Source organism: Perissodus microlepis, chromosome 4 (genome assembly GCF_051167445.1).
Source record: "Perissodus microlepis isolate ML-2025 ecotype Zambia chromosome 4, ASM5116744v1, whole genome shotgun sequence".
Classification (NCBI taxonomy): domain Eukaryota; kingdom Metazoa; phylum Chordata; class Actinopteri; order Cichliformes; family Cichlidae; genus Perissodus; species Perissodus microlepis.
In genome coordinates, this window is record NC_140464.1 from 7,475,225 (window position 1) to 7,763,582 (window position 288,358).

The window sequence follows — 288,358 nt, forward strand, 5'->3', positions numbered from 1 at the left end:
GCCCCAGACTCCCCCATGCACTGTTTCAGTCAGTGGGGGAGATGTTGAGATCCAGCTTGAAGGACCAAGCTGTCAGAATAAAAATTAACAAAAATGAGCAACAGTCAAGAACTGTGGTGTTAATTCTTGGTAGGGAGCAAAAATGTATGTTGTACAGACCCAGCTCAGAGGCCAAATGTGACATGATGTTTGGATGCAAACTATAATGTGATAAATAGAATCACTATAGACTGGTATCATTTTCTAAATTCTGCCAATACAAACAAAGGCAATAGAATTTTAAGCAAAAGAAAAGACATTTATATGCAGTTGGTTCAGCTTGTCAGGATGGCTGATGGCATCTTGATGTGGGTTTATTTGCACTGACACGCACAGCTAAAAAAATGCAGTCCATAACCACTGTAACCAGAAATACCACATTGTTTGCACTTCCAAGCAAGCAAGATGTATTTTAATTTAGCAATAGAAACACGTGTGTTTTTGGCAGGACAGCAACATCTTTTCCAAGTGAGCAGATTATTTATTTTACTTCACTGTTTTATATACTTTTAACTCAAACCATTAATCATTACTTGTGTCCACAACCTTTGAAATGATCACACACACAGTGCTTTACTTCAAAAGGTAGAAATGGACCATAAATTAACTTTTTTCATTTAAAAAAAGAATGAAAAGACTTTTAAGAATGTATTGTTATTTAACCATTTTATTTAACATTTACTGTCGGGTAAAACAAGCATACATTAAATCAAGTGGTTAAATTATTATTTAAGTTATTGTTGTTTACAATTTTCCAAATTTTAAGTTGAAATTATTTTTACATACTTCATTATAAAAACGTACACCTGCTCAAAAATACAGCACTTTGACCATGGGATTGGCAGTGCTGTTTGAGCATACAGTTACTCTGTCAGCTTAAAGATGACCTGAATGTTATATATTGAGCCTTTGCTTCAGAAACTTAAAGTAAAAAAAACAAAAACATTTAAATAAAATCAAATATTAAACCCTTAATTTTTCACTCATATTTAAGTGAGTGCACAGTTATTTCCTTCATCTCCAAACCGCTTGCTACATCCTATTGTTCCTGAGTTACAGATCATGCCTTTTCCCATAGCACCCAAAACTGGACAGCAAATTTAGCAAATTCTCCACTGTATATATAATGTACAGTATTTCACTTTTAAATCTCTCATATACTGTAATGATCAGAGATGGGCCGTAATCCGATTACTTTTTTCAAGTAACGAGTAAAGTAAGGGATTACTATTGCAAAAACGGTAATTAGATTACCGTTACTTTCCCGTAGGAACGCTGAGTTACTGCGTTACTAAAACCCTGATTTTTTTGCAAGAATGTCTCATGACAGTGAGGTAAGCGAGTGCGACCTTCATGACAACAGCTGTGTGCAGATCAACAATGGATAATATATTGAGTGCCGGAGAGAGTATGAGCATGCAGCGTTTAAAGCGTGGAAGTACTAACCTTACTTTGAGTTTGATTCCATAAAAAGTGACAAAAACATTAGTGTCCGTTGTGCGTGGGAAGAAAACTTCTTTTTACAGCGAAAAAAAAACCCCTAAACTTCCAAGCAAGCACCGAGTGCGCTATGACGTAATGGGAAATTCACAGAGAAACTCGCGGATTCTTCCACTGACCGCTGCGGCACACCTGCACCAGGGTAAACCTACGCCTACGCCACTCCTGCTTTACAGGTGAAAATAGAGCAACAGGACGGCTAGTCTTTGACTTTATTTATTTTCTGCTGTGTTTTACTTGCATCTATTTGAAAGACTGAGTGTAAACACAAAAAAAAATTATATATTTTATGTGCTGGAATGTGCAGAAAATAGGTTTAAATATTAAACAAATTTCTTCCAGTCAGAGAATGTTGCAGATAATTTAATTTTTGCTTGATGCATAAAGTTAAAAGATTAAAACTGATAAAACAAGTTTAAAAAAGGGACTTTTCCATTTGATTACATTTTGTATGATGGATTATGTAGAAAAAGTAGAATTGGGCTGAAAGATCTATCGCTTTATCACCTATTCAGGTTGTAAATCGTGTTTTTAAAAAGTAACTAAGTAACTAAGTAATTAATTACTTTTGAAAATAAGTAATCAGTAAAGTAACGGGATTACTTTTTTGGAGAAGTAATCAGTAATTAGTTACTGATTACTTTTTTCAAGTAACTTGACCAACACTGGTAATGACCCACCTGCTTTGGTCACTTCTGACGTATGACTTTTGTCTATGTTATCTATAGATAGATAGATAGCTATATCCCCCAGGTAGGTAACAAAGGAAACATGAATAATTTCTCTTTTATAGGTTTCATCATGAGGTGCTGTGCAGCTTTCCAGATTTTAATTTTGATTAGTGATGTGTAATTAAAATCATATAGACAGTACAGCCCCTTTGTTCACTTCAGAAGTACCTTTCAACAAAGTGCTGGAAACATTCCTCAAATATCGTGTTCAATATTGATGTGATGGAGATTCATCAACTGCACATCCATGATGTAAATGTTTTATTCCACCATATCCAAAAGCTTATCTGATTGAGATCTGGTGACTGTGGAGGCCATTGCGTACAGTGAGCTCAAGTTGTGGCATGTTGAGATTATTTGAGCTTTTGGTACATGTTTTCTTATTCTGCTGGGAGAAGATGGGTACATTGTGTTCTTAATTTATTATTAGAATTAATATTTGATCATATTTTTGTCCAGTTGTGATATTGATGGCCTATATTTTACTGCACATTCTTCTTCCCTTCTTGTAAATGAAGCACACATTCAAACATGTGGTTGTGAATTCATAGACTTTGTAAAACAAATTCCAAAAGTAGGCTACTAGGGCAGCCCCATGCCCGCTTAGAAAAACTGTGTAAAATTTCTTTAAAATGACATACAAGTAGGGTCAGTGCATCTAGCCAATTAGGGGCACTAATGTTTGTTTCTTTATAGAGAAAATAGCCCGCTGCCACAAGTTCCTATCCCAGACATTGCTCGTGGGATTCCAGTCATAGTAGCAGTGACCTTGTTTGAACACCCAGCTGCAGCACTCCACTTGTTCCCCCAGGCTACTCTCTCCAGGGACCCTTTTTATATCAGCAAATAACAAAAATGCACTGTCTACTTTCCATTTTTTGTTGTGTATTCTCTAGACTCTGAACTTGATGAAAAAAGAGAGTGAGGATATATTCATTTTCATATAAAAGCTTTTTGAGTCAGGGGCTATTTGGAGGAAACACTAGGCCTCAAAGACTCACATGTTCTCTCCTCACAAACTCACCAAGTGAACGACAAACCAAAACGACAAACAAAATGTCATGGGTGACACAAACTGAAATGACATCTCTTCAATTTCGTCGGTTGTTCCTGCCGGTGATATCAACTTGTGTGACTGTAATTCTCCTGATAGGATGGTGGGGGCCTCCTGCTTTTCACCAATCAAAATCAAACACAAATCTTGTGTTGACAACAAGAAGAGGACAACACTCAGTGTGTCAGGACAGGGAAACCATTTTACTTGCTGTGAACCCAAAACAAAAGATGCAGAGACTTTATGTAATGTATCTTTTGATTTATTTTTTTTTTATAGTAAAATAGGCCCTTTCACATGCAAATCAAATGCATTCGCTGAAGAATATGAAAAAAGGGACACAACAATGGCACTCAAAGAAATATACATTTTACAAAAAGGCATAGAAAAACACTCAAATACCTATGAGAATCTGAGTTTTTCAGCACATTTTCTTTCATTTGTCACAACAATTAACTAGAGGAAACATCTAAGGGAACAACACAGCTGTTTTTGTGAACAATCATAAAACATTTAATCCGAAACAGCCATTTAAAAAAAATTATTTTTTTAAATGTGGGAACATTGCTCCTCCCCCAGATGCTGACAAGACCAGTTATAGTTTTCCAGAAAAGTTCCCACATACCTCTTTCTTCTTCTTTGATAATTCAACTGAGACCAAAATCTTCCAACTGTGACGATAGTCTTTCAGCCTTAAAGTTTCTTGAAAATCACAAGGTGTGTTTATGTTTCCTGGAATTTCTATTGTCTTTAACAGCAAAATCTTTCTCTCACTACATTATGTCATAAAATGTTTGAGTATGAATACCCGCACCTCATCGTTTTGCCAGTACTGCCAATCCAGCCACTGTCATTCAAGTTAATTTAGTTTACTGAAACTCTTTAACCCTCAAGTGACCAAGTGGGAATATTTATGATCCCAGATTTATACTGATATATATCGTTGATCATTTTAATTGTTAAAATGCTTCGTATTGCTGCTATTTTTCATTAACATGAATTGGCACAGTGGTGTGACAAGGATAATATAAAGTGGAGGTTGAAATATATATATATATATATATATATATATATATATAAAGTAGAAAGTAAAGTAGCAAGATTTACTGCAGCAGAATAATGACTAAAAGTGACCAAAGTCATGATAAAAGTCAGAGATTTTTATCATGACTATCAAGATTGATTTTTATCAATCTTCAGTGATATAAAAAATAATGGAAGACCATAATTATTTAATTTAACATATAATAGAATATCTATCACAGATATAGAAACAGTATGAGGAATATAATGTAGTTATTTAAGCGGCTTGGTAGCTCAGGGGTTAAAAAGTCAAATACAATTAAGCTTGTTGACCTCACTATGCTCATAAATAGTTGTGCAAAAATTGTGATAAGTAGCTTTTGAAGTACTTGCACAAACATCATCTTTTATGTAAGAAATCTACACAGACATGCAGCGAGAGCTGGAGGATTAAACACTTTTGTATTGAGATTTTTTCTATTGTCTTGTAAATCCACTGCCACAAAGCTAAAACACATATTCACACTATTGTGTATGAGACAGGGCATCTTAGTTTACCTTAATTTTTTTCTTGTTTTTTTCTAAGAAAAAAAAGCCCTTGTTATAAGATTTTGGAGATGTTTGGTTAATAGTGGATGTTACTGTAGATAACAAGGACAGAATACAGAGGGGCATAAAGTCCATTTGTGAACACTTTCGGTTTTAGTATTCTATTTTTTTCTCCAGTCACTCAGCACAGAATAGAAAACAGGTCATGCCAAACACACAAATGTGCCACAGGGTAGTTCTTTTGACCTGGATAGCTGGCCAAATTTCTCAGTTTCTCAACAATACAACTTGGAGATGTTTTGAATATATAAACACAAGCTGGCAGTCATCAAGATCTAAGCAGATGGGGTTGCTGAGTACCCTCGTGGCACTCTAACAGAATGGCCTTTACTCGCTCTCACTCACTCCTGAAGATCTCATTTATTTAACAGGATGTCGCCCTCTTGTGGTCCCTGCTGGATCTTATTGCCTTCTCTCAAAAAACCAGCAGCAGTGGAGAAACTTTGCTTACTGGAGAAGAATGTAATGAGGGTTGATATGCCTTGTAGGGAAAAGACTGACAGGGACCGGCAAATTCTCAGTAAATCACCTATGGCTTATTGGGATTAGGGTCGCTTCAGACAAGCCAATCACTGCTTTGGGTAAGGCTGGTTGGATTGCTTCGGGTGACTTATGTCTGTCTAATGATGGCTGGGCTTGATGAATAGACATGTGGAGCCCAGTGGTGAACAATCCAAAAAGGTTTTTCAAGCACTCTGCTGCACTGTATTCCATATTTAGAAAGCTATGTGTTCAGCCACTGCTTCACGAGTGATGCTTTGTTTAACTCATTTAAAGTTTACTGAGAGAATTGTAGACTTTTAACATGAAATGTATTAAATCAGCTTTATTTACTTTCTTTTTTAATCGTTTTTCCTCCTGCCTTCATACAGCTTGTTAGGGAAGCTACTGTGGAGCTCGAATTATTTGAATTACTTGGCACTTTAAAATATTTTGACAAGGGATTCAATGACCCACAACGGTGTTCAGCAGATCTCAGACCAGTGTTGAAAAAGGAGTGACACTGTTTATTAAAATACAGCCCAGAGGTTTTTTACATACATTAAATACTGATACGGCAACATACAAGGAAAAGTCTTTTTTTTTCTTTACTTCTTTAAGTCACTGTAGTTAACATATTATAAAAATATACTATGTCCTATTTAACATTTTTTTTTTTACAATTAGAAGGCAATTTAAATCACAATAAACATAAATATTCATACAGCTAATTCATTTTCAAAAGATCTTGTTTTTTGTTTATTTATTTTACAAAACAAAACAAAACTTTATTGAAAAACAGAGTGTTTTCATATAAAACACTGTCTGGAACATAAAATTTGACTCCATTTTGAAGTTTTATAATTTTAAATCCCATATGAAAAAATGCAAGACATACTGTTGTACAAAAAAAGAAGGAAAAAAGAAAAAGAAAAATGACTTTTACAAAAGGGTTGGTCTCACATAGGCATATTTCCACAAGTGGAGTAGCATGGCCACAGTATTCCAAAGCTACAAACAACCAGGCTTCGTGGCAGCTTAGCATAAAATCTTGGCACTGACAACTTGCATCACACAAACAGTGTTTGGTCTCACTGTGTTATAGTAATGGCTTTAAACCTTTTCCATTACAATGTTGTAATATTGCAGCCTTGTGCATCTAACACTGGACTTGTAGCACTGGGAAGACATAAGTGACACAAGTATTGTCAATAGAAAAGGAACATTACAGCTGGTTAAGGTGTTGCTGGATGCAGGTAGCATTGGCAACTGGTATCTTCTCCCCAGTATCAAGCCCCGTTGAAGACACCACCAGGGGGCAGCCAAACACAAGGCAGATAGAGGAACGATGGAACTGAGCCATGAAAAGCCATAAGGAGAAAATGAAATTTTTAAGAATAAACTATAAAATCTGGATTGCTTCTGCACCTTATTATTTATTTTTTCACAGATAATTTCAGATGTAGACTGGATAAAAATCCACCAGCTGTACTCATAGGTTTCTGTAGCAGCTGGTGTACTACTGTTATCAAAAAATACACAACAAACATTTACAAACACACGGTCAAATGCAAAGTCACAGCAATATAACACTATTAATGAAGCAGACATGGAACATGAGTGACAGGACACAACCTTCAGGAAGGTGATCTTCTCACTGCACTATAAAGCCAATCCTTTGGGCGGCACCATGGAATCATGCATCATTTTATTGCATTTACATTGTGATCATCAAAATTTGGAATCAGTCTAATTTTGCAAGAGAACACATTATGATCCTGGGATTCTCCTGAAAGGGTGAACGGGAAGAAAACAGAGGTCAATAATCTGCTTTGGGACTTGAGAAAAACGACACATGTAAACGACAGACTGTAGCCTAACATAGTTTGTGTTGGTGTGATGTTTCAAGTTAAACAGTGATTACCCAGACAAAACAATTTGTCAGCTGCAATATCACATGTTTTTTTTCCCTCTTTTTTTTCTTTACACACCATTATACGCAAACACGCATCTTCTCCAGCTTGCAGGATTCTGTAAGGCATAATGGTGTTTAAATATCCAAGAAACATTGCAACAGCTCATCATCCAGTCTCCAATATTTACATGTTTTCAATACGGGTCACTGTTTCTGGGGTTAAATCCATACAGAGGGCTTGCCCTCTCCTGATTTGCTGCTGCTACTGTTGCTGCTGCTTCCACCTCCACTGCTCCCGCCTTTCCCATGCTTAAATCTATGCTTGCGCTCTTTCTGAGGCTGGGGTTGTGGCTGAGGTTGGGCCTGGATAATGTTACTTTGGGGCTTGTCATCCTGGTTGTCCCCAAGCTGCTCCTCTGCCCGGTGCTGCTGACTGTAGGCCTGGATAGCTGCCTCCAGTTGCTCATGAGCCTGCTGGATCATGTCTTTGTTCAGGGCTACACGGGCCTCTCCTCCAGTGGGGAAATTGTCCTCATTGCTGCCAAACTGCTGCTGCTCCTCCTGGGCAATGTTAGCCCTGTTCTGTTTGCATGCCATCTTAGCGTTGCTAAGATCTGTGTAGGGCATCTGTTCTGGCTTCACAACAATGTTGTAACCAGGTGGAGCTGACGGGGTGTTCCACGAGAAGGGGTAGCCAACATAATCGGCAGCACCATCTCCTCCTACGCCTCCCTCAGAACCTGCCTCAGGACCTGCTGCCCCTACTGAGCCCTCCACACCCCCACTGGTACCCAACAGGCCCAGCTGGTACTCATCCTCCTGAGGTGGGCAGCGGCGACGGCGAAGAATGTCACAAATGGAACCAATGCCCAAATGGAGCATTTCCCAAACATTGAGTGTGAGGCAAAGGACAGTGACACCATACATGATGCGCAGGAAAATGGTCTTCTCTGTAGGCCTCGACACAAAGCAATCAACACTGTGTGGACAAGGTTTCCCTGAGCACACAAATATGGGCATCACACGGAAACCATACAGCAAATACTGGCCTGTAAGGAAACCAGCCTCCAACACCGTACGAGTCACCAGCTGCAAAACATAGACCCGCATTAGCCCTTCATCTCGGATTCGCTTACGCCCATCATGTCGGATTTTGGGTCTGGGTGTGGGCTGCAGTGGGTCCCGTGGCCTTTTTGGGGGCTCGATCTCCGGCACCTCATAGATCATTGGATCATCCTCCTGGTCTTCCTCGGTCTCCTCAATGCCTCGGTGCTGTCTTGCTCCAAAGCACATTTTCCTAGGTTTTCTGTGCGTGTAGCCCCCTCCTCCTGTCCTAACAGCAACAGATCCAGCTCCTCCTTTGGCTTCATCTAATCGTGCAATTCTGTTGACAGCATAGCCCATGTACATGAGAGAAGGCATTGCCACCAAGATAATCTGGAAGACCCAAAAGCGGACGTGAGACAGAGGAGCGAAGGCATCATAGCAGACATTCTCACAGCCTGGCTGGCCTGAGTTGCAAACAAACTTGCTCTGTTCGTCGTAGTAGATGGACTCTCCCCCAACGGCAGTAAGAACAATGCGGAAGACGATGAGCACGGTGAGCCACAGCTTCCCCACGAAGGTGGAGTGGTTGTGGATCTCCTCCAGCAGCCGCGTGAGGAAGCTCCAGCTCATGGTGTCGCTGGACAGTGGGGCAGACAGTGTCCCTCTCTCACCTGTTCACAGACTCTGGAGAAAGTAAAGAAAGAGAAAAAGTGTCAAGACAAGAGTGAAACAAGGAAGGTACAGTGAGCTGACAGTAAATGCCTCCACACGAGTATCACCAACATTTCAAAACACGATCAAAGCATTTAGTCACTTTTGTCCAAATATTAATAAGACTTTAATTCATGCAGAAATAGCATTAGCCCTGCAAGTTTAGCAGCAAGATGGTTAAGGGTGTGACATAATAATTGCCTTAATTAAAATGAATGTTCCCCTCTGATCTCACGGAGTCACTAAGTCCTTAATTTGATCTGTTGCTCTATACATTTCAAATGCAAGCCCACTGATTTTAGCTCAGTGCCACAGTGAGGTTGCTGTCAACTTTGGGCTTTTTAGAGAATTAGCAGACCAAACAGGGTGGAAAGAGGATCTCAGTATTAAAAAAAATACCATCAAACAGCACTGAGAAGGAGCTGAAATAATCCAAATAGGGAATTTGCTATCACCAAATACACACACACTTTATTTAACAGCCTATCTCTTTTAGAAGAAATAAATCCTCTTAGTGAGCCTTCTTCTGTATGAGGTGCAGTTTTCAGGATTGTATTAACTTCACTGGTTTGTTCTGGTTGGGAGGTAAATGGAATTGAACTCTACTCTGCTGCATGTGTGCATGTGCAGTTCAGGGATAGAGACATGTTGCCTATGTAGGTTAGGTCTGGGCTCCAGGCTGTCCATCCTCACCAGCAGAACCAGCAGGTGGCCAGGCACAAGCCACTGGAGCGGGATTTCAGACAGCAGACCCACATTATCTCAGGCAGTGGAGCTGAACCCAAACACTGCTGTCCCTGAGGGTGGCTTTGGGGGATGAGTGTGGCACCTCCACAGAACTTTCCCCCTTATGAAGCCACAGTAGCGCATGGCTTATTGTCAGCTTGACTGAGAGGAAAATCCAGGCATGAATACAAGCTTAGTTTGGGCTTTAAAGGGCTTCCAGGGACAATATCCTTACCAAGCAGGTTGAGAGCTTAGTTCAAATGAGCTACATTAAGAGAGAAAATGTAGCTATAGCAGAGACGCATGAGCTCCCAGCCCTCTGCTTTGTGTCTCCAGTAGGAGTCAAGAGGGCGGGAATGTTTTGAAGAAGCCTTGTGATAAAACATGTCGTAAGTATTGATCATTCTGACCATATAAGGGCATGCCTGAGACACAGGAGGTAGATGTCAGGAATCCTCTGTGTGAGTACGCTCCGGTGTGTGTATTACCAACACGTGAGTGCACAACAGCTCCTTCTGAGAGTCTTTTTGCAGTTAGAGTAAGCATTGAAGTCCTTGAAAGAGCGCCAACTCTAAGAGTCTGTGAGCAACAAATATGAGTAAGCAGCACATGGCCGGAGCTGAGCAAGAGGTTGCCATAAGCATAAAGAGTCATAACAGTGTCCTTTCATCGTGGAGCTCCGTCTGACTGTTCCTGCATTACATCACAGCATTTCTTTACATAATTCTTCTGCACAGTTGTCCTTTAGCTAATAATATCCAGTTCCACAGACATAAAAGCAACCACAGAGATGAAAGTTTGATTAAATAAGGCTATTCTATCTATCTTACTCTATCTTTTCTCTCTGTCTACTTTCTGTACTTTTCTACTTCTTATTTTATGGTACTGGTATTTTCACATTGGACCTTTTGCTATATTTTTTACCTTTTCTCCCGTGACCTAATCACCTAACAGGTACTGTTGATTTGGTGTGTTATTCACACAGTATTTTTTGATATGCGGTCACTTTACAGCTCCGTGGAGTAATATGCATTATGGTCCAGCACTACTTTGACTTGTTCAGTCATGGAGCTGATTTATTTTGAATTTTACAGATCCCAGACACTTGAACTGCAAGCTTGCTTTATTTATTATTTAATTTACTGGCTTGTATTTGCAAATCTTTTTTTTTTTCCTGATATCTGATATGAGCTCTATTTGGTCTATTCTAATCATGTGGTTAAAGAAATTTAGCCAATGAAGCCCAAAACTGCACTTCCTCAATTGGCTCTAAAACAGAGTTAACTCCTACTGACTCAGGTGGTGAAATACCCAAATTTCAGAGCAGAGGTGAGTACATCTGTATCAGAGCACAGACTGATATATAAAACAATTTTGGTTTCTGCAGCTGTTTTTCTACTTCGCTATTTTATTCATCTGTTAAAAATTGTGTTACTGGTTAAGCATTATAGCTGATAAAGCAATACTGCACCCTTTTATCCAAACATACTGATAATACAGTTAACCCACCATAGTTTTCAATTATAGATACAAAAAAAGATTAAAAAATGTTCTGTAGGTTTGTAAAACATGCATGACAACCCTTTTATGCATTTAGCTTAAGGCTTAGGTTAAAACAATCATTGAAAATCCACAAGTTATAGAGGAACTTCACTGTCCTTTGATGGGCCCTTGTTCACCCGTATTAAGTCCTTAGGTAATTTTTGCACCAGGAATTGAAAAGCTTCACCCTGACCAGGAGAGATGCTCTGATCCAGGCACACAGCTGCCTGTGTTTAATCCTCCTGCTACCTTAGTTGCATATAACCTGGCATTTTGCTTTCTCATCCAATTTACGTCTTCAGGAGCTAGTGGGGCAGTTAGGGGTAAGAAGCTGACTCTGTGCATTAAGTTACCGAGGTGAGTCAGCCTCCCAAATAGCACTGTGCAGACACAACAGGCAGACTTTCTGTCAAAAATTTTGATATGAAGAATGAACAGCAAATTGGTGGAAATCATGCACACAAGAAAATGTCAAAAAGCACAGCAGACTCTAGTTCAAAAGTTAAAAATGGTAAGAGTCACAAGGAAATCCCCTCCAGTGTAAACACAGCAATTTTCAACTAATGAGCTTTGAAAGAGAATCACAGTCAGGATCAATGGCTCCACAGCCATCTGTGAAAAGGTCATGACTGTGTAATCACAGGTCAACAAACACAGATATATCAGTCTCTCTTTGATATATCGGAGCCACGCTGAAGTACAAGGTCAGAAGTTAACACAATCACTTCTCGGGGGTTGAAAACTCCACATCACAGCCCTTACGTACTGAATCAAACAGACAGTTACAGTGAGCGTCACCGCAGGGATCCCCTCAGTCACTAACTCTTCTCCTGCAGGATCCACAGAGACTCATATCCACATATAGTATGTAGACCGACAGACAAGCAGACACACTTACAAGTTCAAAGGCCCCCTCGGTTTCCTGCCTGTGACTTGGCACACACTAACTTGTAGTATTTTTGGAGCAAGTTGTGCATTTAAATATTGAACGCTGTACTTAAATTACATATATATCATGTTTTGCATAGGTTTATTTTATACTTTATGTACTACCCTGAGAAGAAGGACTGAATGTCTAATGGTTTTTTGCTACGTTTCAGGGCAGTTTGAATAATAAATGTACTGTAAAACAGAGAAAAGAAAAACCTCTAATGAGCGCGTGTAAAGCTAATAAATTTATTAGCGTTTGGTTGAACTTTAATCAAGTAAAGCATACTAATGCGTATATTTATACATTTGTTTCTGTTTGTATAACTCTTACTGCATGACTCTATTACTGGTCACCATATTTAGAAATGCATACTGCGATTGCATTGATTTTTTTGGGAATATTTTCCATAATTAACATATTGCACTTTACTCCGACTGTACTCATTCACAGACCAGCAAACCTGTACAATTACAGTAGTGGTCATTGATCAGTCAGTCCGCAGCTATTAAAGTACAGACTGTTTTCCCACAGGGAATTAATTTTCTTAGTCTGCTAATCATCAATTAGATCTCTCTTAGTGTTTTTAAAGTGATTGTAAAGAAAAAAAAAATCACTGTCAGCGTTTTATTCAGTCGACGCTGATTTGGCTCCTGATCCTGCTGATCTGCTGTTGGACTGCTGCCTTTAAAACACTCCTCATTTGAACTTTTACTGCCTTCTGGGACCTATCTGTAGATGTTAGTGGCAGACAAAGTTTCTCTTTCTTTTCAGTATCTAACCAGAAACGTTATCACATTGATAATCACAGCATGTTAATGTAAAAGGTTAAATAATTTCAACCCGTATTATATTTTGTTTTTGCAGCAGTTTTAGGTGAGCAACGTGTTGTGAAAACAATGCTACCTAAACTTCATATGTCTGCTTCCCTTTTTGTCCTCTGTATTATATTACTTGTCTTCAACAAGGCCCCGTGTCAAGGTTTTGTTGCATTTAGTACTTACTAAACTTAAAACTATTGAAAACATTTATAAAAGAAGTTTAAAACTACTTGACAAAAAACCGACTTCCCACCACCACTGTCATGTGTTAAAAAAACATAAATTACTCAACTTCAATAACTTAGTGAAACTTAAAAGAATGTGTTTAATATATAAAGTCTTACACTCCCTTGCTCCACCACCACTAAAGCAGTTCATTAGGCAGAAAGAAAGCTCAGACAGGACCACTCGAGCTACAATCCGAGGAGATTTGTTTATACCCCACAGACGGACAGCATTTGGGAAGAACGTCCTTTCTGTCAAGGGTGGCCATCTGTGGAACAGTCTTCCTCAACCCGTTAGAGAATGCTCTACATTCAATTTGTTTAAGGCAAAGGTTAAAAACTGGTTATGGACAAATCAAGTGTGTGATCATGTATGAGTTGTATAGTTTTAATGTTTTATTTGGGAACAGAATGGTGTGTATGTGCAAGTTTGGTGATGGAGTTTTTATTATGAATGAATGATGATTTTTTATGAATTATTATGTCTATTTTTTATGCTTAAGGACAACAGATGGAAATTAGCCCTTGGCTATAATCTGGTATGTTTACATTCATGTAATTTTTTTTTACATTTATGTTCATTAACATGCACTGTCCTAAATAAATAAATAAAGCCAACAAGACAAGTACAATACTAGTACTTAGTACTCATAGAGTTGAGCTGATGGGTTATCTTCTTTCACCAAATAAAAATCACATCTACAAAGTCATATAGTGAAAATAAACATTCAGCAATTATTGCTAAAGCAGAATATCATGGCTGACAGGCAGGCAAACCAGCTAGAGAAAAAGAACTATTCCACTGGGAGAAGAGTTAATTGTGCTGCTTGCTTGTCATAAAGTCACATTTTCAATTTTTATATTAACAGGAATTTAATCAGTGGAGTTCCAGTGCTTGAGTTCCAAGCTGCCCGTGCTCTAAATGCTGTAGCGTGTTCAGAAATTTAATATGCTGTCCTTGGAAAGATTAATCACAAAAAAGACATATTTCTTTCCAAAGAATGAACACTGCAGCTAATAATTCATTTGCGTTGCAATGGAAATTCAGGCACAGTGAAGTCAGTTGTGTATGTGTTGTAGCCTGTCATTAGTCTTTTCTGCTATTGCATTTTATATCATACCAAGAGAGTGACATGTCTTATTCCACAATTCACCAGAAATGCTGATTGTTCTGTTAACACTAAAAAGGAAGCCTCAGAGTTATCAGAGGAAAGACTGAGACTTCTGAGCATCTTCTAGAGTCAGAACTCCTCTGCCTGTCCTTGTGTGGGGGTCAGCACCGTAGTGCCCTCTCCCTCTGTTCTGCCAGTGGCATCTTCAGGCTTCACTGTTGCCCTTCACAGTCCCAACTTGTCCTACGCAGACGGCACAGATCAAACTAATCTGCTCATGCAGTAGCTGGCCAGACATCTGTCCATGATAACCCCCTGGATCGTCATATTTGGGTTTAATCATGGCTGTTTTGTAGCAATAAGACCCGAACATAAAACCACCAAATTTAAGTCACAACAAGGTCATTAGCTTCTGCTTCTGCTTTGTGAATCTGCAGTTTGACTAAAAGATAACAACTATATCATGATACAATAATTACAATAAATCTTAATGTCTACAGCTTCAGTAGAGGACTGACAGCTGGCAAATGTGTGGATTAAGTAGAAAAGGGATTTTCTGTACTGTGTTTCAAATCATCCAAAAATCCAGCATAGCTAAAAAGGAAATTCTTACCAACATTTTCTGACTATCTTCTGTTCTTCCTGAGCAGTAACTCTGTTTAAAAAATTCTCTCAAGTGATTAAAATCATGCACGTCAAGAGTGACTTAGCATTAGGTTCAATGACAAATGGTTTTGAACACTATAATTAACATCTATTTTCAGACTCTATGGTTCATGTTTCTACACAGACACACACATACAAACAGACATCAAACTTACTTGCAGAGTGATCAATGTGGGCGGCCATGAAACACAAATAAACTATGAATTCCAAAGAGTTAAGTAGGCACTGCACCCCGATTTGGGCCTCTGGTTCATAAAACGTGCAGCAGAAAAGATAAAGGAATTCAAATCAATCTCAGTAGTGAGAGATAAAAACAGAAACTGCTGACAGTTTTTTTTTTTTTAAAAATGGTCATGGACCCCGGCCTGTAAGGAGATCTCAAAATGAGGAGCTCGTTGCTTAAATTAAGTCCTTTTCATTTTACATAAGAGAGGTGGGTTTTCAAGAAGCATGCCTCTCTGCGTTTGTGGCAAAAAAAGAAAAAATCCCTCATTAATAGTTTCCGAAGGGAAGGAACACAACGGAAAACTAGTTCCATATGTTACAGGAAGAATCTCTGAGGCAGGAGCAGCCTCTCCACGTGCATCTGTGCCTTACGCTGTTAGAAATAGTAATGTAAGTTCTCCAGAAGATTACAAACAAGTTCAGGAAGTCATTCATCTGCTGTCTCGTTTTGGAAATACTGGATCTTTGGTCAGGCAACCTGACATCATTTCAGATTAAAAAAAATACTTGGAAATTTTATAAAAAAAAACAACACAAGGAGCAAAGTAAAGTGATGAAGCAGCATACTCACTCTACTCCTTCTCTCCCGGATGCCAGGTACTGTGTCCTTTGTCTCTCAACATGAGGCCCGCTCATCTCTATCTCCTCGTCTCACTTATAGTCTCCTTTACAGGCTCTTAACCTCGCCTGACATCAAACAAACCTAACCTAAAATCAAAAGCGGCATTTCGACAACAAAAACCTCACAACAAAACACTCGGCTTTCTGGACGTTCTCTGAAGAGTCTCAGTGTGTGTGCTTAACCAAGTGTGAGTCCTTCCTGAAAGGGAGAGGAATGAGAGAGGCAGAGCATCTTGCCTCTCTCCCTGTGGTACTCACACAATGGTCCTCACTTACCCCCCTCATCCCCTCCAAACTGGGTCATGGTTGGGGGTGGGGGTGTGTTTGTATGTGTGGTGATGATGAGGAAGAGGTGGTAGTGGTGGTGGTGGTGGTGGTGGGGGGGTTAATACCCCTTGGAGGGGTAAAGGAGGGGGGGAGGTCTAGGACTGACAGACAGTCAAAACATAGGAGGGCTTTTGGAGGTAAATAATTCTCAACTCACTGATTTTGTGAGACCTCTAGCCACTGGAGAGAAGCAGGACATGAGGAGGATTTCAGCAAATCTAAAGGTAGGTTTGTAATTAGAGGTCTTTGTGCTTTTGCAGCATTGCTTAAGGGCCACAAGTTGTGCTGTCTGCTTTAACTGAACTGAGAAAAACAAAGCTGAATGTTGAAATGACTAGTGTGTTTGTATATCTACAGGATATTTAATCTCTATATTGAAGGTTACAGTATGTGAAACCTCACTGCTGTCAACTGAATTCTTTTTTCTTAACCCTCCCAATTCAAGTGCATAATCCAAGCTACAGCGGATGTCAATCCACCGTTTAATTCAGCTGTCAATATGGATCCATGTCTATTTAATCAGGAAGAGGCTGTAAAACTTTGTAAAAGGACACTAATACAAGTGGAAGAGTTAGTGAAGCTTACTTCTATGTGATGACAGCGATACTGAGATGAGCTGTTGAAGATATCCTGAACTTGTCAATGTCAATAAGCGCTACTGCTTTTGCCACTGATGTTAGCTGCTGGAGTTAGCTGCTGTTAGTTGTTGTTATTCAAACTTTCTTTGAAGTGTGTCTAACATTGTTGCACTTGGACACATGGTAAATAAACTCTCATACGTTGTGAGGATGTAATTCAACTCTTTATCAGGGGGAAATTATTATTTTGGTTAGTACAATAATGCGTAACAGCTTAACCAGCTGTTGTTGTTTAGCCAGTTCACTGTCAGCTGTTCATGACATGGGAGGTTTGGATGTCCAATCTCATATAATTAGTAACTGTGACAGTACTGACTATACCCTTAAGCCATAAGTACTACTTGCTGCTACAGCTACTAAAACAGGCTTTACATGTTTATTCTATGTGACCTTTCAGAACAAAGACAAAGGAGAGGCAAAAGAGGTAAGCATGTCTCACACTTACATTAATTCCCTTTTCTACAGACTTATAACATGCTTCATTTGCTCCATATTTAGAAGAAGAAGGAGAAGACGAAAAAGACGAAAACAGAAGTAACGCTCTGTTTATATAGCACCATAAAAACTGAATGTTAAATGCTGCAGATTTCACCAGGACAGAAGAAAAGAGAAGAAAACATAACACTTACTAAATTATGAATATAATCAATAATAAAAAAAAAATAAAAATAAAGGCAACAATCAAAACAATAATTTTACATGAACTTATTTTTTTGTTTCTTTGTGGGGTTTTTGTTTGTTCGATTTTTTCCCCCCAGCATAAACTAATCCATAGACATGGACAACTGATGTAGACACACACTAAACTATTCCTTATATTCACTATATGTTGCTAGCACCAGTTAGGACCCCCTTTTCTCTTCAAAACTGGCCTAATATTGAAATAAAACACGATGCAGATCCTTCCGATATGTCGGCTGCACATCCACGATGCAAATCTCTTATTCCATGATATTCCACAGTGCTGGATGGAGATCTTGTGACTGTGTGGGTCATTTGATCACAATAAACTCATTGTTATGTTCACAGGATGGACATGATCAGCAATAACATTCAGGTAGGCTGTGCTATTTAAACAATACTCAATTGAGTATGTATACTATACAATACTCAATACTTTGCTTGTCAGTAGTGTTTATTTGAGTTACTGTTGCCTTCCTAGTAAGACACTTAAATCACATCTCCTCCTAATTCTGATGCTTGGTTTGAACTTCAGCAGGTTTTGACTATGTCTACAACATATGATCAGCTGATTGGATATTTGCATTAACAAGAAGATAAAGAGTATCTAATGAAGTGGGTACACTAAATGAAGTTCCCAGTGTTCCCACATACAGGCTTTTCTCTTCACTTGTGTTCACTTTTCAGACCCAAAGGTTTAGTCAGTTATTGCCAGTGGATAACTACACACACACTCACACCATCCCTTCCCAACATCATATGGGCAACAATGAAAGAACACAGTGTGACCCACACCCATTTTCACACCTTGGCTCAGGCGATTAGAGGATCATCAGGGGATCCTTTTGTCCCTCTGTGGGGGGATACTCCCACTAGGTTTAAATCTGGGACTCCCCACCATTTAACCTTAGAACTGAAGAAGCTTCTCGGATGAGAGGTGAAACGTCTTCAAGCAACTTAAAGAAGTCCAGACGCTTTTCTTTGCAAGCTCCTTTGACAACACAGTGTACTCTCGATTGAAGGTTGGGAAACATAAAACATGAACATTTATTGCCAACGTTTATGGACTTTAGTTGGTGCTTTCAGAAGCATGAAGACTCAATCATAATCCTCCATCTCTTCCAGCGTCCACATGCCCTCCTCACTCCTTCCCTCTTCCCCCTCCCCTCGCTTCCTCATGAGTCATAATCATGCACGCTACGAACAATAAAAGATGTTCGTCTGATATTGTCCAAATCCACTCACCAGTGGTGGTTGCTCAAATTAGGACTGCACGCTATCGCGGCCTCTTTTCTTATCGCTCTCCTTTGAGTGGACCAATTCCTATCGCAGAATTTCACAGATCATACGCTGAGAAAGCACAGAGTATAATTCTTCTTTAAATTCATATCATGTCGCTCAAAATCCACAGCTTTGGTTAAAAATGTTTTTTTTGCCAAGTTTCCTTCCTATGTGTGAGTCTTTTTTAATGTTGGCAGTAACTCTGGCAACATTCTTTCTTTTGATGTCAATTCATTTGAGTTGTTTTTAATGATGGTGCTGATGCTGAAGTTCAGAGTAATGATGGGAATGAACACCCAAATCCTTAACTGGAGCTAAGTCAAATTTGTGATAGTTTTTTAAGCACGCTTATCGTGATTTACAGCTACTTCTAATCAGACTATGTGACAAACTTTAGCATTCAAGTAATACACAGTAAGTCATTCTGTGAAAGACCATCTGTGTTTGTGTGATTACACAGACATTGAGGGGGAGAGATGGTTTTATTCTTTTCTCTGCTGACATGAAATGGACATACTCCATGTTACTGTCAGTGCTAGTTTGCCACACAGAGGGGTTTAGCTGCGGGTTACAGCATATGACTGCAGCTCAACACGTCCCCAGTTCAACTCTGGTTGCCTCCTGTGAAGGCCACAAACTTTGACTGTCTTTAACTGCTTCCCTTGTCCACAGTTTTTAGTTTTAATTTCAGTATTTACTTAAATAGCACCACATTGACAACAACGTCTCTCAGCATGACACATTATACTGTAAGGTGAGTACACAAATCAAATCAAGAGATCCTTAATGCAATTCCATTTGCACCCTATGTGAAACACACTATACAATTACTCAAATAAGAGTAAACTAGAAACGAGAATTTGTTAACACCAATAGCATGTGCAAAAACCATCCATAATAACATGCCTTTTTTAAGTCCTTGCGATAATATCAGTCCTTTAACCCAGCGGTCCCCAACCCCCGGGGCCTCGGACCAGTATCGGTGCGTGAGTCGTTTGGTACCGGGCTGCGAGAGTTGAGGCTCAGGTGCGAAATGTATGGTTTTCAGGGTTTTTATCGGTTTTCAGCGTTATTTTGTTATCGTTTTTATCGTTTACTCGGTTTTCCTGGGTCTTTTCACGTGTGTTATGAATAAATCTTTTTTTCGGTACCGGTACTAGTTTTATTTTGTTGTATTTATCTGCGACACCTTAAAGGCCGGTCCGTGAAAATATTGTTGGGCATAAACCGGTCCGTGGGTTGGAGGTTGGAGACCGCTGCTTTAACCCCACAAATAAATATTAAGGTAATATGAACTGCAAACATCTGTGTCACACATGCATATGCTTGCATATATATGCATTGGTCATGCGTGCTGCTAGATAACATGAAGATCTTGTCATACTGCAAAGGAAAAGCCTTTCATTTTCCATACAGCACCAAAGCAAACAATCAACAGTTTTACTGCTTAACATTTGAGGCAAGTCATCAACACTGGGTTCTTCTACGTCTTCTGTGTGCATTTTATATTCTGAGCGCATATGAGCAGCCTTCAGAAAATGTGTATATATGAGCACGTCATAACACAGGCTGCTCATAGATGGATTGAGGAGATTGGGACCGCTTAGCACCCATAATCCCTCACTCGGCTTGCATAAACCAAACTAATTTGGCTCATTTTACTGTGTATCGTCCATGTAAACAGTGAAGCACTTAAAGAAGAGGCTTAAGTGACAAAGTTGTCATTTGGCTTCTTGTCGGTATTTTCGCAACATACTTCCACCCGGGCCATTAAAGAAATCTCTTTCAGAGCCGTTCAATGATGAGTAGCTATTAATATGCATGAAGCCCTAGACAGCCGAGTCATCTTAAAATATGGGTTTCATCAAAAAGTTTAGCTTTATGAAAAAATTGTACAAGATGTGTGGAGTGTTTTGGACCCATTTGCATGTGCAGTGTGGAATTTCCAAGTTTAAACAAGAAAGTTAAATTTGATCGATGACTTCCTGATGGTAAACTTTCTCAAGACTGTCGTAATTTTACCAAATTAAAGTACCACAATTTTTCAAATGCCAGCCATCAAGTTAAGCTCTTCAATGGTGGGTTGAACACCTCACAGAGTGGAGGCGAAGCTGTTGCTGTAAACATATGAATCAACAAACATAAATTTGATGATACACTGACACACAGATGTTTAAACAAGAGGGAAACGTTTAAGGAGATCATCCTCAAAGAAATTTTGAAAGTTTGACATTTCATTTAATTAACAAAGTTATTTTTTTCCACGTTAATGCCGTTTCCACATCAATTAGTAGTGGAAATGTCTTCATTTATGTAAACAAACCAACAAAAAATACCAAACAAGGAATAAATTGTAATTTTTTTTCTGATGTTCTAATAAAAAGAGGAGAGGCTGGTCTGACTGCTTGTGTGTGCTTCAGTGATCGAGTTTCTATGAGTTTCTAATTCATGTTTAGATTTTTAGAATAAAATGCAAACGGGGATCCTTAAAATTCCCTAAATTCTAATCTTATGCATTGTCAATAAATGTGACGGGATCTTATTTTCTCTGTTTTACTACATTAGTCTCACGTGTAGGTAAGGAAAATTGTGAAAAGATAGGGATACTTAAAGATATTTAATCTTTGATATCTTATATATATTTATTTTTACTTTTAAAGGCCATGTATCTAATGTAGAAAGAAATTCAGAAGCAAGTATCATTTTTAATGTTTGGGTTGGCTTAGCAGTTTGTATCACAAAGCATGTTTGCATGTCTTGCTCAGAAGGTGGTATAAAACAAAATATTTCCCTTTAGATTTAATGGTTTGCTGTTCAAATCTCAGCATCTCCAGTGACTCTACACTTCACTTCAGCTGCAATCTATTTCTACGATAAATACCAAACCAGCCCCTCTTCTTATTGGGTTACTTGCTGCGTTCTGTGTCCATTCTAGTGCTATTACAGAGTTTCTTCACCTGATTAACATTAATCAGGGAGCAAGAAACATTCTTGTGGTCTGAGTAGTTTATACTGCTCCAGTTTAACTTTAGCTACCACTTTCGTCTCCCTTCACAGGGATTAATAGGTTTTATATTCACAACCAAAGTTTAAGTGGATGCAACCATCCCACTGAACCAATCAGGAAGTACAGCAGGTCGGTGGGTTCATTACATGGATGTAAACAACTTTTATTTGTTTACAAATGAAGAACATGTAAAAGCGAGTCATTTGTTTGATCTACATTTGCCCTATACCCCCGGGGGGGTATAGCTCAGTGGTAGAGCAATTGACTGCAGATCAAGAGGTCCCCAGTTCAAATCTGGGTGCCCCCTTTTTTGCACTACAGTGGTATTATGAAAAAATGGTAACAATATCACACGATCCGAAAGCTGCAAAGTAAATGATGACGTAGCATATGTTATTGTAATTAAGTTTGGCAATGCATATACTGTATGGCACATCTGCAGTGCAAAGGGTTAGAGTTATGACTAGCAGAACAGATCATTTGTATTTTTAAAAAATCCTATATTAATTAAAATCATGGGTGCTTATAGAGGCTGCAGTGTTCCTTTAAGAATCCTTTATCACCAGTCAATCAATGCTGCCTTTGTAGTGAAAAATCATTTCATGCCTTTCTGAAATCACCCTTATCATAGGAAGTACTCTTTTTTTTTAGATTTGTAGGAAATGAGCTGGATACATAGGCAGCCACCACTATAGAAACATTAAATACATCAGAGAGAGCAAAAGGAAATTTTATTTTTTACATTATTCATGGATTAAACTATAAGTGAACCCTAAATTAGAAGAACAAGGGGGAACAGCACAAAGATAAAGCGTCAGACTATGGATCAAAATGCCCTTTTCTAACTATGACGTTATCACACATAATGTGACATTATCACGCATGAATGTTTAAACACAAGTTTAAAAAAAAGGGGGGGTCACTCAGCTGGGCTTCATCAGTTTTGTCTGAAAATGCTTGATCATTATAGTCATCTGTTTAATTTGATCATCTGCAAAATCTTTTTCCTCTGTGAAAAACCCTTCCAGTGAATAAATGAAATTAGAACAGAAAACCACAGATTTTAAGAAGTTGATAGGATCCAGTTTGGCACCTGTGGCTGAGTTGTTATACAATCTCCTGTCCTGTATAACAATGCCAGTAGTTCTCGCTCTGCGACAATAATTTCCCCTGCTTGTTTCATTCAGGGCATTCCAGCCTCTCTACAGGAGGTAATATTAAATGAACCTCAGTCTACCGTAAGCAGCGCTCATGGACTTATGGGCATATAAAGTAAACACAGGGGGCACTCAGATTTGTCTTTGTATGTAATTTTTTCCAGGCAACTACTGGAGCCTAAGAAAGCATGCCATAAATGAATGCACACTCTAAATAGCATTAAACACTAATGAACTGACCAGCCTGCTATATAATCCAGAGTACAGAACGCCCATGCCCAAAAAAATAAATTAATTAATTATTGTTCATACTGTATCTCTCAAGCTAAAAAAAAATAATAGTGTCAGGTATTCTTTTAAAGATCATTATATAAATTACATTCATATTCAGGTGACTTCTGATCCTTTTATTGGCTACTTAGAAAAATATTATAGAGCATGTTGTATATGAGTTCTCTGTAAGGTTCATGTATCTTCATCTCATGTGTGGAAATGTTTAAAAGCCTTTTTTCCTCCGATAAAAAGCAAAAATCCCGGGAAATAATAAACTGTTGTTGATTTTTATCTGTGCCATGGAGCAAATTAATTAATAGAGGGAGGATGGATGCTACAAGCGCAGGTTCATTATCATACACAAACATGCAGAGACTCACGAGTGAACAAACACATTTGGGCTGTTAAATATTTGCAGTTCAGAGAGAGGCTGCCTCCTTGACTCGGGCTTTGTGGATACAATTCATTATCAAACAGAACTGAATTCACAGATAAAGCACGTACAAATCATGAGGGAGTACAGCTCAGTGGTGGAACATTTATCTGTAGATCAACAGGTTCCCATTTTGCCTCTTCAATTGCTGTATGTAAACAGGAATCTTTGCACATGTGATAAAGCTCTGCTGCATGTCAGAGGCAACACGGTGGCAGACAATAGAAAAGCTTTCTGCTCTGTGAAAAGACTTTAGGGGAGACAGGCTAATACCACATATTCTCTGAATGTGCTCCTTAGATCTGCATTTTGTTGCTGCTCGTTTCTTTTCATATATCTTCTTTTAGCAGAATACAACCATAAAAACCCTGCATTTAAACGTCTTAAAATAAACGTATTTTATCTTATAATGCTATCATCACACAGTTATAGCTGTGTGGATAATAAGGCTTTAGATGGGCATGCATTTATCTACTCTAAATGCATTAGTTATAAAGCAAGCTAATGCCAGTGACAGTGAACAAGATTTTGCAAACCAGTGACAACATTTTGGATTTTAGAAGAGATAATCTATGCTGCAAATGGCGTAGAAAAGAGACAAAAAAGTGCAGAAATTCATATTTGCTGTTTGACTCTCATATAGCTGCAGCCATTAGTTGGAGTAAAACAGACAACTGCTTTTTTTTGAGATAGTAAATTCTTAAAAGGTTTAGGTTGTGTGTTCCTATCACATGTACATCACTGAGCCACACTTCATCTCATGCCTCGCCATAAAAAGCCTCATTTAACTCATCGGCCGCAGATTAGATTAACATCTGTAATTAGTGTTGAGGAGATGAGTTAACCTGAGGTGAATGGATACTTCAGCATGCGTATGTTATCATACATAATCATGCAGAGCAAGTCCCCAAAACACCCACGCACACGAAAACACACTGCTATCATCTCCTCAGCCTCACCTGCAAATATAGAGACCTGTCAGAGAAGGACTGAGGTGTGGATGTATTCAGTGTGCGTGCTTGCCTGTGTGTGCGCGCTTGCCTGTGTGTGCGCATGCGGAGCACCTTACCCACTGGTGACAGGTTCTAAGGGCAGAAAAAGTGTGTGTGCGTGTGTGTGTATTTTCCTGCAAAGTACTGTATGTCATTTATTCCTATTCACATTATTCACATTCTCCAGGGAAGTGGCTAGTCTTTCATTACAGTGCGCTCACTTGTTTGACGGTTCTGCTCCTGAGGTGATTGCTGCTGCTAAATATCACACACCTGGATGCACAGTGTGTGCTTTTCCCTCTCATCCCAAAAAACCTGCTATCATGCTTTTAGTGTCTAAAAAAATCATACAAGAGTTTCACCTTGATGAGCCTTCTTTAGAGGGGCCATACAGCACATGTAGGATTACAGATGACTTCTTTTACAGCAGCGTATCTTTAATACCGCAGGAGCTGAAAAGCTGGGCAGAGGGAAGATAGATAAAGGAAGAGAACATTTCTTTAAATATGATAAAACATAGAAGTGCATTATAAATACCACACCACTGGTTCCCAAACTATTGCTGCAAAATAGGAGTTTAATTAGCGGGATGGCAAAAACATGCTGCACATTAATGCAAATGGTAATATGTGTGCATGTATTTTTATGGCTTTATGTGACACAAAAGAGTCACAGCTTCCAAGTGGAGTAGGACTACCTCTAATAAATGCTAACAAGAGATTTGTACTTCTGCATTACATACGCAATATAGGTATACTGTGACCGTAAAGCCTTTTGAAAGCCAGAACCTACACAGTAATCTGACACTTCAGATACACTGAGGAAAGCCACGGGCAGTTTTTTTCTTTGTGCCATGGTATATTAAATACATTATATATACTTAATTGTTAGTGCTGAAATTCCAATTAACAGGCAATTTAATGGTTCAGCTCCCATTAGACTGGTGAATTGTCTGGAGTCAAGTATGCCGGGCTTTTTGCTTAATATATTACCCAACAGGCTACTTTAAAAAAGAAAAAGGTCCTGCCTGGAACATATCTTAGTAGTAAATATACAGATACAGTGGGGGAACTTTAAGATAAGATAAAAATAAACTTTTTTGTCCCATGGGGAAACTGGTCTTTGACAAGGAGTTCTAAACATAGTTGTGTTCACATAATAAGCATAATATATTACGGCAATATAAATAGACTAATATGCAAAATCTCAAAGATAACCATGCAGAATTTTTGTTGACTTTCCTTTCCGGTTTTAATAAGTTAAACTTTATTAATATGGTCCTTCTTTTTCAGGCCCACTGGTGAAAATTCTTAAAACTCCTGTGTTTAACTTCTTCATACTTTCCCCGTAGTATGCAGTACTGTAGAAAAGCCTTGAACCAGCCATCCTTTCCTTATTATATCTTTATTTTGCATCCAAGAAGACAGACCTTTTTTTTTTTTTTTAAGTGGTGTGAGCAATAGTTCTCCAATCTTTCTGAAGGTCTTTCAAAGTTGTTTTCTGGACATTGGCTGATTGATGTCTTGTTTACAGTCCACTCCTTGTACCTAGCCAATTTTGTACCTACCCCATACAGTATATACACAGAACGGCATGTAGTGTGGGTCTAAAAGATAGGAAGAAACTGTACAGTGGATGACAAAAGAAGTGGCAAGCCTAAAAAAAATAAACTGTCGAAAAACCATGTATGAGAGTGATGCCCTTAAGAAAGGAAAAAATTCAGCTATGACCAGACAAAAAAAAAAGAAAGAAAGAAAGAAAAAAGCCAGTTTAGCTCACTGGGTGAGCAGGCGACCATATTCCATAAGGCAAATGTTCAAGTCTGACCAGCGGCACTTCACTGCATGTCTCCCCTTCCTTCTTGTTTATTTATCACTGCTGCACTACCCAATAACAGAGAAAAATGTCCCCCAAAATGGTCTCGGTGGGAAAGTGGCTGTCAAATAGCTATTATTAATGAAGGGAAACAGGGAGAAAAGGCTGATGTTGACTGAAAATCAGTGCCAAGAGGACTTACGGAGTGATGAATCCAAATTTCAAATATCTGGTTTAAACCATCATCAATATCTACAGAGGTCAGGAGAGAGGTATAACAGTGAGTGTCTACAGCCACCTGTAAAACACAATGGCTCTGGAATGGTTTGCTGCTGGATGTTAGCCATTGGTGTTGGGAATCCTGTCAAAATTGATTCAATTATGAATACAAAAATGTTCCAACGTACCATCAGCTTTTGATTCATGATGCCAGATCCAGAAATCAATTGATTGGCAACGGCTTATTTTTTCAAAGTGACAGTTATCCCAAACATACTGCCAGTGTGGTAAAAGCACACCTGGACAGACCCAGACCTCAACAATATGGAAGCAGTGTGGGATCGTCTTAACAGAGAATGGAAAAAAAGACGAGCTTCGAATGTCATTCAAGAAGCCCTGAGAACTGTTCCTGAGGACTACGTAACGAAATGACAAGAATGACTTACTAAGAGAATTCAGGCTGAGCTGAAGAATAAAAGTGGTCGTACCAAATGCTGACTTTGTTAGAATTGTTAGAATCTCATTTTTTTAAACAAAAAGTAAAGAAGTGAAGGGTGAATCAAAACTTTTCCACAGTACTATAGTTTCTTTGTAAAGTCACCACCACTTTTTTTTTAACACTTTTTTAAGTGTACTGATTGCTAGATTTGGAATCTCATGGTAGATTTATCAAGGTGATAATAACCTGCTTATGATCCTGAACCCAACTGCTGCTGTCAGGGTAAGTGAAACCAGACGGTGGAAAGATATCCTGGGTGTGTTGGAGTTGCTCTGTATTACTGGCCCGGAGAGGCATATATGAAGCTAACAGCCAGAACAACAAATATGGCTGTCTTTTTACGGTGTTACCATGGTAACACATGCTGAACACATAACATGTAGACTGTTTATCACCAATCAGTAAGATTAATTTGAGAAGAATCTGACAACAAACTTAAGTGATTTCAAACTCCTGTTTATTAGTATATGACACAGTGAGAATTAATGTACTGCTGTCATGTCAGAATTAAATGAGAGCAAACTGAGCAATAAAATAAATATTGCATATTATCTTGAGTTAACATATACATTTTTTCTAACTGCTCTGCATGCTTCTTTTGATCTGCAGCATTACTCTCTTGTCCTATCTGCAATGGCAATCTTCCTTTTTACTGCTATATTTTTCTTTTCTTTTAGAGAGCTCTGTCACACATTCCTCCAATAATGCATCTGCCTTGGAGTTGGGGGGAGGGGATTCAACTGGTCAACATTGTGCAGAAGAAGAGTCAAATAATACATCAAACGTCCCTTCTATGTGAGCGCAAGAAGAGCCTGAAGAAGAAAGGCTGGGCTAGTGAAAACAAAGAAAACTGATTACCCGTGTGGAAATGTTCATTATCTCCGAGGTTTTAGGTTTAGTGAAGACAACTAAGAAACTAAGAAATTTGTCTATGTTAAACTGGCCTTATATCTTATCCCTTTTTTGAGCTTTGTTTCTTCATTTTTGTGTTATCTTGTGTTTTGGTTCATGTCTGTTACTGTCAGTAGCAGCAGTTGCCCGAGTGTTTCTGTTTCTGTCTGCCTTCCTTTCTTTTTGTTCCCGTGTTCGTCCCTTTGTGTTCCCTTATTAAGTGTTAATATTCAAGTCTATGGTACTCTCTTTTGTTTTGTCCGGGGTTTTTTCTCCAGATTTTAAATGCTTGAAGGTTCGTTTTCTTCTATGTCCTGAGTTAAAGTTGCTTTGTGACAGCCTGCCTTGATTCTCTGATTATTTTGTTTTCTGATTAACTGTTGTTATTTGCATTCCTCTGCATCTCATTCCCCTCCTGTGTCTAATCCCTAATCAGTGATCTCTGTATATATAGTCCAGTCCAACTTTTTGTCTCAGTGTGTTTCCCAAGGCTTTGTTCCAGAAAGCAAGTTTAGTGAAAACTCTGAGTTTGTTGACACATGAGAGGAATTTTTGGCTTTTTTGTTCTAGAAAGAGACTTTAAACTTAAACTGTGTCAGGTGCCAGGGTCAACAAAGTTTCTCTTTGACTCCTTTACTCCTGCTTTTTCATTTGTGTAACTGATGTCCAAGCACCTTCACAAGCACTGAAACCCTGGTTAGATATTGGTTGTGTTTAATAATTAGCATTTTTTTTTTAAATAAATAATTGGTCATCTATGCAAGGGCACAAATGGTGATCGCTGAATAAAATATAGCAAAATAAAATATGAAGTCTGTATCTCCATGACTCGGGTCAGTAAGGCAGTTGTCAGGTTGTCTGCTAGTTTCTCTACATTAAAACATTTAGCATGGATCAGTGTATTCACCAGTGTTTTAATAATAATAATAATAATAATAATAATAATAAGAAGAAGAAGAAGAAGAAGAAGAAGAAGAATCAGTCACAATGGTAAATAAATACCTGTCATTGTTTTATCAGTTGGAGATTTTGTGAATATTTTAGTTGAAAGTTGTAATGTGAGACTAAATGTAGTTTAAAGTGAGGTTTTTGAATACAGGCAGTCTGTGTCACTGGATTTTATGCTGAAATATTTTCATATATTCAAATATAGTCATCAAATTATGTTGTGCAAAGTCTGAACCATTGTTTTTATTGAAAATAAACTAAATGAATTTTAATGAATCTAAATAATATTGCATGTCAAAGTAATCTATTTTTTTATCTCATTATTTCATATTTGTCCTTCAGGACCTGCATTTTGTCCTTGTCAGGGTGAAGCTGGATAGTTTTAACTTAAAGATCAAAAGTAAAATTTGGTCGGGTTTCACCTTTACCTGTAAAGGTAAATTTGGATGACTGCATAGATGACAATTACATTTTTCTCCCCTCGTGTTTATGATGAATGTCATCCTTCACATAGCTTCATAAAAATGAAGCCGCTGTTCTTCATTTACTCATTGTCATGGTGAAATCCAGTGATGATGGCTTCATTTTTCCAGCTTTTCTGCAACTGAAAACTAAGAGTTTTCCACCAAGGATTAGATTCAGACTTTGTTGAACCTGTCTTCTGGAGCTGGGCCCAAGTTTGTATTCCATTTCTTCCTTGGCTCCTCATGTTTAGACTTTGACTTTTGGGGCTTTTTTCCCCTGTAGTCTGTATTTGGGTCCTCAAATCCAAAGTTGTGTGACAATGATAAGAACATTTTAAACTTTTAACAAAATCAGCAATGTTGCTCAAACATTTTAAGTGTCAGTGTTTTTTTCTTTTTTATTTAAGTGTTGATATCATTTTAATTAAAAGTAACTATTATAAATACTACTTGTCACCTTGAACAACTGTCAAAATGTGCACATAGGGGAAAAGGTCTTAGAAGACAGCGTTTTTTGTTTGTTTTTTATGTTCAGTTTTGTTTGTCTGGTTGAAAAACAAACAGCAAGAAAAAAAACCTGCTAATTTCACACACTAATGATTCTTTATTCAGGATGTGGTAGATGTGATGTATTTAAAATTATGTAATATAATTCTGGGGGCAAGAAAGGTATTTTTAAATATATATTTTAGTCATATGCAAAAAAAAAAAAGTATCTGCATAGCTGTTCTTTTTTTTTTTTTTTAACTAACATTAGGACTAATTAGGTTGAGCTGGCTGTATAGAGCCACTGCATGTACTGTCCCATGTCAGTGAAGGACTCTGGCAACCCACTAATGCAGCTGGATTTGCATTGAGTGAAATGAAGCGAAAGTTTTAAATGGCATCAGTCTTGCTATTAAAGCAAAGCAAAACATCAGACAAACAGGGAGGAGCAGCTCTCTCCTCCATCCGTGTGTGTGTGTGTGTGTGTGTAGTAACTGGGGGAGTGCTGTCCCTCGCCTCTGCTCAGTGTGTGCAGCAGCTGCAGCTTTCAGCCTCGGTCTATACTGTAGGGGCCATTCTGCTGTCTGAAAGACTGATAGGAACAAAGAGCAGAATGGTGATGGAGATGAACCAGAGAAGAGCTCTGATGGTGTGTTTCAAACACATTTGTTCCCTCTCTGCTGCTTGTAATTTGACATCAGTGTGAAAGGAAAAACAAAAAGCACTCTTCCGGATCAAGAGCTAAAGTAGGCTTTTTGGACAAGGGGATCACAAGGGTCAATTTCAAAACTCTTGACCAGAGGGCGGCAAAATCTTGACAGAAATTGAAACGAGTACACCAGCCCCTCCCGCCTTCCCTGATTCGTTGCTATCATCTGTCTGCCATCTTAAAAAATAATGGTTGCTAACATATGTCCAGTTTACAAATATGATAAATTGGAAAACACTTCTAGCAATGTAAATTCTCTTACTCTATAGAAACAACATACAAATGCATAAAGGCAGCTCAGCACATATGGCACCCACAGTCTAAGATACTTTAGGTTCCACCTGTGTTCACAAGGGGCCGCCACAGTGGGTAACTCTGCATGTTGGATTTGCCAGATTTGCGAGATGATGCAACTCAAAGGGATTTATGTCTCCTCCTAGATCCAAACTGAGACTCTTTCACTCGTTGTAAGCTACTACACTATGGAGCCACTATGGTAACCACAGGCTAATGAGACAAAATCAGAGCGCATGAATGGAGTCCCCTGTTTCAGCTCATGGCACTGAGAGCTGAGCAGAGACAACGCTCTCATGCAACATCCCAGTTGTGCCAATGCACAGACAGCGAAAAAATGAAGCTTACTCAAAGGCTGGCTCACAGTATAGAGGTATTATAATAAATGAAATGCAAGGACTTGGCTGACTAGTGTTTCCTTCCCCCACAATCCCCCCTATCTCACTGCCCACCCCCACAAATCCCAATACAGTCGCTCTTCCTGCTGTTTGCCATCTCTATCCCCCCCTCTTCCACTTCCTTCTCTTCATCATCCATCAAGAACCATAAGGACTGACTCTCACTTCCTACATATCAGATACACTGCTTGATTTGCATAATGGCTTATTCCATTAGTCTGAGGCCACGTGAAGCCAACAGCCCCTTATATAGACAATTTAATTATACTACAAGTTTAGAAAAAAGCTGCATTCACACTAGAGTCCAAATTTGACTTTACATGTGATGTGCCTCTTCAACTATGAATTATTTAAATTAATTCCTTTAAAAAAACACATTTTCCTTAAATCATATATTATTAGAAAAAAAACATGTCACAGTTTCCTAAAGCTGAAATAATATCCAGTTTGCTTGTTTCACTATGTCTGAAGAATGTTTGCAAAAGACATTTAGTGTAGTGTGTAATCCCATAAGATAAAAACAAATCAATCAATTTGGTGAATCAGCTTTAATATTAGAGCACAAGAATCCAGGTGCAATTCTAAATGATTTGGACTTCTTCAACATTTATTGGGTGTCTGTGCTCCACTTGCATTTGCTCTGCGCAACTTAACAACAGCAATCACAAATCTAAGTTCACCTCCTGTCACCTCCTGTTTTCCTTTAGGGGATTCCAACTCCAAAGTTGGGAATTTCAAGTCCACTCTATGCTATTAATAAGGTTTCTTTCTATTTTTTTATTGGTTTCACAAGCTGATTGGCTAAGAAGACAATTTACATCATGCTAGAGATTTTTATTAATCTGACAGCCAAAAGTGTTACAGATACAGAAAGTATTAAATCAGGTTATTACAACTTAAATTTTGGAACAACACCACATGTCATATTGATTCTCCTTCACTTACCTGCTTGGTAATTCTCAAAGCCCTTCCTCTAAACACTGTTTCTCCTTCTCTTTCAGCAAGCACAGAGGGACGGTGTGGCTGACGCTCACTGAGACACTTTCCCTCTGGACCCATTATGGATCCTCATTTATTCCAATATTCAGCCCACCTCCTAATCCTTATAAACCATTCACTCAATCAAATGTGATTGAAGTTTAGAAAAGAGTATAGAGATGTTGTTTTTTCCAGATGATAACCATGTAGGGGACTCCTTAAATGCCACCTGCTTCACAGGGGCAATATTTCCTTTTTCTCTGCTGCGTTGGTAAATTAAGATTTCAAATAAAAGGGGGGAGTGGTATGGAACAGTGTGTTCATTTGTTTCTATCTCTCTAATGTACACTCACTGGAAACTTTGCTAACTACATTTTGCTAGCAGTGGGCTGGACCCTCTTTTACCTTTAGAACTGCCTTGATTCTCAGTGGCATAGATTCAACAAGGTGCGAGAAATATGCTGACCACTTCTGGCGAGTGTTTGTGAATTGTAACCTCAGTTTGCTGTTCTTAGCTAACAGAAGTGGCACTAGGTGTGGTCTTCTGCTGCCATAGTGCATTTACTTCAAGGTCTGATGCAGAATGCATTCAGAAATGCTTTCTTATTCTTTCGTTGTAAGACGTGTTTATTTGAGTTACTACTGTTTTCCTATTAGCTCGAAGCAGACTGTCCATTCTCCTCTCATCTCTGGCATCAACAAGGTGTTTTCACCCACTCGGCCCATTCGCTGTAATTCTCTGGTTGTGTGGGAAAATTCTATTAGATCAGCAGTTTCTAAAATACTCTTACAAGCCCATCAGGCACCAAAACCCATGCCTTCTCCATTTTCTTCCAAAGTAAGTGACTCTGAAAGCGGCATTCTGAAGCTCAGTTGAACTTCAGCTGGTCTTCTTAGCCATGTCTACTTGGCTGATTAGATATTTGCATTAACGAGCCACTGAACAGCATACCTAATAAAGTGGCTGGTGAGTACACGTTTGTCATTGTATATTAGTGGGGAATGTAAAGTTGTCAAAATCAAATGTTGTTTTCATGAGGGGATTCTTCCATCGTTCTTTTCTGTGCTGTACCATCACAGAGGACCGTGATTCAAGGCAACATTTTAATAGTAATGGCTGGGCTATGGTATTTTTTTAAAGCAGACACTGCAGTAGGAAAATGGAGGCACACTAGCTTTTTCTTGTTTTGTAAAATGTTTCATTTTGATGTCAGCCACAAGTTGCATCGTTGAGGGATAACAAAGCCTTTAGCTATGCAGACAAAAAGCATAAAAGAAGCAGCAATTAACTTAACTTTTTTTTGCTGGAGACAAATTGCCTTGAGGTTTTTCAGGAACAAATGAGGCTGAAATGATGCTGTTTTAATGTCAATTAGCTATGGCTTTTTCTTTTTTTTCTTAACTTCTTTTTTTTGTGTCGATGGAACCCAGAGCAGACACACTATCGCGCTCTTATCCACACGGGGCTTTGTGTGCTTTCAGTGTGACATGGAACTGATGTGAAACAAACCACTAACAAGCCCAGGGAGACAGGAATAATCCACCACAGTGCAAAAAGATATGCCGACTGCAACACAAGGGTCAATTACCACACACAAACATGCACACACATGCACACGCACACACAAAGAAAGCACAAATTCTCCACTTATTGATGAAACTGATTTCTTGCACTCTGTCAGATGATTAAAGAGCTGACTTATGACTGACCATGAATAATGGGTCCCTGAGCTCAGCTACACTGACCTTAGAGGAAAGCTAGTGGGAATGCATGGGGAAAAGACATATGGGTTAAGCAAGGTAAAGCGGGAAAGAGGGAATGAGATGAAGGGAGTCTTAAGAGCATTAGGCTGCTCCTGTGCAGAAGCCCAGATTCACCATGAAGCTCATTGTCTCGAGCCAAAGCAGACCTGATACCTGCCAACAGCGCTCATGCGCCCCCCTGCTGTCAGAGCTAACTCTGTCAGCGCTCTCCATACAGATGACAGACTCGCTGTTAATGGAACATAAAGCACAAACAGGTCCCAGAGGATTATTACAATGCAACAACACTAATGAGTGACTGATTAGCAGCGGCCCTATGAAGCTACCCTTTTCTTAATACCCTAAATTTGACTTTACAAACATTAAGACCATAACTTCCACCCCTACAGCTGGCGTGAAATTGACACTCAAAGCATCACATGTGGTGGACCGTTAATGCTTCATCTATTTAGGGTGTGACAATGAGTCAATCAGTTTGAAACACGCATGACTTCCCGCAAAAATTAATTAGCATTGTTTAATGAAATGTGACTTTCAGCCTGCGGCGCCGCACTGTTTAAATCAGACACGTTAGAGGAGAAACCGTCGACTTCAGGATCCTCTGTTGCTCCAGTTGCAGCAGCTCCACTCACACATGCTGCCAGGAAGGAGAGCACACAGAGGCCAAATGCCACTGCCAGCCACGGTTGAATTTGTTTACTGCAGATAAGTAGAGACATCCTTGCCATCACAGTGACTGAACGCCGAGATGATGATTTTGGCTCAGTTTGTGTGGAGAAAGGAGGGATCCCGCTGCATTCAGGGTTCACGGTGGCATAAATGTGAGTGCATTCACAAACATGCATGGGAGCATGTGCACACACGATGCATAGAGGAGCTCCCAGTGCTCTCATTGAGATTTTATTTGGGTTAAGTTAATGACACGGACCCTTGATAATCTGCAACTGAATCTTCTGTTGGAATAAATTATTTAGTTAACACCGATAATCTTGCCCACCTGTGGTGTGCAGCCAGAAGACTGAATGACTACCAACATCTTCAGTGTTTTAAAATAGCTTTTGAACAGAAATCCTTAATTTATCTTAATTTTCTAATAATTAAATTTGATAATAAATCTTAGAATTACTTTCGTAAGCCCTGAATACTGATCTCTTGCTTTCCCCCTGCATCTTCTCTCTTCATGACTTGTTTGCTTCGAGGCAATACTTCACCCTGTGCTAGGAGCTGTTACAGGTCAAGTGTCTTGCTCAAGGATGCACCAGCCAGCCAAAACATTTGAACACAAAACTCTGACCCTGTTCCTGTTTCATCTGACAAATCCAGAAGACATCAGTCATAAATAGAACGGGCCAGCACTGGGAAACTGACTGGCAGAGGACACGGATTTTTCAAGTTATTATACTTTAATATCTAGATAACAAGTCTCTGTCAGTGTCACAGCATTCATCAGCCTTCATTCACTTTCATCTGACTGCACCAACCACGCTATCACTCCACTGTCACTGTATTTTCCTTGAGGAGTAAAGGAAGGGCCAAGGTTTATCAAACGATAACACTCGGAGACAGAGTTGAAATAGAGTTCAAACTAAAAAATCCTTCACAAACTGCCACCACACAGTGACACTCGGGTCACTGTAAATACCAAATTAATAGGTGAGACCCAAGAGGTAAATGTGTAACGGTGAGTGGCAATGACCTTAATTGTTCCCAAGATACTAGTGCAGATGTAGCTATGGCAATGTTGGCCTCTTGGTCGGTTTTTAATAAGCCACTATGATCTGAAGCATCTCAAACTCTACAGGATCGAGAACTCTAAATCTGTCAGACATTCCTTCACATTCAAGACTTAATGATGGCGTTACATTAAGTAACACTCCATTTTATTTATACAGTACCAGTTCACAATAGTCATTTCAAAGCACTTCATATTATAAGCCAAAGAACCTACAGAGAAAATGGTCAGGTGTGAGCGAGCACTTTATGACTGTGGGGAAGGAAAATCTCTTTTAAAACAAAGAGACTGTGAGCAGTTGAAACCTTGGGTTGAGGATAAAGGGGGAAAAGAAGCTGGAAAGAGGAGCGCAATCTATAGGAGGTAGCGGATAAAATTAATGACATGCAATAGCAGCATCCATATACAACCGATTACAATTTCACTCAGTACATTGAATTTTAACTACATAGCTCTAACCAAAGGTTTATAACAGGGCACTACTTTGTGATTAGTTTGTTTAGCATTTGCACATTTGGTAATCTAAGATAGTGGGCATATAGCACACAGAAGCCATTAAACAGGCACATATTAATATTGTGTAAGGATATTAGCATGCTGATGTGGCACTTAAGCATACCAAAGTATTTACTGAAGGGCTGTACTTCTGGTAATTGCTTTCTATACTTTCCTTGAGTTAACTTTAGTTACATTTGTGATTCTACTTTCCACTTCTACTCAACTGCATCTTATAATAGTTGTACTTGTAATGTTGTACTTGATTGTACAACTTTAGCTTTGTTATAAAAATGTAAACAAATGAGATCAAGAGTTTCAAAGGTGATGTTTTTGATAAATGAAGCTTCCCAGCGGTTTATAGTATTTTCAGGGAAGTAATATTACATGTGACATAGTAACAGAGTAGCACAAATTGTATCCTCTATCCTCTACAAATGATATAAATGTTAAGCATAAATATCTCTTTAAGACATAAAGTTAAGTATGGATTTGTTGTAAAAAAAAAAACAAACAAAAACTGTAGTTTTAATGTGTTATATGAATATCAATGAGTTCTTTGAATCACTCGCTGGAAAAATATTGACTGCACCACTTCAAAAGCAGACAGTTTCATACTTCATGTGTGCTCTGCTAGCATATACTCCCAGTAAAAAACTTTTATCTCTACAGTCCAACCACTTGTGGTTCAAGTGTTCTTTCTGTGAGCTGTCTTTTATTGAGAGTTACGGATCGGACAGTTGTTTTTGCTCACTACTAATAGGTCAAAGCATGCCAGACAGTGGGAAAAGATGAAATGGAGGAAAAATAAGGAGGCAAGTCAATGCAAAGCTGCCAATATTAAGAAATGATTCACAGTTGCAGCCAATTTCAGCAGATGGTGGGTGAATGTAAACGGAACTTGGCAATCAAATTTCCTACAAAACACTTTATGGATGCAGAAGGGGGGAGAAGAGAAAAGACTGAAAAGGCATAAGAGGATTGGAGAGCTGAGAAGGAAACATACTGAAAGGAAAGGGGAACAAAACGAGCCCTATTCCAGCAATATGTTCTTGCCTGCAGTTACACTTGTTCCAATACAAGTTTAATGATGCAATCGGGCTTGCCATGTTAACTGACAGGTCTGGTTGTGCAAAATAATTGATCGTGCTCTCACTGATATTGGATCTAAAACCCAGGAGTAAAAGAAGAAAAGCCTGCATTCACAGCTACAGTGTGGATACTATCGAACGACAATTACCCAACAAGAGGAAAAGGGGGGAAAGGACAGAGAAAATAATAGAGTAACATTTTTTTATACCCTCAGAAATTGGTCTTTTGAGGTTACATGTGTATGTAAACCTATAAAAAGAAGTGTCTTATTAAGGACTGGCTCAAGAAAAATATATTTTTAAGCCAAAAATATTAACTCCATAAATACATTATTGCAAATCCTTCAGGGTACCTCACAGCCTAGGCACCCTGCTTATACAACCACCAAAGGCCTAATGAAATCTCCTTCATCACTCTGAAGACCACACAGCCCAATGTTTGTGTCTACATCAAGAATAAAGTAAACAGAATCAAGTCTCTTCTTGTTAGTGCTATGAACGGCTCCTGGTATAATAAGCGATAAAGTAAAGATGAATGCAAAACGTAAGAAGGGTTACAGACGAAAGTTGTTTTGATTTCTACTCATACATAGACAATACTCTCTAGATAAGTTTTTATAACTGTTTATTATGGGTGGTAATAACACAGTGTATTTACTGATTGTACTCTTTATATGAGTGTGTGTGATTGTGTGCATTCAGATGTCCACCTGCTAATTATGATTGTTAATGCTAATGCAACATCTGGCTCATGCTGCTTCTCATTAAAGGAGCCATAGGAAAACACTATCATGCCAACTCGCCAATGTCACTTAGAGGTGACCTATTATTGCCTGTTTTTATATAAGCTGTTATAGTCATGGAAACTTACTTTAAACACCATCAAAGCTTTGTATAGCAATGTCAGCATTTGCACAAGTAGCTTAGGGTAATCTCTGTTTTGAATGGTGTTATATTATCACTAAAATCATATAGTCCTGATGCAATCGTCTCAATAACACAGTAGCATGCTGTGAACACAGAAGAGCCAGATACAAATAGTTTGTTTGCAAGAAGCATCCAATCAAATTAAGGCAGGCTTAAAGGAAGTGAGAGGAAACTAAAATGCATCATTTCTGATAGAGGAACTGAGGGGCTGTGCTAAGGCCTTGAATAATATAAAGATGGATTATTTTGATGTGTGCTTCTTGTAAGGCTACTCTAGTAGAGTCTAAGAATTAAAATAGGTTGCCAAGGCCAGACCGAATTAAAGGAAGATAAAACTACTCCATGAAAACTCTTAATCAGAGAGTGAAAAATGATCTGACAAAAATGACTCATTAAAACTCAAATCTTCCCCGACTTCTAAAAATTCTCATCTGTATTTCCATCAAAATTGATTCAACACAATTAAAGCATAACAAAGCTGTATCTACTTGAATCATATTAGTACTATTCAGCCTCTTCACTGAACGTGCCACACTCTGCACCCCTCTAGAAATGCCATTTGTAGAAGGTCACGATGTGTATCTTTAATAACAGATACAAACTGGCTTCAGTGCAGGGACCCTTCAGGGTGGAAATGGCTTGTTTTGTTTGCAGCAGTCCTAAACTATGCTGTCTGCTGCTATCGTGGTAATGCAAAATGTGTCAAATCTGAAACTGTGGGGATTACAAGTCTAAAGACAACACAAATGAGAATGTGTACATACATAAAGGATGATGTTTTTTCAAACCTTAAGGGGATCTACTTCTGGAGGTTTAAGCAGACAGCTGGTTCTAGACTGCTCATCTTTTCCCATACCAAACTGGAGACAGGAGCTGTGATAAAATCCAGAAAGTACTGCACTGTTCCAGTCGAGGAAACTGATGTTGTTGCTCTCCCCTGCCGTCTGCGCATGCATTTACTAAATCATTATCATTTCAAACAAACATGATCTTCATCTGAGTTACCCTTTATTTAAACAGGCTGTCCTAAGGCTTCATAAGAGTTAAAGACAGTCCTACGTCCAACAGAAAGACAAAAAAAAACAAAACAAAACAGAAGAAGAGGAAACAGAAATTGCAATGAGCTATTTAAAGTTAGGCCTTAAGCACTTCTGTCAAGTGAATCAGCTTTTTCCTTTTTTTTTCTTTCATTTTAGATGTGGAGTCTCACATTTTAGCCCATAAGGCTATTATCAAGGCAACACTAGTAGCACGAGAGCATCTGTGCTCGCCTTTGGGCTTTTTCCTATACCCATCGCACCATGGTGGTCTACGGCTCAAAAAATTCCTGGGGCCTCGTAGTCATAGAAACCCACTCATGTATGAATGTTACTTTGTTTAAACATGACTCCAGGAGAAGACACAGAGAGGAAAGGACGGGACAGGAATGTCCTGGAAGACACGTCACGTGTGGGTGATGTAACAAGAAAGTGGAGGAAAAAAAGACTCGGTGTTTTGGTGCCCAAAAACGATGCAGACAAGAAGAAGCTGAGAGGTTGTGTGTGGGGCTTTCCTCACACAACTGTAAAGTACCTGAATGTAAGTAGAAGTTCTGTGGTGCTATCACAGTCTAGCAATAAAACATACTGCAAAAATCTAGAAGAGTTTCTCGTGATTTAACTGGTTAACGAAACGGGACAGAAGACAGGACAGAAAGTTTCTATCATTACTTACCTGATCCACATGGTCTGTAAAAGATTAGCAGAAAACACCAGTCATTATGAATATATATTCACAGGTATTAGAGGAAGCCAGGAGTCAGGTTGCAGCATATTTTCAAAACCTACTTTCCTCTGTCTGAGTTTTAACCAATAATCCAGTTAGTCTTAGGTATGACATCTCCATTGGAGGCTGTATAAACACCAAACATGACCCCAGAGCATTTTTGTGTCAGGAGGAACATGTTGTATATGGAACAGCGGCTAAAAATAACCCAGTGTTAGCTTGTCTCTTTCTATCTTTTTATTAGTGTAACCCCCTGCAGTTGTTCAATTGAACAAAATTCCTTTAAAAGTAAATCAAAGGGACACTATTCTGGTTTATGTTTCAAACACGTTAAAGAAAAAGACTGAGCTGGAGGTTTTTATAATGTAAGAATGCATCAATAAAAGCATTTCATGAATGATGATTGGTGACACCTCAGTGAGTCTATCAGCAGCTAATGATTATGAGCTTTGTGACCCAGTAATGGAGGTGGTGACCTTCAGGGGTATTGTGAAAAGAAGGCGTGGGATGAAATTGAAGTAATATGTTCACAGGGTTATTGTGGATAAATCATTAAGACTACGCATGCAGGCAACAAAAAAATTAAAAAAAAAACGTCTTACATATCGCACTTCATGCAGTCTGCCCTGCATCTAGCTTTCATTTCATTTTAGCCTGTTTGTGTGTGTGTGTGTGTGTGTGTGTGTGTGCCTCTCAGAGTGTGGCAGAGTCTGCCAGGCAAGGCGGTGACAGGGTTTCGGCCGCGGTCTGCGAACCTGGCTGCTCTGTTTAGCTCCGCCTGTGACAGAGAGCGAGGGGGACATCACCCAGCCGTGGCTGCCCCAGCTGAGCCAATCAGGCGTGAGCGCTTACGGTCACATCAGCGCATGCCTTCTGCCATGTGCAGCTCTGTGGCACAGATCCCCTAATATGCTATCCACAGTTGTAGTGGCATTCTGCTGATGACTTGCATGTGTTTGCTCAGATAATAAAGGTAACTCTGTGTGTTTCATTAAAAATATGTGTGCCCTCCTTCACTGCACCTGCGCTGATAATGTTTAACAGCATTATGTGATCACATGGCTGAAAAACAGGCTTCTAGTGTAACCGTATGTGCGTTTGCTCTGAAAACTTGATTTTGATTATTATGGCCCTCCAAAATCTGATACCAGTCACTATACTTGGGTCAAAAATGAGTTTTTTTTTAGAATTTCCCAAATTATCCAAAATAACAAAGGGTGCCTCACCTATTTTTCAGCTGTAGTGAAACAATTTCAATGTAAATTCACTGTTAAATGTAAACTGGAGACAGAGAATGTTTGCCTTTAAAGGAAAAGCTGTCTCTTTTGAATTATGTTGCTTTCAGAGGTAAGACACAACTTTTATTTTGAAGGTCAACATTCTCGGTTTCTTTTTTGCATTGCACTTCTTTAAGTTTCACAAACACATGTCGAGCAGTTTGCGACTGTTTACACAGAAGTCAGAAGCTTCTACAAAACTATGGGAGTTTGCGGGAGTATGCTGGCAACCAAAGCAATCATAAGCACATTTTGGATGCAGCGAGATATATTTCTCTTTATATGAATTTCATACTGGTGACTGCCAGCAATAAACAGTACAGCAGCCACTTGCCGACTGTTCGTGGAATAAGCACTTTTTCCTTGTGACCAGGGAATCGCTTACCTGTGTGAACGGAGCTTTAGCAATCAATTTTTACAGTTACTGCAAGCAACCAATCGCAACTGTTTGAAATACACCGTTTTTGTCAACCGGTCTCTGGGCCTGTGTGACTGTCCAGGGCTTGTTTTTTTTTTCTTTTGACCTGAAACACATCCAGATTTAGTCAGATCCAGCTGTAAAATTGTGAGGCCACAATTCCATCACCAGGTCAGAGTGACATCTGAAAACTAGAATAAATTTGAACTTATTCAAATCTGTAGATTAGAGCTGATGTATTAGAGTTGATAACGATGACATCATTGAACCCATTCTGTGAAACCTCAAATGCAGCTCTGCCAAATTTAATAAAAAAAAAAACATGATTTTAATCATTGTGGTATTTTGTATTTTTTCATTGAATGGGAAACTGTCTATTGTACACAAAATAATTTTGTATTATTTATAATATAAAGGACATTAAATGCATTGGTGTGATTTTTAGATTTTAGTTTAACAAAGCACATGAAGAAGATGAGTTATACCCTGAAATAGTACATAGCTATTTTTAGATATAGCAAAAACTCATTCACTGAGGTAGTATTTAGGGTTCATCTGAGTGCAATGATAGTTTATCATATCAATGACTGTTTTTCATGTTGGTCTTGGAAAAAAATGAGATCACTTCATGCAGAAGAAACAGTATAAACGCCATGCAAAGAATTTTACTGAAGAAAAGTCACATCAACAGTCCTTAAATTTAGCCTTTACATTACCTGTTATTATCTACATTCATTTTAATCCTATCCTTATACATTTACATAAGAGATGCTTATTCTTGTAGAAAGCATGCCTTGAATGTTTCCCTGTAGTTGATTATTTTTTCCTCTGAACAAAATTTATGTTGTTCGGAATTTCACGAGATCTGCATATTTAAATGTCTCAAGCTGTAAAAATAGTCAATTTGTATAATCCCAACAACCCTCATAGTAAATAATCCAAACTGTACGTTTTTAAGAAGAAGAAGAAAAAGTAGATGTAATGTCCTTTTATTATTACAGTGCTTCTTTAATCTTCAAAATTGACATATTTAATGTGTGCTTTTCAACTAAGTCTCTCATCTGCCATTACCCACAGAAATTTGTTTTCATTTACTCTTTCAATATCGATCCCACTTACTTTAATTAATGGATTAAAGTGTATTTAATACATTTTTCAAAATAATATTATTTTAATTATATTTGAATTTAATGTTCATTTCTTCTTATCATGGATGACATCTGTCCTTAAAAATATTACACCCAAGACAATGATATTTCAAATGGGGAGTAAAAAGGTTAAAAAGAACAGACAGGAGAGTAATGTGAGAGATGTCAGAAGTCTCCCAGGCCACAATACTTCCTGTACTCTTTACTGACTACTCTTAGGGGGAACCATGGCGATTTTTTTAAACAAAATTTAAGATAAAACATTACAAGCTTTTCATTCTCATAAAGAAATGTTCCTTAAAATTAACCTGCATTCTATCAAACTAAAACATGTTTAAAACACACTCAATATAACATTTTTCTATGGTAATTGCAAAAAACTTATTTCAGTCTTTTTTCCAAAGAAGAAGAAGAATGTCAAGCTTTTCAATATTTTTTTCAAGTATATTTAAACATATGATGATTAATTTAAATTCTTTGTTTTGGGTACATTCCGTCAGCCTTTAAATTATTATAATGAGTATTTTCCAAAATTTTGAAAGAAAAATAAAATGAATCAACTAAGAATATACACAGGCACAGTAATTGTTAGATTTTGGTCAGAGAGTTTGTTCAGATATATTAAAGATGCCTTCACATATAAATAATTTGAGATACTAAAGAACTTCTGATGACTGGTGCATAATTGTCAGACTGACACTTTACATTAATACAAGTTTACCAACAAGAGGAGATTAAGATGAGCAACCACAGACCAAACCAAAACAACAGGTATGAGTCACATTAGCACACAGTGCAGAAGCTCAAACGTTACCTCATCACTGCTGAACCCGGGAATGTGAGTAAACCACAGGAAAGGTTGTGTCATTGGTGAGTGACAGTGAATGAAAGACATCTCTCTGCCCCCATCCCTGTCACGTTGTGACTCCGCCCCTCCGATGACCCGAGGGAAGTGGCATAAGACCTGTCACCCCAAATCACAGCCCGGGCTATGACAGCTATGCTCATATGTAAATGTGTCAGCATACACAGATTCATGAGCATGGCATATCAGTTTGAATATGCATGTGCAACACTGACTGAAGCGTAAACATCTCTGTACATGCAGGGCTCGGTACATCTGCATGTATGTTTCCAGGCTCATGGTATGTATGTCTGAGCTGATCCCAGTATGTCATAGTGACATTCCCAGTGGGAAGGTCCCTCACGACTGTTTTCATTTGCTGGACTGCCCGTATGTCTTCATGAGTGCTGGCTAGGTGAAAGTGACATCCAATTTCATCCACACTCACAGGGGTTCTCTCTGTCTGTCTATATCTTCTTCTCTTACAATAAATGTCCCCTGTTGTGCCTTCTGCAAGGAGGCATTTACTAGTTTTCTCTGTTTCACATCAGTATAAATGATTTTACCTGTGGTCTGTTTTGAATATGTCAGACCAGAATGGGTGCTAGTAATTAAGGATGTAACTGTGCCATTTATTTCAATTAAAGCTGAATAAATTTACTTCCCTCTTAGCATTTACATCACATTGAATGGCAGAAAAATTCACTTTCAAAAACTATAAAATCCAACAAGCTAAAACTGCTGACATACCTAGTTAGTGCTGTGAACTAATTATTAGTTATTCCATTAGTTATTCCACTCCAAAAATGGAAGTTATATTTTAACCCTCTCAGGCTCAAATTAAACTTTTTGTTGCTAATGCACAACCAAGTCCTGCAGTGGTACTTCTGAGTAAAAAAAACTCATAAAATATGTATGTGGGGTAATCAGGTTGTTAGTTTTTAACTGTTGCAAATCTGCAGCGCCTGCCTTGAGAGGGTTAATGGGAAAAAGTCAAAAGTCCTCACAATGGAGATCCCGGAACTGGCTTTTTGCTTCATAAAATTCTACTCATAATTTTAAAGCATTAATTTGAAAAGAATCATTAAATATTGAATGGCCTTGCTCCCGAATATATCATAGACCTACTAACCTCTTATCCACCTGGGCATTTATCTTAATCTTTAAAAGTATTCTGCTGGTTTTCAGTCTGCCAATTAAGAGCAGAATGGCAACTTTATTTCCCTGAAAGATTCTACTTTAAAAATTCTTTTATTAAGAGGGCTTTATAGATGTTTGATTTATGGCATATATATTTTAATATTATTTTTTGCTCTTGTTTGTTGTTTTTGTAAGTGTTTACTTTCTTTCTGTGAAGCACTTTGCAGCTTTATTGGGAAATTGCATTATAAATTAAGTTTGTTATTCTACAGTTAGAATTAATGCCCACTTATGAAAATTGTTGCTACTTAATTTCCTGTTTACTAATCAACATATTAATCAAACTCTACAGGGAAAGAGTGTGTCATAGAATTATATCTGTGAAACGCAACACTGCAGTTTTAAATCAAAGTACACAGCACTACTGCATTGCAGGGACTTTGCGATCTGGACACGTGTATTGCACGACTACGACATGCTGCAGCAATACAACTAGGATGACACAAAAATCCTGGTGTTCAGGATTCCCTTTGTTAGACAAAATCAGACACTCCCCATCGCCTGTTTTTAGCTAAAGATTCGGAGATCTGCTGTGGCATCACGGCGACACGTGCACCGACACAACTGCGAGGGGTCAGGGCCGACTCCAGGGCTCGTTTTCCAGAGGAGTCATCCTGAGTCACAGAGAGCATGCACAACCCTCCCCTACTCTTTGATGCCCAATATTTAAGGTCTCCCCTTAAATATCAGGCACGCAGGACACAGAGCATGCTCAACTGCACTCACATGCACACATCAAACTATAATAATCTCACCACTGAACTTACTTAATTTGGGAAGCACGTGAAGGTCAAAATCTGTTTAGTTTAGCTTAACGAAAAGTATTTGCAAAACATATTAAAGTCTTCAAAGTTATCTTAAGAGACCAGACGCAGTTAGTTACCAGTTATTTTTATATCAGTGTTGTGAAACAAATTTCAATATTTTCACTAAATCTTCTAAATGAAACTATTCTCCCAGAATCATTTGCTCATTGCAGAAACATTTCCACCACATCATGCAAATCCGTAAATTAGATCCCAACTGTACTACCAAAGACAGCCAAATTATGAACAACGTACAAATGTGCATTTATAGAGCAAACATGGAAGTAATGCAGCACAACGCACATTCTGCTCTATCTATCATTTGCATTTGGTGACTTCTTAAAATTCTAAACGCTCGGTAATTACAAAGAGAGCAAGCTACCTTCCTTCTGCTCTTACTTTAAAGTGATTTACAGGAACTGGCAACCAGAAATTGCAGAGCAGAGTACACAGTGTGAAGCAGAGGGAATCCAGACTAGTTGGCAGGCATAAAGACACTTTTCCCTCAGTGTGCTGCACTCTGAGGATTAAGCCTGCCTGTGTGCTCACGTCTGCTAAACACGATATAGACATAATACCTTGATGTTTCATGTTGGGCAAAGCCAGTTAGGAGACGCTGCAGTGGCGAAGAATCTCCCAACATCTCTACATTTTTCCCACTTTATCTACAACACTGCACTCCCTCGTCACTCAAACATTTTTCTTTGAGGTTCCAGTAACATTGCATGTTTTGACGACTGACGGTTTTGTGCTGCACAACACCTGCTTCTAATATGCAAGTAGGGATAGGTTTTTTTGAAGAAGTGGCTGAAAGCATAAAATTTAGCTCTTACTGTACTGGCTCCATATCACACATTCTGAAGGAAAGAACTGGGAAAAGCAGGAAGTGAATTACTTCATTTATTCAAGATAGCTGCCATAAAGCATGTAATTGACTTAAACACATCCCGCAGATATTTCAGCTGACAATTATGGTAATTGCAGAAGGTTGATTTAGTTGCAAGTGATTATCGTAAAATAACGTTCGAATAACAGCACAAAGGTAGATAATTTGATACACATAATATATTTTAGAGATTAAGGCAGTTTTCAATGGTGGAAACTAAAAGAGGAATTTCATGGTTTTAAAACTTTAAAAACTTTAAAACTACTAAAAAATGATTCTTTACTGCTATTATTTACATTTGAAGAGTTGCAGGGCTTCATTGTTGCTGTTATCTTGGGTGCCTAACAAAATACACTGTAATACTGTAGTATGTAATACTGTGGTGTCAAACCTAAAATGGGCAGGAGCATCAAACTAATGCAAAATAACTTAATACAAGAAAAAATGTTTTACTAATTTTTAACCTGTTTCATAGAATAAAAATACATTGTGAAAATTTACAAAACAGATAATGAATCATACAATTACAATTAATCGATGGCTCTGAACATAAGATCATTGTTTGTAGACTTTCGGAAGCAAACATATTTCACTTCTTTATGATTCAAGCAACCAATTGACAACTTTTCTTACATTTCCACTCTTGTGTAGTATTATTGCCATCAAAGATTATATTTTAAATCCGAAAAAAATTATTATTGACTTCTCCGCCATTGAGCTGTGCTTATACTTTGACCCTCAAACTATGCAAAATATTGTTGTCTTCAAAAGTCGTACAAAGGCTCAAGAAACTTGAATGCATCTTCATTTTAATTAAGGAGCATCATACTAAATTTTAAGTGTAAATTGAAAGAAGACAATGCTAATGCATTCTACATTATACTGCAGTACTGACCATTCATAGTAAGCCATAATGAAATCTATACATGAACATTTAATACAGTGTATCCTGTGGCTTGGTCCTGAGCCAAGCAACAGGAATAGACTCATTCAACTGAAACAACCCGACTAATAACATGTATTAACTTTTTCATTTTTTACACATGGAGCTTTTAAAATGTGCAGCTTTAAAGCATTTAGGAATATAGCCCCACGTCCACCAGCTACAAAGGTAAAATGCTGCTTACATATGTACATATTTGTACAGATACATTCAAATATATATATATTAATGCATATATAATCAAAGCTTAAGCTTAACACGTCCTCAATAACTAGTGCATTTCTTTCATTTCAGGCACGTGACATTCTGCAGTGTACACTCTAAATTTCAAGCTTTGATCTTGCGATTTGGAAATCATCACATGCTTTTTCAGCAGAGCGGATAGCCTGCTTGGTCTTTTTCTTTTCTTTTGTTTGTCTCTTCTGGACTTGACTTAAAGTTACATTTTTGGGGGGATTACTGTAAAGGCTCAGCACTTTTCTTCTTTCTTACTTCTTTTTTTTTTTTTTTTTTTGCTTTGATCGATTGGATAAATCAACTTACCAGACACCTAAGAGGCTATGTAACATATCTCCAACTTTTCTGGGACATCTTCTGGTCATTTAGTAAACATCCATGCACAATTTATCACTTATATCTGCCAGGTCATGAGTTTCTTTAGTGTCCCCAGGGGTGAAATAATGCAAAAAAGCATTGTATTCAATATAAAAAGAGGACAGTAACACATTCATCATGATACTAACTGATGGGGCATTTTCTTGCTGCCAAAGAGAATGTGCTCCTCATCTTTCTCGCAGTGCTGGAGTGCACAGGGGTGGACTTCCCTTCCCTTCCTCCCATACTGGCGTAGGTTCCACCCCCAATGCACAGTGAGAGTTAAATAATGGTCTCCAGTGGGGTACAAGGGTAAAAAGGTGGGAGGAGAATCCGACAGCACAGATGGACTGCCTCGCAGAGTAGTTTCACATGCAGAAAATGTTAATTAAATCTATAGTATGCAAGGCTGTGAAATGCCAAAACTGCATTTACTTGATGGAAATATAGAACAAAGAATGGAGGGCAAATGGAGGTTGATATGTTGCTCTTGGAATCCTACCAAGGAATAAATTCAAAATAAATACATAGCATCCATATGTTATGTGCAAAGTAAGCATCACTCACTAGCCCTAAGCTCTTTCACTGGCAATATCCCAAATCCATCACAATAGCTGCACATATAGCAAGGATTTTCTGAAGCACAGGGGGAGAAACTCATTATGGAGGCTCATATGTGAGACACTGCTCGTATGGCATTGACAAATGCTCGACAGAGAAACCAATGTGGTATAATTCAAAGACGTCCAGCACAATGAAAGGGTTTCTCATCATGGTGAATAATGCTGGGTGCTGGCTGCTTCTCAGCTTTAAGTGGTGGGAATGTTACTTTTGATATATTGACTTCTGGATTTATGAAATAATCCCTGAATCAGCGAATATATGTAGGTATGGAGCACCATGGATAAAGACACTCACAAAAACCTGGGGAGTGCTTTTAGTTATTTATTTATTTTTTAATTTGCTGTCTTTATATTCAGATTTGAATTGATTTTTTTATATTAAAAAAAATATTTTTAATACACAGTTATTTACATCTGGAATGGTATGAACAACCTTATTGTTATATTCTTTTAGTTTAAGCACATTTCATAAGAAATAAACCTGAATTATAATGAGCTTTACTGATGCAGATAACATTTTTGGTCTAATTTAAATAATTCAAATGTTGCCAAAATTCTATTCATAAATTTAAATCAGTGCAAACCTCCTAAAAGCTATACATATACGTCCAATACTTGTGAAATCAATTCATTAATTATACAAAACAAAGATTTTACCAATAAAGCCATTAAAGAATCTGCATGCGATTCAACTAATCTCAAAAGCTCCTGCGGGATTTAACGAAACCCTGAGGAGAATCCCTGCACCGCCCTCTACATCATCTACATGCTGATATGATTCGAGAATAAATGGATTTGGTTTTGTTTCTCAAAGCATACACAGCGTGGATTTTTAACCTATATTTGTTTTCTGTTGTGCGGATATGTGTCTCTGAATTGACAGTTTATATTAATTTGACGTGTCCTTTGCAGCTCCTTCCCCAAAGCACACTTGTACAAAGAAGTTGATTTCTTGTTGCTCACAGCTTGGCCTTGACCACTCTGTTACACATGCCAAACAACAGAGGAGATTCGGTCCAACAGAAATGAAACGCAAAGCTGAAACCGTCTTCTGTGCGTTATGGTGCCAAATGGTGCGTCTATGACCCCCCAAGCAACCATAGCAGGGTGCCCGCTGGGTTAAATTAGCCCCATTAGGAACAAAGGAGGGACACTGTAACACTATTACAGCAATTAACAGGCGTATTCTTACCGCTATGCGAGTCTGTGAGGATGCTTTAAGATATAAGAAGATCCGTTTTTTGGGAGGGAAAGGTCGTTTTGGACTTGGTGAGGTCCAAACTTGAATCCCGCCGTTGATTATCAGCTCCACTTCTCGGGAGGAACCAGCAGGATGTTTCACTATTGTGTTTCAATTTAGTCTCAGAGCATCACTACGAGATGTGTAAGCAGTCTTTGTCCATGCCAGCCACGCTATTCTGTCTTCGGTCGAGCTACGTCGATTCAACTATGTGGTCTGTTGCGTAAAACCGGTGCCAAAATTCCTGCGGGCCCATTCCATTACAGCGATGCTAAACAATAGTCTGGTCATCTTGACAAGAACCGAACCCACACCAGCTCTGATAACAGCTGTATCGGCTTTTTAAAACCAAATCTTCAGCGCTAGTTTGTCCATATCACTATGACCGGCTCGAGAATTTGCTAATAAATACGTCAGCGGCTCACATGTGCCATTTGGCTCCAGCGTTGTCTTTCGGGTCCCTCGTCTTGTCCTCACAGGGGGAGTGAACAGCGGAGTTGCTGATCTGTTGATCACTGGAGGTCCACCTCCATCCAGCGGTGTCCTTGTCTCGTATTTATCGGGAACGGAGCCTTCGCCGTTTTCCACATGCAGTCTGACATTAGCTGAACGCGGATATCGATGAGTGACAGCTGGAGTCTCTGACTGTAAGCTTGGAGACCCATCTTTGCAGGAGGGGAGCAGCGATGTTGCGCGTACGTGTCTTTGGTAGTGCGCGTACCCGACAGGTCACACATCTCGGGTCCATAAACATCTGCCTAAGGAAAGGGTAGTTTGTACTTGTAGTCTTTGTTTGTGGTGCAGCCGTTCAGATATCACAGTTAGAGGCTCGGCGTATTTCTGCTGTTTTATAATGGAATAATCAATAGGATAATTATCTGCTATGGTATCATTTGAATACAACATTTAATATATTTTTATAAAAAAAGCACTGGGAATGTTAGAGGTAATACTTATTTATTTATTCAAATTAGTATTGCTATGAGTTTATGTTCTTAATCTGCTTATCCACAATTAACGGAAGACGCGGGTGGTGTTTCAGATATATTGGGGGCGGGGGCGGGGGGGTGGGGGGTGGAATGTGCTATTGTACTGCAAGTGTATTTCCTTAGTATGGCAATGAGGCATTATAAATGAAATGTGTGTCACTCTGGAACACTTATATGGGCAATATTAGATAAACCCAGTTTCAAAGGCATCGTTTCATTTTTGTTGGCACATTGGGGTGGAAGATTTACAGATTCGGTTTTGGAAATATCTTTTTATTACCTATTAAATTTAATAGAAGGGTAAAAATATATATATGTGTGTGTATTTTGACCGTGATTTGGGAAAATATGGGATTTGGTGAAAATTCTATCCATTTTTCACAAACAACAAATAGTCCTCACAGTTAATTTTGCTCCATTAATGACTTAAAGTAATTATACTTCTTTTCGTTTTGCAAGCCTGTCATAGTGCAATAAAAATAACACGTTTTCTGCTCATCAATGCAAATCTAATCTATCAGCCAATCACATGGAAGCAATCAGGCATGGTCAACAAGGCCTGCTTAAGTTCTAACTGAGCATCGGAATGGGGATATGTTATGTTGAACATGGCATGGCTGTTGGTGTCAGTCTGGCTGGTCTGAGTATTTCAGAAACTGCTGATCTGCTGGGATTTTCCCAAACAACCATCTCGAGGATTTACAGAGAATGCAGAGCATCTCTGAATGTACAACACACTGAACCTTGAAGCCAGTGGGCTACAGCAGCCGAGCTCACAAGACCTGGACAACAGAAAACTTCAAAATGTGGCCTGGTCTAAGTTTGAGTTTCTGCTCCAACATTTAAATAGGATCAGAATTTATACTAAACAGCATGAAAACATGGATCCGCCATGACCACTCCTTTATGACCACCATGTAAATCATGGTGGTCATGTCACAAAGCTGAAATCATCTTAGTCTGGTTTCTTGAACATGAAAATTAGATCACTGTACTCAAATAGCCTCCACAGTCACCAGATATCAATCCAAATGAGCTACTTTAGGGATGTGACAGGAAGGAGGATTCCCATCATGGATGTGCAATCAACAAACCTAAAGCAGAACTGTGATGCTTATAAAATATTTAGGTATCAATGTCTCTCCTAAACTTTCAGAATTAACTAAATTAAACCACATCCCACTTTTAAAGACAGTAGAAGGCGACCTGGCTAGATGGAAATCTTTACCCATATCACTCATGGGAAGGGTCGCCGCTATAAAAATGATGATCTTGCCAAAAATAAACTATTTATTTTCAATGATCCCAAATAAGCCATCACAAGATTGGTTCAGATCTCTAGACTCGTACATTTCTAAATTCCTTTGGAAAGATAAACCCCCACGTATCAGTTTAAAAACACTACAAAGGACCAAGGATAAAGGAGGATTAGATCTGCCTAACTTTAATCACTATTTTTTAGCCAACAGGCTTCAGTTCATCTCTAGATGGTTTAAACACACCTTCTTAGATGAACCTTGGATAGATGTAGAACAGGCACTATGTAATAACCTAGAAATTTCAGACCTACCATTTATCAGCTCAAACATCAAACGACATGAATGCTTTAAAAGCATCAATATTAGCTCTTCTCTGACAGCATGGTGGGAGTTTCTAAAAATGACAGAGTCTTCATTAATCCCATGCAAACGTACACCTATCTGGAACAACCCGGACATATTACAAAACAATAATATGATAAACTTTTCAGATTGGAGTTGCAAAGGAATTAAATACTTGGAACATATATTGGAAGGAACAGACTTTATTTCGTTTGACAGACTAGTTATACAATATGGGATCAACAAGAAACGATTTTTGGAATATCAACAAATTAAATCCATAGTAAAAAAGAAATTTAATCCCAGTGAAGCTGAATTACAAACACCACCAAGTGTGGTACAATTTCTTAGTCTAAAACCCCCCAAATTATTGTCTAAAATATACAGAACACTTTCTAAAATAGATGAATCAATATCCCTTCCTATTGCAAAATGGGAAGCAGATTTATCAATCAACTTAGACCCAAACCTTTGGTCTCAGATATGCTTAAAAACCTTTCAATGGATCAGAAATCCCAGTTTGCAATTAATACAATACAAAATATTACACAGAGTGCACTATACTGGTCATAGGATGTTCAAGATGGGCTATACGCCTTCCAACAACTGCTCACACTGCACAGCAAATACACCGGACAATTACATCCACGCTCTTTGGTTCTGTCCACCAGTTCAGAAATTTTGGCGTGAGATATGTGAAGACTTATCAAAGTGTCTGAAATGTAACATTCCAGCCTCCCCTTTAGTATGCTTGCTGGGCAACTTGGATGAGGTCACTGCAGAAATAAACACAGCCCACGTAGTTTTTACGGCCCTATGCATTGCCAAGAAAATGGTCCTCATTAACTGGAAAAATAAAAATAATCTTAATTCTAACCAATATAAAAACCATCTAATAGATCACATTAGTCTTGATACAACCTCTGCCATCACATTTGATCAATCCCTTTGGGCTCCTTTGATCGGCTTCATCACCTAGTGGGGGTGGGGGGTCATGGTTTGGTCCTGCCTTCGCTATTGTGGTTGATGTGGGGGTAGGGACGGCCTTAGGGCGTCTGGGGAGTCCCTAGGGACGTTTCCCTGGAGGGCCTAACCTGGGGGATGTGGCCATGACCTGGTTAGAAGCTCTGGGGCTCTTGGATGGTGTTTTCCTTGTGGCTGCGTACAGCGGAGATGGGGGAGGGTCTGTGCTGGCGGACGTTGGTTACTGGCCTGGTAGCCTGGCTGCCCCTGGGAGGGTCCGGGACGGGCGTGGAGGCTTGGGGGTCTGGGGGTGCTCCGCCCCCCGGTCTGGGGTGCTGGCCGGGCCTTGGGGGCTTGGGTCCTGGCTGTTGTGTCGCCGGAGCAGTGGGCGGGTGGGTGCAGGGGGGCTCAGCCCCAGTGCAGGGGACCTCTGGTGCATCGGCCCAACTAGGGGGCTCTCTAACTGGTGGGGAGGTTGTTACATCTTTGCAGGTGGTCTCCTCACTACAGGAGCTCACTCTGCAGGTGGGGGGAGAGATATAGGAGAGGGGGAGAATGAACTCAACCTGGGTGTCTATTGTCTTGTGTAGTTTGGGAGATGATTGGATGATGGGGTGGGTGCAGTTTTCTCTGGGGTGGAGTCGGGTGGGCTGCCCCGGACTCTGTGGGGCTGGGCAGTGCTGCTGCTGCGGGCCCCGGTCCGGATGGGCCTGGGCCTCCTTGCCCTGGTGGGTTCCAGAGCGTGGGGGTGCCTACTGGGGTCAGCGGGGGAGCTGGCCCCAGGGAGGGGCCGCTTGCCCCTCCCTTTCTTCCCTCCCCATCCTCAGCTGCCTCCCTATTCCCGCTCTACCACAGGGGGAGGGGAGGCACTCCCCCTCTGTCCCCTTCTGGCCGCCTGTGCCTCAATTTTATTCTGCAACCTAGACATCCACATTACTCACACTCTCACATAACACATACATATAGGGCCTTGGGGGTGGGCACGTTTTACAGCATCCAGAGGATGGTCGTTGTACTCCAACCCACCTCTGGCGCTGGTGCCCTACCCTCAATTTTAAATGCATTTAGACACTGAGGGTTTTCGGGAGGAGCCGTGCTGCTCTCTGAGAGGAAGCTAGTACCATGCTCTCCTGAGTTTTAAATGCACTTTAGAACAGCACACAACAACATTACATATGAGCGGGCGTAGGGAGGTTTGAGGTCTTCACTCACCCCGGTTCTGTTAGCCGTTAGGGCTGGGGGGCTGGGAGGAGGTGCTGGCCGTCAGACTGGGGTCTGGGATGCGGGGCCTCCCTGCTACTGCAGATAAGGAGGTGGTCCGCTTGCCTCCACCCCAGAGAGAAGGGTTACATCTCCTGGGTCTAGGTGCGGCTTGCCCCTCTGGGGGCGGGGGTACCTGGACCTGGGATATAGAGTATGTTTGGGGAGTGCGACTGTCTGTGCAGTGTCTATTTGTGTCTGTCTACACGTTGGGTGAGTGCCGAGTATTTGGTTGTGCATATGGGGGTGGGAATGCACGTCTGTGTCTGCGTGTGCCTGTTTGTCTGTGTCTATATGTCAGGTTGGGTCTTAGACTCAACCTCTCTGGGTACATCTCAGGCCCTCTAAAGTACGGAGGCCTATCTCCCCTCACCACACTCCCTGCCGGTGGCTGATGCCCTTAGACGTTGGTGTGTTGGTGGTCCTTGTCATCTGGGGCTGGGCGCTCATGCATGTACCGGCTCACTCCTGGTGGCCGATTGGCGGGGCCGGGCGCCTGTGGCCCGGCTGGGCTCCTTCCGGGGGGTGGGATGCCCTCAGGCCTCTGGCCTCTGGGCCTGAAGCTCGGTCCTCTCTGGCACAGCTGGCTGCCGGCAGAGCCCGCGGGCACGCCACTGCGACCCCGTCTGGCCTCTGCTCCGTAGCTGCGGGGTGACCTCTCGTTTGGGGCTCTACTCAGCTCTTCCCAGGAGGGTGGCACGGTTCCCCCCCCCTTTGGTGGTCCTCCTCGGGTCCTTGTACTCTGGGGCCTCTGGATATCTGGGGCCTGGATCTCCTCCATACCTGCTTCATACCCTGGTGGACGGGGCTATGGCTCCCCACACTCCCTAGCAGATCGTTACATGGAGAAACCTTTGGAATACAAGCATGCTGATCCACACAGGTATGCACACAGGTGTACACACGGGTGTTCACAGACGCGGACTACACCTTTCTTGGCTGCTGCCTCAAAGCACATTGTGCGCTGTCTATCTTGCGTGCTGCACAATATCGTTTATTATTTAGTATCTACTGTTATCTACTGCTAGCTAGTTTATTGTGATGGTGCTGTTTTTATTATGTTGCTCTTTGTTGTTTGCTTTCTCTTCTGTTTTTTTTCTCCATACAGGTGATCCAGGCGTTTTGTTTGTTTGTTTGTTTTTTCCTTTCTTCCCCCCCTTCTCACCGTCTCTTCTCCCCTTTGGTTTTCTTTCTCTCCCTCTCTTTCTTTCATTCTTTCTCCCTGTCCTATCCCCCAGTCACGTCTGTCCCGTTTGTAGCAACCGAAAATAAAATAAATACATAATTATAATAAAGGTCAATCAAATGGACCAATATGGCAAGGCCATGATGATCCACTTGGTAAAATAAATCCGCTTGGCATCTTTCTTGGCCTTAAGACAACAATTCTGATGGCTAAAGATCCAAACGGGACACAAAAAAAAAAAAAAAGAACTGTGATGCTATGGTGTCAAAATGAACCAGAATCTCTAGATGTTTCCAGCACCTCGGTGAATCTATACCACAAAGAATAAGGGCGGTTCTGAAGGCAAAGGAGGGTCCAACAGAGCAAGTAGTAGCAAGGCGTTACTAATGAAGAGGCCGGTGAGTGTAGATGTGAATCTTAGACATTTTCTTTCAGCTAGTCTGAACAAAGACATTTTATGAAATAAACCTAAAAATAAAATCAATTTCAAAACATGCTCAGAATGTTTGTAATGTTTTGCTAAAAATATGTTTTGTTGTCAAGAGTCAAGAGGAAATTTAATTCAGAGCAAATGGGGGAGAATTCTCTTCCCATTAAAGCAAACTGGAGAAATACAAAAAACAAACAAACTAAAAGCTAAATAAAGAAAAGTTAAAACAGTCTTTATTTAGCAAGATTAGTCTTGGTCTAGTCTGGTGTAGTTTCGTTTGTGGTCCAAAATCCATAAAGCACAAATAAAGTGTCAATTTGACGTACTTGGCTTTTTATATGGGAAAAAAAATAGGTTAATTAATTAAACCATTGACAAAAAACAATGAATAATTATTGGGCTGCAAATGATATCCAAGGAAGTGACTGAAGGGATCAGAGTTCTTCGATTCCTTACAGTGAAAAGGGGCTTACAGATGAGTAATTCGTGAAATCATTTGGATCACTTCAAGGTGTTCTACCATTCATTACCATCTCAATCACACCACTGAGTGAGGGCCCACGTCTGGTCTCAATCTGCTTGTTTAGAAGGCCTCAAGCATGGGAACACATATGGTTCATTTGGCAAATTGAGACAGCTAGCAGCTTTGAGGTTGCAGCTTCATTGTTCTAAAGGCGGGGTGGCTCACGAGTCCATCCACCCTCTCTGATTCTGCAGGCACCCATGCATGTGCAGCCTCAATGAGTATGTGAGCTAAACTCTGGCATGAACTAACCTCTGGATCCCCTGATAGGAAATGAATCAGTACTGTTGGTTCTTTGGGTGCCCGCGGGTGCAGGAGTCACACAGTCATGTGTTTCTTTGTGTGCCAGATCAAATCCCCTACCTCAGATTTTCATGGATCTGCTTGGAAGGTAGATATGAAAGGAGGAGCAATAGGATATATTCTGGGAAGGTTTGGAAACATCGTTCAGATCGACGGCCTTTTTTGCTTATGAGAAAGCAGGCCCCTGGTGCAAACACGTATGAAAGGCCTCAACAAAGCAGCAAGACATCCAGTCTGAAAGTACTCGTTGTTTGTTTTGCTTCACTTTGTATAGTTTTTTTTTTCTTTTTTGGCTTCTTTGTAGTTGCTGTAGTCATGACATTGTTTGGAGGCTGACTCAACCTTCATCATCTTCCTTCAGCGAGTAGATAATTGTGGCTACATCTTCGCTATAAACAGATTCTTATTATGAAACTGTCTGCCTGGACTCTCAGTGCCTATAGCTGTCCACGTTGTGCCGGATAATCCAGAGGGAGAGATTCGCTCATGATGTTAGCAGGAAGAGACAAGTGTGATTGAGTCATAGACACATGGCAGAGCCTGAGAGGTGTGTAGTTGCAGTGAGAAAGGACAGCACGAATAAAAAAGTAAGAGCAGAGGACGGAGAAACTGTGGGAAAGGGTGACTGATGAGATGTTGAAATCAGATGAAGATGCAAAGGAAAAGGCCTGACTGAGGAGGAGGAGAGTGCCCCTAGTTGGCCCTATAACACGGCAGAACCTTGCTCCTGTCTATATTTAGCACAGGGACCACAGATTGTAATGACTGCTCCGGGGCCTTGTGTTCAGACCGGCAAGAACTGCTGCCATCCGTCTCTGCGCTCGGGGCCAGGCACGATCTCACGCCAGCACATAAGGGAGGAGTGATGGGACCGTGTCTGAGTGCACGCTTACTTAACAAATGCACAGAGTTGATCATATTCTTTTAGAACAGAGGTAACTGGATGTAAACCTCTGACAGAACCTGCATCTAAATACATCAATGAGAAAGGAAGCTTCGCTGCTCATATTAGTGAGTTCTTGTTCACAAATATCCAATTCCTTTCAATTCTCCTTCCCTGAAGCATTTGTAAAGGGCAGAGAAACCCCCACCCCTACCCTTACCCCTGCCATCTACCCACATTTGCCAAAAATAAATAAATACACAAAAATCACTTGTCACCCTGAACAGGATTGACATTCAGTCCAAATGTCAAAAGTAGCTTGCCATTTTCAACTCTTCCTATTCCAGGGCTAACCTTCCCAATCTCCATCACCTCCGGGACTGTTTGAGGGATTGTCAGTGGTGAGTGATGAAGGACCGAGCTGTTCAGACACTGCTGTGCTCCGAAGGTGTGACAAGATACGCAAACCAATGTGTCCTGAAGTGAAGTTAAAAGCTGCTCTTTAGAGTGATAATGTACTCAGTATATAGGTTTTATGTTCAAATGCTTACACCCTACAGGCTTGAAAGTTTCATCTTTCACCAAGAGCAGTTTGAAATCAAGTTTCACAGCAGATGGTGCCTCTCAAACTGCTCCTGCAGCATTATCCACTTCTCTGCTGCTGATTTGGCTGGAGGATCACTCATTGTGTAACTTTAAACTGCTCAAAAAGACGGTCTCCTAAATGCTGAGTTGCAGGCAGTTCTTCATGCTTTTATTGGATTTTTCAGAAGGAGTTATTTGGGATACTGCACCACCAAACTTTTGGACCTCTGAAAACAATTCCCATACAACCCCCCCCAAAAAAATATCAAACCTGCATTTAAGTAATGCTATACTCTGTAAGTTACATAAACTGACTTCTGGTGATCCCATCAGTTGAGAAGGCAGTTTGTATTGTTTGCCAAATTTTATCCTGCCTATAGATGAGCTCTTAATATACTTGGGCAATTGAAAACTCATAACCAAGGCCTTTAGAAACTATTATATATGGATTTATGATTTATGAAGCATCCTTAAAAACCCAATCACATCATTAAAGTGGATTTTATATAACAGCATTATATAAATTATTGACAGCTTTAAAAAAAAATCCTGGCATTGTTCATTTTACATTCTTAGTTACACAGCCGGCCAATTTTATTTTACTGAAAATGTTCTGCTGATTAGCCTGACACCAATTTGGATAACCCTACCCCTTCGTCTAATTACCTGAAATTACCTGAGCCACTCCACATTCTCTACACACCATTGAAACTACATCCATAGGAAGAGGTCATTTGTTGGGTTGTGTCACTTCCAGGCCTTTTAAGTTTACAGCACACACTCAAGATGAAGGAGGACCAAACATTTAATCCAATGACATCTGTCTCCTTTGATATGCTCCATCATTCCTTTGTTCCCCCTTTTATTTGGTCATGTGACCCTAACCTTTGCTTCCTGCCTGGCTGCCTCAAATCATCCCACAACCTATCAGTCACTGCCCACACTGTGCTCCAGACAGACACGCACCGCTCACTCAAGCCATCAGCAAAAAGTCCAACTAAGCAACATTTTCACCCACAGACAAACACTGAAGATTCCCATCCAGGTGTTTCAAATCCAATACACCCATACGTCGACTTTGAGATGTAAAATTATGTTAAAAGATTGCAGCACTAGAAAGAACCAGACATCTCAACCTCTGAATTACAAACTTTTATTCAGACATACGCCAGATCGAACACCAAATGTCTCTTTTTCCTCTACAAAAACAATGACAGTTTGTACATATAAAAAATAAAAATACAAGAGATTGATGAAGCAACAAACTTCTGCGATGTTTGACAACTACAGCTGCTCTGCAATGGGTAAGGTGTAGCAACATTATACCCCACAACTTCTAAAACAAGCAGGATTTGCTGTTCATTGAGCAGCAGAGGTCTTGGTGGTGTTGCTGGAGTTTGCAGTGAATGCTGCGATCTCACATGGGATAGTTGAGCACCACGTCTTGTTTGGCCAGCTCCAACAACATAGGGTCGTCGAAGAACTTGCTGATGCTCACATCCTCGCTCAGGCCCTTCGGAGAACCCAAAAAAAAATTTAGATATCATAAAGAAAATAAGACAATTTACAAGCACATTTACAAGTATCGATGAACAAGTGGTCAAAAGGCTCACTTTGCGTCTTCGGGTCTTGATCATGAACTCTCTGGCTAGATGGGGGGCAGGCTGAGGCTCGAGAGGCCTGATCACAATGCTCTTATCTAGAGGGTCACCGGGCACAATCTGAAAGACAAACACGATCGTCATGGTGAAAAATAAAGAGAGAAAGAGCAAAAGGCAGCTGTGACTGGTCAACATGGGAATTCTTCCCCTTTTTACTCAACCGTGCACAATCTGTGAAATAATCTGACAACACGAAGCACATCAAACTCAGAGCATTAACAAGCTGAGTGGGCATTTCATTAAATATCTGATTCAGTTGCAAGTCTGTCCCTTTGTTACTGAGTCAGGGGTGCGTCCATCAACATGATGGAAAGCGCAACGTGAAAGTGCTGTCACTCTTTTCGTCTGTGACCGACATGGCATCAGCGTCTTGTTAACAGGTTGAGTCAGAAGAAATTAGTTTGAAGGTTTTTAAACAATTTACTAAATCCACTAACTCACTGGATAACCTTTGAAAGTTTTTAGTGAGATGTGATACAGTTCCTAAATCCAGGAGGAAGAGGAAAGCTTGAATCTAAAGTAAGTAGTGTGAGGCAAGTAACTAAGACTTTCTCAGCCTCGAGGAGAGATTAAAAATAGAGGAAAAGGGGGAAAATATCATCAATAGCATGGCTGAAGCCTAATCAACAGATGGATGGGAGCCTCGAACAAGAATAAGTCAGCAGCACACTGATAGCATGCCAATACTGGCACTACATGATCAAACTAATGAGGGAGGCACAATGTAGCCTCTTGAGTTAAATGTGGCAAACAGCATAGCTCACTGTGCTATATTCTTATTATATGGGACAGCTGAATCTATATGTGCTGGCAGGACTAGTCAGCAGTGAACATTCATAGTGTTGATTGTATCGGTTACAGACAGAGAGGCTGCCTTTTGAAGAGTAATTTAAGGATAGGTGGTCATGGTGATTGGTACTTCATCTTGGAAGTCTGCTGGGGGGGAAAAATCCTTGTTTTTTGAGGGAGGGTTTCTCCAAACAATCTACAACTGAGCTAGGTGGAAATAATTCATCACACTGGTTCACATAATTGCAAAATATCAAAATATTTCTGCTGCAGTTTTAAAAATGAAAATAAAATCAGGAATCTTCCCAGGGGAAATCTGAGTTTGTAACTGCCCTAAAACATGAAGGGTAATTTATATTCTCAGGGAAAAAAACTACACACAATACTTTGGAACCTAACAAGTTGACTGAAATAAGTTACGAGGGAGGAAAAAAAACCCTGTGTGCATTTGTCATCAGTGGGTTTCATTTATTTTTCATGTCCCAAAGGATCAGTGTACCTATAATACATCTTTTTACAGTATTTCAACAAGCTTATGAATAAATAATTCATGCCTAGCTTCTTGTCACACTTTCATTTTCACCTCAAGAGGATAAAACAAAACTTAGGGAGTATAAAAAATACTTAATATTTCCATCCAGGATAATCCTTTTTTCTTTCAGATTAATTTCAGAGCAGCAAAGTATTAATCTACACTAAGTAGAGTTAATTTTCCCTGACACAGCTCTGCAGAGTGCAGACACAAACACATGTCAGACATGTGCAGAAAGATACCCGGACAGCCACGTTATACTTAAAACGTAATGACTCAACACTCCCCTCTACTCCACATCAAAAGCGTTTTAACCAGAGTGGCAGACATGTGCACGACGTGGGTCACTCTGCTGCACAAGCTGCCATAATTTTATGTGGTGTCAGAGTTTGTGCGCGCAAGTAAGTGCATGGGTTTCAGCAGACGAACCAAAAATCACGCTGTCATTTAGTGAATATTCACTATGAAATTCACAAATTAACCGTATGTTTGGGGTGGGTTTTTTTTTTTTGTCTGTTTTGATAAAATCTTATTCCGCTCCTCAGATGCAAGCAGGTGAGGGTTGGCCATTATTTCATTCTCAATGAATCTAAGCTTTTTCTTTACTTGTATTAAAGTACAGCGCATACCAAACTCCATGTGTAAGTCTGACACCTCTGGACGTCTCCAAAGCTCCTTGAATGTCTGCGTTTTCTTAGCATTTCCAACAAACATCAGCTGGAAAGCAAGTTAATGTCTTTAAATCTTACCTGCCAGTGGTGGAACACAGACAGAGCAAAGGCCTGACCCTGTGTGTGTGTGCGAAGGTCTGTCTCAAAGCCGAACGAGTCGATGGCTGGGATGAAAGCCTTAATTGTGTAGAGAGGAGAGCCTGGAATTGGTGCATCCTGGGTGACGTGACCCCTGATCAATGACAAACACGACACCAATAATTAAAAAGCAGAAGGAATTTGTATTTACTAATATTTGCACTGCTTTGCACTAAACCCTACATCGATATAAAGAAAACAGACAAACCTCCTTCGAGCCAGCACTGTGTAAACTGCAGACACACAATCAGCTGGAGCCTGAACCTCTACAAAGTAATATGGCTCCATCAACCTCGGAGTGGCCTGAGACATAAGGGACAGTATACATTAAAGCAAGGACAAAAGCCTGGAGAAAAAAAAAAAATATGGCAATGGCATGTACAGCTGACTGACAGATTTATGAAAACAGCAGCATACAAGCCAAAGAAGATGAGGAAAGAAGCCAACATCATGAAAGAGAAATGTTATCACACTGCAATTAAAAAGACCGCACATCAGCAAAGATCCATACTCTAATCAAGGTAATGGAACATTAAAGAAAGTGCGGGTGAAAGGAAAAACTGGAGAAGCTGATGGCAGATGAGAAGAATGGGGATCGGGGGAAGAATGAGCTCACCATGAGGAAAGCAGAGTACACCACTCTCCTTGCTGTTGGGATGACCTGACCTCCTCCTCTGTGGAGAGGCTCCTGAGCTATGACCGCGTCCAGGATCTTGAACTTGACATTTCTGATGGCTGAAGGCAGCAAAACACACGGTTATGGTTAAATAACACTGACGAGGAAAGGCACATTTTGACAGTGTAGTTTCTACAAGGTTAGGAGGAAATTCCAGCACCAGATGCAATCCAAACAAAACAAAGATTTTCTCCATAGAAGCAGCGTGTTTCAGTGGTGCGGGGATCAAAGAGAGAACTTACGTTCATCACACAGAGGTCCTTCCCTGGTGCCCCACTGGAAGCCCTGCACAATGCTGTCTTTGACTGAACCAAGCAGTGCTTTGTCCACCTGTAGGTGAAACACAAGTTGATGGAGGATTGGCTAAAACCTTGACAGTTCAATATCCTTGTATGATTTGACGGGTAGAAACTAAGCACAGCTAGCCAAGAGTGGATGTTCTAAACTTTTGTTTCTTTGAAATGTATTTTTTCGATCTTATATAATAAAAATTAAAATGAATCATCGATAACTAAACTACTGTCACAAATTTCATATAACGGCATAGTTTAAGGCAGGGATCTCAAACTCCAGTCCTCGAGGGCCGGTGTCCTGAAAGTTTTCTATGTGTCCCTGTTGCAACACACCTGAATAAAATTAGTAGGTCATTACCTACTAATTTATTCAGAGAGAACAAAACTTGACTGCATGCTGAAGTGGCAACCCCAAACCCTACTCAAGTAAATTTAAGTAAATGTAAGTGTTTGGAAAAATGTACTTCCAAAAGTTCTTTTATTGCACCGTGTTCATTCACTCATGAGCTGCTGTAACATGAATCAAATGGCTGAATTGCCACCTCAGCAGGCAGTCAAGTTCTATAGAGTCTTGCTAATAACCTGCTAATTGTATTCAGGTGAGTTGCAACAGGGACACATGGAAAAGTTTTCAGGACAGCGGCCCTCGAGAACTGGAGTTTGAGACCCCTGGTTTAAGAGCTCTGCCAACAAGTTCTGATTGGTTCAGTTTGTCGGTCTCTAAGCTACTCAAAAAACTGTGCTCATTTGCATGATTTTTTTTGTTTTTAAACCACATGTGGACCTTGGACCAGTTTAGAAGTGATTGAAATTCCCGATTGGAATCGAGCAAAAACGAGACCATATGTCTCATATACACAAATGTTAATTTGAAAAGTGAAAAAATAGTGTCATCACCTTGAAGTATCACAAACTAATTCAGATCCAGATGTTCATCTGAATCCACACGTGTGTGTGTGTGTGTGTGTGTGTGTGTGTAGGGCTGTTCGATATAACGATATATATCGGATGACGATATAAAAACGTCTATTGTTTCATTTTACGCTATCGTTTGTTTCGTGGTGTCGCAAAATAAACTGTTTACGGCAATATTTTGTCATTGTTCTGATGGTCACTGTAGTGGCTATATTAATTTCTTAAAGTTCTCTATTTCTCTTATATTTAATATAACCACACTACAGACAGACAAGCGCCTGTTTTTATGCGTTGTCGTTAGCAACAACGACGGTAAAACCATCGCGCGTCTGCTTGTTTATGTTCCACATAAACCTTTCACAATAAAGCTCAAGATCCTGTTGAGACTTTTCAAAATAAACTGAATCACGTGAAAGAGCAGATTATTTACGGATGAGAAGTAAAAAAGAGCCGCCAGGTGCTAAAAAATAGACCTTAGACTCAAACGTTAGAACAGGCTTTTCCCCGCAGCACGCCGTTACTCACAAAGAAAACGGCGGCCGTTACAACTTATGTCTAAAAATGTATAGTTTCATGCATCGGTTAAAACACTCGACTCCAGCTACACGACGCGCAGCTGGAAACACTTCACGCAAGTTGAGCTGCCCGAGATTCACAGAATTTACAGAAAATGTTACATTTTTGTGATTTATATCGTTATCGGGAAGATAGAATTCTTATATCGGGATATGATTTTGGTCATATCGCACAGCCCTAGGTGGGGGTATTTTGAAGTATGCTCCTCTGGGTTTCTTGTTAATGCATGAATTTCGGCAAGACTGAAAAAAGTCAAACTGCCAAATACTCACAGGGCTTCAGCTTTTCAAATGACAAATTCTTTTGCATAAAAACAATTTGAATTTTGTGCTTTTAAAAGCCCCATTTTCTGTTATGTTTTTGGATGCTTTTTTAAACTGTCAAAGAGTTTTATTTTGTTTTGAAGAGTCTGTGCTCAAGTAGGAAAAAGCGTCTAGCATTAAATCTTTGCATAGACAAACAGGTGCACACACTGTTGTGACTGAGCTGCATGGCTGAATTAAAACCTCACCTCAGAAGGCAGTGTGTCGTCTACAAGAATGTTTGGTCCTGTAGTGTCTGGTCCGAAGGCCCAAATAGATCTGGCAGCCAGCAAATCCCAGTCGTACTTGGTCTGGAAAAACTCTCCCAGCTTCTTCCTGTCATGAGAAAAGAACAGAGCCCAGTTGAAAAGAGGGCTGCACCACTGTGCCACTGTGTAACATTAAAGATATTGGCTTGCTGGGGGGTAAAGGGGTTAATGGAAGAGGAAGAGTATCCCATGCTGGCTCTGCTGGGTACCAATGAGCTCAGACATGTACTGACTGGAAGCCTCTCTCGAGCACCATACACACTCATGCATGTAATCATGTCAGAGAGAGGAGGAAATTCATCCATGCTTTTAGTGAATGATTCAATTACTGTAAGTGACTTGATCAATATAGCATAGAGGATTTTTTTTTTTTTAAATGAAGACATACATTCATAATGCACAGAAGTTTGTTCTTCATATTGCCTTAATATTAAAATACAGAAAGTTGTTTATATACACTTTAAATAGATATATTGGTGACAGTAGCTGCTTTTGTATTTCACATTTCCTACACCCAATAGTCCTGAATACCAGTAATACATTTTAAAGAAAAATAAACATAAGAGGCAATTAAGATGTGACTAAAATATAGACTTTCATTGACCGTTGAGATTTATTTATTTTTTTGTTAATACAGTGTCCCTTCATTTGTGCAAGCGCTAGAAAAATCGACAAACCAATAGAACCAACTGTAAAATGTTTGTCCAAATTTTAAATGCATGGATTATTTTTAATACCTTAATGTAAAATACCAGCATTGATTGTATAAAGTCTGGCACAAAAAAAGCAGAGTTCTCTCTCTTGAGATGCTTTTCCTGGCCTTGTGCTTTTAGTTTTGGCTTCAGTAATCTAAATAAATAGATAAATAAATGAAAAATCATACTCAGCCATATTAAGGTGACTGAGTTAGTCATCTAAGAACACGTGCATGTCTTTTGCCTTAAAAAGCTGCTCCAATGTGTTTTTCTGCATCCTTTCTTGTACTGTGAAATGCTGTTCAATCAGTTTTGCAGAATTTAACTGAATGTGAGCAGAAACTATAGTTCTATAACTTAAAAACACATCTTGCTACTTCTTGCTGCAGTCAAAAAATCTGTAGCTATCGGTGACCCAGTTCCTCTGGATGCCATGCATTCCGCTAACATAACACTGCCTTCACTGCGTTTGATAGATAATGTGGTATTGTTTGGATCATGAACCCTTTCTTTCCTTCCTTTTTCATTCTATGTGCCCACCATTCTGGCATGAGTTCATTTTACTTTCATTTATAAATAAACAAAAAACCAAACCATTAATCAACTGGGCATTTCTTTCCTTTTTAGGTCTTTTCTGGAAAATCTAAAATTGTTTCTGTTTCTTGAGTGTTGCCAGCAGTTTCCATGTTGTAAACTATTTAGATTTGTGAAGTGCCGCTTGACTGTAGACTTTTACAATAGGATAAATGAAAATAAAATATTGGTCAGGATGGCGCTGAAATATTGAGCATTTTATAACCCTGGTATCATATTAGAAGGAAAAGGAAGAAATCAACACGTCTAAAATAAAAAAGTAAATTACATCGTTTTAGTTCATTGAAAGTTCATTCTATCTTCTATACGTGTGAGGATAAGAGTAATGTCTTCACCTACCTGTTCCAAGATATCTGCACTACTTCATTCTCGATGTCCTCGGCCAGCCCCTTCTCCAAGGGCTCAGCAATCATGGTGATCTTATTCCTGTCAATCATATCATACATCTATCAATCACTAATTATGGGTTGGAGAGACACTCAGCTCAAGGGAAAGACTGACTGAAACACTCTGAACAGTGCACATATTTAACTTCTCAACATCAAACACTACAAACTGCAAAACAGCATGCATTAGATTTGAAACTTTAAAACTTAAAAAGAAAATTATTTTAGAGCCGGGTGCTCTGAATTATATTAATAATCTATCCCAGACTGCCCTCATGCTGTTGTTTGTTTGGATAAGATCTAAAAATATTACCCTCGACACGTACTTTTTATTAGGCGTCTCAGCAAAGCACTTCAGGGACGATGTCTCCACAACTGTTTCACAGAAAGTCACAACAGGGTCGGCAACCTGAGGGGGGACGAGGAGCGAAATTACAAATAGAAAGCAATGATTTTACTCGTGTGTACTGTCTTTAAGTAATATTTCATTTTTCTACCAAAAAAGTAAATAAAAACCACAAAAAAAAAAAAACTTCTTCAAAAACTTCAAAGCACATCTGGGTTGGCAGTGGAGAGGATAACACACCGTTTCCTCCCCTTTAACAGACTAACATTCCAGCTACAGCCTAATAACTTTCAGGGAAATTGCAGCAAAAACTAAACCTCATCATTTAAATTTTCTTACTAATTCTCGTGGTCCCTAAAGTTGTCATTACGAGACGTGAAATAAATGCCACAAGTTGAACATCATTAGTAAAGCAATGCGGAGGAAAAATTACTTTAATGTCGATTTCAGAGTACATCTTCCTCAAGTCGTGCATGACGCAGTCCAAATAAAGCTCTCCTGTCCCCAGGATGACATGCTCTCCAGACTCCTCCACCTGAAAGACAAACACACCAGTCAATTCATTTAACTGTTGTTTAGATTACAGTCTGGAGCAGCGACACTTCCAATGTTTGTCCTTTCAAAGGTAAAACTACACTGAAATCTTTTAAAACATACTGACTTTAAAATAACAGGCTCAGGCTGTTATTTAAAAAAAAGAAAAGAAGAAAATTATTGAAATATGTGTGATGTCATACCTTTGTGGTGAGAGAAGGATAGCTCTTGTTGACCTTCCTCAGTCCGTCGAGCATTTTGGGCAGCTCTGATGGATTCACTGGCTCCACTGCGATCTTGATGACTGATGCTGTGTTAAACTTCAACGGCCTAAAAATCTGAGCCTAAAAGGCAGAGTTAAAAAAAAAAAACATGAGAATCTGGATTTGACTCTTTTTTTATTTTTTTTAAAACGTTGGACAGATTTTTCTGCCGATCTCCCACCTCTTCGTTCCCTCTGGGCTCTGTGATTGTGGCGGTCTTGACGATCGGCTGGTCACAGCCCTCAATGAGAACCCAGTTGCCGGCGGGCACTCGATTCACTTCAATCTGATACCTAAAATAGTGGGATGAACTGAAATTTTAATAACCAATCCCTGATTTGCGACAAAACAAAGAATTCAAGCTTTAAAAGTATACCTGGCCACAGAAATCCAGAGACGCCCCACAGTGCAGACCTGAGAGTCCTCCTCATCTTCAAGTGTGTAGTTCTCTCCCAAGACCTTGACGGGCTGACCTGCCTGAATGGTCCCGCTCAGCACCCGACCGAAAGCATGGAACTGAACGCCATCCTCTGTACTGTACATCTTAGTGGTGTGGCACATCAGAGGACCCTGAGGACGACAGACATGAGAACATAAGAGGAATGATGAAGAAGTGGAAAGTTTTAACCACTGGAACATAACTTTTAGTAAAGGTATCAATTAACAATTTGTGTTTTTCGAGCAATTCAAGGAGCCCTTTGACTTTTTTTGCATCAGACCTGAAAGAATTCCACTGGAAGGAGACTGCCACCTTTAGTAATTAACTGCTGCATCATCTCAGCACACAACAAACCTGACCTTCCATTAAACTTACATCAGGATCACACTCTGCCATGACTTCCCCCAAGTCTGAGTCAAGACCTCCGGTGTAGGTGTGCTCGATCTTGTTCCTAGCACCCTCTTGTGGTGAAGGAATGTGTTGCACGCACATGTCTACAAAGCCTGCAAGAAAAGCGCCAAGATTTCAATATTTGATGTACTGAAGATATGAGACTCAGATTTTCTAAAGAATGACCATTAATCTACAGATTACAGCTACAAAATACAGACAAGCTAATAGTCTATAGTATTATTACTACTTTATTGATTACGCAGCCAAGCATACAAGCCTGTATAGTATTTTAAGTTTCAAAAAAAGAAAGGAAGAAATAATAATAATAATATATATATAAACAAAACAAAATGAATAAATCGGGCAATACCAGTGAACTCTCCAAAGAAGCGATTACAGACGAGCCTCAGCAGGGGTCTAATGTTCAGCTTCAGCTCCTCCTTAGTCAGGTGGATACCAAGCTCATCCAAAACTCGAGGGAGAGACGTGTCCACATCCCCAACCACCTAGGCACAAAGAGGATTTAGGTAAGGATTACACATAGAGCTTTGAGAGTTCATCCCACCCTTCCTGCAGCCAGAATGTACCGAGCTACCTGGTTGTGCATATGTTAAAAAAATAAATAAATAAGACGTTAAATGCATCGAACCTGTGAGAGGATCTTGTAGAGAGGCTCCAGAACAAATTCCACAAAGCTGCGCTGGGAGTTACTACTGGGAGCTTTTTTCGTGAACTTGCGACTGAATTAGGAAGAGGAGAAAACTGCTGTAGTAGTAATAATAGTAATGATGTATTAAGAGCGTAGTTGCGTATCCACATTAGCTACTCACGTTTTGGGGTTGAAATAAATATCTCCCCAGAGCCTCTTGGCAAACTCATTATAGTTGATGTCACCTACAAACAGAGAGAGAAAGGGTAAGAGGATACTGTGCAGTGTATGAAATAAAGTCATGGCTTTTTGTAGGGCTGGTCACATGAAACTCAAAGCTTTGAAGCCCCCCAGACTGAACTAAGATTCTTCAGTTCTGACATTTGTTTTTCAGGCTTCCTGAACCATTTTAAAAATCAAAATCATGTGTGTTAAGATTATTTTTCAAGACATAAAAATATCAAAACGATATATTATACATCAGCTTTCAGTAAAAGCCATAAGCACTTGTTAGATTTACAACGTAAAAGCCCCCTAACTTCAGAGTATTTTGTAATCTTATGGTTTTAGCTTATCGAATGTACTTTAGAAACCAGAAATTATTTAATTCATCAACCATGCTATGTAAACAAAAAATAAACACATAAAAACTGAAATAGATAAACTGTATAAGGATGCCATGTTTCTTATGCATTTACATGTTTTAAATTAATTAAATTGGGTCAAAATAGCAGAAATAAACAAGGTTCATTATTCAGACAAAGCTTTATGGTTAAAAACAGCAATATATTAATACTGCTGTAGTGAAGCACTGATTTCACTACTTTATAAGCCCAAAAGTCATCTCACCATAGGTATCTGAGTAGATCTTTGCAAAGGACCCCAGGGTGAAACAGATGCTGTACTGAGAGCTGGCAAAGCAGACATTTCCAAGGAGAGGAGACACCACCAAGTTCTCATCTGTAGAATATGTGCTGAGAGGGAAGAGAAATAGCCAATCAGCAACCAGTGTCACTGGGTGGTCAGTTCCAGATTAATGTGGCTTTCCTTTAAAAGAAATTCTTGCTGCGACCATGTTTACCGCCTGACAAAATAAAGAATCCTGCTATTGTCAGCAGCGCAGTGCTAGCAAGCTTCACACTACCTCATACCACCAAGATATCATATTAGAAAATATTTAAACGTAGTAACTTAACATACACCAAGACAATAATATTTATTATTAACAAATATTTTTATGGTAATTTCCTTTGGGGAAAAAAAGGGGAAATATCACATAAAACGCTTCAGACACTGTTAGCGAGGGGTTCCCAGTATTACCTCAGCAAACCATTGACCTCATCTACAATGTGGCGAAGTTTATAATAAGCATCTGTGGGCGGCAGTTTGAGCTCCAGAATGAGACGATCAACCTTGTTGATGCAGATGGTGATTGCCATTCGCTCCTGAACTGCATGCTTGATGAGACGCTCTGTGTTCAGCATCACCTGGGAAGAGATTCACAAATATCTGTGAGATCTATGGGCAGCTGAAGACCACACGTATAATGACATAAAAAGATATAGATAGTGTTGGTTTGGGAGAACCACAAATAGGAGTTGACTCACTCCTTCTGCTGCATCTATGAAGAGGACAACGCCATCTGAGAGGCGGATGCTAGATGTGACCTCGTCAGAGAAATTCACGTGGCCTATGGGAGGACAAGCACAAAAGTAGACTTGTTAGTTTTTATGTTTTTTGTCAGCAACTTTTAGATCATTCTATAAAACCTCAAAATATGCATCTAACAACTAAAGGATCCAATGTGAATACAATACCTGGTGTATCCATTATATTGAAAAGGTAGGATTTTCCTCTGGAGTCAGGCAGGACCATTGTGACAGGGGTACTTTTGATGCCAACTCCTCTCTATAAAAACATGGATCAGGCAAAAGCAAGAGAAACATCAATACAGTCTTCTAAAGAAGATATTCAGGCTAAATAGACTCTGGATACTTATAAATATTGATAGAATTATTTAGTAATGAATGCTATGTAGCATTACAGCAGTTAAACCAAGCCACTCACCTCTTGTTCGGTAAAGAGGATGTCTGTGTACCGGAGCTGAAAAAGTAAAACAGATCATGTTGGTCTCAGCTGTCATATACAGAATTTATGTATAACAGACTGCAAACATTTTGAATTATTGTACACAACACTCACATCCACATCATCTCTCTTCCTGATTTCTGGGTGTGTCTGCTCAATCAGGCAATCCACAAAACAGGTCTGAATGGAATAAACACATTCATTAGATTCCCGTGAGCCACAGATGGCTCTAAAGTGCAGCCATGTTATTAGCATATGCTCCAAAATGTTCCAAATCTGTTCAATTTTTCATCTTAGGAACACATGTTCGCTTGGCTACATGCTGGAGGAGGACCACGACTGGAAGAGGATATTTAAAGAAGCCTGAGCCCGGAGCAGGAATAAGGCAGACTCTAACCTTGCCGTGGTGAAGGTGACCGCAGAGGGTGACGTTACGAATCAGCTCTGGCCCGTCCATCAGATCTGCAAGAAATCTGGCGAGGGAGAAGAGGGTTAATGCTGCTTGCTAAAGACACACTGTAAATGCATGTAGATGGACTAATGTGTAAAGAATATTACACGAGATCAGTCTGTGAAACGCTGAATTGCATTTTCAGATGCAACGAAACACTTGAAAATTTCTTACTCCATATCGTAAACTGTGGCAGGCAACTCCTGTTCCATCAGGGTGAACTGCTTGTTCTTCACAGGCTTGATGATTGGCTCTGGAAGGAGTAAAAAGACAATATTGTGTACAGGATTATGAAAAGAAGCATTTTTAAGACTGCACTCCTTGACTATGTTTACAGTACAGCAAAATTCAGTCTACTGTTAAAATGTATCTGAAAATACATAGAGTGAATCTGTGGGTTTTCAAAACATTTACATTTTTCTTTAATTTTGCCCAGTGTACTATTGCGCCTGTTTTCATCCATCTATGTTCTTCCACTTATGCTGCTTCCTAACAAACCCAAATTCACTGTTAAGTTCAGCTCGACCAAGATGACAAGACCTTCGGGGTTTCTCGTTAGTGACTACACATGTAAGCATGATTGGTCCTCATAAAGTTAAAGCCATGAGCATCTGTTACTTGACAGAAGTCTAAGCATTTTCCTATCATTTTTGTACCTTTTTTTTTTTTTAATTCTTGACTAAATTAAAACCCATTTTTAAAATAATGGCGACTTTACATTTATAATAATGTTAATTTTTGCTGGTAATTTTCTGTTGAGAGAAGGCAAAAACCTATTTTCTGTATGTAGAAACCTTGGATTTTGGTCAACGAGGTTTTTTTTCATCTTTACATCAATTTAAGCAGCCCTACCTGTAAGTGGTTGTGTATCTTCCTCCTGTACAATAGTTTCCACTTCAGGCCCATAGACCTCCTCTGCTGTAGGATAGTACTTCTTGTCCTCATGCAGGACCACCTCCATGCCAGGGACATCATCATCAGCATCTGCTGGCTCATCCTCGTCATCTTCATCACCCTGCAAATTGTAAATACCACAAACTCATGTATACACTGCAAACACGAACTTCGGTACTACCTGGTAATTACTGCTGGTTTCCTGAGTGTTAAGCATACCTCGTCGACGTCTCTGTCCTCTGCATCCAGGTCATCATCATCGTCGTCAGAGTCCAGCTCTGGACCGATGTAGTTCCCAAACTCGTCATACAAATCAGCCTCCATATCGCAGAGAACTAAATGAGGGGTTGATATATCAATGAGCAACTGAATTTGGTGGCAAAGTTAATTTAATAAATACGATCCACTGTAGCATACAAAACGCATAACGTTTCAGCAGAAAAATATATAGGAGGGGGAAAAAAGACGAGATATTTAAAATGTGTAACGTATCTTATTGCTGTTTAAATTAGCCAAAACGTAACGTGTCACCGAGTCATCAATAACACATCAGTAACTTCTTCACTTTAATGCTTCACTAGAAAATGAAATTTACTTTTAATATAAGTTAGCTTTGGCTTGTTTGTTGCCTGCCAGTGGCAGTTAACATTCATGAGAAAGTATATGCCACTGTAAGTCACCGCTAAAGCGAATGCTAACGCTAACCGCTGCATAGCATGCAGGGACGTAGTTCAGTTACTTTTATCAAGTTCACTCGAGTTTTCTGTCCACAGATAATCAGCACAGAAAATGCATCTTGACTAAGACGTTTCCGTTTGACATAAGCAGCTCTTCTATTACTGCACTAGCGATCCTAAGACGACCGTGCTAGCCGGCTAACAAGCACAAAAATGAATGGCTTGAAAGCGACGTTTGACTTACGTTGTTGTTGTTCAGAGATTTTAGTTAAAGATAACTCAGTGCTGCATGCTGCTAAATACACGTACCTGTATCCTGTAGGAATAACTTAATTATCGATTTCGAGCAAACTGAGAGTTGTGTTTATAAGCAGAGGAGAAAATATTATTCAAAGAGCGCCATGCGCACCAGACGCTTCCGGTTTTCTTCTTCAGCTGTTTAATATGAAGGCGGTTAACAATGGATGTTGAAGCTCACTACTGCCCCCATTTGGGCTACAAAGCCACTACTGCACACGTTTGCAAAACGAAGGGTTCATTGCTACATCGCTTCACCATCCACAAATGACACTTGCTGCAAAATAAAACGTGTGTACTCAGAGCATTTATGTAATGATTTGTTTTTATTTTTTTATATCTTCACTGACGTCCGTGTGCAATTGTTGCCCTCAGGTGGTCCTCATATGTAACTACAACTTCCTCTATTTTTAGAGTTATTTTGATAACTGCTTTTAGAATATATTAGCCGAAAGACTCGGAAAATGTAAACGTTACCGTGTTGTAGACATAAATCTTAATCGGTGACCTGAATGAAGACCTTAACAACATCGCGTATGTAGTTACACCCTTTAGCCACAAGGGGGAACTAGACACGCATGAATACGCTCGTGAGGAGATAAAGGAGATGAAAGTAAAGACATATTGTAATCTTTTTATACACTAAAAGTCAGGCATGCCTTCTAATAAAGAATGAAAATACTTTAACAAACATTAAAGTATAAGACGTCATTGTGGGAAAAAAAAAATCATTGGTTTATTGGGTTTTAATGTGGCTTTCAGGTGTCATTTCAAGCCCGTTTTTAATTGCAGTCTCTTTCAAATGTGTGAGTTTGTGATGGGAGTTAAAGCAGTCTAAAAATTTTCAGACGAGGGATATCCTAGCAGTTGTCAGCGTTGCAACAGAAAATGTGACACTATGTCCCGCCTTTATGAACGATATCGGGGGAGCTCACTAATGCTCGTGGATTCTGGCAATGTGATAAAACGTACACAGACACAGTTTCAGTCGATGGCTTTATTCCTGCTGGTGTTGATAATTTCAGTAGGCGAAGCCTACACAATAAAGACAGACTGATAAACATTAACACACACACACACACTCTTGATACACGGTCATTCATACAGTTCTCAATTAGACAGAAGTTAGTGTCTGGGGAACATAAAAAATACTGTTTGGTCAGTTTCAATGCCCTTTGCCATCACATGGCAGTGTAAGTCTGAATTTTATTTAATGGATTTAATGTTGCATATTCAAAAATGTGCAGTTTGTAATAAAACAGTTATGACTGCTATTCGGGAGCACTCAAGTTAGTTGGTTGATATATTTGTCATGTTATTTATACGATTTTTATTGACTGCTGCAGTGATTCCTCACACCACTGACCCACTTTAACATTTACGATCACTCCATGGTCCACACTGAAGGATATTTATTAATCGGATGCTCTCAAACTTTATAGTTATACTGAAATATGCTTTAATATGCTTATATCATTACATTTGATTCCCCACTTTGGGTAACAGCTGAGGTCTTGATGTCTAATGATTAAACCGGGTTTCTATTTCAGGACTGGGGAACAAAAACGTGAGATTCTGGACTGAGGCACGTGTTGGTTGCCAGATAGACACAATGACCCTCGCAGATGGTACAAATATCTTATTGCTGTGCACAACAATTTCTGGGAATATTTTACCTGAGAATATGACTTAAAGTGTCAGCTGGCCCCTTGATTACCCCCCTCTGTGTTACACTCTCTCTCTAAGTGTGTGACCCTTTAATCTGCCACCAGTTTCCGGAGCCGCTGCACCACATCCTCCGCGCTCACCCAAGGCACCGTGACGGCCTTGAACTCCCCTGGCTGGGCTTCGTGGGTCTCGGTGATCAGCCGGTGCATGGGGAAGTCCCTCCGCGGGAAGGCCACGTCGCGGGGACCGAGGGAGAGCGCGGGGCAGAAGTCATTAGCTCCGTCCCCGACGTAGAAGATTCTCTGGTACGGGCGCCCCCGCTCCTGCGTCCTGCGGGCCACGTAGTCCTTGACGATCACCTGCTTGCACATGTTGTCTGGGCACCGGGGGCAGTCGTGAGAGTGGAAGGGCCGCAGCACCAGCCGCCCGTCCTTGTTGAAGGTCGCGGGGTTGGAAAAGATCCGGTGGAACAGCTGGCGGGCCCCGACGCGCCGGAGCCAGCACTCTATGAAGTAGGTGTTGGCATCGGACACCAGTATCACCTCAAAGTCCTTCGCGGGCCGGTTGCGGAGGAACTGGAAGAGGGTGAGCATGCCAGGTGTGGCCGGTATCTTCTCCATGATGCTGCGTATGTCGCTCTCGGTGACCCCCTGCTCCGCCAGGTAGGCCAGCACCCGCTGCATGTATTCGTTGTAGCGGCCGGGCTGATAAGTGTCCGTCAGCCACCCGGGGAGGTGCTGACCCGGGACGGCCTGCACGACCATGTCATCGCTGGTTTCATCCACGATGGTCTCGTCGAAGTCAAAGAAGATCAGGAAGCGCTTGTCAGGGGAGATGTGAGCTGGGTGGGAGGCCATGATCTCTGAGCGCCTGGGTCTCTGGGGTTCCTCCTCGCCTGGGGGATGGGGTGGGACATAACAGCAGTTGAAGATTGAATCCCCCATGATTTACTACGCCACAACTTTTAATATTGCCAAGTGGCATCAAATCTCCACCCCCGCTCTTCTGCTCTCCAGCATCCCACGCAATGGGCCGCGGTGAGGTGGAGGGTGACCTTCTGGGAAACATCAATGCAATAAAGGAGGGTGTGGGGGTTTGGGTGGAGGCAAAGAAGTCAAATATAGATTTCATAACAATAATATAATTTCAATGAAAAGGCACGAAAAAAAATATCTATAAATATAATATAAAGCAGCCAACCAGCAACTGTGTCAGACAAGAGGCGGCAGCAAATTATGGATTTGTGGAGAGGGGGAAAAAGGGTCAAGTATTGTGTAGAAGAGCGAAAAACAAGGTAAGACTCACTTATGCAGTTCCAGCAAGCAAGCAAAACGGTAAGCTACAGATTATATATCCGGGCGGCAGGCCAGCCCTATTCAACTTTTTCACAGGACGTGTGCTTACCTTGGATTTTCCCTGATGTCTACAGTGGATGTCCAGATCCAACCAGTTGACTTCAAACTGTAGCTGGTTTGTTCCTTTATGGGAAGAAAAATACAATGAATGCTAAATCAGTGGAAACGCAGTACGGGACAAACTTAAAAGGCAGACAAATGCCGAAAAAAGGTCAGAGAGCTCATAAAGCACACATAAAGAAAAAACAAACAAACAAACAACTATTAATAGGGATTTTAGACTTTTCTTTAAAAAATAAAAATAGCTTACTGATTAGTAAGAAAAGTCAAGGCTACTTATCAGGCTGCTAATCTAGAAGGGTTTTGTTTTACATAACAGCAGCACAAACATCATGCAGTGAAGGCGATGTGCGCTGGATTGAGGTTTAAAATACTACTACTAATAATAATAATAATAATAATACTAATTACAGATGAGTCACCGGCTCTGGTTCCGATTCCCGGTGTCAGTCAGCTCCGATCCGGTCTCATAGAGGAGAGGTAGAGTTCCGCCGGTCGGCCGGTGGCTCGCGCACTTTTATGTGCCACTCAAACCCACCGGAGCCGCTCTGAACGTGACCGCGCCTCCGAGTCCGCCCATTTAATAGCAGCCTATTGCGCGCGTTCACGATATAAAAAGGTGGAGGAGGGAGGGGATTGTGGGAGTAGGGGGAGGAAGGAAGAAGAAAAACCCATAAGAAATGTGCGCCAGTCTCGTAAATGTAGCCTATTAGTATTTATACATGGCTCCAAACGTGGCATAGCCACATCCACACAATGGAGCATTTACCGAAAAAAAAAAAAAAAAAGAAAAGAAAAGTTGTGGAGAATAAGCACTTCTGGTAGCTGGGAGGTCAATGGGACAAGGTCAAGCTCTCAAGTTTTCCCATTTATACGTCTTTGTGTAATTCCAATTTGGAGTGGAGAGTCAGGGATAACATCTGAATAACCCCATCTCATCTGAATTTGCTAAAGTAACTCAGCCACATTCACTTAAAACAGAACAGTTTTAATGCTCTCTCATGTTCTTACAAAGAGAACAAGCACCTTCCCTCATCCAGGATGATCTGGATTTCCGGCCAATAAGTACTCTTTTGCAAAGGCGGCACAGGGAACGGGGGCAAAGTACCACATGCGAGACATTTGTGAGGATGACTGGAACGAAATCATTTCACATCTGAGAGCAGTGTTGTGTTTTCGTTTATTAACTACAGGGAAACATTAGCATCGCAGCAAGGGAGTTTGTGTTGCTTGCTTGTTTCTCCACGAGACAGCAGTCTAGATAAAACCCTGCAAGTATACTGATTAATGAACCGCACTGCAAGTTTCAGAACGGTGCACACTTGCCTACAAAAACATGGCATGAAGCCCTCCTCTCTTTATCTGCCTGCTGACAGACGGAGGGGGGGCCTCCTCCCTCCTCGACACCGCAAGGCGTAATGACTAACAGCTGGGGAGGCCGACTATTTTCAAGCCCAAATGGGAATGGAGATGTACAGACGGTGTGTTATTATCTCCCCTGCTCATGGAGTGAGCCTTGGTACCTGACCACCCACTCACCAACAGTGAGTCACTCACACTTTTCTCTACCCATCAGCCCGCTCTGCTACCTTATAGGATTATGTGACTCATTGGTGCGCCACTTAAAACCTCCTATGGTGATGGAGGATACACAGCATTTTAGGAGGTATTCTAGCAACAATAAATGCCTTAATGTGACCTCAGTGGAGGTACACGCTGTTAATGCATGAATAAACCTGGCTGAGATGCAACGAGAGATATCCAAGAAGACGATTTTAAACACACTCTTGTAATCTATGTAAGTAGTTATATGGCCTCAAGGTGCATTTGCATGTCTAAGAGGTACAATGTGGGTACTTGACTGTCAAGATCACTACCCTCAAATACAATAAAGCCTGCTGTGACTTTAAAGTGAACAGGAAGTGCTCACAAAGAAGAGGATCTAAAACTTCTCTTGTCAAATAAATGCTCAGCAAAGCAAAGCTGTTGTTGAACCCTGAGGGTCATGTGTAGCCCGCAGCCAATGTTAGGTAACATGTTGTGCCAAGAACCCAGTGAACCTAAAAATAGTAGAGTAAGAGCCACAGTGGCAGCAAGCTACACTTTTCAGGAAAGGAAGGTATGAAAGTTAAACAGACCTGCTGCATTTCATAACCATCCGCATCCAGCAAAGCAAAACACAAACAGAAACTCAGATGTAATAATCATGGCTACTTGTTTTTACTTTTAAAGTTAGCAGTCAGTTAAATGTACATTATCAAAAAAGGCCCAACTCCCCCCCCCCCAACTTCTCCTCAATCCCCAGATAACATACAAAAAAAAGAAAAAAAAAAAAAGAAGACAAACCAGGACATTATAAAGCTGCACATTTTGTACCAGATACAATAATAAAATACGCAATGCTACATTAAGTGGTTAAAAATACGAAGGGGAAAAGTATATTGATTTTTTTAAAACATCTTTAAAGAATATACAATGTTATTTTTCCTTAACTACCCAAGAAATTTAGTAGAAAGTGCATTCTATATAACAAAGAAAGGAGGAGGAGAATCATTCTGCAAACCGAGAAAACAAGACATGACAGAAAAGGGGGAAAACTGCATGAACAGATAAAAACAAAGAAGTGCGTGGAGGGGCTAGTGTAAAGTCGCCAAAGCAGGAGGAAGATCCCTTTCATGTTAAAGGGAGCCCATACTGGAGAAAACAAAAAGTGTATTTCAATGATTTGATTTGAGCAGACACTGAAAGAAAATGTCCTTTATTTTGCCATGGTCCAATTCACACTACCCACCTCCACCTGGGATTCTCCTCCTTTCCTTGCCTAAAAAACATCCACTCAAAGTAATCACCTCCATCTCCACCCTTTCCCGTGCAGCCACAACTGCTCTCTGTTCCACAATGCATTGTCAGTCCCACCCCTCCCTCCCTTCCCTGCGCCTCACCCACGCAGCAGTAAAGTGCAGAGAATACACACAAGTGAAAAGGCTTTAAAAACAAAACAAAACAAAAAAAAAGAAAAATCCATACTGCAAAATGCTGAATCACAGCAGTGAACCAGAGGGGACAGGATGATAAGCAAATAATGCAGCAGTATTAAGACCCACAGAAATGGCAGGATAATTGCAGGTCTCAAATCCAAAAAGAGACTAAACAATGGAGCTTAACCACTTCAGACTGACCACCATTAGAATGATACAAAGAGGGTCGTGGTAGATTTACTGCTATTGTTCAGGTCAGGTATCCCAAAATAGGCGTACATTGGGGCACACTGTGTAAAAGCAGCTTTTGGTACAAGAGCACTGGGGACAATCAGACAGACACAGACTGCATGCACTCATACACACAGACACACTCTAAACACACGATCAGACTGAATGAAGGGGAAAACCAAGCAATCCCAAATTCATTCCAACGCAAGCCAACCTTTTTCTTCTTTTACACAAGTAACATTCACACTGTTGGCTATTACATTAATAAATGTAATTTCTTTAGCTGATTTGATCAAACATATGCTTATCTATACAAGAATTCCAAGTATTAGAAGTTATATGACCACTGCTTCTTATCCTGTCATTTCCTATCATGTGCTAATAACAGTATATCTACATGACAGAAGCATTCATTAGCTTAAAACTGAGCAGAAGACATTAAAATTAAATAATAATAAAAAAAACCCAAACAAAAATAAAAAACAAAACAAACAAAAAAAAAAAAACATACATATGAGTTATCGGCCATCATTCTGCGTAGGCAACATTCAGCAACTTTAGACATGCATTTGCCTGTGTGGATCAAAGTATGTCAGTACGATCAAAGTACAAAAGAAAATAAAAAAGTAACGCCACCCCACACCAAACCGTGGAATATAGGCTGAGAGGAATATGCATAATTTCCCATTAAGAACTTTGATGAGTAAAGGTCCCAGTTGTGTATACTGTGTGTGTGTGTCAAATGACCTTTAACATGATAACCCGTATCATCGACAGCAGCGAAGGGAGGTGGGATATATCCTGATGGGGCCACGTGGTTGGCCCCTCACAGTGGCAGTACTCGACAGTCATCCGTTATCTAAAAGCTTCTGTTGGCCAACAGTATTGAAAGCTGAGGCAGCACTGATTAAAGTAAATAAATCAGTGACCATGTGGTCTTTTGTGTGTATGCGTGTGCTTGAAAAAGTGTGAGGAGTGAGTGTGTGCGCGCCTAGGCAATGTCCTGCATAACTAGAGTTGTCTTGATCGCAAAATATCTAGTCAAACCTTGGATGCGCAGCAGAAAAGCTCAACTGGCAAGACATGTTCTGTATGACACAATACAATGCTATTATGTAGTTCATACTTCTGAAAATTAAGAAAAAAAGCAAAAACAAAAGAAACATTTCATGTACTGGAATGGAAAGCACCATTTTATCATGTAATGAATCTCAGACTAAGTCCAGATTCAATTAACCACTTACAAAATCTTTTGACCAAATGTCCTTTTACAAAGTTCCTCCCCCCTTCCTTACTGTAACCTATGGCACTGCATCTTGCACAACTTCTGTTGCCCCTCTGACAGAAAGGCCAGGACTTGACCTTAACACAGAGAAAGGCTCAGGTAGAACCAGTTACAACATTCATTAAACGTTTCTGTGGGGCCCCAAGGCTCTGCAGTACAACTAGGAGGACAGGTGCAGTATTGCTATGGGGAGGACCTACACAGAAAGCTCAAGCCCTGACCAATGTGCAACCTTATGGTCAAGTTGACATAAGGAGAAATCAGTGACACTGATCTTTTGATCAGTGAAGCCCAGGTAATACATGAGACGACTTCCATCAGCAGCTTTTGATGAAAATAATGTACAGACTGAGAACTTGCACTAAAATTGTTTTCTGTAGAAGAAATTGTTGAAGAAAATATTTGTCAGTTGAGCAGGATTTTAAAGTAGAGGTGTTACATGATGTGTACACTGAGGGTGCATAAGTCTGTATCTTCAGAACACACAGGGGTGTGTAAAGTTTAGCTTGAGTTACATAAATCTGTTCGACAGGAGCACCTTTGCTTTATGTCCACACAGAAAGAGCTTCAACCACATTTTTCAGTGATCTATCTCATCCTTTTCTAATAGGAAAAAGAGAAGTACTCATAACAGTTAGCACGACTGTGTAATGCATTGTGTTTTACTTGCACTATATACACAAATGTTTTAAACAAAAGCACGTAATTACAGTGCTGTTTACTGGGCTCTGAGCACTTATAAAACACACATTTGATTTCAGTGCCTGAAGTCTCCTGTGTAGACACATACTGAGTAATGGTGCTGGTCACGCTACGCCTTCTCTGTAGACATGGCTTTGGGGGCCTTGAAACTAAAAAACTGAGGCAGGACTATGAGAAGACGTGGAACAAGGCGCGGTTTGGTGCTGGCCTACAGACCAGCAGCACAGTTCAGTGGTGCTGCGGGGCTCCGGGGCCCTTATCGGGAGGGGCCATGTGGTGCAGGTAGCTGCTGTCTTCGTGCCCACAGTGGTTTAGGGGCTCACTCTTAAAAAGAGCTGGAGGTGGGGGGAGGTGGGAGACAGGGGGCACTGCTAGGTGGTGGTGGGGGTGAGGTTGGGCATGTTGGGGTGTGCTTGAGAGGTGCTGCTGGGTTGATGAGGGGTGGGGATGATGGTGAGAGGGCGCTGAGTGGAGTGGCACATGGGAAAATGTGTGCCCCACAGTGCCTTCAGGAGGAATAGACCCTCCTGTTGGGTTGAGGCCCATGTTTGCTGAGGTGGTGGCCAGGGTGGCAGTTGAGGGCCCAGGGCCAGAGGTTGAGGAAGATGAGGAGAAGGTGTTGGAAAAGATCCGGACAGGCACAGGTGGGCCGCTAGTCTGCAGAACAACGGGGCTGGTGACCCGGAAACACTTCTCTTTGTGTGCTTTGAGCATGTTGGAGAAGCGGAAGCGTTGGCCGCACACCTCGCAGGGATAGGGCTTCTCGCCTGTGTGGGTGCGGCGGTGGCGTTTCATGTTGGGTCGGCTGGTGAAGCTCTTCCCACAGATCTCACAAATGAAAGGCTTCTCCCCTGCATAGATTCATAAAAAACAACAACACTGAATGAGAAAAAAGAACAGTTTCTACCAATTAACAAGAAGAATGGAGCACAGGGGAAAAAAAATGCATTACAATAAAGTCATTCGGTGTCAAAAGTGAGGGTTAGAAAGTGTTAAATATTCAACAAAGTTAACCATCCCCCCCTTTAACAATTTCCCTCTGCAGAGAGCAACAGTTCTCTTTTAAATATGTAAATAAGTTTTTGCTGTCAACCCACCCACTCCGCAGGAAGCTATTACAATTCACACTTTGAGCAGAGGAGATGTGAAAGTGAACAACAGCAGCTCCGTTGGATTGTCGCTCTCATTAACCTCCCTCCATGGAGCCACTGAATGTGCCTGCTACCACCCACACAGCCATCTATTAACAGGCTGCTGAAGGGCTCTCTAAATGCCTTATTCTTGCATGTTATGTGTGAAGCTCCTCCACACTAAATGAATATCAAAAGGTGACAGTTAATGTGCTAGTCTTCTGTAACTGTTACCTTACATTCACTCATGAGAATTCACATGGAAAAAAAAAAAAAATCTGTATGCAGTGAACCAAACTTTGGGTGTTGAAAGTGTATGCTTCCTATTACAGAGCATGACTGGGTGTGTCTCCTCCTGGATGAGGCTAAATTGGTTGGTAGCAGCAGGGAGAGGAGAGGGTAGCATAATTACACATCACAAATAGAACTGTGAGAGCCTATGGAGTGCAGTGTGTCCACCCACGACAGGCACGGCTGGTGAAAAACAGTGAAGGACATACAAGCATCACTGCTTAGCAGTGGTCTTAGAAATAGCAATGCAGCAGAGACAGAAAATCAAAGGGGTGTAATACAGCATGTGTTTGGGTAGTCATTATAAGCCACAGTATATGCAAGGCTCCTCTTTGATGTAGAACATCCCTCTCATTAAAAATTCTGGGCAAAGTCTCCTGCTCTTACCACTATAATGTTCCTGTTGGCAACTCCCCATCTGATTCTTTTTTTAGGATGAGTATGGTGACTGGGTGGCTGGTAAAGCAGGCCAATGAAGGATGGTAAATGTTTGATAAACTTAAAAAACTTAAAAGTAAAATAAATCTATAGTCATTTGAGACTTTTGTTATATTTCAATAAGAGTAGAAAGTGCTGTAACTGTCAAGCAAAGGACAAAAAAAGATTTAGGAAACAACTGGTCTGTATGAAATGTAATTTTCCCCTCAACAGCTGGGCCAACTTGGTCTTTGTAATTTGCTTCTGCACGACTGCATTTAAATATAAGCTGGGAGGAAACTATGCAAACATGGAAAACAGAAGGGCAAGACATTTGTCGACTAAAGTAGCAAGTATCTGCTGAGTAGTCATTTCTTTGTTTTAGTTGACTGCAGAAAAAGAAATGTAAATTAAAAAAAAAAAAAAAAAAATGGGAGTTTTATTTTTATATAGACTATGATCAATGCCAAAAAAAAAAAAATACTGTTTACATATATCAGACTTGAGGGTTGTGTGTAACCAGTTAGTGACATTATTTACTGAAGAATCCACAGTGGAGACATTACATTATTTGAAACTGGAATCTCCTGCTGTGGAGAAACTACAACTAGGGTACTATGTTTGAGTGCAGCCTCGTTCAGTTTCTACAAGCAAAGTGATGAGTTTTCTATAAAGCTTCCTGATTTCATAGAAATGCCTCACCACTTAAAAAGGGCTCTGAAACTAGAATTGGTTTCCTGCATTTAAAAAGCAGGCTAATACTGTCACTCATGTTTTTGCAGAAAGTCCATAGGTTTCAGAGCCATATGGATTATCACATGCCTGATTGGCATGTGTGATTTTCCCAGAACACTTATGGAACTTAAAAGACCCACACTTGTTTCTCACCTGTGTGTGTCTTCATGTGCTCATCAAAGTACTGTTTCATGTTGAAGTCTTTGCCACACCACTGGCACATGAACTGCTTGTGTCCGATGTGAATGCTCATGTGGGAGCGCAGCTGGTACTTGTACTGGAACCGTTCGTCACAGTTCTACAGCAGAAACAACAGATGCGTTCAGATAACATGTCCACACACACACACACACACACAGTCAGTACAACAGCATGCACACAAAAAAAAAAAAAAAAAGCACACTTGCTGACACACAGAAATTGACAATCTGATTTAGATAAAACATTTATCATGCGCTAATGTGAAAATAGAAGTGAAATGTTTATTTTGACAACCGTAACCCAAGTAAATCAGTAAGGGTTTAAGACAGAACCGTAACATTGTTCAATCATAAAACAGCTTTTGATGTGACAAAAGCTGCTTCAGCTCTGACAATAAATCACTTATTGCTTTTGGCTGCTTCCTTGTTTTGTCCCAAATGATAATTTTGTGAAAATGTCAATGTTATTATTTAACATTTTCATAACTGTTGTTGTTGTTGTTAAATATAACTGTTGTGTGGCATTATTTAGAGTTATATGTACACTGCTGTGTAGGGACTGCTTTATGACGCATTACGCTTAAGAAACGCAGTTAGTTCCACAATCCAGCACCACTGCTCAGGTTATTTTGGTGCATGCAGCAACACTGTATTTGCAATCTGGTTTGAAGTGAAGTATTCATAATCTTAATGTGGCACCACCTGACCAATTAAATGTCAGTAAGGGAAGAAAAGCTGCTTCTATAAACAGCCTATATACTTATTAAGGATATAGTTGAATATTTGATGACGACCTCAAACATCTGATTAGAGTAACTCCACCTCCATACATAGTTCTGGTTTGACCCCCATTTAAATAGTTGGGGAATGTAAAGGTCTTCGGCTGAAGTAAAACACTGTTTCAACTGTACCCAACCCAGCTGAACACGAAAAACAAAACAAAACAACCATCATGTCACACAACATAACAAAACGCTTCTCTCACAGATGTCACATGCATACATTGAACATTTATTCCTTCAGCTATTTAACGCTTCAGTTAATTGGTGAACTGTGTTCCTGCGTGGTTTTCTAATATTTGACATGGTCTGGCTTTAGCGCCTCTGTAGAACGTTGTCCACTGAATGCAAAACACACAGTGCACAGTCAACATCTGGAAGACACTGACTATTTTAGGTTATTCACAAACCACAGGACACAGATGTCTCCCAGCTGAAACTTACTGGTGTAAGTCTGCTTTTACAGCACACAACAAAAAAAATTCTGTCACTCCATTCAAGTGATCAAACTAGTTTCAAACATATAATTGAATTAAAATAAATAAAATCAACAGTAAAATTCACACCAAAAATAAATAAGAAGGGGGGTGGTGAAATTTAAATGTTTGCTTATATAAAAATTTCTAAAGCCACTGCACTCTCAGCATTATATAATTTTATTTGTTCAAGGGTATTTGAAGACAGTATGTAAATTAAACCATGCCTGCTGAAAAGGAAGCGAGTAACCACTATTATATGCCCTCCATGTTATGTAAATGATCTTTAACGCAAATATTTCAACTGCAACAAAACCCTGTGAAATTGTAAAAATAAAATGGCCTGTATTTGTATAGCGCTTTTCTAGTCCCTAAGGACCCCAAAGCGCTTTACACAACCTGTCATCCACCCATTCACACACACATTCACACACTGGTGATGGCAAGCTACATTGTAGCCACAGCCACCCTGGGGCGCACTGACAGAGGCGAGGCTGTCGGACACTGGCACCACCGGGCCCTCTGACGCCACCAGTAGGCAACGGATGAAGTGTCTTGCCCAAGGACACAACGACCGAGGAGCCGGGGCTCGAACCGGCAACCTTCCGATTACAAGGCGAACTCCCAACTCTTGAGCCACGATCGCCCCGATGTGATTTAAAAATTATTTTTTTATTTTTTTATTCATAACAAGTATGAACTCAAATAAGGCCAGCCAAAGAAATCTGTGCCTAAGGTACAGAAATCCTCTAGATACATGGATTAGCAGTAATCTATTTCCTCTTAAGTTTTACCACAGTTTTAAACTTTAGTTGTGGTGGGGACTGGGACACAAAAGCACTGGATTACGTGAATAAATAAGTCAATGAGCAAATAATACCCTTTAAGTTTTATGTGCTACAAATAAATAACTTAGAACTGCTGCATCCAAGTCTCTTATTATGCAGATGAACTGCTGGTCTACCATCTGCAGCCATACTCCTCTGAGGCCTCCATGAGTTTGGTATAGTGGCACATGAACTTGTTCTCCACCCTAAACAGGTTCTGGTTTCAACAGCCCTTCAGCTCACAGGATCTCCAGAGTGGGAGGAGGACAACAGCCACAAGCTCTAGTCCACAACAGGAGACTGGAGGAAAACAGGAGATGGAAAAGCCCAGACTAGGTGCTTAGCACACCCTGAAGTTTATATATATAGGTCAAAGGATTGTCCACAAGTAAACGGACTGTGGATGCATTGTTCTCTCAAACAAACAAAAAATAATAACACCCAAATATACTTTGATGGTTTATGTAGGGGAAATACCGATTCGGTCACTGTTTGAAGTCTATTGTTAGACATCTTACCTCACAACGAAAGGGCTTCTCTCCAGAGTGCTGGAGTGAGTGAACTTTCAAAGACATACTGCGCTTAAATGACTTCCCACACGTTTCACAGGTGAATGGCATGTCCTTCGTATGAGCTGGATTTAAGAGAAAAAAATGCAAGTGAGATAGCTAAATCATAACAAACTAATCAAATTAAAGTTTTAACTAAATTGGTATTGCTTGAATAAATGCTATGACGAGACATGATCATACAAAAGAATTTACATTTCACAATATTAAAAAAAAAAAAAAAAAAAAAAAAAAAAAAAAGGCAGCATGTTGTCACTAAAGACACTATGTTGAGTATCTATAAGAAAAAAAATGGATCTTGTACAGGTGAATATTATTTAATTGAAAGCCATGTGGTGTCTCACACTTCTAGATATCACAGTAACAGACAGCAGCTGCAACTTACCAACCATGTGCTTTCGGACGTGAGCCATAGTGTAGAATTTTTTCTCACAGATTTCACATGAGAACTTCTTTTCTGCATAGCCATGCACAATTTTGATGTGCTCATGCAATGACCAGAGCTTCTTAAAAGACTTGCTGCAGGAAACACACTGAAGAACAACAACAACAAAAATGTATAAAAAGAAGACAAAAAAATATTAATATTAAGCATTTTGTGTTGATCAGCCAGAATTCTTTTATTATACTCCAGCGCCCTCTGCTGGGCAAAAAAAGTCAAAAAGTCAGCAAGGGTTTATCTTGCTGAAATCCCTCTAAATCCTACCATCAAAGTAAAAACGGAAGCGGCCAAATCATCATAACTAAATCATTACTCTTGATTTAAAAAACAACAACAACAAAAAACTTCAATAGTAATACTTCCTTCTTAAATCATACCGAACATAATGCAACCCGATCAAAAGACCATTTTAATTTCAAAGTATAAATCAGTGGTACTTGGACAGTTGCAGACATGTCCAAGTACTATACATTGATGTTTGGCCATGACCAAACATCAAACTGGGCGTTGCAGTCATTTCTGTCTAGCATGAGTTTTATGGTTAGGCTGTTATCTCCCTAAAATAAAATATCTTGCAGTGTGACAAGATAACAACCAGATGAACTGTGAAAAAGTATCCACACAAACAAAGTGGCCAAAAAAACCAAATACAGTTTCTTCCAGCTGCCTTTTAGCATGTGATTGCCAAGATATCATGTGAATTTTTTCCAACAACGTGTTCCTTTTTTCCATGTTAACAAAATCAATCAATAAATAAAATGAAACACTGTGGAACCAGTTGTGTGCACATACTCTTACATCTCACCCTGGAGCTCTTTCACAGCTGCCACCGGTACTGCTGGTAGCATCACAAGTGTGTTTATATACAGATGTTCATGTTTTAAAGTCAGCCTACTCAAAAAAGATCCACATTTTGCCATAGTACAAATGGTTGTATAGACATGTTTAAAAGATTCCTAATTTCCCTTTGTTTTATATTGTAATATAACTACTGTTCTCTTTGGTCATCAGAAAAGCTGACAGAAAACATGAAAGTGGAAAAACTGAAGTTCATAATTCAGAGCCTTTTAAATTAGATTGTTAGTACACATGCACAGGAATTACTTATTTTGAGAGTTGCTTCAAGGACAAAAAATAAGGGGGAAAAACAAACAAAAAAGAAAAAGAAAAAAGAAACAGTTGCACAATTACACATATTATATCTCCATGACGTGAGAACAGGTTTCTTTATACCCTGTAATTGTTTCAAACTGTTTCGGGTGGCTCAGAGGAAGCTGCTCAAATAACATTTTCTTTGAACTGCAGATGCAAATCAAGCAGAACAAACCAAGGGCTAAATAAAGCTGCTAAAAACAGCTGTATAACCCTTGGGGATTCAGATGCTGAGTCGCCTTTTTCAATTTTAGAGAAGTAAAACCACAATGCACCTTCTTTCACTGAAATATTTTTGATAATAGATGGCTGATCTAAATAACGTCAGTTTCAGATGTCCTGTATCTAAAATATTGCTTAAGCATTACCAGTAATGCACACATGACTTCAAACAAAATACAATTAGTATTTTTAGGTTGCATATTTGACAGAAATTTTCTGTGCTGCTTTACCCCAAACCATGACAATGTTGTTATCAATAGCTTATGAAGTAAATTCAACACAAACTCCTACAGTTGTATTGTTGTGGTGGCTGAAAACAATATGGCCCTCAAAACATGGAGCCAGCACACAATCTAAACATAAATTACACAGGAAATGCATGACCGAGCTCAGATTTCCCGTCATTTCTTCAAAGCACACCGCAGCTTAAGTTATGTTTCAGGAGATAAAATGTTATGGCATTTTTTTGTGTGCTTTTACTTTCATGGTAATAACTTCTAATTACCATTGTCTAGGTAGAATTTTTATATAGCAGTCCATGATAACTTTAGACTTTTTCCAAAACTTAATGAATATCAAAAGGGGAAAGAAAGCTACAGAAATACTGCAGAATTTTAAGGTTAATATCATGGCTAATGTGACAAGTCAAACACTTCTGGAATTCAGGAATATCTAATTCAGCTAAATTAAATTTCTTGCTATATGTGCTTTTTACTGACCTTTCTGCATATTTCATAACTGATATCTGTTTTAATTAGTGAGTGATGAATGTTGTATAATGGCTGCATAACATCACTAGCATGAAGCACCTTGAAAGCTGCATCCCCCGTGAAATGACTGTTGGCCACCTTAGTTAAAAAGCCACACTCTTCTCCTGTGAGCTAACAGCTGAAAACCCACTTTCAGTTCTCAGCTGCCGCTACGTTCAAACCGCCACATAAATTAGCTGAGAGAGCTCCGAGTCTGCTGCTGCTAGCAAGTTACTGAAACTTTTAGCAATCAGTTTTCTCTTTGAAAATTGAACTTTTTAAAGTGTCAAATGTTGCCTTTAGATTTTCTAACAAAATAAATGCCAACATCAACCAAGAGGGTATCATAGTCATCAGGTCACAAGTTTGGTCACATTAAAATGTTTTAAACAAAGTGATTGCTTTCACATACCACAATAACTTTAGTGGCAGAAAACGGCATCCTGACTTAATACTACAGTTACATTGGATGGGTGGATGGATGGATATATATATATTTTTTTCCCCTATTTTTTTTTTTAAATACATGACTACAAATTCTAATCAGTTAAATATGACTGATTTCAGTTCAAATGTAATTTAGAAATAAACTGAAACCTGCCAGAAATATACTTAAATATATGCTGAAAAATACAATATTATAATTACTAATACATAAGAATTTGTGTCCGCAGGTGTCAAAGAGGAGCCTGGGGTTGGAGCAGCAGATAAGGCTGTAGTACAGGTGCACAAGTCTCATGGCTTAGAGGAAAGTCTTGTTCTAATTTATCTAAACATCTTTATACGTAAGAATATATTAAACCTCTTTCTCCAGAATAAAATTTACAAGAGTAACTACACAAATATCAGATAAAGGTTTGGATTACCTGAATGTTCTTCTCACAATCAGTCTGCTGGTGCAAGGCTAGCTCACTCTCCAAGACAAACTTTTTGCCGCACTTGTCACAGATCTGCATTCGTCTGTGTGTAACATTCATGTGCTTCTCCAGGTACCAGCGTGTGTTGAATACTCGAGGACATTTTTCACATGCCAGCATCTCCTTCTCCTCCACCTCTGCTTTCCCTCCTGATGGTACAGTAGGAGAAGAGGAGGGAGCTGACCTAGCTGACCTGCCTTTGCTCTTTGGAGGCTCTGTGCGTTTCCGTCGCCCTCTGGTAGTCATTCCAGCAGGGGTAGCACCCAGAGCTGTTCGCAGACTTTTCCTCCGTGGCTGGCTGGAAGCTGCTGCACTACTAGACCCTCGACGGGTTCTCTTTGACCGCGTTCTTTGACTTTCAACTTCATCTTCCTCCTCATCTTCCTCCTCATCCTCCTCAGGGCTCTCATCTTCCTCCTCCTCCTCCTCCTCTTCATCGTCGTCATCATCACTTCCAGCTCTTTCAGAGTCATCTGCTGTGGTTCCAGTTTTATTGTCCCCTTTGGATACATGAAGTGTCTGGTTGTTCAGGTTGACCTCCACAATGATTTGCTCACGCTTGAAACTCTCCTCACCATCCTCACCCTCTTCTTCCTCCTCATCTTCATCATCATCTTCAGTATCATCAGAGGATCCATCATTGCCTGCCTGGGACCCCTGTGTCCCCACCTCCTGCCCAGCCCCCCCCTCTCTGAAATACTGCTGATGTTGGTGTTGACCAATGTTCTGATCTCCCATGGATGTCTTGGCTGCCATTTTATTGTCCACTAACACAGAATAAGGCTTGCCACCAACCTCCCTCTTATAAATCTTTCCCGTCAAGTCCAGGTCTGGGTTAGGAGAGTGAAAGTAGGACTGGGACACCGGTGCCCTGCGTCCTTCCTCCTGTGACATCCCGCCAAGACTAGGGATGGAAACCTCTTCCTTGAGGCTTTGACAGGATTTCATGAAGAGGGAGAAGGTATGGAGGGGTACAGTTAGTAGGAGCACAGGGCAACGGAAAAGAGTAACAGCGGTGGTAACTAGGTAGACTAGCCTACCCTACAAGGAGAGGCAGGGGACACCACACTAATCCCCCACCCTCCTTCTACTGAAAAGACAGGAAGGAGGGGATGAGGTGAGAGACAGTCAACCGGATTCAAAGAGAGCATCCATGCCGTCCAAGCAAAGAACTGCAGCTGTATAGACATACAATCAGTTCCAACTTTTGTACCATGTGCTTAAGAATCAGAAAGCAAAACAAAAGTCTTAACGTTGATTCTCAACATTTAAAATTATCCCCTCCAGTTGTTGAGCTGCAGGCTGCTGCCCTGCAGAGCGCAAGTCTTCAAACAGCAGAGCAGGTAAAGATGAGCTGAATACCAAAAACGGAAATGCTGTAAGGACCTCTGCGTCTTGCTTGAACAGCCATTTGTTGTGCATTACCTATGAGATAAGACAAAGAAACAGAAGAATATAGATGAGAGTGTTCCGTGTGACCTGAAACTACAGCCATATTGTCAAGTTCTGAACAGTGAGTGCCACACTTGGCCACAAATGTTTCAGTGTTGTGTGTAGGAGTGGAAACCACAGCTTTCACACATGAATGCGAGTGAATTCAATTTCAACAAATGAGCAGTCTAAATATTTCTAAACCACAACTGAAACACCTCGTTATAAAGCAGAGACAGTTTGCTTTATAGAGTGACACGGCAACATTCATGCTTGCAATAAGGACATATTTAGATCAACTAAAGTGCAACAAGTCACAACTTCTTCTCAATACTGAAAATATGTAACATATCTTCTTAAAGACGATCTGATCGATGTTAATGCTAGAGCAGAAAACAGCCTGTTTGTTAAACACCATCGGTTGTCTATGCACAAACACCGATGCAATCACAACTACCTACAATCTGAAACTAAATAAATAAATTGGTACTCACTCAGTCCTAACTGTGTTCCAGTGGTGGTTAGAGACCATTTACAGAAATACTTCTCAGAAAGCAAAAGCCAGATTCAAGTCCTAAAGCACACTGATTAAACAACACAAGATCTTCTTCAACATCACACATGCACAAACCTCCCATTGACTGTTGGAGAGTATAGTGTAACCACAGCTTAGGAGCTTGTATTGCAAATACAACCACAGGAAACTGTATGTCAACCTTTCAGTGAAGCCGAAGTAGTGCACTTCTTGTAACCAACAGTATTATCACTGTGCTCATGCAAGTAACAGCTCAAAAAACATTGAATCAAAGAGTAATGTATTACTTATGTATGATGTTGCCTTTGGTGTACATGTAATCCTGGAACTGACCCTGGATGACAGGTTGCTGACCTTGAACAACCCTACACCCTACAAACCATTTTGAGTGTGCACCAGGGCGGTTTGCTCGCTAGAAAACCTCCCCCCATGCAATAAACAAAAATTACATTTCCTTTCCAGGAGACAGCAAACATCCTCTCCTCAGAATCTTCACAAACATCTTATGCTTAAATTTCAAGAACTGACACACCACCGTCTACAAAGAAATCACAAACAGGCTAACAGGTACTTTCACATTCACACACCCCCCCACTCCACCCATGAACTCTGCTTTGTTCTGATGTTTAATTTAAAGTCACCATTAGAAAAGAGTTTCTGTAAATGCCAGAAAAAGGAGCATTACTGTGCAAATAATGGGAAATGCAGCTGAGACGATGGGTCACACTTTGTAATTAAGGCATAAGCCTAATTATTTTACCGTGATCAAATATTAATCATAATGAGTTCTCTGAGGCTTAACCAGATCATTATTTGTCAGTTAAACTGTTGGTGTAATTTGTGGTGTCTTACATTTACTACCACTGATTTAATCCTACCTGGCAACAGAAGCTGCACCTACTGAAAATAATCTCGAATAAAACCAGATTAATTAAAAATAGGCTATGAAACTTTGGTGATCCAAACTGTGAGCTTAAGCCATCTTATTTAACATTTTCTTTCTAATTCACTGGTCGTTTTCCCAAAGATTGTCTTTTCACCTCAAGACTTGGTGCGTATATCTGGTGAATTTGATCCTCTGTAGATAAGCATGTTGCAGTGAAGGCAGAGATAAGCTGAACTAAAGCAATTTTTTAAGCCAGAGATTAATCAGTTGGTTCTACCTCATTTTGCATGCAAAAAAGTAAGCCATTTATGTAGACTTTGGGTATGCACATATAAGGCACACCTGCCTTCCTGTGTAGGCTGACTCTGATCCTTTCTGAGAATTGGACAGGAGCTCTGAGAGCATTAAGACCACAAGGGGAGGGCAAGCTCGGCACTGACAGAGCAACTTAACTCACATGGTAGTCCTATTCACAAAGCCCAATAGATTATCCTGTGTCTAGATGACAGAGCAATATAAACTGCAAGAGAACCCCCATGCCTAAACATGCAATTATGCTGGTTTACATTCTCGTTTGAAAAAAAGGCATGCTTGCACAACAACACAGCCAATTTATTACTATACCAATATAAAACTGATCAAAAAGACATTATTGCTGATCATTTTTGAAATAAAAATAAAAAAAGCACATAAACGGTGTGGTTATACAACCTTGTTGAGTATAACCCTTCTACTGCTTATCATTATCAACGATGAGTCATTTTGGGGTTTCACTCTCTGTGAAATAATGCAGTCCTTTGATGTGGGAATCAAGCAGAGCGCAGACTTCTCAATATCACGAGTAATTAGTTTACACATTCACCTTGTAGGATAGGGAGGTCAAACTTTTAGAAATGTAGATCGTTTTGCAACTGCCTATTGAAGCTTTAACAGCTTTCAAAGATGAACTTTGTACCCTGATGCAAAAAAAGAAAAAGAGCATCAATGAATGTCTGGATTACTGAAATGACCTGTCAGCCAGAGAATTACTAATGCTCAGCAAAAGTTGCAGAGAAATCAAAGTTTTTTCAGCAATGGCCAATTCATAGCTGTCCTCAATCACGTTTCAGAGAAGCCAGAACTCATTTCATATGTAAGCCGCAAAGCCAGTCATATACCGGATAGATGCTACTGTGGCTTAAGATATTTGTATGACACAGGATGGGAGTGTAACTGCAACGGCAGCATACAACACTTAAAACCCATCAGCATTAAATAGTACACATGCTGACAAGTACTTGGCTAAACTTTGACAGTTAAGCAGAGGAGACCTTTGAAGTCAAAATGTGTCACGTTTGCTTCGTACTATGCAGCAGTGCTACTCAAATCCATGCACCCTCTTGAGTCTAGACTTTAATGAGCTTTCCCTTTTGCAGCTTGTGGAGGACCTTGTGAAGGTTCACATTCCTGACTCTGTCCAAACTCATAAGACCTTAACCAGCTCACTGTGTGGTGCACTGCAGGGGTGCTCCATGCCTCGGTAGGTATTTGGCCCTCAAACCCATAATCGAGGTCATAGAGCAGTACCTAGGGTTTTTGATATAGCACATATCATTTTAGGCACTACACGAAGTGGTCAAGGAATATGTCAGCTCCCATCTCTTCCACACCAGCTTTTTAGGAGACACTGCTGAGCTGTTTACTTCTGGGATATCTCTATTATGGATAAGGAAAGAAAACATGGTAGCCTTTAGCACTTACTTTGACACTCTGATTTGGACTGTGAAAACACACCGAAACGTGACTATAATAAAAAAGGGCTTCATATGCATCAAAACTAAGTAAATCACATGCGCATATGAATTTGTTTTCGTCGGGTTGGATGCAGCGTATTCAGCTACAAGACTTGCAGTTAACGCTGCAGTGTGTTTGAAGCAAAGAAAGGGTTAAAACAAAAAGGCAACATTGTACAACGAACAACAGTAACGTTGTGCAGGCCAGGCCAACTTAGGCTACTTAGCTAGCTAGCAGTAGTCCATAGGTACTAACCTGCACACACATGACAAGCTAACTTGGCTACATTAGCTCAAGGTGCAGCCATTAGATGTTTTAGTGCAGTTAAGGTCACTTCATTTGGAGAACAGTCATATTAATACACAAGCACTACAATCTAAAGGCTGGTGTTTGCAGACAGGCAGTAGCTTCCAACAAAAGAGTAGTTTCACTTTAAAAAAAAAAAAAAAACATAAACCGCCCAGGTTGGTGCTAGTTAGCTCAAAGCTAGCGTTAACGTCAATATTTAGCATTAACGTTACATTTAATTTCGATGCTGCACTCCGAAGGGAAAGTCTGACAGTTTTTGGACCCTCGTGAAGCTAAACGAAAAGCTGATGTCATAATTTGTCATCAGTGTTTCTCTCTTGCTGTGGTGCAGTATGAAAAATGCCGCTTTCTCAACAAAACCCAGACTGCTCTACTGGTAAACCCACTCAACTCGACACTGTCATAAAGTCAGCGCTAGCCGGGCTCGCAGACTGCTCTCACCGTAGCTTCGGCCCCGCACTACCGGCGAACCACGGCTGCTGTTTCCGACAGCTGTCATGCGTGTCACACACGTAAGTGCTTAAAATCAACTAAAACAGCGATATTTTGTTGTCGGTTTGCTGGCTTACCTCCGTCAGGGCGACCTTCTTCTTGCGTTCGTGCAATCAGAGTTGCACAGATTCAGGGTTGCACACGCATTTCTCCCTCCCTCTCTCTTTTCATTCACGGATATGCATTTAGACGGGCCACTGCCACTGGTCTTTGTGTGCAAAATGTGGGCGCTTATTTGTTTATGTCCGCTATAGACTGCGGAGATATCTACGCATCGGCGTCCTCAACCCCGCTACGTGGCCCGGCCAAGCTCTCGCGTGTACTACCGTCGTCCCGCGCTCATCCCAGGCATCCAGGCCGCTGTCTGGATGGGCGCGCGGCAGCTTGTCTGGTCTGGATTCTTTTCGTCTCCCCTCCAAAGCAGACAGGGCACGGCGCGCGCACACGTGCTGAGCTTAAATCCTTGATTGATGAAATCATAATGAGAAGACCCCGAGGGCCGTTTAATCCTCCCAGAGGAAAAATTCTAAAACTACAATAAATGCAATCAGTTTTTATCACAGACTCTTAAACTTTAATATCGTTTCTATTTTAATTCGGGGCTTTTTTTTGGTAACAGCTGTTTTAACTGACTCAAGCCATCCAGTTTATTTCCATGAAGACTCTCGGGAAAATGACCGACCTGCATATTTCTGCGATATTAAAACATTTTTTAAAAAAAATGCATGGATGTATATAAAGAACACAGGAGAAAAAAAGTGTCGAAACTATGTCTCATTCTAAAGAATCAAATTATCTTCATAGTTTACTTTTATTGTCGATACAAAATAAATCTTCCCTTTAATTTAAAAAAAACAAACAAACTACTATTCCTTCCAGTTTGAAACAATTTTTTAGTATATATTTTTTTAATGGTGTACCTTTTATTTTCTTAAAGCAAGACAAAATAAATGCCACCCCCCACCCCAGTGACAGTTATGCCTGTGTAAAACATCTCTGCGCCTTGGCCAAAAAGACTGACAATTGAGAGGCAGAAAGGCGATTTAATAAATCATTCTTTTCTGCAACACGGGGCTTAGATTTTTTTCCATACAAACTGAAGATAGCAAAGAAAAGAATCAAGTACCATCCTGTACCACTTGCTAAGCATATTCCAATTGATTCGGAGTAACATTAATGTGACAAAGGTATCTGAAAGAAGGCGGCAGACATTTAAAAAATAAAAATAAAAATAAAAATAAAATTCTCTAGTAAGCCTGAATGACTGAAGCCAAATGAATAAACAATGTCAAGACACATACCTTGCAGTCATCAGAAAGATTGACAATTCATTTAGATTTCACAACAGAAACACAATTTGATGAAATTTCCAAGCACAACAGAAGAATGGCATTTACCATTCACATTTATTGTTTAAAGAAATCACGTTTTCTTTGATGTACAAGTGACTGTTGCTTTCCACTCATTAAGTGCTTTCACTTTGACATAACTTGAATCTTGACAGAATTTACTGCACTGACAATTCTCAAAACAGAGTACTATATATATTTTAGGTTATCACAGAGCAATAAACCCCTTCACTTCCTTACATAAAAGGACTTCATAAATTTAACCATCATAGGTCTCTCACTTTGTCTCCCACCATACTGCTATCAGCAGAGCCCAGTCCTGATTTGGTTAGAGAAATAGTGGGAGGAATGTGTGTGATGTTGGGAGAATCCTTTATTGAATCCTCCAACCACCACGTCCATGGTCTATGTAATGGCTGGAGACAGTGAGGGGAAGTGGTAGACATGGGGTGTGACACTATCACTGGGGCAACTGAAGCAATGTGCCCTGTCCTGAGGGCAGGTAAGTGACATTGCGGGAGCGTGACAGCTGGAAGGCGATGTCTTCAGCGGCTTCCAGCTTACGGAGCTCTACCAGACCATCACCAGCCTCCATCAGAGAGTTGGCAATGAGTAAAGCAGCCTGAGAATCTCCCTCGGCTGAAATGATGGCTGCCTGCTTCTGTTGCTCTGCCTAAAATGATAAAATGAAAACGATAAAGCTGTATGCACAGTTTTAGAATGTGCTCATAGTACAGGGATTACATGCAATGTTAGAAGTACCTTTTCTACAACGAAACGGGCTCTCTCTGCCTCTTGCTGGGCCACCTGTTTCATCTCAACAGCCTCTGTGAATTCCTTGCCAAAGGTCAAGTGTGTCTGAAAGAACACAATACAGCAGGTAACTGCAGTTAAACACACAACCCAAGGATAGTATAGAACAATGCTGCATAATTTTCCATCGACTTCATACCAGTGAAACATCATCCAAGATTAGGCCGAAGGTGGAGGCTCTTTCTGTGAGGTCCTCACTGACCTGCCTGGACACAAGCTCTCTCTGAGTGATGAGCTCACTAGCATCAAACCTAGCCTGAGAGAGAGAGAGGGAGAGAGAAACATTAAGTGCTTTTTGACTCTGTTCATTATACATTCAGCCAATTTGTTTGGCCTTTAATGGACTGTTACTCACCACTACAGCCTTTAAGACCTCTGTGGTGATAGATGGCAGCACCCTCTCATCATAATCCTCACCAATACTGGTGAAGATGCGTGGCAGCTGGTTTGTCACCGGCCGGAAGAGGATACGCAACGTGATGTTAACGTTCTGCAGATCTGTAGGGTGAATGGTTCAGACCTTAATCACACTGTATACACTGGCCTACACGTTAAAACAAGTGTTTGTGTTCATGGACTAAAATTTTCTGTGTAAAATACAAACAAACAAGTTCCTCCTTTGGGAATGTTTACACAGTTGTCAAATCAAATGAGAGTTGTGGGTTCAAACATTCCTATTTTTCCACATTTTTAAATCAAACCCGTGACAGTTTAAATAACACAAAAGCAGCATTGCAATGAATCATGTTACAGTAACCTCTGACACATTATAAGGGCAATAATATAGCTATCAGAATAGTTGGGGGAAGGGGGGGACTGATTCAAATAAATAAAAAGTAGAACATGGCAGGAAGCTTAGTCTCCAGATTTAAATTCCCTCAGCTGTTTTGGGATGCACTGAGGCCAAAACTACAAAGGACATTCGACACAATTGAATGTTTTCTTTGTATTAGCTAGTTCAACAAAACCTACAATTCCAGGAAAATCCAATAATGCAGCGGCTGTGAACTTTTATCATGGCGGACTTTCTTCATCAGGCTGTGTGTGTGCGCAACACTAGAAGGGGGGAGTGCATCATTTCACTTTTCCTCTGTACGAAATGTACCTAGTTTAGTCAAGAGCAATGTTCCCTCTAAGCTGAGCATGTGAGCAATCGTGCACTGCTGACATGGGCTCCCCACACAGAAAATCTGCGCTGTGCACAAAAAAAAAAATCCAACATGAATTGGAATGAAAGTAAATACATGTATTTATTTTATTTCGCTGATTTTCTGTGCGCGGAGACTGTGTCAGCAGTGCACGATTGCTCACGTGCTCAGCTTAGAGGGAACAGTGGTCAAGAGGCGTATGTGACATTAAGCTATAAATGCTTTTTTTAATGCTACAGCTAAGAACTAGAATGATTGTAGTCATGAATTCACCAAATAAATAAATAAACTTAACATTGCCGTTTAATTCTGTACATTCAGAAAGTCCATTTAAGCAAATCATGGCCAAGTAGAAAACATTTAAGTTCTTGACCAAATCAAATGAAAGAGACTTTGCTGTAAATCAGGACAAAGTACAAAAAAACATTTATAAAGCCCTATAACCACATACCTTGTGAAAACAGTCACCAACTTAACCAAACAAGTGTGCAACAAACAACTGATGCTAGATTTAAAAAGTAGGTCAACCCCAAGTGTGACGTCGAATAATAGATCTCAAAACCATCATGATCTCAAAACTTAAATAACCATGGTTTGTGAGAATGCAAACAATACTGACAGGTGGTCAAAGTATTCATCACTTTGTAATGCCCTTTAGAGACTTTTGAATTCTTAATGGAAAGCCCCCACGGCTATTCTTATTTTACCATATGAATATTTTTTTTTCTTTCTTTCTATTGGTTCTGCTTCTTTCTTTCTTTTTTTTTTTACTGCATTTACATTAGAATGCAACACAACACAAACAACTGTAACAATGGGTTTTCTTTGTTCACATTACTAAGACACAGCTCAAGAGGTTTGTGTATGAACATATTTGCTCAGTTAAGACTCTTTATTGCTCTTACAAAATATAACTTGAGCTAGAACAAACTGATGATAATGTCTTTTAGAACATTTTAGATCTCAGTGCAGAGTTGCCATGGCATTCTAGCCAGTTAAAAATTGAGCCATCAGACAGAACTTGCTAACCCATTAATTCCACTTCACAGCATTCTGGGTGGAAAGCAAAACAACTCGTAAGAGCAAAACACGCAGTTCTAGGGAAAAATTTGGCTACACTGCCACTGTAGAAGGAATGGCAAGATTCATCTGAAGAGTGTCTCAAATTTAGAATATGGCACTCCATGATTTTTTAATTCTAAATGTTTTTGTTACTGTTGTACACTTTATTTCAGCATACATTGAGTTATATAAATTTCAGTAACAACTGGAAAATGTAAGTGTTCAAAAACATCTGACATACCCTCTACATGTCTTTTAATGTTAGAAAAACTAAACATTTAAGAGTCTTCACCACACCACAAAGCTAAGCCTTCTTAGTTTGACAGACACTGAATTTGCAGAAACTAAAGTTCCTTGGAGTGCTTGCATACCTTTGCTGCCTGTGATGACAGGCACATTGCGTGGACGGGAGCGGCAATCAAAGATGACAGGTTTCTGAACCCAGGGGATGAGGAAGTGGGTTCCCTCACCAACAACAACATCTTGAACACCTCGAAACCTGTCAAAGATCACAGCCCGGTGACCTGCATCAACTGCAACAAGGAGGACAGAGAATCACATATAGAAAAATTTGTTTAACATGAAAAATGTATTTTTTAATTTTATTTTTATTAAGAGATAAGATAGAACTTTATTAATCCCTCGGGTGGATTCCTCTGGGAAATTCGGTTTCCAAATAGCACAGCACCAACAGAAGTTACAGAACGTGAGCAGAATACCATATATACACATATATAAATACAGAGACATATATAAATAAAGAGTATACAAAAGGGATAAATAGAATAAATAGGAATAAATTCAAGGTCACCGTTTTCCTCGTTTATGATCTGGAATGCTAATGAATTCATCAGCTTAACCAAACAAAGGCAACTAATATAGGTGCTACACAGAGTAGACCAAAGGCATCCTAAATTAGCAAAAGAGGTTAAGTGTAACCCTAAGTGTAATACCAAAATCTCACTTCAGAATAACACGTTCGTAAAACTAAAACAACTGGTTTTCTCATCTGCATGCAACACTATCAGGTAGCTATTCATTAGCTTTTGCTGCCTTCCAAAACCTCTTGAATTCTTTCAGAAATGTGGTTTATACAAAATATATATTTTAACCAAATTAATTTTTATGCTTGATGACTGAGCATGTTTTCCTATACATGTAAAATTCAATTAGACCATGGATCTTTCTAGGACTCACCGTTGAAAAGAGCTGAGTTCACGACACCTCCACCGATGGCGAGGGCAAGCCCCAACTTCCCAATGGACTCGAATAACTTGGCCATGACAGCAACCTGGTGACAATGAAAACACTTTGAATGTCTTTCTACACATCTCCACCTTTACACCTACGCAATGCACCATAATCCTGTGATGGACCTTGGAAATCCAGGCTAAATCCCGTCTTTCAAATAACAGTTGGCTTTGGCCTTGAGCTGGACTGACACCAAGGCTGTGGTTGTTAGCTAATTTGGCTAACTAGCTAGCATTAGCTTATCTACTAACTGAACTGAGACATCTTGCAAGCACATATAACTAAACAGAGCACCGCAGCTTAGATTTAAGGACGATGCAATACTACAGATAAGACAATAAGATACGTAAAACGATTAAAAAGCGTGCGACAGGTAAGTCCAAGTTGCACGCCGGGTGACTGCACGCATGTTATCCCACGCTGATGCAAAGTGGTCGCTCGTGTTCATTTAATCTTGTAACACTACGTGTCTTGTAAATAGCACATAAAACGTCTCTCCGTTTCACTTCCAAAGGCTAATACAATGACATTTTGATAAACAGTTAAGTAATTTCACTGTCACACACATAACGTATGTCATAACTTACCTCACTTTGCTCGGATGTCTGTGACCTCCACCGGACACGACGTACAGCACATGAAATATCTGCTACACAGCGCCTGCGCACCGGATGAACCAACAAAGCATCTGATTGGACGTAACAAAGCAGTCTTCTTCTTCTATGACTTAGTCAGTATTCAAACTAATTACTGCCACCTACTGACTGCGGCTCGCCTAAATATAATTAAAACACATTATTTTAGCTGACCGCTTTTGGCTTATACTGATTAAAATGTAGAAAACAGAACACATATTGCTACATAGCATTAGTATACTGGTTACTAAGACTCAGACTCAAGACTGTATTTTACATTCCTTAGACAATAACGTTTTGGCTCTTGTTGTAACTAGAGGATGTCAGGGAGGTCAGATTATTATTATTATTATCATTATTATTATTATTATTATTATTATCAGTAGTAGGAATACTAGTATAAGAGTAGGGTGTAACTAGAAAAAAGAGAGGTAAGAGGTATGCTCCAGAGCCTCAGATGTGTCAAATGTAAGGCCCGGGGGCCTTACTCCAATCCGCCCCCCTGGACTGATTTGGCAAACTTGAAGGAGGACATAAATTTTGGACTTTTACCTGCATTTTCACAAATCTTACAGTTTTTTCTACTGATAAAGAGCATGTCATTTTCATACTACATTAATGTAATTAAGTAATAGATTTGCAAAGAAATGACAGTTCTTGTTTCAGTTTTTTACAATGAGTCGACAGCAAAATAAATTAAAAAACGACTTTTTCTATGAATTAACAAGAACTTTCAGTTTTATAATTACTTGAAAATCTGGACAGTGGGCTACCAGAACCTTTCCTGTATTTTTATACATTAATTAATTCATTTATTTTCACAAATTAAGCCCAAAAAGTTGTGCTGACAGATTTCCTTTATTACAGTTTTTCTCAAATGTTAAAACACAAAAGCCAATCCTGTAACCCAAATGACCAGTAGTCTAAACACATTTACTAAATGTAGCCACCATATTCCAGTACCATAAACACATGTCACATGAAGACACAATTCACAAAACACAACCCTCTGTACTCATAAATCTAAACACATTTTTCCTTGCTAAAACACATGTTGCAAAACAACTCTGCTCATATTCTCAAATGAAAGCCCATGTGATGCAAAATGCTTGCCACAGTCACCAATCTTTGAACACAGGGAACACACCTGGCGTCAGTCACTACACACAACGACTCAAAATTGAAGACACCTGTTGCTAATGATGTGACCCCACCTATAAAAGCATAGTTTGGTGAAGATGCCAAACAATCACAATGGATGAAGGCATTCGAGCGTGCGGAAGGAGAAGAGCTGCAGGCCAAAGAGGAAGAGGGGTTGAGATCAGAGGAGGAAGAGGTGAAGGCCGAAGAAGAGGAGTTCGGAGTAGAGGAGGAAGAGAAGGAGGCCAACAAGAGAGAGGAGAAGGTCCAGGTGGGAGAAGAAGACAACCTCGCACCATCATAACAGATGATATGCGAGCAACAGTAATTGATCATGTCATTGGCCATGGCATGACAATGGCTGAAGCGGGACGAAGAGTACATCCAAACCTGAGTAGGTTCACCGTGGCCACCATTATCAAGGCATTTAGACAACACAACAGGTATAGTACGCTATTGCTTTCTTTGTCACACTACAGTTTTACAGGCCTGTGAAAGTGGTCTGTTACTTTACATGTAGTTTTACATATAAATCAGTCAATTGACAACACATGTTTCTTTCTTTAGAGCTGAAAGGATGCCACATAGAGGTGGGAGGGTTGCCATATTCACAGCGGCACAAGAAACCCTCATTGCAGATATGGTCCGTGAGAACTGCATTAGACTCCGAGAGATCAGAGACAAAGTCATTGCAGATAATGTAAACTTTGAGAACATTGATGCTGTCAGCGTGTCCACAATAGACCGAGTTCTCCGGCGCCAACAGATGAGGATGAAACAGGTCTACAGGGTTCCCTTTGAGCGCAACTCTGCGCGACACATAGAACAACGTTACGAGTATGTGCAAGTACGTATACATCCATGTCCACAGTACAGTTAGTGGACATACTGTGTTGCTTAGTGGCCTACATTACTTCTGGACAATACTGTGCTACCTGATTGACCGTTCTGAACACCTGTACGCTTTTCCATGTTCAGAGGATAATGCAGTTGGACGCGATGGCCAGACCCCATGAGTACCTCTTCCTGGATGAGGCTGGCTTCAACCTCCAGAAACGAAGGCGAAGAGGCCGTAACATCATTGGCCAAAGAGCCATCACTGAGGTTCCTGGCCAACGGGGGGGTTACTCTTTGTGCAGCTATGGGTACGGAGGGGCTTGTCCACCGGCATGCTGTCCTTGGGTCTTACAACACCCAACGTCTCCTCACCTTCCTAGAGGAGCTAAAAGACATCCTCCTGGACCGTCAACAACACCATCCTAGGCTAGCACATCACATGTATGTGATCATTTGGGACAACGTCCGCTTCCACAAAACACACCAAATCAGAGAGTGGTTCACCACCAACAGTGACCACTTTTTAAACGTCTGTCTGCCACCCTACTCCCCTTTCCTGAACCCTATAGAGGAGTTCTTCTCATCATGGAGATGGAAGGTGTATGACAGACAGCCATACACAAGAGAGAACCTCGTACGGGCAATGGAGCTGGCCTGTGCTGACATCCCAGTGGAGGCCTTCCAGGGATGGATTCGCCATTCCAGGGCGTTTTTCCCGCGGTGCCTAGCAAGGGACAATATAGCCTGTGATGTGGATGAGGTGATGTGGCCCAATGCAGCTCGGCGACATGATGCCGCACAGTGACTGTGTGTAATACTGTAAAAAGACCGTGTAGACAATAAAAAAGACTTCACACCCTGATCATGTTTCCGAGAGTACTGTTGTGTGCGATAGATTCTGTTTTTGCATTGAGTTGTGTTACAGTAGTGTACGTACATGCAGGATGTTTTTATAGTCTTCATGTGAAACTCACAAATCTAAATGCCTAATCCTCTGCAGGGTTCTATGACGATCCGTTACTGTACAGTTTATAAAAATATGCATTGGCAGTTATGAACCAAAGAACCTTCTCACAAATTGAGCATTGTGTTTTCAATTGTTTTGCTGTAGTGTGTAATGCTGTGTATAGTGTTTACAGTTTTGACAGCTTCGAGCTGCTCTCTTGGTGTGGGAGTTTGAGTTTTGCAGTGGGAAGGTGTGGTTGTGTTTATGTAGCTTTAGAGAAGGGTGTTGTGTTTGGACATTGGGGAACTGGTAGTAACGTTTGTGACATGTGTTTTAGCATTTGAGAAAAACTGTAAGTACAATATAGGAACACACACAGGACTACGTAAAGTGCGATCTGCAAAAAACAAACAAACCCAAAAACAACCCAAGACAGGACAGTGCAACAATAGACAGAAAAGAGTGATACAGACACAAGACAGTGCAATGGAAATATGCAAAATACTGAATATTGTGCAAACAGTAAATTGGTGTGTGTGTGAGAGAGAGCGAGATACTGCAGATAAGTGCTTGGGAGTGACGTGTATGAAGGTGTGTGTGTGTGTGTCGGTCCAGTCACTGAGTGTTCAGAAGACTGGCGGCTTGGGGGAAGAAACTGTTCCGCAGTCTGGCAGTGAGGGCCCGGATTCTCCGGTACCTCTTTCCAGAAGGCGGCAGGGTGAAGAGTGTGTGTGTGTGAGGGGTATGTGGGGTCCTCTACAATTCTGGTGGCTTTGCAGATGGAGTGGGTTCTAAAAGTCTCCGTGATGGAGGGAAGAGAGGCTCCAATGATCTTCTCAGCTGCTCTCACTATCCATTGTTCAAAAAATGAAAATTGAGTTTGACATCCCTGCTCTAAAGAGAAGAGGAGTGAAAGTCAATAGAAGCAAGACAGAATATACATGTGTGCATAAGTTTTAGATAGGTGACACAGTGAAGTTGCAAGGAGTAGAGGAGGGGAAGGTAGATGAGTTTAAACATCTGGTGTGACATCAACTATCCAAGGTGGACAGTGCACAGGCCAGACTGAGATGGTTCAGTTGTTTGGAGGGGAAGGATAGTGGATATACTGGATAAAGGATCAGAGAAATGATGATGCAAGGCACAGGTTGAGATGGATTGAGAGGGCAGATGAACCACTGTAGCCACCCCTAAAAAAGGCAGATGAAAGAACAAACAAACAAACAAACAAACAAACACTACTACTACTACTACTACTAATAATAATAATCATCATAATAATAACCACGTATAAAGGAACAGTTTGGGAATTTGTATGATACAGATTATAGACCAGTCGGGCACCCGCAAACATCTGCACGCACCGACTCACATGACACTTTGTCGCCCCCTAGAGCGGGGAAGAAAAATCGCACAACCGGTAGTTTCACTTTTCTTCCATTGCTCGTAAAGAGTGACGATCTTTGAAAGAAAGCAAGAAACGGTCGTGAAAGCGTTTTAAGGTCAGTGATGATTGCAAATCTGAAAGATATCCAAAGAATGCGACACACCGTAACTGCCTCGGGCGCAAATAGAAGATCTGTCGATATGCGCTAAGAAGATTGGCAGTCGAGATGTTTTTGATTTTCTCTACTTCCTTGACAGTCGTCTGGCTGCAGTGTGGCTTTTCTTAACGCTCGCAGATGTGTTTTCACATCGTGTAGACACGAGCACGCAAAAGCGCTACTTTTTCGCAAGTTGGCTGGATTCATTTTTTTATTAATTTGATCAGATTTATTTTACAATTAGCACAGATGTTGGCAACTTTGCATCCAGTAACATCTGCCGTGTATTACAAGCAAAATCTGGTTTAAAAAGGCATTTTAGAGCAGCTTATTATTTGTCAGTTAGTTACAGACTAGTCGTGGGAAGCAGGAAGAAGGGGAGTAAGGGGCGTTAACCTCACTGGTACAATTTTACACACGAATTTTACACTCCTGTTGATATTGGACAAACATGTACGCAACACACGAAGTCGACGCGTTTTCTAGTCTTTCGTTTCCACATAGCAGTCTGGATAGCTCAGTAGTTTTGATATTACAATGATATATATTTTTGGTGTTAGCCTGCTGTTGCTTCAAATAACCAGCTGCAAAGTGTCTAGACATTTTTTCCCTACAATTTAATGAAAAATATTCTCTGGTGATGGAAACTGGGGATAGTTTTCTGTGTTGATGTACTTTCCTGGTAACCCCCAGCAGAGGGAGTTGGACTATCAAATATGTTTCGATTCCTATTCACAGTTGTGGGGTCTATCACTGAGAAATGTCATGTTCTGACTTTTTGCCATCATCATTTTGATTTTCATGTTCACCATTAATGCAAAATGGAAACATTTTAGTGTTTAGCCTTGCATTCAGCTTCAAGAGTTTTCCTTCTTACAGCAACAGTGATTGTGTTTCTTCCAGCAGATGGCAGAACCAGGCAGGACTGTGAAGGTGTGTGGACTGCCCACAGACATCGAGGATAACACACTGAAAGACAAGTTATTGATTTACTTCCTTAGAAAAAGAAATGGAGGAGGAGAAATAGACTCTGTCACCTTCCTCAAGGCAACGCCTCTGGCTGCTCTCATCACCTTCGAGGACAGCGGAGGTCAGTAGGTTCAGTGTATGTTCACGTCTCCTCATCTGCTGTGTAGATCAGAGGGATTACTGTCTGAATAACTAAATGTTCTGTGTCAGCGGTCTTTCATTGCAAAAATACTGTTCATTAATCAGAATCAGAATACTTTATTAATCCCGAAGGAAAATAGGGCGGATTAGTTACATATTATACTGAATGTATTAACACTAAACAACTGTAAACCAACCAAAGATGGCATTCATTTACAAAGTAATAGAAAGGTACTACACTGTCTGCTGTCACCAGTGATTTACACTAAACTGGAATGTTGGCATTGAAGTCAATGGAGTGGCCAGTTGTAGAAACACTTAGTCAGGATGCTTCACAGACTGTGATTGATTTCTCTCTGATGACCCCTCTCGCACAGTGGCACAGAGAGTTATTCACCACAGGCTACACGTTCTGGATGTGGATGGGAAGAAGTATAAGCTCACGGTAACTGAGCATTGTGAAGATTTCGACCCAGATCAGGTAGATTTAGCTGCTGCTCTGCACAATTTCAACAGATACAGTGTAAAATTATTAGTAATTAATTTGTTTTTCTCTTTTCTTTTTCTCATCATCATAGGTCGTCTTAAGCTTATCAGCAAAAATTGACTACAGCAAGCTTCCAGGGGGAATCATGGCATTGACAAGCCTTCTTCAGAGCCACCATGATGTCCAGATCAACTATACTGCTACTGAGAAATGCTCTACAATATTTGGCTCTTACTCCACAGTGCAGGCAGCTTTGGCACAACTACTAGGCCATCCTGGAGGCTCAAAGTCAGCAGAAAACTCAAAAGACTTGAGTCATCCTACTTCCAGTGGTTTCCGGTCTGTTCAAAAAGCACAGAAGCATTATACACAGGAGTCAGAAGATCAGAGCAGAAAAGCCAACAAGCAAAGAGACAATAAAGAAAAAAATCACATTGACAGGCCAACTGATAACTACAGTTTAAGTTCAGAAAGAGACCTGACACCTGGTGGTTATACCTGGGAGGATACTGGTCAGGCAGATGGAGCTGCTTTGCAGCATTCTACAGCCTCGGCGGATGATTTCTCACTAATTATGGATGGAGACATGTTTCAGTACCTGCAGAAACACTGCCGGAAGGAATACCAGCATATCCTGAAGCAGTATGGGGTTGAAGTGGTGGATGTAACAAGTCAGGGTTTGACCACTCTGTTTCTGCATGTTACAGCAGCAGTTGGGGAGGATGGTCTAGAGGAGGAGCGCTTGAAGATAGCCAGAAAGGCTATAAGTCAGCTTCATGAGGACATTGAGGCCAAAATCCGTCGATCCCAGCTGCCCAAAGCTATCCTGCACCCCAGTGGAGGCCTGCAAAGGGCAATTGAGAACTTAAGTGTCAGACTTCCCAAACTTATTCTGAATGAAGATGAAAAAAATATTTATATTATTGGAAGCAGTAGTGATGTGTCCGAGGCCAAGCAGTTTCTTCTCCTGGACAATGTTAACCAGCGAGATAAAAAGGAAGATGTAGCTAGTCTCCTGAGATTTCCCTCATATGGTTCAAGTTTATACCCTCAGACTGATGAGGAGAGATTCACTCTCCCCACACCCTCCACTGTAGCATTGGTGGATGATAAGCTAGATGAGATGCTGAAGTCAGAGGAAGATGAACGAAGAGCTGAAGGAGCCAGAAGGTATAAACTAGCTGCTCGGTTTAAGGATTCTGGGCTAGCTGCGTTAAGCAGTCGACCAGCTGACTTCACTTTACGAACAAACTCATCTCCCAGCAGACAAACACGCCAAGGGCCAATGTTAGGGTATGATGTACTCTCAGAAACAGCAGGGACTTCTGGTGAGGCAGTTTCCAGAGCAGTACCCCAAAACACAGGAGGAGACATTTTGTTCAAGACTGGATCTAGTTTGGCATCTTCCTCGCTTCAAAATAGAACCTCTTTGAATCCAGATTTAACAGATGCTCGACCTAAGAATTCATCATCCCCTTTTAGTGGTACACAGTCCAGTTTGTCAGGAAGTCCTGCACCTCAGTCTGCTGGATCCAGATCCACCTTGAAGCGTGCCAGTAGTTTCTCAGGAACGCCTGAGCAGAAGGCTCAAGTTATGAGTGAGAAGAGTCAAGAAGATAGCAGCAAGTCCACAGTCAGAGCCAGGGGCAGGTCTTCTAGCTTCAGTACCCAAACAGGAAGGGACAAGCAGGAAGTCTATACTGCAGATCTTACAGTATCCAGGATAATGTGGAAACATATAAAAGAAGCATACAGCTACCGAGTGGAAGACCTAGCTTCTGATGTCCAGTTAAAAGAGAGCAGCTTAGGTAGTTGTGAGCTGACTGTTACCATAAGAGGAGCAAACCCATCCAAAGTGACTTCATGTCATCTAGGTTTGCAGAAGCTGGTTGACTCAGTTAGTTCAGACTTCTCTATGCAGGAGGTGTCCTTGTCTGAACTGGGTATCACTGACGAAGCAGATGAAACCTTACAAGCTTGTTGTTCTGAAGTGCGGAGCCGCTTTAAGAAGGTTACTATCGAGATATTAGCTAAGAGCTTATTTCTTCTTGGTCCACAGCAGTTGTGTTCCCAGGTAGGTGCTACCCTGCGGGAAGTATTTTCTGGAGACTCGGCTCAAATACCTGACAAATACCAATATTCCCCAACTTCTTTTCAAATGAATGAAGATAAAAGCACTAGCTTGCACTTTAACAGTAACTCTCAGGTGATTAGAGAGAGCCATCCAGGCAATGCTGATGGTACAAGTAGGAGTCGGGAATGGAGGACAACCTACAGAAGTGACTTTGGTGGGAGGGATATCGTGAGTGGATCTATTGGTCTGGCAAGGCAAGATCATGTCATTAAGGAGAAAGTCAAGCCTATAGATCCAATGGAGATGGATGGACAGAAGGCTAAGTCATTTGTCAGTCAGTCTACACCAGGAAATGATAGTGTGAGGGGTCTGAATGGTGTCGGATCATCATTAACCCGCACTGAGAAAGGGACCACCTTACCTGCTACGCAGATAGGCAGTGTAGGTCAAGAAGAAGCAGAGATCCAGAACACCCCAGGGGAAGCCAAACCAGGCCAGGAGAGGCTGGGGAACATCTGTGTTTGTGGAGAAACTGGGATATCTGTGCAGAGAACAAAATGTGGAGCCACTTTTTGCTCAAAGTGCTTGGACACGGTACATGTCCGCTGCAGAGTTTGTCATGAGACGGAGCAGAAACCTCGGGGCATCCTGGGCAAAATTGTAAAATCTAAACTAAACATCACTTTGCCAGGTTACAACAGGTTCTGTACTATCAAGATCACTTACAGCATTCCTGATGGTATCCAAGCGGTGAGTGGCTTAAAAACATTTCTCGCTGATATTTTGTTGTGCTTTATCTGAATGAGAAATTACATTGGCGCACCTTCTAAGCTTTCATTTCAGAGACATTTCAGGCTGCTCAGTTAGGACCTTTTCTTAAATCAGTTTAAATAGTTAAATTCTGTACAGAGCCCATGTTACACATCAGGTGTGTGCAGACATGTTAAAGCTCTGAGTTATGATTTCTCTAATTTTAAGTATTAGTTTGTTGTTTACCTGTGTTTTAGTTGAAGAAAGAATTAGCTAAACTTCAGAGGCATATTCTGATTCACATTGTTGCTATGAGTTCATATATGTGTGTTTCCTGATCGGCTGAGATCTGCAGATATCAGCCAGTATTTATTATTTTGTTGTTAAAATAAAATAGGCTGCAGTTACAATTCTGACCTTCTCCTGCAAAATAGCATGCAGCTATAGGCTGCCTTTCAGCTTATACACTGCAATACCGAGACCTTGTTCATGACTGCGCTCTTTGTGTTGCGTTTTATCAGGACGGGCATCCATCTCCTGGAAAACCATTTAAGGGAGGGCTATTTGAAGCCTACTTTCCAGACTGTCAGCCGACAAAGAAGCTGCTGCCCAGGCTGGAGAAAGCCTTCAGGCAGGGACTCACCTTCACAGTGACAGGCAAAGGGACAGATGCAAGGGTGACCTGGGACGGCATCCCACACAAGACCAGCTTACAGGGAGGAAAATCAGGGTGAGTGAGGCCAGCGAGGATGTCTGAGAGAGCTGCAGAATTAAAGGTCATAGTCAGTCCATGGACCTGACCTGAACAATGTTCTCTTTGTCTCTCTCAGGAATGGGTACCCAGATTCCACTTACTTGACGCGCTTGTCTGAGGTCTTGACCTCCCTTGGAATTGAGGAATCAACAGAAAAGCCCCATGATTAAAACATGTAAAAAATGTATTTCTTCCTTGTTTTATATATAAAATAGCAGTATATTGGTGATCTTTGTGTTTACAGCACTGTTTTGCAGTTTTGATTAGTTGACAATCACACTGCTTTGTTATAGTGAGATGTTGATATCTGATCATCCTTTAATTGTAGTCTCTTTTAAATAATGGAGTCATTGAAGACTGAATTTTAATTTTGTAACGTCCTTTACCAATTTTCTTTTAACAAGTTGTTCAAAAGTGAAGGGCCTATATTATTTCACATGACAATTTTTTTAAAATACCGTTTCAGGTTATTTTGCAGAACAAATGAATATTGAAGTCTTCAAAATGCACAGTACTGCATAGACCAAAAAATTTGCACCGCACTGTGTGATTGTAGTCATTTAGTTTAGGAACAACAGACAGTAATTTGTAAAATATTCTGAATTTAATAAATTAATTGTCAAAAATCTGTCTTTGCTTCTGGGCACAGAAATAAAAAAGCACATTTCCTGTCTTTTTTTATTATGCTTTTTTTTTTATTAGTCCTGGAAAACATGTAAGGCATATGGTAACATTACACACTGAAGCGTTACAAGCTCTAAAGGCCATGTGGAGAACATGGCACCACGCAGTAAACCCAGAGTCAAGCACAGAAGCAGCATCAATTCAAAGGGTTTAAAAAACAAAGTTGAGACGAGAAAGTGTGTTTGCAACCATTTAAAAACAAAGAAGGGAAAAAAAAAAAGAAGAAAGGACAGAGTTTCTGTCCTTTCTTGTCCAAAACAAGACAAGAAAGGACAGAGTATAGGAAATATAGAAATCAACCTGTTGGGTATGCCTTGTAGAAAGTTACCAGCGGTCACTGACAGGTGTGTGGTAGGATGGATGTGAAGTGGGTTTCTGAAGCATTCCCAGAGATAGGTTAAGATGTCTTGTAAATGTACCAGCTTGCCATGGAGGTTCCCATGCTGAAGGGTCTCAGGTGACGCAGGGGGGCAGCAGGCTGGCATTCTCCTCTCTCACACACCACACCACTACATGACTACTAAACTAATGTGAAAGACACAGAACGGTACATACACACATGCCTTATTTTGTTGTTGTTGACTAAACATGCATTCTAGTACTGTACATGACACGCCCAGCCAGGTTGTACTTCCTTAGCATCTCTGCAATGCAGCTGCATTGCAATATCTCAATGCTAATAGCTGCAGGCAGAGGTGGTCGTTTGAGTTCGTAGTGTAGCGAACACAGTGGCTCTGAATGTGGAACTAAGCCACTTTCATCCTCACTTTTTTGACTTAGAACACTAAAGCTTACATAAAATGTGAGTACTGTGAAGGAAAATCGGTGTGACAGTTTGTGCAGTTAACTCAGTGAAACAATGATGTGTGTGTTAGTAAATTCAGATTTAAGTGGGTTCCTACATAGGGAAAACTGCTGTTCGGAATGACCTGAGAAACCATATAGAAGAAATAAATCACCACAAAGCTGAACGGTGGGTGGCTGTGAGGGACTACAGCTTCAAGCCAAGACGGATAGAAAAGTAGCTGCTGGAAATACAGCACTCACGTTCTTTAGATCTAAAACTATAAGTGACAGTATAATCAAATCCATCCATCCATCCATTTGCTTCCGCTTATCCTTTTCAGGGTCGCGGGGGGCGCTGGAGCCTATCCCAGCTGTCATAGGGCGAGAGGCAGGGTACACCCTGGACAGGTCGCCAGTCTGTCGCAGGGCCAACACACAGGGACAATCAAATCTAAAATGTTCAAAAAAACAAAATTTGAAATACTTTTTTTTTTGTTCCTCCCGTGCATCTCTGAGTTGTTAAGTAGTCTTGCATAAGTGTCTGGAATGACTGGGAAACCATTTCAAGATGAGATTACAATTCAGCTTCACCACAGTGGAAAAGCTCTCAGGCTGCAGGCCACAGTAGGAAGGGGTGGGTTTTACTTTAACCGACGGATCCACTTGAACCCGAATTCAAGACGCGAAACACCCACCCGGCTGATTGAGTTCATGTCAAAGGCATCTCAGTTCAAAAGTACCCCGGGGAAAATGTTGAAAGAAAAAAGAAAAGAAAAGGGATTTTAATCTGTTTTCCACATGCAGATGAATGCATGCAATTTCAAATTCCAGATGTCAAAGTAATGCTCTATTTTCTTTGAATGTGTATGCAGAAGGAAGAGGCTGATATGGAGAGGAGTTTTTGGCTGGCTGCTGGACTGCAACTGTTGCACCGGCCAAGAGGTTTTGCAGATGCAGCACAGGAAAAGAGGAATGACTCTTAATAATCCTTGAGTGAACTGAGATCAACTGCAAAGCGGAAATGTTGTGTCTGGGGCAGGCCAGAACTGAGCTATGATTAGCCAATAAGCAGAGGCTGTGCTCAGCTGTGTTACAGTACTGGCTTCCCTGCACAGCTGTGTAAAAAACATCTGGTCCCTCACTTGTTATACAAACCATTTTGGAAACAAACTGAAAGAAAAGAAATCCATAGAGAGGAATAGCACAGAGCTTTGGAGATGGGGGAAATTTGCAGATTTACGACCGTCTTTTGGTGCGGTGGAGTTTTGAGTCTTAAATCCACCATGTTTTGTTCCTCTTCACTGTAATACTGATGTTATAGCTGTAAACCAACAGAGGGAATCATCCTATTGGGGCTGATATGATGTGAGACCTGGTAAAACACAGCGAAAAGCATTTACTAAATACATCTCAGATTGAGGTAAGGAGAGAGGCACAATGCAGGCCTATGCTTCAGCAAGACTACAACCAATCACCAAATACAGATTGTGTTAAACCTTTTATAAACTGCAGCAAAATTCTGTCAGCACCTGTGAGCATTTTGGGATATAAATCTGACACAATGTGACAACTTGTGTGAATTTTTCTTTTTTTTCTCTTTTCTTCAAGGTTGACGGAAATGCATCCAACAACAGAATTTTCTTCATATTTTTTTATGCACTGTTAATATTCAAAGCATGGACAGAGGAATATACATACAATTTGGCACACATGGTTTAAACCAACAGAAAGACTTCATCACATTTAAAGAGGAGTGCAGGTTGGCAAGTCCCCACATAAGAGTATGAGCTTTGAACTTTAAACCCTTGGATAACAAAAAACAAACAAACGAACAAAAATATAAAGGTAAATCAAAATAACATAGTAAGTAAAACATCTTTTTTTTTTTTTTCTCATTTCAAAACTGAAGCGTTTGTTTCTCACATGGCACTCGGAACAGAAGCACCGTCCACAGGTTCACAAAGGGAGCCCAGCAGATTAGAACAGAACACTAACCAGAGGCTGACAGGACACAATCACTCCCCACACCAGCGTGCCGGTCGCACTCCAGCCCACGTTGCTCGGACCTGCTCCACGTTTTACTTCCCACAGTCAAGGATGGATGAATGCTTTGATTTTAGCTGCCACCCAGGAGAAGTTGGCAAGCTGAAAATGAGGGGACTTTTACATGAGTTTGTGTGTTTCTGTGTGTGTGTGTGCCACCTGTGCTTTCAGTGAGCTTTAGCAGATACAGTGGGAACGCATGATGGGAAATGGGCTGCAAACCTGGAGCAAAATCAAAGCCTGTGCTGGACTGGAGTGAGACCGCCATGCTTGCAAGTGCATTAAGATCAGCGAGCAGAGTGCAAAATACTAATACCAACTGTCCTCATAATACAGGCCTCTTATCAGATAGGAGGGAGAGATAGAGTAAGATGTGTTGGTTGGTTTCAGAGCTACATCGTACTGTAGCAGAGTAGTGTAAGGAGGGAACGTCTGGTAGGAGTTGGGGGGGGGAGGGGGTGCTTTTAAAACCTGACAAATGACCTGAGGACACACGCACATCTTCACACATAATGGCACACCACACACAGCACATGAGGGAGGCCACTCATGCTAACACAACAACTTTTTTTTCTCCTTTTTTTGGAAACATTTTTTTTTTTTTTTTTTTTTTTTTTTTACAAAGTCACTAGTCACCATCTGAGTCTCGACACAGAGGCCAGACTCACAGACAGGCAGTGAGGCGGGCAGGTGGATAAATAGTTAAGGTTTAAAGTTGATTGACTCAGACGTGAAGGATTTGGTGCAATGAAATAGGAACGACTGGCCTTGAAGGGATAATTCACTCTCCAAGAAAAAGAAAAGAAACAAATGTCTTTTCTCTGACCCGTAGTGCCACTTTTCTATTTAGATGGTCTTAGTGCCCAGTTTTCAAGAGACTGGCTGTAAAGGTGTCTAACTTCTCTTGAACACAGTGAAACTATATGGTACTTGCCTCAGGTGCTCAAATGAAATGCATCTGAACAGCTCAGCAGCAGTATCTTTTTCCAGGAATCATGGCCCAGTTATGCAAACAAATCCACAAAACTTGAGAACAGCTTCATTGAGGAACTTTTTCTCCTTTTACCCAACTACGCCTACCGACTAAAAGAAGAGTGCAGCTGGCTGTGCAAAGTAGGAAGCTATTAATCTAACCACTTGGTTGTGAGCATGAGCTTCTTGTCATGGGCAGATTCACTCTTCCTTTTGCACAGTGTCATGTGTAGTTTGAGGAAAATAGTTTGACCACCTTAAAGCAAGTGCTGTCCAATTTCATCATATTCAAGAGGAGGCAGACATCGCTCTCTCTCTATATAGAGTCTTAAAGGCCTAAGCCTTTAAGACTGCTTCAGCTCCTCATTCTCAATACATTTTACACCTGTTGAAGTACGTGTCGACAGCACCAACTGTTGGCAAATGTAGACTAAGAAAGCAGAAAGGAGAGACTCTGGGAGAGGGGGAGAAACAAACCACAGTGCCATCTCTGACGAGCCTGACGCCTGTTGCTATGCCGACCATAGAGAGGGAAGTGGAAAGAGGAGGGAGAGAGTGGAGTAGTGCAAGTGAGAGAGAGAGAGAGAGCAAGAGAGTAGAGAGAGAGAGAGAGAGAGAGAGGGGAGGGAAGGCAAAGTATGGACGCCAGAAGTGAATTCTCCTCTCTCAGGTCAGAATGATCGACAGGCGAGTGGTCGCTGTGAAAGGAGCCATGGAATTCCTCAAGGAGGAGTGAGGAGGAAGAAAGCCTTATCCAGAGTGAACTAAAAACTAAACTGGTATTCACCTTCTTAACTTGCTCATTTCAGACCATTCGCTATCTCAACATGACAGTGCTTCATTCATCACACTCCGAGAGTGTATGTTTGTGTGTGTACTTGTTTAAACAGAAACAAATTCTCCCTTAATTGGCACTGTGCACTTCTTGCCAACAGTTGGTCAGCTAGAAAAATCTGTAACTAAGGAGAAGGAAGCTGAGCAATGATTTCTGCCTCTCTATTCAACGTTGGACTGAAAGGCTCATTATGAGGCAAATTCATATTCAGGCTAGTGCAAAACTGCAGATTCTATATTATCTTCACTTAATTTGGTGGGAACGAATGCATTGTTGAGAGGTTTCGCCTTGCTTTATATGAACACCGATACAAGCTTCAAGCTAAGTCCACATAAATGACAACCAGGGTTAGGTCTTGCAGTATTAACACTATTGTCTGAGCCATAAAACATCATGATAAAAGCCATGATGCAAATATCTCCAGAGGAGGTGCACCAGCCAATCACAGGCATCTCTGACTCATCCTTGGTGACATAACTAAGCGTTGGACACTGAGAGCAACGTGTGGGTGGGTGTGGTTCTCTCATTTTACTGCCCGTCTTTGTGCCTGTCTGTGGGTCCGGCCTGAGGGTGGGTGGGCAGGGGCGGCGGTGTGGGAGGTGTGTGTGTGGGGTGGGGGCAGGGTGGGGACTCAGCACAGTGAGGGGATGGGGAAGCAGAGGTGGCAGGTGGAAGTCAGAGCAGAACAATTTAGCACAGTGGGAGTTGAGGTGCAGAGGGGCATGGGGGTCGAGGGTGGGGCCGGCGTGAGAGCGGGGATCATTGTTGTCAGGGAAACAGTAATTTGCCCCAGGCCTGGACCGTACCCACAATCCTCCATGGTCCTTCTGTCTCTGCCATTATCGTTATGTTTTTTTTTTGTTTTGTTTTTTTTTTGTTTTGTTTTTTTGGCCGTTTCCGCTCAATGTCAGAGAGGAAGATAGGTTTGGAGCTTCGATGTGATCAGAATCTTTAAGACATAAATGCAAGAAAAGGAAGGGAGGGGGAGGTGGGTGGAGCCAGGTCTGAGTAATCGCTGTCATTGTGGACCCAAAAGGTGATGGAGAGGGGATGTGAAAGACTGACAATGCTGTGATCATTTTCTAATCCATCCTTCTAACCCATTCCCATTCTTACTCCCCCCCCCAAACCCCACCCCATCCATCTAAATTGCCAAATCCAGCCCCACAATCCCACACCACACCCAAGATCCCAAGACACAAACTCCCTGCTGGTCTGCTTGACTATCCATCCATTCAACCCTCTCACTTCTCCTCCTTCTTGGGTTCTTCCTTCTTCTCCTCTTCCTTCTTCTCCTCCTTCTTGGGCTCCTCCTTCTTCTTGTCATCCTTCTTGTCATCCTTCTTCTCCTCCTTCTTGGCATCGTCCTTCTTCTTGTCATCCTTCTTCTTATCCTCTTTCTTCTTATCCTCTTTCTTATCCTCCTTCTTGGTCTCCTCCTTCTTCTCTTCCTCGGGCATCGGCTCTGTAGTGAGGATCACTTTGCCAATGTTGTTCCTTTCCTGCATCTTTCTCATGGCATCACCCACCTGGAGGAGAGAGGGAGAAGCTGATTATTTAAGGCGAGATGAAAGAGCAAATAGCGAAAAGGAGCAAAGGGAAGCTTTTAAACAGTTCTCTTTGAGACAGAAGAAGCTAGTATCATCCCTCCGAAAACATTTCCACAGCAATATGTGTTTCTTTACATTATCTGCCTCCAATTTCCCTTCTTGACACCACAGCCTGGAAACAAATATTGCAAGCTTGCTCTTCAAATATGACTTTAATATGCAGTATATGAGAAATTATATTTGTTTAGATGAGACTTTAATAATCTTTGAGGGGAAATTAGATTGTTGTAGCAGTACACAGCAAATAAGAAGTGGTAACAGGATAACGGAGCAAATGGAGGGAATAATGAACACTTCAAACATGCATTATTTAATATTAGTGTGTCTTAAGTATAAAAATAGTGAATGTTTTAATGATAGGCCAACTAAAATCAAAATCACTTTTTGCTTCATTTTATCAAATTCACCCATTCTACCAAATAACAGACACCCCCCCCCCCCCCCCCCCACAATATTAAGATGTTCTAATCACTACGCATTAGGAAGGAAGTAACAGATTTCCTCAAGAAGACGGAGTGTAATGCTGGTTTTCAAACCTGTGTTCAGTTTTGTAAGTTTAAAAATGTAACTTCTGCAAAACAAATTTGTTTTCTTGAGTTTATTTTGCATTTACCTTTCGAGACAGTGCCCACAATGAATTAATGAGTCAGTAAATCAACAGACAGCGAGGAATCTTATCACATACGCAATGTGAGCTATGTCAGCTTTTGGTTGTTGTGCATTTTCCACTTGATGTACCAGTAACCGACCACTGTAATTATATGATACAAAATAAAGGTAAATCTATGGTCTTTGTGATGCTTTAACAGTTTGAGATTAAAAGATTTACAGGTAATTTTTCACAGTTATTAAGATGTACTTCAAAATTCATCCACTGTGTTATAGTCCTGTGGATATGCACAATCTGTATTCATGGGTAATTTGAGCCATTCTGGTTTCCATTTTTTATCTGAAGTTGAGGCAATATGGACCTTTTGAGTAGGCTTTGATTACACGGAAGTAAGTAGTCTGTATTTAAAGCAAAAGAAATGCAAACTTGAAGCCACTGGCTTTCAACTGATGACAACTTAGGTATTGCTTTTTAAAATTTAATCTACATTTATAAACATTCATTAGCTTCATAATAGCTGATGGCTCTACTACAGCTCAGCTTGGAAATATTGTGCAAGGAAACTTTCCACGAAAAATACATTTTGCAGTAAAACTTTCAAAGTATTGTGTAATTCAGATTGCTGAAGCGTTAAGCCTAAACTTAAGAACTGATTTTCTTTCCTAAGACCAAGGATTGAGGATTTTATGCTCCATCACTTCAAGTAAAATTGCTTTTAAGAAGAGATTTCTTTGCTGGCTAGAATGAACAAGATTATAGTGACCAAAAAATGTGGTACTGTAGAATTTGGCATGTCATTCTTATTGAAAGGTTGGCCTGGAAAAATGTTACACCGTCCTATTGAGGTGCTTATTGGGTTAAAATGATTAGAAAAAAGAAGAAGTATGAAGTGGCAAATCTGATATTTATGAGATTTTCTTTCCAAAAACTAAATATTTCACGTTGGGGACAGATGAGATTACAACCCCCAGGCTCCCCTCTCCATATTGATGGATGGGTGATGTTGGTCCTACTGCTCCTTCATCATAATGATGAGTGGAGAATCCCAGCCAGACTGGCCCCACCCTCCTCTTGACCACTGGGCTCTGTCCACTGTCTGTTCCCGTCTCCATCACATCTCCCTCCCTCCTTCTTCCAATCTCGCTATTTGCGCGAGGCAGGCAGACCACCTAACGACCAATGCCACGGCAACAGGGCCATCTCCTAGCAACGTAAAGCCTGGCTGAAACGTGGCCCTGACGACTTAGACACATGGGAAAGGGAGAGGAGGAGGCGGAGGGAGCAACTGGTATCCCACAAATGAAGAACAGGCAATGAAAGAAAGGGAGGGGTGAGTCCAGGAATTATAAGAATCATCTTCGATGTGAATGAAAGTCACAGACTGCCTCCTTTTAACGACTCCACCGACTTCTAGGCTTCACTCTCTAAGATCTGCCAACCTCTCTCACTCCCAGGCATCTTGATAAGGGTGTGCTATTTGTGGCTACTTACATGACCATTATCTTCTTGGAAATCGGTGCAGATGTAGATAATGAATCCTGAGGAACTACAGGAAAGGAAGGAACAGTCTAATTTACAAAAAACATGGTCCTAGCATGTTCATTGATTACTGGAGGAAAAACAAAGAGTGACAGTGGGGGGATGGGATGTGATGAATGGGGTCAAGATGTGGCATTTCAACCGAGGTCATAAAAATCGATCAACTATCTGTCATGGTCTGCTGTGTCATTAGTTTTTCCATGTCTCTTTTTTTCAGTTAACTCCTCTTATTTGTAAGTTTCTGTTGTGTATGTGTCCATTTTATTTTGTGCCTTTATTATTTTTTCCAATATTTTTATGGTCTGATTTGCCTTTTTCCCCTCGCCTGTTGATTGCCATCCTGCTCTGCTTTATGTACTTTTAGACCTGTTTTACTTAGTCTTTGTGACTTTTTCCTCCCCTTTTTTTCTCCTCCTGTTCGGAAATTTTTATCCAATAAGATAAAGGTTTTCTCAGTTCAGTTATTTATTTTTTGCTGCAAAATGAGACTGAAGCAAACCAACAGTGTCACTAAAACCTGTCATAAATGTTGCCATGCGGTCAAGTTGTTAATTAACCGTGATAAATTATCAGAAAAATCCCCTAATTTTTCTTCTCCAGAAATAAATTGACATTTGAACTCAGCAACCTGTTCTATATGAGTTTAACCTGGTTACAACCTGGCAGCCATTTGAGTCGAGTTCCTTCAAGTTGTGCTCAGTAACAAAAGTCATCTGTTCGCATTTATAAATTATTTAAGCAAATATATGAAACCTTTGACAACCACAGAGTGATTGCAGTCAGTCCAACTCTGACAGCAACTGTTTGCAGAAAGGTTGCCTCCTATCAAGTGACCTATGTAATCACGATCACTGACCGTAACACCTCCAAGCTCTGGACAATTTTAACTTGCATGACTGAGCCATTAGTTTGCTGAGCCGATTGAATGTAAATTTGCTTGGGTTACATGATCACGGGATGGTGGCGCATGAGGTGAGCCCTCTTGTTCATCGTTTTCCCAGAGTATTTTTATTTATCTAATAAAATAAATGGACTCCCTGTATCTCCAAGATTTCAGGTCAGCTGTTTACATGGAATGTGATTTAATATGGTCTGAGTTTTACATACACGATGCACATACATTAAACTGGGACAGTGTAACATGCATAAGAGTAATAAACAGAGTCATTTTCACTCAAACTGCAGCCCTGAATTTTTACAGGCATTACCCAGGAAAGAACATTGGACAGTTGGATTGGACATTAATCGGAATTTGACCTGCCAGCTCCCTGGTCCTGTGATATTCCACTGTGCCATTGTAAGATGGCATAGCCAAAAGTAGAGTGAATGTACAGCAAATGAGTGGTTGTCAAGTTTCCTACAGGCGTATTACCAGAAGCGAGAAGGCATCCAAAGCAGACCATAACCTGCTTCATGCCAAGTACGAGTAATGATCCAACTGGTTTCTCCTAGCATTAAGTTCTTGTGAAAGTTCTTATCCCTTTGATGGGTGTTGGAGCAGCTCTCTGATCTGAAGCAGTTTCCATTATTATCTTTTTTAAAATCAAACTCCACGTAGGGCCAATTCAGCTCAAACCACCATTTTTACAAAATTGTAAAAAGTGTTTACCACCTTTGTTTAGAAAAAAAAAAAGGAATCGTTTATGTGGTATAATTTTTTAAAAAATTCTGATCAGTTTATGAAAAGGTCCCACCCTATGCAACCATTTTAAATTTCAGTCAGTTTCAGCCGTTTCATATTTCTTTGTATGGAGCTTTTAAACCTTTCAGAATCATTAGGCTTCATGTAAATCTAACCCATGTTTGCAGACTTTGTCCAAAAACTTGCTCCAAGCCAGACAGAGATTATACCTTCTCTTCTGTGTATTTCCACTCTCCTTCCATGTCTCTTTCTCATACATCAGGGCCCCTCCCTAAGACAGAGGCACACGCTGACTAAAGGATGTCACCATAGCAACAAGAGAGAAAGAGCAAAAAAGATACACTGTGAGGAGGGAGAAGGAGAGAATACAGCGAGACAGAGAGAGACAGAGAGGGAGTCAATAACCTAAAGACAGAGAAAAAGAATCTGATAGAAAGAGCAGACAGATGGAGAGGCAGAGAAAGAGCGTCAGATGGCGGAGAAAGGCAGCGGGTGTTTCTCTCCGGTCCCAGTCACACAGCCAAAATACTGACCAGCTCTGACTTTGACAACAGAAGATGTCAGCCTCTGACTCTCTCTCTCTCTGTCTATCTGTGTTTTTCACACCATCTCTATTCATATCTGTTAGCAGCGTTAATTTTGTCAGCAACAATCTGAGTCTGTCTGTCTGACTGAGACAGAGCGCTTCTTCTGCACAAACTTTGGCTGTTGAATGGGAGGCTTATTGAATCACGGCCACACCCAGCTTCTGCAGATCCTACCACCAAATGCATAAACAGACACAGGCCCACCTGGCATTCACATCCATTTTAAGAAGGGGGGGGGTTGTAAATGTGAGTCAATAAGCATATATATTAGAGGTGTAAATGCACCCGTGTTGTGATAAATCATCTGGTCTTACAAAAAAAAAAAAAGAAAGACATAAAGGACATGAAATGGAAACGGTTTAGTGGCAAATTTAGCTAAAAAGGAAAACTACTGCATATGTCTTGTAAAATACAGAAGATTTTCTATTATTAATGTAAGTTTTGAAAAAAATTAGATGAATTTCTGCTAAATTGTAAAGATTAGCAGAAATTCATCTAAAATGTAATTTAGATTAACAAATGAACTAAATAAATACAAGCCATTACATTTATACTAAATTAATGTAATGTCAAAAATTCTAAGGCTACACTGAATCTACTCAACTACACTGACCACTTTAAGCAAAATTTCAAAAAACAAAAAAAATAATGATATAATCTCATAGTATTTAACCGATCATAGCCTCTACTTATAAATTTATTTTATGTGAGAATAAAGAACGTAATCCACCAAGACATAATCCACATGAAACTAATAGTAATTACTGGCATAAATAGGCAAGCACAGAGACACAAACCTGCTCAAGATGCCAAGTAGAGTCAATGTGGGGTTTGATTTTGCCGTCCTTGTAGAAATCCAGAATGGTATTCATTGCCTCGGTGATGAGCTCTGTCTCCCCATCTAGGTAGCCAAGGTGGAAGCCACACACCGACTTGTTTCCCTGAATCAAGCTGAGTGTGTGGATGGAGAACTGGTGGTACCAGTTCTTTGCCACAGCAAGCAGGTTCTTCTTTTGCCCTGCCAGCATGTTAGCCGCTCCTGGCAGAAAAAGTAAGAGCTTAAATCGCTTATCACTGGAATAAAAAGCTTAAGAAAATGAACTTAGAGCGGGCCAGCTACACACCTGCAGTCAAAGGTTTTGTGACTACCTTAAATTCATGAAACACAGACTACTCAAAACTCTTTGTGTTGGCTCCTATCGTTGAACTGTTATTGAGGCTGGCAAATTTATATGTCTATAGATATTAACATATATAATATGGGATGGGTAAATAGATGGGCAAGGAACTGGAACCCTTTATTCTGCACTCTTTTGTTAGACCACACCCATTTTCAAACTACACCTCAGTTTTGATCTCAACTTCTCATCCTCAGTGGTGAGGATTAATATTTATTTTATCCACAGACAGAAACATACATGCACGCCTGCCAAAATATTCTAAATCTTCTTTGTGGTAGTAATAATACAGTATTTTCTCCAGGACAAAATTTTGCCATGAGATTCAATTATGAAATTTCCCAGTCCCCCACCAACTTTCTCAGTTTTTTTCATTTGCAACAGCTTTACCCACCTGATAACCTATTTTCATTTCCTGATAACCTATTTACATCTTAGTGGTGAAAGACCCACTCTATTAATGTATTAAAAAATGAGCAGAAAATTGGACGACAGATAATTTTTTGTCAAGTAATTTACACAAAAAGATCACAAATGTTTCTTTTTAACTGGTCCTTTAGTGTGGAGATTTGCCGTTTTGGCTGTTTTACGTCACTGTAAATTGAATATCTCTGTCAAGCGTCAAGTGCTGCACCTTGTTATATCGAGTTTGTTGTTTCCCTTCTGTCTCCCCTCAGTCCTCAAACTCTCACCTACACCTTCCACCCTAAAAAAAACCTCTTTAGCACTTCAGCTGTCACTGTCAACACATCCCTATTCCCCCTCATCCTGCATTCATGTAGCCTATGGCCTCACTGTGTGAGCTTTTCTCAAGGGAAACAGGGGACACAAAGCATGCTCTGACAGAAAGAGGGACCCAGTCTGCTACATTCAGACACATTCCAGGTTTCTTGCGCATAAAACACTCATTGTTCGGCTATGCATACTTCTGATAAGCTGGAAAAGAAGCTGAGGGAGAGGATGGTGGGGTGGAGCTGGAGGGTTTTGTGGGGGTGACATGGATGAATGGGCGAGGGTGGAGGGCACCATGCTGGGTAGTAGGTTTCTGAGCAACATGCAAAGGGAGCACCCTGTTCTCCATGGATGCCGACCCCACCCACTGCATGTATACTGGTTCGAGTTTGGCATCTCAACACAGCTAGTGTAAAGGGCTTCCCACGAATGACACGCAGCATGCCGATGACATGGGCCTCTATTCTGCCCACCACTCTACTAGTCTGCTACAAATTAAAGGTTTGACATCATCAGTCTTATATTGGGTATATTGTCTTTTGCTGATGTGCTTTATTTCAAGCTGTAGAGTTGCAGTTAAAAAAAATGAAGCAGTAAATTGAAGCCTTAGCATTCCTACTAATGTTACATGACGCTATAATAAGGTCACCAACAATTATAATGGCCAACATTTTGGTTTAGACCTTAAGTTTTAGAAAAAAAAAAAAAATAAATAAAAGGTGGCCACTTAATAGTATAGTTAAAAAATTACAGGCCAAATTATTGGCCTGTTCCTCCAAAGCAATGTTGTGGATGGCTGTCTCGTGAAAATTACCAACCGACTCTCAAGCATTGGCCTTGTTTTTCTACTTACCATAGGTAATAAGTTTGCCCATAGGCTTCAGCAGGTTGTAGGCCTTATGGGTATCTGATCCTCCAAGAGGGTCCAGTATTATGTCCATCCCTGGAGCAGAATAGAGAAGAAAGGGACAGTCATCACTGGTGTGAATTCAGAGAGAACGGCCTGCCAAGTCTCCTCAGCAGCCACCTCTGCATGGCAGAGTTCACTGGGAGTAGCAAGTGTGGCCAAGTTGCACCGTGTTTACACAGAGACAAGCCCACATATTTCAAGAGACGTAAGAAGAAGAGTCGAGTAAGGGCCTGCTTGTTTGATGTTCTTTCATTCTTGTCACTGATCAGACCAGAGGGATAAAATGACTTTCTGTTGCTGTCCATTCCTTGGAGGATAGAATAATAACCTACCCTCTGAACAGATGGTAAAGGATGGCAATCTAACTATGAAGGTTTCTTTGTGGCTTATTAATGGTGAACTATATAAGCTCAGGCCTAATGATGCTCCTTTCCGCCAGAGGGGACTCCTCAAATTGGGCTACCCCTCCTTGCTCTATTAAACCCTGCTTTTATTGATTGTGGGAGGCTCACAGCAGGACTCCGCCTTGACCACAGCACACATAAATTGACAGGCAGCCAAAGACACAGAGGGAAAGGTAGAGAGCAGGACTGCACATTGATCCAGGCTTCTAATTAGATACATTGTGTCCAAAGTGTCAGTTCTCGCTATCTGTCTCTGTAATGCCTGTCTGTCTAACTCTATGTTACAAAGAACAGAGACGGCCTGAAGAGGGGACTATGAAATGAGCCACCAGCATAATAACAGTCTCCATCCTGCTAGGATCACAGCAGTAGTTGGAAGGAGAAACAGGAACTGAACATTGTTTCATTTTACTGAAAAGCTGAATTCTTTTGTGCTCATCTTGGCGAGTCCATCTACATAAAACTGTGTGGATACATTGTTGGTGGCAGTGAGAATCCAAACAGTCACTGTTTAGTGAAATGAGTTTGCTGGGTAGGGAAAATGACTCCCTACATGCTATCCGTCTAGTGCACATTGCAGCCAGCTCTGTCGAGAAAGACAATGTGGTTGAAAATGTATCATCTCAGTGTTTGCAGTCACACAGTACTGGTTCTTGCCAGGGGAAAATATCAATCTGAACTATTTGAAATATGAAACAGTCTCAATATGAATTTAGGCAGCTTTAACAGTGCAGATGGCTAATTTTCTTACCTTTTGGACTGATCTTGCGGACTTCCTCCACATAGTCCTTGGTGCGATAGTCAATGGCATGTGTAACTCCACCCTGGGTGATGGTCTCATGTTTACTGGCTGAAGCAGTGCCAAACACAGTCACATCCTTCACTGTCTTGCACAGCTGAGTAGCTGCAATCCCCACACCACCTGAAGCAAGACAAGAGTTAATTTGATATGTGAAATCATGAACTGCAAAAAACTCGATTTGTAATGAATTCTAGTGCAAACTCTATTTGGCATGGATTTATCCCCAACTTAATCTTTCAAGGCGACACCCTGAACAAAACATACCTCAACACAAGCATCTAGGAATTTCCATTCTACACATACTTATGGCAGGTAAATGTGATTTTAATTATTAATTCTCCCAAACAAGCAAGTCAATATCAGTGTGAATGTGTTTTGCTCAGGGGTATGTAAGGAGCGCATTAAACACAATCACATTAACCCAGCTGACCTGGGGTGAATAGACACCCACACACATGCAAGTCTGGAGAAAGTAGCCATTGTAGCTCAAATGACATCGAATTTCTGGTTCTCTTATTTGAAACAACCTGTCAAAAATTCCAAAGTCAAAAAAAAAAAAAAAAAAAAAAGTAGCTCAAGTCTTTTTTTCCCACCATTTGGAAAATGACAGTTGGATTACAAATGACATAGTTCCTTATGATCATGTCAGCTGAAAACAAAAAGGGCTCCACTGTCCAAGACTTTAAAGACAGATTGGATGTTTTGGATATCTGTGTTTTTTGTTTGCTGTATTCCAAAGTGTGTACATAGTTGTGGCAAAAGCCTCTGCCAGTGTTTGCAAAGGCAGCCAGCGCAAGAAGTAATAGGTTACTGATAAGCAGTGGCTTGTTTGAAATAGGGCCTGACTTGAGGACTTGAACTGAAAGGCATCCATAAAGGTCATTCATGCCTGACCAAGTAAAGAGTGCATCTTATCTGAATCAGAGAGTAAAGCAAAACATGTATTTAAATAACAAACTTTTAATTGCATAGTTGGGCTGCCTGTCTGCTAGAAAGGTTTGGAGCAGATGAATAATTTGCATGCTTACATAGACATCTACACTTAAATATTTAGTAGACTATGCAAGATCAAGAGCAAGATCATCTTAAAGACAGGAAGACAGAGACATGCATGAGAAGCACACATTTGATTGCCCTTGTGCAAAAGATTAGACTTGTGGAATTGATTGTTGTCAATAAGTTATCTTTACATACAGTGATAAAATGCACACAGTAGCAAAGTGTTTTGAACATGCCGTGGGATGTGTTGTTTTCAGTGCTTTCGATAACGTTGGAATTTTCGTTTCTTTTGTGATGCACAGAGCGAATGTTGTGCATCAGATGACACTGATGCACCTCTGGTCCCTTCATATAAACGTAAAGATTATTCTGAGCCAGTGAACCAGTCTTTTCAGAGCAACGTCTCAGCAGTTCCTCTCTGCGGATGCACTATTGCATAAAAACAGCAAAAAATAAATAAACTGAACCAAGATTTAATGATAGGATTAGGCCCCATTCTCTTACCAGCATGAAAAATAAAATGGTTTGCTTTTACTCCCGTGTTAAAAATAAATGAAAGTTTTGTAACTAAAATGTGTTATAGAGGAGAAAGAACCAGGAAATAAAAGCCTAATTTTTAAAAATTCAACTGCTTCAAAAGCCTTATTTTCAATGTGACGACGAGAAATTCTTTTTATTTTGTGATTTTAATTTGACAGCTTTAGACCAGGAGAGGTGAATCAATCTCTCTGCATTGCTGTTATCAAGCCTATTGACACCAACGTTATTGAAGGGTATGAGAATCAAAGCTCTTGCTGCTGGACATGAAACAAAAATGAAAGTGAACAATAAACTGTTTTTTTGATACACAGTCATCAAAATCATTCAAGGAGCATCTTTTAAAGAAAAAAAAAAAAGGTAGTTACAGCGAACGGCATATTTAAATTCACAATAATTCCTTTAGTCAGTTCAAAAGACTTAAAACAAACACTGCATGGTTCACAGCAATGATTCTGATCTCATTTTCTGTTAGATTTGAATCTTTCACAGGGTTCAAAAAGGGTCAAAAAACTTGTAAAGACAAATCCAAATCATTTTAATTTGCTTCCTTCACAAACCTTCATTTCAGTGTAAAGAAAGAAATGTATTCTGTGTTGTTTTGTTGATGTAAGAGCCTGAGTCCAGGAGAGATGAATCAGCCGCTCTTCGTTACTATAATCACGCCTGCTGACACCAAGGGTACAACTGATGAGAAAACAAAATCGAGGCTGTTGCTGTTGGATGTGAGTGCCGTCACGGCTGCGTTATAACAGCACCGTCTCTCCTTGTCCTCAGTGAGAAACCAAGTTTGCGTTGCCAAGGAAACCTCGGCCAAATTGCAGACAATGACTGAGCAGAGGGAGCCATTTTGTTTCAATAACTGCTCTTGCTTTGGGCAAGTTTGTCATTAGGATCATTTCTTATGTTATAATTAATATGTGATAACAAACAGTTCATCACAAAGCTGCATGCATGTTTTCACACATTCGAACACAGCGCAAACATGCCTGCTTGACTTGAGTTTTTGCACTAGTGCACACGCGACAGTTTGTGTGAGGTAGAGGGGAAGGCAGACAAAGTGAGAAATTGTTGAATATGCATTGCCTGTCATGTGGGAGGTTTAAGAGCTGTTTTTAGTCAATGGCTTTGTCACATAGTAGCAACCCACAGGTGTTAAAAAGTGTCCAACATGATGATGCATCCATTTTCCCTGCATACTTGCAGCCATGCGCTCACATCAATGTTTAACCAATGCTACTGTAGTAAACATAGTAATTTCCCCTTCTGTTGCAGTAATACATAGTGAGGGGAAAAAGTAGCAATAAGTGTCTGTTTTAATGATATTGTACACCCATATTTTGATAATGAGAGAAGACAAAATTAGTTCATACAGGCTGGTTACAAATGTTTCCAGTCAAAGAAACATTGTGGCCAATGAGGAGAACGGTACCTGTTTCTCAATCCCATGAGAACAAACTCCTGATCCTCCATCACAAGACTCCTGAGCTGTGCCAGAACCCCTTACTGCACCCCATCTCGATTCGCAAATACACACACACAGACACACACGGACACACACATTGATACATGCACAGATCACAAAGGAGAGAGGAGCGGGGCCATAGCTTTGAACAGCTCTTAATGGCTGCTGGCATCTGCTAATCTTCACAAATATGCCAAGATTAAAATATTAACCTCTTATTAACCTAGTGCTTTTGCTTGTGTTCCTGAATTATAAGTCTTCCCTTTATATCTATTTCTTTTAACTAAAATAATGTTTCTTGGCAGGAGCAGAGTGTGAATTCATGTTAATTTAGAACCAGCCACAAACACTTATCCATTTGCTCAGGGAAGCAAAAAGCAGCTTAAGTACATTTTTGTTGCTAATTACATTTCTTCTCCTGAAGATTCAATTGAATTGTTTACACTCGGCGATTAGGAAATGTCAAAAAGCATCCACCTATCTGTTGTGTTCTTCCCTCTCCCCCTCTCCGGAGAAGCTGGATAAACAGTGGGGTTTTTGTCTTTCCCTGAATCCGTACATTCTAACATTCTGGCACAAATTGCACTTGGCTTCCACAATATGAGTTAGGAGTGAAGAGGAATTTTCCCCAAAACACAGTGGAATCCAAACTGACACTGAGGCCACTATTATTGCTCCACACCCAGAGTTCACCAGCAGGGGAGGGTGGGGACATGAGAAATATTTTTCAGATTTATAAAAATAAATAAAATATCCGCGTCGAGTGTCAATCAACTTTAAAGCCATATCCTTGTCAGTGTTTTGTGTTACTTGCCCAAATGAAGATCATCTTACACGTCACGGTGTTACTCAATTGTATGAGTCAGTCTGTGATTTCAGGTGTTAGTATGGGGACGGATGGAGGCCGTACGGTTACTGTCAACACCAGAAGATGACTAGTCCCTGGTCCTTGTTTCTTTTTCTGGGATTTCTTCACAGAAGGACTCATGTCCTCCTTAACCTATCATTAGTGGCTAACAAAGAATGAAATACAGGAATCTCTTGTTACCCAGACTCACCATGGCAGGGTTACAATCTCAACAAGTTGAACCAAATAAACTTGTTGAGATTATTGCTGTTCTTTTCAGCTCTATAATTGACTTCAGATACAACTCCTGTAATGACAAAAGGAGCTGTGGCTGGCTGTTGTTAATGTGTACTTTTGAGGTATTATGCAAACTCTGCGTTTTCTGGAATGACTGTTCTAGTGTGCATACATGCACTGTGGGCTTGAAGAGCAGTTTAATGTGCTCTCTCTAATGTTGAAATTCTGTGTTTCATACAGGAAATCCACTTTTAGTTACTGTGAGTGAATTTAAAAAAAACAAAAAAAAACAAAACCCCATCCCTTGCACATATGTGATGGTGGCCCCTGTAATTTCCTGAGTAATGATTCTCACATAGCACTAACATAAAAACAGTCACAGCACAGACCAAATAATAATATGCATGTAAAGGTATAGACATAACCTTCTTTTCCTGTCGCAAAATGAAACACAAGCTGGCGTGCACTTATTCTGTTTTGCCACACAGATACGATCACACAAACAGGTGTCCTGAAAAAGGTTTCACATACACCTGTGACTGTATGTGGTGGTTGGGATGAGGGTAGATGGGGTCATTTGTCAACGGCTACAGCAATGAGAGCGCGAACAAGCAACGTGATTGGTGGGTTAGGTTGGAGGTTGCCCTGGTTTCTCTTTCCTATCTGTGCAGCTGATCTGCCTGCCGGCAATGCCAGGCCCAGGGAACGCAGAGACGGTTCAACCACGCAGCCCAGATTCCCGCTTAGTGGTCAGAGTGAATTAGCATTTGCTAAACTAGGGTACGACCTCCTGCGCACACAGACTGGAAAGAAGAGGAAGGGAAATCATTTATAAAGACACAGACTTTTGTAATCACTCCAAGGAGCAACAAATCTGTGAGAGACAGAGATGTAAGTACGCATGAGCTAATGCTTAAACAGCAAGGGACTTTGTTAGCTGGTAAATAATTAATGAGAACAGTAATCTGTGAGGGAGTCCTGGGAGGAAAAAATTACACTGAAATAAGAATCTTTCTTGGAATCATACAACATCCCCCCCAAAAAACCCCAAAACAACAACACACATTTTGCCAGTCCCATCTGCAGTCAACTGTGCACTGGTGGCTTACACATATGCCTTAGGCATTGCCTGAAGGTTTGACAGCAGTCATGAAGATCTATACCAGGATATGGTTCTCATTTACCAAACCCGAGAGATCCAGCCACCTGTTTCACTCACTAAGCATTCAGAGATCACTGACAGTACACTTGCAATACTGAGGTGCATATAGAACACCCCCCCCCCCCACACACACACACACAAAAAAGGAAAAGTTGTAATTATTTCGGATACCCAAGTTCCCCAAGTCCTTTCAATGTGCTATGTAGAGAACTGTCCGACAGCTGCTTCTAAAGCAGGACAAGTATGAAAGCAATTAAAAATAACATACCGTCACATTAGTTGTTTGCAGAGGCATGAGGGATTCAAAGGTAAAAAAAATGGTCTAAGAAACTTTCAGTTGTTTCATTATTGCTTTCACAATTCACACGGAGCAATGGAGATTAAAAGAATGCTTTCAAGCTGAAATTTACATGAGTAGAAATTACTTCCAGGACCATCAGCTCTACAGATTACCATTAACAAGGATTTAACTCCTCAGCTGTGACTGCTGTCCCCCATCACAGTCAAGACTGTATTTCACCAACACACAGCAGCTGGAAGCATCTCACTTCAACTCTTGCCAGCTAATCCTCAGTGTAACCCTGGCGTAAGGCTATCCTATACACTCCAGGAAGATGCAGCTGCAGCAGCCACCATAATTGGTCGCTGAGAAAAATAAAATCCAAAACACGAACCTCAAACTTTATGAGCCGAGATAATTGATAACATATGATGGAGACCAAAGCACCTTACAGTGCTATTAGTGTGCAGAGTATTTTTTTTTTTAAGCAGTGAAAGATTGAGCTGGAAATCCAGGCATTCATGGGGGACAGGGCTGAAGCACAGAAGCAGAATCCTCACCTACAGCGCCACCTAATTCTTATTATGCATTCTACATCTCCAACACAATGCGTGACACCTAATGCTGGACCGCAGTCAGTCATAAATAAAACAGAGGTAGACATCATGTTTGGAAGCAGTGGAGCCCCATATGTATGCAGGAATGTGTAGTGTGGGTGTGGTGGGGGGCGACGACTGGCCAGGGTTCATAAACATTACGGCCAGTTCAGGGAGAGGTCAGAGGAAAGGCAGTTGGCTGGGTACAGTGAAAAACCCACGAGATGCATCCTAATGCTGCTAAACTTCGTCCCCACCCAAGCCCTCTGGGGAAAACAAAAGGGGAAACGTGCGTACGTTCCCCGATGACGAGGACTAGAGCACGGATATGGAGAGGTCAAGCAGAGGGAGCAGAGGTTACGGAGTGCCGGAGGGGGAGGAGGACAACGGAGGATGCAGATGTGAAATGCAGTGGAGTAGAGAGGCACGATGGGAGGAAATACAAAAAGCCATTGTTTGGAGAGAAAGGACAGGAGCGGACCCACGAGAGAAGCAGCTGAGGACTATTCACCAGAGTTTACTTACATGCACATAAAGGCCTGACTGACAGACAGAGTCTAAACACCAGGCAGGCATTCCTATCTGGTCACCTGATCCTGATGGGTTAAGGTCACCATACATTTGAGGAAATGTTGCTCTTCATGCTGATGTGACATTACCAGAAAACATGGAGACACAAAAGCATCCATCCCTGAAGACACTCACAACAAAGTTCAGCAGGTTATTCCCATGAACATCTGTCACTGCTTTCCATCAGCAAGAGCATTAAAATTTATCACCACCATTAATGCAACTTTTCACAAAATGAGGTTGAAAATGACCTGGGAGAAATTTGGAGTAAAACTAATGAATAAATTATTTTTATAGGGAAAATAGAGGCCAAAATATAAAAAAAATAAATGCTGGCCTTCATTACACTCAAATACTTGTTGAATCCTTTTTTATTTCTACAGAATGATAAAAAATTTTGGCATGTATGGTGTGAACTTTTTTCCAGCTTTTTAAGTGAGACCTGGCAAAAATCTTTTTAGGAGCCACTGATTTAAAGCAACCAGCTGCGAAGGGTTATGTTATTATTTCTGACATTAACCTTTACTTCAGTTTCATACGATCTTTAAATCTTGAAATTTGGCAGCACGGTGGTTAGCACTGTTGCCTCACAGCAAGAAGGTCCTGAGTTCAGCTCCACCATCAGGCCGGGGTCTTTCTGTGTGGAGTTTGCATGTTCTCCCCATGTTCACATGGGTTCTCTCTGGTTACTCCGGCTTCCTCCCACAGTCCAAAGACATGCAATTAGTGGAGATAAGTTAATTGGAAATTCTAAATTGCCCATAGATGTGAATGTGAGTCTAAATGGTTGTCTGCATCTGTGTGTTAGCCCTGCGACAGACTGGCGACCTGTCCAGGGTGTGCCCTGCCTCTCGTCCAAGATAGCTGGGATAGGCTCCAGCCCCACCACCACCCCGAAAAGGATAAGAAGCTGAGAATGGATGGATTCTGTGAAATTTCACATGCACAGTTTAACAATTAGAATGACCCTCATGTCATTATAATAAACATATAGTGAGTTAGAATAGCATAAAAAAATCCCCCATCCAAAAGTATACAAACTTACCTACCAGTATTTCTTCAGCTCATTCATCAGGTCTTAAAATAAAGTGGAACGATTACAAGTTAACCATTTAAGAGCCAGATTATTTCTTGAAAGGGACCAATACTTTTTTTAATGACATAATTTTCTCTATATTGTAAATCCATTCTAGAAGAGGAGATCCCGCTTCTGTTGGTCTTCCAGGATTCTGTTACTTGTCCCCTGACTTAAAGATTTTTTTTTTACATTTTATTCTTCTTATCCAAACTATGATATACATCAATGTTAGTAACCTTTATATAAGAAAAACTCCAAAATCTGTCAAAAATGATATGATTAGATGTTCATTATTAGGAATTATTGTTCAACTAAAAGTTTTAGGACCTTCAGGGACGCTTTAAATATAATTTAATTAATCATTTTCCAAAGCGATTAATTAGCAGATTAGATTCTTATAAGAAAAAAAAGAAAAACAGTCAGTCAGAGGATGAACCCTCAAGGATTTACTAGAAAGACATGAAGGTGAGGAATGAAAAAAATACTCAAACAAAGAGTCTATTTGGTAAAAAGCTGTCGATCTTGGCCTTCAATAAAAAGAAAAAATAACCAGTTTATATCGTAGTTACAACTGCACTTTGTCACTGAGGTTGAAAAACCAATCACTGCCTGTGCTACTCCTGGGTTATGTGGCCCAGTTAATCTCATCTTAAAGCTCACTATATTATCTTTGCTCAACATAAACCAATGTTGCAAGAATGTGGTGTTGTGCAGGCATGTCTTACACACAAGATCACTGTTGTTTGTTTGGGTGCACTTCCACATGCGCCCAGCAATTGCAAAATTTTGAGACACTCTAATGAGTCTAATGTAAATCCCTTTGCCTATTTATGCTAGTCAAATGGGTGGAGCTGTGAGAAAGGTTTAGCTGTAACTCACTATTGTGTCATAACTTCATAGGATAAAAGATGCATGTAACTTGGAATTGCATATCGATTAATTTCACCTGCGGAAACAGATGATAACAAACACCAGCACTAACAAATGATGTTAAAAAAGAAATATCTTCTCAAAGATACTACAAATAATAAGAGTGCCTTGCTGAGTATGAACAATATGGAAAGTCCAACTAAGAGTCATAACCCCTGCCCCCTCCATGTCAAAATGAAACCAGGGATATTTGAGTTGTGATGTGCTCAGAACTCCATCATGTGATGTGCTTAATCATGGACTGCAAAAAGGGGTCACAGGTAAACATTGCTTCAGTGTTAGCCAAAAAGGGGAACCATCGCCTTAGATCACTTTACTATAAAGCGAGAAGCAATGCCTGTGTTAGCAGTTAAGTTGTTTATTATCTAAAAATAAAGTGGCAATTGTTTTGTCTATAAACATGTTAGAAAGTACTGAAAGTTTCCCATGATCATCAAATCACTTTCTTTTTCTGTCAGAAATTCTAGAAATTTCATTTACAATAACATGAATGACATAAAAGCAACAAGTCTTTATGTGCAAGTTAAACTTTCATTTAGTAAAAGGCTTTAGACTAATATGTACTGGCACTGGTTTATGAAGTATTTTTTGGTTGGTTTCATTTTTTTAAATTTTACTTTTCATACCACTTTTTATTTTTTATATATTTATAAAAATAGTGCGTATTCATAAAGCTTGTCTCTCTTACTCTGGGCCAGAAATTTCAGCTTCCGCACACTTACATACAGCAAATTGTTCAGTTTCATTACTGTCTGAGTGGAAGAGCACAGTGGTGCAGTGGTTTGCACGGTTACCTCACAGCAACAAGGTCCTGTGTTTGAATCCATAAGCCTGCTGGCTTGTGGCTTTTTGCATGGTGTTTGTGTGTTCTCCCTGTGTCTGCGAGAGTTCTCTTGGTTACTCCGGTTTCCATTGACGGTTGAAAGACAAGCCTGTTAGGTCTTAATTTGAAATAACCAGTTGCACTGGAATGGTGGAATACATTTTGTAAGGAACATAAGCACCCCTGGCTTCAATCTCCTTCTTGTTATTGGAAAACAGACTTGAAAGAACAGCGCAGATAGGTCTGTAGACACTCACAGTCTTACCCCACCCCCATCTCTCTTTGACCCTGTCACAGCAGACACCTTTGATCACACTAATCAGAGAACATCAGGAACAATTTTGACAGACTCAGGGTGGGACCCACACACACACACACACTTTGAGCCACGCAGCCGATGATGATGTTAAGAGAAGGATGCACGCAGCTCTCACGCTCTAACACCTTATTCAGAAAAGGCACTACTAATATACACACTGCTAGCTTTCAGAGCGGTGCAGCAGGACGTACACTATTTGCAATGATTATTTACACATGCAAGGAATGACAGAGCGCTGGCAAGACTGTTCAGCAAATATTTTTGTCATAGCCTCAGCAATGTGCTTTTACAATCCTGATGTCCGGACAGCTGGCGAGCCAAGATTGGCAGCCTGCCCTGAGAAACCAGAGATGCCGCATCAACCAAACCAGCAGGGAAATGTGTCTTACACCACACCACACAGCATTCCTCTCATCGGCAACACACTCTGCACAGGAACCCTTGGGCTATACAGTTTTTGTATTCACAGGGATGAATTGCATCAACTAGATGATATGATTAATGCAAACATTTGGGATTCCTCTGTAGACCACCAGTTCCACAACTATGAGCATGTTAGCTGTCATTCAGCTCGGGGCATATCGCAGTTTAGCTTACAAATTCATTCTTTTTTCAGTGTTAATGTCAAGGGATGCATTCACCTGGCAGTCAGCATCCCAAAAGTCTCAGGTTTCTTAGCAATCCTCACCCACAAACTGCTCCCAAAGCTGAGGGATCCCTTTCTTGCTCCCTCTACACAATTAAAGTGGGAATAAGACAAAAAGTGAGAAATGTGCAGTGGTAGACAGCAGAAAAGGGGAAGGGAGAATGAGAGAGCGTCTTATTTTGGCTAGTGTTCTTCAGTTCTCTCCAGCTGGCCTGATTGTGTAAACAGAGCAGAATTAAATGCTCTCAAGCTTTGTGGATCACACCCCAAAACAGGTGCTTTTACTCCCTCAATCCCCATCTCTCTCCCTCCCACCCACTCGCTCTGAACGTTGACCGTTTACACTCCAGGTGGCAGGTGCTCTTGTATTAGTGGAGTCCTAGAGAGAGTAAAACACTGAGCCATATCTCATACAGATGAAGTCTGGGACCTTTTCCATTGGCTATAATTCATAAAGAAAAATGCATAAACAGGGCACGCAGAGAAGGAGAAAGTCAAGAAGTGAAAGTGCCAAAGGGTGTTTTCTTTAGTCTGTAATACCAGCTTTGTATCTTTGATTTGTGTTCTTCTGATGAACTGAAAAATGGTCTCTTTAACTCTATTAAAGAGGTTGATATAAACACAGTTTAGTACACAATCACAGAGATGGTGCAAACTAAGATGAAACTGACAAATAGCTGTAGGATTACATTTATTTACATATGACCTTTTTGGAATGCAGGCAATTATTCAAAGCTCCAAGCACAGTGGTTGAAGTAACAATCCCTTTTATCAATGTATCTTCAACCTATGCCTGGCAGAAAACAAGGAGTCTGTGTGTTCCACATGCGCATAAAAATGTCTCTATATTTTTGAAAACTGGTTTCTGCTTAGTTTTTACCTGCAGCCGCATGGACGAGCACGCTCTGGTTGGGTCGCAGGTTGCCAAAGTCAAACAGCATCATGTAGGCGGTGATGTAGTTGACAGGCAGGGCTGCTGCCTCCTCAAAACTCATCCCCTCTGGGATTAGGAAGGTGTGGTTTGCTGGCACCACTGCTACCTCCTGCCACAGCCCAAAGCGGTTCAGCACCATAACCTTATCACCAACCTGAAACAAAGAGCACAGCAAGACATGGGTGGAAAGAAATTGTAAATTCAGTTCTTGTAACCCGGGGGCCAGAGCTTGTTAGGGGGTAAATGAATAGTGATTATAGACGGTCTGATTACATTACATGCACATATTAAGTTAACACGTGAACAATTTATTTTCTTAACGAATCTGCATTAAAAATAATTAGGGATTATGGATGCAGAGAAAACAAGAGAGTGAATTAGCATCATGGACAATACTTTTAACAGCAAACTAAAGGTATAGATGAATGGAATGTAGGCTAAAATGAATGGATAAATCACTGAAATGGTTACAAGTTTTCCAGTGCAACTTGCAGCTCTACAAATGACTGGAACATGCAGAATTAAAATAAGACCCCATTTAAAATTCATTTAATTGAACACATTTGCATTATTGATGAGTGGTGTTGATGAGGGGATTTTTGAGTTCATCCCACCTGACAAAAAAGATTGACACCAAAGTCCTAAAGCACTGGAAAATCAGTAAGATATCCGTTTCCCACTAAAACATATCAGAATCCCATGGACCACCTTACAATGATGTTAGCCAGGGAAAAACCTCTCCTTTCTGTCTCTGGGTCAATATTGTATCAACTGCAGAATGACACATTACAGTAATGTATGTATAACAGATTTTTTAAACAATTTTCTTAAATAAGGTCTAAATTCTGCAATACTTTAACCGACTGAGTTCTTGAGATGAACTCGTTTCACTGCTGGAGGCGCTGGTCTGTTCATCTCCTGCTATCTTTATCTCATAGTCCTTAGTGTCGTGTGAATGATGCAATCCACGGAACAGAAATAGTTAGACTAAGGTTTATTTTTATTTTATAGCAACACACACAAAAATGCGGCCACCTCGGTCACCAAACTCAAACACTTTGCTTTTAAAGTGTGGAAGCAAAGAAGGAAAGCGATAAACTAGAGCAGAATAAGAATAGTAACCAGAGCTGCGCCGAGTTTATAAAGGAAGAAAAACGGTGATGCAGTTAAAGAAAAAGAAGAAAAAAAAAAGATTTGAAGTGGTTAACTGCTTGCATGAAAAGATTTTGTTAGCTTTAAAAACCAACATGCATCGTATTAAAACATGAGAAAGAATTAAAGTATTAAATGCGATCAGGAAATAACACTCAAGAAGGGGAAAAAACCAAACAATCACTACATCATAAGTGCCCTCTTGGCTCTTAATATGAGAAAACATGTGAGAAGCATTTAATAATTTTGCCAGTGTACTGGTTTAGAACAACTTTGGTCCCAGGTGCAATGTGTGTTTCATATCCTAATCACCATCTTGTCCTTTTACTGCTCTCAGACTATCCTTATCAAAGCAGGATCCTCCAATTCGCAAAAGTCTCTTTCCACAAGAATTAGCCATGATATTACCCCCCCTCCCCCAGCGGGCTAACTAACCAATCAGGAGAACTCAGTCGAGGGACACAAGAAACAACGACAACTGTAGTATTATAAATCTTTTCCTGTTTTCTTCCTCCCCCCTATCCACAGCTCCTGACATAGCTCACCCTCCCACCTCGTTTCCACTCTCCCCACTTTTTCTCTTCCCTTCTTTCTCTTTCACTTCCTGACTCCTTTTCCTCTTACAACTATAGAATGTCTTCCTTCCCCTTCTCCAGTCCCGCGTCTCATCCTGTCTGTGACTTCTTTGACATCCCCTCTTTCATCACCAGTTCTTCATCCTCTGTTGTCTCTTTCTGTCTTAACCATCCCTTTTCTTCTTTCCCTTGTGAGGAGTGTCCCATATCACCTCTTCCTCATCAGTGAGACAGGACAATGGGGCCCATCTTCTCCCCTGGCTTCTCTCCACCCATCACAGTCCCTGCCAGATTCTTCCCCATGGCTGAGCATAAGACAAGCTCTCGCCTCCTGGGAACAAACCCTCTCCACCCGGGCTTCTCTAATGGTCTGGAGGGAGCCATGCGCCTCGCTGTCTATCCATTCCAATTAGAGAGATCTCCCTCTCTCTCTCTCTTTTCATACCCTCATCTTTCTGTCTAAAGGCTGAGTCATTTGGTATATTTCAGAGTATACTATCACTTTTTTACCACGGGCTACTTCCCTTGGCTTGCTGACAGCTCTCTCACATTTCCATCTCCTTGTCTTTTCTTACCGCTGGGATCTTCAAATTCATCAACCTCTGTGATTTAATTGGGGGTGCAGTGTGGTACAAATCGATACGCGGGGGAGTTCAGGCGTTTACAGGAAACAAACATGACTCACAAATGCATTTGCAGCCATTCTTCCATGCCCATGTAAAGCATGTGAGTTACTGTCAGTCACACAGAAGCTGCGTAGGAACATTCAAGGCCAAATAAATCAGCCTTGTGACACTTCTGTTACAACATCTTCACAGTGTGACAAACGCATGGCCTCTTCTTGCACTTCCTTTCTCTGCCTTCATGCTGCATCAGATGTAGTTAGGGTGAGGAGTGCAGGCACCCTGAACAAAGACATTGTATATGAATGGACTTAATCAGATGGTGATTCAATTTTGGGGTATGCAAGCCTCCAAGTCAGCTGCTTTGAGGCTTGGAGCTTTGATGATGTAGGCAAAAAAATTATCAAGTTAAAAAAAAAAAAAAAAAAGGTTGAACAAAGTCAGGTTCAGGCGAAAGATAAAGGCTAAACATAACACCCACACAGCTCTTGTGACTCCTGTGAATAAAATTAAAGCATACATATTTCTGCTGCATCAGTAGGCGTTAGGTTTAACATGGAGTTTGTATGGTGTTAAGGCCACACCCAGCTCCCATCCAGCAAACTACGTGATGGTCTGCAAGCTGTTTTTTGCTTTTTGCACTCACTTGCTGCATCTCTATATTTTATCTATCATCTTTTTTCCCTCAGATGAATTAATAAAGTCTAGCTGTTCACCTTTAGAAATTTCCAGAAGAGAAAGGAAAGCACACGTTACAAGCTCAAGAAGAAAATAGAGAAAGCTGTTCTTTAGAAAGCCAGCAACTGTTACAAGGCCAGAATAAGTGAAGGCAGCACGACAGAGCAAGTCGCCGATAGCCCAGCAGTCATAGACAGAATTAAGAGATTATATGAAAGGAAAAAAAAGCTATAGATAAAGGCAGGGGAGGATTGATGGAGGAAATACCAGACTGACAATGTGGCCCAGGGAGGTAATTGAAAACATATGAGTGAGATCCTCACCGAAGGAGAACATTTTTAAAGCTGGTCTGATGTAAAAAAACAAACAAAAAACAAAACATTAAAAACCCCCCGCTGATGTTTAGTGTCACGGGAGCTTCGGGGTGATTCATGATTTTTCTGATCTTACTCAGTGTTTTACTTTTCCCCACATTTGCCTGCTAGGGTTATTTCAGGTGACTCAACTCCTGTAATACTTCAGTCAACTTATAGTTCTTTGAAGGGAAAGTTACTGACAGACAATGGAGGAGAAAAAAAATCAATAAAAGGAGGTCAAGATAGAGGAAAAACCAGCATACGGTACTGTTTGATCCATGCACTGATTTGAGTTTCAAAACAAATATTGTTTAATCTTTGAACATAATCTAAAAATGTTTAATAGCCTTTATCTATACTTCAAGAATTTTAGTAAACTACAATAAAGAGCTGAGAGCTCTAAACCATAACTTTACAGTTTATTACTTTAATGAATAATTACATGTCCTTGCTGCATATCCTTACTTAAGTTTCTTATAACAGGACATCAGTGTTCTTGCAATTCCCCTACTTCTTGCACCACATGTGTATGTGAATACTGTCCTATTCAGCATTTTAACAAACTTCCTGAAGATGAATCCTGACCAGATGTCATTAATTGCTATGGGTGTCTTAGTCAGGGTGGCCCATAGCTAGATAAACCTTAACTCTCTCCTTGGGCAGACAAACACCAAAAACCCATTCACACACCCGCAACAGAGTCTAAATACAAAACCACCTGTTTAAACACCACAACACTTTTAAAGTCATGCTTTGAAGTGAGAAATTTAGAATCCCACGAGTCTTTGCACTCGCCAAAGGGGGGAGAAAGTGTAGAAGCATTAAACAGACTCAAAAAACACTACTGTACACAGTTTTTTGTATTTTAAAGCAGTTCTCATGCATTTCAGAAATTAACCTAAAGCATTGCATATCTAATATGCTATATCAATGTTTTGGAAATATGAAATAAAACGGATTTCACTCTACTTAACCACTGTTTATCTTACTTTATTTAATTAAGAAGCAATATATTATTGCCTTTATGTATTAGATATGGGAAGAAAAACACTCAGACACTCCCACTGTTGAATGTCTTTGTGTGCATATGTCTATCTGGGAGAGATACAGGGCAGACAAATAATGCAGCAGTGGGTGATGAGCCACCCAAAAATTCTGTGCCATCAGGGGTCAGCACATTCCATGTGAGTCAGCTGCCAAAAGATTGCAGTGATCTCTATCCATTAGGAAGATTGTCTCCTAATTCTATAAGCTAAAGGCCGCAAGGGGATGTAGGAGCGTATCGATAGGCTGTGTGTTTCTATGTGTGCTTTGTGACCTTTAAATCAAATCAACATCCCTGACAATGTGGAAAGGAGCAATGAAGTATTCTCGAAACACAGGGGTCTTCGCTTTCTATGATGTCTGGCTGCTGTAAGTTCACCCATCACCAATCATTTAATTAACCCTATTAATGTTATCCTGCAATAGATTAGCCATCCATCTAGGGATCCACACCTTACAGACGTATGTGCCACTCCCTGTCAGATGGACTGATTCTGCACTTGCATCACATGGTGTTGTCCACAGATATTAACTGGACGATGTGAGAAAATCTGGTACTAGTACAACAAGCAGCGTGAGTCATCATTGGCTGCTTTGTAACGTTTGGGTTCTTTTTTTTTGTTTAACAACCTTTAAAAGGCGTTACCGTGGTGATGCCATGCTGCTAGGAGACAAGACATAGATTCATATGGCTCATCGTGCAATTTAAGACAGACACCAATAATCCTGCTGCCATCACAACGCATCGTTCTTTGTGGATGACCATCAAGGTGGAAGGGGCTTCAATATTCTGTTTAATTTACTTAATTGTCTGAGAGCGCACTGGTTTGAACTTTTGATGTTGAAACACTGGGTTAAAGAGATCTCTGAGCACAGGACATATGATTCGATATCTGTTGGAACATAGTGCGACTGATTCAGTTTCTCACACCATGCTGTCTGTTGCGTCGCGCCTCGCCCTTTCCATTCGTGTGTGCGCCATCGTCGCTCCCGGTAACAAAAGGCGTCGGTGACTTCGGTCTCCGCCACCGGTGTCAAGTCATAATATTTACTGTGACAGCGTTCCATATTCTACAAAATAAAATGCCTATTAATTAGCCTAACATTTTGCAAGTAGAGCCATGTTTGTATACCCATTAGCCACTCCTTTAAATTATTTTCCATCACAAAGTGAACAAAGTGCTCGTTTTCTCACACCTAATTGCTTCCTTCTTTTTCTTAACAAAATATGATAGGCTAATAAACACATGAACGCGTTAGTAGCTTTAATTCTGAAGGCAGAACACACTCATTTCCGGTCTTGTCCACGGTGTCTCCAGCTAACTTGACGCAACACGCCGCACCATGGCGCACATCAAAGCGCAGCATAGCGTAGGTGCAGCAAGGATGGAAGGCATCCCACAGATTACATGTGTTTATATAGATTTAGACTTTCAACATGAATGTTTGGTGTGAACAGAGAATCCTTCTCAATCTCAGCAACTAGTTTGTACTTGAAGTTGCTCAATCTAAGTGCGCACTGGTAGCGCAATTCGAAAACCGGGGAGACAAGAGGGGCGACGCCTCTGTTGGCCGCATTGTGCACAACTTGCCTCATTAACACACTTTCGGCTTCTTCAACAGAGATGAAAAATCAACATGAGCACATTGACATGCTTTATTGCTTTTCACGTTAAGACAACAAGTGCCATCTGCTTTCTACGCAGAAGTGAATGAATGGATGTGAAACCACATTAGCTCAATATTAAACCAAAAACTCGATTTATATTATCCCCGTATTTTGTATGAATTGCCCTGCAATCGATTGATGACGTTAAATTGATTTAATCGTGGAAATGGAAACCCGACCGCTACTTTTTTCCAGCGAAGCGAGAAAAGCCTGACACGCCCATGCCCAGATGTAACAGTTCAGCCCCAAACTGAATGAAATACATATCACCAAAACATTAAAACAAGCACAGCAAGTTTTTTATATGACACAGTAAAAGAAAGAAAAGGCAACAGCTAGTTTGTGCTTACTTTTCTGTCTGTTACTTCCTCCCCTACAGCCTCCACCACCCCGGAGCACTCCATTCCCGGGGTAACCGGCGGGGACGGCAGCCGGTCGTACAGCCCCTGTCTGGCCATCAAGTCGGCGAAGTTCAGTCCGCATGCCTTGACCCGAACCAGGACCTCACCAGCCTTGAGTGTCGGCTTGCCTTTCTTCACCTGCAGCTTGACTTTATCATACCCCCCGTAGCCGGTGAGCACCAGAGCGCGGTAGGTGAAGGTCTCCTCTTCAGGGACCTTCTCGGTGGTCGCCGCCGGGGTGGCCGCTGCCTCTGCGGCGGCGGCGGGTGGGGACTCCGTCTTGGGTGGCTCGGTTTTGGGCTCCTCGGTAGGTTTGGTTTCCTGCTTTTGGTCCACGGCGTTTTGCTGCTGAGCAGGTGCGTCTTCTCCAGACATTGTGCAGACAGTGATGAGCCTAGAAAATCACTTGGAGGTTTTTTTTTGACTTCTTGTGCTTTTGTTGCCGTGGACGGGCTTGCTGCTTTCAGTCAGATGCTTGACTTGCAAGTAAAAGAAAATGTGAGGGACAGAGCTCCTTTTTCAGCAGTCTAGCATGGAGACGCGACCCGTGCAAAGTGGGCTGATCAGTGGCCAGTGGTTGTCAACGCCGCGCTCTGACAGAGAGTGTGAGTGGGACGAGACATAGGCAGTCTGGAAAACACGGAGTGCTGATGAAGCTTGGGGATTGGCTTTTGTGACTGGGTGGATTTGGCTGTCTGTCTTAGACTATAGAATGAGCCTATATTGCATTAAGCAGAGGGATGATTTACAAAAATGTCAATTAAGACTGAAAGGCAAGTAAAGCAATCCTTGGAAAAACGTTCAAGCCTGCTATTCCTGCAAATCCTCTTAAGAATATTAAGGTGCTGTGGTTAAAGGAAAAAGTAGCTTTAAAAATAGAAAAGCACTTCAAAGAAAGCTGCAGTTAAAGATTAATACAAGATTAACTACACCGTGTGACACAAAAATGCCATCATAGGCTCAGTAGGCTTTTCATTTTAGGCACTGAATTATATAAACATGTTTATTTAATATTTCTTTCAGCAGGAATGTGTTGGCTGTTTACTGCAGCCTGTTTAACAGTGAGGTTTGTGGAACACCAGGAGCCACAGGAAACGTCTGTTTATGCTGCCTATTCTGCAGTAGGATTTGCAGGAACTTTGGACCTGCTTACTGCTCATTGTTGTAACTTCCCTGCACAGACAGCTCAGAAAAAAATATGAGCTTGTGTTGAGGTCAAGCCAGTGTTTTTAATGAAACGATATAACCTGCTTTGTATTATCCTTCCACAGCAAGGAGGACCCAGAGCCACGGGGCAGGATGACTTTTCCAAAAGTGGAACACTGGCACTCATAACATTCCCAGCTTTACTGTGAATATTATTCGCTGTATAATTTTAGAATTTTGTAGAAGCTTGTTGCGAACAAAAACATACAGCAAGTGGCACATGTAGCTGCTTATATTTTGTCCCAAACAGAAACAAGAGGACATTTCCACTCATCAGCTCAATGCCTTTAGAGTTGAGGGCCTAGCCCAGTGTTCAGAGAGCTGTGACCACAAGAGGAGTGGTGAGACACCTTGTGGCTGTAAAGTGCCACTCAGCACAAACTCAGCAATCAATATCCCACAGCAGTGTAATGATGTAGGATGCAGGCATTATTGATCTGTCACTTTGACACAATGTTATAAGGCAGATGTCTATTCTTTCCCAACAGCACCGAGCCACTCTGTACATCGCTATGTTCAGGTTTCTCACATCTGAGAGGCCTTTCTTCACTTTAACTCTGACAAGTCAGGAAAATGGCTTCATGTACCAGTGATAAAGGGGCTTTGAAAACATGTCCATCACAGAATAGGCTTGCAATTAAAGGAAAGTAGGACCAAAGATGTACTGGACACCTGGTGTAGTGTGGAGACTTTCTCTATTGTCTAAGTAGGTTACTGAATGCACTATGTTGCTCGGTGGTGTAATTCAGCCTGAATAAACTGCCAGAAAATAATAGACCGAGTCTGCAGGGAGTCTGGCTAGTCTCTGAGGATGTGTGTGTGTGAACTACAAACACACACATATTTTCATTTCCATTAAAACTGGGCAAATTGTGGGACTAATAACAACTCTATGAGAAAAAATATCAGTGAGAGCTCACTTAAACCCTCCACGTGGCTGTCAGCGTGAATTATTACGGCAAATGTATGAAATGAATACCGTTGTGTGGCTATGGTGACTTATCAGCTTATTGGTGAAAACATAAAGGTGCATAAATGTTTTTACCTTGTTAATACACAGAAGTAGTTTTTTTCCTGTATGGTTTGGTGACATTATCCTTGAGGAGGAATACAAATCATTTTCAGAGGTGGCTTCTTGCTTAATCTGTGGTTTCAGCCCTCTTTGCTTATGAACCCTATCATTAAGATAAGGTTCATAAGCAAATATTTTTGACAGTGGATTGTGAAAAGTTAAACTGTTACTTTGAATTTATCCTACTCTGGCTGTATCATATCGATTCTCTTCAGGGACTTGAAGAGTAAAATTCTTTTCACTATTTAAGATTTTATCTTGACCAGTTCAAACCCCAAGAATCAGAATCTCCGTGACAGACCTATGATCTGTGCAATTTCTGTGACGGGAGGAGGTCAAGAAGCTGATTGTGCTAAAAAGTGTATGTGTGTGCCTTAAACCATTAGATCCACCCAACACTTTTTGATCTTAGCATTACAGGTACAACTGCCACAAAGGCTGACCTGGAGGGAGGTTCGAAATGCGAGTATTTCAAAGCAAAAAGGGAATACGGTTCAGTTCTTATGTTGGGTTTGAAATAAAATGCAGACTGTAATAATTTCACTGTAAAGCCTTCAGTCTCAATCAGTTGTACCTGGCATGTTTACAGAAACTGAAAGCTTGGAAATAAGATGATCACCCACTGGGCATTTATAAATTGGTTATAGTTTGGTGTCGAATGATCCACTGCCATATCTGCACTATTAATCCATGGGTGTAATGAATTTGCTGGCTGAGTAGACTGTCAAGCATCTCTTAGCATTTAGCAGTATTCAGCACAGTCATAATGATAAACTGGCAATGGCAGGTAAAGCAGACTGAACCTTCAACATTACGGTGAATGCAAATCTCCCACTTTTTACTGCAAACACTTTTAGGCAAATAAATGCAATGTGGGTAATGTGAGTGGTTTATGCATTCTGCAGAGTAAGTAAGGCTGTCTCTTTTTCTTGTGTGAGGTATTGTTTCCCTCGTGTTCAGCTATTTTAACAAACCAGGTCTCCAGTTCCCTTAACAGAGGTATGCTGTTTAAGTAAAATTAAACTCCATGAAATCTTTAGATATAGTTATTAAAATGTACACGAGTTTTCTTAAACTGATAATGATCTTGAAAACATCCTAAATTTCTGCATGCTACAGGTCTTTGGTCCCCGAGTAAAACAAAACAAAAGCCTGCTTTAATAATGAATGAATACTGCCACCTGCTGCTCTAATGACTCCAACATGAAGCATTTACTTTTTTAAAGATTCATTTCACTCAAATTAATTGAAATAAATATACATAATACACAAGGCAAAAACAAATTGTACAATTCTAACAAGTTTGAAAGTCAATATTTGGTATGAGCATCTTTATTCTTCAGCACAGCCTGAACTCTCTTTCTCGTCATTTCTTTTTTCAGGAATAGTTCTCCAGGCCTCTTGAAGGACATTCAAAGCTGTTCTTTGGATGTTGGATGTCTTTTGCTCTGTTCTCTCTCAAGATGAGGTCCAAGCTCTCGGAAAGCCAATCCATTGTTTGTTTTTCTGTTCAGGTATGCTTTTAACAGCACTGCTTTCTCCTGACTTCTTTCATACATATTGATGATAATTTGAATGAAAATGTTCAAATATGGATTGATAAGACCGTAAGGCCTGATGTCACTGATTTTCAATCCAGTTCCTGTGTATGTTGGCATATTTCAACCTTTCTTCCTGTTTCTCTTCCTTAGGAATGGCTTCTTGACAGCCACTCGTCTATTGACACCATTTCTAATGAGGCTTCTGAAAACTGAAGAGCCACATGCATCTCTCAGGTCCTGTGTTTGGTCTTTGCTGAATTCTTTCCTGTTTCTTTAGGACACGAGATTTAGATACTTTTGAAATGCTGTAGATAGTTTTTTAGGCCTGCTACTTCTTCTTTTATTCCTTATTTGTCCAGTTTCCTCAGTTTCTTAAGGACGATTTGCACACTATGCAGAGATGTTCTAAGTTTTCAGCTAATAGCTCTTGGGGAATTGCCTTGGTGGTGCAAAACTGTCAAATTGTATTATCTTTCTCATTTTTTATAGATTCAACTAAGAAAAAGGCATCAAATCGTAATTTTGCAAAAAACAAAAAACAAAAAACAGTTTGTAACAAATTGCCTAAAGAGACAATTTGAAATGGATCCTTTGTTTTTTTGTTATGTTTAGACAAAACACTGATTCATTCCATGACATCCCAAACAAAAGCAACACACACACACACACACACACACACACACACACACACACACACACACACACACACACACACACACACACACACACACACACACACATGTTAGACTGGTAAAGTTAGAGCAAACAGTTACAGAAGGCCTGTAACCAAAATAACATATAAACCCTGGCAGAATACTTTCAACATATTGTTGTGGTATGATACATAGTAATGAAACATGGTACCACAAATGTTAATATTTAGCTCAGATGTGCATAAGCAAGTTATCCAATGTAGAATGCAGAGGAAGGCAAAATGAACAAAAACGATGGTAAAGCAAGACAGGAAATGAAAATATTGCACAAAAAGCAATATCAACAAAAGATGGATACAAGGTAATCAAACAGATCATCTGACAAAAGCAAAGATACTCTGAATTTACCCAGATTACATTTTTTGAGCTTTTCATATGTTTTAGGGCCTTGTTTTTTCAGCACTTACTTCCACCTTTATAATATATCAGTATTATCCCTATATTACCATATTCTATATTCTAATCTTCCCCAGATGTATTTATTATTAAGACTTATGTCTGATTTTTAATCTCTTTAATTAATTTATATAATTGCTTATTACTGCAAATCATTGTAATTTTATTAATGTTTTATGCAGTTTTAATTATTGGCCTATTACTCATCTGTGAAGCACTGAACTGCACTAAGATTCATCAAATGTGCTATAGAAAATAAGATTTGATTGAGTAATTGGTACTGATGTTTTCTGTCTCAGAACTCAAGCAATTCTTCAATGCCCAGAAAAATCATCACTCATCAATTTATCCTGTATTGGTATTTTTGCAAATGATATCGTTGAACACTGAGTGGTAGCTGCAGTCAGACAGTCAAAGCCCTCATAATCAAGACCACAAATAGTTAAATAGTTAATATTTTAAACACGATTGTAAGCATTTCCTTGATTTTTTCTCCCACGTTTTACAGGCTGTGACTAGAATAGAATCTACCTAGCTACCACACTAGGTTTACTGATGTAGACCCAGTGTAAAAATACTTTTATGATGCTTTTATCAAAATCATAGATAAACATGTGCCCTCTCACAAATTTAGAGAAAAAAGCTGAGACAATCCTTATTTTTTTCTGTTCCATCTCCTCACCGAGAGAGATGCCGCCCGTGCCAGAAAAGCTAAATCTGAGGCACACTGGCTGATTTTTAGACAGCTCGGAAACTCTTAAACCTCTTTAATTAAAAAAGGCCTAATCAGAATTCTACCTCAAAAACCACTGAACACCGTAATGATCCCAACTCCTTTTGGAAAATAATAAAACTTTGTACAGCGATGTAACCACAGACGAGATGTCAGCTCTTAAAGATTCAGGTAATTTAGGTGAAAAATGTGATATTCTAAAGTGCTTCAATGAACTTTTTTTTAAAATCTACATCCAGGATTAGAACAATTTATTGAACAGAGGCATCTGTCTGCTCATAATCCTATTCTGATTTATTTCTACAAACAAACGTTTTGAGTAGTTTAAAGTCGCTTATTGCTGCATATTTTTGTTTTCTTAATTCTCGATATGTCTAATCTCTTATTGGCTTGTCCTTAATCTGTGAAACATTTTGAACTGCACTAACCTGCATTAAAGATGCTAAACAAATAAAGTGTGATTGATTGATTAAGTTTCAGGTAACTTGTATTGGCTTATACGCTTATGACTTGGGGTCACTGCTGTTGTATAGCCCACATTTATATGAGCTGACACTTTTTTTTCGTCCACAAGGAGGCGGTGTAGGTCTTCAAACAACCAGAGCTGAGTCAAGCGCTGTGTCTTGGCACGTGGTACCGCGTCATTTCATTATCTCATTCACAAAAACATTAACTCCCCTGCGGGGCACGCACTTCTAAGGAATATCAACTAATTGAAGGGCTGCAAGAGCCATAAAACAGCCCATTCACCTCTAACTACTTAATTTGATGGACTATTTTATCATGGTATGCTGCATTTATTGTATCACCATTAAAAGGTCATGTTGGCATTAAATCGAGGGGCACAATGTCCTGAGCATTTATGCAGCTTTGCCAACAGTGAAATAAGGTTTTACATTTGGTAATTATCATAAGACAAACAGCTATCCCTCCTAAAAATACCTAAAAAGCAAATATTACATAACAAACATTTAATAATGTATATTCTCAAAGACACATTAGGGCTAATAAAACCATGTAAATCTTAATGGGAAATTGGAACTTACCCCTTTAACTTTTTCACATTATAGTTATAGCTCTATATTTAAAATGATGATAAACACATCCATAAGTTTAAGCCTATTTACAATAATTTATTAGCAAAAAGTATAATTCCTCCCCTGAAGCTGGTCAGTAAGTAAATCAAAACCCATCACAAAACGTTACTGAGCAGGCTTTGAATTTTTCTTATTACGTATTTATTCATTTTATATTAAATAGGCCTTTTTTTTTTAAAAAAAAAAGGGAAAAGGCAGATTTAAGCAGATGCTCCAATTTTATGTTAAACGCGTTTCATCATGAAATATCACACAGTTAAGTTAATAAAGACATGATACTGAGTCCTTATTAACTTTGAGATAATTAGCTGTAGTCTAGTAGTGTTAGTCATAACCCTAGTGATATCATTTTTGTGGACTTAATTAGGTTTCTGATGCAACAGAATACAATCACTGCAGGGATAAAATAGCACTGATTGGTTTCCATGAACACTGGGTCGCTTTTTCAGTGAAATCATACAAGAGAAAAACAAACCCTGTGAACCATTTGTACAGTTGGACCTTAATTTCTAATAATAATAAGAGCAGCATACAACATGTGAACGATGTGGCTCAGATGTGGAAAATGAGGAAGGCGTGGCCAGTAACCAAAGTAGCGGAGTTTCCAGGGTGGGCTGTGTGCGTCCTGCTCGCAGATACGGGAGCGGACGAGTCAGACGGAGTGTGTCAGTGGGACCGGGGCACTGCGCGTCGGACAGCAGAAGCTGGATAAAGCGCACCGGCTCTGCGCATGTATTTGCTAATTTTTCTTCAAAGTGTTGAATTCCGCTGCGCCTCTTATCGGATGCTGAATGCAACACCTTTCCGTGTCAAGAATACACGTCTGACGGACAAACCATGGACAGTCTAGGGAGCCGTTGCAAGATTGTGGTGGTCGGGGATACGCAATGTGGGAAAACTGCGCTCCTGCACGTTTTTGCCAAGGACTGCTACCCAGAGGTAGGTCCAGCTATTAAAAAAAAGTCTAAACTTCGGTCTTTCTGTAGAGGAGGGAACCGCGGAGTTTATGAATAACTACAGCACCGTCATTTAAATGTAACGCTCTACTCGGCAGCTCAGTTTCAGCACTAATCCGGCAGGTTACATCCACCTGTCTAAACACACTAATGCCCAAAGAAGAGAAGGAGAAAAAACTGTAGAGCAGACATGAAATAAAGGACTGTAAAATGACTAAATGAACTGTAGTGTCTCCAATACAGACTACAAAACTTTAAGGCTTTGTCTTTGCTGTGTTTCTAAACATAATATCTCCGAAAGCATTTGTGGCAGCCCAGCTGTGAAATGTGTCTGCCTTTATTTTATTTGTCAGCTGCATCGTTTTCAAATGTCATACTCTCAGCAGTCTAATCACAGTCACTATAAACAGAGGCTTATTATGCCCCTTTTCATCGGGTAACTAAAATAAATCTTTTATTTTCAGAACTATGTGCCCACAGTGTTTGAAAACTACACAGCGAGTTTTGAAATAGAGAAGCACCGGATTGAACTGAATATGTGGGACACGTCAGGTAAGACTATTTCACGTCTCTGTCTGTGCTGTGTCTTAGAGGCTGACATCAAATCAATCGTCTCCTAGCCCTGCCGTGGTGTCTGTCCCTGGGTGCGACAGGGTGGCACTGCCTCCAACTCCCTCTCCAACTTTTTCAGCAGTCATCTCTTTGACAAATTGCTTTGACCTAGCCAACTCGAGATGTCTTTTGTTTTTAGACGTTTTTTGTTTGTTTGTTTGTTTTTTAACTCAGGACATCTGCTAGTGCTGGAAACTTTGGTGCCAGCCATGTCTCTCTGTGTCTTGTGTGTGCATTCTTTCATGAGTTGTCCACTGTGTGTGGCTGCCTCTTCTCATGATCTGGCTCAGGGTCAGGCAACTGTGGGGAGGAGAAAGGGGTTATGGCGTGGATAATTCAGACAGGATGGGCCTGAAGGGACCAGTAACTGCTATAACCATTTAAGAGTTTTCCTCAGATTTAGATGGATGCAGCAGTTGGCTGACATACTGGCTAGTACTGGGCTAATCTTTGTCTGCTCGTTTGATTAAGTTTCCCCATTTTACACATTTTCAGACATCCGATCAAGATTTATATAAAGTTTTGTTTCCTTTAGATATTAAATTAAGTAATTTGCTGACAAATCATTCATGAATGGACTTCATTCCTCAACCCTGTGCAAAATTAATTAATTGCGTTTATTTTCAACTCCATACACATTCATTACTTTCAGGGGCTTTCTAACTAGGGCTGGGCCATATCATACCATTCACGGTAATACCGGTATAATGTTGGGCAACGATAAGAAAATGAAATATCGTGATAGAATATGGGTAAAACGCGCATGCGCAGTGCCTATGTTTTCATACGCACATGGCGGAAAAAGCACTGCGGCGACAGAGAATGAGAAAGGCGAAAGCGGATCGTTGAATGAAACGGATGAACCAGAATTGTTTGGAAAAATGCTGCAGCTTCAGTGGTGTGGAACTGGTTTAGCTTTCGTCCATCAGATACACAACAAAGCACTATTTTTGGTAGAGCATGCAAGCGGGCCGTCGTTATTACCGTGTTTTTTGGAAAATACGGCACACTTAAAATCAATCCTTTGATTTTTCTGAAAATTGACAGTGTCCCTTATAATCCCGTATGGCTTATGTATGAATTCTGGTTGTGTTTACTGACCTCGAAACGATTTTATGTGGTACACGGCGCTCGAAAATCTGTCAAATGTTTTAGTACGACTTTGCTAAGCTATGAAGCCGCACCACTTGATGGATTGTCGGAGCATTACGTCTATCATAGGCAGGAGCCTCGAGGAGTGATACGTACTGTGCTTCAACGTAATATTACAGTATTGTGTGTGTATAACCTCTTTTTAAGATTTCTGGATATTATACATGGTTATGCTGAGGATATGTCGGCCAATTTCCACTGGAAATGCCTTTTGGTTAAACTGTCAGCAAGGAATTTGCACTGTTAAATTTTTATATAACTTTAATGCAAAAAACAGCTTCTTGTTTAAGTGAAAATACATTGATGTTTTGTTTTTTTTGCATTAATAAAGTTGTGGAGTTGTAAAGTATTTTGTCTAGTGTCAATTATATCGTCAGTTATATCGTTATAAATATTTTTGGTCATATCACCCTGCTCTATTTCTAACTTTAATTTTGCAGTCATTAAAAATGTCTAATTTGAACATGCTGATATGTTCTGAATAACAGCATCAGTGATATCAGTGTATAAGTGTTATTGTTCCATAGAAAGGAATCCACATGTCGGGAGTGTTGTTGAATCACAATGGAACTTTCTCTGAAAACAAATCATTTTTATTTTAGTGGTGTATGACCAGGCTGTAGGACTCCTGCATAGGAAGCCAGGATCTATCCCTGTCTTGTCAGTGTGGTTAGATTTACAGCTATGTGCATCTGAGATGCTGCATGTCACAGTCTTCTCATGCCAGAGGCTCCTGCCAGTTATCTGACCGGTGACATGGCTCAGTAGTTATAGCAGTCTGTATGGGATCCTTCATGAGGGAATTCTTTTATGTTACCATAAACATTCCCAAACCTAAAACTGTCTTGGGAGAGACTATGAGGGTATTTTTAATGTTACAAGACCAGTCAGCCAAAGAATGTTGTTTTTTCTTGAACCTCATGTCAGCCCCAGAGAGTAAATCTGCTTGAGCCTGTCAGTCAGGGGTTCCAGGCCCTCTCAGGCCCAGGGCTACAACTTAGAAGAGTTCCTTATCTCTCAGCTGTAAGAGTCTAATGTGGGAATGTTGTGCTTCTGTCCATCTTTGAAAGCCTAAAGCACCTTTGGCAGTTTTAGACGTTAATCTTCAATCAGGAGCCGCCCACCCTACAACAAACATGACATCACCCAGCCCACAGGGCAAATGTGTGTGTGCATGTGTGGTTGTTTGCCTATGTGCTTCTGTGTGTGTGCACATTCAGAGGTCCTTGTGTGGTCTGCCATTATTCACTGATTCACGGCAAACACAGATGTTCATATTTTCTCTCAACAAGAAAAATAATTGGCTCACACTTAGATGGAAAAGGCTTTCATCTGAAAAGAATAGCATGTCTCCCATCGTTCCTTTATTTGAGTCTGAGTATTTTATTGCTTCACCCTCTCTACGCCTACAGCTCCCATTCTCATGCTCTGCTTTAATTTTCTTTCATGTACCATAAGCACCGTCGCCAGCAGTTCAGTGCAGAGACTCTTGGGACTCTCTTGGGTCACACAGTCATTTATCATTTATCATTGATCAAGTATTTCAGACTTTATCAGTTAATTTAAGTAAAATCACAGTGATCAGTGCTATAAAATGTCTTGACATGCCTGGCGTACAGTCATCTTTGGTGAACTTTGACCTGTGAATTTACTCTGTGAGGCTCTTGCAAGTGTTCTTGACAAAGCTGACCTTAAAGGGAACAGACAATGAAAGACCAATAGCTGATAAACACATGCTGTTATCTGTACAGGTGCAACTACAATCCACTGGACATTTTCATTTTGACCTAATGTTTGCATCAATCAATTTTCGCGTTGCTCTCCAATTTTTTCCACTCCATTTATACACGCATTATTGTCTCACTTTCAGCCTCTTCTCATAAACTTTTACTCCCTTTTAATTGTTGCTGTAGTCTGCCCGCTGTGGCCGGGCTCAGTTCACAAAACATTATTGATTGCCGTTTGAGGCGAGGCTATTTAAACAACTTGCTTCTCGCCTGTTTCACATTTCTCCAGTAAGGTTAAATGGATATAACCATTTAGAAATGCTCCCAGCGTTCACTCTTGCATGGAAGTCAACCACTGATTCACTTGGTCACCATAATTTCAGTTCTTCTACTAGGTCTCATCTTTGCAGGATGGGTGAGAACAAAGGTAAGCTGTTTATCTAATTGAGGTCGTCACTCCCTGTAAATCTGTACATTTGTTCATGTGTTTTATTATGTTTTATAGAACTCCCTAAACATATGGGTATTTTAAGACGTATTAAGCAGAAACAGGGAGGTCAGACAGCTTATGGGAATCAGAGGGCAACCTTCAGCTGTACTTTGTATTCTTCCCTGCATTCGGCTCTAGACCATCTGGAGAATTAAATCAATTAGACGGTGATTGAATGGAATTCAAAAGAGAAAATAAAAAGAGAAAATAAACACACTATATTTGGATAAATGTGTGCCCATGTTATATGACATGGTGATAGATGGTGTAGTCGGTTTCAGCAGTGCATGTATCTGTTTTTTAATTTGCTTTAAAAGCAACATAAGCTGTCAAGTGGTCAAAATGTCAGCGTGGGTCGGTGATAACCTATCAGAGATCATTAGTGATAACTGTTGATGCTCGTGGGCCTCTTTGGTAGTCAGCGAGTCAGGAGTTTTTACTGAGCCCGAGGCAATGAGGCACTCATCCTCTCTTCCCATTATGGTAAAGGTGCCTGAGAATGATTTCCTGTAGCTTTGGCCTGAGAGTAATACTTCAGTGAGATGTGTGCATGCTGTTTCTTAAAAGTCCAATTCATGACAAGTCGGGTTTTCCCAAAGTTCCCACAGCAGTACCTTCACGTCTGTTTGTGTTTCTCTTCACAGCTGTCTCTCTAATGCCTGACCTGATTCTTTTTTTTTTTTCTGCCTGTCCCGTTTGGATCTTTAGCCATCAGAATTGTTGTCTGAAGGCCAAGAAAGATGCCAAGTGGATTTATTTTACCAAGTGGATCATCATGGCCTTGCTATATTGGTCCATTTGATTGACCTTTATTATAATTATGTACTGACCTGATTCTCACGTGAAGCCCAACACTTTTAAGTGGCAATCCACAGGCATCTTGTTTTCCTTTCTTCTTTTGCTGACATCTTTAGTACTAATCGCTTATGCTGTGGTGTTATTTTGCAACTTACTTCCTCGAGCTCACTTGTCATTCAGATCCTATCTTCATCACTTTTAACCTGAGGAGTTCAGTAAATGAAATTTCTGAGCTTCTGTTGATTTTTCTGTGTCGGATCAGCAATGTTGTCTATAGTTTCCGATTCCAAGCACATTGTTCTTTCTCTGTTTATTTCCAACAAAGTTCTGTTGCTGCTGGGAACACTGAAGCACATGACTTGCAGTGCTGTGGAGGATGTTTTTTCCTGCAACAGACCTGCCTGACTCTGGCTGTTCACAACAAAATATATAAAAGCTTTGTTGAACTTGTTTCAGTTTGAAGCAGTGCTCTGCAGAGAAGACAGGAAGCAGGAACTTATCTGTATGAAAATGTCACAGATTGTTAATCTACACCTGGATAACAGACTCTTAAATTAAATTACCACTCTTATGAGCTTCCGAGCCCCTAACCTCTAATGAGTATTCCACAGTTGAAGTTGTGCGCGTTCTCATTAAAAAGCTTCCATGTGTTTTCACAGTCAGAGGTGTGATTGTTTTTGACTTGAGAGACACTAACAAGTGTGTAACACCACTCCCAGTGCCAGCGCTACCTTAGTCACAGTCTGGCTGTCTCCCTCCTCTCATACCAACTTTCCAACATTCCTGGTGTCTTTATGCGCTTTAAACTCCACATACTTAGTGCAGTGGACTGGTAGGACATCCAGTGGCCTGTGAAAACATTCTGTGTTCAGTGGGTTTTGCATTCCTCAACACTTTCCGCTTGATTAATATTTAATGGACAATGAATGAACTACAATCACAATGCAGAGCAGATATAAAATCAACGGAGTCTCCTCTGCACCCAAACCTACGGCTCACTGGAGGTGGAGGATGCTCAGAATGTTCTATCAGACCTGATATTATCTGAGTAGGGACTATGCTGATCACTAGAGATAACTTTGTCTGCTCTTGGCTTGTATAGTCTTTCAGCTCGCCCTCTCTGAATTACCACTGCAGGACTCAACATTAAATATTTAAATACATAAATTCTTAGATTTCTTCACTTTCCTCTGAACAAGTTCCAATTTTAGTTGCTCTATAGGTCATTGGACTTGTTGGAAAGTAGCTGCAGACTGTAAATGCACCTTTTGTTTATTTTTGTCAACACCCTGATGGGAGGATGACGACATCATTTCAAACGCTGTTCACAAGTTGTTCATACTCTTTGCTGAACCAGCCCAGGGCAATAGCTGCCTAAACGAAAACAGGTTTTGATGATGCACAGAAAGCTGGAAGGCACTCACCTGCACTGGGAACCTGCTCCTCTTGCCTCCAGCTTGACAGTTTCAGGTAATGAGTAAACAGAAGAAGTGCAAGGCTGTTGAAATACTGTAACCTGAAATAACCGTTTGTGTCTCTAATTAAACAAACAATTGTTGAAGAAGTTTAAAAAGTCTGGTTTCACACACAAGTTTTTGCTCACAAACAGCATACAATGCGACAATTATCTTTTATATTATTTCAATTTTTAAAGAAGTTATAGAAATGGTTACAAAATAGTTAATTCCTATGATCAGATATTTCCTTAATATTGTAGAATCTAGAGTAAAAGATCAGATTTTTGTTTTTTTTCACCCATTAATAGCCTGTCTTTATTCCATGTTCTGGTGACCCATCAAGCTTTAAAACTACCATTCACTGTTTTGTTAGTTGTTTTAAATTTATTTGCATTTGTGAAAAACTGATTTAAAAAGAAGCTGTAACCTGGATGTTCACTGGCTACACCGGAAGAGCCCAAGAAATAGCTGTTGCTGGTCCACTGGCCACTTGGCTAGCAGAAAAGACTTTGCTTTTTCTCAGATATTCAGTTTACTATCATGTGAGACAAGAAAAGTAACAAATTGTTACTTTTTAGGGAGTGATAAGTCATCAGCTGGCATTTTGGTAAGTATTCTACTTTCATCCAGGTGACTAATTTTGGATTACTTCAACAAAGGCACGCACCATCCCTGGTGGATGAATCCCTAGGATCCACTGATGATCCCTTGATTTATACTGAATGAAGTTAACATGACTTTCAGTTTTATATCTCAAACTGATGGTTGCAGGGTGAAGTGGTTAACACAATCAACTTGCATGCAACAGATCCCTACTTTGGCACAAGGAGGAGGCACAAATCCAGCATCAGAGGCCCGCAAGCAAGTGGTTGTGTCAGGAAGGGCATCCAATTTGAGTCCTGCATTAGCTCCATGTGCTGTGTTAAACACTTGGGAAATAAGGGATCAGATGAAAGTACTTAGTTTAATATCTCAAACTCATGCCCTTAGTTAGAGAGATTAGTTTAAGACTAATACTTTTTTGTCTCAGTTAGCAGGATGATCAAGATAGACATTGTTTAAGCTTACTACAAAGACATTCATTTTGACTTTATAAGCATTATAGTGTTTAGCAGAGCACCTCAGTGCCTAAGTATGACATCAAAGAGCTACCCGGCAAACATTTAAACTCTGAACAACCATCTGCTGATGTTTTTTTTTTTTTTTTTGTCATTTTCTATGTTTAAAATGTTCCAAAATTAAAGTTTAACTGATGTTGTGCACCTTACCTCAATGACAGTTCGAGGTAGTCCTTGAACGCACTGAAGCACTGGCATCAATGGGTTTATCATACTGACATCAGGGACAGAGAGGCAATAGTTGTAACAGTCCGACTGTGTAACAGATGAGACAGAACTCAGATGTACATAAATGTAAATGGCTTAAAAATTCTGTTTATTTATAATTATTTATGTATGTTAAAATGGTCTATAAACAATGTCAACATCTGTCTGTCTATGTTTCTGTTTTTTCAGGATGATGATGTTGGCTGCAGACTCTAGATAAAGCATAACAATCCATCTCAGGTGTAACTTTTTTTTGTAGAAAAGAATCCACATTTCAAGTTTACTGGCTATTTTTATTTTCATGGAAGCACGATTGGCACGGTTTGGGGAAAAATACTAGATTTGTGACTGTTGGAATTTTGCAAAGCTTGTAAATAGATTTTGGTCTTTGTACCTCCAAGTCAATTCTATTTAATTGAGTTTTATTTATAGAATGCCATTTCACAACAACAGCTGCCTCAAGACACTTTCTGGTCTAAGGTAAAGCGCTTTGACGGTCTCCATACACAGATACTGAAATGCCTGTGAGGATATTTTTGGAGGAGGGTCTATCACTCAGTCCTTTAGGGCTTCCTGAGCTTGATAACAGAATGTATCTTCTGGTCCCTTTATGTCAACCACATGATTTTAATTTTGGGATGAGCCTGCAGTCTTTTTGGTAATAAAGTTAGAAGATAAACCTGCAAAACAAACAAAAACCCCCCCTGTTAATTATAATACTATATCTTAGAAATAGAGAGGTAGGTCTACCTCATGTTGTAAATAACTGAGAGAAATTTAGACTAATCTTTGCTTCCTTTTTCTTCTTCGTCTTTTAGAACGAACTCTACCCCTAAACTTTTTGAAAAATGATGGCCTTGTGCATAGTGCTTCACTCCATTGCACCATGACTTTGTGAGTGGGTTTGTAAACAATCGCTTCAAGACAGCTGGCACTCCTGGCTTCTGGGCTGGATGCCTTTATTCTGGAGCAGGCAAGCAGTACTTTGTGAATTATAGTTAGATTGTATCAAGGAATCAATAATCAATGGCTCTCTTTACATTAAAGGAGGCGTGGGAGAAGATTAAGGAAGCTAAAACAGAACAAGTGAAGGGTTGAATTCATGCATCTTTATCTGTGTGCTATCTGTTTATCCCCCTCTTTCTGTTCAGCTGTCGATGTTCTCCATCTCTGATTGCCCATTAGTCAAGACATCACTGCGTTGGGGTCACTAGCAGTTAGGAATGTGTTAAGCAAGAGGTGTGCAGAAATGCTGCATGAAGGCAGCCAGGCACACTGATGGAACAAACAGGCTGTAATTACCACACAAAATGTCTGCTCTCTCAGTGAAACTTTGATACACAAACACACACACACAGAGTGCAGGCTGATGTTCTGTTCATGTGCTTACATATTCCTACCCATTTTTACATGCATACAAAAACACCTCTAGTAGTCCAAATGCCCATCTGCCCAGCACTTCTGGCAGGTCCCAGAGGATGTAGCATCCAAGTCCTTATGACCTTCTTCAGTGAGAGGAACCTGTAAATGTGCCCATGGATGCAGCTATAAGCTAAGACTCATCAGCACACGTTCCTTCACCGCATCTCAGCCTCCGTGAACTGTCAGCTTAATGTGGAGCACCAGGCAAAAGTGTATAATCTCCTTAAATAGTATGTCCACTGCTGAACAGTACTGCACACTGCTGATAGGCTGCATATGGCTTTTACTTAGCACATTTTTACGATGACATATTAACTAAGTACAGTGATAAGTTATTAGGCACTGAACATTCACTGGATAGAATTAAAAGAAGTCTTTTAGAGTCTTAAAGCTTTTGATGAGTTCATACGGACTCTTAAGTCTTGCCACGCTGTGCTACTGACAGAAAAGGCTTAAGCTATTATAATGACAGATGCACAAAAAGTAATCAAATTTTGATTGCAGCTGTTTTTACTAAAAATGACACAGAATCAAAGGGACGAGGAGTGCAACATGAGAATATATTAATATTAATAGTGTTGATGCATATTATTTTCAGTGGTTGATAGAACTGGTAATGTTAGATAATACTTATAAGTGATAAGACCTATAAATAAGCATTTTTAAAAAAAGATTATATTGTGTACAAAAAATATCGCATAGCATATTTATAGTAAACAATATTGCCTAAACCATATGACAAGTCACATAACTAATATTACAGGTAAAATTAATATTACAGGTGGTTATTTAAAATGTATATGTACAGGTAGTCCACATAAACATGACTTATAAATAGGCCTGTTCTTTGTAGTTTTTCACAACTAGTGGTAAGATGTTTTATTTCTTATGTCTAATTATTGTCTTATCAGTCTTCTGTGAAGCACTTTAAACTGTAATAACCTGGATAAAAGGTAATATACAAACAGGTGATTAATAACATGAAGAAATGCTTAAATTTGTTAGTTGTCCTTCTTTCCTAATACTTGTGTATGCATAAGAGGACACAGGCAAAACACATTTCCTATTACCGGTTATTGCTATTCTGTCGATTGAAAGTCGAAGGCGGTGAGGGCAGTAAAGAAGACAATGAGCAGGTACAGCTATTTTATTTGAAAAGAAAATGCATTTGACACCTTTGTTAGATGTGGCAAATGAAATGTTTTTGTAAGAAACAATTTAATTTTGTTTCCCAGGTCAGCCTAGATGTGCATCCTGTGACTTTATTTAACTTGAAACCTCAATATCCGATTAACTGAACCACACTTGGGCAGCACAAACAAATCGTGCCGCCTAATGCATCATGATTGCAAACTGCAACAGCAGTAGTCTTTGTTCAGAGTTATCCATTAGCTCTCAATGAAATACAATTCAGTGGTAAAGACCGAGCAAAGATAAAGGGAAATCCACATCAATCAGATGACCCCGTATGAGGAAGCACTTGGCAACAGTGGGAAGGAAAAACTCCCTTTTAACAGGAAGAAACCTCTGGGAGAACCAGGCTGAGGGAGAGACCATGCCTGGTTGGGGATGAGGGGTGGAAGACAGGACAAAACACAGACTGAGGAAGAGAGTCAGAGATTAATAATAACTCATGATTAAATGCAGAGTGCTGTATAAACACATGGTGAGTGAAAAGAGGTGAAACAAGGTCCATACTAGCCGCAAGCCTGTTGTAATATAGTGTGGGAGGGTTCAGGGTCACCTGATCCAGCCTTAACGGTAAACTTATTCAAAAAGAGAGGTATGCTCTTCTTCCCATTCTACTTTAAAATATTATAGGCCTGCAGTCTGAGAGCAAAGTCCTTTAATGGGAAGATATGGTAATACGATGTCTTTAAGATACGATGGGGCCTGATTATTCAAGGCTTTGTGTGTTAGGAGAAGGATTTTAAATTCAATTCTGGGGTTAACAGAGAGCCAATGAAGAGAAGCCAATATAGGAGAAATATACTCTCTCTTTCTACTCCCTGTCAATACTCTTGCTGCAGCGTTTTTGATCAACTGAAGGCTTTTTAGGGAGTTTTTAGGACAACCTGATTATAATAATCCAGCCTAGAAGTAATAAATGCATGAACTAGTTGTTCAGCATCACTCTGAGACACGATATTTCAAATTTTTGAGTTACTGTGTAAATGCAAGAAAACAGTCCCACATAATTGTTTAATATACACACTGGAGGAAATATCCTGGTTAGAAATGACTCCAAGATTCCTCACAGTGTTACTGGAGGCCAAGGTAATACCTTCCAGAAGTAAGTATCTGGTTAAACACAGTAAAAAGATACAGTAACCTTTGTTTTATCTGAATTTAGGAAATTAGAGGCCATCCAGGACGTTATGCCTTTAAGACATTTCTGCAGTTTAACTAATTGGTGTGTAACTTCTGGCTTCATGGATAAAGCTGGGTATCATCTGCATGGCAATGAAAACGCTATGCCTTATAATGATACTTCCTAGGGGAAACATGTATAATGTAAACAGAATTGGTCTTAGCACAGAACCATGGAAATCCACAGTTAACCTTAGTGTGTGAGACTACTGCCTCTCCATTTACAAGAACGAACTGGAGTCTCTAAAATAGATATGATAGAAACCACTGCAGCAAAGTAACTTAAACACTACTTAACATCGCATGCTCTACAGTCTGTAAAAATATTATGGTGAATGGTTCTGAATCCTGCACAGAGATGAGTCAACTGTCACTAAAGCTGTTTCTGTACTGTGATGAGCTCTGAAATCTGATGGAAACTCTTCAAATATGCCATTCCTTTGCAAATGATCAGTTGACAGTTTTATAACTACTCTTTCAAGAATTTTTGAGATTAAAGGAAGGTTGGAGATTGACCTATAATTAGCTGAGACAGCGGGGTCAAGTGATGGCTCTTTAAGTAATGGTTTAATTACTGCCACCTTAAAGGCCTGTGGTACGTAGCCCAGTTATAGAGATAGATTGATCATATTTAAGATTGAAGCATTAATTAATGGTAGGACTTCTTTGAGCCATCTTGCAGGAATGGAATCTGATTGATATGTTGATGGTTTGGAGGAAGTAATTGCCAACCTTAACTCAAAAAAATGAATTGGAGAGAGAATCTAAAAAAATATCAGTTGTATTGAAAATACCTGTACATAATGATACGTCTGGGATGGTTATGAGCATTCTTTCTCTAATGGTTAAAGTTTTATTTGTGAAGAAATTCCTTAAGTCATTACTAGTTAAGGTTAAAGGAATGCTTGGCTAAACTGAACTCAGACTTTTTGTCAGCCTGGCTACAGTGCTTAAAGAAACCTAGGGTTGTTATTATTTTCAATCAGTGATGAATAGTAAGATGTCCTAGCTTTATGGAAGGCTTATATATATATATATATATATATATATATATATATATATATATATATATATATATATATATATATATATATATATATATATATAGCAACAAATTCTTTTTCCAGGCTAAATGAAAATTTTCTTAATTAGTGAGATGCCATTTCCCTTCCAATTTATGAGTTATCTGCTTTAAGGCGCACTGTTTCTGTCTCTATTTTTGATCTGTACCAGCTTCTAAGGGGAATGTCTGTTATTTAGGCTATGTGACTGTGTCTGGAGCTTTGCAGACAGATTGAAAATCTCATAAAGTTCATTGCTGTGTGTGGTGCCTATCATATTGTTCCATTATTTTTATACTGTAATTTGATAGCAGCAATAGCAGATTTAACTAAATTATGATTAGTTTTCTGATACTCTTTCTGATATGTGTGTTTTTAAAAAGAAAGCACAAAATACATAGAACAAAAGAAATGAGTCATGGATATCGTGTGATCGAGTGACGATGGGAATAGCTACAGCGTTGACACTTTAATCTTAATGTTTCTCAGCTGACCAGAGACATAATGGGTGCTGTCGAAGGACGCACAGGCAGCAGCTGGGGCACAATGAGGCTGAAAAGTGCATCTGCTGCCTCAACCAGTAGTCAAAGAGGTTGGGGGAATGAGGGCTTGAAGTGACTAGAAAGAATAGTGGGTGTGTTTACCATGAGAGCAGGTTGTGAGAGCAGGAAGTGTTCAGTAGATTGACATCTAGAGAAAGGAAACAGAAGGAGCAAAAAAGGAGAGGTATACATCTGTGCTTTTCCCACATTCAACCATCAAGCCAGTCACCAGAGCTTTGTGTTTTAAGGCTTGTCTTTGGGGATCTGTCCCATTCCTTGGTCCTTGACACACAAATGCCACCTATTTTCAAACTGCTGTAACCTCTCCAAACAGTTGTCTATACATACATATGACAATATGAAAGAGTCATTATGAATTTATTGCAGTGCTTGTATCAGTTGATTCTGTTAACTCTGCAATTCTCTCAATTCTGTAACCTTCACTGACCTGAATTAAAAGGATGTAAATGATACAGATATACTGTACCTCTTCCTTTAACCCCATTCCAACAATTGTATCTCTAAAAATAAACTCTCCAAACACACTTTCAAACTGAACACCAGAATGAGGAAGAAAGGTGGTTTAAGTGACTTTGATTGTGGCATGGTTGACAGGCTGGTCTAAGGATTTCTGAAATCTACTGGGATTTTCTCACACAGTCTTGAGGATTTACAGAGAACTGTTTGAAAAAGAGAAAATGTCCAGTGAGTGTTCTGAGTGAGAATGCCCTGTTTATGCCAGAGGTCAGAGGAGAATGGCCAGAATACTTCCAGATAACAGGAAATCAACAATAACTCAAATAAACACTCATTATAGCCAAAGTATGCAAAAGAGGATCTTTGAACACGCAACACATCAAACCTTGAACCAGATGGGCTACAACAGCAGAAGATGACACTTGATGTCATTTCTGTCACCTAAGAACAGGAAACTGAAGGTACGAGTTACACAGGGTCAGCAAAATTGGACAAGAGAAGACTGGAAAAACATTGTCTTTGTTGTTGCTGACCATCTCTACCTTTTATGACACAGTGTACCCATGTTCTCATGTATGCTTCCAGCAGGATAACATGCCATGTCACAAATGATCTCAAACTGGTTTCTTATACGTGACAGAACTAACTGCTGTGTTATAAGTCATGTATAAGTGGCCAGTCAGCGTAAAAAACAGCACCAATAATACGAATATTACTAGTATTACCCAATAATATTACCCAATCCACTTAGTAAAGTAGATTCAGTACTAGAGGTTGGTGCTTAAATATTTATACAATCATAAAACACCTTTATGTCATCATAATGCACTCTACCTACTCCCCTCATCAGCAGCACATACACATTGATGTCTTGTCTTATATTTCGCTGCACCCCCTCAGTCTGTGCACCTCAGTCTTTTCCAGAGGGTGATTGGCTGTGTCGGCATTATCCTTAAAGAGATGGTGAGTGACTAAAAAAAGGGAAGTAAAAATGTCTTTTTAATGTCCTCCATCACTCGTTCTAAGTGTCTGTCCACACAAAAGAATCCAGTGACACACCAAGAAATTATTGATCATAGTATAAGTTACTTGAAGGGCATATTAAGATGACCAGGTGAGCTGCAGCTTTCTTAGTTTAAAATGTAAGCTTATATATTGTAGCTACATTATTATTGATGCCCAAATATGCTTTGGCCATTAAGCTTGGTTAAAAGCATCATTTTGCCCATTATATATTCTCATAGAGGAAATTATGTTCTTCTTAATCATTAATTTAACAAATACACAACAGATGATAATTCTATTAAAACCTTTTTGGGCTGCTAATTTTGCTTGTTTAATCTTACCCGGTAACAGTAAAAATTAATTATGCTTAATACATATTTATGCAGGTTTTAATTAAATGTCTCACAAGAATGTAATATAAAACAAAGTAGGAGTGCATGTTTTATTTAAAAAATGTAATGACTAAAAAAAAAAAATCACTGTGTAACCTGGAGAAGTAATAGCATTACAGTAATATCTAAAACCCCTCCAGCACTGTTCGTGTGGGACACAAACTAATCCACCCTGACACTGAACCAGACGCTTGCTCCTATTCAAGCTGCAGCAGCGGCAGGAGCAGCAGTGAATGCCTCTGTCATTCAGTCAGATGGGAAATCCATCCAGAGAACCATGGCTCTGTGTGTTTTCACCCAGTCCACTCCCCTCTGCTGACTGCAACTGTACCCGATTCCGCCCCAGCTTTGATCAATTCACTTCAAACAGCCACACTGACTCGTTCTGCTTCTCATAAAGCTAACTCTCAGTCCCGATGGCCCTCCATCTCCAGAGGAGCAAAACCCTCTCAGCATCCGTCTGGAACCCATCCGAGCGTAAGGGGATACACAGAGAGAGGCCATATTTCACCTCCATCCTTCACCTCCCACCTGCACCTCACTCACGCACACTCGACAGATGCCATCATTTATGAATGACTTTATTTATAAACAAGATCCAGCCCGCTCTTTTTCTCGCTGCTGCAACTTTTGTGGATGTGAAATTGCACTTGAAGTAGCGTCTTGTCTATCTGTTGGCCTCCCGTGGGGGTTGCAGAGCGGGGAGCTGGGGTGGCGGGGGTGCATAGATAGCTGAATGATAGAGATGCGCTTGCATGGCTGTGCAGCAGAGGAAGTGGAGCAGAGGATCCCCCTTTTTCACTCAAGTTTTCCTTTCATATATATGTGGTTGTAGCTGCTGACTGAATATTCTCACCTCTGCTTTCTTATCAGACTGACAGCTGTGGACAGAGAAGCCGCAGTCAGTGTTATTACAAGTTTTAATGAAAAGCTTCCAGACTGGGTACAAATTCCGAACGGAGAATATGAAACTCAAAGGTGTAGGGGAGTGGGAATAAAGGATGTGATCACTCCTTTTTTACAGGTGAAAAGGAATATAAAGACATGAATTTGAATACTGTGTATGTGTGTGCGTGTAAGAGAGAGAGAGGTGATATTTGAGCAAGGCTGAGAGCTTTTCAAAGCAGATTTCATTGTGGCATGGCAGTCCCCAGTGCTCAAAGAATTTGGTGTCAGTGGGTGATGCTGGCAGCGTTGGCAGATAACTTGAAACGACTTGGAGAGTTTTCACAGACTGTCAGAATTGGCGCTTTAAAACAAAACAAAACACATTCTCCATCCTCACCAGATGGAGGTGGTGTTAAGGTGGTACAGACTCGGAAAACTGCAGCCACTGGGGTTTAAGCCAACTTTTTTCAAACCATTTTTAACCTTGAGTCAAGTGATGACTGTGTAAAAAAAACAAAGATGGACATACCCACCGTAATGTCGCACACTGGTTTTAGAAGCCTCAGCATTAGCATTTTGGCACCATCATGTTTGCATGGTCAAGTGAACGTGTGTGGATGATAGGGTAGACTTGGCTAACAAACATAAATACCTGCTAATTAGTGCTCAGTAATTTACAATCACTCACTACAACTGTACTGGGAACACAATCCTCCACACAGCAAGCCATAAAAATTGCATTAAATATGCTCCAAAAGGCTTTAACACCACAGTCCCAGTAGGCGAGTTGAGTTCTGTGACTGGAATTAAGGAGAGGTGAAGCCTGGTAGACAGCTGCAGCCCCACCACCCCATGTCAGAATCCACCTGCTGGGTAGATCAGCCCTGGTGTTTGCCACTAAGTTTAAACTAGTGTGTATAATCTGCAAGGATAAATGCCTCTTTTATTTATGTGCAGCATAGGGCTTGGTGTTGAATTTCATTTCCTGGATGAATGGGTGGATTTGTGGTCGAGCTGTGTGTGTTGACAAACTTGATTAAATAAGCAAGTATTAAATAAGCAGGTTATCTATTAAGTATCATGCTGAGCCCCAGAGTGCTTGGGCTCTCGCACTGTGGGGCCTCTGGATGTCTGGGGCCTGGATCTCCTCCATGCCTGCTTCATGCCCTGGTTGGACGGGGCTATGGCTCCCTACACCCTCTAGAAGACCGTTGGTGAAACCTTTTGAATACAAGTGCGCTGATCCACACAGGTGTGCACACAGTTGTTCACTGTCCATAGACATAAACTACACCTTTCTTGGCTGCTACCTCAAAGCACATTGTGCGCTGTCGGTCCTGTGTGCTCCACAACATTCAATATTTAGTATTTACTGCTGTTTACACTTAGCTAGATTAATGCGATGGTGTTGTGTTTATTATGTTGCTCTCTTTTTTTGCTTTTTCTCTCAACAGGCGATCAAGGAGTTTTTTTCTCTCTCTTTCTCTTTTTAAGTGCCCTTTCTCACTGTCCCTCTTTTTTTCTTTTCCTTCATCTTTCTTTCTCCCTTTCCTATCCTCTAGTCATGTCTGTCCCGTCTGTAACAACTGAAAATAAAATAAAATAAATAATAACAACAAAGGTCGATCAAATGAACCAATACGGCAAGGCCGTGATGATCCACTTGGTAAAGTAAATCCATTGGGTATCCTTGTTGGCCTTCAGACAACAATTCTGACGGCTAAAGAACCAAATGGGACAGGCAAAAAAAAGCTGAGCGACTGTGAAATTATCTTTTAAATTCCCAAATTTGCAGAAGATTTTTAACCATGTAGTTAAAATGTACACAGTATGGCAACATTACATTGATTTTTTTTTTCTTCTTCTCAAATATTTTTCTATATTTTGGCCAGAAAATCACTGATTTAATTTTATAACTAATGTTTTATTTTGTTTTATCTCATTTTTAAGTCCTTTTTTTAAAAAAAAATCAGGGTTTAAAATTGCAATCCTACAAGCTAATGATCCTTGTGAAAAATTACTCCTCCTCTAAGATTCTTCTCTATCTGAAGTTGAGCCTACAAACACAAAACAAAAAGATGGATCTATGTTGGAGATATTAAAACCAGCTTTTTGTTTGAGCTGCAAAATGACTGTGCATGGAAAAAAAAAAGCAAAAACAAAAAACTGTTATGAAGATGGTATTTGTTGTCCTTTAATTCTGGTCTGTTTTTTTAAAATTTGGATTTGGTGGATTTGGACCCACCAGTCTGCTGCTTCTATTGAAGCAGATGAACCTCGGTGATTGGGGTAAGCCTGGAGACTATAAAAAAGATGAAAACTGGGTGTGTGCGTGCCTCCTGTACATAACCAGAAGTCATTCACAACTACTTGAGTTCCTCACACAAACAAACGCTTGGGAGTTTTTATATTATAACATCTAAACACACAAAGATCCCCAAATGTTTAAGAGTAGCCCAATGTAGACTCCCACACCAGTCACCTATTTCTCAAACAGTTCGCAGGGGAAAACCAAAGTACTGACACATCTGGTGTGTTGTTGTTGTTTTTTTAAAGCTAGACAGGGAATATATCAAAAGATGAAGTGAGAGACAAAGAAGCATAGTGATCTTTAAAAGAAAAACACAAGTTGAACCACAGACACAGGAGATGAAATGCATAGCTGTTACTGTGATGGAATGAAAGTGTGTCTGTGTGTGAAGCAAGGAGTAGGGGTGAGGAGAAGCTGAAAGGGGACACAGTATTCTATCTCTATACCCCTGGGGCAACCAGGAGACAGACAGTAATGCTGCTCTGTCTCCAGCCTGCGCTGTCAGTACTTTGGCTGGCCCTTCTTTTCAACCTTCGATTGGATGACAGACACAGGTATTAACTCCTTGGCAGCAGAGCTCAGAGCAGATCTGTGGAAGGTGTTTTATGCTCTTCAAAGGCTGCACTTCCTCCACAGGGAAAGTGTGGGGGCTTTGATCAATATCTTCTGCGTATAGGCTGCAGACATGCAAGGTTAATGGCCATTTAACCCAGTGTCACCTCCACTGTCCTGGCTGTGCACTAATGCGTTTGAAAACTTGACACAGCCATCTCCATTACAAATCGGTAGCTTTACCTGTGTGTGAGAAGTGTGTGTGTGTGTAATATATGTCAACCTGAAAGAGCAGCAAAAGATGTAAGCATAGATCAGAGTTCAGGCCAGCCGGGGTTTGGTAATTACAGGATTATTATTTTTCTTGTTTTTGGTGGCTGTGGCTCCAAAGATGGAGCAGGTCATCAGCCAAGCAGGAGGTCAGTGATTCGATCCTTAGCGTTCCCGGCTTGCACGACAAACTGTCAATATACTGAATGCCAAAACTCCCTAGGATGTGTGTGTGTGTGTGTTTGTGTGTGTGATAAGAAAGAGGTGTATGCAACGAATAAAAAAACGTGAATGTGGTGGAGAGTGGTCAGTAAGACCAGAAAAGTGTTAAAATTTATGTAAGAATAGCTCCAGTTCATTGGCTTACATGTGTTCCATCTTTTTCACTTCATTACATTTCGTTTTCATTAAGGAATTCATTGACTCAAGCTTCTCATATAAAGTGTATGTCAAGTATGTCTGAGCTGTAAATAGTCTAATTAAGATATTGCACAAAATCTGGCAAAGATTTCATGTCGTGGCGTAATATGAATGTTGCAATTGCAGTATTAGCTTTCAGGTCCAATATTTTTTAGACACTTTCAACATTTTGATGGGATACGCACAAGGTCAAGTCTCTACAATATATAACTTTATTTAAAAGCTAAAATTAAACATAGCTAATTTCTCTTTGACTATTAATGAATTACATATAGGTACTTATGAATTAGTTGTAGGTGAATGAATGATTCATAAAAAAGATGAAATAAAAATGAATGATTTTTCATGTATGAATGAGTATGAAATCATGGCATGAAACTCTGAACATGCAGATTAATTAATTAATTAATTAGTTTCACACGAGGTAGTCTATTTTTGAAATTGGAGGCAAAGAAGTAAAAGTTATTTCACCTGGTGAAGAAATAGGCTGGCACAGTAACACTGTGTTAAGTCACAATGTGATATTTTTACACATTTTTGCATGGATTGATCAAACTAAAATTACAAAGATTTTTAAGCAAGAACAGTGAGATGCGAAGTTTTTAAAAATAATGTTATAAATGTGTGTTAAACTTGTAATTAAAACTAAGAAAGTAAACAGATAAATGCAAAATCAAGCCGATAATTGGTGCGATCACGTTTCCTTAGCAAATTCTGCCTGTTACAGCTGCAGCACTCTTGTTGCAGCAGTTTCTGTTCTTATCACTCAAAGATGGGTCTTGATTGCTTTGGCTGTAATGTGCTGTGTGTTGTTGCAGATTTAGATTGGTAATAATCTGATGCCTCTTTGATGGACGGATAAGATTGCAAATATAATCTCTTTGCTTTTTTTCCCAAAATGTTAGCTTTCTCTTTAAACAGCATTATTATGAAATGACAATTTAGCACTGCACAAATCAGCGTAACCTTGTCAGTGATGAATTAAATAGCTGAAGCAGGGACATGTTAGCTTTCCCCAGTATGACATGGGAAACATATCATGTAGGAGTAAAAATTAGAAGTATTTATTGGCAGGTCGATATTATTGGCCAATATCAGTTATTTACTGATAAATTAGTAGTATCCTTTATAATTGCTGATGACTGCAGAAAATTAAAGACCAGAGAAACAGCCAATCGTGTTAGGAGTGTTGACATTGCATAGTTTATTCACAAGAGGGCACTCTGCAGCTTCCCTCTTTGGTGATGTGTTTGGAATGCTACAAACACAATATCCACCTGGGAAAAAAAAAAGACTAAATAAATACACATAAAAATTGTTCAGGAACCAGTTTGCTTTGTGTATCTGAATAATAGGGAATAAAAATACTGGCTGATATATCAGAATATTGGATTTTTGTATCACCAAATATCGGCATTGATATCGGTCTAAAAATCCTATACTGGTCGGGCTCTATCAAAAATGTAACATAAATTATCCAAACTTGCTGGACAGTACTTCTGAATATGTATTTCTGAAAAACCAGATGATATTAAAAGTGAAAAAAAATCTCGAATTTGCAATATATGTCGTACTTTTATCTACTGGTTAGATTTTTTTGCATGACAGTTTAGATAAGGTCAGTGGCTCGATGTGCACCTGTATGGCTTCAAGATGTGGACTTCAAAAAGAACGCAGGCTTACATTCACATAAAACACACGCTGTCTTGTACAGTAGTAGGCTACATTAGGTCAGAGTAACTACTTCCTCTCAAATGGTGTCTTGGCAGCTGTATGTTTATTTCTATTTGAGCTGAGCCTTAATTAAGAAGAAATCACAACACATCTTGGAGCTTCAGTGTTTGAAAGTCTTCTCAACCTCTTAAAGGTTGGAGCACCAACTCTCCTTTTAGTCACCTCTAATCAGCAATGCACTGGAGTGCCTTCAGTCTCCTGCTCTCTTCTTTCTTTCTTCCTTTCTAAGGCCTCGCAATGAAGCCATTTGCATCCCCCAGGTTGCTAAGATACTCTGCCACCGCGACTTAAAATGTTTTCCCTTCACACTGAAGGTGGATTTCAAGAGGAAAACAGCTGAAGGAGAAGAAAAAAGATCCCGTTTTCGCTAATTTGGTGACATTTGGGAGGGTGTTCGTTACCCTGCCTTTGTCTGCATGGGTGTTTTTCAGGATTTCTATATGGCCTAATGAGGCTCTTAGTTGCTGTTGACTCCCTGCCATATGTGCATGAACACATCAGACAGCTTAGAGGCAAAGACTACCCCCCCCCCACACACACACACACTCATAATGGTTGGCTTTTTAGCTGCGCCTGAAATAAGCATTCAACAAAAACAGGAAGAAGGAGATCATTCCTGCTGTGATATTACAGATTAATGTATTGATAAATATAAGGTTTTTTGAAGTGTTGGATTCCCAAAGAATCTGCCCTGTTACATGTTCTGTTTGTGTGTTATTGTGATTTTTTTTTCTTCTCAGCTCTATCAGAAAATGAGGTTTTCACAGAAGAGCTTTTGAATGAGCAGATAGAGAGCTGTCATGTCTCAGATAGATTGTCCCTACAGGAGAGTCGATGTGTCAAGGGACAGGAGGCATAAATGAAGTCATACCGCAAACCCTCAAGTCTTATTACTGTACATTAGCGCTCCACTAAGTTCCTGTCCGCCTCAGCATCCTCTGGGACGTTTCTGGCCTTTGATGAAGCTCAAGTGACGGCAGACAAGGACTGCTTTCCTCCTAACTCTGTCATTATGTTTAGGTGCAACCTCTTGTGTGGTTCTGCAGTGTGGCTTTGCACTAATTAGTCCTGTGGATATGAATGCAGAAATCCACTTTCCACTGTGAGAGATCTCCTGTACTAAATTAGGCTAATGCTAGGCTAATGCTAATGTTTAAGGAGGTTTTGTGAGGGGTGTTTTATGCCTGTCCTTGGCACGGCGTGGCAGGGCCCCGCTCCTTGCCAGGCGTGATGATTTTTAGTGGTTCCTGCCAGGTTACGCTCCCCTCCCACACTCTTCTGGCCCATCCATCTCATGCTGCCTATGTCTGAAATTCAATTGACCTTTTGTTCCACCTCACAGTGAATGGGCACAGGCCAACTTCACCAATAGCCAACCCAGCCAGAGCTCTCATACCTCTTTATTTGATCTGTCCTGCCGAGTCCAGTGCTTTCATTACCTACCCAAACACCCACTCCAACCCTACCCTCAGTGACATCCTCTTTTATCTCTGGTCATGTCTTTATGCTGGAGAAATGGCAGGAGAAAATGCTTTCTCCCCATTCTTCTTCTCGTTTTTTTCCTCGTGCTCTTGATTGTTATGTTGATTGGTTTTTATTTGCGCCTGCTCGGCTTCTTTTAAACACAGCACTTTTCTCCGCTCCCTCAGAGGACTTTTTTCCCCGACTTTGCAAAAATGCTGAGGTAGCTTTCCTGTCGTTCAGGGCAGAGGAGCTCTGAATTGCTGTGCTGTGACAAGCCCTGCCGTGACCATGACCTGTCAATCATTTTGATCTTTGGGACTGACAAATTGATCCCAATGGCCTCATTTCAGCTTCTAATTACATGTTGAGTCAAACTAGTACTGTTGTCTGAACTTTGCTTCATCTGACGTCTTTTTCTCTTCATCTTGATTTTGCTTTAATCCCCTGGTTGCTACTCTCTCTCTCTGTTGCAAAAAACCGCTACACGCCCTAGCTCCGGCATCAAACTCATTAAATCTTTTTTGTCCCTACTCCACCCCCACAGGGGTGTCTCATTTCTTCTTCATCTCTAACCTTAGTACAGGTCTGCTGCACTGCGATACATACTAAAGACCGACTTCAGCAGCTACAGCACCTCATGTGTGACCGCTACCCATCACAGCTTGCTGTCTTACAAAGTGAGCTTTGCTGAGTGTCGGACTTGGCATCCTTTTCTGGGGATGTGGTTGTGTGTGCTTGTGTTAGTCCTGCTCTCTCAGCAATACAGAACTGTAGCAATATTGTGTTAATAAGATGAAGAGGAGACTATGAATTCCTGATAATGCCCTGCAAGGTGTAGGCTAAAATTACTTTTTCTTTCCTGTATATTGCACTGAAATTACAACATAAATATTTTAAAGTTAGCAAAGGAATGTTGTTAAATGTATTTTGCCCAGCATCCTTAAGGATTTTGCAGAGTTCAATTGTTGTGGAGTTGCTGCTTGAGAGCATTCCTAATTTAGATTTAATGTATTATTTGTGTCTTCTGTTCTATGTCCAGGTGCATGAGGATGTGCAAAGCTGATCAAACATGCCATTAGCTCAGAAGTGCAGTGCTGCAGCTAAACTTGGTTTCTATGCATCAAATTTAAAAAACAAAACAAAACACATGTATTACTGGTTTTTTAAGCTGCTGTAGTCTACTTGTGGTTACAATCCACTTGAAAGCTCACTTGCAACCCACCTCTATTTGTCTGTGCTGGGTTCCTACTGTTCCTCCTCCCACCTCCAACTATTCAGAAGGGCAGGGAGGTCCTAAACAGGGCCATATAAGAACTACAAATTACTGTAAATGGAAACAATAATCTTCTTTTGACAAGCATCATTCATGTGTTAAAGAGTCAGCCAGCAGATAAATGGTTGTGTGCATGTGGTGAGCAAGATTTTATAAAAATTAATTGAATGCTATTTTGAAACGCACTATCTAGTCACCACACTGTGAGAATGTGGTAATATGTATTATTGCCAGCTGCAGGGGGTAGTAATTTGTATAAACAATGATATCAAAGTCAGTTGTGTTAAACCGAGAGAAATCTGAAGCCACTGTAAACAAAGCATACTCGTTTTTTCACTGATTTAATTGATATTTCAGGTAATTTTTTAAGCGTTTGATGTTAATGTGGATTCTTAGTGACAAACAAATGTAAATAAAACCATTTCAGCTTGTGAGGATGTGACAGGCAGCCTGTTGCATTGTTCTCAAAGAGCAATGAGCAGGTCACTACAGGACAGCAAGCTGAATGATGGGGTTGCGGGCAGCGTGCAGCTATTGTCACATACTCATTCCATCATTAACAAAGAGAACATAGTGATGCAGGGTGTAGTGCTTTTGTGCAGAACACCAGACTAAAGCATGCAGCTCTAACAGTCTGTTTATTGTGTGGCAGGTCAGGTTTGGTATGAAGCACAGACACACCAAACAAACATAAACTTTGGTTTTGTATAAATATTAAAAATCATCAGCTTGTATGAACCTAAATCATATGTTTAATCTTCCAAAGCGTTTAATATTTATTTACGGTGTAATGTGATTTGCTAATTTTGGCAGATTTGATGCACAATGTGACAAACGTTTGAGTTATGGAGGCTTGAAATTTATGCAGAACATAAGGTCTACAGCAGCTTCTGACGGTAGGAGGGAGGGTGCCCGTGGCCGCAGCCACACATCTACGAGAGCCCAGATATTTTTACAAGCCTCCTAATGAGAGCTGCAAGTGAGCAGGAACTGTGGAAGTGAGCAACTTGTGGAAGTACAGAGGCGCCACTCTGCCCTCAAATTTGATCAAGGTACAAAATTGAAAAGCAAGAGTGGTGAGAAGCGTGTGAGCGCATGTGAATCTCATAGAGTCTAAAAGAAAATGGAAGATTTTAAATCAAGGACCATTTGCAAGTGAGACAGAAAGAGGGATGAGATGAGAGAATTAAGGGGTTCAACCTTTAGTTTGGCCTTTGTGCTGGCATTCGCTGTCGTTTCAAGATGATTATGGATCGTATGTACCAGTCCTCCAATTCTCAAGCCACTATAATTCACCTTTGTGTGTATGCGTGTGTATGTGTGTGTGCTGCTATGACTAACTCCTCAACATTCCTCCTGAAGTACTGTGACAGAAGAGGCACAGCTGTGTGGAAGCCCAAGAGAAAAAGATGCACAAATATGTGCACATAACTGCTAAGATCAAGGTTCATTTACATCTGGAGAGTGTGTTCGAGCTGCAGCATGTCGATGTGTGTGCCACACTGCCCGCTTTAATGGGCTATTCATCTATTAATGACCTTTGGATCACTTTCCGGGGGTGTGCAGTATGTTTCTAATTGACAGAGTAGGCCATATGGTTGGGATGCAGAGTCTTGCAGCGTTAAATCAGGTTAAAAACAGTTAGGAATTTCCCCAAAGACACCATGACCTTACGCCATATGTTATTGTGTGTTCACAGGTTCTTCTTATTACGATAATGTGAGGCCGTTGGCGTATCCTGATTCAGATGCAGTGCTTATCTGTTTCGACATCAGCCGTCCAGAGACTTTGGACAGTGTCATAAAGAAGGTCAGTATTTTTTACTCCCCCTCTCAATACTTTGGATCAGCATTTAATATTGCAGTGAAAGTGGAGAACCAACGAAAAACCAATTCAATTCACTTTTTCCTGATCAGCATCTTGTATCGACTTAGATTTCTGTGCCAGCAGCTTTTCACGGCTTAACAATGGAGCAAATGAGCACTGAGGTTAAAGCCTCGCTTTCCTTTATCTCATCAAAACGTCCATGGATACTTGACCCGTGTCCCTGCAAGCAATAGAAGGTCAATGCGAAGAATGAAATAAGAGGGCTTGCAGGTTCAAGAGGAATATCAGATACGCATATTAGACACACCAGACATATCAGAGAAGACATTTCAGAGAATGTTGAGGAGTGTTAGAAACAGACTTTCTGTGAATATTTAAAATATAAAATCTGAGTTTTATGCTGAATACTTCACTTGTTGGTGTCTGTTAACATTTGCAAGGTGGCTAATGGCTGGGAACAGTGCAGTTGGGATGGGTGTAATAGCCGGGTGGCGTCATCAAATGTGGTTTTGGACGTGTTTTTACAGCCAGTGGCAGATTGTGTGCCCACATAGTATAGTGAAACACCCATGGTGTAATTATACCCAACTTAATGGGTCTGTTTGCATGCATGTGTATCATGAAAAGCAGACCTGTGCCTTTTAGTGGTGTCTCATCTTGAAGCCATGTGTGTGTGAGTTTGCCTTTGAACTGCACCCCTTGTGGGCTGAAGACAGTTCCCATGGCTGGTCTGTTGACGTGTTTAGTGGTCTGAAGGGAGCTGCTAAAATGCCCCTGCAGACTTTTGTAGATCTAACCTGGGACACCATTTCTTTAACCCACCAATATCTCTCCAGCCTCCGTGGAATCTGTCAACAGGGGAAGCAGCACTGCTCCTCGGCTTTAGCTTTTCCCATGCATCACTTGGCAGGGGGCTGCCATGACCCCTGCCCCCTAGTTGTCATCCCAATAATCCCTGAAACTCAGGCGCACATGGAAAACCTGTTGCACAATCACCATCCTAAATTAGACTCTTGACCTCCAGAAGCTAGGGGGGGTCACCAATGTTTCTAGACGACAGCTGGGGGAGGAGAGAGGGTTAAACAATCAAAGGTTTTGATTGGATGTCATTGACAGAATGGGGATGTGCCTGAAAGGTCAGAGGTTGTTTTCAGTACAAGGGATGAATGGACACCCTGACATTCTGCACATGGCATGCAGAATATTTCAGGGCTGTCATGTATTTGTGTTGCCAGGAGGAGACACTGTGTTGGTTCAGCTGAGTTTCAGTAGTGACATTTAATCTCAGGGTGATTTTAGAAGGAAGACTGCTCAACCTTTTCGGAACAGAACCTGAAATAGATTTTGTTGATGGAGACTGAGTAAGGAAAGTATAACACACCACACAGACATCCAAACTAAGCTGGCACGAGTGAAAAAGTCACAGTACGTGGCCCTATAGCTGTTGCAGTAAAATAGTGAACATTGCCTTGTATCATAAAAAAACAGGAAGTCTCTTTAATCTGATTAGAGGTAAAATAATTACCTAATTAATCCTGGATGGTTGACAGCACCAGTTAATCTGTGGCTTTTTTGCTAATCACTTCATCTTTGAGCCATTTTTCAAGCAAAACTGCCAAATATTTCTAGTTTTAGCTTCTTACTCATGATAATTTACAGATTTTATGCCAAGATTTTTCCATTCCCGTCCTTTTTGTTTTGTTTTATGAATTTTTTAACAGTCTGACAATTCATTAATTAAACAACTGAAAATGTAAAATGTACCCACAATGAATGTAACTTTAAATAAATCTCTACAGTTATCACCCCTTTCCATCACACTTAAGATTAATTAGTTGTCTGTTTTGCGCTGAAAATGCCAATAATGAGCTGCTTTCGTAAAATTTCACAAATCTGCCCATTTAAAAAATAAAACAAAAAATGCAAAAAACCCAAACATACCCAATTTAAATTTGGCACATTGCACCGTTAAGGTCTTCTGTTTGTAGACCTCTGAAACACTTCCAGCACTGCTGCTGTTTTGCCCTTTTATGCATATGAGATTTTACCATGTAGCCCAAACTTGAGAGGAGATCAAACATCAAACTCAACTGACTTTCATGTGGAGGATATTCCCTGTTGATGAGATCTGCATATCTGCAGTGTCCAAGCCAAAAGGCAGTTCATAAAGGCCAGATGTACAAACTAAAAGAATGTACATTGTTTTATTTTTCCTTTTTTAATTTTGAGATTTTCGGAATTGTGCGCTGTAAATTAATTTCCCTGGGTCAGACTCTCAATGTTCTCAGGTGTCTGAAGAAGAGCATATGAACTGTGGGGTTCGTCACTGTGTCATTGTGCACCAGCACACAGAACAGTGACAAGTTTTTTGGCCACACCAACACAATAATCGCTCATCCACACTGCTTGCCAGATTTGGCTTCCCGCAACTTTGTCCTCTACTGCAAAAAGAAATGAAAGCTGAAGAGTTGACATTTTGACACAGTGAGGGGATTCAGCGCACAAAAAGGGACTTAAAAGGTGCAATATCTGAAAATAGCAGCCATGCTGGAAGTGGTGATGACAAATTCAAAGAAAGTAGGATGCTTGATGTTTACTGGCAGAATAGTTGAACTTTTTCATTCCACCTGGTACAATTACCAAGGGGATTGTCTTCAAAAATGTTTGTTTATCTCAAACAAAAGTAAAACAAAAAATCATATTCATCATACAGTGGTATCCAGCAGAAGCTTAACACAACCTCCGGCATTTGTGGTTGACAAATGACTGGAACAAAATATTTAGTTTTGCTGACTGATGAATGGCTTTGTTGACATCAATGGATGAATGGATTAGTCAAGTTAAAAAGTCTTTACTGAATTACATTGAGTAATTTGCTGAGAACAAAATGACATAAGAAAGGTCACTGGAAACCAAAATCCCCAACCCTTTGAAGGCTGGACTTAAATTCCCACAAAAAAACACACCAAAGTTATGCATTTGTTTTTGCTGTGTTTGCTAAGCTGAACAAATGTCTTTTAGCAAGAGAGCATTAATCTCCCTCAAACTCAGGTATCCAGTGTCTGAGTAGCCAAAAGGTCATCACTGTACTTCAGCAAAGGCAGCTCAGCACTCAGTGCTCATGTTTGACATAATCAAGAGTGTCTTTCAGTTTTTCTCTGTCGGCTCACGTTCCTGCAGTGGCAAGGAGAGACGCAAGAGTTTTGTCCAAATGCCAAGGTGGTGCTGGTGGGCTGTAAGCTGGACATGAGGACAGACGTCAACACCCTGAGGGAACTCTCCAAACAGCGCCTCATCCCTGTCACCCACGAGCAGGTGAGAGCTAGCAGATGATGGATATTAGAGGAGAATGGAGTGAGATAAATAATAAGATTGAGACTTGCAAGGTGCCCTGGGAAGACAGACAGATTTGAAAACAGATGTGGAAAAGAAATTAGAAAGCAATAAAGCGATAAAATGAGATTTTTCTGTGTTGTGTCAGCAGTGGCATTGCCTCTCTTTTGAGGTCCCACAGGAAAGGAGTGTGAGAAAAGGCTCATGCAACACAATAAAATACCACATGACTGCTATTAGAACAGCGTTAAACCCCTCTGGGACATGTTGCTGGGGTTGCCGTTTTGGCCAAAATTTGCTGACAGGGAATGTAATGTTGCTTATGGCAAGGGCTGCGGAAGAAGCACAAGTGGTTAGTCTAGTTTATGTCTAGGGAAACATTTTTTTCCCCCTGAAATGAAATATTCATGCAGATTTACAGATTTTCAAAATGCAGGATGAATAGAAAATGGACATTGATAAATGAGTGAGTCCTTTTATCACATGCTGCCGTGACCTCTAAGCCAAGGGGATGGGGGAGAAGAGGGAGGGGATGATAAACTGCTCTGTAAATCTGTGAATTTTAATCAGCTTTCAGTGTGTTCATTTTGTGTGCTCTCCTGTGTTAGACATACAAAAAGTGGAGGGGCTTTTTTCACCACCATACAAAAGCCCTCAAAACAAAGGAGCCTTTTTCCCGCTACTGTCTAAGAGCTTACTGGAGGCTAAAAGCATGCTGTTTCTAAAAAAACTCAGCAACTGAAAAAAACAGACAGGTCATATAAATAAGACACATAAACAAAAGAAGAGTGACAAACCACGGAGGTAATGTAAAATATCTGGGACCATTTACTGGCTAGAACCATAGAAAACGTTTGTCATGGTCCTTCTCAGTCTCTCTTTTGGTTTGAGACACCTACTGTTTGCCTCTCTAATATGCCCAGAAAATGTGTGTCACATGGCAGATGCCAAAGCTGTGCACAATAAACATTTCGGTGCTCTAATCTAATAGCCTGTGTTGCTATCCTGTTGCTGATCTTTAAATTGAATTCCAACAGAGCTGAGAAGTTGCTTTGCGGATGACCACTGGGTGAACTCCAGACATTTCCACACTAATCTGCCCGAGATTCGATCGAGCATTTCCACTTGTCACTACAATCTACCTCTTTCCCCTCCCACCGCCACCCTGGAATCTAAATCTGCTGTTTCACCTAATGAGGCCTTCATCGCTTCTTATACACGCCTCAGTGCAGCTGTGATGAAAATCAAACCACTTCCACTTGAGATGAAAAGCTTTCTCTGTGCTGGAGAACATGCAGTTGTAGGGGTCATGGGAAATGCAGTTCTGTCTCATCTGTTAGATCCTTGGCATGTGCTGATCCTGTGTGAAAACAGCTTTAAACTCTGATCATTAAACAACAGATGAGGATATGTAGTACTGTAGTGAAGGCAGGGGCTCAGGGGTTTTCAAATTAAATTTGTGTCTGATTTGATCACAAGCAAACAATTTACAATTTCAAATAACTCAGTTATTGTAACTTTACTCAGGGGTCAGCTCTGGTACCTAGTGTGAATGTCTTCCCTGTAAATAGCCTCATAGACCATATCAAAACTGGCCCAGCGGATTCCCATCCTTTTGTTTTACTGCAGACTGAGGAGTCAGCATCTACATTATTCATGCTTCAGTTGGAGGAAATTCATTTATCTACAGACATGTTCAGATCGCTGGCTTTCAGTCATCAGTTTAGATCAACATCTATATCTCAGAATTGCTGCCTCTTTTTTGGGGGACATTTAGTTTTCTGCTGTTGAGCTATAGTGTCTGCTTATGCCAAGAAACAATGAAGGATGGAGTGCATATGGGGATATTTAATTTTCTTTTTGAAACACTGAAAAATGACATGAAGGAAACTTATGTCTTACACGACCTCTTAAAGCCTGAGGAAACTAATGAAAAGCCACTGTTGAGAGATATTCAGGATTTCACATACAAAAAAAAGAAGAATGCACAAGTACTCAAAATCACTGAAGAGAGGACAACGAATGTTAAGAGGATTTACACCATATTATTTCTGATTGTTAAAATGATGCGTGTTTTCCCTGTCTTCTTCTTCTTGTACTTTCACATTTAGCTTTGCTTCCTTTTTCATTTCTTCTTTGCCCGTCTCCATGTTCCAGGGAAGCACGATAGCTCGTCAGATGGGAGCGGTGGCGTATGTAGAGTGCACCTCCAAGGTTTCTGAAAACAGTGTTCGGGATGTGTTCCACATCACCACCTTGGCGTCAGTGCGACGGCCGCACAAGCCGCAGCTAAAACGCAGCAGCTCCCGCAGAGGCCTGAAACGAGTCTCGCAACTGCCCCTTCCACCTCTGCCGGGTCGGACTGAGCAAATAGACCAGGCCCCGGCCATGAGGAAGGACCGGGCCAAGAGCTGTGTGCTCATGTAGAGACCTATCATTACAAATATATATATATATATGTATAAACACAGAAATATATATATGAAAGAGAAAGTCTATTTATTATTTGATGCTTTTTTTTCTCGTATTTTCCTTTTTTGCACTGCAGAGGAGTGAGAAAAAAGAAACACTGCACTGTGGAAACAAATGCTTTGGATTTCTTTCCTTTTTGTTGCGTGTGTGCATACTTTATAAGCTGTTTACATATTTGTCTTGTTTTGAAATGATGGCAAATTGGACTAAGCCTCTGGACATGAGGAAGCTGTGATAGTGGAAGTGCTGTCTTGTCCCTGGAATTAAAGTGGAATTAATTTCCTGAAACGGCTCTAATAACAGGGATGGCACGGCGGCGTATTGACGGAGAGTGCGCGAGTGCGCGAGTGCGCGGAACCATGTTGAAGCAGAATGTCTGGAGATGAAACAAAGGCAGTGTTGTCCAGCAGACATGCGGAGTCGTTGTTTAACTTTTCTGCCTGACACTGCTTCCTGTTGCCATGGATGAGAAAAACCTGTATGTACGGTAATGCTGAAAAGGAATTCTAGTGAATGATGGCAAATTAAGAGCTTAAAATTAGATTTTTTTAAGACTGAGTGAAGAACCATGAAGGTGTGTGCGAGAATAACTACCACAAGTGCATTTTAGAAGCAAAGTATCTGATTTTATTTTGCTCATTTAACAGTATTTTCCTCGTCAGCTACATTCATGCCAATTGGATTCACTGTAATGAATGCTATTGTTGCTACTTTAAATATGTTTCTTTGTGGAAGATAAGTGGTAAAATGTTAGGGCTATTTTGTTGTACTTTGACTAAACTCTAAAATAAAGCAAGAGCCTGCCTGTATTGGGGAAAATATCATTTTTGGCTGAAGTTTCTTTCCTGATCTTTGTTATTTAAATGCCATCGCAAATCTTAGACTGTATGCTCATCACAATGGAACAAATAAATCATTCAGAGTGCTGAATTTTTGCGTAGTTAAACACTTCCACGTGCTTTCCTCTTCCAGCCTTCAGAAATGACATTTGTAAGCTAACTGCCCATTTCTTGTGTTAATGCCGTCTCTGTGCTCTCATGTTGCCCTGCAAGATAAACAACATTGCAGCCAGGGGAGTGAGTCAGTCCTTCAAGGTGTTGTTCACACTATGAAGACCTCTCAGCTGGCACAAATAAAATTTAACTGCACTGCAGCAGCACCAGAGCACTGATGTGCTGTTGTTTAAATGACTGACTCAATACTGTTTCAGAAGCTTTAGGTGAGATGATGTGTGAGTTCTTCAATCAACAGAGAGCATCCAGCTGATGCTGGGACTCCAGATACTTTAAAGTTTTTTTTTTTTTTTTTTCTATAGTTTGTCCCTATAAAAGTCAGCTGGTCAGTTCATTTCTGGCAGCAAGACCTGCAGTCTTGAGAAGCCATTGTATTATAACAATTCTTAGGTGGAGATGAGAGTCGATAAGCCTGTAAGTCACATCATTCAAGCAGCAATTAAAAGCTTTGCCTTTATAACAGCTGCTGTTTCCCTGTTAGACATTAAACAATAGACAAGATGAGCTCCACAGACGGAGTGAATGTCAGAGAAGCTGGATTAGATAATAAGAGAAACAAGCCAAGACATAAAAACAAAAAAAGTGTAAGGTGTGTGGGGGAAGTGCTAAAGGATTGGGTCGCAAAAATATTTTGAGTATTCAAAATGGAGCCAAGTTACACTATTTAAAGAATTTCCATAAAAACATTTTGAGTTGCTTGTGTGCTACTCCAGCAGCTTCAATACATATGGTTAGTAAGCTCAGGGCTAACCAAGTGGTAATGTCTTGCCAGGGGTCAGGCTATTAAAAAAAATACATTTCAGCTACACACACAATACCTGTTTTGAAGTGAAACATTCCTCTTTGGTTAAATTGCCCTCAGATCATGATTTTTTTCAAAAACAGTAAAATTGAATGTACCATTACCGCAGTTTAGACGCACCAAATTCTGTAATCCCTGTACGTCAGTCAGTGACAGCTGGGCTCTGCCCCAGACTTTGCTGTTGGCTAAATTCATACCTCTCTACAGATCCTATTGGCAGATCTCATCACTGTTAGTTGCTTTAGATGACCCAGAGCTGCTGCTCCATCTGCAAAACACTTTTCAACCCATCTTAACCCAATATCTGTGCTGTGTCTGATATGACATGTCTGTTGTTGTTGATGTCTGCTCAACTCTGTGTGGGGGTCCCAGAAAACAGCAATACTACCAAATACTACCAATACCTGTAGATGAAAATGACACTTCTTTTGACTAAAGTGATCCTTACTGAATTACTGCTATTTTGTATACTTTTGAGTTATTAGTATCTCTGTTGAGGCAAATTTGTGTTTAAGGCGAAGATTTTAGTAAAGCCACATTGATGCCCCACAAAGGTGCTCGCTTAGAATCACCCACATTTCAAGCGCCCAAGGGAGTAAATATCTCATTCTTAAATATTAGAAAAATAGAGCAGAAAAAATAGAAGTGGGGCATTGTTGGATGGACACAAGAGTCACAGAATAGCTGCAGAAAGGTGTTGCCCAGGGCAGGAAATGAGCAATGGAAATAAGGCCAGCACACACAGTGGGGGCACAAGACCTGTTGTGCCCCTACAGTTCAGACTGACACTTAAGAGGATTAGTATTATGGTGCCGATGTGTGTCTATCTGTGTGTGGGTGTGTGTGTTTAATGGGGGAGGGTTTGTGGGTATGGTGGAGGCACTGGGCAGAATCATCTCAGTTGCACTGGCCCACATTTCCCCATCAACCTGCATATCCATCAAAAAAAGGCAGCCATCCATACATTAATACAGACCTGTACATGTCATCTGGATGAAGGCAAATAAACTGCTGCTTTGTTTGTGAAATTAGACTGCCATTGCAGTTTATCTTGACAATCTACTCCCACTCACACTCAGGTTTATTACTGCAGGATGTCTAGCCTCAATTTCAGCAATCTGATCAGCCATTTGCCCTTTACCGCTGAGACGCCAGGAGGATTAGAAGTACCTTTGTGGGTTCATGCTCTGATTTTGCATTCTTGAGTTTCTCTTCTCTTTTCCGATATTCCAAGCAGCTCCGACGAGCACAGAGAATCCAGTCATCTTATCCTCAAATGGCCAGAACTGACGTCATTCGCCCAGGAAATACACAATTGTAGATGTTCTTGGCTAATTACAACAATTTGCACTTTAGGTCCACAGAAATGTCAGCATGAGAAAGAGAGAGAGAGAGCGAGCGAGAGAGAAAGAAACAGAGTGATTGACAAATATGCACTGAGGAGGGATGATGGAGACCAAAGGAGACAGAGAGAGATGGTACTTGGCCTGCCTGCTGATAAAAGGCTACAGAGCAGAGGCACAAATTGCATACAGTCATGAGAGGATTTGTAATGAGAAGCAGTATGTGACCAAGCTGAACTCACACATAACCTGCACACACACACACACACACACACACACGCTCATACACATATTCACACAAAACAGACACACACAGAAAGCCAGCAGAGAAAGTTGACATTCCACATTCATGGCACGGGACTTGACCATCAGTGTACTGCATAAGCAAATACTTTTAACAGCATATTAATCTGATGGCCTTTCCCTTGTTGCCTTATAATATTTTCAGCTTTATTGTTTCCTGTTTCCCAGCAGATAAACTCCTTAACATAGAGGCAAACCTGGACCCCTCCCTAAGGTGGTTTCGCAGTGAAAACACAGACTGTGAAGATTAATTAGCCTACGGTTTAGTGCTTTCTGCACTAAAGTGCTGCTAATTAAAATGTGTGAGTGTGCGCTTTCAAATAGTTTGCCTGTGTGTTTGTGTGTGTGTATATGTCTTTATCTGTATTTGTCTGAATTTACATCTGGGACCAGACTGATATTACAGAGAAAAAAAATGTAATGCCTTTTAACATCAAAAGTAAAACAGGGACAGATTGCCTGATAGGAGTTATTGATATTTTGTGGGTAATGTTTTTCCATCACCGGTTCTCAGGTGGGTGAGCACAAATTTCCCAGAGGGATTAGAGATTGTGTGTGTGTTGTTTGTGTGACTGAGCTGTGCAAGAGGAGGTCTGATAAGATGAAAAAGATGGGAAGGTTTGGCAATGATATTCAGTATCCACTGCTTGAGTTTTTAAATTGGAGTCCACAGACTGAGAGACATCAAGGAGGGCATCAATGGAGAATAAACCAGCTTTTATCCATGACTATGAAAAACAAATTTGGAGAGTTTATCAAGAAATTCATGGCCAGCTGATGTGGGCTGTGTTCTTCTCAATAGGTGGACTAAAAGTTAGACATATATCTCTGTAACTATTTGATAAATTGCCATGAAATTCTCAACAGAATCCTAGAAGAGGAATGCCAGGAGGTCAAAACTTTCGATTATCCTGTGAAATAACCCAACATCTACTTAGTGTTACTCCAATTGCATCCAAATGTCTTCAATTAGTGCCCCTTAGAGAAAATTGTAGACCTTTGATACACGATTCAGTTAATTTCTTTTTTGAACTGCAAAGCTAGTACCATCAGTATTAGCTTTACTTTTTTTTAAAAAATTTTTTTTAAATTTTTCATTGGCAAAGGCCGCAGAAACAGACTAGAGGTTTCTGGCACAAATTCACCTAATTCCAGAGCAAAGAGCATAAAGTCTAATGGGGTCAGAGCTCCAGCAGCAGTTTACAGAACAACTTTATTTTTTTGACCAAAACATTTCTCTCAGAGATTGCAATATCATGACACAGATGGAAGACACAGAAGAGAAACTTAATTAATAAAAAGCAAGACATTTTATTAGGCTATTGAAGAAAACACAAAGTCCAAAAACAAGCCAAGTGAAATCCAAAGCAATCACAGGAGTACACAAGGTAAACACACTGGAAAGTACAACAGCTGAGTGACAAATATTAAATAGAAGGCAGGGCTATTGATACACAAAGGGAGGGTGGAAACAGAAGGGTATCGAGACACAGCTAAATTAAATCTATACCTCTTCTCATTAGCCAAAGCTGCCATATCAACATGGTTAGGGTAGTAAAAAAATATGAAAATGAATGAATGAAAATGAGAAATACTATAGGCTATATCTCTCATGGCAGCTGTGATTAATTAGTCTGTCAGAGAACCTGTCCAGTAATTGTTAGAGAAGGTGGTCAGGATCAGTCGCGATGAATAACAGTTTGTTTAGTAACCACCAGCTTCAAACCTGACCAATCTGCAGCCAGTCACAGAGCCAGCCTTCCTAATCAGCTTTATTTAGTTTGTTGGTATCACCAACTCCAATGGTGCTCCCTCAACAGACCACTGCACTTGCCACAACTGACTGATCTCCATCATTTTTCACCACACACTTTGCCAAACACATAACCTCATGCACCTACTCATTTGTATTAGTCTTCCTGTTCAACCTGTGGTTGATGTTGGCATGCAGTTATGGTTACTTACTTCACTATGTCAGCATCCCCTCCCAGTAAAAACACAGGTCGAACTGGTGTCCATTTCAATCATTATCTCTCTGGTTTTATTTTCAGAAGCAGATGATTCCTCCAAGGCTACTCCATAATATCATCCCCTCGTTCTCTGTACTCCTTATCTATCCAACCATTGCAGAATAATCAGAGTAGGTGGCGTGACTGAGAATTGTACTGAGTCTGAGATGTACAAGGTGAACATGAATGGAGACAGCAGAGTCCCTTGTGGAGCTCCTGTACTGCACATCTCCAAATCAGACAGAGCATTGGCCCATCTCACATACTGTGGCCTTTCTGTCAGGTAGTCAGTAGTGCATGATGTTGGATGTTTTTACTGACATTTCCTGTAGTTTCTCTCTCAGTAGCAGCTGGTGAATCATGTTAAATGCACTTGGGAACTCAAAGAAGGTGATCACCTCACTTCTCCCGCTGTAAGTATCTAAATGTGACTGAGCTCTCTGGAGCATCGACTCTCAGATTTGGTCTATATGGAAACTGCAGAGAGGCCAAGACAAAACATAAAAACATCTAGGTGGGCCAAGACTAGTCTCTCCATTACCTTCATCACACGATATGCTGGCAAGCACTAATTAGTCTTTGAGCACACACACCTTCAAATGTTCCAGACTCAGGATGTAAATGTTACTCAGGATGACAGACAGCTGGCTAGCACAGATACTACTGCAGTTTATCAGTTTATGCCTGCGTGTAGTGCAACAATGCAGGTGAACAGTTTATTTAAATAGTCTCTCATCTGTTTGTGTCAGTTTGAGTGGGTCAATACATCCCAACACAATCCCCCCCCCCCCAGCCACTCCAGGTTGGAATTGTCATATTTGCTGCAGGGTGTTTCCCATTTACATAGTGACACATTAGGGAGATGCCCTTTAAGCTGTTCACTGTTTGGCCACCGAGCAGCTTGAGTGTAGCAGCTAGGGGTTTAGTGCATTAATAAAGGCCATGTCACTGTCAATCTCTAAGGATGGGGAGAGCAATATCTATTTAATTCTGTCAAATGGAGTAAGATCATTCACCTATCACTGCTACACTGCTTCAGTTTCACCTGACAAAGATCAATATCTTCTTATAATTGCTTTATTTTCATAGTTTAGTCAGCCAGCTCATGTAGAAAATATAATCAGAGCATAAAAGTAATTTTGGGGCTGATTAAAATCTATAGTGAGCATCAGCAGAGAAAAGCAGAGAATACATAACAAGAAAATACATTACAAAAGCTTGCACATGTTTTTCTTTAGGGCCTTAAGCTGTCACACCCTCTGACTCACATACTGCACAAGGGTGCGCAGAATGTTTACTATAGAAAGTGGACTATGTCCCACATGCGAGTCGCACAATGAATGGAATTTACTTATAAGTGGATTTTAAAGTTTGCAGCATTTTTATGTCTAGTAGTTATGAAAGGGAAAATGTTAAAGGTGCCAGATGTAAAAAGAAAAAAAATGGGTGGGGTTTCTTGTTTTTCTTTAATTTCTGCGGCACATGGACATGGTGATGACTTCCTTCTTCAGATGTTGTGCAGCAGCATAGAAATTATCCAACAACCAACCTGCATGATTTTCTGTTGTAGGAGTTACAGGATTTCAGCCTCTAGTCTTCAGTGTCATCTACTGGGGTAGGGTCCGTTGTAAGCAATGTAAAAAGCAGCATAAGAGCATAAGATCTAATTGGCTGGGTCTACTTTTACTCCTGCTCGCCAATGGTGCCTGTAACTGTTTGAGGTATTCTTCAGCACAAAAAAATTTTCAAATGTAAGTGTATGATGACTGAATTAGATACGAGCATATGCTATTGCATTATCATCATCAACAAATATATTTAAAAATCCAAGTAAACAACAGCTGTGTAAACAACAATCAGTGCTAAAAAAATTGGGACAAAATGTGAAAAAAATCGAGCGACAGTGAAGTCCAGATTTAATTGAGCCCATATGTGACGAAAATACAAATACTAAACACAAATACTTTGACTTGTCAACAAGAACACTCTTGCTCCAGTTTCCTCTCAACTTGTTATCCACACACAGTGAAGAAATATAGCCAGAAAATAATGAAACCAGATTGAAATAAAAGACCAGCCATTATTTTCTCAAATGTTTTAAACTGTTAAACTTTAAGCTGTTGCTTAACAAACAGTTTTACATAATCGACCTTTAGTCTTATTGGCCTTCAATCTAATGCACTACAAAGCTGCTTAGTAGTTTAGAGACACTGGTAGGGCTATTTTGTTTTTCCACTTCCACTAAGCAGGTAGATGAGTGGGATAAAATGAAAGTGTTATCAGCTCACTATATTTCTGCCATGAAGCTTGTCAATAAATTATGTTGGAAAAAGAACAGCAATATTAAGGCATAGCAGAAAGTTGGAAATAAAACTTTTATCCTTGTTGTTGCCCTCTTCAGTAGTAAGTGCCAATTAATTTTGATATTTAATATGCAAGAAAAATGGCATTGCATTCAGCAGTCCTTATGATGATATTGTCTAAGTTTAAATTTTAATTTTATTATCTTCAAGGTTAAAATAGTCTTTCATATACAGCCACAAAAAAAGAGACCCCCACCCCCCAGAGAGAAACAGATATAATTAAGATAGATAAGGCAGCTGCTGAACCCTGCAGCACATAGTCACATAGCTAAATACAAGTGTTGTCAACCAATCAAATATAATCTTCAGTGATGTTTAAACTAGGGATGAAGTGGTTGTGGCTTTTGTTGTGGAAGATGTGTGTGGTGAAATTATGCTGATGTTAACAAAAGTGCAGATGATGTGATTTAAAACCGATTTAACCGCATATCTTGTGATTTGAACACACAATTATTATTGCTGTTATTCCACCAACATTGATATGTAATAGAAACGTGAGCCACACATAGCAGATGTAACCATTCAGAGCACATTTCTGCAATTTAACAATGGAGAAAACATAACACACAGAAAATACTGATGGCTTTTGAGGGAATTTTTTACTGAAGTATAGAAAAACAACAGTCACTTGCAAAATTTGGATTTAAACACTTCTGAAACACTTCTTTTTTCAATACTATACCTTTGTGGGCCCCATACACACACTCATGCAGACCTCACACATCAACCCTGAATCAACAAATCCAATCCTTGCAGGCCTGGATTGGTGCGAATGCTGCCACTCATTGGTCGCTGAGCATCCGTGAAGTTCAAAAGGAGGCGCCCTTATCTGCCCCACCATGCTGTGTATCTCACAGGAAGAAGAGGAGGGAACTTACTTCAATGGAAATGCAATGTCCTCGGCTTGGTTGGTGTGAGGCCTTCCATCCTGTTTGGTCCTGAGTGTAACTGTAGAGTCTGTCACTGGGGCTAACTCCTTTGTTAGCATTGTTAGCCAACTTAGCGGCAAGACAGCGGTGTGCTGGCCAGTCTGCACTAGCCCACCTTTGCTAATGTCCACTCTCTTGGCCATGGATACTGGATGGATTATAATCCCTCATGAATGTCCCAGTTGATGACATCTGTCCAGATGCTAATATAGACAAACAGAAAGCAAAAGAAAAATACATTAGTCCATAGAGATAATGAATTCATCTGTAAGAAATAAAGTTGAGTTTTGTGTCCATAGGGCTTCACGCTACAATGTCTCTGCATATGAAAATAAGCTATCCCAGTGCTAGGAAAACGAGGCTGTGATTATTTATTGTCTCTGGAAAAAAGTGTCTCAATCACTCAGTAGGGGTGAGTACGGCGTAATAAAACCCTTGTCCACTCATGTATCACAGAACAGAACTAATCTCAGGCCGAAATCTGTCCTCCTGCTCATATGAGCTTGCAAGCTTTCAGGCTGGTTTGGACAATTAAACACACATTAGCGAGTCAGTGAGGTGTTTTGTCACCTCTCACCGTGGTTGGATTTCTCTTCCTATACATGTGCCCTGCAGGTGTTTCAGACTATTTATCAGCAGCAGCAGCACAGAACAACAATGTTGATTGTAAATGATAGCTATTATGGGAACAGCAAACAGATTGAGAGACACAACGATTATTCAAAGTGTGTTCTCTGACAACCTGACAGAAGGAATTTTAATATGGTTGCGGCACAATGTGAATCTGACCCTTATCCCTGAATGAGTTTCCACAGAGACGCTGACGTCATGTAACTGTTCCGGTGGTGATGCTTCAGAATGCTAATGGGCTCACTGGTGTCCAATATATGTTGTCAGTTACCTGGCAGAGGTGAGTCACTCAGAGCACAAACAAAAAGTGCAGCTTATTGAGAGGAAACAGAAGAAGAAGAGGAAGGAGAAAAAAAACCAAGTGAGCGAGAGAGAAAATGTGGACATGCTTGGTTTATTGGTACGGAAAAAGTCACCGATCCATTCCTAATCAGACCTATGTAGCCCTAAGCACACACTCCAATATGACGCAAAGGCTGGAGTGTGTTTAGACGGCTGCCCACCTCCTCTCTCTTCATCCTGCTTTGTCTGCCTCTGCATTATAAAAGGTCACTTCTGTCTGGCCCACTACTCAGGACATTTTTTGCCATAATTGTCAGGACCAAAACTCCTCACGCTTAGAAAACACCCTTACTTTAAGCTGCGATGCATCAGTCTTAGATGAGTTTTCTCAGATGAGTTTTGGTAATTTGGTGTTCTCTGTGTATTTGTGGATTTATACGTGTGTGTGTCTTTCTCTCTATAGATCTGTATGCAGTAAACACAAACATGCTTATGTAAAACACGTCTACAACTCAATTTTCACTGAAGACTCAACTTGTTGAGAGGAAACAGAAGAAGAAGAGGGACTGTAAAATGTAATCAAATCTAAAATGTCACAGTTTCAAATCATTTAAGCCATATTCTTCATTTGACAAAATATTACATATTGAAAATTTTAAACTGTAAAATTATTACTTTTTCAAAATATGCTCATCTGTGGTGACAGCAATATGTTTCAGAAGAGTTAAGACAAGAGAACAAAAGGCAGAACGAATTTCTATAAAGCTAGAAAAAAAATCCCCACAGCTATTAAAGTTTATTGATAACAGGTCAATAACCATGAGAGAGGCTTAATTTTTCAGAATTAAAGATAAGGAATGGTTCAACATTCTGTAAGAAACCGCATTGGGAAATTGTTAAAGAATGCCCTTTTCATTGTCAAACTGCAGAATGTAGGGATTTCATCATCTATGTTACATAATATCAGTAAAAGAACCCAGAGAAATCTTTATTCTATGTAAAGGACAAGGCTTTAACACCAATACTGTATTGAAATGGGGATGGCACTGTAGTGGAAATCACTGAATGGGCTCTGGAACACTTGTGAAAACCAGTGTCAGTGACAACAGTTTGTTGCCACAATCACAAATCCAATTTAAAACTCAGCACTCCAAAAGAAAGAAAAACATAAGCAGAATACATAAATGTTGCTGTACTCATGGAGGCACAGCAGAACACTGTCCTCTGGGTAATCAAAATTTGAAATTTCTTTTGAAAAAACATAAATATAGTATCATCCAGCTGAAGAGCAGAGGGAAAGTGTAGTTTGTAATCATTAATGCACGTGGCATGAGTACAATGCTTGGGCTTAACACTGGACACTTTGATATTTGAGTTACTCTTTGGCTCGAAGCTGTCGGTCCATTCTGATCTAAGCTCTGAAGTCAATAACTCATTTTTGTCCAAAGAACTGTCGCTCACTAGATCCATTATCCATTGATTCATTACCTACTGCTTATCCATAGTTGGGTCATCATGGTAGCAGGTTAAGCAGGGTATTCCAGATGTCTTTCTTCTCTAGCCATACCTTCCAGTTCATCCTGGAGGAATTCCAAGGCTGGACAAGATATAAAATTTCTTGACCAGGTTCTTGCTCTACCCTATCATCTCTTCCCAGTGGGGAGTACCTTGAAACTCCTTTCTCCTAACAAGATACCACCTCCATTGGTCCTTCTGATATGCAGGAGTAGTGGCTGTACTCCGAGATCCCTCTATATGTCTTTGTTTTTTATCCCGAGTTAGGGTTAGAACACAAGTTTCCTACAAAGATTAGGATAATGGCATGAATTCATTCTCTGTAAAACCTAGAGATGGTTGTGTGTGGAAATTACATCAACCATGCCATGTTTAAAGTTTGTTAAATCACATTTTTCCCCCCATGTTTAGTTTGAACTTCAGCAGGCCATCTGGACCATGTCTACATGCCTAAAAGCTTTGGGTTGCTGCCATGTAATTGGCTGATTAGATATTTGTGTTAATGAGCAGTTGAATGGGTGTACCTAAACAAGTGGTCAAATTAGTGTATATGCATGGTCATCCATCCATCGATCCGTCCATCCATCCATCCGTCCATCCATCCATCCGTCCATCCGTCCATTTCAGGGAAAAGACAATGCCAAACCATTTTCTATGCATGTTCTACCAGCATTGCTCTGTAATAAAAGAGTCTGTGAGCTAAACATTTTAAGGTATAACCAAAAAAAGACAAAGCAGGCACTCAGCTGTTGAGCTTCTGAAACGTTATAAAAAAATCAACATATGTTGTCTATTGCAAATCTTAATTTAAAATGATTTTTAAATAATTAACACAAAGCCCCAGCTTTTTGGGGTAAAGGGGCTGTAAATTTGCACTGGCTTTGCGAACACAGCTGTCTATTATTCTGCGAGCACGTGTAGTTCATAAGAAGGTTGTGGGTGGGGGGGCTATGCTGGCTGCAGTCCAGACCCAGATGAGCAGTTGTGGCCAGTTTTGGATGGCATATGACCAATTTGGCAGCAATTGCTTTCAGACTCGGAGGCCAGACTGAGTAACAGACTGGCAACTTTGTTATGTGAAGCGCTTCTGCAGAGCTTGTTGTATGTTGCCTCTGCAGTTACTAAATGGCAGCTGTATAAAAGCTATCTGGCTCTGACTTGCAATTGGTAATTCAGAAGAGTGAAGCGAAGAAGAGGCTGCCACCTCAAGACCATGACCACAAATCTATGCATGTTATTTATGTGTGTTATCATGCACTTACATGCATAAAGAGAACAATACTATATTCTCTGAGTTCTGCTCCATATTGTCACGGACAACAATTGCATCCATCAGCCTGTGTCCTTCTGATAAGATAAAGACTATAGACCTTGTTAATTAAAAAAAAAGATACTGCTGAGAAACAATCTACTAATAAACCGATTCTAATTAGCATGTTTCCCATCCATCTGAATGCCCATAAGTTTGCAGCTGATTTTCATAAACTGGGAGGGTATTTCTGTTTGCATGTGTGAATGTGTTTAAACATGCTTATTTACTGTGTGATTTGGTCTCTTTGCTTTGCATCGCATGTGTGCATCTATGCCTGTGTGCATGTGTTGATCCATGTTTATTTATGCTTCGTGGCAATGCATACATTTTTTGCTGGGCAAAGAGGAGCAGATGAGCAAACAGCCAATGAAGGAGGGTTGGCCTGGAGGCTTTGTACGCCTGTGTGTGCATATTTCTGTTTGTTTGTGTGTGTGTGAGAGAGAGTGAGAAAGTGTGAGGTAATAACTAAAGTTTATTTTATGTCCTGTTTTGGTCCACCTTCAGTTTGCTTTGTGTACTTGGGTGGACATAACTCCTTTGGATGGCTGGATTGTGTCAGCAAGATGTGTAGCCTCCCTCCTGCACGACACATAAATCACTGTCTCCCCTGCTGACTGACTTTACACCACACAAACCCATCACCGAAAACAACTCTGGCCACAGTAAAGAAATACCCAACAAAGTATTTCTTCACCCGAACTATTAGACACTTTGCTACCCCCCGAATATTCACAAAATCTATATATAGTGTTGTTTTTCAATAAGCAAAACTAAGAAGAAAACCACCGTCCTCTTTACTACCCTTTAAAATATATATATTTATATACAGAGATGTATTTCTGTTCTTAGTTCATATTTCATCTGAAAACTTCTGACAACGACAGAGGAGAAAAAAATCAAAGCGGTAGGATCTTTGTCCATTCACATTCCTATAAGACACAAGCTGCTGCGTGTGGCTTGTCCAATAAAAATTTCAGACCAGTCAGAAACCAGCCAAGACAGTTATGAGGAAGCATCCAGGACCAGAAAGTCATTCTGGCTTAGAAATGAGTCGCACGCCCCTCAGGCAGGCCTGGAGCCAGGGTCAGACTCTGGCACACTGGTGGAAAGTTATCTCAACAGAGTCAGAAGAGCACATTGAATGCCCAGAGCTGGCCACTGTAGCCATGCAAGCGTAAATGCATCTCACACTGGGGAAATTTCCCCCGGCAAAAACAAGTGCACAAGTATTAGGTTTGTTGACTTGACTATGACGATGTGTGATTTCGTCAGAGGTGCTGTTTTCAGCTGCTTGCCTGAAAGAAATACTTATGATCCCTCCACCCCCCCCAAGTTTGTCTTTTATTTCCCTGGCTGCACTGCCATTTCCCATTTTCCACATGGAGACATTTCATCGTGCATGGCTTTCTTGTACAGACTGCTACTTTCATTTAAATACCACTTAAATCCACAAAAATGTACTGCAGGCATCTTAATTATTATTACATTATACCCACTAGGGAAGAAATTGATATGTACATTTTTGATTTTAACGAGCACCTGTAACATAATGTTTTAGAAATCCAATATTTGCCACAAGGCTGAAAAGAACAACAAGAAAATGCATTTTAATTAATACACTTCATGTTGATAAATGGTGCTTATCTTTCGCTTTCTGGCGCACAGCATATGCTAAGACCTGTAGTCTGACAGGGTATGGGGAAGATTAATTTTAGACAGGTAATGATCGTGAATATGGTTAAACAAGCAGAATAACAAAAAACAGCTAGTCTTTCAGATGCTTTTCAGGGTACTGTTTCCAAGTACAGTTGTGGCTGTGATTAAAATAGCACTACATTGGCTATTGTGGTTGTAGCGCTCCTTAGTGTCACAGTATGTACGCCAGACAACAAATGGCAGTAAAAAAAGAGCTCCCTTACCTCAGAACAGAAAGTGCTTGCCAAGGAAAATGGAAGTATTTAAAAATGGATTGCCTGTTTAAACACCATGTAAAATTAAGCAGATTATAGATGTATACATCCAGCACTTGCCTTCACAAAGGTTCTCTCTATTTTTCTCTGCCAAACTCCCATCCTCTCTTTTTTCATGTCACCTATTCGGCTACAATTCAGTCTCTATCTCGCTAACACTAATTACTTTTTTGCTAAGATAATGACATAGGCCCATTCTCAATTGCCAGTTATGAGGAGAGATGTTTTCCCCATGCCATTCCCAGGAAATTAGCCTGTTTGTGATTTAATTTCAGATTTTCAGACCTAATTACTTGTGTAAGTGTTTGTGTGCGTGTCTTGCAGGGTGTAAAAGTTTATAAGTGCCGTGATGTGTTCTCCAGCACATGTGCACAAATCGTTTGTGTGGGAAATGAAAATTAAGTAGTTTGACTATAAAGTAGCACATATGTGGGCACCAGTAATGATGGGACTAGTAATGATAGCTTGACTCAGGTCTGTCTCCTAGAAACGAGCAACGAGGGCTTTTGTGATTCAAAAATAAATGTCTGTTATTTGCAGAACTATATATTTTCTAAAGCTGGGTAGAAGTGGAAAAAAGAAAGCCCAGCCTGGCAATCAAATTGGGAGAATGAGACTCATTGCAGGAATGGACATATTCATTGTAGAACCCTCGAGATAAATTCATAATAAATAAGTAAATAGTTGTTTGGTCATCTCTCGTGTGTCACTGCTTTGACTTAACCCATGTCACCAGATGGGAACGTTACATTTCACAATTGATGAAGATTTAAGGAGATGAGACCAAAAAGTTGCATATGTCAGCCCAGACACATAAAAATTCTTATCCACTTTGTGGGTAATGTGGCTGTGTGAAAAACGAGTTTATAGTTCTAGGCTATACTATTGTAATTCGTTATTATGAGGCTACTCTAAAAGCGCTCTAAAAAGTCTTGACTTGAGCCATAACGCCACATCAAGAAAAGTAATTACATTACATTTTTAATCATTATTTTTCATCTCTGGCTCTCATTCACAGTGATTCTTTTACCCGGTCTCCCCCCCATCATCCCCAGCCAGTGGCGACAGATAGCTGCCCCTCCCTAAGTCTGGTCCTGCCAGAAGTTATTTCCAGTTAAAAGGGAGTTCTTTCTTCCCACCAATACCAAGTGCTTTTGGCTTCACTTTGTATTGTTGTAGTACATTTACCTTGCAATATGAAGAATTGTGTGGTGTCTGTTGTTGTGAAGTGGTGCAATAAAAATAAAAATAAACTGAATTAAACCCCATCTATTATGTCAAAACAATGAACTCACAACTTTTGTAAACTAAAAAAAGATGCGGGTGGGCTTCTGGTGAGTAGGGCAGATGGGGAAAGCTTGTTAGGGTGAGGCATTGTGTCAAATGTCCTGCCTTACTCTGGATTTTACACCTCCTTTGTTTCTGAGTCGTAGCTGGAGGCCAAATCTCTCCACCACCTACAATCATCGACATGAACGTTGGGTTCTGTTCAACACGTTCATATGTGCTCCCTACACAACTTACATTCCAAGGTGAAATTGCAAATGTGCACCTGCAAGTGGTCAGAGTTGGGCTTCCAGGGTTGGAGAGTTGGGAAATAGAGGGCAAGGAGACAACCTTGAAGTCATGTTTTAAATTTACCCTTTGACAATGGCTGTATATGAAAATGACTGTATGTATAAAGAATCACTTAATACACCTTTAAAATCCTGTTTTTGCCAACCTTGAACTATTCAGTATTCTTACTGCACAGTTGTTTAATGGTGTTATTACACCTGTAGGTTATTTCCTGTGGTCTGAAACAGTTAATGACTTGGTAAACTTGCAGCTTTTTCTCGTGGTTTGTTTTCTTTTCACACAGACAAAACTCCAAATGAACTCAACAAAACAAGCGAGCCAAAATGCATCACTACAAATCACGTGTCTGGGGCGGGAGCAAAAAAATTAAGTACAAGAAGAAGGTGCTGTGTTTGGCACAAGCAGATAACATGGAGAATTTACTCATAATATTCATATTTATAGTTTATGTAATCTGCATTTATCTTGTACTCTACTGTATACCAGAATGCAAAGCATGCCTGGCTATGGGAAAGTGTTGAGCTCAGACTTAACTAGGTGTTTAGCAGCATAAACCTAATAGGTGGGGTCAGATCAAGATCACATTCTTACTAAACAAACTAACTCAAGAGTTTGTTGGAAACCATAGGCTACCTCTTCCAAAGGGCCTTGATGTGGTTGTTTTGTTCTGTATCCGAGTGCCTGCAAATTCATTGAGAGAGGAGAAAAAAAACAATGATTTTGATTTTAGTATCAAGTTACTTTTTAGGATTAGAAATGATAGCTATGTCATATAAAATGTTCATCAGGTACAGTGAGGGTAAGATGACTGAAACACTTGGTTAAGAGCAGATAGTGGCTGAGGTTAATAAAAAGCCAAGTGTTAATTACAGGTCTGAGACATGATGCATATTCCAATATCCTGCACAAATGTCAGAGTACTGGCATTTGTATTCTCTGGTATTCTCACTGAACAAGGCACTCAAAGTAAATCAAGTTCTTCAATTGTCCAATATATTTACCTATTTATTTACTTTTTAGACTGAAAATTTGTGTTTAGGACATAAATATGGATTAAAATAGTAGTTAAAAAGTTAAGATATACATTTTTGTTTGATTTTATTATGCCTTTAATTACTGATTCAATGGTTATGTCACTGCACTGTATGTGTAATATCGTAGGGCATTACTTTAAGATGCCACTAGGTGGCGCATAGCGCTCAGGAGGAACGTAAGCCTTTATTGAGGCAAGCGCTAACAAAATAAAATCAGTTAAATCCAAGGTCATGAAATGTGCCTCTTTCTGTTAATAGGTTAATAGTCCTCAAAATGACGTGTACGTAAAATATTAGAAATTATAAGACTGTTGTGAAGCAGTTAAACTTAAGTTTAAATATAAAATAAAATGTTATGAGATTGTAACTGCTAGTATTAAGTGCAAGGTCATGCTAACAGACTTGTCACTAGCGGGTAAAGTGAGCTTAAAGTAAAATATCCAAGCTGATGAAGCACAAATGGTCTTTGTGACAGTAAACTAATTGGGCTTATTGACATATGTTGTGTTATTGAAATAAGAGGTGATGCAAATGCAGTAATTAATGTAATTTCATGTAATTAAATGAATTTACTACCGACTTGCTATGCGTTATATATTAGTATATATTGTGCAATTCAAGTACCACTGAAGAAGAAAAACAGTCATGGACATATGATTTACTTTGTTGTGTTCCAGTTGCCATGTAATTATACTTGCTAGGTTATTCATGCAATTCCTGACACTGTATCAACATCTGTGACATCATACTTTACGTTAGTTATATCACGATGGCCATGTAGCAGGCAGGTTAGGTTCCAAACCAGGACACCAAAGTACAAAGTAAAACTCAAAACAGATTTATTGCTAAATGAAAGAAAGCAAAAAATACAAAATAATCCTGATGGCGCAGAAATAAGGAACTAATGAACTAATGGCAAAACAGAACACAGTGCACAAGGGATGAGAGGCTATCAAAGTAAAACAATGAAGTGACTTATACTGAGACCTGGACTAAGACATGACACAAGCTCGACACAAAGACAGAAGATAAGAAAACATGGAGACAAGACTGAATAAACAGAATAGGGATAAACAACTTCCTGTTAACTTAATACACATATAACTGGAACATAACCATAACAAAAAGCCAGAATGTCAATCATACAGAATATAGAACTATAATACAAAGATAATAAAAACAACCCTCGCCCCCCTCCAAACTTTCCCAAAACCTAAAACCAAAAGTTTTGGGACCGTGGCAGGTATTCATGGGAATTCATTTATGAGTTTGTGTTTCCTTGTTTAAGGCTGTTTTTTAGTTCATTTAAATCAACCTTGGGTTTGTTTTGCACCTGCGCAGTTCGTTTGTACAGGTGTAAACACAGAAATAGCACTCGGGTGCGAGCCAAAAAAACTGCACCAAGACCCTTTGGAGGAGGTAGTTTCAGTACGGTGCAAACAAACTGCGGAGCAGACCCCGATCCGAACCAGGTACCAGGTGCGTGTTACAAGTTTGAGTTGAAAAACATCTCGTAGCAACGTCTGCTTTGTATTCTCAATGTGGGAAGGCTTTATAGATGTGCAAAGGTCTGTATGGGCTAGCAACTAGGCTTGAAATAAACATAAATTCATTTTTTTTTTTTTTTTTTTTTTTTTTTTTTTTTTTACACACAGCACCTTTTTCCTCTACAGAGATGGGCAGTAACACTGTAATCTGATTACTTTTTTCAAGTAACGAGTAAAGTAAGGGATTACTATTGCAAAAAAAGGTAATTAAATTGCTGTTACTTTCCCGTAAGCGCGTAAATCATGTTTTTAAAAACTAACTAAGTAATTAATTACTTTTGAAAATAAGTAATCAGTAAAGTAACAGAATTTCTTTTTGGGGCAAGTAATCAGTAATTAGTTATTAGTTATGGATTACTTTTAGTTACTGATTACTTTTTTCAAGTAATTTGACCAACCTCATCAGCTGATTCATACCAAACAAACTATAGGTGTACAAATGCTCTTAGGAAGCAAAATAATTCCTGCAGTTGAAGCCGTAAACAAGCTCATGATCTCTGCAATCGCAGGATTTAGGATCACACCCTTCCATTACACCCACCAGCCCACGGGGTTGTGATATTTGTTTTGAAATATAAAGTCAGGATATATTTATTTATATTTATGTATTATTTAAATTTCACACGTAGGTGTAAAACCAAAGAGAAAAAAAACCACACATGCTCGCAAATCCTATGTGCCATTCATAGAATCTACACTAGTTATTTACAGGGATAAGTGGCAGGCATGGTGCTGAAATTCTGTTTCCCTGACACAGGGGTGTCTTTCTGCCATCTGCTCTTGGGATCAACAACACACACACACACACACACACACACACACACACACACACACACACACACACACACACACACACACACAACCAAAAACACACAACTTCAAACACCACACACCTTTACAATCACAATTTAGAGACAGTTAGAAAAATGACAAAGCAGGAACGATACAAGTGAGCCTTGAGCTCAACATCAATATCTCCTATTGATTTCCCTTTTGTCCTGACACAGAAAAATGAACAATTTTACAACAATAGACTGCACTATTCAGTTTTCTGTTCCCTCCTCTGCTCTTATCTCTCTTCATTTTCCTTTTCAGCCTTTTATTGCAGAGGCTGGAAATAATGACATAATAGCTGTAGGTTTTCGTTGCAAGCAGCAGATGAGGATCACCCACAGTCAGAGATGGGAGATTGTTATTTCCTCTTGGTAACCTCATCTTTCTGGTTTCTGGCCACCCAGATTCAGGGTCATTCACGGTCAAGGAGAAAAGTGCTAGAGCGGTGAACTGTGGAGGGCAAAGGACACAGTAAATTATTCTGCCCTGTTGATCACTTCTTTATGGTTAAAGTTCAGATGTGAAATATTATAGGCCTATAAACTGTATTTATATATTCGTTATCAAAAGATAAATCACAGGGACTACAAGCATGTGCACATGGCTCCTCTTGAAAGACCCACCGAGTCTGGAGTTGCTGGAGTTGTGTGCTATAAAGTGCTTTTTAAGACCTCTTGAGTTACACAACTGTCCTTTGGCACTTTTGCTGCACATCACTACGCTCATTTTCTCATTTTCTTGATAAATGAGACCAACCGCTAGCTTTGCAGTGATCTCATAACGCTTGATTTACATCTAACAATGCTTCAAAGGCTGGAGCGAAATATATGAGTGACAGCAACAGTCATACTCTGTCCAGGCAGCTCTGTTGGCCTGCATCTACACACTCGAAAGACCCAAGAACAGAAAGCAGACCCTCTGGACTCCTGGTTGGGTGACTGTTAAGTTGGCACTGGTGGGTGTGTTATTGGTATTCTGATAGCAAAGAGGCAGAACACTGACTGGCCACCCCTGGAGAGATTGAGGGGAAAAAAAAAATCAAATTAGTTCAAAAACAAAAAGGCATCCGCTGAAAAGCAGCTACATCCATGGAGACTGGCAGACTGACAAAACCACTCCCAGTGGCTCTCCTGAGAGGAAGAGAAGGGCCTCCTCTCCCCATGTGGTCACAGCACAAATAAGCCAGAATCAAGGACTTCAAAGGAGCCAGGGACAAACACCACACACAGGGTCTGTCTGAGACATCTCCGGTCATGTGACTCCAGGCCAGGTGCACTCTGACTGGGTACTTGGCAAACCAGCATGATCACTGGCCCTGTCAGTATTGATCCTCAGCCAATCAGAGGATCTCCCTTCTTCGAGGTGACCATTCTGGGGGCTTAGGCCACCTCCCAGATTGGCTGAGCACCTGCTGCTCTCCAATATGCCCACCCGCTCCCCACAGGGACACAACAGGCCTCTCATTCACGCTACTTCAAGCCCCCTCCCCGTCCATCTCCCCCTGCCAGGTGGGACCAAACACATGCCCGCTGTCTCATAAACACGAAGACTTGCCAGCGTTGCCCAGCTAGCTGCAAGGAGTCCTGAGAGAAATCCAACTATCACACAGACCTGTTTTGGAGCCAAACAGTTCAGGGAGGAACAAGACAGCCAATAAGCAGAACAAATCCTACAGAACTTTAAAACAGAGCAGCACAAAAGCAGCTGACAGACAAGAAGCACACACACACACAGACACACACACATACACAAACACGTTTTCAACATTTATCAGAAAAGGAAAAAAAAGAAAAGAAACAAAAGCACAGAAAGAAAAAATGGTAACTGTTGTCTACATAGCAGAGGCTGATAATAAAAGATTTTCAGCATGAATATTAACACGATAGAGCAAGTCTGTTCACTGTGCTTATAGGAGAGAATTGAAAGGGAAGCCAAATAAGAAATTGCCTTCCCCCTCAGTTTGTTCATTTCCTGCAAAGAGTCAGTGATGACCAATATGTCTGACCATCAAACTACAGCGGCTTCCTGCAAATAGCCATGTGATGTAGGTAGGAGTGGCGTTATGAGCTGCATCGGAGCTCCAGGCCAGCTGATGGAGCCAGACGAGCTGTCCATTAATGACAGAAACACAGGTGAAATCAAGCCCATCACTCAATCCCCCTTCACACCTCCGCATCCCCCACTCCTCCCCTTACATCTAAATAAGCACACTCCTGCTCTTATTTATCCGTCTGTATCACTCTCTCTGCCTCCTCAGACGTCGCTCTATTAACCCGTCCCTCTCAGCAGAGGAGTCGTGGCAATCTCAGCTGGGCAAAACCAATTCAACAGACAGTGTAATGCTCTTCACTCCTGCTAAGCTCCGGCTGGAGCTCTTGAACTGGAAATTACATTTTCACAGCTTTCTAATACTGAATTAATGCCAATTATAATGAGTGTTTGAAATGAAGATGCAGTAATAACAGCAACTATATTTTATGCCAAAGGAGCATATTTGTCTGAGCCAAATGTTAATATCACAGCTTTTGACAGCTGCAATTTGTATTCAGACAACACTAGCCGCGTTTTATTCCCACTTCTTTTTCTCTCACTGCACCATCTCCTTTCTGTGAAGTGGTGTTAAAAAAAAGACGTTGAAAGACAGCCTGCAAAAATGAAGAGCATGGTAACAGACATGTTATATACATCATGCATGGGTTTTTTTTTTGTTGTTAACAGTAAGCAGTGAGAGTGAGAGAAGGACCATGAGACAAAATGGTGTTATGTCTGGAAATGAGAGGAGGAGAGAAAAACAGAGAGAAAATGATAGCACTTGGGAGGGAAGTTAATAGTGATAAAGCACTCCGCTTGAGAAGAGTACACTCCAATCCACACAGCTGTAGCTGCTCAACTGCAACCAAGACAAGGTAATCTAAACAGTTATTTTGTGACGGTTTTTTGAAAACAGCCTACAGTGAGTGCTTGAAGACATAAATATAGACTCTCTTTCTCTCACATTCACACAAAGCACCGTAAGATAAGTTACCATTAGGTCAAATTAAATTTTTTTTACTGGCAGAACTCAGCTTTTCTGTCCGACAGCATTGAGCAGAGACAATATAAATGTCCCCACACTTTGCAGCATTTACGTCTTTGCTGGTAAATGTATTTTGTTCACTGGTGTAATAAAGAGCAACAAAATCATTAAACAAACAAGGAAATGTGAAAGTCCAAACAAAGCATTGGAACTGCTTAATTGAAAGCATTATATGAGGGACCTTAAAATGAACTTAGTTTAATTTCATAGTCCATTTGTGTTTAATATGTAACAATAAAAAAAACTATGTACTTTTTGTGTGGTATTTTCAGTTGGTTATGACACACACACACACACACAAATGTGGTTAAATGTCAATAAAATAAACATGTCCCGTCTTGTTCTTCAGTTAGAGATGTAACGATATGTGTAATTGTCCCAAACCATTTGGGACACACGGGATGTTTGAATCAAGGCTCCCGTAAGAAATTTTGTTTGTAGCACAGAATGTCTCGGTGCCAACACTCCTTCCCTCTACCCGTTATTGTCTATCAGCCAAAGTCTTTTTAGCCGTGAAAGAAGAGCGGACACATTTTTCTTGGTGTTTTTTTGCAAATGTAATATGATATCCAGCAAAGAAAATCCAACAAACACAACAACAAACAAGGAAAACAACTGTGGAGTATTACAGATGTCTTGACACAAGGCATAGTGAAGACTGAACTAATAATACACTATTAATCATGGAAAAGGCTCAGCTGGGGGAATGAGGCACAAGTGCAGATATTCAGGACAATCAAGAGACAGGAAGTAAAATATAAATCAAGACATAAGAAAACAAGAAATAAAACTGGCTATTAGAATAAAACAGGAAATTACTCTTTTAGTGTAAGATGGATGTAAACTTGCATTAGATGTAAACTAATGCAAAGGGAACGCTGTGGAAACTTAGCACTAGAGCTGGGAGATAAAATGACAAAGATAAATATTGAGAATGAACTTTACCTTGATAGAAATATGAGACAAGATAAATATCAAGTCAACAGATCCATGTTTAACAACATAAAAGACCAATGGCAATGAGAGTAGTGCTGCACCGAACCAATCAAGTGGTGGGAACAGAGCCAGCTCGACATGGCTGCTCCTCCTTCACAGAAAGTAGAGTAGCAGCCGTACATACCAGCAGCAGGAGGTTAAGAGTGTAAGTGAGATAAAAGACAAACTGTCAGTGCAAATTGTGAACAAAAACTTGAAAAACAGCAGTCCTGAACACGACACCCCAATGGCCACAGCCCAAGGCTCAAAAGACAAGGACACTGCTGAAAAGAAGGGTTTATGTGGGATTCTGCAGCGTGGATATATTTGGCTATTTAAACTCTGACAAAGAAGCAGAGTAGCATACACTGCAAACTGTGTCAAAAGTATGTTTCCACAAAGACAAGTAACACCACGGAACATTTTTGCCATTTGAAGCAGTGCAATCATTGCACAATGCACAGTTGAAAGCTTACCTGTAAAATGCAATGCATGCACAAAGTAAGATTTTATACTCTGCTCTCCTCTATAATGCCTTATGATGAAAATGAAGAGACACAGCGAAATCACAAATGCAGCAGCCCACTTTATAGCAAAGTTATGATGCAAGTAAGCACACAGTGAAAAATGTCAGCTGGTAAAGCAGCTGACCCTCATTACCAGTTTCCCTCGTCGTAAGCATTAAACAAGACGGCACTTTCCCAGCTATACAGGAGTGTGGTGAGAATTTTTGGTCAAGTTGCACATCTGATCCCTACATGAGCCTCATTTCTCACTTCACTTTTTATGCCTTTTTACATTTTTGCTGGGACAGAGAGCATAACAAAGATGGGAACACTGTTTTTTAAACCATATGTACAGAAAATATTTAAACCAATGTATATCTTCACTTAAGAGTAAAAGGGAACTTTTAAGCTTGACAGATGTAGTGCTTTAATTTATTTCACTGTGCATTGTGATATTTATGATTTTTTCCCTATATTGTTCACCCTTACATGAGAAACAAAATCAAAATAGAAACTAAAAAGGTTTAGAGTTAGTGAAATTCAAGATCTGAAAACAGGTTGTTTCCTCCACAATATTCTCGCTCTCAGATTCACATAAAGGCCAAAGCACAGACGGGAAAAAAGGTGCGCAAAACTCACAGTAAAAACATACAAACAAGCCAGCTTCTCCAACAGTGTTAGTTTAACAAGCAGGGATCAACTGAGCGTCAACCTTAAATTGCAGTAAGGGGGATGAGATGATTGGGAACAGGTGAGCTCGTTACCTAGGTGAAGGTCCCGCCCCTTAAAGCCAAAAGTGGGGTTACCTTGATCACGCACAAACACACTCACACAGATGGAGAGAGAGAGAACGAGTGAGAGAGTAACAAAAAGGAGAAGCAGATGGAAAGGGTGAGTCAGCACAAGAGGAGTAGGAGACCATGAAGAGAGAAATCAAAGATTCAAATTATATATAGATATCATGAGGAAAAAAAGGTAACTTTAAGGAGAGCTCAAAATTTAATAAATACTAAACTTTGTCTAGAAGTGACAACAAAGCACAGAGTAATCACCATGATGTAGGATAATAATGAAATCTAAACAGGAGTCCAAACTTTAGCCTATGAATAATCACAAAAATTAGAAACTTAAAGCGCTAGAACAACCATGAGAACATCCAGAAACCAAAACCAAAAATAGTGTGAGCAAAGCAAAGTAAAATACAAGGGCAGTGAACCTTTTATCCCCATTTTTAGTCTCAATAATTTTTGCTAGTTTTTTCAATTAAAAAAGATGTATTTAAAACATTAATCTAGACAGTTTCCACCAATTTGATGTACAGTTTTAAATTAGTTTCAAATTAGTGTCAAATTAGCCAGCATGTCTAATCAACAGTCACTGAGCTGAAAGCTAAATGGTAAAACAAATGGGACTTAACTAGATTTCTGCATTTTAATGTAACCAATTTCTGATAGGTTCTGTGATAAAGCAAACGTAAAATTGTCTTTTTATGATGATTTTCTTATTGAAATGATTCTCTCAGGCCTTAGTAATGAGATTTGTCAAAGGCAGCTATCTCAGTTAGAAAAACAGCTGAGAAATAACTTCCAGCTGACAAACTGATCTGGTTTCTGTCTGACCACATGTATCACATCAGTAAAGCAGAAGTTGATTTACTATTGATTTTCTTTTAAGCTTGAGTTTGTAGCAATATGGGATAAAACGACTCCCTAATTTAAATAAGAAATTGATTTGTTGAAAGTTTCCCAATTTCCCTTTAATTTTCATTTTACTGATCTGATTTTATGATTAGAAAAGCTGTTTTGTTTTTTAAAATAAATAATGTTATTTCTAGGCTACCTACCTACCTATATACAAATGTTGGCTCTCTGCTTAGTTATGTTGCTGTTGTTGATTTCAAAAGTCACCCACGTTCAAGACATTTGATTGTGGTGTGATGTGTGGCTGAAATTAGAGATGCGATATCACACATTGTGAGGTCTACAGTCAGAGTATCACAAGTGTTCTCAATGATGATCACACCTGTCAGCGACGCCATCTGGAGCCTCGACATTCTGCTCTCACATTCACTGCTTTCTCGTATTCCTGCCTCTCTTTGCATGTGGCTGTGTCCACAAACCTGACCTAGACTGGTTATGTGTGCTTTTGATAAATCATTTATCAGCCGAGTCAACCAGGTCATGCATCATAGCCTTCTCTGATGGTGAAGACACTACATATTTCTTCTGGAAAATATCCAACCAGTGTGTGCTGATCGAATTGCAGTGGAGCAGAAATGAAGTTGCTAGGCAGGTCCAGCATTACTATTCATTTAAACAAACAAAGGTCTATGCACATCACCTGAGTAAATGTCTAGCCCCGAAGACTGAACTAACTAAAAGAAATGTTGTTTTATTTAGGCCCATTGGCAGAGCATTAGAAAATGCAGAAGAGAATTGGGCCGTGTTGTATGATGGCTCATCTCTGGAGACCGTGCTGTGGTTGTACACACCTCATTAAAATGAGTAGCGATAATGGGAACAAGCTTGATTATCTAGCTAATGACATGTCTCATAATGAAACCAAGGAACTACAGCACAGGCATTAACTAGTGTAGAACACTGCATTCTAGTGTACAAACATATTTCAGCTTGGATCGTCATTGTTTTACTGCTGGTAGAGAACTGATGTGACAATATGATAAGGGAACAAAAGGCAGGATCAAGGCTGTTTTTGCTAGAGTACGTTTATTTTCTTTTGAGTGCTATCTATCCATGCACTAGTCATCCAATCCACTGAATCCATTTGTCTTTTCTGTTGTCAAAGACTTGAAAAGTGAGTAGGTCAGTGAAGCTTCTTTTTCATTTAGAGGTACTTGGAGGCAAATGCTGGGCCTGGAAAGTGAAACCAACTTAGAATCAACTTAAATGTTCATTCATTTTAATGGCACCAAGAAGGTGTTATCAAAATACTTCCAGACCTATAGAAGTCTATGGCAAAATGTCTGATCTGCATGTATACAATGTCTGATGAGATTATGGGCTCTGTCACTTGTTTTGGGTCAAATTTAATAAAATATTAATTCCATTTTGCAAAAAATATGATTCAGAAAGGTGTCAGAAAGGATGCTTTAAATGAAATAAGCTGTTAGCCATTGAGGGGGTACTTTTTATAGTCTGATCAACCCCTTGCTGATTATCACTAAGAGTTACAGATCATGCCAGTGTACTTTAACCCCTGGTGGAAGTAGTCGTAGTATTACTTTTTCTCCTCATCACGTAGAGGAAAAATATCAAATGCTGAGGAAAACATTTTGGAATCACATTGTAATCTCCATTCCTGAAACTAATTCTTGGACAGAGCAAAATATGCAAAATAATTTGCAGTTAAAAGAGAGAGCTTGCAGACATTAATGAGCTGTTGCACCTGGCAGATTAAAAGGAAGGAAACAATGAAGAGAACTATATGACAACTTTGAGAATGAAATCCAACAGCAAAAAATGATGGCTGAACTTGTAGGATGTGCCAAAAATTCTGAGCAAGTAAAATAAAAAGTCAGACTAACTGGATGAAAGTTGTTTCCAGTGAAACACATAAAGACAACTCCCTGACGAAACAACCAGATTTCACCACTTATATGACATGGTGTTGGATGCCAGGTAAAAGCCCAGAGGAAATGGCAATCATTACTTCAACGGTAAAAGCACAGGATTACACTCAAATTTCGGGCACTTTTCTGATTCCATTGATAGAAAGTAAGATTGATGATGATGATGCCATTTTTCAGAATGATAATGTGTCTTGCTACAGAGTTAAGAGTATTCAAGCTTTCCTTCAGGGAAGGAATATCAGCTAAAGGACATGATCAACAAACAGTCCCAATCCAACTGAAAGTTTCTGCTGAAAATTGGTAAAAAAATAGTCCACAACTATGCACCAAAATGCAAATTTGATCTGTCATACAAGAAAGTGAGAGATAACTGTTTTGAGTTTCAGTGAATTAAGTATGGTACCGTGATAGGATGCTACCTGTGTAAAAGTCAGGTTGTGAAATAATCACGGGTCACTGGTGCATTCTAACAAAGTGAAAGTGACTGAAACAGCAACAACTCAGCCATGAAGTGGTAGGCCATGTAAAATCACAGAGTGGGATCAGAGGATGTTGAGGCAGATAGTGTGCAAAGGTCACCAACTTTCTGCTGATTCAGTTGCTACATACACATACAAATTTCATGTGGCTTTCAGATTAGCTCAAGAACAGTACGTAGCGAGCTTTATGGAATTGGTTTCCATGGCCAAGCAGCTACATAAAGCCTTACATCACCAAGGGCAATGCAAAGTGTCAGATGCAGTGGTGTAAAGCATGTTGCCACTGGACTGTAGATCACGGGAGACATGTTCTCTGCCAAATCACACTTCTTCGTCTGGCAATCCGATGGACGAGTTTGGGTTTGTTGGTTGCCAGAGGAACGGTTGTTGTCTGACTGCACTGTGCCAAGTGTGTCGTTTGTTGGAGGGGGATTATGGAGTGGGGTTCCAGTGAAAGGAACTCTTAATGCTTCAGCAAACCAAGACATTTTGGACAACTTTATGGGAACAGTTTGGGGATGGCCTCTTTTTGTTCCAACATGACTGCACACAAGTGCACAAACAAGGTATATAAAGACATGGATGTGTTTGGTGGGTTTGGTGTGGAAGAACTCAATATGTATGAATATGTATTTTAGACTAAAAAAGTTGTGCAAATTATTTGAAGTTTTATTTTTTATAATATATTGACTAATCAAATAGTTGAAAGTCATGCCCATCCTTACTGAACCCCTTCACTTTCAGTGGTCTCCATTTTGGCTACATAGCGGATAGGGAGAAACCACCCTGGCTAGCTAGAAGTAAGAGTATGAGTGAGTTTCTAAAACATTAATGCATTGTGGTATCATTCATTATTTTATGCAGACGTGTTGCCATGTGTGGTCAGAGGTCTGACAAGCTCCAAATGATACTGCTATAGCCTCTATCACCACTCATTTGTCTTTCTCGTAAGAAACTTTCCATGTATTTTGAGACAACACTAATCTGTCAAAGTAAATGCATGAATAACAGAGTATGTGTTTTATAGTACTGCAAAGAAAACACCAACAGCCATATCTGAATTTAAACACAATGAATTATCACTTTTAAAATCCCCAAAGCTTCTTGTCTTTGGAAAAACTCTGTGTGTCAACAGTTTATGTTTTCTCATAATGTGTTTTTTTTTTTTTTTGGTTTATGTAGTTTGGATGATCTGTAAAACAAAAATAAAAGTACAAACACACTACAGATGAGCTTAATTTTTTTTCAATTCTGTGCTAGCCTGCATACAGCACAGTAACAGGTTTCTGCTGCAGATTCCTGCTAAAGGAAGCACAATAAACATCTATTGACAGAGGGGCTGCACTGGGTCAGTGGCTGTCTGCCCAGGAGCAGAGGGATGTTTTTGTGTGTGTGTGTGTGCACCCATTTGGTCTTTTCCTTGCACAGAGGCTCTATTGTGATGTTTCTGGCATGCTGCAGTAACATTTGACTGGGGGCGTTTGCCAGTTCCCCTGCCTGGCTCTCTCTTAAAACTTCAAGAAGAAAGACAGGTGAAAGATTGCATCCTGAATTAGATTTTATATGAAACGTGTGAATCGGAGTGGTATTCTGGAAAGGGCAAAATGCCAAATAAAATGTAAGGATTTATTGAAAGCATAACTTTTCATTAAAAACACATTTTTTTTATTCATCCAATTGCACCGCTTTCAAGCTTTCTGCGTTTAAGACAGATTAATGACCCATCATTTCCGATGTGATTATAGATGGAACCTTATCTGAAAGTCTCAAAATGTCTTTTAAATGTCAGATTATTCCACTTGCTTTTGAACTGCAGCATCAGTAGTAGAAGTATAAGGTCTCATCATCATCATCATCATCATCGTCATCACATCTCTGGTGTGATAGAACTGTTGACATTTGCGATGTTTCAGCTGTCAGCCTGCTTTGTTTGGAGAGCGACATGCTGTGGAATCAGGTGTCAGCCCAGGTGACTGCCTCGACTTTCTTCACAGAGTTCACCCATCTTCTGGCCTACACCAGAGCCCTCCTCCCCTGGTAGACATCCTCCTTCCTGGTGAGTGACAGCTCTGTCAGCTATTGGGGAGAATGTGGAGACTGAGCGAGTCCAGTCGCATCTGTTGTTTTACAGGCAGCCTGCGTTCAGCCCCAGGGATCTCATTATACCCCGGCCTGTCGAGAGAAACCTTCATAAAGCACTCAGCCACGCAGCGATACAGCACATAAACAAGACTGCATGCTTTCAGACAAAAAAACAACAACAAAAAACATGTAGTCATGTTCATATCTTGCACACCTACACAAACTTGGAGACAAATGAGATATGTAGATGAAAACATTGATGATTGCGATGATGCAAAGATAATCTGTGGAACGCCATGCAAAACAGTGTGACTGCTCTCTGTATTTAGTGCTTGTATTCTGCTGTGTAGTTGTTAATCTAAACTTTGCATACAAACAGTCACAGAAGGTGTGCGAGCATAGCCTTTAAAGTGAAAAAGGCAGCAGCCAGGAGGCAGCGAGGTGCTGGGTTGGACTACCCAGCCTCAGTGTTACTTCTTCATGAAACAAAGTAGAGAGATTTGCATCGACTGCTGATCTCTCTGGCATGACAGGCACCGTATTAAATGCATATTGCTTGTCTGTGTGTGTGTCTGTGTCTGTGTCTGTGTGAGAGAGAGTAAATTCAAGCTAAGAGAATGTAGGTGAATAAGGGGTGAATGGAAATAGGGTGGAAGGTATGAATAAAAACACCATGCATGTTAGAATATGTGATGGTGTCAGGTGTTGATGCAAAACCCTGTTGTATCCCAGGGGCAGGTGGTCAGATTCTTTAAAGGACATGTTGCAAAGCTTTAAAGAAAAGAAAGTAGACAATCCCCTCCTGCAATTAGCAACAACATTTGACAAACCAAACAATCCAAGTATCTAAAATGTTATTATAGTAGATCATCATCTTGTAGTCCATCCTTGGAACACTGTAGACCCAGATTAAGAATATACCATACATGTAAAAATATGTATGTTCAAATAAATAGTTTTTTTATTCTTCTAAATTCTTATGAATTCTCCTTCACGTCCTTCCTTTCACAAACCAGGCGGCACAGTCATGAGAAGGAGAGATGCACACAAACACCAATTAAAAGAAATGAGAAAAGAACTTAAACTAACCATGATGTGTGAGTCAGTACAATCAGTGCTGAAAATGAGTGCATGTTGTATGCAGTGTTGTGCTGAAAATTAAATCAAATCCCAAAAAGTGTTTCAGGGAGGACAGCAACCAAATTTGTCATAGTCTGGCACAAAGGCCATGATAAATAATGGGAAACCATAACTCACCAATTTATTTACCAACTAAACGCGTTGTACTCCATGAGGTGTGCTAGTCAGTGTGTTCAGTGTGTCAGCAGTAGGATGGGTGACTAACCAAAGCCAACCACACAAATAGGAGAGAAGGGACAGGAACTGCGACAGCCAGCTCTTTAATGCTCCAGGGAGGCTGGTCAGGTGCTCCCAGCTGCACTGGTTAACCAGGAACCTGCAAGACTACACAGATGGACAAACAGGGGAAAACACAACAGGCCCTGGCCAAAGCAGAGGGCCATCACAACAAAAAGATTTTTTTTTCTTTTGCTGTGTCAGTATACTCTGTCACTGACCTCTCAACCTGAATTTTATTTTCAGGAACAGAGCTAACAAGGCAAACAGGGCAGGTGGTGAGCGATGATTGCGTTGGTGTGGCAAAAACACTTGTGGGAGTTGAGCAGAGTGTTTCTTGCCTCAGTATTGAGAATTTGAACCACTGTGAACCATCTTGTAAATATCAGAGGCAACAGGCATGGTCTTTCTGATGCTCTCCTGACCCGAAGCAGTTTTTTTTAGGGTTTGGAGACTTTAAGCTGATCAAAAAAAGAAAAGAAAAAAAAAGCTGCAGACTGTCTTTGGTTCATAGCTGGAGACCAGTCATTAAAATCAGTGACTATCTTAAAATAATCAGCATTTCAGGATGAGCTTGACAAAGAATTTGTCTGCGCAAATTTGTGGTCTATCTAGTTCATATTTTAATTATTGCGTACAATAAAATATAACTGTTTTATTGTTGTAGATCTGGCAAAACTGTCAAAATTAACACATTACAAAAGTAGACAAGCAGGAATATTTTAAGTGAAATAATAGGTACGCAAAATAAAGGATAATGGTATAAATTCTAATCAGAATTGTACAATGTAACCATAATTTCAATTTTACAGAACAGGTTTGTCTCATAATTACTGTAACAGTGCAAGAAAACAATGAAAATACAACTTTTCTCTGGAACATCTCTGGGTTTTTACTGGAAATCCTTTAATCTGAATTTTTTTTTAAAAAAAAAGAGAAACAAATGCCAAAACTGCACTAAAACCAACATAAACATTATTTAAACATATTTACTGTTTATTTTGTGTAGCCAGCAAACTCCCAACATATATAATTTCTATATTCCTCCTCACTTTTTTGTGTCGACTGCAAACATATGCTTAGTTTTGTTGGGACACGATGTGCATGCTGGGAATGAATGTCAGTGTTGTTATCATGTAAGATTTTCAGCTCTGCCAGACAATCAAGTTCAGGAGTGTACATTAATATTCATTATGATGTGGTGCTTAAAACTTGAAGTCATGTTAGAGCAGAGAGAAGAGATGAGATGATAAACGTGTAAGCCTAAGGTCGACTTGTGTAGACAACAACCCTCGGGCCAAAGCAAAGCCGCTGCCTTTTCAGTGAATTCGCCCGCGCTCGCCGCTGGCATTTATGTCCACATAGAATAGCTGAACTACCTTGCAAAGACAATCTGGAATTGAACATTAGATCTAACAGCATTAAAGCTTTTCCAGTAATTCAAGAGGACACTGACAATACTAATCTTGGTTCGGATGGTTCAGTAGCTTTATACAACTCTTCTGGTCCAGCTTTATCCTCCCTTGAAAGGGTTGAGAGTGGTTTTCTGATGGCTACTGTGCTCTAGCTGCAGCAGATTAGCCTGGTTGTCCAAGTGGAGCGGAGAAGAAACTTTAAGCACACCAAAATCCGACTTTAAAAGAATTTTAATCCTAAAAAGTATCTTAATAGTGTACAAGCTGAAAATGTCCTTGATCTGATGCATGGCTGCAAGGCAAGCTCCACCACAGTTTCCTATTTATAATATAATCTCTTCCCAAAGGCTACACACCAACTTAGACAATCCTTTTTAAACAGCTTCTTATCCAACCTCTTGTCCACCCTGTGACAGTCATTTAAGCGCCTTCTCGTTACACCTCTCAGAGACATTTCACCCCGCCACTGAAAATTTTTCTTTAGGGGCAATGTTACCTTCATTTCCAAGGGCAGAGACAAACACTGTTTATATGCAGAATATAAAGCTTTAGCCTGCTAGACAAATAAATGGACGGAGCAGGAGCTTGAAATAAAAATAGTTCTACTGGAGCAGAAGGGTATAGAAATGGTAACACACATATATAACTTTATAGCACTTCAAAATTTGTATGGAAAAGATGCATGCAAGTGGTGAAAGATGAGCCAATTTCTTACATAAGTTCAACTAGGGCTAAGGAGGAAAATGTATTAGGTGCAACCTTCCATGCACTCTGAGGAGTTTTTATGTCTCAGCATCATCTCCTGTAGCCATCCTCTTGTTCCATGTGGTTATCTGATGGGTGGCAGGGCATACAGCTTGAATCCATGGGTGTTATTCCAGCCACCGAGCTGGCTTCTTCTCAGCACCTAAACTCTGGAGGTGTTTGGCTGTAGCTGAAGTCCTTGGAATCTTATCAATTTGCTTGTAGATCGTCTGGTAACTCTCTAAAGCCATACCACAAATTCAGATATGAGGAACATTGAAATGAAATAGTACTATGACACCATGCTCGTGATCAGTGACAGAAATTAAATTCAGTAGTGTTTGTTGAAACTATGGCTGAGTCAGAGTTAGAAATTAAGATGCAGTGACTCATTGCAGTACTTACAATTCACTGAACAGAGAATAAAGATTGTGGCTGGACTCAAGATAGTCACAAAAGTATGAGAGTATGATCACTCTCATGGCTCACTGACAAAGTCCCATCAGAAAGGATGTTGGCACACATTAACATAGCTCTACTTACCATCCTCCAGTACCAAACATTACATAAATCAGTGCCAGAGTAACCCTGAAAATGCTTGCGTATGAAATCAAGAACAAATGTTTTTGAGGCATCTGGAAGTTTAACAACAACTCAAACTGTGATTAGCTAAAAAGAGGACTGAAACTGAAGCTACAGTTTTCACAGGCTGACCAAAACTAAAAGGATTGATCTGTTTGGATGAGTCTGTTTCTGCTGTGACATTCGACCCAGCCCAAACCAGAGTGATTATAGATTTGTGTTTTCTAATTCGTTTTTATTTTTATTTTAGTTGACTAAAATGTTTGTTTCCCCTAGCTAGTTTTACTTTTTAGTTTAAGTTAACTATTATAACCTTGCCTCAAACCATTTGGATGCTTTAGGCTGGTGTTGTAGTGTAATGTGGTGGGTGATATTTCCTTAGCACATTTTTAGTCACTAATTGAGCATTGTTAAAATGCCACAGCCTAACTACATGAATATTATTGCAATTCCTTTGTGACCTCAGTGCACCCATCCATTGTTTGTCAAATCATGTCAAACTTGTTCCTTGAACCAGCTGAACCAGTTGAAGTGGCCACTGAGTGTATATATGTACAATACTGATCATAATTTATACTGTCCTCCTATTTTGAGCACCAAATATGTTGCTTAAAATTTCTTTGTTTGCTGGTACTTTGCTGGAATTTATATTGTGTGTGGTATTACAATCAATAGAAAAGGTCTTCACAAAAATGAAAGTAAAAACTAGATGGTATAAGAAATAATACTTCTTCAATATTTGCTGCTGACAGAACCTTGCATTTGCATGGAATATATGAATATAGCTGCTATATGTCACTGGATATATGAATCTTCTTCATCAATATATTTGTTCAGCAGACAAAAGCAAAATGATTGATAGTAAAGCAGAATCTCTGACACATAAAAAGCACTAAAACAAAAGGCATAATAAGAGAATTAAAGCAACTCATTTGAAAGTATTTTTCTTGATAATAACAACCTGGCAGCAGAGACTTTATGCTATAGAAAACATCTGTGCATATGAATGACCTTTGTGTCTTATCACATTTATTCAAAGTGAAGCTTTAGATAACATCACCATTTGCACATGAGCAAAGCAGGCTGTTTATTTTATAAAAAAAATCTAGATGGAGAAGACAGATTAACATAAAATATGGTACTCAGTAGAGATGGACCGATCCGATATTACGTATCGGTATCGGTCCGATACTGACCCAAATTACTGGATCGGATATCGGCGAGAAATAAAAAATGTAATCCGATCCATTAAATATCAAAAAAGCACCTCACAAAACTTGCGACACGGCGTAACTCGGCTCATAACCATAGCACGTTGCAGTAGTATGCATCACGTGATAGAGCGGCTGTGTGTATTTGTAGCCTTGCTAGCAATCCAGCATTTCATCTCCGAGGAAGTTTTCCCAGAGAGAAGTAAAGCAAGTGTGTAAGTTCATCTCTGAATGTTTGTAAAGCATTCCCACGTTAAGCTTAACAACCGATATATGGAGCGACTGCCCCCCTCTCTCTCTCTCTCTCTCTCTCCTGCTGCTACTTCAATCGTGAAACTGCTTAATGATCAGCTTTTCTGTCATGAGTCCGTCTCTCTTCTTTGTTTTTGGCCCACTTCTCACCAGAAAGAGGAAACCAGCGGCTGAACAACAGCAGCACTATTAAGCTTGATAAGCTGTTGTTAGAATTTATTTAAGATTACTTTCTACACCAGGATCTTTTTCTACCTAGCTGAGGGCTGGTAACTGTGCAGGGGCGGATCTAGCAAAGTTTAGGGCATGAACAGGGGGGGCACAAAGACATACTTTTCTTTCTTATTCTCATTTAAAATGTCTAGCTTTTAATAAATAATTATCTGACTCTTACACCCAAAGTTTGAATCTGATGTAAAATATATAGAAGTCCATTACTGTATATAGTAACTGTTAAGTCTAATATACCCTAGTAAGCTATAGTACTTTTTCCTTTGGGAAAGTACCATCTGTGAATTCTGCAATTCTGTTGAAGAAAGATGTTGAATCTATTTAATTATTCTTGAAAAATAATTTATTTCTGTGCATTTTTCCACACTGCATCAAATTAAATTTGATTACATCGATTAAGCATCATGAGGTGGAGGGTGGGGGGTGGTTCCCTATTTTTTTTTGCTGGGAGCTTGCAACCCTATTAGTTAGGTTGCTTAATATTTCTGCTAAGTACTCTTTAAAATACCAGAATAGGGAGGATGGAGTATGTTTAAGTTTATTAGATTGATCAGTGTTGCTGAACTATGAAATATTTTGGGCGCAGTGTATTTTTTACATACAGGTATAACAGAATAGCTTTAGTGTTGTTATTTATTTAAACTTGAGTATAAACTTATACAAAATGCAGCAAGATATTAAAAAAACGTTTTATTGATTAAAAAACACACTATATCGGATTCATATCGGTATCGGCAGATATCCAAATTTATGATATCGGTATCGGTATCGGACATAAAAAAGTGGTATCGTGCCATCTCTAGTACTCAGTGCTCTGAGTGTGCTGTAATTAATTATGAAGGGGAAAAAAAGCAGAAACATATGTAATGTCAAGTCTTCTATTATACTAATGTAATGTGAAATATATGGTCCAGGTACAGATAATACTTCAGAGCATGGAAATGTGAACCTGGTTTAATGCTTTTGTTCTGTGATCTTTCTGTGGGGCAGATACTGTACAGAGACAGTGAATATTTTATGTTGATGTGGTACTGTGAAGAAGGCTGAAAGGCTGTAGTTTGATTCATATTCATCCTTTATTCTAACATTTTCTTCATAAAAATGCCCTATCCACACAAGCTAAACAAGCTATTCAATTGAAAATGTCTGCTTCATTCAAAACCCAAACCAAAACCGTCACCTTTCTCTCACACAGTCTGCTTTTGAAAGTTTTAATAGCTCATGAATCAATCTCTCCTGCTCTGAACAGCGCAGAAGGATCAAATAAGTTGAGAAATAAGCCGAGCACTTTGGTGCAGCATGAGGCAGGACTGTAGAGAAATTACCTTTATTAAGTCTACAACGACCCTATTGATTTTATGGTGCACGTCTCCCATAATAATGAAGGCAGCAGATGTCAGAACAGCCACAGTGTAATCTGTGTATGTTCTGACAGCCTTTCTCTGGGTGATGAAAACGAGAAAGGCCAAGGTGTGACACAAAGGTGCCGGGGAATGGGGAAATTCAATTCAAGATGTCATCAGTCTTTAAAGTGTGTCTGTATATAGCGGTATTAAAGGTTAAAGACCGTATTTGTAAACATATTAAATGTTTAAACAATCATCTTATATCAAGAGTTTGCCTTATTTTCACTTTTTATAACAAATGAGTTGTCTTACTTATTGACACCTTAATCAATGTCACAGGATTTGTGTTCTTATGTATCACTAATGTAGTTTCGTATTTTCCTTATTATTTTTTTTCAGTTTCCTTTATAGGATTGCTTTTTTTTAAAATTTTTAGTTTAAATTTAGAGTATTATTTTACATGCTAATTTTAGTTTTTAGTCAGAATACAGGGGGTATTTGTCAAAAAGGCAACATGTACATTTGTTCAGAATAAAATCTGACCAGGCTAAGGCAAAAAAAAACGAAAAGATTTTCTGAATTAATAATACCCACTCCTACATTCAGTTTTTAGTTTGGTTTTGGTGAGGCATAATAACCTTGCTGAACTCTTGACTGGTCATCCAACCCAAGGTCCAAGGGGAGCTGTAACCTACCTCGCCATAGAGGAAGAAGCAAACCAATATGCTTCAGGGCAAAAGCAAAACACTTTTTGAAATGTTTGCAATCATCTCTAACTGCACACCTGGTAATTACTACTGTAAGTTCAGATAAAAGGTTATCTGGAAACTGATAGGTGTGTGGGCCACAGGGTTGACCTTTTGCAACTTCTCCTTCTCTGCTTTACTTGTTGGCTGTGAGTTAAGTATGCAGCACATCTGAGCAGGCTAAGCTTAGGAAACTACAAAGAAACCTTACCAGAACCTTATCACCCTGTGTATATAACAGAATTGTTTTCTCTTTTTGTTTTGCATGCACAAACTTCCTCATACCAAAATACCAAAAGGTTGTGGTAAAAATGGAGGCTGCTCCGGGATTTAGACCTAGGACTTCTTGCAAGAATATACCCCTACTGTTTATTTTACTTGTCTGAGCAGCCACAGATATGGGACAGCATTATTGATTCTACCCACAGTAAAGTGATGCACAGTCTGTGAAGCTGTAAGGCTTGTCAGTGCTTTCAGAGTAATAAAGTTGAGTAAGGTTTATTAAAGGAGGTAGGAGGTGGGTTTCTATCTTAAAGTAGACACAAAGCCAGAGTCAACTCAACTCAGTCCCACATCACTGCGTCACATAGCTAACACATTTAGCTTAACTTGCTTTTTTACTGCTGCCTGAGGCCACTTCCTCAGGTTGTCCTCTCACCCCCTGGTAGTAGATGGAAGAGGTATGATCCTATTATCTTGTTAAAACTGGGGCATCATGGGGCTGGAAATAATGGAGAAAGGAAAAAAAGAACATTTAAGACTAAAAAAGTGATGTAGTGAGAAAAGTAGCTTTAAGACTGGTTCAGCAATCCCCTCTAAGTCTCTTACATGTGTATAGCACAAACACACACTCAATACCCAAGCCAGCATAAGGCATACACAGATACATGCCCACACAATCCCAAATTGCAGACTCTGAATTGATTCCTTACACATTCATATTGAGGGCCATTTCTATGTAAATTTCCCAGCTCTTCTGCATCCCTTGACATTGTCATTCACTGCTCCAGCAACACAAGCCACAGGATAGATTTTAAAGAAGCTAAGGACACTTTGATCCTGCTGAATACAAATGATGACACGGCTCAACAAAGAGGCCTTTCACACGGACGCCTCGGTCACACCAGGCCAGTGCCTTCAAGGCACGAGGTGATCAGATTAACTATACTTGCACCTGAGATGCGTGGCCATGGAAAGATAGAGAGACACTGTTTTACCCTATTCCTCTAGCGACAAAAAGAAAAGACAACAATCTGACAACTCGTTAACTTAAAAATGCTAAAAATGTGTTTGTTTCAGGATTTAAATGTAGGATTTTGCTACTTTCCTTCATTAAAAGCAGCTGTGAATTGTACATATTTCGCTTTTAGAATGCTGAAATCAAGCTAAATTTTTGAAGATGTAAAAACTTTTCTGAAGAATTGCCATGACAAATTGTATTTTCTTACATGAAAGCAATTTATATTAATTTCTGAGAGATTAATTTACACCATAAATACTTAAAATAACTCTCAGAAGAAAGCTCAGACAAGGAAAATGCTAAAAAAAAGAGAAAGTTCCTCTTCTAAATTCACTGAAGAGAGAGGATGAGAAGAATAAGGCCAGGCATTGGGTCCCACTCGAATCTGTGCATGAAGTTTCAGAGAGGATTGATACATATTCACAGACATGTTGGAACTGTCTGACTTATTGCTCCTCTAAAGTATTTTTATATAGTGAGGAATCCTCAAGTCTTCTACCTTGATGTGCAGAGTGGTGAGGCTGTGGGAGATGATGGACAGTCAGTCTGTGAACTACAGGCAGTCTGCTCTGTTCTGTCTCAGCTTCTCTCCGTTTTGTGGTTCATCTTTTCTGTGCTTCTAGTCTCTGCAAGACAGAAGCAACATTGCTTTTCATTGTTCACCTCACTCGCTGTAGCTGGATGCAGCTGGGAATGTGCAATGCTTTTGAGGTTGTTTTCTGTGTTTTATGCAGTCAAGCTTCTACAAATTCATCTTTCTTTGGTAAGGATGTTATGCACTTTGTTTTCTGCCGTGTTTTATCATCTTTTGCTAAATGAACATTGAAAAAATGTGTTATTTTGCATTGGGATTGTTGCATGGTTTTGCATAGCTTAACAGAACTGTTAAGCCCAGCAGGAAGGATAACCTTGTTACAACAGCTGTAACACCCTGAAACATAAAATCCAAGAGGGAACAAAAAGAATACATGATATACATTAACCAGTGGAGCATAGGTAGACAGTCACAAAAGAGGGATCAGGGAACAGTGTGTCAAAATAAAACAGGAATTAAAATAACAGGGCCCTAACACAAAGATGAAGATACCAGGAGACACAGGGGAGGCTAGACGCATAGGTTATACTGATCACAAAAAAACAGAAATGGATTACGCTAAATAAACGCTAAGACTAAACACAGAGGCATATTATAATTATAAAAGTTAAGAAAACCCTGAAATCTATAAACCAAAGATTTCAAAACACGGGGATTATAAAGAAAATAGAGAACACTTAATAACAAACCACAATTTAGATTCCCAAAAAACATAAAACTTTATTACTTTTTGACAAATTCCCCTGTTACAATATATTTACATACTATTAGCACCAACTTAAAAAAAATATTGTGAAGCTTCCTCTCTTCCACCAAAGCTCAAGCACAATAACAGATAACCTCTGCCATCCAGGCATACGATTGCAATGAAAAGGAGTACACATTATCTATCCTCCAAGTAAGTCACAAGCACATATACCCGGTGTGATCTATTAGACATCACCATCATCACTTCTGGATCCAAGTCTGATGCTCACACACACATTTTAAGTGCTTTTGTATAGGCATCACCGTGGGTACTCCACGATTAGTCTGCAGCTCCACTGCAATTCATTGTGTGTCCTGGTAATGAATTTCAGACCGGTTTTTGTAAGCACCAACCACTGTATATACAAGTTTAGTCAAAATCATTCTGATCCATCTTTTGAGCTTCGGAAACGTGCAGCTTCTGTCAGTGATTTTAAATTGATTAATTGCTTTACTCGTCGTAGTGTAGTGCACAGTGAGTTTTCAGAGCTATGTCCCTGAAAACTGCTGCCTGCAGCAGGGATAAAAGCGAGAATAATCCAAAACAGTGACGTTAAGAATCAACAAACTGAAAGTCACTAAAAAGCTTGAGAGAAATTCTAGAAAGAGTAACTGATCTGTTATTTCATTACCAAAATAAACAACTTCTACAGTCAGGTCGACTTTCGTGAAGAGTAACATGTGGTAACATTAGTGGAGGAGGGTTAACTTAATGAAATCTGCATATTAAAGAAAATAATAATTTCCTGTTTAATAATATTAAAACAATGATCGATTAGTTTGATATTGTATTATTAAACACAAATGACTCAGTTGCCTGCTAAGCTTATACTATTTATGACAACCATTTCAGCCCTTGGGTAATTGTATTCGCCACTTCTGAATTAATATATATTTAATGATCTGTTCAGTGATTTAAAAAGTACTAGGAGAGTGAATCTGTTGTGAAAAATTATTGTGAGAAACTGATCTATGTCTCACGTTTCACATACTAAGGCAAGCTGTTTCATTGAGCAATGCAAAAACAGTTCCCCTCATGAAATAATATCTTCTGCCAGATCTTCACTTCTTACCTCTATAAACACCTTGGCTACTTTCTGTGCCTACAGCTGTCTTCACCAACATTGCCAGTATCCCACATTTCTTCTCTTGCTCATTCTCCTATCCACTTCATGGCCCGGCCCACTCCTCACAGTCAGACAGAAAAACTCATTATAGCTAAGGATTAGATTGATCAGTACGAGTGGGGAGATGCCCGGTGGAGAGGCAGCATGCATGGGCCAAGCAATTTATACCAACAATGGAGCTCATCTCTGCATATCCTGAGTGCTTCACCGAGAAAATCACTCAGCAGCAAACCACTGGGTGAAAACACACACACACACACACACACACACGGGATGCACACATACGTGCACAGATTTCCACAGAAAGGCAGAGTTATTTAACTTTCAGTTCATTTTTAAGCAGGAATAGAAATATACCCATCAGAACAAGCTGTAGAAATTTTATTGTGATAGCTAAGACCAGACAATGTGACATAATAATAATGATAATAATAATCAAACTGTAATGACTGCTTCAATCTCAATGAAACTACAAGATTTGTAACATCTATGGCATCTATGTGGTGATTGATTGGTCGATTAATTGATAAAAATGACTTCAAATAAAAGTATTGGTGCTTTTTTGTGTATTTGTACAAAGAAACTGAGTGATCATTAAACATTTTAATGCTGACCACAGGGTTTCAGTTTTAAGAATGGGCAAGATTTTATTTCCTATCTACTATGCCTTTACCATTTAACAACATTAACTGAGAGTAAAAAATCGGCAACAAAAATGGCTGAGGGGAATGTTTCTGGATATTTCCATTCTACATCCAAACAACCATGATCAACACAAAAGTATGTGTATACACATATATGTATACTATATAACAATCAGTATAGACAGCTTACATTGGGGCTGTTGCCATTATGTCTTTTCATCTAAGTTATAAATTCTTATTGCATTTCTAATGTTTGTAACTTGTTAGTCATTAAATATGTGTCCACAATTCTCAGCTGTAACTGATGCAGACAAAACCCACCCATAGGGCAGTTTTTTTGTTAGCAATAAGAAGAAAAGGAAGAAGAAGGACAAATGGAAGATTTGTTATGCTTTTCCAACATGGCCAAAGTTTCCAGAAGTAAAGGGCTTCAGACTGCTTTGAACTCTTCATTTCAGCTACTCTTTTGCTGCACACTGCTTCCATATGATGCCAATGAGAGTATGGCACCATAATGTGGTTATCTCAGGCACAAGTTGCTCTAGTAGCAGAGAAGAAGAACACAAATATTTAGTTTGAAATTGGCATAATGGAAATCCTTTAGGTTTACCATTTCTTGTAATGTGAAATTTCTTCTTGTTTTTGTTGTTTGCAGCAAACATTAAAGCACACACTACACACTTTCTCAAGCACACAAACACATTTATACAGCTCCACGCTAGGAAATCAGCTGCACAAAGACAAAAGGTTCCCAGTAATGGAACATTTTCCCTCTCAACATGTTCTCAAGGCCAAAAATCTCTCCCCTAAGTGCGTTTGCCTCAACAGGAAGGCAGAGCCTTCTGCCATTACCCTGGAAACCAGCAAGAGCAAACACAAGCAGGATTGGCCTGATATTCTGCAGTGTGTCCTCCGAGTAGCCTCATCTCCCTCCTTTCGCACCCACAGCCTATCTTTATTTCCCTGAGGGTTAATATTGCTCTCAGTACTCAGTTGCCCTGACTCAGCTGCTCAAGGTGTGCATGCATGAGTGAGTATCTCCACACATACATGTGCATGCGTGTATGTGTAATACTGTGGAGGTTAATAACGGATTAAGCATCAAAGTGGTAAGCAGTGATGCAGCCATGGCTTTCCATAAATTAACTTCACCTTTTGTCTCTATTTTTCCCTTATTTGTGCCTTATTATTATTTGGGGGTTGAAATCCATGCAAATGAGTACGCGTCTAATCCTGTCCCTGGTTGGGGGTGATAATAGCACCTTTTGTTGTTTACAGTAAGGACTCGTCATCAGGCAGGTGGAGGAGTGGGCATCTTCTGAAGTGATCCTGTCACTGCTATTTCACTGTGCTTTATTTTGTGGTTTTAGCTTTAACAAAAGATAGTTCCTGTTGAAGCAAGAGCCTGAAAATATTCTAACAAATTGTGTCTCAGGGGGAGAAAATGGGAACAGAATAGAGAAATCAATAATCTTAAAATGTTGTGAAGAGAAAAAAAAGAGTTATTATTCTGTCTCAGGGCACTGAGATACTTTTCTTGGCTAAATCTCAGCAGTCTTATTGATTTATCATCTGAGTGTAAAAGAGGTTGCTTATGAAATTAGAACATACTTTGTTGACTCTAAACGGGCCAATTAAGTGTGCTAATTACATACCTGAAAATGGTCAATAAACAAGTTCAGATCCCAACATCCCCTGAAAACAGTGTCCCCCATAATCCCTTTAACCATACTGCTACTATCCTTGGCCTGAGAAAGAGCAGCATCCCGCAGGCAATGAAGTGTTCTCATCTGCAGAGAGGAGATAAGTGCACCACACCCAGCCTCCAGCCCCCACCGTCACCAACCTGCCTCTATACACCATCCATCCTCTTGGCCCTTTAAGTTTTCTCTTCTACAACTGTCCATCAAACACACAAACACACCCACTCAAACTAAAGCACAATGCCACTACAAACTCACTGAAAAGATGAGCAGGGAGAAGAAAGACAGGAGTTAAAATGAGTTTGGAGTGCAAAGCGAGAGCAAAGCATTTTTTTTCCTCCCTTCTGCTCTGGTGTTGGCGCTCTGTGGGTATCTGTGCTGATCCAGCCACTTTGAAGCATGGAGCCTTTGATTTGGACAAAGATTAGGGAATTTGATCCCCTCTTCCAAAAGAGGTGGCACACTGGGGTTGTTTTCATGGTCATAAAAAAATCGTTTTGACTAAAAATCAATGGACGATTCCAGATGGGGCTTTCACTGCTGGGGGTGAAGTGCATCTTTTCTGGGTGTGTCTCTGTGCCTCCAGAGTGCTTATCAGGCAAAGGCCTGATATTATATTATATGGCCAAAGAGATTATTATATTGACTCAGGGGCGGCAGCAGTGACAACAAGTGGATGGAGTGATCTCATAATCACAATGACAGTTATGAGCCAGGATTCATAAGTCTTCCTACAGAAGTAGGAAGACTCATGACAGTAGAATCCTGTTTTTCTTCTGATAGTTTTACTACTACTATATGCTCCTCTTGTATAAAAATTCAGTACTGAAATATCAGCACCTCTTCACCAAAATTAAAATACTCCTCTGCTGTCCCTATCAGGTCAGGTGGATAAAGTTTAGCATCAACACTCCAGTATCGTAAGGCAGTGGCTTCCAGTGGGTTTTTATAATTGGCAATAACTAATGGTAACATTGTGTTCTATTCAACTTTCAGCCTAACACAATCTGAATGACTTTAATGCAAAGCAATTTACACCTATTGTGAAAAAATTGTATTCAAACTGATCCAGTAGTAATTTCAGCTCTTTTTCATAATTCACCTGAGCTTTAATGGGCTTGTTTGTCTTCCAGAAGCTTTAAACAGTGGGATAACAGCTGTTAGCAGGCTGTTCTCCACATGCAGCCTGTTTCTCTGTTTGGTTTTAAAGGGAGCCAAAGCTGAGAAGGTCACTTAACTGTTATGTGTGTGTTCAAAAGAGGACCCAATTGCAGACACACAAGACGGGAATCCTAAACAAAATGCGAGCTTTCATGCAAAGCTCATTAAACTTACATAAAGACCCAGAAAACACAAGTCTCATAAGGCTGGTTCAAATAAAAGTCCAAGAAAGAAAGACAATATAAGAAGCGTAAGGAAAACTGGTGGATGAACAAGCCAGGACAGAAGACAAACAAGAAGGAAAAGGGAGGACTGTAAATAGATGAGAACAAACTGCATGGGAAACACTAATGACTAATGGAGCAGACAATCACAAAAGAGGGAAAAACAATTGAAGAACTGCAATTAAATAAGGGGGAAAAACATAGGAGACATGTGGTAAATGGAAAAGAAACAACAGACACTTAAGTAGATCCAATAGGCAAAAGTGCATTCGATGTATTCTTTCCAAGTTCCACTCTAAACATCCCACAAATGTTTGTCAGTGATTTTTCATCAAGTGCAATCTTAATTTAGACCGATTTCTTTCTTTTATTTACAAGGAACAGGTTCCTAACCCAAGCCAGCTTTTCCACTTGGGTTCAGAATCGTGGAAATCCAGATTGAAATGATTGTTAAGATTGCTGAGTCCGACCAGATGTTCTTTTGCAAACCTGACCATCTCTTTCAATTCATTCACTTTGTCATACATGTTATGTATATACAAGCTGCTGTCTGGAGGTGAAGTTTGGTGAACACTAGTGAAAAAGACACTAAACCATCATGGGGATCTGCGGCTGGGGGACTTTAAAACAGCAGCGATGTGATGATTCATGATGAACTACATGGCTAAGTGTAAGATCTGATTCAAGAACAGTATATGACAAGCTTTCCTTTTGCTTTGTCATGCACTTATTCTCTGTTAACGAGCAATATTGTTTATATGATGTAATTGCTGATCTTTTATATAGAAATAAACAGCATTTTGATAACTTCAGATTGAGTGTTGAGTCTCTGTGTCTTTCCAGATTTCCCAATGAAACACTGAAAGCAGGGGAGAGGATTTGGGTACAGCGTCAAAGTCTCAGGGATCAGAGAGGGTGAAGGAAAAAGGTTGCAGCTCCCAAAGCACACCTTCTTGATGTTATAGTTAAAAACCTTTTTATATATGTATATGTATATATATATATATATATTCTTTGAATTAACAATTTCCAATCCACCTTTTCTCACTCGCTGTGTATTTTTGTCTTTCTCTTCTGTATCTCTGCGTCTTTCTCCCCTCTACTGCCAGCCCAACAGCTGCTTCTCCTTTGGCTGGGCTCCAAATGGATGACTGAGGAGAGTGAATGGGTTTTTAATTTCACTTGTTAATGCCGCTTTCTCTCTTGTTCCCCTCCCTGAATTTGCATTGCCAAAACTGACAAATAGGAAGAAAACATGGAGTGGGAGGAGGAGGAGGAATAAACAGCAGTTTGTGAACAACACAAGAGCAAGATCTGAACACCAAACCTTCAAATTAAGAGGATATTGATTAGGTAAGAGCTCAGCTATTTGAAGAATTTCAGTCTCTTTTCTGCCCATTTTTGTCAGTTAATTAAAGCAAGGAGTGTTTTACTCAAGCATCTCAGAGGAAGCGAGGGCCAGTAAAGAGTAAAAATGTTGTGCTATAGTTCCAGAGGAGAGACCTCTCCCTTTGCTACCTACCTTTGAACTTCTATTTCCCAGGCAGGTGTATTCAAAAACCCTTAGGCAAGATGGCTGCTGCGTTTCCAGTGGCTGCAGTTAAGAAATGCCCATTGGCCACTGTGATGATTAGGATTTCATCCTTCTCACCTAAGAGTGACAGCTTTATACTCTCCACATAACCTGTATTCAAGAAATGAGGACTTTATCTCAAAAAGGTTTTTTTTTCAGAATTCAAAAAGGTAAACTTTTGTATATTCTATATTTATTACATATAAATATTACATGAAATGTAAAATTGCATGAAAATATCTCAGGTTATTTGAATTTATCATATCAAGTTTAAGTAAATTGTAATTTAAATACTATATGTAGACTGTATCTCTTGGTCTTGTTCAGTACATACAAACATATTCATGTTAAAGATTGCTGACTTGAAAGTTCTCCATATGATAATCATCAAAAAGCTCCACAAAAAAAGGCAAGCCACAATCATTGTTGAAAAGGTTAGCTGTTCACAGAGTGTATGGAACTGAATTCATGGAAAGATGACTGGAATTAAAAGTATGGTACGCTCAAGCAAAAGGAATGATTAGTACCTTGAAAAAATTCTTAAGAGCGTGCAAGAGCTTCACAAAGAGTGGAGTGTGGCTGGTGTCAGTGGATCAAGAGTCGTCATGCACAGATGTCTTCAGGATAGGGTCTACAACTGTTACATTTCTAAGATCAAACTACTCCAGAACCAGAGATGACATGAAAAGTGGCTTACCTGGGGCAGGGAGGAAAATAAATGGACTGTTGCACAGTGGTCCAAAGTTGTTCTTTCAGATGAAAATAAAATTTGGATTTCATTTGGAAATCAAGGTCCTAGAGTCTGGTGGGATAGCCACAGAATCTGAGGTGTTTTAAGAATAGTGTGAAGTTTCAACAGCCTGTGATGGTTTGGGGTGCTGTGTCATCTGCTGGTGTTAGAGGTAGTTGATCTACTGTGTTTTACCAAGTCCAAAGACATCACGGCTGTCCACCAGGAGACATCAGAGGACTTCATGTTTCAATCTACTGGTAAGCTTCATGGATATACTACTTTTCTTTTACAGCAGGACTTAACACCTGTGCTAAAAAAGTGCTAAAACTACTTCCTGAACATGCCAGCTGACCACCTTATTATTGTAAGTTTGCATGTTCTCCCCATGCCTTTGTGGGTTCTCTCCGGGCACTCCAGTTATCCGTTTCCTACAGTTCAAGCAAATGCATCGATGTTGATTAATTGCAGATTCTAAATTAGACATAGGTATTAATGTGAGTAAACTGGATAGTGGTGTTCTGTCTCCACGTGTTAGCCCTATGACAGACTGGTGACCTGTCCCGATTAATGGATGGCCATTCAACTCACCTAAACTACTGTCCAGAAGAGGAGCTATTAAAGTAACCTTGGGTTACAATAGCACCTCAGCAATACAACAATTTGATTGCCTCCATCTCGGTATTGACTATATAAGTGAAGTTGGACAGTTTTGTAGTGCAAATGATTTTTGACTGATCTAATAATTTGAGATACTGGATTTCTGATTTTCATGATGTGTAAGACATAATTATCAAAATTAAAATGACAAAAGACTTGCCCTTATGAGTAATAATTAAAAAAGGAAATGTGCCTTTTTGACAAAATTCTTTTAAAAAAGAACTATTTCTATTTTTTAGATGCACTATTAATGAGTAAAAGCCAGAGGCAAGCTCATGCAATAAATTCTCAAAACTAATTGAGATGAAGAGCTTTTCATAACTCTGGAACAGACACACTGAAGTATGATGTGTATGTAAGATACATACAAAGCACAAAGCTTTTTAAGACGCAGCTCTTTGTTCAAGACAGATAGAGCTGAGACTGAAATACACCGAGAAGAAACGTGTAACGTTTAAACAGTAAACAAAAAGTTTCTTGAGGATCGTTTCCGTACACCAGAGACGCATTAAAAAAGACAGGTGTCAGGACTGGAAAACTTATAAACAACTGCTGGAGTACATAACCCCTGGATGCTTTAAACTAAGTGCCTGCGGCATGCAGTTGGATGCATTGTGACATCCATCCTAAGTGAGATGGATTACACAGAGCCAGTTTGATTTGAATAACAAGCAATTCACTGGTTCAGATGTTATGCTGCAGAGGTGGAGCTCTCTCACAGGAAGAGACCACAAACTCCCAGTACACCAGGTGTTGGATTTAAAACACTTGTTGGTCTACCGGTTCGAATAATGGTCACGCTGGTGGAGCAGTACCTGTTGTACCTGGGCTTATAAAAATTTATTACCTTTTTGAGATGCAAAAGCTGCCCAACACAGGCAGAAAGCTTTAAACATTTTTTGTTCATGTTGTTCAAAATAGCACAACAAAATCATTAGATGGTCACATTTATGTCAATTTTCCTAAATTAGTATTGACTTGCATTGTAGGGTATTAAAGTCGGCAGTGTGTCGCACTATATTAATTTGGTGTGTGTTTTTGCAGGATTTTCTTTCCTTATATGCTTTTTGCTGTCTTCATGGTTTCTTATACACTATTTTGCAATTCAAAACTTACACTGATCGACTAGTAAGATTCACCTTGGTAATGCTTAGTTCTTTGTGGCACAGATTTAACAAGTTGGAAAGATTTGTGTCTATTTTGACAAATAACATCACACAGTTGCTTCAAATTTGTTTGCTGGACATCCCAAAGGTGCTCTGCTGAACTGAGATCTGGTGACTGTGGGGATGATGACTCCACTGTCATGTTTAGAAAATCAGTTTAAGATGATTTAAGCTTTGTGACACTTGCATTATCCTGCTGGATGCAGCCATCACTACACTGTGGCCACAAAGGGATGGAGATGGTCAGCAACAGTACTCAGGTAGGATGTGGCATTTAAATGATTCTCATTTGGTACTAAGGACCATAAAGTGTGCCAAGAAAACATTCACTGTACCACTGTATGCTTACATTATTGCCAAATTCTGACCTACCTTCTATTGTCCAATTTTGGTGAGCCTGTGTGAAATGTAGCCTCAGTTTCCTGTGACAGAAGTGGAACCGGTTGTAGTCTTCTGCTGTTGCTGCTCATCTGCTTCAAGGTTCCACTTACTGTGCATTCAGAGATGCTCTTCTGCATAGTTTAGGTGTAAACGAGGTTATTTTGAGTTACTGTTGCCTTCAGCTATAAATAGTATGGCCATTTTCCTCTGGCATCATTAAACTCACATCAATCACCTTTGTTTTTCAATCTGATGCTGAGACTGAACTTCAGCAGATTGCCTTCATTATGCTTATGTGCTTAAATGCACTGAGTTGAGTAACTCAATCGTGCTATTGGCTAATGACTTAACAAAAAAATTGAACAGGTGTTCCTAATAAAGTCTGGTTTTTCCAGAATAATTTTCAATCTCTAATTGGACTAGACACAATTAAATTGAATGTAGTAATTCCCAGCAGTAGCATCAGCATATCAGACATAAACACCTAAGTCGTACAGAACAGCTGATCTATTAAAAGAATGAGGAAAGTGTAAGAAGTAGTTATGTCAGAAACACACAATAACCAGTTACAGACAAGTGTGGGAGTCAGATAACAACATTCAGCAGCAGAGGTCTCATACAGCAGGTGAGGTGTGCCCTCTTGTGAAAAACATCAACACTGCAGCCCACATTTTCCACATTGATGGTTGAATCCACCTCCCTGCTCGCTGCAAAAGAGTGGGACTCAGTCAGCGCTTGGCCCTGACAGATAACTGGTTCCCACAGTCACAAAAGAGTTTGTTTTGGAATTAATGATAATTCACGTGAAAACAAAAGTTTTCAGAACATAAACTTTTATTCATTTCATATAAAAATGACACAAAAACTTACAAATTATCAGGTGCTTCAGGTATCTTCACAGGGACATGAGCCAACCTGCATCACAGACACTGGGGATCACACCGATACTTATCTCACTTTTACATCATCACCTCAGTAGGTTCACATCTACTGCGCATGAAGGCAAACCTTTACAGCAATCCACCAGCAGAGGACAGAGTACGCCCGGACTAAACTCCTGCACCTTTAACATTCCTTTTTCTCTACCTTCATCTCTAGCTCCTCCTTACACTCCTCCTCCTTTTCCCCTTTTCTTTACTTATTTTTTTTCTGTTTTTTTTTCTGACCTTCATGTCCCAAAGCCCTCCTTCGCTGATTGGTTCCAGACGTGCCACTGAGCTCTTCTTGCCGACTCAACATTCCACAGCTGGAGACTGCGCACACACTAAAACACACACTTCTACTTACTCCCTATCCTTCTCCCTTCCCCCTCAATCTTAGTCCGACTCACAGAGCAAAAAGGGCTGTGATTTTTTCTTCTTTTTTTTTTTCCATAACAGCTTCAGTGAAACACCAAAAGCCTCAGACTGAAATGGCTCCAAAGCATTCCTCTAAACAGGAAGACAGAAATGCACTCAAAAGGCAAGGAAAATATTTGATGAGGCAAATGTGAAATCTTAAAACGACGTGAAAAAAACCCAGACTGAATTTGGTTTTTAGACATTTTTTTTGGCTCTCATATTTGCAACTGTGTCATTCACATGAGCGATGTTTTCTGTTGCAGGAGAATTCGAAGTTTAAGTGGCCAGCATCCCATAAAAGGGGGGTATGCTTCCAAACGTCTTTTAAGGGTTTTATGTAAGTCAAACCGGCATCATTAAAAAGACAAAAAGAGAAGAGACAGACAGATATAACATAGAATGGGAAAAGTGAATAAAGGGTCATTAAAATGATTAATCAGGAAAATATCAAATTACAACTGCTTTGCATACAAAGAAACTACTGCCCTTAAAAATGCTGAATCAGCTCCAGATGGCAGCATGAGAAGCCAAAACAAACAAGTTGGGAGCAGTTACTGAGCCTTAAGGAGAATGACTAAAAGCAAGTGGCAACAAGTAAGACCGAATCAGATCAAGACAATGGAAGAAAGTGCGGAAATGTAGATCATAAAGTCATGGAAGCTCAAAGTCTGATCATTTGATGACAACCTTCAGACCTGCTATACCAACAAAAAGACAATGCAGTCTATTTAAAGACCAGCTTTCAATACAAACTTCTACTTATGTGCACAATTATAGTGTATGCCCTCAGACGGTTTGAGGTCACTGGTCCCTTTCACCTTCCACACATTCACATTTAGACTTCTTCCTCCTCCTCTGCTCGCCTGACAGCTGGTGCCGACGTGTCACATCAGGAAAGAGGAGGGAGGCAGGCTCACAAAACCACACATGCATTATGAGTTACACTTCTCTGCAGCTGCACAGATACTGAAAAGTCAGTGGGAAAGACACATGTACACAAGAACCAACAAAAAACAAGTTCAAGTTCAGGTTAATACTGACGTGGCAAAAAAATGAAAGAAAAAAAACAAAAAGCAAATCAGAAAAATGACTTTGATCCCGAACAAGACTGCAGATATTCAGATGACAGAAAAATGTTGTTGAAACTGATCCGTAGCTGTGAAATTTTCTTTTGTCAATCAAAATAGGAAGAAAATATACAATGTGAAAAAAAACCTGACTTTGGCACCAGGGAAGGCAGCAAAGAGTTTTTGCATAAAACTGGTTTTATGGTGAATATTTCCAGCTGGGACAAATTATTCCCATCTGATCCATTATGGCCTTCTTGAATTCTTTTTAGGAAAGAGCTGTGCAGATGGAGGTATCTGATTTGTGAAGGGAAAAATCACTTAAACTGTTAGATTTTGGCAAAACGGGATTTTGAAGACAGGGTTTCAATTTAAAAAATAAACATCTGCTGCGCTCCACACAGCCTTTCAGCACTTTAAAAATATTTTATTGTTTTGTTTTTTTCCTCGTTTTTTTGGTTTCAAAAGTGGCAGCAAAAACAGATACATGCCACAATGTGTATTCAGCACTTTGAAATCAGCCTCTACTGTGTCAGGTCGGGTTCAGTCCCGGTTTGGTCCGTCAGTCCAGGGCGGGTCGGGCTACTCTGGCTGCTCATTCAACTCCATGTCAGACACCAAGATATTCTTCTCGGCCTGTTCTGCACTGTTGGAGTTGGTGCGGCTGTAGCGGGCCCCTTCATAAGAGCCCCGTGATCCAACAGTTCGGTGTCGGTAGAAGTAGATCACGCCAACAATCAGCACCACAAGCACCAGGCCCGCTACCATAACAACAATCAGCGTGGGCAGGCGGTGACTATCTACTGGGTAGAGATTGAGAAGGAGAGATGGAAATCTGGATAAGTGCACACAATTCTGGCTTCAAATGAGCTGAATAACTTAGCAGTTGTGAACAAAACTTACCGTCTGAAGTTAAGATTTCAGCACCTGCGGATGGAATATTGAACAGTCAGTAGTGTGCTAAGAATCTGCATCATAATTTAGGCATTTCCCTTAGCAAATTACTAAGAAACATAATAATGACTGGCAAATGCTGCTTAACATGACAGTTCAATTAACTTCTTTGTGCTTACTGCGAGGCCGTTTGCAGATGACTCCGTGTGTGCGATTTCTACAGGAGCCCGGCTTCCACTGACCAGTGTTGCTCTGAATCCAGAAGCAGGAGTTGATGGAGAGCACAGAAGAAACGACATCATGTCCGTCCCAGTTGGTATACAGCATCTCTGTGCCTTCAGACCACACTAGACCTCTACCTGTGGTAGGAGCATGAGCATAAACATATTCAGAGGGCAGTTTTCAAGGACTTTGTCTTTAGTTTTGCATGAAAGAAAAACACACTCTGCTTAAAAATTCGATCTTCTCACTATCTCACCAAATATGTTTTATAGCACTTCATATAAATTATCAAATTACTCTAACTAATAATAAGAGAGTAAATGAACTTTTCTGGAATAAGGAGACTTACTTGCATTTAATAATTATACTAAATAAACTGAATCACAAAAGATAAACTGCAAGCATTTCCCTTCCATAAGTAGTTTCAAGTCTGTCAGCATGGATTTTAAATCTGCTGCTATAGAGCGACATAGAAGAGACAGGCTGAGGCAATAATGTTGGACCTTTCACGCTGACACCCAGCCAAGCTCCATGTGCCTGTTCTGCATAACTCTGGATGTGCTCCCATACAAATCCATTCTCTGTCTCATCCATGATAGAGAGAAGTTCTGCTCCGACTAGAAGAGACAAAAAAGAAAGAAACAGAGATGGAACCAAACAGAATTGATTACTAGGGAGACAGAACAGTTCTGCCCCAGGCTGAATGACAACGTTGCTAAATTTAGTATTATTGATGTATTTTGTCAATCATGTTTGCCGTGGACAAGGACAGGGCTTTTGTATTTAATTGGTTTTCAATTTAGTGTTATAAGCTGTACAAGCTGTACAATAAAGCTAGTGGAGACGTGTGGTTTCTGAGATGCTTCCATACTTTTTTTGCAGGATCTATGTGCATCATCCTGCAGTCTAAGCAGCTGCAAATTGAAGGCGTAACAGTGGTTTCTGAAAGGGACCCAAGCCCACTCTCCCAGAGACTGGGGGCACATGCCAGGGTAGATCCACTGATGAATCACAGGCTCATCTGGCAAAAACAAAACATTTGAATGTAAGTCAAAATGTTGTCAGAGAATATTCAGTCCTACTAAATTGTTATTAGCATTCTTTTTAATGCAGTCCTATATTTGGTTGTTGATACACACATACCACTCATTTGACAGATAGCAGCATCCAATCTCGAATCACAGGGAGTCACAGTCCATTGCCCTGTGGTGGTCATGTGACCACATCCAGCCATCAGACTAGGCTCTCCATCATTCCAGTTTGAATATATGACATCTTCATTATTCAGCCAGGTAAAGCTCCTTCCCTGAACCAGAAAATAAAAAATTATTTCACTGCAGTTTCTCTCACACTGATAAAAAGCTTTTCAACTGATATTTGTATTTTTAATTATAATCGGCTTACTCCATAGTTGTAAAGCCCAATCCAGGCTGGCTGGCGCAAGCTGTTTATAAGCAGTGTGAGGTAACCTTGCTGGAACGGATCCTTCACCCTGGCAAGAGTCCCATTCAAAGATTCACAGAGGTGCAGAGCACCAGTCCAATCCAGGCGTTTTTTCACTACTCGATACGTCACTCCCCCCAGCTCCACAGGCTTAGACAGGGAGGCAGGAATGAGGGCCGGAGCCGGAGGGAGACCATGGTCTGAAGTCAGATATGATAGTTAACTAACATATGTGATTCTTATTATAGCACTTCTTAATTACACTGTCATAGTAATAAGTGATTATCAGACCTTGTTGTCTTTGACAGATGAAGCCATGACTTTCCATCTCACATGCTCGAGAAGCCCACATGCCTGTTTTCTTCTGCCAGTTTTCATGATACATCACCACACAGTTTCCCTGAAGGGTGACAGTGAAATATTTAGAAGAGGAACAGACTGATGACAAAGCCATGACATAAAAAGTAATGTGAGTACCGGCGTCTTGTTCTGGTGTGGTCCGCTGTTGTCGAGAGGCTCGCCAGGTGCCCAATTTGTGTAGCTGAGCAGGCCAGCTTTGGCCCATTTGAAATTTGCTTTAGAGTCTGAAGTCAGACCCACCCAAAGTTCAGCGCTGGCGTTCTTCAGCAAAGTGGTTACAAAAGCTGTGAGGAAGAGAATAAGTTGCACGACAGTCTGATGACACACCTCCTCCACCCCCAGGTTTTGACTGTATGCCATTTGTATTCTCCTTTAATTACCTTGCTGCAAATGACTGGATATCACTGCCAGGACACCTCCCTGACTCTCACAGTTGAGCTTGGCTGCGGACCATGTGACTCGGTTTGACTGATCTAATACTCTGAAACACTACACAAGCAGACAATATCGCTGTTTTACTGTAGTCAAGTTGCATAAGGATGCCTGAAATACAGCATGTGCTCTGTTGCTATTGTAGTTCTTGTACTTTACTGGCTGCATGCAAAATTTATTTGAGTCATCCTTCGTACAAATGACCATAATGCGTTATGCTGTTACACTTTTAGCTCTACCTTATGCTGAAAGGAAGACCATCCATCAGGACACCCTGATGGTGGATGAGGGGATGGTGGAGTTGGAGGAGCGGTCCCTGTGACATTCACTCTCTTACAGATGTAAGGCAGGTCAGAGTGGCACTTTTGATCAGCCCAGTCCTCTGTTTGGGTTTGAGAAAAACACGCTAATGGAAATACTCTGGATTTAAATGAGCTTCTCACTATATCTCTTTCCAGCTGCTCTTACCTTTGTTGGCTGACATGCAGATGCATTTCCGATCTCTGCTGATTGGGAGCGGCCTGCCAAGGGCCCAGGCCACATAATTTAACACCGAGTGATCAGACCATCGGAAGCGGCCGTCATTTTCATAGGTGTGAAGTCCCAGCCACCAGAGGTCACCTTCCACCTTTGACATCTGAAGGTGGGACACAAACTGTGAAAAAGTGTGTCTAGGCATAAGAGGTCTGTTTATAGAAAAAGAGTACTACAGATTTATACCACAGTATCACTGTAAATGTATAATTCTATAAATAACTGTAGTTATATATAGTGTAATGGTTATATTCTGTAATGATGAAGCTGGACTTTACTTGCTTGCCAAAACAATGGCAATTAATTTCATTTTTTGGACTAAATTAGTTCCTGTAAATGATGATGAGCACCGTGCCTTGCGTAAAGTGTTGGCCAGGAATGTCTGCTCCTCTGCTGAGTGAACCGAAGCCAATGAGGAATCAAACCAGGAGCAAATCCTCTTGGCTTGGTCCCAGGTGCTACGGTGGTCAAAAAACTTATACTCAGCCTCCCGGAAGCCAATCCATTCAGGTGAACCGGTGCCTGAATGGAGCCAGGAAATTAAAAAACATCAACAAACGTTGACATGTAGAAGGAAGGTTTTAAAATAAAAACAAAGGTGATAAAAAGAAAGCTATGAAAATAAGACAGACCTTCAGTGATTTCTGGTACCTTCTCAACACTACCTAAAAATACAAGAAAAAAAGTTGTGACGACCAACAAGTATATGTTTTGACAATATGTATTGATCCAACACACGATTTATGCTTAAAGTCCACGGCTGTTTTACCTCTAGGGATCTTGCAGATCCAGTCTAACTCAGAGTCACAGTGCATGGCCAGCCAAGTCATACTACCCAAGTCTGCCGCAGCACACTGCCGTATGTTGTAGTAGTACCGACCAAAGTTCTGGTATGTTAACTGAGACACAAGCAAGGATTAAACAGATTGCATTTGAAGTATTTTTCATCACTCAACATGTAGGCTGCTTGTTATCATGACTCACAGCTAGTCCATCACTCCACTTCCAGCTTCCATTGTCCATGGGGTTCCTGCGATTCAGTCCAATCCAGAACCAGTGCTGCTCATGTTCCTCTGACTCCCTGTGGGGACACATCATCGCCATCAGCCTCACCACCACTATCCATACCATCATCAATGTGGCATATCATCTAAACAACAATCCACACACACCCAAAAGCCTCATGTAGGATCTGCAAAACAAACTGCTCCTCCTCAGGGCCACTGATACTCAGCAGGTTGGCTCCGTGTTTCCTGCAGAAATTATGAGCCCGCATCCAAGTTAACTTCTGCTCCAGCTGGGAGAAATGAAACACCTGAACAGAGATGATGAAGATGTCATTCAGTTTAATTAATTCTCTTCTTCAAATCTTGTTGATTGCTGAAAGAATTATTTCTGTTACAAGTGGCAGATTAAAATTTCCATAAGTAAAAATTCATTTATTTCTACTGAAACGCAAAAAAAAAAAAGAAAAGAAAAGAAAAGAAAACCTGGTGCCAGCATGGCAACACAAAAATTGTGCAACCCAATTTGGAACCAATGGGAGGGTCTGCTGCAAAAAATTCACCAGTCATTGGCAGATGCCACCCATAGATGCCATCTGGCACCAAGATATAACTAACTCCATACCTGCACAAGTATGAGCACCACACCACTTTATTATACAATAAGTATAATTCTTTTCTTTTCTAATAAAACTTTAATTTTGACTTCTGGGATGAACCTTGTAACAGTAGCGTAGGTTGCTGTTGCTCTTCCAGCCGCTGGGACAGGACCCGCTGAGGCTCGGGGTGGGCTGAGGGACGGGGAGCTCGGGGCTCACAGACGTGTTCTGGTTCTGACGGCAGATGAATTTGGCCTTTGATGATGCACACTCCCTCACATCCCACAGACCTGCTTCTGTGTCCGTCGCCATAGAAACACAGCCGCTACTAATGTTGGCTGAAATAGATACAGGGGCGATACGTAGGTGAGTGGAGAGGAAAAGAGGCTGCACTGTGGAGATGTGTGGAAATGATCTAAAGGGGAAAATGTGATTATGCATTACTCATTGGGCAATTATGGCTGTGGAATCTTGTATTTAACCTTTCTCAGTACAGAGAACACACATTAAAATAACTTGTTGCTCTATTACTCACCTCCCTTATGGTTCATCCATAAGGATGACATATTTGCTGATGGGAAGTGTTAGAATGCTGCACATAGAAATTTCAAGCTCTCTTTTAATCAGGAAGAAATGTCAGGCAGAACTATGGTGCAGGCATATACTGTGCAAAGGAAAAGTGCAGAGAATGCTTCAAAGAGCACAAGCATCTGTTTTAAACTGAGTAAAGTTCAGACAGTTTACATCTTTACATCCATTAGTGACAAGTGGGCATCTGTTTGATTTAGAAATTGTTTCCATTGTAGATCTAAACTCCACAATGGTCAATATTTTACTGATAGAATTTCCTTCTCTGCTGCTCTGATGGTTGTTAAAAGTTTCCCAAGAAGTAGTCCAATTTTAAAACATTAAATTAAAAGTAGCACAAAAGCACCCTTCAGGCTAATTGCAACTGCTGCTGATTATTTTCCAAGACACGCAGATTGTCTGTTAATCAAGACTGCCTAAGAAGTAAATGCCTCTAAATGTTGTTCTAAATCTGTATTTTGGAAAAAGAATAAAACACCTGGGACCAATCTGTTTTCTTCTTTGCACGTTAAATCACAAATTGGCTCTGAAACAGAATTCATTTTGATTAAGAGACTTCACTAACCTACTTTTATTTTGGGGCTATTGTAAATGACCTGCTATTATGTAAGCATAATGCAGCCAGCAACAAAAAAGAAAACAAGAAACTTTTGCATGTTCCTCTTTTCATTTTGTTTTCTCTTTTCTGTTAATTGTAGTCAATCAAACAGGTAATTCTCCATACAAAAACTCCAGGGTGGAATGATTGTACCTTAATTACCTTAAAAAACAAGAATTGGACACAAATAAAAATAAAACCAAACTGTACAACCAATTCTTGTTTTTTCAATCACCTGGAAAAAGAATTGTAAAAAAACACAAAAACAAAAACATAAAAAGGCCCAAATTGTCATAACATTCATGACTGTGAGGAGTGTATGTAAATTTTCTGAACACAGCTGTATTTTATTCTTATTATTATAACAAAACAAGACCCCCCCCCCCCAAAAATAAAAAAAATTTTTTTTTTAAATAATATAGCAAATATATGAAGAAAATAAAGCCGAGTTAATTAATCAGTTAAATCCTTAAACTAATTGGCTAAGGTAAGTAGTTTAGTGATAATACAGCTCTATCCCAACTATCAAAGGCAAGCACATCCTGGACAGTCTGTAGCAATGCTATCACAGAGAGACAGACAACCTTTCATGCTAACGGTCACGCGTACTGTCACTGTAGAATAACCAATTAACCTTGCATGCATGTCTTTGGACTGTTGGAGGAAGCTGGAGCACTTGGAGATAACCCAAGCAAGTACAAGAAAATCCATGGAAACTCCCCGCAGAAAGAGCCCCAGCTAGCAGGTGGATTCCATTATATTATATTTACTTGTATATTATCAGATAGACCAAAGAAAAACTCAGCACTTATTTACTGGCAAAAACTTGTTCGCTGGATGTATGGTGCTAAAGGATTTTTTTTGAAGATTGTTTAAAATTGTCAGTGGTTTACAGTATATCAATAATAACTGATTTAAAGTTGCTCTGCAATTGTTGTAACCACAGTACAGTTACCAGCAGTACAACATCAGGTCATACTGTACATGCCATTCTGTTAATTTAAATCTGAAGTGTGACCCACCTGGCTGGTCTCGATTCCAGTGGGTGTAGGACACTTCATCATTGGTAATCCACTGGAAAGCACCATGATTTCCCTTGTTACGAAGACCAATCCAAAAGGAATCTCCAGAGCGCCCGAACACCAGGCTGCTGGCGAAGGCTTGCTCAAACCTTTAAAAGCGACGAGGTGTTTTAGGGAGCTAGGACTGACTTTTAATCGGTGCAGGGTAAAATCGCTTCCCTGTCAGTGCAGTATTTACCTGTTAGTGATAGTAATAAGTGTGGCTCCTTGGTCCTCGCAGAACTTTCTGGCTCCATCAAAGGTGAGCATTTCTTCTCCCACCCAGTAACAAGCAGGACTGTGCCACTTCCAGCCCTAAGAAGAAAGGAGAGGAATTTAACAGGATGTGGAGACTTATAAAACCAAAAAAACCAAAGCCTTACAAAATAAATATACCAGTCAAAGAAAGCAAGCATCTACAAAGGTTGGGCAACTCTTCAAATGTTCTAGTTTAAAGTGTGAACGTCAAAGTGCATCAAAGCACACACGGAGACAATCATACTTATTTTTGGAAAATGTTTTCTCTCAGAATCATGACCACTGAGTTATGCAGTTTAAATTCATTGTGTTTCACCAGAAAGAGTTAGACGAACTATGTAAAATCATGTAAGACCCACCACGCTGTACTTTTTTGTAGGAAAAATACAGCATATAGTATGTTTCAATGCAAAGCATTTGAATGATATTTTTCACAAAACACAAATTAGTGCATGTAAAACAGAAAGCTGATAATTTTCCATTTGCAGAATGAAAAATGGACTCAGTCCCTCCTGCCACCTCATGTACTGTAACTGTGGACGTGTACAGACACAGAGTGCAGCCAACATGTAGAAGGGGTGAGATTTTGCATGAGAACGATAGAGAGAGACAGGTTATATACAGCACTGTGTGAATAAACCCAACCCTAGGCCTTTTGCACAACCACATTTGCCATCTAGGCAGAAACCCCAAAGATTTCAGCTGCATGAGAAGCATTATTTCCTGAAACTCACAACTCCCCAAAACCCTTTGCTAACCACCCTTTGCTTGTGTTACATTCAAAACATTAAACAACCCATGCTGACTGATGTTAAATTTCCAGAACGCTACATAAATGATTTATTTCTGCTAGTCTGCAGTGTTTTTATATGTAAATTATATAGAAGCATAAACAATCACCCATATGCCATCCATCATTTGACAACAAATGGTATGCTGATGTTCTGTAGATGGAAGTACACTATTCCCAGTACACTTACTCACACAAAACATGGACACAAACAATGGATCACATTGGGATAAGTCCCTTTGATGCTCTAACAAAGCACATATATAGCTAAGAAAAAACCCCAACAACAACTATAACTTGCCTTCCGTTCATTTCATCAACAAGTTCCTTAATGTGTCTCTTTTATACTGAGAAGCTAGCATGAAGTTGCTTTTCTGAGCATTTTTCTTTCTAGAAAAAAGCACTATGGTAGCAGTGAAAGTAAGTTAAAACAATAATGATGTGGGCTTGACAGCTGAAAAACAAGCCGAAGCTTTTTTAAAGCAGCTGAGGGAAGCTTTGGAGAGGGGTAATATTTTTAGCTAATGTATGGCTTGCAGGTGAATCTGTTAGTTTGAGTATATTAGTATGAGGAACAGAGGCTCTCTAAAGGTGAAAGACACAGATGACTGAAATAGTAAGCACTATTGTTGAGGCAGTTAGCTAACTATGAATGTACTGAGTTGAAACAATCCAGATCAAATGTGAGCTCAGACACACTTGGCCATCAGAGGTCGGTTCTCAAGTCCATCTCACAGGCCTGAGGGAGCTATGTGACATGAAAAAGTGTCTGGGATCACATTGTAAAGACACCTTTTCATTTTGCTGTTTGCTGTAATTCCATACAGGAAGGACATGTGGGGAAGTGGGGAAACACCAAGTTCAGTTTTCAATTATTTTAGGACCTCCTTTCAACACAGCCTGGTTGAAGGACCATAAGCAGTTCCAGTTGTATTGCCCATCCTGCCTGTGGCATCAAATCTGATGTATTTCCTCCATGATTATTTACACATGAAGCAAGTGTCTGTGTGGGTTCTCAGTCAAACAGGTCATTGTAGTCTTAGGAGGTGGAAAGGAAGGTGACTTCTTTAAGTTATTAAAGTCATCGTCTTGAAGCAAGTGAATTATCCAGATAATTAAAATAGTACAACTAGAAGCCAAAAAAGCAGAAAAACAACAGCTATCACAGAAAGTTACTGCTTCAGTGAGTAGGTGAAACGACAGCACAGCAGTATCCATTACATTTTTTGAAAAATGAACCCAGCACTAGATGGGGTAAATGGCTTCAGGATCAAGCAGCGCAATATTGCTGAAGCAGTCAGTGGGCTTTCTGTCATTGTTGTTTCACATGTTGCGTGAAGTGAGCTCATCTGCTCGAGACAAACCGCACGGCTGCAAGACCCTGCAGCACAGGCCATGCCAAATGACCCCTGTCACATTACCACCCATGATGCCTCGGTCCCCAGGGACAGGGAGGCAAGGATTGATTACACCAAACAAATGGTCCGTCCATATGCAGAGCTTTGCTGAATGTAACAGCTGAGAAGCAACACGACCCTCAACTTGAGATCATTTACATCATAAATCAGTACTTGGGAAAAATATATAGCTGAAAACACTGCTGAAGGGCATAAAGATGCACAGATATGAGCTGTAATTTCTTTTCTCGCTACAGTGATCCGCTGTGTGAAACATTAATCAGAAGGCCCGTAAATGTAGTACTTGGACAGTGAATGTTTCCAGCGATGGTCAGGTATGAGTGGTGTAAAGTCTTGTGTGGAGAGAATTATGAGCTGTGTAATCAGGGACAGATGCACAGATGCCACATCTTTTTTTTGTATGTGCTGTACACACATGTTGGAACAAAGAAACACAATTATTTTAATTTATTTAGAGCTTTTTTTTTGTCCGAGAGAATAGTTTATGTGCGCAGGGCTCAGTCTCTGTGGTGCACCTTGTTACTTTCCAAGTTAAATTATGATTTATATTCCAGTTACAGTCTGGGGGCAGTGGAGTGGAGTTGAAGAGTGAGAGATTGAGCGGAGCACATGGAAAAGAGGCCAAAGGTGAAGGAATGGGTGAAATATTCAGAATAATAATTATCCTGTCAACAGCGAGAATTCTATGCTGAATAGCTCTGAATACATTATTTATGGTAAAAGAGAGGGAAATATAGAAAGAAAAAAGTCTGTGTCTATAGTAGGAATGAAACAATTACCAGTACTCTAAAGCATAAACAGTAAATGTCAAGGAGAAAATTAAGTATAGAGAGAAGAAAGGAGTTATACCTTTTTACACTGTTGGTGCTGTGGCTTCCCATCACTCTTTGTTCCTGGTTTCTTGCAGATGGAGGGCAGGGTCAGATTACAAGGGCTGTCATCCCAGCGGCCCTCCTGCACATCATTGGCAAGACACAAACAGAAAGAGAGAAAACAGCTGGTAAATATATACAAACGGAGTCTGGCTGATAGTCAGGGTCTGTTACTGTGGCATTCTTATGGCCCCCTGGTTAATGTGAGGGTGCAGAAGGGATCACTCACAGGTCCCCACATGGAGACGCAATCTTCCTGGGTGTTGCGGAAGTTATTGGGTTCAAAGGGATGCCAGTAGGTGAAGATAACAGGAGTGTGATCAGTCCATTGGAAGTCCATTTGCATGTCAGTGTCATGGAGCCCTATCCACAATTGCTCAGTGTCTAAAACAAAAAACAGACTGTTGGGTTAAAAAGATGATTATGGACAAAAGAAATAGGCTTAAGTTCCAACTGTGACATTTTCCATTAGGTCTGGTAATTCGTTGGAGCCGTTTCATGACTAAAAATATGATTCCACACTTTGTGTGCTGTTTTCAAGCTCAGGAAAGAATGTGAGAAGGAAGGAGAGAACTGTCTGGTTTCCTCTTTATTTAATCATGAAGATTGGAGGCATATAGAGGGTTGCTGCAAACTTTTTAAAATCAAGTTAAGGACAATTTTAGAACTTTTCAAGCAATGAAATCTAACAGTACTGGTTTCAGCAGTGTATGCTGTATCACCACTGCCACATTTGTTAACGTTCAAAACTGTGATGTAGATTTATGATGTGCAGAATGTCTTAAAAGAGGATTACTGTTCTGCAACAACATGACTGTTTCATAAAGGCTTCAACTGCTTTCTTTTTAATAGCTCAGCACATGGCAGTAAAACAAAAAACACTAACTTGATCTTCTTTTCGCTGCTCCCATTAGGGGTCACCACAGGGATCTGCCTCCAACTCACACTATTCCTAGTACTCTGTTCTGTTACACCAACCCTCTGGATGTCCTCCTTCACTGCACTCATGAACCTTCTCTGCTGTCTTCGTGTTTTCCTCCTGTGTGCAGCATTATTCAGCATCCTCTGCTCAACATATCGACTCTGCACATGTCCAAACCATCTCAGCCTTGCCTCTCTAAATTTGTCTAAAACTGATAAATTTTGCTGATTAAATTATTATATCCAATGATATTAATATATAACTGCATTATAAGCAGAATTTTAAAGTTTTTCATCATATAAGACATTTTAAAGATTCACTGGATTCACAGCAGGGAAATTGTAAAACAGTATTTGTGTTCTATCTATTTACTTTATTTTTAACATGGTATATTAGAGTAAATAATCAAGCTTTTAAAATGAAATTCTCTTTTAAAATTCACACCATAATCACTGCTAAAATACCAGCATGTTCTCTCCCCTGTGTTTAAAACAAAACATAAAATCTCAGACAGTTCTGTTAAATTTTGAGGATTTTTTTGTGAATCTACTGGGCTTTAACATCAGTTATGTAAACTCTCATTATTGGGCAAAAATCCTGTGTCTACATTATGCCTGAAAACAAAGGTTTTATTCCCTCAACTTGGTTATTTGTAGGAAGTCTGCTGCAGAGGCACTAGGAATCTGCATTACATAGATGTCCAGTTAAAGCTGAAACCTACTTGAGAAACATTTGATGAACACAAGTGTGGTAACATCAAGAAAAACATTAACTTTGATTCATTTCTGACTTTGAGAGGGAATAGTACAGTACTATAAAAAAAAACAACAACAAAAAAAACCCACTAAGAAACACACCTTTCTTCAGGTCACGTATGATGAACTCCAGCTCAGGTAGAGTGTGGATGCTAACCAGGTTGGCCTCCATTTTCTGGCACGTTTTCTGAGCTGTATTCCAGTCAGTTTTCTCTGAAGTAAGCTTATAGCAACCAGCCTGGAAGGCCTGCCAGCCCACATCACACTCATATTTCTCATCATCTGCCCACGAATCTGTGTAACCAGAGAGATAAAACCCATCAAAGTTGGACTTTTTCAGTGTGGTATTACTGTTTGCATTAAGAAACATAAAAAAACTAACCAGTGGTGAAGGGGTCAAGGGTGGCGTTGGGTCTTTTCTTGCAGACATACGGAAGAGCAACTGAACAATCGCGGTTTTGCCAACGACCTGATGACTCAGTTCTTATTACAGCACAGTTCTTCTCTTCAGCGTGATTTGGCTGTTCTGAAGATGAGTAAGAGAGACAAACTCTTCAGAAAATCACTGATTTCCAGGGTGTCAATCCCAAAATACTCTCAGGCTCAAATACTGTGGTTGCACCAGAGAGCTGCCAAGCAGGTGTTTGAACTGAGAACTGAACTAAAAACAAGCATGCATTTTTTCTCAGCCATCTGCAGGAAATAAACATTCAAAAAAAGAAAGATCACAGACACTTCAAGCTTTAAAAAGACAGAAAAGCTTGAATTGTTTTTACAGGCCAACCTTGCTCCCAGTTGAGATACTTGAGTGGTGAGGAGTCGGCCCACTGCCAGCCTCCACTGATGTCCAGGTCATTGAGGCCAATCCACAAAGCAGCACTGTAACCAGTGAGTAAACCTAAAACAGCAACAACATCTTCTTAAAATAAGTAAAAAGATAAATAAAAATGGTTTTGCTATGTGAAAGTAAAAAGTTACTCAACTCTGTCAGATTAGCTGTGACTTCAACAATCACCAATGCACCAGGCAGATTACACAATAGTTATGTAACAACAGCCTAAGTGTAGCCTAATATTGGCAGGACAGTCACATCACCCCCAAAATTCAATATTCCTGTTGGCAGAGTGAATCTGCAAACCAAATATTGTGTTTGCCAATATGTTACACAGCCTGAGGTACTGAGTCCAGTGGGATCACACCAGGCACATCTGCATATTGCTTTTATTTTTATGGTCACTACACAAAGCAAAGCCTGTTTTTGTCCATCCATCCATCCATCCATCAACTTATCCAGTAAAAGGTCTCAGTTGGGTTGGAACCAATCCTAGCTGTCCCTGGGCGAAAAATGGGGTACACCCTGGACAAGTGGCCAATCTATCACAGGGCTAACATCGAAAGATAAACAACCATTCACATTCACAGCTACAGTATGACACATTTAAGGTCACTGGTTACCCTGATGTGCACTTCTTTGAGCTGTGGGAGGATGCTGGCAGAGAGAATACACGCACAAATGAGGAGAACATCCAAATTTGCACATTTGTGAGTTTTTGTTGTAAATATATAAATAAAATTTGTGACCATTTTGAATGAATGTGACAATATACTGTTAATAATATCTGTCCACAGTCAGAAATATAAATACCTGCCAACGTAGTAGACTTTTTGCTAAAATATTATGTCACCAGAACTGTAAGGTTTTTATAGTCACTGATTGTGGAGTTGAGAAGGTGAAAACGCATCTAACAGAAGTGCAAGGATCACCCAGAATCTCCCAGAAAACCCAAATTCTAATAGATTTTACTTTTCCACTGTGATCAATTGTTATGTTGTGAATAACAGCATAAAAATGTAATGGCATAGAACTGTAAAGATAGGGTTTCACTTTATATAACTTGCGTTAAAGAACCAAGAATAAAGCATATTTCAAACAGCAGTGAACCTCTGCACATTACCATTAATGTAGGTCTGCTCATGCAGCTTGGTGATGCTTAGCAGGTCTGCCCCCTGCTGCTGGCAACTGATCCGAGCCTCACTCCATGATAGGGTTGCCTGGAAGTTAAACTGGTAACAGCTGTCTGTGACCGGGTCAGTATCCCAGAAAGTTTCACAGCCATTACCTGACAGGGCAAAGAAATTAACAAAAAAATTAGAGGAGAGTGAAAGAATCACTTTAATGTTGAGGACTGAGAAATATAAATGTAAGACTACAGTATCTTGTAACATCAACATATAAGACTATAACTTACTCTTGACAGGACAGAATCCCCAAAGCTCGTCTTTGCCATAGTCATAGGTGGTGGCACACCAAAGATGGCCATCTTCACGGCCAGTGCTGGTACAAGTGTGGAACCACTGGCCATCATAAAGGAAGGGCAGGTAGCAGGGGCGACCATTAGAGTTCCCCTGAATTGTATAGATCTCTGCAGAGTAAACACAAGAGAGACTTTAAAATCCTGCACGGAGCAGCAGAGAAAGTCTGTGTTTGTTTTCTTCTGGAGCTATGCTTGTGAACTTTTCTGAACTCAAATACTTTATATGTTTTCTCAGCAGCTTTTATAATCAAACTCAGGGTAAAAAACAGAGGATGAGCTTACAGTCAAGACAGTAAAGTCAAATAGTGGTCAGCGGAAGGAAGAGTAAACAGGCGGGGTTTCCAGAAAGCCAAGTGTCTTTTATCATGAACATCAAGCAAAAAGAGTTCAGAAATTCCTATGATATTAGAAACGATTAGCCCCAACTAATTATATTCCAAAGCAAAATCTTAAATTATACATTAACAAGAAATTATGTCTGATTTCTACTTTTTTTCTTCATCCTAAACTCGCCATTTTAGTCTCCACATTCCACAAGTATAGTACAGTGTGAAAAACAGGGTGAAAGCAAGGGAGTGTGAGAGGGAGAGGCTGGATCTGCAGTGCTACCAAAACAAGTCAAGCCAATGGAAAGTGAGGCAGACATGTTAAATGAGAGAGGAAAGATTTCTGAAGCTCCCTCCCTGACTTTCTTCTCTGCCTTTAGCATTGACCGGCTCTTTGGCTGCAGAGGAGCCGATGCTCGGCTGACTAATATCAGAGGCATTCCTCTCCATGCGCAAGCAGACTTCACAAAGGAAGTTGTAAAGATTGCCGCTTGAAAGTTAAAAATGTCAGTCCTCTCAGTTTGCATGCCACAAAAAAAGAAAAGGGGAGAAAAATATAAAAGGGCGACTTTTCTTTTTTGTGTTAACTGCAGCTGAGCACAGCATGTTAACTACAGATTTATATGGCTGACCGACTCTAGCTCTAAAATTTTGTCAAAGAACAACTGTGACATTTGATAATGGTAAGAATGGGACTTAAAGTGGAAATAGGGCTTGGGTACCAACCACAATGGTCAGATTTAATCTAGATAGAAAACTAACTATACGAAATACAAATATACTTTAGTTCAAGAACAACTTGTGTGTGTTTACCGGAGTTTACACACACAACACACAATGTTTTTCCTTGGATTTCCGGCTGGCAGCCAGTCCTCTAGCATTCCCTAAAAGCAACATGTTTTAAAATCCATTTGATCGGATACAGCTGTGGCATCCACAGCAGTAAGTCTATCTCCCACACAGACGCAGAAAACACGCAGAGAATGATGACCTCACTCAGTGTGATCATACACTGACCTCATATGATGTTATGTAGTCATACAGGTGAGTCTATAATTACAAACATTCAATCCAATCTACATTTTTAAAGGATAATATCTCTGATTTCATATTGTATTTTTGTGAAGCTTACATGATTTTGAAATATATATTCATCTCTATGCGAGAGCAAGAAGAAGCGAACTTGTGATTTTAAGGGTTTCTCAAAGTGCTGCCTGTTGCAGTTGCAGCCCTTTGTAACGTTTTATGGGATTTTGCAAAGGCCGTAGGAAAGAATGTGGCTTTGCAACATTTAATTCATCCACAGCTTATGTCATGCTATGACGCAGCCGTGCAGAAGGGTGCCAACTGTGCATTCCTCTTCAATTTATACTCTTCATTTCCAGCAATCAAAGTAGACTAATACTAACACAGAAAATGGCAAATACCAACATAATACAGCATTCTTGGCACAGACACATCATAAACACACTCTTTAGTGTGAGTATGTTTTTCTCAGTGTGTTTCTTAATCATGCTGGATTCCTAAAACATCACTCAGTCTTCAACATTTTTGAACCCCCAAACTAAATCTTCATCTAAGCTGCCTTTGAACAATCGTATTAGATAATAAACCATTTTATTGTTATTGTGCAAAAGGAATAAATTATTTGAATATTAACAGCTTACTGCAGTTTGGAGTAAATATATGGCATGCATTGGCTTATAACATGAATATTAGAGCTACTTTAAAAACACTCTGAAATGAACATATCAGATATAAGAAGACTTACAATTAAGAATTTTTGATTTTCACCAAGGGTTTCATTATTTTCATAGCATTTTAACAACATTTCTGGAGACTGCCGAAACTCAGGAGAAGTTGTGTAATGCAGGAGGATAAATACCCTAAAAATCAAAATAACAACAAAAAATACTCAAAGAAACTGTCTTTTGGAGGAGCTCCTCAGCACAGAATCCAATACAAAATACAGTAGAATAACCTGAGGAGAACAGTTCCCACCAGGCATTCTTAAGTTGAGCTGAAGGATGAATGATTTAGAATTCCTCCTGATTATTTCACAGAACTGAGCTACTGGAATCATTTGCTTTAGGTCATTTAGGCAAAAGAGGCTCAACCAACTAGAAATTAATTAGTATAGGTGTGTTAAATTAATTAACTATTTGTGGCTTTTATAAAAATCAGAAAACATTATATGACTAATTAATGCAAAAGAACGGGCTCGTGTGTGTTTTCAATTGTTTTTTAATCTTTCATTAATTCTATTTTAATTTTTGCTTATCGGAATGCTAGTTTTAAAAACAAAGTTATTTCAGAGTGACAGATGTATTTGCACAAACACAGATAAAGACTATCTACCAATTAGATAAATACTGCAAATTTGAACTGTTTTGATAACAATTACACCTACCCTGATTTGTTTTGGAGCACAGATCTTGCAGCCCACCGTGTAGAGTCCATTTGGAACGGCCTACTGTCAGATTCCAGGGTAGATCTGATAGAAAATAGCTGTTGAAGTTGTCCAGCACTTGGCCACAGTTCCAGCTCCAACGTACTTTGGGGGGTTCGCGATCACAGGTGTATACTCCTAAAGGAAATTTATCCAACTTCAAGCTGCCATTATTAGCGATCACACCCAGGCACAAGGAGGAGCCCAAATTGAACAGCCGCCTCCGAGTCACCCATTTCCAGCGCTGGCTGGGTTCCTCACAAGCGGCTGACAGGTCAAGGGAGCGATCCTGCACCCCCAGGCACTTGCCCTCGCCCTCAAGGTAGAAAGCAAAATCATCAGACTTGGCAGGCGCTGTGCAAAGAGAGAGATAGAAACAACATTAGCACTTAATCTAGCTTTTGATAAAAACAATATCTTGTTAGCAACTGCTGGAGCAGCAGAGGTCAGAGGCAGGATCAATATCTTCAATAATGGATTCACTGCAGTGTAGAACTAGTGGAAGTTGTGGACTCTGATGTCCCAGTGTGACACACTGCAGTGGAATTAATTTGCTAATAATCCTAAAGTGACCCTAAAATCCTTCATAAAAGTTATATTAGAGTCCTAGGCAGGGGGGAATTGCAAAAATGACCTGCAATAAACTGTTAAAAAATGGCTGTGAATGTCTTTAATTCAAGGCTAGTGATAGAGGTTGAATCATTTCTCCATCCTTCAGGTTTCAAGAATTTACGCCATTCCCACGCTTTAACATGGAGTTCTCATATTGTTCACTAAAGGTGGGGGTATCTATTTTGCAAAGGGAACAGGAGTTTGGGGTTAGATCAATATAAAGGGTTTCTTTATCATTAGATAACTTTAAAGTGACTTGGCTCAAGTGAATGATAAGAAGTTTTGATTACTTTAACCAAATTCATTTTCCTCAGGTGTGAAAAGGGTAGCTGTTTTTGCTCTGCAGATTTCTCAGCTCTGCAGTCTGATGTCTATATTGGTATTATAGCCCTTTTATAATGATTCTCTGAGAAGCTGCGGATGCCTGCAGACTGGTGTTGCTGCACAGAGCCTTACAGCATTCATATATTACCATTACCCCAAGTAAAATAAAACATTACCATAAAACTAAAGCCATTTAAAAAAGAACACATCCTGTGTGGTTGGATGCAAGGTTCAATGACAAAGATTTTCTGTAACAAAACCCAGCACCCTGTTTCAGAAAATGTTTGTGGTTTATTTTAAGTCTGACTTTTCTTTTCTTTTCTTTTCTTTTCTTTTCTTTTCTTTTCTTTTCTTTTCTTTTCTTTTTTAGAACAAACCAAGAAATCAGGACAGTCAAGGCACTGCTGTGAGTCGTGGTGAAGGCAAAAAACAGACAAAAACAGGCAAGTCAGAAGCATAAAACTGACCTAAAATTAAAAGTATTTCAGAACAAATATTTCCAAAATAAACAGAAATATGTTCTCTGTGGTTTTGGGTTTAGCGATTGAGGGACGAAAGCGAGACCCTCAGCATTCCTACTCAGCAGGCTCCTGAAAGAGACCAGGAAGAAGGGTAAGAAATGGAAAAATCCCTGGGCACTGTGGTAATGGCAACATGAAATGTCAAAGAAAGGTGTCGGGCCACCATGTCCTACCAGTAATAATGAATCCATTCATCTATTGATTCTCAGAGTTTACTGAACTCAAATCAATTACAGGGACTATCTGAAAAACAATCCTTTAATGGGACAACTCAGAATAGTTCAAGTCAAAAGTCATCACTATTTCACTGTCAAGGGGTCAAGGGTTCAGATTTTTCTTTCTATATAGATACCTTAGACAAACCATTGCTCAGCTAAAACACTACAAACCTCCCGTTCTGATTTTATGGATGGAGAAACAATGAAGACTCATAATGAGTGCCATAAAAAACACATCCCTATAATCTGAAGGAGTCAACACGCCCTTCTACAGGCTCTCAGCCTCTGTGGCTGTGTTTCTCAGAAGCAATATACGCTCTGATTGCAAAAAAAATGGCCAAAGCTCAGTGGCAGAGCAGTTCAGTTTGAAGTACAATGTAATCAGATATGAGGCCAACCTGCTCTTAAGTTATAGCAACCACTCATACAGCAACAGCAAGACAATAGGCTTATTTGCTATGAGCTCACTTTTCTAATCATGAGAAGAATTAGATCAGAGGGAGTAATTTGCCTGAATGGGGCACAAAAGCCACTTGCTTTTACTTCTTTTCAGGGTAAAAGCAAGTGGGAGCTTATACTTCATCATCCAAGTAAAAAAAAAACATTCTGAATGCTTCTGAGGCAAAACTATCTTTCCATGTGTCTGTATTTCTACTCACTCTATTATTGCACTGCCTGGCAAACGTAAATATACTTCTAACTTTTCTGTGACCAGTGTCTTCTGTCTCTTCAGTATTTCCTTCAGCCACAAACCAAAGCATTTAATTTTATAATAAGCAGCTTCTAACTTATTTAGTCTTCTGATTCTGATTCTGTTTTTTTTTTTTTTTAAACTGTGCTGCTTTGCCTAGAAGTTAGAAATTTCTGGAGTAAAACCAGTAAAATGCAGGGATTTTTGCTTAAAAATGACTCACTAAGAATTCTTTCCAGCTCATATAAAATGTTCTATCATTGACTTGTTCTCAGCTCTAAACGGTAAATCATTCCTGCTTTGCAATTACAGAGTGATGTGTGCCTCAAAGAGGTTATGCTCCAGTCTTTTTCAGGATTTAGTTACATGTCTCACTGTAAATAAAAAGTTGTGTGAACACTTGACTAGCTCAAGTTACACAGTGCTGACTTGTTAACAGGCTGAGGGATAAACTGAAGTAAATCACTTTGATTCTGAGCCTTTAACAATAGGAGTTATATAATAATAATAATAATAATAATAATAATAATAATAATAATAATAATGAAGCGCTTTAAGCAGAAGAGTGCCCATGGGAAGAGTTACACACAGTACCGTGCCAGTCAACATCTGGATTACACTGCACTGAATGAATTTCAGTGTGTGAATATATGCTTAACATTAATACAGTGACAGGATGAGACTCTCCTCTCATAAGCTTTTGAACCATTAGACAACCTGAAGCTGAAGTTCCAGACATCAAGAAGCAGACTCGCAGTTTTAATTCCAGCCTGGAGGCGACACGACTGAATGTTTGATGTGAGAAAAACTCCCGGGCAATCAGAGAGAGTGCAGAATTCCAGATTAACTTTAAGCCATTGAGCCCTGTGAAAGCTAAGCCACAACAACTCTCCTGCTGTGATCTCATCCTTTTCTTTGCTCTGTCACCCCCTTTTTCAAAGCCGAAAATGGTTTCCTACCGAAGACACAGGCTGAAACACATGGCCAAGAACAACTAGCAACAAATGCCAGGAAAGCCAGATATTCCCAGAACCTCAGATTCTTGAATGCAGTCATCTGTTGGAACAGACTGGAGAATAATACTTAGAGATACGGGCAACAAGTCAGTAGCAAGTCTTGGCTCAAAATATTGTTCAACAAATTTCTCAACATTACACTATTTTGAATGTGAATGATTGTTTCTGCCTGACAATTAAAACCAGGTGGATTGTTCATTTCCCTGTCATTTGTATTTTTAAAGTTATCTCTAAGATCTAAATCACTGTATGAGTCAAAGTCTTTTCCCCAAATAACCTTATTTTGACAGATGTACGAGATAAAACAAAAAAGCAGATCTTTAACTGGTCAGTGTGATAAAACAGCAACCAACAAACAGACAGGAAATTCCAGCTGGCTGCTTTTGCTTCATTGGCGTTTTATGGTGGTCTGGCATCTGAAGCAACCCTGACTGTGGATGGGCTTTTACCTCATCTGAGGAGAAGGGGTTTGGAGAACAGAGTCTATTTGCATTTTGCAGCCACACTCTGAAACAGAGCGAACTGGAACCTCTGGGAAAGTGCAGATCAAATTTAGAAACCAGAGTGAGAATAAGTGCACACCATTGAAACTTTCCATCACTCCCACACTTGTAATGGTGATAACAGTTTATCACAGTGTAGGTTTAGCTGTTAAATCAAGTGAGAAACAAGCCGGCTCTATTTCTGCTGTTAACTGTGATACTTTTTAAAAACATTTTTAAAATAAATTTAATGGAAGCTTGGTGTGAGAGCTTAGCGCTGGAGGATGCTACATAAAAAGAAGAAAAACACACAAAAAAAACCCCAAACATATCTTAATCCCTTTTAAACCCATCATTTGTTTGAGCATCTACTAAAAATCAAACAACATCCAATGAAAGATTTAAAACAATTACAAAATGCTGGCCTATTTTAGACCAAAGATATTTTGGGGGTAAATCCGGTGGCTATGAATTGCAAAATCACCCACAAAGCAGAACATCAGGAGGCAGCATGTCATCTTTTAAAATCAGTAAACTATCATAATCTTTTCACATCTCATCCATTTGGTCTAAAAAACCTTGACAATGGCAGAGAGGTGCAAGTCAGTTCAAAACTAACAAAAAAATATATTTATATGGCATAATCCAGTTCATGAACTAACCATGACCTTCAATATACTGACTCATGTTCTGAAGTTATTTTGTGTTCCTCAACACAAAATATACTGCATATTGAACTATATTGATCACAAATTCAAAGGGAAAAGAAAAACACAAACGCACACACAAAAGGCTTTTTCAGGCCTATTTCACATTTTGTCATGGATTGGTGTGCAGACTGACATCCTCAAACTTCAAAGTGTTAAACAGCATAAGAAGCAATTTAATCACATGGAAAATATTAAACGAAGATTGGTCAGAATGCATTGCCTAACTTATTGAATTTCTTTGTGGTAGCTGCTTGTACACAGTATTTAATCATTCATACAAAATGAAGCAGAATAGTCACTGACAGGTTAAGCCTAGTAAGTCTGACAAACTTTTAGATGACAAGCATGAAATTGAGAGAAATTAAGCAAATCTGATTTAAAGTCAGGCGTTTAAAAGCAAACAATGATGTTATCTACCTCTTTTCTAATCTTTAGAAAATATATGGGTTTTTAGGTGATGTGAAGACCTAACAGTTATGTAGGGCCGGACTGAATGTGTTAATTGCAGCCTGTAACAGGATGCAAAGGTCACATCTGCCCGCAGGGTGCCAAATGAAGCGTCTCTCCACGTCAATTTTACAAAGCAGTCTAAAGATTCCCATCCGTTACCAAAATAGATCAAACAGGCCTCTCAAAAAGGTGCCTTTTCTGATTAACTTTACGCATAAATAAGAATCACTATACAGACACTAAGCCTGTAGCCTCTTTCCTCCTCCCCCAGTTTTTCTCCACATCTGGTTCCACTCACTGCTTGGCCTTTTTGGTTCGTGGCATACCAAAGCACTAAAGCCACAATGCGAAGCTTTTAATGTATTTTCCGCGTGGAAGTCTTTACCAAAACAAATGCATGCACAATATGGTTACTGCCTTCCTGCTTTTTCTCGACTTTACATGAATGAAATCAAGCAAGAGCTGTTTTATGCTCACCCGTTACGCTCTTCTTCAGTTCCAGACTAAAGATGAATAAATATAAAGTGCATTTGTAAAGTATAAGTTGCCGATTTGTCCATGTTGCCCCCGATTCCTTGTTTCGGTAACTGCGCTTGCTTTGCATGCTCGAAGCCGCACACGCCAGCACAAGCTGCAAAAACACCCAAATGTGGAGAAAAAAGTAACGTCGGAGCAACCCACGGCCCGACTGTTTGACTCCGAGGACGGAGGATGCAGAGCTGGTGGTGGCGAGTCTGACCGCTAGAGCTCCGTCTGCCTTTCAGTCAGAGGAGAGTGAAATGAATGGAGCAGAGTCAACACTGAGTGTGTGACGGTGTTGATATGGTTCCCAAAATGAGGTCCGAGCGTGTCATACAGGACGTCGAGTTGTACTTCTATAATGTAATGTCTTAATGTTTGGTTAATCATCCAGGTAAGTAAATCCCAAAAGGTTGATGCTGTTCATCTGGACGTAGCGTTTCCAATGGGAGAAACGTTTCGTCACTTACCCAAGTTACTTCTTCATTCTCAGCTGACTGCAGGTTTCCCCACCCTGATAAACAATACATTGCATAATAACGGAAATCAGTCTTTGTAATCTAAAAACAATTTTTTTTAAAAGTAATAAGGCCGATATCTACATTTTTTAAGAAATTATACACATATTCAGTGTTTCTGACTGCAAAGTAGTTCTAATAAAAAAAAATGTATAAATAATAATCTGGGCTTTCAATTTTATGTTTTGAAAACCCTGTTAAAAAAAACCCCAATCAGCTTATCAAGCTCCTTTGTCAGAGTTGAACTTGTCAGAAAAGTTATCATGGCTTACTCGTGAGACCTGCTATAGTAGAGAGCCTTGAGTTGAAGGATATGAACATGCCAAATAACCTGTAATGCAGCATTAAAGATTTTACATTACAAGGGTTTCACACCAAGTACCACTTAAAACAACTAATTTATAAAGCTTTTTAATAACGATAGGATAAAGTTTGAATTAGGAGTGAGTTGCCAACTCTGTGTACAGGGAAAAAAAAATCTGATATTAGAAAATTTAACTAGGTCTGTTACGACTGAGTTCTCCAGTTGTCTTCAAATACAAAATACATCAACTATTACTCAGCTTGCCACCGCAGACACACAAATGAGAACCCACTGAGTGTGGGCTTTAAAAATAGCTGTATAAATGCTGACCTTCATGCAACTGTAAAAAACCAGAAGTCAGAAAAATCTGTAATTGTAATCAGATTTATAACTGTTGCATTGAGCTTCCCTATTAGTTTCTTCAGACTGTTTGTGTCCATTCTTTGTTTCCTTGCCACAACTTTCATTTGCTCAATTATTGAAGAATAAATTATAAGTCCCAAAAAGTTGATTCTGTTCATCTGGACGTAGCATTTTCAGTGGGAAAAAATACTTTATAAAGTTAGGGAAACCTGCAGTCATAAACAGAACATTTGCATAATGACTGGAAATAGTGACTCAACCCATCTGCAGCCAAATGGGGCTGAATGCAAATTTCATTCATAGTCAAATAAATCGATTCTAAAGGAACATCGAAGGGACAAATAATTAAAAAGATACATATGCTCATGAATACACCTGCATTTAAAATGAAGATAGAAAGAAAGATGCGATGGTAACCCCATCACACAGAAAACAAGAACAACAGACACATTTTAACCAATAGTATTTAATGTTTTATGCAACTTTCTGCTAAGGCCCAATCTCCCCCAACAGTACTATAAAGTAAACCAGTCCCTTGCATTTTATTGGCCAAAAATAAATTCAAACATACCTAAATAAATATGTGTGTTTATGGTGGGGGAGTGGGGAAGGGGGCAAACAAAACATTAACAGTTCTAATTAAAGGCAACTTGAAAAACAACAGTTTTCCCCATTAAACTGGTTTAAATTGAGAAGTAAAAAAAAATGTTAAAAGGGATCTCCTCTCAACAGCTTCCACCCCAAATCAAGTAGCACAACTCTAAAACCATTCATTATAAAAACAGAGGTGAAACACTGCCACCATCTGGAAGTTATACGCTTTGGTCACAGGAGTTTGACGAGGATATGCGAGGGAGGGGGTACATGAGACTGTCAACTCTGTCCCTCCTCGTCACAAACTATTCAGGTCTGGAATTCATTCGAGGCAAGGGTTCCCAGAACAGCAGGTTGAATGACATAGTGCCACAGATATTTAGGGTTCAATACAATAACAGCCCCCCGACTGGTTCCCTCAGTTAAGTTCAGGGAAATGAAAACAAAAATATTTGAGCTAGCGGAATTCAGACTACCTTGGACCAGAATGGCTCATGCATGGATGTATCTGTGAGTGTGTATAGGTATGAGGCCTTCCACAGTCCTTTCCATCTGGCCAAGCTGAAGCAGTTCTATACTTCATTTTATTTTCTCTTTTTTTTTCTAAAGCAGAAAAGAAAGCTCCGGAACATTGAACCCCATTTTTCACCAACACGCTGCAAAAACTCGCCCCTTGCTATGTGAGTCATCCAGGGCTTTGACCCCTAGAACGATGTCACCCTTTTGAGAAAGCAGGACAGCTGGGCTGGGGTAGATGGATATGAGAGGGATGAAGGGTGACATGTTGTCTCCCCAAACCATCCATGACTTCTCACCCACCCCTTGCTGCCATCTGACCAGTTTCCCCTTGGGCATTTCATGGCAGGGTGGGATGCTGTTAGGAGGGGGTGACACAGTATGGCGTTGCTCCCGCCCCACCCCACCCTTTTAAATGAATTCAGTTCACTAGTCAGTTAAGGGGCGTGGGCTCAGTTTGAGGCGCTGCTGTTGGAGGAGCTGGACGTGGAAGCCATTGCCATGCCTGAGGTGCCCGACGAGGCCACTGACTTGCGGATGTGGGGCATAAGGAAGGGGTCACTGGCCAGCTGGTGCACATCGATGCGGTCCTCCTTACGGTAGACTAGACAGCGCCTTATAAAGGCCTGGAAAGTGAACGAAAAACAGGGTGTAAGGACAGTATGTGCACTTGACTGCAGAGATTTTAAGGAGAGAAAAAAAAAAAAAGCATTACAGTTGAAGTATTTGAAAATGCAAAGCCAAAAATCATGAGTGCAATACCTTAGCTTCAGGTGTGACTACAGGTTTAGGGGGAAACTGAACTTCTGTCGCCTTCAGGATGGTGTTTTCCTGTAAAATGTCCTGCTGGGACTGATTGTGGCCAAAAGGCTGCAAAAGCAAAAAGCGGTTAAAACAAACAAAACAAAACAATAGGCTTTTTTTGACACAGGAGAGTGAAAACAGTTTAGGAGGCATTTGCAATATATTTCTAAGGGGTTAAATTGAGGAATAAGGATGAGAAACTACCAAATGTGCAGTTTACCTTTTAAAAAGAATGGCCTACAGAGATATTTGAGAGTTACGAGTGTAAATGTTTGTGCTGATATTTTTGTGTTGCTGTTGGACAGTATGTTAGCTTTAATGAAAAGAAAAAAAAAAAATGTAGGCATGCACAAACATTGCTTCTGCCTGAGCCAGGTCAGTCTCTACGTGCCATTTAGAATGTGTTAAATGTGATAAGAATCAGCTAAACTTTATTAATCCCAGAGGGAAATTGAGTTGTCATAGCAGCACACATACAACAGACAATAAAGCAAATAAAATGAAGCTTAGAACTAGAGATACAAATAGATAAACAAAGAGGCATAAATATAAACATAGAAAGGAATAACACCAATATTTCTGGGATATTAAATGGATGATGCAAACAAAACAAAAAAAACCAAACCAATAATCCCAAGTTGATCTACAAAAACTGAATATAAATAATGCACATGCACTGTTATACAGTGCAGTTACACTAAGTTTCTTTTCTCTAAAAATAAATGTGAAAAAAATAATCTAAAATTATCCCAACTGCAGCTCAGCTGTCTTATTAAAATGTTTATTCAGTTTCCTACCTTCCGGCCATACAAACACTGGTAGAAAATGACTCCCACAGACCACACGTCAACTTTATTGGAGATTTTGGGTGGTTCCTTGCCAACAACGAAGCACTCTGGGGGAAGGTACCTAAAAAAGAAGACGGGAGCCATGTTAATATTCATGAATTTCAGCAAGCCCAATTATACTGTCTGGACTTTCAAGGTGCATTCAATAGCATAACAATTATTTAAATAAACATTGCACTCTAAATAAAAACCAGGCAATCAGAGTTAAATTGCAAGATGACCTTTACATATGCACTTATACACAAACCAGAAATGCAGAAACAACCATTAACAAAAACCACAAAAACATTACAACTATTAGGAGTAGAGGACTGCTTTAAATGCTTTTTAGCCACAACCTCACTTCAGTTTTTTGTTTTACATGCATTATCCTGATTATGTTTTCTCTCCATTTTTCCTCCATTGTTATGGTATTATTTCTCGACCATTCAACTACAATGACACAAACACTGAATATTTCTACCCTGCCAATATTAAGAAGAAATGCAGTTATTCAACATAAGTGACTGCAAGTGCCCCTTAATTTCACTCCTTTGCAATTTCATTACCTTCAGACAATCCAGACAGTGTGCTGTACAATCTGACAAAATTCCCATCTCCATTGACAATAAGCCTGCTCAGCTTTCATTGTGCAGCTGTGTCATATTCTAGCTCCATCCCAACTCTCAGAGACACTCTATGGTTTCTCTTTACCAATCCAGTCTTTAAGTCTGACGTCATTAGCCATGTCTGGGCCCAAACTCTGCTGCAGGTCACCAAGTCAAACGATCACTGCAGCATTACTAAGAGTTGAAAAACTGTCTAAATTCTTTCATCTGTAATAAAATGATCAGCATTGCTGCTTTACCGGGTGTGACAGTTAAGTTATTATCCAGACATCCATGAAAACAGAATTTATGAAATTTAACAGCGCTAGAAGTTAGCAGGAAGTTAGCTCGCTAGCTTCCATCTAAATATAATATAACATGTTCTGACTGAGTAATTTCTGAAAAAATTAACACGTACAGCTCTGCTATCACTTCCAACATAAATGAAGACAGGAAAGTAAACAGCAGTGACATTTGTAGGGTTACTGAAGTTGGGCTAGCTGGTATATAATGATGTGTTACGTGATCGCTAGTGACACAGCTATGTTAGCATAATATAAACAGTGAGACTGGAGGGCGAACGCTAACGAACAAGGACTTTTTTCCACTCGATAAACGTTAATGTGAGGGTTCCCAATGGTTAGTGGCAAATGCACTCGGATGGCAGGATGCTGTAAACGGGCCAAATTTCAGTCAGGAGAACAACCGAGATAATCCATCCACAATACAAGGTTAGTCAATATACTGCTGCATGGGCTGGGCTGTAGTTACATCATAAGGGTTTAAAAACGTAGCTTTAAAATGATTAGCAGTAATAAAAACCGAGAGAAGCCGACAGTGATCACTGACTGTTTTTAGGGGCTTGTTGAAATTAAATAGAACAAGATACAGAGCACTAAAACACTTTAAAAAGCAGCCTTAGTAAATGCAGACTACTTTGGGCCCGGAAGCAGGATTCATCACGTCATCATTTAAAGACCAGATAGCTGTTGTGTGAAAATTTCTCTCCTACTAATCTGCGGAAATTCATTGGCTAATTTTTATACAAGCTTTAACAATTAACAGCAGGCTCGATAAGACTTGTTTTCCACTCATGTACATTAGTTTCTGACTTTTCTAAACACCGTTATCTTTCAGCGCAAATCTTACCAGTACGTCCCTGCTCCCTGTGAAGTCAGCTCCATCCCATCCACCGAGTTGTAGCTGTCATCATCCATGATCTTTGACAGGCCAAAGTCTGTGATCTTGATCTCCCCGCAAGCAGTGCCGTTCACTAACAGAATGTTACCTGAAAAGAGAGGGGAAAAGATTCACAGGCACGAAAGAAAATATCCAATATAAAATAAGATGGCAGCTAGCACAGTGGATCTATGTTTAGCACTTCTATTCCACAAAAAGTTCAAACCCAGGCAGGGTCTTTCTCTGGAGTTTTCATGTTTCTCCTTGTGCCTGCACAGGCTCTCTCTAGAACCTCCAGTTTCTTCCAACATCAAAAAACATGCCAGGTTAATGACACCCAAGTCAACCCACAACACTCTTGTAAAACACATTGCTAATCTTAGAAGGTTTTTTTTACTGATCAAGGTATTAAAAAAAAGAAGAAAAAAAAAGTTACTTCATTATGAATGAATGAGGGTTTGCTCCTTGTTAATAACCAGTGCAGTGCACTCTATTAGGCAGTTTAAAAACTGCTGCAGCAGGAAGGCAAGTAGTTAATTTTACTGATGGTATTACTATTTATTGAACATAAAGAAGAAATGTGCCAAGCTCTAACAATGCAAGAGCAAAAGTGAAGACTTACCGGGTTTAAGGTCGTAGTGGATAATAGGCGGTCTGATCTCATTGAGGTACTTGAGGGCATTAACGATCTGCATGATGATGGAGCGGCCCTCTTTCTCTGACATTAACTTGTGCTGCTTCAGGTAGAAGTCCAAGTCATTACCCTCACAGTATTCCAGGACTGTGCAGAACCTGTTTCAAAACAAAGACGAAGTGTTTAAGCACCTTGGCAGAATGTGGTGCAAGTTTCAAGTATTTGTTTTAAAAGCAATGACTTACGAGTCAGTGTCAAGTGAAAAGTAGTCATAGAGTTTAACTATTCGTGGGTGGTCCAGCTCTTTATGGATTCTATATTCTCTGCAAGCATGTCTGAAAATAAAGGATTTATGCAATGAAGTTAAAATGAAGTGACTTTACAATGGCACAGAAGATCAGTCAAAGCTGTGTTAAATATACCAAAGTATTGCCTCAAAATGGCAAAGCACTCACTTGTGATAATTTTCCTTCTTCTCATCCCTCCAGTTCTTGTTTAACTGGTGAATTTTGACCGCAACGTACCTTTGCTCTGTTAGGTCAAAGGCCTGGAAAAAAGTGAATCAGTAAGCATCTGTAGCAGCCATTGCTTCATTAGGTAAAGCAGAACTTGAGATTTAAGTCCTGTTTATTAATATTTTTTTTTAAAAACATTCAGGCATAATCGTTTACTTGAAAATGCTGTAAAGGCAGCAAAACACGGACAAAAAAAATATATGAAAATGCAAGAAAAGAAAGAAAGACTGATCAGTCTCTTTCCTCATTACTCACTCACCTTGTAAACTTCACTGAAACCTCCCCGTCCAAGTAAATGGAGTAGCAGGTATCGGTCATTTAGCGTAGGGTGATCTTTGAATCTGCACAGAACGGAGTTAAAACAAAACAAAAAAAAAGTATTAGGAGCAGAAGGACACCTCAGATTATTTTGGTGGAGGAGAGAGATGAAGAAAAAAAGAACTTTCCAACACTGAGGGCATTTTACCCCAACTAAACAATCTGGTAACAAAGCAATATTACTGACCTGGAGCCAGAAACTTGTTATCCATTTTAACATAGAACAACTTTGAGTGAAGCCAGTTACACTGACACGGTGTCACTTTAACAGCAATGCTATGTACATTGTACCCCTGCAAAGTCAGTTCAGAGTTCATGGCCTCAGTCATTCGTGAATTTTTCCTTAGAACCTAACTAATAAGCGTTCGTAGACATTCTGCAATTTTGCAGAAATGGCAAATATCCTCCACAAATTTTTATGGCCCTTTGAACGACAATAAAAATAGGCACTTATAGGCCTTTTATTTTTATTAAATTCACAGGTACTCTAGGAACATATCCCCAGAAAATTTCAGAGCTTGACTGTACTCCATGTCTGAAATGGGACTAAGAAATCTTACTGGGAATTATCTTCATTATGGATCCTTTTCAGCTCGCGTATGTGAAGATTTCGCACTCGCTCCAATCTCTCTAGCTCTGCTTGGATCTCAGCCTCTTCCTGCAAAACAAAATATAAATGTCAGAAGCTTTGCAACAAAACAAAACAACTAACAAAAAGGTCCATAATGAGCAACTGGCATCAAAAACATGGAGGATTACCTTCTTCAGATGGCCTAATCTTAGCTTAAAGATTTCCTCCTGCTCATGGTACTCTGCCTGTGATAACCTGCAAGACCAAAAAAAAGAAGAAAAAATAAAAAAGGCAGCTCCAAATAAATATACAGAGGGATGATATCTGGTATAAAAGAGAAAAGAAATTAACAAAAGCATCATACGCTTCACTTTCTGCTCCATTGGCCTTGCTTTTGCGTTTGTTTTGCTCAAGGCTTGGTGGTGGAGTCTGAGCCATGGAGGGTGGCTTGCGTTTGGCTAGCAGCTTCCTCTGCCTTTCGATCTCCTCTCGCTGGGAGTTGATTCTTTCCTGTTGTCTGGAAATAGACAATACATTAGCAGGAAAAATGGACCGTGCACCTCCCATTGTTTTGTCTTTCATGTGCTGTGTATCATTTGAGTTCTCTCTTTCTTTCTGTCCCTTTTCTTTTTCTATTCCTCTGCTTTCTTCTCCCATCGTTCACCAACCTGGCCTTCATCCGCTAGCCGCTCCAGCATAATCCCCACACAGAGAATAATATGAATAATAAAATAAACTAAAATAAATATATAATACAAAAAGATTAACAATGGGAGCCTACAGAGAGTATAAGGTGCTCCTGTTAGGAAAGCAAATGTGTTTGACACAACAAAGCATTCAAACTATGATTCTGCTTGCTACAAATGCTGGAAAAACAAAGAAAATCTTTTTTCCAGTTGGATTTTGACATTTAAACTAGCACAAATACTTAATGCATTAAACACGAAGAGCCTCACTTGATAAGATTTTGGAAAGCATATCCATCTGTCCACTGCTCAGTAAAAGATGCACCGTGTCTCACTGTGGTGAAATGACCCAGTCGAAGCCTATCCTGCATACTTTTATCCCGACATGCCATCTTCTCTTGTTTAGACTGGAATAAGGGGAGGGAAGAAAGGCAGGCATTAAAGCTGGAATATTTATTGTGAAGTGCCGTATTTCAGGATTTGTTCAAGTAGCTCATTAATTTAATGACTTATTCACTTTGGAAACGAATAGTTTAAAATTACATCAATGCATAAACATACCTTTTCAATCAGAAGCTTCTTGGACATGGTCACACACTTATTTAAACGTTCCTTGTATCGCTCTAGCATTCTCTGTTGTTCATCAATTTGCCTCCTCAGATCACAGTTGGCCTGGAAGAGAACATAATCAAGCACAAAAACGTTCATATATGAAGAATGAACAAAAATAATACTTGTTTATAAAAGCAGAAATGTCAACTCTAACATGCCTTGAGTGAAAAAAACCAAGACAGAAAACATGATATTCTCAGAACTAATGAAAATTGCAAGCAGAGTAGCAGGGGTGAAGTGTAATGAGATTAGTACCCGCAACAAATCGTCTATGCGGCCCTCCTTCTTCTCCAGGTCAGAGTTCTTGTTGTTCTCCATTGCTGTTAGTTTCTCTATAGTAAGGTCAGACTAAAGGGTACATTGAGCACAAAAGTGTAGGTTAATGCTGGCTCAGTCTACATCACAGTGAAATGCAGTGCAACAAGTAGTTTCATCTAACAATATCTTCCATCTTATAATGACTGCTTGTGACTTGTTGGTATATATGCTGACTATTTACCAACTTACAATTCAAATAAGAGTTAAATCAGACAAACAACAGCTGGAAGAGCGTGTCCAGTACCTGTGTGGCTTTGTGGAGCATGTGAAGAGAAGGAGGCTTCAGTGAACAAGAGGAGTGTTCTGTGTTGGAGCTGACGGATGACGGGCTTCCTTGCTGCACCTGGAAGATAGAAACACTCATCAGTCGCCTTCATCACAATTGTTGTGATAAAACATGGTAGCAATCTGGAACAAGAACATTTATGGAAACCGCAATCTGAGAGTAAACGAGAAGCATATGAGATAAAATAGGCAAGTCTAAAGTTTTGGATGACAAAAAGAAGCTCAGGTGTATTAAATAATTCATTTTACTTGGAGAGATGCACGGCCTCTGGTTTACAAAAGTAGCAAATGTGCAACAGGTTTATCTAAACTCTTTTTGATTATAACATTAATAGCTGCCTTTATGTTTGACAAACGGTACTAAATAAGCCATTTCTCATTCAATACTTTTTTTTCCTTGGTTTTAACTGCTAACTGCATTGTACTGCACCAAACACAGATTCTGTACAGGGGCATTTATAGACCACATTTGATTCTTCACATCTTCTTAATAAGACAAATGAAAGAGACAATGGAAAGAGCTGAGATTTGAAAATAAATAAATAAATAAATAAGAGTAAAGAAAAGCACAAGAAAGACCATAGAGCAAACATGCTCACCATGACAGGGGGGTTGGACAGAGAGTGCTGTGGGGAAGAGCGGACCACTGGTGGAATTCCCCTGGCAGGGCTGGTACCAGGACCGCTACCTCCCGCAAACTGATAGACAGGTAAAGGAAGAACGAATGGAAGAAGAAAAAGAAAAAAAGCAGTTCAATGGAAAAGACCAAGGTGGCTATAAGAAGGTGTTAGAAGATATGTGAAATATTATACCCCCCACACTGAAGCACTCCAGAGGATGTGAGCTTAGCTGTTCCCAGCACAAAAAAAGGGAGAACATTTTCTGCCACTCACCTCAAAATAATCACTAATTTTATGTCCTCTTGCTCCTGCTTTGGCTGGAACAGAGAATCGAGGAGTTCAGAAAAAGCTGAGGAAATGTGGGATACATGATAAAAAGAACTCAGAGACAATCCTACCTTGGCTGTCAAAGTGGTCTGCTTTGCGTTTCCTCACTCTCTGGTCATTTGCCTTTTTCTCAGGAGTCTGTGAGGAAAGTAGCATGCATCAGCCAAATGCATTACAATGTAACACCGAGAGATGGGGTTGGCATTAAAAAAAACAAACATAAACAACAACAAAAAATAATGCTGTAAGGGTTGAGACTAACCTCTAGCTCTTTGTCACTGAGAGAGCCCACACTGCATAGACTCTGATTGGATGACTCATTTTGATTCTGACCTGAGCCCTATTAAAAATCAGGTAAAAATACATGAGAGAATTTACAGAGAGCAAATAACCACACATATGCTTAAAAGGTGCAAGAGACATGTAGAAATAAAATTTCATCCTCAAAATGCATGCCCGTGTGTGTGAGAGAAAGAGAGAGAGAGCAAGAGCGAGAGAGAACGAGTTTGAAAAGAGAATAAAATGGGTGACAAACTGAGGGAAAGGATGCGGAGGCTTGGCTAAATACCATCACCATTAACTTCCCACAGAATGTAGACCTGCATCGGTTCTAATGCTGGTTCCCTAGGTGATGCCTGTCAATCAAGTGATTCACATCAAAATTCAGGAGGCACTGTCCAATCAGGGAGAGATACTTAGTCATTCAGAGCACACTAGAGCTCTCTCACTGAACCCTCCTAAAATGGCTGAACATTAGGCATGCTGCTGGGGATGTATTCCTCTGTCTCTCCGTCACCTTTAGATAATGTCATCTATTTTTCTCCTGTTCACTATAGTCTTAACTAGTGCCCCTCTCCAGAGAAAGACACTGAAAAGATGCCTTGCATCATTTACGAATGATAGTTTCTTTTTAACCCCCTCCACATTCATATCTTGGTTGTTTTACAAAAAAAGGGGGCACTTTTCAACAGATTCTAACCCCCCTATGCTCCATTATCAAAAGGTGCTCTACATCTTTGTCTGCAAAGGACAACAATTTTCATGCCAAGTCAGTGATAACAAATACAGTAGCAGTGCCACGAGGCTTTCCAAGGTCAAAGAAAAAATTCAAAACTTCTATGTAAGATTGAAGGCTTTTAGACCACCAACCCATATTTCTTCAGAGCGATTTGTAGAATTACTTGTCCCTCACTTTCTAAACCCCCCCGCACACACACATTGCTTGTCTTGTCATACAGGGTGGTTGTGGCATGATGCCTTAGCAAGAGCCGCCATCTTCTCTTCGGCAGCAGCCATGCCATGCTCTGGGCTCTGCTCTGCCTATGGCTGGCACAGGGCCCACTCCTGGCGCTGACTCTCCCCTAACTGTTCCAAGATCACCTTCCACAAAGACAGCTCCATCCATGTAGCAAGAAAGGGGTGTGAGGCTAAATGCTGCCTTCACTTACACCTGGTCAAGAACCATTTCTGCATTCCTCTTCTGCTTTCACTCCTCCTCCCTCTACCACCCCTGTCCCGTCTGTGGCCTTTTTGGCAAGCATCACCACTTGCATATACAGCCGCTACATCATGAGCCAGGGAGAGATGCCATATCACACCAGCCAAAAAACACAGACACAGCTCAACCTTCTCCAGAGACAGACAAAGAAAAGGAGTGGGGCCAAGCTTGTCCAGGCCAAACAGCAGAATGATACTGAGGCTGAGTTAGACAAAGAAAGGGAAGAGATTCACAAAAATGTTTAATTAAGAAAATCTGTAATTCTAATAAGCTCTCTGACTAGACTTCCGATGCTTCACCTTTGTGACATCTGCTGTAACACAAACCTTTGCCACACCGACCCCTGTGAAGCGAGCCTCCAGCAGCTCCTGCCGTCGGGGGTCCAAGCTATGCAGTTCTTCCATCATGGCTGCAGAGACAAGAGCACAGATTAAGGAAGGTGTTGAAGAGTGTGGAATATTCAAGTGGGAGTGAGGGTTCACTGTTTCAAAAGCCATCTTTTGTGATGACTCATGGCTGTTTTTAACTATATGGATGTGGAAAATTCCTGTTCTGAGTCATCAATAAGCTTGACAACAATGTTATACATCATGTGTTCAGCAAGTACCAGCCATAAAACTTTGTTACTCAATAATATATTGCACAATCTAGCCCAACATATAGCTAATAACAGACACTTAATAGGCATTAAAGACGTGGGCCAGATGTGTGTAGTGATTGCTTGGAAATTATAGCATCATGTGATAACGCCCTGGCATTATAGGCCTAAGTTACATGGCGCTGGAGTTATGAAAGGTCACTAATGGAGGGGCTGCCAAGTACACTAACAGCAATGGAAAAGGCCACAATAGACAATAAGGGTCCAGCTTGCTAGCTTGTGCAAAGGTTAACGTTACACGCCCAACACTGTGTTCTAAGTCAGTTATCTATGAATTGCATGGATTGAAATAAAAAGTGCAACCTGTGGTATCCATGTCAAACAGCCCTTAATTCTACTCATTACAGGTTTGGCTGGCTCAACGTTATAACGACAACATATTGATCTAAAAGATCCCCTGTGAATAATCCGCGAAGTAATCAGCCAAGACTGAAAAATGAGCTAAATGAGCTACAAGTCTATCGATGTTGGACATCACTTAGCGTAGCATTGCAATACAGCAGCTAACAGTTAACGTTAGCTAGTAACATAAAGATTGGATTTTGACAAACAATTAATGCTCCCAGAACAGACAAACGTTGATTATTCCTGCTCGATCAAATGGCTGCTTAAGCAAATAAATAGTAAATTGAACCCCGAAACAGTAAGGGGTTTTGTGAACATATTACATGGCTAGCGTTAGGTATCCAACGGGCTAACTCAAAAAAGAAGCATCTTCTCTGTTCTGTTTTGCCAGGTGCTCGTGCCACGAAGTCTCCATGTAGCGAGAGGCATACCCAGATATGTCATTTTGTTCGATAACCAACCGAAATACTTACTGTAATTTAATATTTTCACGGTCCTCTGAAGGGCCTGTTAACCCCGAAACTGTCTCTGTTGTTTCCCCCTGTTCTCGGCAGACCCTCCCAGGCTAGGCCGCATCCACAGCCGCGTCCCTCGCGTGCTTATTGCAACGATCAAGACACGGGAGCGCGCTGCGTAGCTCAGGGTTGACGACGGAGGATTCCCTCGGAGGCCTCGACAACTCCGGGTATCCCAAACCCGCCTTTCTATACCAGTTAGGCGGGGATCCCCATCACATCCCTCTCTCCGAGGACCATACCGTGCATCGGTCGGGTTATCTCGTTCCACACAATGGCGACCCTCGAGATCCTGCGTTTTTCACCAGGTATAAATGATGTCTTTAAGCTAGCGTTAGTTACCCCCTATCTTTATCTCCCCCGGTGATGTGATGAATTTAGGGTCCTGGGTGTCAGCTCGACCAAAACAAAGTTCGTCTCCAGTCGCCTTCCTCGCTTCAGGGAAGAAACCAATCTATTTCGGAAGTTGTGCTGTTGCAGGCGTTTCAGCTGAATCCGGATCGATTCGGTTCGGTTCTCATGTTTTTTGCAATGTAAACAATAATCAGTAAAATCTCATATTTTCTCGTGAGATTGGTCAAGTATTTTCACCTTCATCCAGTCCACGCCTGCTCCAAATCTCTTGTCTGGACCAATGGCAAATCCCTCTGTACACAATACAATTTACCAGCGCCCACCCACAGTTACTAAAAGGATCACTTATCAGAAAGTTCCCATCATGTTCACACCCACATACTTTACGGACTTAATATCAACAAATTGCTAACTGATTTGTTGTCTTTTTTCCTAACCAGCCAGTCAACCACTAAACGTGAGATGGAAAGCAAAGTAGCATCGGAAAAAAGCACAACCTTGAAATTTTCAAGGTATTTTAAATACTAAATTAAAAATAAACTTCATTTTTTTTTTTAAATTTATTTTTATTTTGCATGTACAAAAGGGAAAATCTTAAAAATCATTCCGTTTATTTCAAAACATCAGGAACAATATGTTAGAAGAGAAACATACAGGTAACCAGCACTTTCTTAAATAACTGAACTGAACAATCACTGAAAAAAATGTTTTTGTCTTTCTCAAGTCAAAGTTTGATTTAGTACTTCGAAATTTTGACTTACTAAAGGTGATATTTTAAGAGCTCTAGTTAGTAAATTGAAATTTTCAGCAACCCAACTTGAAATTTCGAGATAACTTGAAATTTAGACTTAGCTCTGCCTGGTAATTTTTTTTTTTTCCAGTGGCTGAAACAGGCTTCCATAAGAAAGTGACAAGACATGACTATTGCAGCTAGGACTGCTGCAACATCAGGAAACTTACACATAAAAAAAGTGTCCATCTGCAGTTTAGCAGCTGGGATAGTGTAAAACCTTTACAGTATGTAAATATTCTGTTGCATTCCCTTCATCACAAAGCTTTTCATGTCCACTCCATACACCCACTGGAAAAAGCAAGAACCACCTTCTCTTCACTTCCTAAATTTTGGCTGTAGTTGACAGTCAAGTCAGGTGGGTTCTCCCCACTTTCACACCCAGGTGGCTAAACTGGAGCCTGGCGGTACTTGCACTGAATCCACACCCTGTACATGGTGAGTTGCTTCCCTCTGTTCACCTGTAGCCTTCTGTCCACAAGGTTCTGCACTTTCTCCAGCTTAGCCTGAGTGAACAGCTCATGGAGCTCATCTAAAATGAGCACAGAAATATTTTTTGGATACACCATCAGAAAGCAACTCTACAAAAATAAACCCCAATAAATCTTTATTAAGACCTTTTTTGTACCTTGAGTAAAAAAATATACTTGCGTTCCATCGCCTCGGACATAAAAGTTTTCGGCGAGACACCTTCCTAAAAAAAAACCAAACCACAAGCACATTATTTTCCAGCAACTTGTAGAAAATAACATATCATTGTCATGTAAATAATAAGCCAGAACATGGTAATATTACATAATAATATTACATACAAGGATCCATTAATATATCGCCCTTTCAAACCTCAAATTCGAACTTCTTGCACAGCTGGATTTACTGTTACTTTTTGCATTTTAAGCAGTTCTTAATGCATTTTAAACATATTTAAGACCATCTCTCACTCATTTTCGTAACCACTTTTCTAATTCACTACCATGTGTTTTACAGATTTGGAATTACCTAAAAAAAAAAAAGCATGTTACAGCAGGTAAAAAAATTTTTTTAAAGACCAAACTGTGGAAAATTTTGAACCCAGTGTCTTGCAGAACTTTGTCCTAACCTTTCTTGAAGCGGAGCTGTGCCATATCGTAGCGTCCATAGTCCCTGAGCAGCATCACTCCACCGGGCTTCAGGAGGCGTGCTAGTCTACTGATGGATGCTTGCATCCTGAAGTTAGGGTGAAAGTATAAGAAGCAGTGAAAATTTAATTACTTCCACCGAGTGAAACCAAAGGAAAGACAAAAGGGAAGAGGAAAAAAAAGAAGTTCATACTTCTTGGGATGCAGAGCTGATAGAACAAAGATTAGCACTATAACATCAAGGGTTCCATCAGGGATGGGGTAATTGGCTTCTACATCGCTCAAGTCGTGAACAAAGGCATAACAACGCCCTGGGTCGTACTCTGGATTACTCTGATGACAAGAGGACAGTTTTAATTTATTAGCTAGATTACAACCTGAGAAATGATCATCCTTTCATGATCCCATCATCATTATCTCACCTTGACTAATTCCACAGCAGTGCTGGAGAAGTCACAGCAGTAAACAAAGAGTCCTGGATCACTGCAAAGGGCAAATTATTGTTTTATGGTGCACATTATACTGCAAGAGAAAAAATAAGATGTGTGCTTTTTAAACATAGATTCAAATGTTTTGCCAGCACTTACTTGTTGGTCTTTAGTATTGGAAAAACTGTGTTTCCCACACCACATCCAACCTGTACAGAGTTTTATATAAATAAAACAGTAAAACTGTTTCATGACAACAAATCCTCTTAAAACCTTTAACTGAAAATTTAGCTAAGTTTAGCTAACTTGCTTTCGTTATGCTGTCTCACCTCCAGTATGCGATAGGTGGCAGACGAGCCAGGAAAGTCACCATCAGTGTGAGCCAAAGCTGCATGTTCCCCGCTTTGCTCTCCATCCTGACTGTTCTGCTGACTTTCTACTGCACCAGAGGCACCAGGGTGCGATTCATGGTTCAGGCTGCACTGTGGGGCCAACTCTGGGAACTCTGTGAAGAGCCAGTGACGGTCTTTGAAGAAACGATTTTCGTGGATTGTGTAAAAGCCGTTCCAGTACTCATTGGCCCGGCTGTCGTATTCCTCTGCAAAGGTAAAGCAAAGCAAAGTAAAGCAAGCGTTTAAGTAATGGAGCATTATGTTGCCTTGCTTACAAATCACCACAAAACACTTTAAAGTACTTAATAAGACTATATACACAGTGTATCCAGGAAGTATTCACAACATTTCATCTGTTTCACATTTTGTTATGTTACAGCCTTTAATACTTCATAATGACACATAATACTTCATAATGACAAGGTGAATAAAAGTTTGCCTGAAATTCTTGCAAGTCTATTTAAAAGCAAAATAAAAAAACAAAAACAAACTATAATATCTCATAACCTGTAAAGTTAAGCTGAAGTTGAAAAAAGTGGTTAAAAATTAATGACAGCTACAATCTTGTTGTGCTAACAGCAGCAACAGAGATCTGGTCGCTTTCATAAGAAACAAAAAATGAAAGGAAAATGGATGCAACATTGGGGATGGCTGTCCTCCTGATCAATAAGCTATACATCTCTTACTGGTCTTTACTGTCACACACTGTGCGGTTTAAGTGTATAACTGCAATGATGCAACCTTGTTTCTCTGGAGGTAGCGGCTGACTGTTTTCTAAGACCTTCTTCTTAGCGGTTGCTTCTTGTTCATCGGTCCACTCCACATTGTCCCTGATGGTGAGAAACCCCCATTATCTCAAAGCAACGTGGCACACAAAAACACTCTCAATCCTGAAATACTTAAAGATATGACGCTTTCACTCAGATTGGTGATGGGTTGTAAGCAGGTGTAATAAAACCTGCAAAGTACTTTGACAGTTAGCCTGAACATTTTTACACAAATCTTTGCTACATGTTAAAGATGTTTTATATATAACTCCGTATTTAGATATGAAAGGCTGACCAATCAGGTGCAGAGAAATACTTGGCAATAATTTTATAGATGTTATTCAGCAACCAGTTCAACCCATGTCCCGTGATTACATTGTAGGAGAAATCCATATTCAGTTAATGTTATTTTAAGTGTTAACATAATGTTATGTTAACATTAAATTAATGTCAATGTTAAAAAATAACGGCTCGCAGAACTACACACAATTTATGGCAAGTCATAACAGTGTCCGAGTGAGCAGCCTTGACAGAGATGCACAGGAACATATGTCTGCTCCATTGGGGGGAGTTCTGTTAAAAGATACCGACCATGCGTTATGCTGGAAGACCTGTCGTGGGTCTGTAAGGAAACGTGTCCCGAACTGAGGTCTCTTCACATCACAGGTAGATGAATCCGACAGCGTCAACCAGGTTTCGCCGCTGCCTCCCTCCACCCCGTCCACAGCGTGGGGCGCCGCCATGTTGGAACTGACGTGCAGAAGAAGGGGCGGACGTTTAATTATGATGCATTCAAAGGCGAGAGGAAATATTACAACTAATGTGAAAAGCCCTAACAGCTGTAATAAAATAAAATAAAATAATAATAATGATACAAATAATGATACATATTTCAAGCTCGGATAGTAAAACTATCGGGAGATTTACGGTGTATTTTTTTAAAAAGAAGAGAGGCTAGTTTTAATTCTTTACACTACTCTTTTTTCACATGTTTCCACTTTGTTATTTTTCTGGTAGCACTTACAGGTGTTCATACACTAGAGGGAAACATATGTTAGGAAGATTTTCGGGAGGTTAATTTAGAAAAACTTACTAAAACCCGTCTTTAAAATACTCTTGTCTGATCGTGTAGGAAAATTTTAGATTCAGATTTTAGATTAGATTCATTTGATGACGGATATTTAGAATAGAATAGAATAGAATAGAATAATCATTTAATTGTCCCACAAGGGGAAATTTGGTTGTATCAGCAGCAAAACACACACACACACACAAAAAAAGAACAGGACACAGAACAGAAAACAGAATTTTTACATTTTTACATCATGGACAATAGTTACCAGAGCAGAGTACAGTACAGTTTGTTAAAATTAGCGTACAGATAGTGTGCAAACAGAGCAGGATACTGAAAGATGTTTAAATAGTTAAGAATATTTAGAATAATTAGAAAAGTGCATATTGTGTATTGTACCTGTGCATTAAAAAGTAGACATGTAACTTACAATAAGTTAGTGTATATATAAACTGAGAAAAAGTAATGTGCAGTTATAACAGTAGAAGTTGTTGCAGCACTGATGTAAACATCTATGTTTGTTGGGAGCAGTTCTGATTGTACAGTCTGACAGCTGCAGTGAGGAAGGACCTGCGGAAACGCTCCTTCATGCATCTAGGATGCAGCAGTCTGCCACTGAAGGAGCTCTGCAGTTCAGCAACATTTACATGCATGGGGTGGGAGACTCTGTCCATCAGAGATGTTATTTTGGCCAGAGTCCTTCTGTCTCCCACCACCTGCACTGAGTCCAGGGTGCATCCCAGAACAGAGCTGGCCTTCCTAATGAGTTTATCCAGCCTCTTCCTCTCAGCTGTCAATAAACTGCTGCTCCAACATACCACACTGTAAAAAATGACGGATGCCACCACAGAGTCATAGAAGGTCTTTAGAAGCGCTCCCTGGACTCCAAATGACCTCAGCCGCCTCAGCAGGTAGAGTCTGCTCTGACCCTTCCTGTACAGAGCATCAGTGTTGTGGCTCCAGTCCAGTTTATTATTCAGGTGAACACCCAGGTACCTATACGAGTCCACTATCTCAATGTCCACTCCCTGGATGTTCACCGGTGTCAATGTGGTGGGTCTGCGTCTCCGGAAGTCCACCACCAACTCCTTGGTTTTCCCGGCATTTATCAGCAGGTGGTTCTGCTGGCACCAGTCCACAAAGTCCAGAGTCCACTGTCTGTACTCTGAGTCGTCCTCACCTGTGATGAGGCCGACTATGGCAGAGTCGTCAGAGAACTTCTGTAGGTGGCAGCATGGGGAGTTGATGGAGAAGTCTGCAGTGTAGAGGGTGAAGAGGAACGGTGCCAGCACTGTTCCCTGTGGGGCCCCCGTACTGCAGACCAGCGTATCAGAGACACAGCCCTGTGTCCTCACATACTGTGGGCATTCTGTGAGGTATGACACCTTTTGCCCTGAGATAATCTACATTAAACAACTCTTATGTAAATCAAAATTTCCAATAAACCAGTAGTATGTCATTCTTTTATATGGCATTGTGTTAATGGGCCCATATATGAATATTCGTTTAAAATGTTTTTTTTCTTTTATATATATATAATGTTCAAATGTTCAAAAGTTACACATGCCCAAAGTTTTATGTTAGCAAGTGAACAAAATGCATTTTAAAGAAATTTGCGTGAGCCAAAAGCTGAAGTTTTAAACTGCTGAGTAGTTATATACAGCAGAATACTTCTTGAAGCTCAGCTGCATCATGCCCACTCATCTGTTCAGTCTGACTTTCAACTGCTCTGAATAGAACTACTTATAGACTGCTATAATGAAAAGGATGTTACATCCGAGTCTGAAAAGTGCCGCCATTATAGAAGTGCCTTAAACCTGTTATCTAAGCAGGAGGCAACACCTTTGGTTGCAAAAATGATGATAACATAATAACATGATGTTCTTTTTGTAAATCATAATCCCAGTTAGATTCAAAAAGAGGAATAAAGCACATTATGCTTTAGGACGGGCCTTTGTGGCTCACTGAAAAGAAGGAAGGTTTCATTTGTTTGCATCTCTTAAAAAAAGCACCAGACAGCCTTCACATAAAAGTCTTACCTTAGCATCACCCATTATGAAGTTTGATTTTCAACTAAACTGGTACTAAAAGACTAATATTATCAAGGCAATGGGCAAACATGGCATTTTTAACTATATGTCAAAGACATCTTCATCTTTGTTGTTGAGATTTGTACTGAAGTTACCTTGCTAGCCAGTTTAGCCTTTACCTATCTCATCTCAGAATCAGCCTACTACTTTGTGCCTTAAGTGTTAACACTTTCTTACATCCATTTAGAATCAAACAGAATTGTATTTATATATGTAAATACAATTATATTGTATATACAATTATATATATATTATTGTAATTATATATGTTAAATTATGGGTGCTCCATGCTAATTGTGGAAAATATAAATAGTAAGACAGCAGGAATAAATAAAAAAAACAAAACAGGAGACATATATACAACCAAGAGAAATGTATACAAAACAAGAGAAAGGCACACAATAGAAAAGGATCACTGGAGAACAAAGTGCTTGGAGGTAGTGCAAACGACTTGGTCTTAGTATAGATTATAGGCAGATTTCCAGAGCTAAAAGAAATGTCACTCATGTTGCTGCACACAATTTATCACAAATCTAACAAATAACCAACAGGGGGTGTCATATTATCAGAAACTGAGCTACGTTTTCATCCCAGAATAAAAGGTCCATTCAAACAATTCAATACACTAATGGTGCAAGGAAACAGAATAATAAAGAAACATTTTTGATAACAAACTCATATATCTGATAATAGAAACAAGGCTAGACACTGCAGTGACCCTTATGTTTTAAACTACAATACTTACCTATCCTTCAAAAGCAAGGGACACTAATTAAACACTCTTGCTTGATCAAGTTAAAACAATGTTCATGTAGGTGGGTGCTCAATTACTCCCCGTACAACTGTGACTGTGTGATCACCTCAGGCTCCAACATCATAGTCAAACACACTGACAACACAGCGATAGTAGGCTTAATCTCAAATAATGATGAGTCTGTCTACCAGTATGAGCTCAACCACCTAGTGAGCTGGTATAAAGGGAATAACCTTGAGCTGAATGTCTGTAAGACCAAGGAGCCAGTAGTTGACAACACCAGGAAACAGCTGAAAAGCTTTCACCCTCTCAGCATAAAATGTGCCCATGTAGAAAGGGTGGATAACTTCAGAAACTTGGTGTTTACATTTCTCAGGCCCTGTCATGGTCCTAGCACATTAGCACCCTGGTAAAGATAGCCCATCAATCCCTCTATTACTACAGACTCCTGAGTGCTCAGAAACACTTGCAGCATGGAGATCAGTTTGAATGCGGGCATGACCACCCGGATGGGGAACTGCACCCGATAGCACCATTTTGCCCTTAGGATGGTAATCCATAAAACCTAAGCAAATAATAAATGTGAAATTTCACAAACAACCAGAGATTCCCGCCACCCCAGCAAAAGACTATTTCATATGCTCCCATTAGTGATACAGTACCATGTGCTGGCTAAGAATGAGAATGAGCTTTTACCCTCTAGCCATTAGGATGCTAAATGAGACGGTGACTTTAGCCCACCTCGACCACTACCTACCTACCCTCTACACATCTATTCATCTACACTCGACTATAGTTGCCCTACTAGTTATATAAAAAAAACCCAAACCAAAACGTTTATTGTTTTTCAGTCTCTATTTGTGTTTTCTACGGAGCCCCGCAGGGGACATGGGAGAAAAAAAAATTAAGACGGACTTTTGCGAGATCTCGCAAAACTAACTCGGGATCTCGCAAAAGTCCGTCTTAATTTTTTTTTCTCCCATGTCCCCTGCGGGGCTCCGTAGTTTTCCTCTTATTTATGCACAGTCAGACTTTAATATCCCTTTGTGTAGGGATTTGGTTTTCTCATTGCACTTGCATAATTGTGTGTGACAAATAAACCTAATCTTGAATCCCTTGAGTGAGTTAGGTACATTTTTATGCTTAATGATTCATAAAAGAAATGGAAATGGTCAGGTACAAGGACTGGACTGAAGAAGACACTGAGAAAGTTTTTGAAACACTTTTAGAAGGCTTGTAGAACTATTGCTCAAGACTGCTTTAAAAAATTAAAGAAAACCTGGCTCCTTGGAAGCAAAATCTAAAGAAATGAGGGGTGGCTCAAGAGTTTTGTACAGTACCATAATTCCACTATTTCTGAAAGCAACATGTAATACAAGTACTGAAATTCAAATGCAATCATTTCTTGTTACTTTTGATTAGCATGTAATTACTGTGGCAAACACTGAATCATTTTTAACAGAGTTCTGCAAGACAGCAGGGCGTTACTTCACAGCTTTTTATTCTCCTAGTTTGTAGAGCAAATTTTACTCACGCCTAGCTGTGTTGATACGGGGATCACTATTAATCCTACCGCCTGTGTGACATCACAGCTTCACTAATCCTACATTCAGGTAAATATAATACAATAGAAGCAAATAATAAACATTCAACATTTCATAACAGCTAAAACTGCATATAATGTTAGGCCATTTGTAAAGTTTACCAATTTTAAAATAAGTCAGAAGTTAAGATATAAACCGGCACCTGCATGTGGCTGTGAACAATTAAATTACAAGTGGGGTAAAGTATCTAACCCGTTTTCCTAATATATGAAAAGACAGTAAATTCAAACAATATATTGTTTATGAAAGGGTTGTAATTTTGTAATGTAGTGGTTGACATATTTGTCAGGCTTACCTTTTGACGTGTATGTGCATTTTGTGTTTCCATGTTCAGACTGCTTGTAGGGGAGAGCTGCCTTTTGTTTTGTGATCCTGTTATGGTTATAGGTTGTATATTTTGTTTCCTTTGGAGTTAGGTAAGTTTCTTTTATTTTCGTATCAGGGATGTTTTGTTTGTTATGTTGCCCTTGTACCCTCAGTCTGAACCAGAACTTTAACACTAGCAGACCATAATTTTTTTTTTTTTTTTTTTTTTTTAAATAATACCATTTTGACTCCTCCTTCATTGTTTTAACTTTATGTTAGTCCATTCTAACCCCTGGACTAGCCTGGGGACATAACAAAGCCAGAATATTGAAATACTGAATGCAAAGCAGTTGAAAGCAGTACTGGGTAACATTTTGGATACTTGTAGTGATGGCGATATGTAGATAGAAGAGAAGTATATCATATTGCATGAACTGCATACTGTAGATATGTGAAAGAATATCCTGTGTGCGTCAAAACAGGAAGTGTTGACTGACTTGATAGCAGATAAGTTGTTGCAGAATATAGTTTCCAAAACACACATCACAGTGAAACTGTGTGCATGATCATAGCTAATTCATTATTAAAGCATTGCATAAAATCAAGTGACTATAGGCTTATTTTCTATTTCTTTTTGCAGGGATTTGATTTTCTTGCAATGCCTCCATAACAAAATAATTTTATTATTTTTCTTCGTATGAATAGAGTTGGGAGAAAACAAACAAAAACAATTAGCTCCTTGCTGAAGAGTGTATGAGTGAATGTTTATTGCAATTTCAATTTTCTGTTTTAAGTCAGATCTTAATAAGCAAAAAAATATATATACATTTTTCAAAGGAACACACAAGTGACACACAAAAGTTGCTTGAATATTTGTGTCTTCAACTTAACCGCTAACAACTTTAAAAGATGTGAAAAAATGCAAACATCCTGAGAAAACCACGAATGTAAAACCAAAATGTACGTCACATTTCAGAGAGGCTAAAAAAGTGTGGCACAGTGGTGGTCAGTAGAGAACTGAATCAAATCAGACTTACATTTACAAAAGCAACAGAGCACAGAATAAGTTATATATTTTACAAAAGAAAAAAATATATATAAAAAAATCCCCAAAAGCACCAAAATAGAAGAAAATCTTTATAGAATTATGCTATAAGATTATTGAAGTGGCAATTTCTTTTTTGCATTCAACCTTCTAAGACCCAAACTTTTTCATAGCATGCATTTTTAATTGCTCTTTGCTATTTGGGCTGATTGGGACCTGATGAATGTAAAAACAAAGAATTATGTGATTTTTGTTTTTACCTGATTTTTGTTTCTGAGAAAAATGAGATCCACATATGAGGACATTCACTTTAAATTTTGATAGAACAGTGGAACTATAATGTCCTCGTTAGTGGATATCAGGACCTTGTAGAGCAAAATTTAGTATTTTGGTCTAGAAAACCCAAAATGTGATGTCCACATATGTGGACGTCAGGTCCTAGGAGGTTTAAATACAGCGTACATCCCAGACATCACTATAAACTAGATCTGCAGTAGCCGCATTCTTGCAGTTTCATTGCTGCTCCTGTTATAACTGACTATTAGGAAAAAGGAGAAGTGGTAATGGGTGTACAGAAATATTCATCTTAAAAAAATATTGCAGTGGTGGACACAATACCACAAAAATGAGAAACCACAGTAACAACCAATCTCCTTCTCTTAAATGCACATTTAGTATTTTAGAATACACCAGAAGTGAAACAGTGTAGAAACAGAATGACTAAGAACACAGCCATCTGTTCTTTATAACAAAACATTTTGTTTTGTTTTTTTCCTTTTATATTATGTACAATCGTTACATCAAGTTCTTGACCACATTAACTGCTTTTTCAGCTACAGTAGCTGGTCACATGACAGTGTACAGTATGTTCATTTGCAATCCATTTCTGTGCTGCTACATTCCCTCTTTGTCGTTGACCCCTGAGATTTTCCTCTTGGCCATTAGTCGTTAGTTTCCCCGATATGTTACATTGGTAAAGGTGGAGGTGGCTCCTTTGTACAAAGGATTGTTAGCCTATGAAAATAAAACAGTGGTGTTTACTTCAGCTCCATGGTGATATGTAACATTGCCATATGCAGGCTAGACTAGAGGGCAGGTATATTCTGTTATTACAGTATATTGGCATTACTTTACTTGTATTTAGAAAATCACTTTTCAAAACAAAGTTACCAACAAAGTAAGTGCTGAACAATAATAAAAGCAAGTAAAAAAATGAATATCATGGAAACAATTTAAAATTCAAAAGAATAAAGAAAAAGAAAAAAACCTTATACATATTCATGTTTGGGTCTTAAAATTGAAAAAAGATTTGTTAAAAGCACTAGAGGTTATAGAAAGCCAAACGATATTGCTTTTGTTGTACTCTGGTGTTTTAATGGAGTTATTTCTCACCGTATCCCATTTGGCTTTGGCTCTCTCCTCCTCAAACTTGGCAAACTCTCTGCGATCTTTGATTGTGACCAGCAGCTTCCATATGAGCAGGCCAACAAGGCCCAGTAGCAGAATGGCTCCAGCCACCGACAGCAGCACCACCAAGATGTCAGCACCAGGCTGGCACTCTGACAGACATGAGAGAGGGAGAAACTGAGCTAATTCACAGTTTTTGGCACCATCATGTTTGCTAAGAAATGTAGTGCAATCAGAAGTTAAGCAATCAATGCAATCTGGTGAGAGACATTTCACAATTATTTGAAGCATCAATGCAATGTGTCTGAGTTTCTGTGGTGTGGGAGAGTATGTAGGTAACTGGCTGATCATGTGTTCTTTAGATAATAACACATTACAAGATGCACACACTGTTCCCCTGTTGCTATGGCTGTCCAGAAAAACAGACTGAAATGGAACTCAAGCACACACTATTCTCCCCTAATAATGTGCCTAAATTATAACGCTCAGTTCTCTGGCAGTTTAAGAATCCCATAAATGCACACAAACTTTCACAGTACCTGGTTCTTTCACGACGCTCAGAATGGATTTGCCGCCAACATCTACATAATACTGGAAGTGCTGCACGCAGTCGTTCTCATCTTTGTACGAGCAGTTTACTCCATTGCGTTTTTCCGCTTGTGTGGGACGAGATCGTGTGAAGATGAAGAACAAGGTAATACATTGTTTTAAGGTATGTTTATGAGACTAAAGTATCGAGCAGTCCACAGTACTCTTTGACCACAATGTTTTCATCAGGCCTCCAAATACTTTTAATTTTATTATGCTCATATGATCTGAAGCAGAAATACAACATTACCACAACAGGCCAGGATAGCAGCAATAAAGAGACCAGAAATGGTGGAGTTCTCACCCAGGTTATCCACTACTTCAATTTCATCTGTGCACATTCTATTACAACTGTTGTCTTTGATGTACTGTCCTCTCTTGAAGTGCAGACAATCAACACACTCCCTGCAAAAACAGTGAGTGGTTCACTTCGTATGCATTCAGTGGACATCACACATTACATCTCTTATACATGATAGCGTCTGCACTAAAAAAATATGTAGGAGTAGTTTGTGTTATGGAATGTGGAAAACGTAAGCAAACTGAGTTATTTGCAGAACATTATTTTGCCAACAACAGGTAGGGCCCTGAGAAGCCAAGTATGCTGTCTACACATAGGGATGATTTGATAATTGTTCAATAAGTTGATCAATCACTTACCCTAAAATTAAACAAGATATCTCACTAATCCAGTGAAATTGTTTTTAGGGTAAATCAATTTGTCCAAGGAAAATGTGTCTACATTTGGTTGAAAATTACAAGTTCTCATATGATTTTTCTGTTGTTTTGTCATCTCTGATTAACTCACTTTTTTAGTGTGCAGGCGTCAGGGCAGGTGGGGCATTTCTCACAGGTGGCTCCGTAGGCACCAGGCTGAGTGCAAAGGCAAACGCCACAATCACAGATACCCCG

General features: G+C 39.9%; 13 protein-coding genes and 1 non-coding gene across 22 annotated transcripts in view; 4 read left to right on the forward strand and 10 right to left on the reverse strand.

Moving 5' to 3' along the window:
• Positions 1-3,564: 3,564 nt before the first annotated feature.
• On the reverse strand, positions 3,565-50,926 carry gjc1 (gap junction protein gamma 1). 4 transcript variants are annotated; one of them, XM_084925349.1, is made up of 3 exons: positions 50,169-50,926; positions 25,126-25,223; positions 3,565-9,082 (listed from the first exon to the last, which is right to left on the reverse strand). In XM_084925349.1, the coding sequence occupies exon 3, from the start codon at positions 9,026-9,028 to the stop codon at positions 7,571-7,573; it is 1,458 nt and encodes a 485-aa protein (XP_084781475.1). In that variant the 5' UTR covers positions 9,029-9,082; positions 25,126-25,223; positions 50,169-50,926; the 3' UTR covers positions 3,565-7,570. The 4 variants fall into 4 exon arrangements, with proteins under 4 accessions (XP_084781475.1, XP_084781473.1, XP_084781474.1 ...); XM_084925347.1 differs by lacking the exon at positions 25,126-25,223; XM_084925348.1 differs by lacking the exons at positions 25,126-25,223; positions 50,169-50,926 and adding an exon at positions 15,925-16,244.
• trnac-gca (transfer RNA cysteine (anticodon GCA)) lies at positions 22,144-22,215 on the forward strand. The gene has a single exon. It is a non-coding gene; the product is annotated as a tRNA-Cys (tRNA).
• A 9,152-nt stretch (positions 50,927-60,078) lies between the features above and the next one.
• On the reverse strand, positions 60,079-74,627 carry eftud2 (elongation factor Tu GTP binding domain containing 2). Its single transcript, XM_084925351.1, has 28 exons — positions 74,480-74,627; positions 73,713-73,828; positions 73,452-73,614; positions 72,774-72,852; positions 72,546-72,621; positions 72,263-72,328; positions 72,128-72,163; positions 71,878-71,968; positions 71,668-71,750; positions 71,381-71,547; positions 70,910-71,034; positions 70,242-70,305; positions 70,061-70,151; positions 69,782-69,917; positions 69,394-69,521; positions 68,956-69,149; positions 68,761-68,872; positions 68,520-68,660; positions 68,216-68,317; positions 67,763-67,845; positions 67,390-67,476; positions 65,702-65,828; positions 63,649-63,736; positions 63,347-63,465; positions 62,939-63,033; positions 62,671-62,824; positions 60,553-60,660; positions 60,079-60,452 (listed from the first exon to the last, which is right to left on the reverse strand). The coding sequence occupies exons 2-28, from the start codon at positions 73,815-73,817 to the stop codon at positions 60,357-60,359; spliced, it is 2,916 nt and encodes a 971-aa protein (XP_084781477.1). The 5' UTR covers positions 73,818-73,828; positions 74,480-74,627; the 3' UTR covers positions 60,079-60,356.
• Positions 74,628-75,449: 822 nt separating this feature from the next.
• phospho1 (phosphoethanolamine/phosphocholine phosphatase 1) lies at positions 75,450-78,091 on the reverse strand. Of its 2 annotated transcripts, none has more exons than XM_084925354.1 (3): positions 77,962-78,091; positions 77,540-77,613; positions 75,450-77,192 (listed from the first exon to the last, which is right to left on the reverse strand). In XM_084925354.1, exon 3 carries the CDS (start codon positions 77,077-77,079, stop codon positions 76,225-76,227), a length of 855 nt encoding a protein of 284 aa, XP_084781480.1. In that variant the 5' UTR covers positions 77,080-77,192; positions 77,540-77,613; positions 77,962-78,091; the 3' UTR covers positions 75,450-76,224. The 2 variants fall into 2 exon arrangements, with proteins under 2 accessions (XP_084781480.1, XP_084781481.1); XM_084925355.1 differs by having other exon boundaries at positions 75,450-77,030; positions 77,962-78,088.
• On the reverse strand, positions 77,961-97,513 carry znf652 (zinc finger protein 652). 2 transcript variants are annotated; one of them, XM_084925353.1, is made up of 6 exons: positions 97,156-97,513; positions 91,602-93,077; positions 88,556-88,703; positions 88,120-88,235; positions 85,473-85,617; positions 77,961-83,597 (listed from the first exon to the last, which is right to left on the reverse strand). In XM_084925353.1, exons 2-6 carry the CDS (start codon positions 92,598-92,600, stop codon positions 82,975-82,977), a joined length of 2,031 nt encoding a protein of 676 aa, XP_084781479.1. In that variant the 5' UTR covers positions 92,601-93,077; positions 97,156-97,513; the 3' UTR covers positions 77,961-82,974. The 2 variants fall into 2 exon arrangements, with proteins under 2 accessions (XP_084781479.1, XP_084781478.1); XM_084925352.1 differs by lacking the exon at positions 97,156-97,513 and adding an exon at positions 93,578-94,146 and having other exon boundaries at positions 79,747-83,597.
• A 588-nt stretch (positions 97,514-98,101) lies between these two features.
• Positions 98,102-103,417, reverse strand: phb1 (prohibitin 1). The gene is made up of 7 exons (XM_084925356.1): positions 103,289-103,417; positions 102,648-102,741; positions 101,822-101,983; positions 99,596-99,738; positions 99,380-99,496; positions 99,190-99,285; positions 98,102-99,100 (listed from the first exon to the last, which is right to left on the reverse strand). The coding sequence occupies exons 2-7, from the start codon at positions 102,730-102,732 to the stop codon at positions 98,888-98,890; spliced, it is 816 nt and encodes a 271-aa protein (XP_084781482.1). The 5' UTR covers positions 102,733-102,741; positions 103,289-103,417; the 3' UTR covers positions 98,102-98,887.
• A 1,587-nt stretch (positions 103,418-105,004) lies between these two features.
• On the forward strand, positions 105,005-105,945 carry LOC146388207 (uncharacterized). Its single transcript, XM_084924766.1, has 2 exons — positions 105,005-105,323; positions 105,455-105,945. The coding sequence occupies exons 1-2, from the start codon at positions 105,054-105,056 to the stop codon at positions 105,737-105,739; spliced, it is 555 nt and encodes a 184-aa protein (XP_084780892.1). The 5' UTR covers positions 105,005-105,053; the 3' UTR covers positions 105,740-105,945.
• A 1,709-nt stretch (positions 105,946-107,654) lies between these two features.
• On the forward strand, positions 107,655-113,889 carry LOC146388208 (uncharacterized). 2 transcript variants are annotated; one of them, XM_084925358.1, is made up of 6 exons: positions 107,655-107,761; positions 108,710-108,893; positions 109,291-109,394; positions 109,492-112,224; positions 112,746-112,954; positions 113,055-113,889. In XM_084925358.1, the coding sequence occupies exons 2-6, from the start codon at positions 108,710-108,712 to the stop codon at positions 113,146-113,148; spliced, it is 3,324 nt and encodes a 1,107-aa protein (XP_084781484.1). In that variant the 5' UTR covers positions 107,655-107,761; the 3' UTR covers positions 113,149-113,889. The 2 variants fall into 2 exon arrangements, with proteins under 2 accessions (XP_084781484.1, XP_084781485.1); XM_084925359.1 differs by having other exon boundaries at positions 107,689-107,761; positions 108,707-108,893.
• A 2,195-nt stretch (positions 113,890-116,084) lies between these two features.
• vat1 (vesicle amine transport 1) lies at positions 116,085-146,829 on the reverse strand. Its single transcript, XM_084925360.1, has 6 exons — positions 146,183-146,829; positions 139,682-139,889; positions 128,262-128,432; positions 127,050-127,139; positions 125,084-125,325; positions 116,085-119,827 (listed from the first exon to the last, which is right to left on the reverse strand). The coding sequence occupies exons 1-6, from the start codon at positions 146,606-146,608 to the stop codon at positions 119,543-119,545; spliced, it is 1,422 nt and encodes a 473-aa protein (XP_084781486.1). The 5' UTR covers positions 146,609-146,829; the 3' UTR covers positions 116,085-119,542.
• A 6,743-nt stretch (positions 146,830-153,572) lies between these two features.
• Positions 153,573-186,145, forward strand: rnd2 (Rho family GTPase 2). The gene is made up of 5 exons (XM_084925361.1): positions 153,573-153,930; positions 154,412-154,499; positions 179,389-179,498; positions 182,697-182,831; positions 185,007-186,145. The coding sequence occupies exons 1-5, from the start codon at positions 153,829-153,831 to the stop codon at positions 185,274-185,276; spliced, it is 705 nt and encodes a 234-aa protein (XP_084781487.1). The 5' UTR covers positions 153,573-153,828; the 3' UTR covers positions 185,277-186,145.
• A 49,997-nt stretch (positions 186,146-236,142) lies between these two features.
• Positions 236,143-261,685, reverse strand: mrc2 (mannose receptor, C-type 2). Of its 2 annotated transcripts, none has more exons than XM_084925362.1 (29): positions 261,075-261,685; positions 255,535-255,927; positions 252,733-252,906; positions 252,439-252,603; positions 251,268-251,381; positions 250,866-251,009; positions 250,586-250,777; positions 249,036-249,190; positions 248,784-248,888; positions 245,668-245,783; positions 245,430-245,578; positions 243,342-243,559; positions 242,791-242,933; positions 242,603-242,699; positions 242,388-242,517; positions 242,251-242,283; positions 241,974-242,140; positions 241,553-241,721; positions 241,324-241,466; positions 241,033-241,141; positions 240,770-240,936; positions 240,584-240,692; positions 240,254-240,492; positions 239,993-240,155; positions 239,721-239,870; positions 239,353-239,466; positions 238,807-238,986; positions 238,637-238,660; positions 236,143-238,536 (listed from the first exon to the last, which is right to left on the reverse strand). In XM_084925362.1, exons 1-29 carry the CDS (start codon positions 261,199-261,201, stop codon positions 238,316-238,318), a joined length of 4,410 nt encoding a protein of 1,469 aa, XP_084781488.1. In that variant the 5' UTR covers positions 261,202-261,685; the 3' UTR covers positions 236,143-238,315. The 2 variants fall into 2 exon arrangements, with proteins under 2 accessions (XP_084781488.1, XP_084781489.1); XM_084925363.1 differs by having other exon boundaries at positions 236,143-238,533; positions 261,075-261,682.
• Positions 261,686-262,747: 1,062 nt separating this feature from the next.
• Positions 262,748-275,386, reverse strand: tlk2 (tousled-like kinase 2). 2 transcript variants are annotated; one of them, XM_084925364.1, is made up of 21 exons: positions 274,690-275,386; positions 273,540-273,622; positions 271,978-272,055; positions 271,787-271,853; positions 271,662-271,705; positions 271,368-271,466; positions 270,728-270,826; positions 270,421-270,513; positions 270,115-270,225; positions 269,824-269,960; positions 269,232-269,384; positions 269,056-269,122; positions 268,857-268,954; positions 268,238-268,319; positions 267,919-268,010; positions 267,709-267,798; positions 267,452-267,621; positions 266,800-266,938; positions 265,013-265,124; positions 264,174-264,281; positions 262,748-264,037 (listed from the first exon to the last, which is right to left on the reverse strand). In XM_084925364.1, exons 2-21 carry the CDS (start codon positions 273,618-273,620, stop codon positions 263,864-263,866), a joined length of 2,094 nt encoding a protein of 697 aa, XP_084781490.1. In that variant the 5' UTR covers positions 273,621-273,622; positions 274,690-275,386; the 3' UTR covers positions 262,748-263,863. The 2 variants fall into 2 exon arrangements, with proteins under 2 accessions (XP_084781490.1, XP_084781491.1); XM_084925365.1 differs by lacking the exon at positions 271,368-271,466.
• A 293-nt stretch (positions 275,387-275,679) lies between these two features.
• On the reverse strand, positions 275,680-279,343 carry mettl2a (methyltransferase 2A, methylcytidine). The gene is made up of 9 exons (XM_084925366.1): positions 279,172-279,343; positions 278,555-278,643; positions 277,751-278,019; positions 277,581-277,630; positions 277,416-277,476; positions 277,187-277,326; positions 276,975-277,081; positions 276,504-276,569; positions 275,680-276,407 (listed from the first exon to the last, which is right to left on the reverse strand). The coding sequence occupies exons 1-9, from the start codon at positions 279,321-279,323 to the stop codon at positions 276,265-276,267; spliced, it is 1,077 nt and encodes a 358-aa protein (XP_084781492.1). The 5' UTR covers positions 279,324-279,343; the 3' UTR covers positions 275,680-276,264.
• A 5,806-nt stretch (positions 279,344-285,149) lies between these two features.
• The window catches only part of itgb3a (integrin beta 3a), an 11,902-nt gene continuing 8,693 nt past the window's right edge, over positions 285,150-288,358 (reverse strand). Inside the window, exons 11-15 of the mRNA XM_084925367.1 lie at positions 288,255-288,358; positions 287,751-287,851; positions 287,398-287,514; positions 286,844-287,010; positions 285,150-286,465 (exon numbers count right to left, since the gene is read on the reverse strand). The exon at positions 288,255-288,358 is cut by the window's right edge and continues 119 nt beyond it. Of these exons, the coding sequence (XP_084781493.1) occupies positions 286,400-286,465; positions 286,844-287,010; positions 287,398-287,514; positions 287,751-287,851; positions 288,255-288,358 (555 nt within the window). The 3' untranslated portion in view covers positions 285,150-286,399. The remainder of the gene's footprint in view (positions 286,466-286,843; positions 287,011-287,397; positions 287,515-287,750; positions 287,852-288,254) is intronic.

Excerpts from the sequence above, each read along its gene's own strand:
- gjc1 (XM_084925347.1), bottom strand. The coding sequence starts at position 9,028 with ATGAGCTGGAGCTTCCTCACGCGGCTGCTGGAGGAGATCCACAACCAC.
- eftud2 (XM_084925351.1), bottom strand. The coding sequence starts at position 73,817 with ATGGAGGCTGATTTGTATGACGAGTTTGGGAACTACATCGGTCCAGAG. Across the intron at positions 72,329-72,545 it reads GTCACCTTCACCACGGCAAG|ACCTGTTTTGTGGATTGCCT; the intron begins GTTAGAGTCTGC and ends TATTCCATTCAG. Across the intron at positions 69,522-69,781 it reads CTTCTTTGGAGAGTTCACTG|GCTTTGTAGACATGTGCGTG; the intron begins GTATTGCCCGAT and ends CTTTTCTTGCAG.
- phospho1 (XM_084925354.1), bottom strand. The coding sequence starts at position 77,079 with ATGGGGGATTCAATCTTCAACTGCTGTTATGTCCCACCCCATCCCCCA.
- znf652 (XM_084925353.1), bottom strand. The coding sequence starts at position 92,600 with ATGAAATCCTGTCAAAGCCTCAAGGAAGAGGTTTCCATCCCTAGTCTT. Across the intron at positions 88,236-88,555 it reads CGTCCGAAAGCACATGGTTG|CTCATACGAAGGACATGCCA; the intron begins GTAAGTTGCAGC and ends TCTTAAATCCAG. Across the intron at positions 85,618-88,119 it reads AGAAGCCCTTTCGTTGTGAG|AACTGTGACGAACGGTTCCA; the intron begins GTAAGATGTCTA and ends TTTCTGCTGTAG.
- phb1 (XM_084925356.1), bottom strand. The coding sequence starts at position 102,732 with ATGGCCAAGTTATTCGAGTCCATTGGGAAGTTGGGGCTTGCCCTCGCC. Across the intron at positions 101,984-102,647 it reads GAACTCAGCTCTTTTCAACG|TTGATGCAGGTCACCGGGCT; the intron begins GTGAGTCCTAGA and ends TCCTTGTTGCAG. Across the intron at positions 99,286-99,379 it reads TCTTGGATGATGTTTCACTG|ACACACTTGACCTTTGGCAA; the intron begins GTATGAAGTCGA and ends GTGTTCTTTCAG.
- LOC146388207 (XM_084924766.1), top strand. The coding sequence starts at position 105,054 with ATGCCACATAGAGGTGGGAGGGTTGCCATATTCACAGCGGCACAAGAA. Across the intron at positions 105,324-105,454 it reads AACGTTACGAGTATGTGCAA|AGGATAATGCAGTTGGACGC; the intron begins GTACGTATACAT and ends TTCCATGTTCAG.
- LOC146388208 (XM_084925358.1), top strand. The coding sequence starts at position 108,710 with ATGGCAGAACCAGGCAGGACTGTGAAGGTGTGTGGACTGCCCACAGAC. Across the intron at positions 109,395-109,491 it reads AAGATTTCGACCCAGATCAG|GTCGTCTTAAGCTTATCAGC; the intron begins GTAGATTTAGCT and ends TCATCATCATAG. Across the intron at positions 112,955-113,054 it reads TTACAGGGAGGAAAATCAGG|GAATGGGTACCCAGATTCCA; the intron begins GTGAGTGAGGCC and ends TGTCTCTCTCAG.
- vat1 (XM_084925360.1), bottom strand. The coding sequence starts at position 146,608 with ATGTCTGGAGAAGACGCACCTGCTCAGCAGCAAAACGCCGTGGACCAA. Across the intron at positions 128,433-139,681 it reads GCTCGTCCATGCGGCTGCAG|GTGGTGTGGGGATTGCAGCT; the intron begins GTAAAAACTAAG and ends GTCTTGCTTCAG. Across the intron at positions 125,326-127,049 it reads GGGCAAACTTATTACCTATG|GAGCGGCTAACATGCTGGCA; the intron begins GTAAGTAGAAAA and ends TTTTTCTGCCAG.
- rnd2 (XM_084925361.1), top strand. The coding sequence starts at position 153,829 with ATGGACAGTCTAGGGAGCCGTTGCAAGATTGTGGTGGTCGGGGATACG. Across the intron at positions 154,500-179,388 it reads GAATATGTGGGACACGTCAG|GTTCTTCTTATTACGATAAT; the intron begins GTAAGACTATTT and ends GTGTGTTCACAG. Across the intron at positions 179,499-182,696 it reads TGGACAGTGTCATAAAGAAG|TGGCAAGGAGAGACGCAAGA; the intron begins GTCAGTATTTTT and ends ACGTTCCTGCAG.
- mrc2 (XM_084925362.1), bottom strand. The coding sequence starts at position 261,201 with ATGCAAAGCAAGCGCAGTTACCGAAACAAGGAATCGGGGGCAACATGG. Across the intron at positions 242,518-242,602 it reads AGTGGAGTGATGGACTAGCT|TTAACATACCAGAACTTTGG; the intron begins GTGAGTCATGAT and ends CTTGTGTCTCAG. Across the intron at positions 239,467-239,720 it reads ACATAGATCCTGCAAAAAAA|TCGGAGCAGAACTTCTCTCT; the intron begins GTATGGAAGCAT and ends TGTCTCTTCTAG.
- tlk2 (XM_084925364.1), bottom strand. The coding sequence starts at position 273,620 with ATGATGGAAGAACTGCATAGCTTGGACCCCCGACGGCAGGAGCTGCTG. Across the intron at positions 269,123-269,231 it reads AATGGAGCAGAAAGTGAAGC|GTTATCACAGGCAGAGTACC; the intron begins GTATGATGCTTT and ends TTGGTCTTGCAG. Across the intron at positions 265,125-266,799 it reads CAGGGAGCAGGGACGTACTG|GTACCTTCCCCCAGAGTGCT; the intron begins GTAAGATTTGCG and ends CTTCTTTTTTAG.
- mettl2a (XM_084925366.1), bottom strand. The coding sequence starts at position 279,323 with ATGGCGGCGCCCCACGCTGTGGACGGGGTGGAGGGAGGCAGCGGCGAA. Across the intron at positions 277,327-277,415 it reads CTGCTGTGGAATTAGTCAAG|AGTAATCCAGAGTACGACCC; the intron begins GTGAGATAATGA and ends TCTTGTCATCAG. Across the intron at positions 276,570-276,974 it reads ACAGCTCCGCTTCAAGAAAG|GAAGGTGTCTCGCCGAAAAC; the intron begins GTTAGGACAAAG and ends GTTTTTTTTTAG.